The 233,525-nt window shown below is 49.6% G+C and overlaps 1 protein-coding gene and 1 pseudogene across 1 annotated transcript; both read left to right on the forward strand.

The window, feature by feature from the left end:
* Positions 1–37,427: 37,427 nt before the first annotated feature.
* Positions 37,428–210,129, forward strand: LOC141155362 (uncharacterized). Its single transcript, XM_073642240.1, has 2 exons — positions 37,428–37,572; positions 207,442–210,129. The coding sequence occupies exon 2, from the start codon at positions 207,988–207,990 to the stop codon at positions 210,127–210,129; it is 2,142 nt and encodes a 713-aa protein (XP_073498341.1). The 5' UTR covers positions 37,428–37,572; positions 207,442–207,987.
* An 11,474-nt stretch (positions 210,130–221,603) lies between these two features.
* LOC141155363 (uncharacterized) lies at positions 221,604–225,668 on the forward strand (annotated as a pseudogene).
* The last annotated feature ends 7,857 nt before the right edge of the window (positions 225,669–233,525 follow it).

A 233,525-nucleotide genomic window follows, 5' to 3' on the forward strand; every position in this document is an offset into this window, starting at 1 on the left:
TTACGGACTCTGTGACGAGCAAGATGGTCACCGGAATGAGTCTTCCATCCACAGAAGCGACTGCCAATGGTTCAGCCAGAGGTTTGGTAGGAATCTGATACTTCTCTACAAGGGACTGGGAAATGAGATTCCCAGCGGCTCCGGAATCCAGATGTGCGGTTTCAAAGAAGCGGTTCTCTCCACAGGAGATAGAGACGGATAAAGTCAAGAAAGGAGAGTATTTACTTTTGCCTAGGACGACCTCTCCGAGCGGTCCCAGACACAGGAGTTTCCCGGCTTCGCCAGGCAGGAACGGATCAGGTGCTCCTTACTACCACAGTAGAAACAGCTCCCCTCGGCTCGGCGTGTTTCTTGGCAAGACTTGACCATCTTGGTCTAGTCGATCTGCATAGGTTCGGGCGAGCATGTCTGGGGAGTTGCTGGTTGGGAAGCAGGTTTCTGAAAAACAGGAGCAAGACGAGGAAATCTTCTCTCCCGGGTAGTCTCCTTAACACGTTCTAGGAAACGGATGTCTATCTGGGTAGCTAGTGACACCAGGTCATCCAGGGTAGTAGGAATGTCCCGGCCGGCTAACTCGTCTTTAATCCAACCGGAAAGACCCTCCCAGAAGGTGGACACCAGGGCCTCTTTTTCCCAGGCAAGCTCAGAAGCGAGGGTACGGAACTGTATGGCATACTGGCCCACGGTGAGACTCCCTTGGCGGAGATGGAGCAATGAGGAGGCAGTAGAAATCCTTCATCCGGGCTCATCTAAGACCCTCCGGAAGGTAGTGTGGAAAGCCGGAAGATCGGACACCAGGGAATATCCTCTCTCCCATAGAGGGTTTAGCCATGCCAATGCTTCCCCGGTGAGGTGAGACATAATGAACGCCACCTTGACCCGGTCGGAGGGAAACTGATGTGCCAGAAGTTCAAAGTGTAGCGTGCACTGGTTCAGAAAACCCCGACATAAGATGGGGTCACCTCCAAAACGAGGAGGCGCAGAAAGCCAGGGTCCTAGGCTGGAAGCCGTGGTAACTGACAGGAGCCTCCAGGTAGGCTGACTGATTGGAATGGTAGGTAACTGGTAGGAGCCTCCAGGTAGGCTGACAGATAGGCACGGCAGGTAACTGGTATGTTCTCCAGGTAAGCAGGCAAGCCAGGCCCATAGACAGACTGGCGGATTTGGATCATAGGCAGACCGTCAGGCTGGAGAGTACACTTGGCTGGTGGAGACAGGTAGTCAGGCTGGCGGACAGGACAGGTAGTCAGGCTGGCGGACAGGACAGGTAGTCAGGCAGGCGGACAGGACTGGTAGTCAGGCAGGCGGACAGGATTGGTAGTCAGGCAGGCGGACTGGACTGGTAGTCAGGCAGGCGGACTGGACTGGTAGTCAGGCAGGCGGACTGGACTGGTAGTCAGGCTGGCAGCGGGACCTGAGGGCTGAAGCAGAGTTTAGGACAGAAAGCTACAACCTTGCACGGGCACCTCCATTTTGGAGGAGGTGCCCTTTATATGAGAGGTCCTCCGATCATTGGCCGGGGACTCCATAGGACGGCGCGCGTGGCCCCTTTAAGAGAGAGGGAGCGCGCGCTCATGCCCTAAGCACACTGCCCGGGAAGCTGTGCGCGTCGGCAGCAGCATCAGGAGAGCTGGAAGACGCCAGGCCGGGAGCGCGGCGGTAAGAGGGACGGCGTCTCTGCCTGTCAGGGGGCAGAGACGCCGATACTCCAGCATGGAGGAGCAAGGGGTGTATTATATTGTGTGGAGAACCATGAGGAGTGCATTATATTGTATGGAGGACCATGGGGGGTGCATTATGTTGTATGGAGGACCATGGTGGTTCATTATATTGTATGGAGGACCATGGGGGTGCATTATATTGTATGGAGGACCATGGGGGAGCATTATATTGTATGGAGGAACATGGAAGGTGCATTATATTGTATGGAGGACCATGGGGGTGCATTATGCTGTATGGAGGACCATTGGAGGTGCATTATATTGTATCGAGGACAATGCGATGTGCATTATATTTTATTGAGGACCATGAGAGGTGCATTATACTGTATGGAGGACCATGGAGGGTGCATTATAATGTATGGAGGACTGTGGGGGGAATGCATTGTACTGTATGGAGGACCATGGGGGGTGCATTATACTGTATGGAGGACCATGGGGGGTGCATTATATTAGATGGAGGACTATGGGGAATGCATTATACTATATGGAGGACTATGAGGAGTGCATTATACTATATGGATGGCTATGTGGGACCATTATAATATGTGGGGGGCCATTCTACTGTATGTAAGCAATTATACAGTGTGAAGGTTAGTGTGAGTCCATCATACTGTGTGGGAGCCATTATACCATCCCAACTTTCATCAATTGTGACATGAATTATGTTATCTACTGTATTAGTTGTTTAGCATGCAAAGATCGCTATATTGGGTGTACAACCAGAAAACTCAAAAGGAGAATTGCTGAACACATATCAAATATTAATGGATTAAATAGCTCATATTCGGGAGCAGCCAAACATTTTGTATGTCTTCACAAAGGTGATCTGAAACACTGCGTTTTTTTGGTGTAGAAAGAGCAGATCGCTCTGTACTTGATGACAAGAGAAGCTTTTTGGATTTTACTTTTGGATACAAAATATCCTGGGGGAATGAATTTCAAGAATGATCTGTTTTATATATATCAATTATGTTTTTTTTCTTTTGAATTTAATGGTGGGGTTAGTACCAAAAAAACCCTTCTCTGTTCTGGTTGGTAAGTATCAAATCTTTTTTATTACAGAGAGTCGTGATATGATAAATTCCACTCTATTCAAAATGAACTTATTATACTCTATGAATTCTCCCTTTTTTCTAACTTGTGGATGTTGGGTGCTTTAGGATATTCAATTATGTGTGATTCTGTGCATACCAACTGCTACGGGGATTTTTGATATTGGGGTTGTCTGGTTTGATTCACACAGGTGCTGATTTAATAATGAAATTTCCCTGTGCTAGGCTGATTGGTTCTTTGTTTCCATTTATACCTGTTCGTTAATCCATGGTTCATATCCTATGACTTAGGCTGTGTGCCCACGATGCGTTTTTTAAGCGTTTCCGCAGCGGCAAAAACACTGCAGAAACACTTAAAAAATGTATGGTAGAAGGCCTGCCATGTTCCCCAATGATAATCTGCATGTGCTGTGCACATGCTGCGGAAATTTCCGCTGCGGCTTATCATTGCGGAAAAAAACGCAGCACTACCAATTTTTTTGCGGAAGTGCTGCGTTTTCGCCGCCATTGACTTGCATTAGACCGCATGGATTACGCATCACTGTATATGTAGATGCGCATTCCATGCGTTCTAATGTGCGGATGGTACCCAGGTCTAGAGAAGAGGAAACTCTCCTCCGGACCTGGGTACCATAGAAAACTGTAAAAAATAGAATAAAATAAAAAATAAATATATACTTACCTTCTGATGGCCCCCGCTCTCCTTCTCTTCACTTGCCGGCAGATCGCGGTGGACTGAAGGACCTGCGCTGACGTCATAGTCATGTGACTGGTCACGCGACGCTGACGTCGGCAGGTCCTTCAGTGTAACGCGATCTGCCGACAGCCGGGACGGTGAAGCAAGACTGCGGGGCCATCGGAAGGTAAGTATAGATTTATTTTTTATTTTTTGACATTCTCTCGGGTCACACTATATAAATCCATGCTGTTTGCATGGATTTATATAGTGTGACCAAGTTGACGAGCACTTTCCAAGTGATGCTAAAATCGCTTGGAAAGCGCTTGTCAACCCGCATGCGGAAATGCAAGTGAAGAACGCTTCACATCCGCATGTCCCTGGCAGAAAAACGCATGTACAATCCGCATGCGTTTTTTTCTGCCAGGGAGATGCAGAAACGCTCAGGAAAAAATCCTGAGCATTTCTGCATCGTGGGCACATAGCCTTAAGGCGCTATCTTTGCGCCAGAAACGCGTCAGGTTTCTTTTAACTGTTTTTATGATGGATTAATAAAGTTTTTTGATTTTACCTGGTCGGTGTGCCAGATACAGATCCTTCTTCTTCTCCTTCCGTGGCTCTGTTCACCAGCAGGATGTCATGTGTCAGGTGTTATAGACAGTCATTCTGGATCTTGCTGTAGAAGGTCTCTGCGCTTGGCATTACAGACACCTTCTTAATCCTTCCTTAGGAACCAGCAGCTAACTCCCTCCTGCTGTTAATTGACACACCCTTGCATGGGAGTTAAAAAGCCTCGGTTTGCTGCAGGAAAGCACTGGTGATTCTTCTATGTACCGTTGTGCATGCTTGGAGCACTAGCAGTTGGCTAGCTTCTTCTGTGGTGCCCTTGGAGGACAATTCGCATTTCTCCTCTGGTGTCTGCTCAAGCTAAGTTCATCCCCTTTGTTTGTCTACCTTGTTGTCTTTAGTTTGTAGTGGGCAATGATGAGGGAAGAGGGAGCGTCAGCAGACGCTTCCACCCCCAGCATTCTTCCTCGGCATCTGATGTGTCAGAGCAGTGGGCGCGATAACTTCATTGCAGGGAGCCCGCTGCTCTGAGATGTCCGGCGCTTCAAACAACACGCTGAGGAGACTGGAGCATTGGTTGGAACCAGGAGAGGTGAGTACTGTATTTATTTTTTTAAATCAGTGACAGGTGGTCATAATACAGTATGGGGGGTGCATTATATTGTGTGTGGGATGATAGGGTGCATTATATTGTGGGGAGGACCATGGGGGGGGGAGTGTATTACACTGTATTGCGGACCATGGGGGGTGCATCATACTGTATGGAGGACCATGGGGGTGTATTATGCTGCATGGAGGACCATGGGGGAGTTCATTATATTGTATGGAGGACCATGGAGGGAGTGCATTATACTTTATGGAAGACCATGGAGAGGTGCATTATACTGTATGGAGGACCATGGGGGAGTGCATTATATTGTATGGAGGACCATGGAGGGAGTGCATTATACTTTATGGAGGTGTGCATTATATTGTATGGATGATCATGCGGGAGATAATTATACTGTATTGAGGACCATGGGGGTGCATTATATTTTATGGAGGACCATGGGGGTGCATTATACTGTATGGAGGACCATGGGGTGCATTATACTGCATTGAGGACCATGTGGGGTGCATTATATTGTATGGAGGACCCTGGGGTGCATTATACTGTAAGGAGGACCATGGGGGTGTATTATGCTGTATGGAGGACCATAGGGGTGCATTATGCTGCATGGAGGACCATGGGAGAGTGCATTATATTGTATGGAGGACCATGGAGGGAGTGCATTATACTTTATGGAGGACCATAGAGAGGTGCATTTTACTACATGGAGGACCATGGAAGTGCATTATACTGTATGGAGGACCAAGCAGGTGCATTATGCTGTATGGAGGACCCTGCAGTGTGCATTACATTCTATGGAGGATCATGCGGGAGTGCATTATACTGTATTGATGACCAAGGGGGGTTTATTATATTTTATGGAGGACCATGGGGGTGCATTATACTGTATGGAGGACCATGGGGGTGCATTATACTGTATGGAGGACCATGGGGGTGCATTATACTGTTTGGAGGACCATGGGTGTGCATTATACTGTATGGAGCACGATGGAGGTGCATTATGCTGTATGGAGAACTATTATATATATATATTATATTGTATGGAGGATCATGCGGGAGAGCATTATACTGTATTGAGGACCATGGGGGTGCATTATATTTTATGGAGGACCATGGGGGTGCATTATACTGCATTGAGGACCATGGGGGGTGCATTATATTTTATGGAGGATCATGCGAGAGTGCATTATACTGTATTGAGGACCAAGGGGGGTTTATTATATTTTATGGAGGACCATGGGGGTGCATTATACTGTATGAAGGACAATGGGTGTGCATTATACTGTATGGAGGACCATGGGGGTGCATTATACTTCATTGAGGACCATGGGGGATGCATTATACACTGCTCAAAGAAATAAAGGAAACACTCAAATAACAAGTCTTAGATCTGAATGAATGAAATATTCTCATTGAATACTTTGTTCTGTACAAAGTTGACTGTGCTGACAACAAAATTACACAAAAATCATCAATGGAAATTAAATTTATTAACCAGTAGAGGCCTGGATTTGGAGTCACCTCCAAAATTAAAGTGGAAAAACACACTACAGGCTGATCCAACTTTGATGTAATGTTCTTAAAACAAGTCAAAATGAGGCTCAGTATTGTGTGTGGCCTCCACGTGCCTGTATGACCTCCCTACAACGCCTGGGCATGCTCCTGATGAGGTTGCGGTTGGTCTCCTGTGGGATCTCCTCCCAGACCTGGACTAAAGCATCCGCCAACTCCTGGACAGTCTGTGGTGTAACGTGTGGATGGAGTGAGACATGATGTCTCAGATGTGCTCAATCGGATTCAGGTCTGGGGAACGGGCGAGCCAGTCTATAGCTTCAATGCCTTCATCTTGCAGGAACTGCTGACACACTCCAGCCACATGAGGTCTGGCATTGTCCTGCATTAGGAGGAACCCAGGGCCAACCACACCAGCATATGGTCTCACAAGGGGTCGGAGGATCTCATCTCGGTACCTAATGGCAGTCAGGCTACCTCTGGCGAGCACATGGAGGGCTGTGTGGCCCTCCAAAGAAATGCCACACCACACCATTACTGACCCACAGCCAAACCTTTCATGCTGAAGGATGTTGCAGGCAGCAGATCGCTCTCCACGGCGTCTCCTGTCTCTGTCACATCTGTCACATGTGCTCAGTGTGAACCTGCTTTTATCTGTGAAGAGCACAGAGCGCCAGTGGCGACTTTGCCAATCCTGGTGTTCCGTGGCAAATGCAAAGTGTCCTGCATGGTGTTGGGCTGTGAGCACATCCCCCATCTGTGGACGTCGGGCCCTCATACCACCCTCATGGAGTCGGTTTCTAACCGTCTGTGCAGACACATGCACATTTGTGGCCTGCTGGAGGTCATTTTGCAGGGCTCTGGCAGTGCTCCTCCTGTTCCTCCTTGCACAAAGGTGGAGGTAACGGTCCTGCTGCTGGGTTGTTGCCCTCCTACGGTCCCCTCCACGTCTCCTGATGTACTGGCCTGTCTCCTAGTAGCGCCTCCAGCCTCTGGACACTACGCTGACAAACACAGCAAACCTTCTTGCCACAGCTCGCATTAATGTGCCATCCTGGATGAGCTGCACTACCTGAGCAACTTCTGTGGGTTGTAGAGTCCGTCTCATGCTACCACGAGTGTGAAAGCGCAACCAACATTCAAAAGTGACCAAAACATCAGCCAGAAAGCATTGGTACTGAGATGTGGTCTGTGGTCCCCACCTGCAGAACCACTCCTTTATTGAGTGTGTCTTGATAATTGCCAATAATTTCCATCTATTGTCTATTCCATTTGCACAACAGCATGTGAAATTGATTGTCAATCAGTGTTGCTTCCTAAGCGGACAGTTTGATTTCACAGAAGTTTGATGCACTTGGAGTTATATTCTGTTGTTTAAGTGTTCCCTTTATTTTTTGGAGCAGTGTATATAAAGAGAAAAATGGAGGCAGCACACCAATTGAAAAGCTGAAAAATTGCTATTTAATAGCCCATAATGACGATGTTTCGGTTTCATGCATCAGGATTAAATAGTCTAAGTTGGTGAAATGAAGTGAAAAAATATAGGCATAAATTAAATTTATGGGATCAAAAAACTAAAAATTGTCATGTGCATATGTGTTCACCCCTTTTGCTATGAAGCCCCTAAACATTTCTGGTGCAAGCAATTACTGTACCTTTATAAGACATATGCTTAGTGAAAGGAAGTCCACCTGTGTGCAATCTAAGTGTCACATGTCTGTCAGTATATACCTATCTTTCCTGAAAGGTGACAGAGGCTGCAACACCATTAAGCAAGAGGCACCACTAACCAAACAACACCATGAAGACCAAAGAGATCTTCAAACATGTCAGGGACAAAGTTGTTGAGAAGTACAAGTCAGGGTTGGGTTATAAAAAATATCCCAATCTCTGATGATCCCCCATAGCACTATCAAATCCATTATCATCAAATGGAAAGAACATGGTACCACAACAAGCCTGCCAAGAGAAGGCCGCCCACCAAAACTCTCCGCCTGGGCATGGAGGGCATTAATCAAAGAGGCAGCACAGACATCAAAGGTAACCCTGAAGGAGCTGCAGAGTTCCCAAGCAGAGACTGGAGTATCTGTCCATAAGACCCCAATAAGACGTACACTCCATAGAGGTGGCATTTATGGAAGAGTGGGCATAAAAAAGCCTTTACTTGCACACAAAAATTGTAAGGTTCATTTTGCGCTTGCCAAAAGACACGTGGGAGACTCCCCAAAGGTATGGAGGAAGTTACTGTGGTCAGATGAGACCAAAAATTAACTTTTTGGCCACCAAAGTAAACTATGTCTGGCGCATCACAAGAGAACACAGCTCATCACCCCAAGAACACCATTCCCACAGTGAAACATGGTGGTGGCAGTATAATGCTGATGGGATGTTTTTCAGCAGCAGGGACTGGGAAAATGGTCCAAGTTGAGGGGAAGACGGTTGGTACAAAATACAGGGATAATAATAGCAAAACCTGTTTCAGTCTGTCAGTGATTTGTGACTGGGATGAAAGCTCACTTTCCAACAAGACAATGACCCAAAGCATACTGCTAAAGCAACCCTTGAATAGTTTAAGGGGAAACGTGTAAATGTTTTGGAGTGACCTAGTCAAAGCCTAGACCTTAATCCAATTGAGAATCTGCGGTCAGACTTGACGATTCCTGTTCACCAGAGGAAACTATCTAACTTGAAGGATCTGGAGCAGTTTTGCCTTGAGGAATGGGCAAAATTCCCAATGGCCAGATGTGAAAAGCTTACAGAGACTTATGCAAAGCAACTTGCAGCTGTAATTGCAGCACAAGGAGGCTCTACGAAGTACTGACTTTAGGAGGGTGAATAATTCTGCATATTAAGTTTTCAGTTATTGTGTTCTATTTATTGTTTGCTTCGCAATAGAAAAGAAAAGCAAATGTTCACAGTTATAGGCATATTCCTTAGATGAACTGATGCAAAGCCTCTAAAAAAATTTAAAAAAAGCAAAATTCCAGATTGTGAGGTAACAAAACACGAAAAATGCCCAGGGGGTGAATGCTTTCACAAGCCAATGTGTATATGTATGTATATATATATATGTGTATATGTATGTATGTATGTATGTATATATATACTCAAAAGAAAGCCGCACTATACAGAACTGATATTGCAAAAGGGTGCAATCCTCAGGGTACCAACCCATTATCCTCCATATACATACGGCACATCCAAGTGCCCATCATTTGTCACACCAGGGGGATGAGAGACCCATAGATGGGCGTCTGTCGATTTGGTAGACAGTACTAAGTTGTAATATGTATAATGGGTGAGATATACATACAACCATCTGGAGATTAACTGTTCGTCTGTCATGAATGGCACCTTTTTCTTCTTATACCAGAAACATACTGGATTGATTGTCAATGTACTTGCAGATTCCCTCTGCTATGTGGCCATTGACCTTGGTTCACATTGGTCCCTGTTTACACAATGCGGTTCTGGGTATTTTTAGTTCACTTTATGCGCATGTTCTGATACTAGTTTTCATCATGCTTCCTATACCATTATTTATTACTACCATACCACCCTTTTAATATACTAGATCTATCTGCAATTCATATTATTTTGTCTATAGTTTACCATTGAGAAACCAGAGCAATGTGCAAATTCTTTACAAGCGTATACAGCCTGTGCAGAGTGTGGGCATTCCCCACTCCAATATGGCCGTTATATAACTGACAATAGACATGCCCAGATTGTGAGGGCAGCTCCCTGATCCAATATGGTGCCACACAACCTAATGGAGAGAATAGAGCAGGTAAATTAGTCAGTGCAGTGCAGGGGCGGACTCTGACAGCTTGGGGCTCGTGTACTGGAAATGTGTTTGAGCCCCCTCCTTTTATGGCAACCAAGCTACATATATATGTACATAGTCACCTCTCATTATGAATATTACATATCTAGAGAGGATGGTACGTAATGAGGGACGCCCATTCCAGTAATAATGTCCCCCATACTGGGCCCTTTCCTGGGATAATGTCCCCTAACCTTGCCTCCTTCTTGGTATACTGTCCCTTCCTTTGAAAATGTGCCCAATTCTGGTCCATTTCCAGGTATAATAAATAATAATAATAATAATCTTTATTTTTATATAGCACCAACATATTCTGCAGCGCTTTACATACATTATCATCTCTGTCCCCTTTGGAGCTCGCAATCTACATTCCCTATCAGTATGTCTTTCTGGGATACTCGCCTTCCCCCACGCTCCCACGCTGCATGGAGTTCTCTTTTACAGCTGGCGAAGGAACCTTCCGCTGACTTCAGCATCCCCGCTATGGCGCTTGAAATCACTGCCATGAGGTCCCAGTGATGGGCATGCCAATGTCAGCTGCCTTCCGCAGGACGCTGGCGTGTATTGAAGCGCAGGGAGCTGTCATGTCCCCTGTACCGCAATACATTTCAGCTGAATGTGTGTCCGAAGAAACACATTAAGTGGAGACAGTCGCTTGTGTCGTCGGGCCCCCTCCACCTCTGGTCCCCGGTGCAGCTGCACCGGTGATGTGTCCGCCCCTGGTGCAGTGAGTAGCTGGGATCCCTGACATCACAGCTGAGCCTGGAGCACATACAAGGCCGTCCCTGGGACGCCATACTACGTATACTAACATCAGCAGCAGGGTGAGCAGTCTGTAATTATAACACAGGCATTATCACATTATTATTATGATGCAATTAAGGTTATTTATTATTATATGCACAATACATGTGAACTGGCACAGAATAAACATGAATTACTGTTATATCATGATGACACATGAGGAGATTGCTATTATTGCACTTAATACATATGCACTATGCTTTCCTGATGTATAATGATTAATCACTAATTATGGTGTGTACCCTATATATAGCTTGTTTAATGCTGTGTTCATGGCTTGAGTAAGGCTCCCAGAGTGAAGAGCCGAAATGTCGCACATACATGGGGGAATAAAGATCATTTTTTTCATTATCTCACGTCTGGAGTGCTGCAATTTTTTTGCCGTATATCACTATAAATAAATATGTATCTATATCAATCTCTATTCATATCTTTACAATTTTTATATGTAAAACAATAACTGCATACATGTCCTCATATATATGAAGTGTATAATATACAGACTCGAGCCAATCCATCAGCAGGATCTATTGTAGCCGAACCACATACTACATACAGGGGACAAATACCGTCACACCATGGCCGGACCACATAGTGACAGAATAATACCACATGCAAAGAACAAATACCGCCACACCATGACCAGACCACATATTACCACCACATAGTGACCGAATAATACCAAATACAAGGAACAAATACCACAACACCATGACTAGACCACATATTAACACCACATAGCGGCCAAATAATACCACTAACAAGGGACAAATACCATCACACCATGACCAAACCACATATTACCACCACATAATGACCAAATACTGATTATTAATAAAAAAAACAATACTAATATTACCATAAGTGCCATTATACACAGGAGCATATTACCATAAGTGCCATTATACACAGGAGCTCTGTACATAGTATATAGTGTATATTGTAAGTGTACAGGTAATACAGTGACTCAACAGGGAGCTCTGTATATAGTATACAGGTACTACAGGGATCACCTGTGACATACACAGGAGCTCTATATATAGTGTCGGTTTATAGTGTCAGTGTACTGGTAACACACTGACTCACCAGTAACATCTCTAGTTGAAGGTAATCATCTTCGCTCTTCTTCTTCATCCAGTGCAGACTTCCATCATTTCTTCCAAGCCAGGACTCGTCTCTGCAGAAAATAACACACATCTATCTAGAGCACATTCCCCAATTTTTCCCCAACTTTTCACACTGTGCCAGATGAAGAAAAAAAGTGACATAGTCTCGCCCTGCACAGTAACAAGACCCCCCCCCCCACACTGAAAACAGTATCCTCAAAAATAAAATACAACAAAACAGTAGTAATATCTCTTAATTAGCCCCTACAGTAATAATGTCCCACATCCTGGACCCTTCCTGTAATAACATCCCCCATCCTGGCCCCAGGTGTCTCCATCCCGTCCCAGGTGTTTTCATCCTGCACCATATGATCTCCCATCCTGCCTCCATCTTGCCCCCATATGTCCTCCCATCCTGGTCCCATGTGTCTCCATCCTGGCCCCAGGTGTCCATATTCTGCTCCCAGGTGTCCCTATTCGGCCCCAGGTGTTCTTATCCTGTGTTATGCTGGCGTGTCCTTTAATAAAATAAAATAAAACTTAAAGGACACGTTGGGGTCCACCGGACTGCAGAGGAGCTGCAGCAGCTGAGTCCCAGAGGAATGTTCAGCTAAGCACAGAGAAAGAAAGTGTGTTAAGTGCACACACTAGTAGTAACTAAACAAGGTACAATGCTGGGAGTTAACAACACTTCAGAAACTAAACTAATAAACTTCTGCACTGCATGACACCGCTGTGTAGAGCAGGAAGGATTTGGCAGCATGAAACGCCTGAGCACTAGATGGCGGCGTATAGAGCTGCAGATAACTGCAGACCAGAAAAGGCCTGGAACCTAAGTTCCTAAAGAGGAGGAGGATCTCTGCAGCACCCAACACAAGGGTGTAAAAGCGGCAGTGTGACCACACATACAATGGCGGACCCTGGAATATTGGATCGGTAGCAAGAACGCCTCCGTGGCGTGGACACCAACCGGTGAACCGACACGGTAGAGCATGTGTGGCAACCCAGGGGTCTGGTTGCCACAGTGGTAGAAATACCATGTCTGAGAGCGAGCATGGGTTTTCCTGGTCAGGAGCATTATTGCATGCCACACCTCCTGCCCCAGTCCAGGGAGGGGAGGAACCTGCCCTTTATAAACTGGATCTGGGGCGGGGTTAGAGAAGTCTAGGTCCAGGGAAAGGGACAGAGCAGCAGTAAGGAGCTCTGTAGAAACCAGGAGCTGAAGACCAGGGACTGGAGCAGAGCTCGTCCTGGCAGAAGACGCAGAGAACCGGAGTCCGTGGCTGTGGGGATATCTACATCCAGCAGCAGAAACCACCTGGCAGGGGATTTCAGGTCCTCTGGCCATAGAAAGCCCGGAGGCTCAGTCACACGCAAGGGACCAGCACCGCCATCGAGGAGCGGAAGGCACCAAAGGCCCCAAGTCACCAGCCATACGGGTGAGCACCACACGGTACACTCAGGGACGTGGGCTACTACACGACTACAGCAGGGTAGCCAGGAAGAGTGCAGTCAGACGGGAAGGCCTATACCTCCACCTGGCCAGGGGGACTCTTGTTCGCTCACAGACTGACCAGGCCTCTAATGTTAGCCAGTACTCCCGGCAGGGCCTTCTTCATTACCAACAGTAAAGACCCTGAACTGCACTACACGGACTCTGAGTCATTTCTGCTGCGCCCACGCACCACAACCCTCTCCATCTACCGACGCTGCCCTGAGGCTATACTTCTCCCGTGGAGAGTTATACTACCCTCTGCTGCGCACACAATATCAGCCTCAGCGGTCTGCCCCGCAGCGGCGGTTCTCAGTGACCGCAATCCACGGGTGGGGTAATCGGACATTTAAATATTACAAAACCAAAGAAACAGATCCGCCACTGGTTTGACCACCCTGAGCCACGGGACCGGGTCGCCGCCACGGAGACTACAACCCCCAGTATTATACAGAGACCCGGCTCCGGGTATTCTCCTACACACACGGCCCAGGGGGCGCGTCAACTTTGGCGTAGTCGGCAGGATTTCTTGCCCGCATCCACCGGGTACTGCGTGCCCGAAAAAAAGACTGTGATATTTACCGTGGTGAAGTTTCCCGCCATCCGCAGCTGTTTTCCCACCATCCGCCGCCATTTTCCCACCATTGGCCACCATTTCTGGGACGCCGTGTGGGAAGAAAAGGGGCGTGGACGCCAAAAAGCGCGCGAGAGCTGAAGCCCCGCCTTACGCACTGACGCTGCGCAAGGTCCTGGAAGGAGCCGAGCGGACGCCGACGTCACCAGCGCGCGACGCAAGGTCCTCGACTCCGACGATCGCCTGCGGAGCCGCGGCCTACGGAGAAGAAGCAACGGAAGGTAGGCCACGGTTAACTAGGGGGAGGAAGACACCAGGAATGGAGGGAGCTCCCACCGCCAGCGCGGCTGCTGCCGCAGTAATGCCGTTCACGATGCCATATATCCCCGGAGCGGCATGGTTACCCCAGTATTCAGGGGAGTCGCATAGCCTGAGCGACTTTAAAGAAAGACTGTATAGCCTATTCAAAGTATACCCCTTGTCCAAGGAGCAAAAAGTGAGCATCCTGATAGTTAATCGGAGCAGCCCAAAGAGAAGTGAAGTCCTGGTCAGCCAGGGAAAAGGGGACTGTAAAGGAAATACTGGCCCGTCTAAAGGACACTTTTGATACCCGCACCTCAGCAGAGATTAACCCCTTTGCAACCTATGACGTCTTAGTACGTCATAGGACTCCTCCCCCGGTTCAGAGAGGGCTCCGGCGGTGAGCCCGCACTGATACGAGCACATGTCAGCTGATTCTTACAGCTGACATGTGCCCCCAACAGCCGCGGGTGGAATCGCGATCCACCCGCGGCTGTTAACATGTTAAATGCCACTGTCAATCTCCGACAGCGGCATGCAACGCGCGCTTCCGGGAAGCGAGTCCTAAGCCCCGCCCACCGGCGACCCTATCACGTGATCGCGGGTCACCGATGGGTGGGCATGACAACCCAGGGTCTGCAGCAGACGCCTGTGGTTGTCATGATCTGGTCGCTATGAGCGCCACCTAGTGGTCGGTGCTCATAGCACAGGACCAATTCTGCTATATGCAGGGGATCTGCTGATCCCCTGTATGTAGCAGAGGCGATCGGATAGTTGCTGCTTCTAGTCTCCTATGGAGACTATAGAAGCATGCAACAAGTGAACAAAAAAAGTTTTTAAAAATATAAAAAAAATTAAAAAAATATAAAAGTTTAAATCACCCCCCTTTCGCCCCATTCAAAATAAAATATTAAAAAAAAAACCTACATAGACATATTTGGTATCGCCGCGTTCATAATCGCCCAATCTATCAATATAAAAAAAGAATTAATCCGAACGGTAAACGGCGTAACGAGAAAAAAATTCTAAACGCCAGAATTATGTTTTTTGGTCGCCGCAAAATTGCAATAAAATGCAATAACTGGCGATCAAAACATTGGATCTACCCCAAAATGTTATCAATAAAAACGTCAGCCCGGCACGCAAAAAATAAGCCCTCACCCAGCCCCAGACCCTGAAAAATGGAGACGCTACAGGTCTTAGAAAATGGCTTTATTTTTATTTTAGTTTTTTTACCAAATTTTGGAATTTTTTTTCACCACTTAAATATAAAAGAACCTGTACATGTTTGGTGTCTACAAACTCGTAATGGCCTGGAGAATAAGAATGGCAGGTCAGTTTTAGCATTCAGTGAACGTGGTAAAAAAAATAAATAAAAAACAACTGTGGTATTGCACTTTTTTTGCAATTTCACCGCACTTGGAATTTTTTTCCCGTTTTCCCGTACACGATATGGTAAAACTAGTAATGGCATTGAAAAGTACAACTCGTCCCGCAAAAAATAAACCCTCACATGGCCGTATTGACCAAAAAATAAAAACGCTATGGCTCTGGGAGCAAGGGGAGCAAAAAACGAAAATGCAAAAACGACAAAACCCAAGGTTGCGAAAGGGTTTTAAGCTAAAATTTTATGGGTGCAAACAGCGGGCACAAGACAGTATACAGGACTATGCTTTGAATTTGCAGGAGGCCCTGAGAGCCATTAAGCAGGCAGACCCTGACAGCGTGCGGAATGAGGATAAGCTGTTGACTGAACAGTTCATTGAGGGTCTACAGTCCAGTGCCCACCGAACCCAGTTGCGTGTAATGGCCTTGCAGAACTCTGATTTGGACTTTGCGCAGTTTAAAGACAGGGCCATCGGGTGCTCCGAGAACCAGCACCAGGTGGCGCTGTAACCCACAGGCGCCCTGCTATCACCTATCACCAGGAGGTGACGCCCTTGTCTGCAGAGCCTGTGGGAGCTGATGCACAGGCTTTGGACAAAGCCCCGGCTGCAGACCTGCACCATCAGGTCCAAGAACTGACCAAAAGCGTTGCCGCGCTAACCAGAACTGTGTAGTCTTTACAGGTGTCTTCCCCAGGAAAGATCCCGCTGGCTTCCAGTCCAGAGGACGTCCCTTGGAGTCGACAGAGGAGGATCCCATCGTCCAGAGGAAGGCCCAGCGACCGCTACAACCAGGACGGACAACCCATCTGCCGCCGCTGCAATCAACCAGGACATATGGCAAGGTACTGTCATTTAAACGGGCCCAACCTGGGGCAGAGGGCCAACTCCCCGGGCATAAGACCATCAGGCCCATCGAGCTGGCGTGATAAGTACGTAGGGGGATGACCGGTCTTGCCTGTGGTCCTGGATGGCATTCCTATGAGTGCACTACTGGACACCGGGTCACAGGTAACCACCATCCCTTATGTGCTCTTTAAGCGGTACTGGAATGACTCAGATATTACCCAGATGACGATCTGAGCATCATCGCCAGCAATGGTCAGCCCGTACCACAGGTGGGATTCAAGGAGGTGACCATCAAAATTGGTAAAGTTGAACTGCCAGTGACGCGCCCCCTGGGACTGTGTTGTGCAGGGAATACCTGGAGCCGGATCGCTGGGGGTTGTAGTCCTCGTGGCGATGACCCGGTCCGTGCCCAGGGTGGTCAATTCAGTGGCAGTTTTAGTATTGTGATAATTGTCCGACTACGCCACCCGTGGATTGCGGTCAGTGGGGACCTCCGCTGCAGGGCAGACCGCTGAGGCTGGTATTATGTGTGCAGCTTAGAATGGGATGACTCCCCACGGGAGGAGTATAGCCTCAGGGCGGTTAGTGTGGATGATGGGAGTGATGGTGCACGAGCGCAGCAGTAATAACTCAGAGTCCGTGCGGTGCAGTTCAGGGTCTTTACTGGTGCTATAAGGCAGACCCTCCCGGGAGTACTGGTTAGCAGTAGGGGCCTGGTCAGTCTGTGAGCAAGTAGGATCTCCCCTGGCCAGGTGGAGTTGTAGGCCTCCCCGTCTATCTGCACTCTTTCCTGGCACAGGAATTTCGAGACGGTCTTGCTATACCTGGACGATATCATCGTGTATTCTAAAACATATGAGGACCATCTGAAACACCTGGCAGAGGTGTTTGACGCCCTGGCAGGCTACGGCCTAAAAGTGAAACCCTCCAAGTGTCATCTACTGAAACCAAAGGTACAGTACCTGGGACACGTGGTGAGTGCTGACAGAGTAGCTCCAGATAAGATCACAGTGATTAAGGACTGGCCAAGACCCTCCAGCATAAAGGAAGTGCGGCAGTTCCTCGGGTTGGTAGGCTACTACCAAAGATTCATCCCCAGTTTCACCAAAATGGCAGCTCCTATGCAGGACCTCCTGATAGGCCAGTCCAGGAAGGCCAAAAACCAGAAGCCGCCCTTCAAATGGGACAAGCTGGAGGATGAGTCCTTCCGCCAGCTGAAGATGGCCCTCACGGGGGATGAAATCCTGGCGTACCCTGATTACGGCCAGCCTTTTATTCTCCACACAGACGCGAGCAACATCGGGCTAGGGGCGGTGATGTCCCAGATCCAACAGGGCAGAGAATGGGTAATCGCTTATGCCAGCAGGAAGCTCCAGCCCACAGAACGGAATCCTGAAAATTACAGCTCCCTCAAGCTAGAGATCCTCGCGGTGGTATGGGCAGTGACCGAGCGCTTTAAACATTACCTTGCCTCTTCCAAGTTCACCATGTACACGGACAACAACCCGTTGACACACCTGGACACAGCAAAACTTGGTGCCCTGGAGCAGAGATGGATGGCCCGCCTATCCAACTATGAGTTCACCATCAAATACCGGGCGGGACGCACAAATGCCAATGCAGACGCCCTGTCCAGGATGCCGAACTTGCCGGACGGAGGGGAAGATCCAGAAGAACTGGAAGAGATTGAACTCCCTTCGTTCCACCGTCGTGGGATTACCCAGTGTTCCCACCGAGTAAGGGACAGGCACTCTGCCACGTTCAAACCCTTACCCCACTACAGCTGGGCGGAGACCCAAGACAGTGACCCAGCCGTCCACCTGGTGAAAGAGATGCCGATGACTCGCCCCCTGGGCCTAGTGTGGACGTGTGTGGGATACCCGGAGCCGGGTCTCTGGGGGTTGTAGAATCTGTGGCGGTGACCCGGTCGCGTGGCTCAGGGTGGTCAGGCCGATGGCGGTATTTTGTGGGGGTTTTAGGTTAATTGTCCGACTATGCCACCCGTGGATTGCGGTCAGCGTGGACTGCCGCTGCAAGGCAGACCGCTGGGGCTGATGGTGTGTGCAGCTGAGGTAGTGTGACTCCCCACGGGAAGAGTGGAGCCCCAGGGCAGTGTAGTTGATGGTGAGGGTGATAGTGCACATGAGTCCCAGCACTAGTAGTGCTGGTGCGGCGATGAAGCAGGAACGACTCAGAGTCTTTGCAGTGCAGTTCAGGGTCTTTACTGGTGATATTAAGGCAGACCCTCCCGGGAGTACTGGCTAGCATAAGGGGCCTGGTCAGTCTGCGAGCAAACAGGAGTTCCCCTGGCCAGGTGGAGTTGTAGGCCTCCCCGTCTATCTGCACTCTTTCTGGCTACCTTGCTGTAAGCGGGTAGAAGTAGCCCACGTCCCTGAGTATACCGTGTGGTGCTCACCCGTATGGCTGGTGACTTGGGGCCTTCTGTTAGCCTCCGCTCCTGGATGGCGGTGCTGGTCCCTTCCTTGTGACTGAGCCTCCGGGCTTCTATGGCCAGAGGACCTGGAATCCCCTGCCGGCTGGTTTCTGCTGCTGGGTGAATATCAGTCCCCACAGCCTCGGACTCCGGTGTCCGGTACTTGGTTTCTTCTGCCAGGGCGAGCTCTGCTCAGCTCCAGCCCCTGGTCTTCAGCTACTGCTCCTACAAAGCTCATGCTGTAACTCTCCCTGTGTCTGGAACTGTCTCCAGGCTCTGACTGAACTCACTAATCCCGCCCCAGACCCAGTTTATAAGGACAGATTCCTCCCCTCCCAGGTCTGGGCAGGAAGTGTTGCATGCTTAGGGCTCCTGACCAGAGAAACCTCCCACTTGCTCTCAGACGTAATATTTCTATTACTGTGGCAACCAGACCCCTGGGGTGCCACACTGACGCAGGCTGATGCCCGCCTTGACCCAGACGCTCCGGAAGAAACTAAACAGCTGTGGAAGGAGAAGAGTAAACTGTTTCTCTACAAGGGGAAGCTGTGCCGGAGAATTGTCAACTCCCGGACGCATGAGCTGACCTGGCAGGTAGTGGTCCCGAGACGAGATGCGGCTATGGTCCTGGAGGCATACCACGACGGAGCAGGGCACTTTGGATGGAAGAAGTTGGAGTTGCTGTTGCGTGAACGGTTCTTCTGGGTAGGCATGAGAGGGGCCATTGAGAGATGGTGCAGAGACTGCGGCCCGTGCAACCTGAGAAGAAAGGACCGTGCCAGCCAGAAGACTCCCCTGCAGTCCATCATCACCAAGCAGCCACTAGAACTGGTAGCCCTGGACCATGTGAAGTTGGCTCCAAGTAGGTCCGGGTACGTCTACGCCCTCACCATCGTAGACCACTACTCCCGGTTCCTGGTGGTGGTCCCTGTCAAGGACTTAACAGCTCAGACAGCAGCTAGAGCCTTCCAGCAGCACTTCTGCGGTCCACACGGGTATCCGGAGCAAGTGTTGACTGACCAAGGTCCAGCCTTCGAAGCGGAGGTCTTCCAGGAGTTCTGCAACCTGTATGGCTGCAAGAAGATAAGGACAACGCCCTATCACCCCCAAACCAACGGATTATGCGAGAAGATGAACCAGGTGGTGATAGATTTGCTAAAAATGTTGCCCCTGGAAGAATGCAGTCTGTGGCCTGAAAAACTGCCTGATTTGGTGGACTTGTATAACCACATCCCAGTAAATTCCACCAACTGCACCCCGGCTTACCTAATGAGAGCAAGACCTGGTAAGCTGCCTATTGACCTGGATATGGGAGTCCTGACACCCGAGGACACCTCGCCAGAGGCAGACTGGGATACAGAACGGCAGCAGCAGTACCGGAAAGTGCAGGAGAGTGTTGAGAAAAGTCTGTCTCAAGCAAGAGAAAGGCAAGAGAGGATTTACAACCAGCATGCTCCCGCTGTTCCCCTGGCACCTGGAGAGCAGGTCTTGAAGAGGAAGAGGCGGCTCCATAAGTTGGATGACCACTGGGATAAAGAACCGTACACAGTACTGCCCTCAAGCCATGAAAATCCAAAAGTATGTATTATCAGTAAGGATGGAGGAGAGACCACAGCCACTGTCTCCAGAGACCACCTGAAGAAGTGTCCCGAGCAGCTGCAAAGCACTGATGAAGACCAAGATAGCCCTCAACCCGCAGAGGAAAGGGAAGAAATGGTCAGTACAGTACTCGAAGAATTTCCCCGGTCCTGGACATAAATTAACAACACTATTGTGGTACCCGTCCTTACCTTTCTCCAGCCAGCCCCTCAAGGGCCTACAGAAGAGCAAGTAGAGTTGGGAGAGCAACCGGCCCCGGAGGCAGAAGATTCCATACCAGCAGCCCAGGAGAATCAACCCTCTGCTAGTAGTGAGCCTGCCGTGCCGAAAGCTGCCCAGCCTACCCAAAACATCTCCAAATACCTGTAGTGCAGACACTAGTGAGCCCACTACACAAGGGGTAGAAATAAGGGACCCAGAAAGGACACCACCAGATAGCGTGTTACGTAGGTCCAACAGGAGCACTAGGGGTCAAATGCCCGCTAGCTGGAGAATTTAAAATGTTATATAAATGCCTGTATATTGAAAATGTTAAAATGGTTGTTGCCTGCATACTAATTATGTTTTTCTAGTTACCCGACAGGGTTCATGGACTAACAGGTTATGGAAAATGAATAACCGGAACTGTACCTTGCATATAGTTGCACATGTAAAGTGCCCCTTTTTGTCCCAGACCACAGAACAAAAACCCGTGGAGGTGGCTGAAGACGTCGTCCAACGCCGGATCATCGATGCCCTGTAGCCACCCCAGGGCCTACGTGGAGGGATTGGGACGGGTCCCTCAAAAGTGCATATTGGGTGACATGGACACCTGGTTACGGAAGTGCCGTGACCTATAAAGACTAAACTGCTTGTAAATATGTTACTGTATTGTTATTACCTGTTGTGTTTTTGCAAAATGTGTTTAGTCCCGGAGTACTAAAATTTACTAGGGGGGAATGTGGCACCCCAGGGGTCTGGTTGCCACAGTGGTAGAAATACCATGTCTGAGAGCGAGCATAGGTTTTCCTGGTCAGGAGCATTACTGCATGCCACACCTCCTGCCCCAGTCCAGGGAGGGGAGGAACCTGCCCTTTATAAACTGGATCTGGGGTGGGGTTAGAGAAGTCTAGTTCCAGGGAAAGGGACAGAGCAGCGGCAAGGAGCTCTGTAGGAGCCAGGAGCTGAAGACCAGGGACTGGAGCACAGCTCGTCCTGGCAGAAGACGCAGAGAACCGGACACCGGAGTCCGTGGCTGTGGGGATATCTACATCCAGCAGCAGAAACCACCTGGCAGGGGATTTCAGGTCCTCTGGCCATAGAAAGCCCGGAGGCTCAGTCACACGCAAGGGACCGGCACCGCCATCGAGGAGCGGAAGGCACCAAAGGCCCCAAGTCACCAGCCATACGGGTGAGCACCACACGGTACACTCAGGGACGTGGGCTACTACACGACTACAGCAGGGTAGCCAGGAAGAGTGCAGTCAGACGGGAAGGCCTATACCTCCACCTGGCCAGGGGGACTCTTGTTCGCTCACAGACTGACCAGGCCTCTAATGTTAGCCAGTACTCCCGGCAGGGCCTTCTTCATTACCAACAGTAAAGACCCTGAACTGCACTACACGGACTCTGAGTCATTTCTGCTGCGCCCACGCACCACAACCCTCTCCATCTACCGACCCTGCCCTGAGGCTATATGTGGCGCCCCTGAGGGTTCGGTCGCCACAAGGGGGGATACTGCAGCCTGTCAGCAGGTGTAGTGTCTCCTCACCCAGGTAAGGAAGGTGCACTGATCAGGGCCCTAATCTACATTCAACACTACACACTCCTGACCTATGGGAGGCAAGTATGCACCATAGTGCTGCCTCAGCAGGATCACAAGTGGGGGGAACCAAAAGTTAGGGGAACCATGTAGTGGGTGAAGGGTAGAACACAGTTTTAGTTTACACACATAATTTGATATATATTAGCCAGCCATCTTGAGCACAAGGTTCTTGATTCTTAGTTCCTATTCATGGAGTGTGATCTTCACAGCTGGCAGCGGCCATGTGTTGGAGCCTGCAGCATGTTGTAGATGCACGGTCCTCGTGCTCTGACCTTGACACGAGGAGCGGGTATGAGTTAACAGTGTCTCTACCCCGGTCAAGTTCCCCTGCTCAAGAAGGTCGGGAGCTATAGTGAAACGGCTCCACAAGCAAAAGGATCCCAGGGAGTACGGACGGAGCGGCGTACGCCACCTGTACTCTCCATTCTGGCCCAGCCAGTGGAATTCCTGCTGCAAGAGGGGTACTGGCCCCCGACATGTGACTTTGCCACTTCACGTCTCTGTCAGAGAAGCCCGGAAGGCTACAGTGGATCCCGTCGCCGGACGGATGGAACAGCAATTGCCGCCGTGCCTCAAATCTGTGCATAGTCCAGAGGGAGACCCAGCCTTTGCACGCACGCGGACAGGAGAGGTCGAAGGGGATAGTTTAGGAACACTCAGAGGGTCCTGATCGAAGTGCCTAAATATCCTGGGTGCGCTGAGCCCTCGTCTCTGGTGACCGCAGTAATCCGTGAGGAGCAGGGAGAAGCCTTGCTGCTGCTTACAATAACGTGAGTAAAAGACCTGGAAGACTACCCCTAAGGCCTCCGGACTCTTTATTTTGCACTGCACCGCACCACACGGCACCAGAGTATTCCTATAACTACTCCTTCCATCCTCCAGCTCCCCTGCCCTGAGGCCCTGCTCCGCCTGTGGGGAGTCATAACATCTCAAGCTGCCATAACATCCAGCCTCAGAGGACTGCTAGCAGCGCTGGTGGCACATCACCAGACACCGCAGATGGCGTAGTCTCAATTCCACCACTCGTCCTCACCAACACCGATAGCCCATTATTTTTAATGTGACGGCCCTGGGCACGGAACGGGTCCAGGCCACGGCTACATCCCCTCGACATCTGACCCGGCTCCGAGTACACCCATCTTCCCAGGGCAGGGCTGCGAGCGTCACACTATACTTCTCCCGTGGGGAGTTATACTACCCTCTGCTGCGCACACAATATCAGCCTCAGCGGTCTGCCCCGCAGTGGCGGTTCTCAGTGACTGCAATCCACAGGTGGCGTAGTCGGACATTTAAATATTACAAAACCAAAGAAACAGATCCGCCACTGGTTTGACCACCCTGAGCCACGGGACCAGGTCGCCGCCACGGAGACTACAACCCCCAGTATTACACACAGACCCGGCTCCCGGTATTCCCCTACACACACGGCCCAGGGGGCGCGTCACATGCTGCTCACAGCATTCCACTAGCCCTAATTGATGGCTAGGATGACTAGGGAGCGCACAGCAGGAACCCTTGACAACGACTCTCACACACTGCATTTACTGCCAGAGACCTCACCCCAGGTTAGAAAGAGATAGACTAGGCACCGGGGCGGAGTCCACGGAGCCCTTAAATACACTAGAGACAGCCCCAGCCCCCCAGGACAACCAACCACGCTGTACCAGACAGAAGGAGGCGTGGCTTAGTGGCAGATGACCGCAAGGGGGCGTGGCTAAGCGGCACATGAGCAGAAACGCAGAAACCACACTTACAGTAGAATCCCTAGAACGGAACCTAAATGCTGACAATTTCTGACCAGCAGGAAAGGGCCTGGCCGGACACCGCGAGAAAGCCCTTCTCCTGCGTACCGGCCTAACATCCTGCCTCAAGTGTCTCAATCCTGCTCCATGTGTCTCCATCCTGCCCCCATATGTTCTCCCATCCTGCCCCATGTGTCTCCATCCTGCCCCCATATGTTCCCCCATCCTGCCCCCCATATGTTCTCCCATCCTGCCCCTGTGTGTCTCCATCCTGTCCCCATATTACGGCTTTCAGTACAAAAATAAAAAAAAGTTTCTCCTTACCTGGCCGCAGTCCAGAGGCATTCTCTTCCTCATCAATTTGAGGCTCATGGCAGTGACGTCATACGGCAGTGATGTTATATGCCAGTGACGTGTGCGCCAACATCAGCTGCCGGCCTCTGATTGGCTGGCATCTGTCAACTGTTGCTGTGCAGTAAAGTGGCTTCCTGCATAGCAATAAATTTGAACTGAATGTGCGTCCAAGGAAGCTGGTGCTCACCGGGCCCCATACAACAGTAAGGGCAGTAATGCCCTGATGGTAGCCCTGTAGATACATCATGGGCTGAGAGGGGGCTAAAACAACATTTTTGTGGGAAAAATATTTTTTTTCATTTTCACAGATCAACCTTGTAAAATTCTGTGAAGCACCTGTGGTATCAAGGTGCTCACCACACATCTAGATAAATTACCTTGGTCTAGTTTCCAAAATGGGGTCACTTGTGGGGGTTTTCCACTGTTTTGCACATTAGAGGCTCTCCAAATGCGACATGACACCTGCTGACCATTCCATCAAAGTTTGCGTTCCAAACCGCCACTCCTTTTTTTAACTTTTAAATGCACCCACACAGTAGTTTACCCCAACATATGGAGTATTTGTGTACTCAGGAGAAATTGCACAACAAAGTTTGGGTTCCATTTTCTCCTGTTATCCTTGTGAAAATAAACTATTTTTTGCTAAAAGGACATTTTTGTGGGAAAACTGTAATTTTTTAATTTTCACACCTCTATGTTATAAACGTCTGTGAAGCACCTGGGGGTTCAAAGTGCTCACCACATATCTAGATAAGTAACCAGAGGGGTCTAGTTTCCAAAATGGTGTCACTTGTGGGGGGTGGGGTTTCCACTGTTTAGGCACATCAGGGGCTCTCCAAACGCAACATAGTGTCCGCTAATTATTTCAACAAATTTTGCATTCAAAAAGTCAAATGGTGCTCCTTCCCTTCTAAGCCCTGCTGTGCGCCCAAACAATAGTTTTCCTCCACATATTGTGTATCAGTGTACTCAGGAGAAATTCCACAACAAATTGCAAGGTGCAATTTCTCCTGTTACCCTTATGAAATGCAAAATTTGAGGCTAAAAACATTTTTGTGGAAATATGTGAAATTTTTATTTTCACGGCTCTATGTCATAAACTTCTGTGAAGCATCCGGGGGTTCAAGGTGCTCACCACACATCTAGATAAGTTCCCTGAGGGGTTCAGTTTCCAAAATGGTGGCACTTGTGGGATTTTTCACTGTTTAGGCACATCAAGGGCCCTCCAAATGCTACATGGTATCTGCTAATTATTCCAGCAAATTTGAAATAAACAAAAACAAAAGGCACTCCATCCCTTCTGAGCTCTGTTGTGCGCAAAAACAGTGGTTTTCCCCCACAGATAGGGTATTGGCGTGCTCAGGAGAAATTGCACAACACATTTTGGGGTCCATGTTCACCTGATACCTTTGCGAAAATAAAAAAAAATTGCGTCTAAATTAAATTTTTTTGTGAAAAAAAGTTATATGTTTATTTTTTTCTTTCACATTCCAAAATTCCTGTGAAGCACCTGAAGGGTTAATAAAGTTCTTGAATGAATGTGGTTTTGAGCACCTTGAGGGGTGCAGTTTTTAGAATGGTGTCACTTATGGTTTTTTTCTGTCATAAAGGCCCCTCAAAGTCCCTTCAAATGTGATGTGGTCCCTAAAAAATTGGTTTTGTAAATTTTGTTGGAAAAATGAGAAATCGCTGGTCAACTTTTAACCCTTATAACTTCCTAACAAAAAAAAATTGTTTAAAAAATTGTGCTGATGTAAAGTAGACATGTGGGAAATGTTATTTATTAACTATTTTGTGAGACGTATCTCTCTGATTTAAAGGCATAAAAATTTAAAAGTTGTAAAATTGAAAAATTTTCAAGATTTTCGTCAAATTTCCATTTTTTTCACAAATACACGCGTCATATCGAAGAAATTTTACCACTATCATGAAGTACAATATGTCACGAAAAAGCAATCTCAGAGTCAGTGGGATCCGTTCAAGCGTTCCAGAGTTATCTATAATATAACGGGGGATGTGTCCCTCTGTCTGAAGCCTTTATAGACTGCGCATGCATGACGCGCAGTCTGGCTCCAGACAGAAGAACGCATGGAGCCGTTACAGGTAAGAGGAGTGTATGGCGCCGGAGATCGCGGTATGCGTAGACACTGAATGCATACCGCGATCTCCGGTGCCATACTTACCTGACCGGGAGGAGCGTTGCCGCGGCGCCTCTCTTCGCCGGAGACCGGGGCAGGAGAGAGGCATCGGATCGGCGCATGACCATAGCACTATCCGACGCCATTTTACTGAAGACACATTTGCAGTGTCTTCAGCAAAATGGCACCGGACAGCGCGGTGCTCTGGCGCAGCGCTCCTCCCCGCCCTCCGGCAGAACAGGACGCAGCAGCGCTGGAGCACAGAGAAGAAAGGTGAGTATAAGTGTTTGTTTTTTTTGGATGTGTGTACAGCGTGAAAGGGATGCGGGGGCTACACATACCAGGATTGGGGTGAGGGGTACCACACATACCAGGATTGGGGGGATGAGGGGTGCCACGCATACAACGATTGGGAGGATCAGGGGTGCCACGCATACCGGGATTGGGGGGATGAGGGGTGCCACGCATACCGGGATTGGGGGGATGAGGGGTGCCACGCATACCGGGATTAGGGGGATGAGGGGTGCCACACATACCAGGATTGGGAGGATCAGGGGTGCCACGCATACCGGGATTGGGGGGATGAGGGGTGCCACGCATACCGGGATTGGGGGGATGAGGGGTGCCACGCATACCAGGATTGGGGGGATGAGGGGTGCCACGCATACCGGGATTGGGGGGGGTGAAGGGTGCCACGCATACTGGGATTCGGATGAGGGGGGCCATGCACACCGGGATTCAGATGAGGGGGGCCATGCATACCAGGATGAGCAATACCATACATACCAGGATAGGGATGGGGTACCATGCATACCAGGATAGGGATGAGATATGGTGTACCACGCATACCAGGATTGGGGTGAGGGGTACCACGCATTCCAGGATTGGGGTGAGGGGTACCACACATACCAGGATTGGGGTGAGGGGTACCACGCATACCAGGATTGGGGTGAGGGGTACCACGCATACCAGGATGGGGGTGAGGGGTACCACGCATACCAGGATGGGGGTGAGGGGTACCACGTATACCAGGATTGGGGTGAGGGGTACCACGCATACCAAGATTGGGGTTGAGGGGCGCCACGCATACCATGATTGGGGTTGAGGGGCGCCACGCATACCATGATTGGGGGGGTGAGGGGTGCCATGCATACCAGGATTGGGGGTGAGGGGTGCCATGCATACCAGGATTGGGGGTGAGGGGTGCCATGCATACCAGGATTGGGGGTGAGGGGTGCCATTCCTCCCAGGAATGGGGGTGAGGGATGCCATGCATACCGGGATTGGGGGTGAGGGATGCCATGCATACCAGGATTGGGGGTGAGGGGTGCCATGCATACCAGGATAGGGATGAGGGAGCCATGCATACCAGGATAGGGATGAGGGGTGCCACGCATACCAGGATTGGGGGTGAGGGGTGCCACGCATACCAGGATTGGGGGATGAGGGGTGCCACACATACCAGAATTGGGGGTGAGGGGTGCCACGCATACCAGTATTGGGGGGATGAGGGGTGCCACGCATACCAGAATTGGGGGTGAGGGGTGCCACACATACCAGGATTGGGGGTGAAGGGTGCCATGCATACCAGGATGAGGATGAGGGGTGCCATGCATACCAGGATTGGGGGTGAGGGGTGCCATGCATACCAGGATGAGGATGAGGGGTGCCATGCATACCAGTATAGGATGGTGGGGACAGGATGGGGGCAGCACAAATACCAGGAGGGGGGCAGCACATACCAGCATGGGAGACCATATACCAATAAAAATGCTCGTCACCCGGGCGTAGAACGGGTTCAATAGCTAGTTACTTTATAACATGACTGTGGTCATAATTGTAAAAATTGGACTGGTTATAAAGGTGCAAATAGCCTTGGGTTAAAGAAACAGTTATTAACCTCATATATTCTGCTTCAATATTGTAAACACATCACATCTTTCTTCTTGAGGATGCACGGAGTCAAACCAGTGAGATCGCAAAAACTATTTGGACTGTTCGCCAGTGTGTCAGAAACTCAACTGTTGAGAGAGCTGAGAATTGCTTTTACTAAGCTGGTTTCTCATTAGCTATTAATACAACCAATGCAGTATGTTGGGGATCTAGTCCAGTACTACAAGAAATCAGCTCAGTGTCTAGAACAATGGTCAAGCATCCTGCTAGTGACCTACCTCTCACCGGTTCATCTCCTGGCATTTATCAGCAAAAACATGTTAAAAGCTTACAATAATTGAGAAGAACCAATAGGGTTAATTGCTGGTAAAATCTACTGGATTTTTTTTTCTTGATTTTCACCAATTTTAGTGAGTTTTAATGATTTTTACCTGATTCAAATGATTCATGATAAAAGGGGAGATTTGCATGAATATTCGTATATCCCGGGCATATTAATACTTGATGAGAATGGGAACTGTAACGATAAGTAAAAGAAATTCTAAGTTTTCAAAGCAGCTGAGTATCTGGCACAATGGTTAGGAGACCTGCTAGTGACTCAGATCTCACCGGTTCAACTCCCTGCAGTCTCAAGAATAAAGACATTGAATACTTACAATATTAAAGCAGAATATGTAAGATTAATTTAAGTTTTTAAAAAGTACTGGGAGATTTATTTCAAATATACCATTCTCGATTTTCACCAATTGTGCATTTTAATAATTTTTACCTGATTCAGGTCATAATTTATTTTAAAAAAAAATGCAGGGTGATCACTGTGATTTTAATGATATTAGTGATTCCTGGTGATTTGCACAGATTTTCACTGAATTCATCAGATTCCAATCAACGTGACTGAATTTGGCTGATTTTATTGATTTCATAGGAAAATAGGCAAGATGGAATACTTGGGAACAACAATAGTGCAAATTAGTGCAAATCACCAGGACTCACTAATATTAGTGCAAACCCCTCCCCTTTTTTAAATTAATTCTTATTTGAATCAGGTGAAGATCATTAAAATGCACTAAATTTGGTGAAAATCAGCAAAAAAACTTATTTGAAATAGATTTTCCAGGTGACTTTTAAAGCAATCGCTATGAACTTCATGTTTTCTGCTTTATTGTTTTAAACACACCTCATCTTTTTTCTTGAGGATGTAAGGTATCAAACCAGGGAGATCTGGGCTACTATGTGAACTCTTAACCATTGTGCCAGAAACTCAGCTGTTAAGAGAGCTGAGAATTGCTTTTACTCAGTTGGTTTCTCATTAGCAATTAGTACAAAGAATGTAATAAGACAGGCAACTAATCCATTACTGGAAGAAACCAGCTCAGTGTTTAGGACAATGGTTAAGTGTCCTGCTGGTGACCTACTGTTCACAGGTTTGACTCCTGGTGTTCATCAGCATAAACATGCTAGAAACCTTCAATAAAGGAGCATAAAATATAGACTAACTTACTGATTGCTATTAAAATATACTAGATAATTTTTTTCCTGATCTATACCAATTTTAGTGAATTTTAATGATTTTCATCCGATTCAAATGATTCATTAAAAAGGGGGGATTTGCACTAATATTCATTTATCCTGGTGTTTTGCACTAATTTGCACTATTTGCACTATTATTGTTCACAAGTAATCCCATCTTGTCTATTTTTCTATGAAATCAGCAAATTCAGCCAAATTCAGTCACGTTGATTTGAATCAGACTAATTCAGTGAAAATCACCAGGAAGCACTAATATCAGTGAAAATCACAGTGAGCGCCCTTTTTTTTCTTTTTGAATAAATCATGACATTGAATCAGGTGAAAAAACTTTAAAATGCACTAACACGGGTGAAAATCAAGAAAAATGTATTTAAAATAAAGCAACAACATTAACCCTATATGTTCTGCTTCAATAGTGCGAATATTTGGGACCTTTACACTTGAGGCTGCAGGGAGTTGAACCAGTGAGATCGGGGTCACTGGCAGGACTCTTACCCATTGAGCCAGTTCCTGCATGGCTCCCTCTCATACTGCGCTGGGCATATTAATAGCTGCTGAGAATGGGAACTGTAAAACGAAAAGAAATTCTGAGTTTTCACTATTAGTGCATCCTGGTGATTTGTACTTATTTGCACTATAGTTGTTCACAAGTAAGCCCATCCTGCCTATTTTCCTATGATATCAACAAAGTCAGCCAAATTTGAGTGCTCTGAGCCCTTCCATTCCACCTTCCCCTCTCTATCCTTCCTCCCCTCTGTTCTCTTCCAGACTCAACCTGCTTTGCCCATCTTCCCCTTCAAACTTCCTTGACATCAGTCATCAATTTTCGGTAGAAATCATATACTCGAGGCTAAAAGTTTTGAGATTGACACAAATTTTAGTTTTCACTGTTTGCTGTTTCAGTGTTTTTAGATTTAGTTGGATGTTTCGACAGTTACTGCAGTGCAATTATCAGCATTTCATAAGCTTTTACACTTTTATTGACAAATCCATCAAGTTTATGGAAAGACTCAATATTTACAGTGTTGACCCTTATTTTTTAAGACTTCTACCCCTCGGCCTGGCAGATGAATATGAGCTTCTGGGCCAAATTCTGACTGATGACCGCCTATTCTTGTCTAATCAGTGCTTGGAGTTTATGAAAATTTATGTATATTTGTTTGTCCACCCACCGCATGAGGATTAACCTCAGGTTCGCAATGGGATTGAGATCTGGGAAGTTTCCTGCCATGATCCCAAAACTTCAATGTTTTCTTCACTGAGACACTTAGTTATCACTTTTTCCTTTTGACATGGTCTAAATCAGGGGTCTCAAACACGCGGCCCGCGGGCCCCATGCGGCCCCTTCGGCTGCTTTTTTCGGCTCGCAGGCACATGTGACGCTCGCAGCCCTGCCCTGGGAAGATGGGGGGATACTCGGAGCCGGGTCAGATGTTGAGGGGGATGCAGCCGTGGCCTGGACCCGTTCCGTGTCCTGGGCCGTCACATTAAAAAGGATGTAAGGGCTTTCAGGGTTGAGTGGTATTTGTCGACTACGCCACCTGTGGTGTCTGGTGATGAGCCACCAGCGCCGCTAGCAGTCCGCTGAGGCCCAGTGTCATGGCGGCTAAAGTTCTCACTGCTCCCCACAGGCGGAGCGTGGCCTCAGGGCAGGCAAGGCAGGAGGAAGGGGGGTAGTAGTATTAGCGTGGGGAGTACGGGCACCGCGTCGCGTGGTATGGCGCGTAATGAACAGTCCGGAGGCCATAGGGGTGAACTTCCAAGGCTTTACTCACTCAGATGTATTAGCGGGAAGGCGACTCAGTGCTCCTCACGGAGTCCTGCGGCCACCAGGGACGGGGGTCTGACTACCTCCGAGGAAGTCCAGTGTTCGGTAGCGACCTTTCACCGAGTGTTCCTGCGCTACAGACTTCACCCTTTCCCCTCTGTGCGTGTGTAGATAGCCCGGGTCTCCCTCTGAGCTCCTCTCAGGCGTAGGGCTCGGGTGGCAATTCCTCTCCATCCGAAACCCGGCAGGATCCTCAGGGCCTAACCGGGCTTTACCGTCCTGGACGTAGAGTACGAGGTCGGGTGTCGGGGGCCGGTACCCCTTTTGCAGCCGGAATCCCTCTGAATAGATCAGGTAGGCGAGGACAGGTGGCGTGCTCCGCTCCGTCTGCATCCTCCCCGGGACCCATTTGCTAGGGAGCCACACTCTAAAGCTCCCGGGCTTTCTTGATCCTGGTCCTCGGCCGGGTTGAGACATTCCTTGTCTGCAACCTACCTCTCGTCCCAAGATCAGGGTACGAGGGCTGTGTCCCATGCCGGTGCAGGCCCACACAGGATCTGCGCTCCCGGAGGGAAGTCACATTACACACAGTATTTTGAGAGCACAGTGACAGCCGACAGACTAGCAAAGGCTAGACCAAAAAGAACCAGCAGAAAGACCGGACAGACCAAAAGACCAAGATCAAAGATGGCATTCTATTAAATATGAAATTAGAAGTGTAACTGACTAACTGTTCCTCCACCCACACCCACTAACTGGTTCCTACCACTTTGTGTTCCCCAGTCTCCCTGTAACCAGGGGAGCAGCACATAGTGCAAACTAGCTCCCTCTGGTGGAAATGTGGTGTTGGATGCAAAAGGCTAGGTCACTACCATCACACTGGCCTGACCTCAGAGGAGGAACACCACACTCCATTGCAGAAGTGCAGCATTCCTGTGGCGGTCGAACCCTCAGGGGCGCCACACACATAGACCCCATAACAATCGCGGCTCTCTCCAGCAGCCGCCGACATCAGCGCTGTAGTGCAGAGTATTGTCACGCAGAGACCGGCTCTCTGCACAGCAATACCAGTGTCAGCCGCCGGTTTATCAGACCCCAGCAGCTGACATCTGCGTCCCAGCACAGCGGCGTATGACGTCACTGCCATGCGCAGATGTCAGCTGCTGGCCTCTGATAAGCCGGCGACTGACACTGGTATTGCTGTGCAGAGAGCCAGTCTCTGCGCGGCAATATACCGCACTATAGCGCTGATGTTGGCGGCTGCTGGAGAGAGCCGCGATCGTTACGGGGTCTGCGCATGCGGGTCACAGGTGCAGAAAGGACGCCGAGTGAACGGAGGACAGGTGAGAATCTTTTTTTTTTTTCTGTCATGTGAAATACAGCGCTCGGTATGGAGGGGGGCACTGTGTGCAGTATGGGGGGATGGGGACCCCGAGAGCAGTATGGGGGGACGGGGACACTGAGCGCAGTATGGGCAGACGGGGACCCTGAGCGCAGTGGGGGGATGGGGACCCTGAGAGCAGTATGGGGGGAACGGGGACCCTGTGCGCAGTATGGGGTGACGGGGACCCTGTGCGCAGTATGGGGGACAGGGACCCTGTGCGCAGTATGGGGGGACGGGGACCCTGTGCGCAGTATGGGGAGACGGGGATCCTGAGCGCATTATGGGGGGACTTGGACCCTGTGCTCAGTATGGGGGGACGGGGACCCTGTGCGCAGTATGGGGGGACGGGGACCCTGTGCGCAGTATGGGGGGGACCCTGTGTGCAGTATGGGGGGGACCCTGTGTGCAGTATGGGGGAGCCCTGTGAGCAGTATGGGGGGGATAATGTCTGCAATATGGGGACGATGTCTGCAATATGGGTGACCTTGATGGGGGACCATGTCTGCAATATGGGGGACCTGGATGGGGGACCATGTCTGCAATATGGGGGACCTGGATGGGAGACCATGTCTGCAATATGGGGACCATGTCTGCAATATGGGGGACCTGGATGGGAGACCATGTCTGCAATATGGGGACCATGTCTGCAATATGGGGGACCATGTCTGCAATATGGGGGACCTGGATGGGAGACCATGTCTGCAATATGGGGGACCTGGATGGGGGACCATGTCTGCAATATGGGGGACCTGGATGGGGGACCATGTCTGCAATATGGGGGACCTGGAGGGAGACCATGTCTGCAATATGGGGGACCTGGATGCGAGACCATGCAATATGGGGGACCTGGATGGGAGACCCTGTCTGCAATATGGGGGACCTGGATGGGAGACCATGTCTGCAATAGGAGGGACCTGGATGGGAGACCATGTCTGCAATATGGGGGACCTGGATGGGAGACCATGTCTGCAATATGGGGGACCTGGATGGGGGACAATGTCTGCAATATGAAGAACCTGGATGGGAGACCATGTCTGCAATATGGGGACCTGGATGGGGGACCATGTCTGCAATATGAAGGACCTGGATGGGAGACCATGTCCGCAATATGGCGAATCTGGATGGGAGACCATGTCTGCAAGATGAGGACCAGTTCAAAAGGTGTATAGAAAATAAAATGGTATCACTAAAAATGTCACTTTGTCATGCAAATAATGCGGCCCCCCAAATTAAATGTTTTTCCGTGTATGCCCAGCTGAGTTTGAGACCCCTGGTCTAAATCATACTGGAACAAGCATTGTTCGTCCCAAATTTCTCCTGGATCGTTGAACGTTGTTCTTGGAGGATGTTGAGATTCCATTCTTTATTCATGGCCATGTTCTTATGAGTGAACTCATTCAATGTATAATAATAATTTTTATTTCTATAGCACCAACATATTCCACAACACTTTACATTTCAAAGGGGACTTGTACAGACAATAAAGATATTACAGAGTAACACATAATTCAACAGATACCAAGAGGAGTGAGGTTCCTGCTCGGAAGCCACAATCTATGAGGAAATGGTGGAGACACTACAGGTGAATAGTAAGAAGTGCTTGTATTGTACGGTACGGTCATCAATATAATAAGTAGGGTATTCCATAGCTCCCAATCATCCCAGTTTCTGCGGGACTGTCCCTCTTCAAAGGCTCAGTCCCGCGTCCCGCCATAGCTTAGCTGTTCTCCCGGCTTTGGAGGGTGGTTGCGGTGGTGGAGCAGCAGGCAGTGGCCGGCAACTGCAGCTACCACGTGTGCCCACTGCTAAAGAAAATGAATATTCACTCTTCTCCATTCCAATGGTAGTGGAGAAGACTGAATATTCATTCTCCTTAACTGCGCACACTGTCAATCGCATCCTCTGTGTCCACTATTAGAGAGTATGAATATTTACTCCTCCACACTCCCATGGAGAAGAGTGAATATTTATTCTCTTTAGTATCGGGCACACAGGATCGCAGAGCTGCAGCAGGAGCACGGCCCCTGCTGTGTGCTATTAAAGAGAATGACTATTCACTCCTCTTCACGTCCATAGTCCCGGCTTGGAGAGGAGTGAATATCCCTGCAGCTCACCTTGGCGTCTGAGGGCACATGGCAGTGAAGTCATGCGCTGCTCAGATGCTGACATGAGCTGCTGGCAGACAAGACGCAGTGATGGAGCAGAGCAGAGGGGAGGAAGGAAGCTGAGTATAATTGTTTATTTTTTTTCATGTGTGCAGTGATGGGGGGCCATGCATATCAGGATTGGGGATGAGGAGTGCCATGCATACCAGGATTTGGGATGAGGGGGCCATGCATACCAGGATTGGGGATGAGCGGGCCATGCATACCAGGATTGGGGATGAGGGGGCCATGCATACTAGAATTCGGGATGAGGGGGCTATGCATACCAGGACTGTCTGCTGAATGCCCCTCATTACCAGCGTCCCTCTGACAACTCCTCCTGCCAAAATAGAAAGAAATGGTAAATGGGCATGGATTGGAGTGTGGCCACGCCCGTGGCCAAAATTTGCCACGTGCATTATCTGTCCCTCTTTCTCTTCTTCAAAAGTTGGGAGGTATGGTATTAATGAACCGGTCACCAGCCAGTATGTGTACAAGTACAAATCCAAAGTGCTATTAAGTGCATGGGGGGTGGGTAACACAGATGCTACGAGGGACCAAATTCTAAGGAAAATTTTGGAAGGGCAAGACGGGAATAGTTAGATAAGTGAGGTGAGGCGATAGGCCAGTTTAAAGAAATGCGTTTTTAGGCCACACATAAGACTGGGTATTGAGAATTAATCGAATTGTCCGGAGTAGTGCATTCCAGAGAATTGGTGCAGCTCTCAAGAATTCTTGGAGATGGCAGTGAGAGGTTCGGATTATTAAATTAGTCCTAGGTAGTGTTGAGCGAGCATGCTCGACACTGCTCGTTACTCGCTCGAGCATCACGCTACTCGGGATGTTCGGCGAGCACCGAGCATTTCTGGGTTACTCGGGCGGGAGCTCGGGTCTCCGCCCTGCACGTTTGGCGCTCTTTACAGAGCCAATCAACATGCAGGGATTGCCAGCTAGTCACTGTAATGCCGCAGCCATGTTATTTGTGGGCATTACAGTGATTGGCTGGCCGCACAGCGTCACCTTGAGTATTTAAAACCGGGCGCCGCCATCTTGGACACAGTCGCTCCGGATCAGCCAGTGTAGGGTCAGTGCTGCTGAGCTAGGGAGAGATATATAGTGCGAAATAGGTAGTGTAGGGTCTCTAAAGCCTGCAAAATCAAGCAAACAGTCCTTCTCAGGACTAATATTCATCCCAGATATCAGGCAGGCAGGCAGGCTGTATAGGAGACGCAGTGGTTATACCAGCAAACGCTGCATTACAGTCCTGTGTGCTCCTGTTGGTCAAATTGCTAGACTTATCACCCCGGTCTCAGGGGCCAGGAAAATTTTTTTTTTTTCATCTAAACCCTGTATGTTTTTTTTTTCCTCAGTCAGCCTGTCCAAATACGCATCTTATTAACCTTTTGGTATCCCCCCCAAAAAAAAAATTTGAGTGCGTCTGTGACTGTTCAGACACCAATATATCTGTTTAAAAGAGTCTGGTGTAGGCTAGAAAAGTAGAACTGTGGTTTTGCAGTTCCACGGGTCAAATCTCTGTATTATCCTGTTTTTGGCATTTTTTGCCATAAAAAAAAACTGTAATAGTGTCTCCCTGACTGGTCAGACACCAATATATCTGTTTAAAAGATTCTGGTGTACGCCACATAACCATAACTGTGGTTTTGCAGTTCCACGGGTCAAATCTCTCTATTATCCTGCTTTTGGCATTTTTTGCCATAAAAAAATACTGTAATAGTTTCTCCCTGACTGGTCAGACACCAATATATCTGTTTAAAAGAGTCTGGTGTAGGCCAGAAAAATAGAACTGTGGTTTTGCAGTTCCACGGGTCAAATCTCTGTATTATCCTGTTTTTGGCATTTTTTGCGTAAAATAAAACTGTAATAGTGTCTCCCTGACTGGTCAGACACCAATATATCTGTTTAAAAGAGTCTGGTGTACGCCACATAACTATAACAGTGGTTTTGCAGTTCCACGGGTCAAATCTCTGTATTATCCAGCTTTTGGCCTGTTTTACGTAAAAAAAACAGTAATAGTGTCTCCCTGTCTGTTCAGTCACAAATATATATGTTTAAAAGATTCTGGTGTAGGCCAGACAAATAGGAAGTCTTGTGACTGGGGAGTTAGAGACAGGAAGTGAGTTGGGGAGGTCTTTAGTTTTAGTTTCGGTTTCTAGTCTGCTGAGAAACATGTTATGCAGTGTGCTGGAGGAAGAAGGAGAAGAATAAAATACAGATAAAATCTACTCTCCTGAATTCCTTGTACCTGTGGACACTACAACACGAGGATGGGATTGAATCACCTGCTGCTGTGAGTACTGACCCCTACTTTACCGCTTCACATGTCTGCGTCACTGAGAGACTCCATCATGGCTGACTACTTGCACACCTTCCCACAGTTTGATATGACTGATGTCATTAATCTCTCTCATAACTGGAGAAAACGGCTAAACCGGTTTGAGAACTTTCTGGAAGCTATGGACATAAAAGAGGAGAAAAGAAAGAGAGCCGTGCTCCTGCATTGCGAGGGCACAGGAGTCTATGACATATACAGCACGTTACCTGCAGCAGATACAGACACGTACAGCAACTGCGCCAAAGCTCTCACTGACTACTTCAACCCCAAACAAAACATCAGATATGAAAGTGACGCGCCCCTGGGCCTGTGTCGCGCTGCGTTGCGCACGCGGGAGCTTACCCGGAGCCGGATCTGTTGAGGGTTGTAGTCTCGTGGCAGTGACCCGGTCCGTGCCCAGGGAGTCAAACTGAGCGGCGATGTATCAGCGGTAGATGTTGGACGACTACGCCACCCGTTGAGTACAGCTAAGGAGCTGCTGCTGCAGGGCAGACCGCTGAGGCCGGTGGTAGGATTGTGCAGCGTCATAGTATAACCCCCAACGGGAGGGGTATGGCCTCAGGGCAGCCGACGTGGATGATGGGGGTAGCAGGAACCACTCGGAGACGGTACGGTGTAGTTCAGGGTCTTTACTGGTGACAAAGATAGACCCTCCCGGAGAACTGGCTAGCGATTGGGGCCTGGTCAGTCCTTGAGCAGATGGGATCTCCCCTGGCCAGGCGGAGTTGTAGGCCTCCCAAACTAACTGTACTCTTCTGGCTACCTTGCTAGAGGCGGGTATAAGTAGCCCACGTCCCTGAGTGTACCGTGTGGTGCTCACCCGTATGGCCGGTGACTCGGGTTTCTTGGCCAGAGGACCTGGAATCCCCTGCCTGACGGATTCTGCTGCTGGGTAGGAGTTAGTCCCCACAGCCTCGGACTCCGGGTCCGGTAAGAAATCTTCTCAGTCAGGGCGAGCTCTGCAGCTGCCAGCCCCTGACTCCTTGTAACACTGCTCCCACAGAGCTCCTGATGTTCTGTTCCTATATTTGCTTCTTTTCTCTGTCTCTACTTCTTCTCTACTCACTAACCCTGCCTCAGCCCTAGGTTTATATAGGGGAAGTTCTTCCCCTCCCAGGACTGGGCAGGAGGTGTGGCATGCATAGGATCCCTGACCAAGAGACCTCCCACCTGCTCTCAGACGTAATATCTCTATCACTGTGGCAACCAGACCCCTGGGGTGTCACATTCCCCCCTAGTGAAATTTAGTACTCCGGGACTAAACATATTTTTAGAAAAACATAACAAGGTATAAACAATAATAATACAATAAGAAAAACACATAAAGATGGTTACGGCGTGTCCGCAACCGGGTGCAGTTTTGAAGAAAAGCAAGGTGTCCATTTCACCAAAACAGGGAGACGTAACCAGGTAGGGGTCTGTCCTGCCCCGAGTCCTTAACAGTCTTTTAGTCCGTCCTGCGTTACGCTCCCACTATGTACACAGGATTCCCGGTAAATCCACCAAAGACTCCTATAAACAACTAGAAACACATAATTATACACAAGCAACAAGAAAAACAGGTAACCACAAATAAAACAATTTATACACTTCAAATCCTCCAACGTGCGGGTAACTGGCCTCTAGTGGCCCTAGTGGACCTACGGAGCTGACTGTCTGGCCCTGAACTACAGGGTGTAGGAGCTGTCAAGGGTAAATTGGGCAGCTGTCTACGGGCCCTTTGGCTCACTAGGGATATGGCAGGCTCACTGCAAGCAGAGGGTTGATCCTCCTGATCTGCTGGTGTGGGATCTTCTGCCTCCTGGACCTGCTGTTCTTCCAGCTCTACCTGTTGCTCCGTAGGTGCTTGGGATGCTGGTTGGAGGAAGGTGAGTACGGGTACCACAACTGCACCATTGACTTGAGTCCAAGACCGAGGGAAGTCTCCGAGCACAGTACTAACCATATCTTCCCTTTCCTCTACGGGTCGATGGTCTTCTTGTTCCTCTTCAGGGTTCCGTAGCTGTTCAGGACACTTCTTCAGGTGATCCCGGGATACAATGGCTGTGGTTTCCCCTCCGTCTTTACTGATGGTACAGACCTTCGGGTTCTCGTGGCTTGAGGGCAGTACGGTGTACGGGTCCTTCTCCCACTGGTCGTCCAACTTGTGGAGCCGTCTTTTCCTCTTCAAGACCTGCTCTCCGGGCACCAGGGGAACAGCAGGAGCATACTGGTTGTAAGTTTTCTCTTGTCTCTCCCTAGCCTGACAGAGACTTCGCTCCACGCTCTCCTGTACTTTCCGGTACTGCTGCTGCCTCTCTGTGTCCCAGTCTGCTTCTGGTGAAGTGTCCTCGGGTGTCAGGACTCCCATTTCCAGGTCAACAGGTAACTTACCAGGTCTCGCCCTCATTAGGTAAGCCGGGGTACAGTTGGTGGAACCTACCGGGATGTGGTTGTATAGGTCCACCAGATCGGGCAGCTTCTCAGGCCACAGACTGCGTTCTTCCAGGGGCAACATTTTCAGAAGATCCATTGCCACCTGGTTCATTTTCTCACAAAGTCCATTAGTTTGCGGATGATAGGGTGTCGTCCTTATCTTCCGGCAGCCATACAGATTGCAGAATTCGTGGAAGACCTCCGCTTCAAAGGCAGGTCCCTGGTCCGTCAGCACTTGGTCCGGGTACCCGTGTGGACGGCAGAAGTGCTGCTGGAAGGCTCTAGCTGCTGTTTGAGCCGTTAAGTCCTTGACGGGGACGACAACCAAGAACCGGGAGTAATGATCCACGATGGTTAACACGTAGACGTAGCCACTTCTGCTTGGGGTCAGTTTTACATGATCCAAGGCTACCAGTTCCAACGGCTGCCGGGTGACGATGGACTGCAGGGGAGTCTTCTGGCTGGCACGGTCCTTCCTCCTCAGGTTGCACGGGCCACAGTCTCTGCACCACCTCTCGATGGTTCCCCTCATGCCTACCCAATGGAACCGCCCGCGCAGCAGGAACTCCAGCTTCTTCCATCCGAAATGCCCAGCTCCATCGTGGTATGCCTCCATCACCATGGCTGCGTCTCGTCGTGGCACCACTACTTGCCAGATTAGTTCATGCGTCCGGGAGTTAACCATCCTGCGGCACAACTTCCCCTTGTAAAGGAACAGTCTACTCTTTTCTGCCCACAGTTGCTTGCCTTCCACCGGAGCGTCTGGGTCAAGGCGAGCCTCTGGCCGAGTCAGCATCTCCTTCACCAGCCGGACGGCAGGGTCACTGTCTTGCGTTTCCGCCCAGTTGTAGTGAGGTAAGGGGTTAAGCGTAGCGCCTTGCTTACTCCCTACCCGATGGGAATACTGGATAGTCCCATGACGGTGAAACGCGGGGAGTTCGACTTCTTCCAGTCCCTCTGGATCTTCTCCTACGTCCGGTAGGTTTGGCATCCTGGACAGGGCGTCCGCGTTGCTATTGGAGCGTCCTGCCCGGTATTTGATGGTGAACTCGTAGTTGGACTGGCGGGCCATCCATCTCTGCTCTAGGGCACCGAGTCTTGCCGTGTCCAGGTGTGTCAACAGGTTGTTATCCGTGTACACGACGAACCGGGAAGAAGCGAGGTAGTGCTTAAAGCGTTCGGTACTGCCCACACCACTGCCAGGAACTCTAGCTTAAATGAGCTGTAATTCTCAGGGTTTCTTTCGGTGGGTCGCAGTTTTCGGCTGGCGTAAGCGATAACTCGCTCTTTCCCCTGCTGGATCTGGGACAGCACGGCTCCTAGCCCGATGTTACTTGCGTCGGTGTAGAGGATAAAGGGCTGGCTGTAATCCGGGTACGCCAGGATTTCATCCCCCGTGAGGGCCATCTTCAGCTGGCGGAAGGACTCTTCTTCCAACTTCTCCCATCTGAAGGGCGGCTTCTGGTTCTTGGCCTTCCGGGACTGGCCTATCAGGAGGTCCTGCATAGGAGCTGCCTTTTTGGTGAAACCGGGGATGAACCTGCGGTAGTAGCCTACCAACCCGAGGAACTGCCGCACTTCCTTTACACTGGAGGGACTTGGCCATTCCTTAATTGCGGTGATCTTATCAGGGTCGGGAGCCACTCCGTCAGCGCTCACCACGTGTCCCAGGTACTGCACCTTTGGTTTCAGGAGGTGACACTTGGAGGGTTTCACCTTTAGGCCGTAGCTTGCCAGAGCTTCGAACACTTCCGCCAGGTGTTTCAGGTGGTCCTCATAAGTCTTAGAATATACGATGACATCGTCCAGGTACAACAGGACCGTCTCGAAGTTTCTGTGGCCCAGACAGCACTCCATTAATCGTTGGAAGGTTCCTGGTGCGTTGCAGAGTCCGAACGGCATGCAGGTAAACTCGCTAAGTCCCATCGGGGTGGTGAATGCGGTCTTCTCCCGGTCCGCCTCTGCTACAGGAACCTGTCAGTACCCACTAGTGAGATCCAAGGTAGAGAAGAAGTTAGCAGATCTTAAAGCAGCCAAAGACTCCTCTATCCTTGGTAAGGGGTACGCATCCTTGTGTGTGATACGGTTGATTTTCCGGTAATCTACACACATCCTCATGGTGTTGTCTTTCTTTTTGACTAAGACTAGTGGAGCTGCCCAGGGGCTACAGCTATCCCTGATCACCCCAGCCTCCTTCATGTCTCTAAGCATCCCCTTGGCGTGTTGGTAGTGTGCAGGGGGTACGGGTCGATACCTCTCTTTTATGGGAGGATGGTCTCCCGTGGGGATGTGGTGTTCTACCCCCTTGACTCGCCCGAAGTCTAACGGGTGTTTACTAAACACTCTCTCGTACTCTTGAACCACCCGATAGACTCCCTGTTTCTGGTGTGAGGGAGTGGAGTCAGTACCCAAATGTAGTTGCTGACACCAGTCCTCCATTGTTTTCTTAGAGCCATTACCTTCCTCCGGGTGAGATGGAGGCAAGGGTTCCACAGATTGTATAGCATTTTGGTTAATGGTATATAATTTGGCTCTTTTTGGAGCACTCGCTGCTCGCCGGAGCTGGCGTTCTTGGCAACCTGCTGTAAAAGGAAAATCACCTCTGCAAGACAATTTTCAATTACATTAGTTCCTAGAGTTATCTTTGGGTGACTCTCGTGTTTGTCAACATCTACAATGATCAGTCCCTGTGCTGCCAGTTCAACTCTACCAATTTTAATGGTCACCTCTTTAAATCCGATCTGTGGCACGGGCTGACCATTGCTGGCGATGATACTCAAGTCGTCGTCAGGGTAGCGGGTAATATCCGAGTCATTCCAGTACTGCTTGAAGAGCACGTACGGGATGGTGGTGACCTGTGACCCGGTGTCCAGTAGGGCACTCATAGGAATGCCATCCAGTACCACAGGCAAGACTGGACGTCCTCCCACATATTTGTCGCGCCAGTTCGATGGGCCTGATGATATTTTTCCTAGGGGTTGGCCCTCTACCCTAGGTTGTGCCAGTTTAAAGGACAGTACCTTGCCATATGTCCGGGTTGATTACAGCGGCGGCAGATGGGTCGTCCGTCCTCGTTGTATCGGTCGCTGGGTCTTCCTCTGGCCGGTGGGGTCCTCCTTGGTCGACGCCACGGGATGTCCTCCGGTCCGGATGCCAGCTGGATCTTCCCTGGAGTAGAAACCTGTAAAGACTGCACAGTTCGGGTTAGCGCAGCAACGCTTTTAGCTAGCTCTTGGACCTGATGGTGCAGGTCTGGAGCCGGGTCATTGTTCAAAGCCTGCGCATCAGCTCCCACAGGCCCTGCCGACAAGGGCGCCGCCTCCTGGTGGTAAGTGGTAGTGGGGCGTCTGGGGGTCACAACGCCACTTGGTGCCGGTTCTCGAAGCACCCGGATGGCTCTGTTCTTGAACTGTGCAAATCCCAGATGAGGGTCCTGTAAGGCCATTGCCCGCAACTGGGTTCGGTGGGCATTGCAATATAAACCCTCTATAAATTGTTCAGTCAACAGCCTGTCCTCGTCTCCCACGCCGTCAGGGTCGGTCTGCTTAATGGCTCTCAGGGCCTCTTGTAGGTTCAGGGCATAGTCCCTTATACTCTCATGTGCCCGCTGTTTGCACCCGTAGAATCTAAGCTTGATCTCGGCTGAGGTACGGGTATCAAAGGTGTCCCTCAGCCGGGTTAGTATCCCTGCAACAGTCCTCCCCCCAGGTGGCCAGGACTTTACCTCCCTTCGGGCTGCCCCAGTTAATTGGGCCACCAGGATGCTCACTTTTTGCTCTTCTGTGAGGGGGTACACCTGGAAGAGGCTATCCAGCTTTTCTCTAAAGTCATGCAGGGTATGTGACTCCCCTGAGTACTGGGGTAGCCAGGCCGCTCCCGGGATATAGGGCATGGTGAAAGGCATGACTGCAGCAGCGGTGGCGCTGGCGGGGGTTGAGGCAGTGAAGCTCTCCTCCATATCCGACATCCTCCTCCCCCCTAGTGGACCGTGGGCTACCTTGCGATGATCCTCTTCCGTAGGCCGCGGCTCCGCAGTAGATCGTCAGGGTTGAGGACCTTCCGTCGCGCTCCTGTGACGTCGGCGTCTGCTGGGCTCCTTCCAGGACCTTACGCGACGTCCAGACGTGAGGCGGGGCTTCAGTTCTCGCGCGCTTTCGGAGTCCACGCCCCTCTTCTTCCCGCGCGACGTCTTCAAGATGGCGTCCAACGGCGGGAAAACTCCACGGAAGGCGGGAAGAAGGCTGGAAATGGCGCCGGATGGCGGGAATCTTCACCGATGGCGGGAAGAAGGCTGAAGATGGCGCCGGATGGCGGGAATCTTCACCACAGGTAAGTTTGAACAGTCTTTTTCAGGCACGCAGTACCCGGTGGTTGCGGGCACGAAATCCTGCCGACTACGCCAAAAGTTGACGCGCCCCTGGGCCTGTGTCGCGCTGCGTTGCGCACGCGGGAGCTTACCCGGAGCCGGATCTGTTGAGGGTTGTAGTCTCGTGGCGGTGACCCGGTTCGTGCCCAGGGAGTCAAACTGAGCGGCGATGTATCAGCGGTAGATGTTGGACGACTACGCCACCCGTTGAGTACAGCTAAGGAGCTGCTGCTGCAGGACAGACCGCTGAGGCCGGTGGTAGGATTGTGCAGCGTGATAGTATAACCCCCAACGGGAGGGGTATGGCCTCAGGGCAGCCGACGTGGATGATGGGGGTAGCAGGAACCACTCGGAGACGGTACGGTGTAGTTCAGGGTCTTTACTGGTGACAAAGATAGACCCTCCCGGAGTACTGGCTAGCGATTGGGGCCTGGTCAGTCCTTGAGCAGATGGGATCTCCCCTGGCCAGGCGGAGTTGTAGGCCTCCCAAACTAACTGTACTCTTCTGGCTACCTTGCTAGAGGCGGGTATAAGTAGCCCACGTCCCTGAGTGTACCGTGTGGTGCTCACCCGTATGGCCGGTGACTCGGGTTTCTTGGCCAGAGGACCTGGAATCCCCTGCCTGACGGATTCTGCTGCTGGGTAGGAGTTAGTCCCCACAGCCTCGGACTCCGGGTCCGGTAAGAAATCTTCTCAGTCAGGGCGAGCTCTGCAGCTGCCAGCCCCTGACTCCTTGTAACACTGCTCCCACTGGGCTCCTGATGTTCTGTTCCTATATTTGCTTCTTTTCTCTGTCTCTACTTCTTCTCTACTCACTAACCCTGCCTCAGTCCTAGGTTTATATAGGGGAAGTTCTTCCCCTCCCAGGACTGGGCAGGAGGTGTGGCATGCATAGGATCCCTGACCAAGAGACCTCCCACCTGCTCTCAGACGTAATATCTCTATCACTGTGGCAACCAGACCCCTGGGGTGTCACAAAAGATACAAGTTCAGGATTGCTAAGCAGCTTCCAGAAGAATCCATAGACACCTATGTCACACGGCTAAAAGAGCTAGCACATGGATGTGCATTTACGGACGTAGATGATGAAATTCTAACTCAAGTAATTGTCACCTGCTGGTCTAGCAATATAAGACGTAAAGCTTTGCAGCAGGATCTCTCTGCATGATTTGCTCAAGATGGCTGTGCTATAGAGATAGCAGATCATCAGGCCACTGCCATGGAGAATGGGGATAATTTACATGTGCATAATCTCAAACATAAAAGTGCACAAGACAAGCAAACCCCGAAACAGAAGAAGTGCTATAGATGTGGACAAGATTTCCCTCACCCCCTGAACAGATGTCCAGCTATGGGACAAATATGCAGTAAATGCGGAAAAGGGAACCATTTTGCAGCTGTCTGCAAGTCAGCGCACAACAAGTCTCCTCTACCTATGACAAAGCCCGCAAATGTAAAGATGGTGAATCAGGATGTAGAAGAAATGTCTGTGGCTGAGAATTATGTGTTCACTACCTCTGTCACTGGCTCAGTACAGTCTCCCTGTATCACGCTCACCCTCTGCAACACTGATATCACTTTTACAATAGATACGGGAGCTTCAGTGGATATCATAGACAGCAATGCATATGAACAATTGAAAACAAAGCCAGTCCTACAGCAAGTGCATACTAAGATCTTTCCATACGGATCTAAAACACCTCTAGTTACAATGGGACAATTTGACGCTGAACTTAGCCATACAGAAAACAGGCAGACAACCACTTTTCATACATTGCACGGATCAGGAGGCTGTCTTCTCAGTTATCACACTGCCTTGAAACTAGGACTCATCCAGATTATTCATACCATAACTGATACTGCGGATCTGGATGTACAAGCCATGGTGAACAGCTTTCCCTCCCTATTTAGTGGATTGGGAAAACTAAAGGACTCTCAAGTGCATCTTCATGTGGATGACAGTGTTCATCCAGTAGCACAGGCTCACAGGCGTATTCCATTTCACCTGAGAAAGAAGGTAGAAAGGGAACTCCAATTGCTCATGGATGAGGACGTTATTGAAACTGTTACTGGTTCCCCTCCGTGGGTCTCTCCACTTGTGGTAGTTCCAAAACCAAAGACTCCAGAGCAGGTGAGACTGTGTGTTGATATGTGCCTGCCCAACACCACTATTCAGAGAGAAAGACATATCTCACCCACAATTGATAACATCATCCACTTATTAAATGGAGCAACAGTCTTTTCAAAGCTCGACCTCAATAAGGGCTATCATCAATTGGAACTGAGTCCAGAATCCAGATACTTGACAACATTTTCCACCCATGTGGGTCTCCGAAGATACAAGAGATTGACCTTTGGGGTCTGCTCAGCAGCGGAAATTTTTCAAGATACGATAAGAAGCGTCATCCAACACATTCCAAATGCCTTTAATTACAGTGATGATTTATTAGTTTTTGGGAAAACTCAAGCTCAACACAACCGTGCTCTATATGCATTTTCGAATGCCTGCTCTCTGCTGGACTCACTTTAAACAAAGAGAAATGTGAATTTGATAAAAGTTCATTGGAGTTCTATGGTCACATTTTCTCGGCGGAAGGAGTACAACCTGATCCCAAGAAAGTGGAATCTATTAGAGCAGCCGCAATTCCACAGAATGCCAGCGAGGTGCGCTCTTTTCTTGGAATGGCAAGCTACTGTGCTAGATACATTTCAAATTTTTCAACAATCAGCACTCCATTAAGGGAACTTACAAAACAAAGCTGTGTTTTTCAATGGTCCCAAGACTGTCAGGCATCTTTTGACACAATTAAGAACGAACTCTGCTCAACAACAACCATGGCCTATTTTAATCCAGCTCTTTGAACCGAACTGATTGTGGACGCCAGTCCCTTGGGACTGGGTGCCATTTTAGCGCAATACAAGGATGACAATCAAAATCCCCACATCATTTCTTATGCAAGTAAAAGCTTAATAAACACTGAAAGAAAATATTCACAACCTGATAAAGAAAGCTTAGCAGTTGTCTGGGGATGTGAACACTTTCACTTATTTCTCTATGGAGCTCCCTTCACCATTGTCACAGATCATCAAGCCCTCCTCACAATTTTTGGAAATCCCAGAGGTAAAATGCCTGCACGGATCGAACGATGCGGTCTACGTCTACAGGACTACAATTATAAAATTGTTCACAAACCTGGAAAATACAGTAATCCGGCTGATTATCTCTCAAGACATCCTACGAATGATGATCTTCCTGTACAGTCCTCCATTGAAGAATACATTTATTTTTTTGCAGCTCACGCAGTGCCAAAAGCACTTTCTATTGATCAGTTTGTGAATACAACAACAAGTGACAAGACACTCTGTGCCTTAATACAAATCATTCAAAATCGAAGGTGGCATGAAATTCAAAAGGCAAAATTTCCCAGTTCTGGGATTGATCTGAAAGAATTAAAATTATTCTCAAATGTACGTGAGGAATTGTCAGTCACTGAAGAACACCTCATCCTTCGAGGTACCAAACTGGTTGTACCTAAGGCCTTGCGCAACTTAGTCATACAAATAGCACACGAAGGTCATCCAGGAATTGTTGGCACAAAAGAGTTACTCAGAGAAAATGTGTGGTTCCCAAATATGGATAAATTGGTGGAAGAGAAGAGTACACACTGCTCCACTTGTCAGCTAATTACTGCATCATCAAACTTAGAACCATTACAAATGTCTCCGTTACCCACCGCTGTCTGGGAGGAAGTGGCAGTCGACATACAGTACAGACCAAAAGTTTGGACACACCTTCTCATTTAAAGATTTTTCTGCATTTTCATGATTATAAAAATTGTACATTCACACTGAAGGCATCAAAACTATGAATTAACACATGTGGAATTATATGCTTAACAAAAAAGTGTGAAACAACTGAAAATATGTCTTATATTCTAGGTTCTTCAAAGTAGCCACCTTTTGCTTTGATGACTGCTTTGCACACTCTTGGCATTCTCTTGATGAGCTTCAAGAGGTAGTCACCGGAAATGGTTTTCACTTCACAGGTGTGCCCTGTCAGGTTTAATAAGTAGGATTTCTTGCCTTATAAATGGGGTTGGGACCATCAGTTGTGTTGTGCAGAAGTCTGCTGGATACACAGCTGATAGAATTTGTATTACGGCAAGAAAAAAGCAGCTAAGTAAAGAAAAAGGAGTGGCCATCATTACTTTAAGAAATGAAGGTCAGTCAGTCTGAAAAATTGGGCAAACTTTGAAAGTGTCCCCAAGTGCAGTTGCAAAAACCATCAAGCGCTACAAAGAAACTGGCTCACATGAGGACCGCCCTAGGAAAGGAAGACCAAGAGTCACCTCTGCTTCTGAGGATAAGTTTATCCGAGTCACCAGCCTCAGAAATCGCAGGTTAACAGCAGCTCAGATTAGAGACCAGGTCAATGCCACACAGAGTTCTAGCAGCAGACACATCTCTACAACAACTGTTAAGAGGAGACTTTGTGCAGCAGGCCTTCATGGTAAAATAGCTGCTAGGAAACCACTGCTAAGGACAGGCAACAAGCAGAAGAGACTTGTTTGGGCTAAAGAACACAAGGAATGGACATTAGACCAGTGGAAATCTGTGCTTTGGTCTGATGAGTCCAAATTTGAGATCTTTGGTTCCAACCACCGTGTCTTTGTGTGACGCAGAAAAGGTGAACGGATGGACTCTACATGCCTGGTTCCCACCGTGAAGCATGGAGGAGGAGGTGTGATGGTGTGGGGGTGCTTTGCTGGTGACACTGTTGGGGATTTATTCAAAATTGAAGGCATACTGAGCCAGCATGGCTACCACAGCATCTTTCAGCGGCATGTTATTCCATCCGGTTTGCGTTTAGTTGGACCATCATTTATTTTTCAACAGGACAATGACCCCAAACACACCTCCAGGCTGTGTAAGGGCTATTTGACCAAGAAGGAGAGTGATGGGGTGTTACGCCAGATGACCTGGCCTCCACAGTCACCAGACCTGAACCCAATCAAGATGGTTTGGGGTGAGCTGGACCGCAGAGTCAAGGCAAAAGGGCCAACAAGTGCTAAGCATCTCTGGGAACTCCTTCAAGATTGTTGGAAGACCATTTCCGGTGACTACCTCTTGAAGCTCAACAAGAGAATGCCAAGAGTGTGCAAAGCAGTTATCAAAGCAAAAGGTGGCTACTTTGAAGAACCTAGAATATAAGACATATTTTCAGTTGTTTCACACTTTTTTGTTAAGTATATAATTCCACATGTGTTAATTCATAGTTTTGATGCCTTCAGTGTGAATGTACAATTTTCATAGTCATGAAAACACAGAAAAATCTTTAAGTGAGAAGGTGTGTCCAAACTTTTGGTCTGTACTGTAGTATGATAGACCAGATGGTTCATCATTGTATGTAGTATCATAGACCAGATGGTCTATCATTGTATGTAGTATGATAGACCAGATGGTTTATCATTGTATGTAGTATGATAGACCAGATGGTTTATCATTGCATGTAGTATGATAGACCAGATGGTCTATCATTGTGTGTAGTATGATAGACCAGATGGTTTATCATTGTATGTAGTATGATAGACCAGATAGTTTAACATTGTATGTAGTATGATAGACCAGATGGTTTATCATTGTATGTAGTACGATAGACCAGATGGTTTATCATTGTATGTAGTATGATAGACCAGGTGGTCTATCATTGCATGTAGTACGATAGACCAGATGGTTTATCATTGTATGTAGTATGATAGACCAGATGGTTTATCATTGTATGTAGTACGATAGACCAGATGGTTTATCATTGTATGTAGCATGATAGACCAGATGGTCTATCATTGTATGTAGCATGATAGACCAGATGGTTTATCATTGTATGTAGTATGATAGACCAGATGGTCTATCATTGTATGTAGTATGATAGACCAGATGGTTTATCATTGTATGTAGTATGATAGACCAGATGGTTTATCATTGTATGTAGTACGATAGACCAGATGGTTTATCATTGTATGTAGTATGATAGACCAGATGGTCTATCATTGTATGTAGTATGATAGACCAGATGGTTTATCATTGTATGTAGTATGATAGACCAGATGGTCTATCATTGTATGTAGTATGATAGACCAGATGGTTTGTCATTGTATGTAGTATGATAGACCAGATGGTTTATCATTGTATGTAGTACTATAGAACAGATGGTCTATCATTGTATGTAGTATGATAGACCAGATGGTTTATCATTGTATGTAGTATGATAGACCAGATGGTTTATCATTGTATGTAGTATGATAGACCAGATGGTTTATCATTGTATGTAGTATGATAGACCAGATGGTTTATCATTGTATGTAGTATGATAGACCAGATGGTTTATCATTGTATGCAGTATCATTGTCGGCAGGATTTCGTGCCCGCAACCACCGGGTACTGCGTGCCTGAAAAAGACTGTTCAAACTTACCTGTGGTGAAGATTCCCGCCATCCGGCGCCATCTTCAGCCTTCTTCCCGCCATCGGTGAAGATTCCCGCCATCCGGCGCCATTTCCAGCCTTCTTCCCGCCTTCCGTGGAGTTTTCCCGCCGTTGGACGCCATCTTGAAGACGTCGCGCGGGAAGAAGAGGGGCGTGGACTCCGAAAGCGCGCGAGAACTGAAGCCCCGCCTCACGTCCGGACGTCGCGTAAGGTCCTGGAAGGAGCCCAGCAGTCGCCGACGTCACAGGAGCGCGACGGAAGGTCCTCAACCCTGACGATCTACTGCGGAGCCGCGGCCTACGGAAGAGGATCATCGCAAGGTAGGCCACGGTCCACTAGGGGGGAGGAGGATGTCGGATATGGAGGAGAGCTTCACTGCCTCAACCCCCGCCAGCGCCACCGCTGCTGCAGTCATGCCTTTCACCATGCCCTATATCCCGGGAGCGGCCTGGCTACCCCAGTACTCAGGGGAGTCACATACCCTGCATGACTTTAGAGAAAAGCTGGATAGCCTCTTCCAGGTGTACCCCCTCACAGAAGAGCAAAAAGTGAGCATCCTGGTGGCCCAATTAACTGGGGCAGCCCGAAGGGAGGTAAAGTCCTGGCCACCTGGGGGGAGGACTGTCGCAGGGATACTAACCCGGCTGAGGGACACCTTTGATACCCGTACCTCAGCCGAGATCAAGCTTAGATTCTACGGGTGCAAACAGCGGGCACATGAGAGTATAAGGGACTATGCCCTGAACCTACAAGAGGCCCTGAGAGCCATTAAGCAGACCGACCCTGGCGGCGTGGGAGACGAGGACAGGCTGTTGACTGAACAATTTATAGAGGGTTTATATTGCAATGCCCACCGAACCCAGTTGCGGGCAATGGCCTTACAGGACCCTCATCTGGGATTTGCACAGTTCAAGAACAGAGCCATCCGGGTGCTTCGAGAACCGGCAACAAGTGGCGTTGTGACCCCCAGACGCCCCACTACCACTTACCACCAGGAGGCGGCGCCCTTGTCGGCAGGGCCTGTGGGAGCTGATGCGCAGGCTTTGAACAATGACCCGGCTCCAGACCTGCACCATCAGGTCCAAGAGCTAGCTAAAAGCGTTGCTGCGCTAACCCGAACTGTGCAGTCTTTACAGGTTTCTACTCCAGGGAAGATCCAGCTGGCATCCGGACCGGAGGACATCCCGTGGCGTCGACCAAGGAGGACCCCACCGGCCAGAGGAAGACCCAGCGACCGATACAACGAGGACGGACGACCCATCTGCCGCCGCTGTAATCAACCCGGACATATGGCAAGGTACTGTCCTTTAAACTGGCACAACCTAGGGTAGAGGGCCAACCCCTAGGAAAAAGATCATCAGGCCCATCGAACTGGCGCGACAAATATGTGGGAGGACGTCCAGTCTTGCCTGTGGTACTGGATGGCATTCCTATGAGTGCCCTACTGGACACCGGGTCACAGGTCACCACCATCCCGTACGTGCTCTTCAAGCAGTACTGGAATGACTCGGATATTACCCGCTACCCTGACGACGACTTGAGTATCATCGCCAGCAATGGTCAGCCCGTGCCACAGATCGGATTTAAAGAGGTGACCATTAAAATTGGTAGAGTTGAACTGGCAGCACAGGGACTGATCATTGTAGATGTTGACAAACACGAGAGTCACCCAAAGATAACTCTAGGAACTAATGTAATTGAAAATTGTCTTGCAGAGGTGATTTTCCTTTTACAGCAGGTTGCCAAGAACGCCAGCTCCGGCGAGCAGCGAGTGCTCCAAAAAGAGATCCGGGCACTGATGCGACGGCAACAGGTGGAACTCTCCGGCGGTGAGATTGGTAGCGTGAGAATGTGTGACCCTTTTCCTATTGCCATGCCCCCAAAAAGTGAAATGATGATTTGGTGCCGGGCAGCTATTGGTCTGAGGGGTAGAGATTACCAGGCAATGGTAGAACCAGTTTAGTCAGACAGTAGGCCCACCATCTTGACAGCACGGGGGGTGGTTAATGTACGCCATGGGAGGGTGCCCGTTCGCATAATCAATATCGGGAAGAGGGAAGTGTACCTGCCCCGGTATGCCATGCTAGCCAAATTATATACCATTAACCAAAATGCTATACAATCTGTGGAACCCTTGCCTCCATCTCACCCGGAGGAAGGTAACGGCTCTAAGAAAACAATGGAGGACTGGTGTCAGCAACTACATTTGGGTACTGACTCCACTCCCTCACACCAGAAACAGGGAGTCTATCGGGTGGTTCAAGAGTACGAGAGAGTGTTTAGTAAACACCCGTTAGACTTCGGGCGAGTCAAGGGGGTAGAACACCACATCCCCACGGGAGACCATCCTCCCATAAAAGAGAGGTATCGACCCGTACCCCCTGCACACTACCAACACGCCAAGGGGATGCTTAGAGACATGAAGGAGGCTGGGGTGATCAGGGATAGCTGTAGCCCCTGGGCAGCTCCACTAGTCTTAGTCAAAAAGAAAGACAACACCATGAGGATGTGTGTAGATTACCGGAAAATCAACCGTATCACACACAAGGATGCGTACCCCTTACCAAGGATAGAGGAGTCTTTGGCTGCTTTAAGATCTGCTAACTTCTTCTCTACCTTGGATCTCACTAGTGGGTACTGGCAGGTTCCTGTAGCAGAGGCGGACCGGGAGAAGACCGCATTCACCACCCCGATGGGACTTAGCGAGTTTACCTGTATGCCGTTCGGACTCTGCAACGCACCAGGAACCTTCCAACGATTAATGGAGTGCTGTCTGGGCCACAGAAACTTCGAGATGGTCCTGTTGTACCTGGACGATGTCATCGTATATTCTAAGACTTATGAGGACCACCTGAAACACCTGGCGGAAGTGTTCGAAGCTCTGGCAAGCTACGGCCTAAAGGTGAAACCCTCCAAGTGTCACCTCCTGAAACCAAAGGTGCAGTACCTGGGACACGTGGTGAGCGCTGACGGAGTGGCTCCCGACCCTGATAAGATCACCGCAATTAAGGAATGGCCAAGTCCCTCCAGTGTAAAGGAAGTGCGGCAGTTCCTCGGGTTGGTAGGCTACTACCGCAGGTTCATCCCCGGTTTCACCAAAAAGGCAGCTCCTATGCAGGACCTCCTGATAGGCCAGTCCCGGAAGGCCAAGAACCAGAAGCCGCCCTTCAGATGGGAGAAGTTGGAAGAAGAGTCCTTCCGCCAGCTGAAGATGGCCCTCACGGGGGATGAAATCCTGGCGTACCCGGATTACAGCCAGCCCTTTATCCTCTACACCGACGCAAGTAACATCGGGCTAGGAGCCGTGCTGTCCCAGATCCAGCAGGGGAAAGAGCGAGTAATCGCTTACGCCAGCCGAAAACTGCGACCCACCGAAAGAAACCCTGAGAATTACAGCTCATTTAAGCTAGAGTTCCTGGCAGTGGTGTGGGCAGTCACCGAACGCTTTAAGCACTACCTCGCTTCTTCCCGGTTCGTCGTGTACACGGATAACAACCCGTTGACACACCTGGACACGGCAAGACTCGGTGCCCTAGAGCAGAGATGGATGGCCCGCCTGTCCAACTACGAGTTCACCATCAAATACCGGGCAGGATGCTCCAATACCAACGCGGACGCCCTGTCCAGGATGCCAAACCTACCGGACGTAGGAGAAGATCCAGAGGGACTGGAAGAAGTCGAACTCCCCGCGTTTCACCGTCATGGGACTATCCAGTATTCCCATCGGGTAGGGAGTAAGCAAGGTGCTACGCTTAACCCCTTACCTCACTACAACTGGGCGGAAACGCAAGACAGTGACCCTGCTGTCCGGCTGGTGAAGGAGATGCTGACTCGGCCAGAGGCTCGCCTTGACCCAGACGCTCCGGAGGAAGCCAAGCAACTGTGGGCAGAAAAGAGTAGACTGTTCCTTTACAAGGGGAAGTTGTGCCGCAGGATGGTTAACTCCCGGACGCATGAACTAATCTGGCAAGTAGTGGTGCCACGACGAGACGCAGCCATGGTGATGGAGGCATACCACGATGGAGCTGGGCATTTCGGATGGAAGAAGCTGGAGTTCCTGCTGCGCAGGCGGTTCCATTGGGTAGGCATGAGGGGAACCATCGAGAGGTGGTGCAGAGACTGTGGCCCGTGCAACCTGAGGAGGAAGGACCGTGCCAGCCAGAAGACTCCCCTGCAGTCCATCGTCACCCGGCAGCCGTTGGAACTGGTAGCCTTGGATCATGTAAAACTGACCCCAAGCAGAAGTGGCTACGTCTACGCGTTAACCATCGTGGATCATTACTCCCGGTTCTTGGTTGTCGTCCCCGTCAAGGACTTAACGGCTCAAACAGCAGCTAGAGCCTTCCAGCAGCACTTCTGCCGTCCACACGGGTACCCGGACCAAGTGCTGACGGACCAGGGACCTGCCTTTGAAGCAGAGGTCTTCCAGGAATTCTGCAATCTGTATGGCTGCCGGAAGATAAGGACGACACCCTATCATCCGCAAACTAATGGACTTTGTGAGAAAATGAACCAGGTGGTAATGGATCTTCTGAAAACGTTGCCCCTGGATGAACGCAGTCTGTGGCCTGAGAAGCTGCCCGATCTGGTGGACCTATACAACCACATCCCGGTAGGTTCCACCAACTGTACCCCGGCTTACCTAATGAGGGCGAGACCTGGTAAGTTACCTGTTGACCTGGAAATGGGAGTCCTGACACCCGAGGACACTTCACCAGAAGCAGACTGGGACACAGAGAGGCAGCAGCAGTACCGGAAAGTACAGGAGAGCGTGGAGCGAAGTCTCTGTCAGGCTAGGGAGAGACAAGAGAAAACTTACAACCAGTATGCTCCCGCTGTTCCCCTGGTGCCCGGAGAGCAGGTCTTGAAGAGGAAAAGACGGCTCCACAAGTTGGACGACCAGTGGGAGAAGGACCCGTACACCGTACTGCCCTCAAGCCACGAGAACCCGAAGGTCTGTACCATCAGTAAAGACGGAGGGGAGACCACAGCCATTGTATCCCGGGATCACCTGAAGAAGTGTCCTGAACAGCTACGGAACCCTGAAGAGGAACAAGAAGACCATCGACCCGTAGAGGAAAGGGAAGATATGGTTAGTACTGTGCTCGGAGACTTCCCTCGGTCTTGGACTCAAGTCAATGGTGCAGCATATCCCTAGTGAGCCAAAGGGCCCGTAGACAGCTGCCCAATTTACCCTTGACAGCTCCTACACCCTGTAGTTCAGGGCCAGACAGTCAGCTCCGTAGGTCCACTAGGGCCACTAGAGGCCAGTTACCCGCACGTTGGAGGATTTGAAGTGTATAAATTGTTTTATTTGTGGTTACCTGTTTTTCTTGTTGCTTGTGTATAATTATGTGTTTCTAGTTGTTTATAGGAGTCTTTGGTGGATTTACCGGGAATCCTGTGTACATAGTGGGAGCGTAACCCAGGACGGACTAAAAGACTGTTAAGGACTCGGGGCAGGACAGACCCCTACCTGGTTACGTCTCCCTGTTTTGGTGAAATGGACACCTTGCTTTTCTTCAAAACTGCACCCGGTTGCGGACACGCCGTAACCATCTTTATGTGTTTTTCTTATTGTATTATTATTGTTTATACCTTGTTATGTTTTTCTAAAAATATGTTTAGTCCCGGAGTACTAAATTTCACTAGGGGGGAATGTGACACCCCAGGGGTCTGGTTGCCACAGTGATAGAGATATTACGTCTGAGAGCAGGTGGGAGGTCTCTTGGTCAGGGATCCTATGCATGCCACACCTCCTGCCCAGTCCTGGGAGGGGAAGAACTTCCCCTATATAAACCTAGGGCTGAGGCAGGGTTAGTGAGTAGAGAAGAAGTAGAGACAGAGAAAAGAAGCAAATATAGGAACAGAACATCAGGAGCTCTGTGGGAGCAGTGTTACAAGGAGTCAGGGGCTGGCAGCTGCAGAGCTCGCCCTGACTGAGAAGATTTCTTACCGGACCCGGAGTCCGAGGCTGTGGGGACTAACTCCTACCCAGCAGCAGAATCCGTCAGGCAGGGGATTCCAGGTCCTCTGGCCAAGAAACCCGAGTCACCGGCCATACGGGTGAGCACCACACGGTACACTCAGGGACGTGGGCTACTTATACCCGCCTCTAGCAAGGTAGCCAGAAGAGTACAGTTAGTTTGGGAGGCCTACAACTCCGCCTGGCCAGGGGAGATCCCATCTGCTCAAGGACTGACCAGGCCCCAATCGCTAGCCAGTACTCCGGGAGGGTCTATCTTTGTCACCAGTAAAGACCCTGAACTACACCGTACCGTCTCCGAGTGGTTCCTGCTACCCCCATCATCCACGTCGGCTGCCCTGAGGCCATACCCCTCCCGTTGGGGGTTATACTATCACGCTGCACAATCCTACCACCGGCCTCAGCGGTCTGCCCTGCAGCAGCAGCTCCTTAGCTGTACTCAACGGGTGGCGTAGTCATCCAACATCTACCGCTGATACATCGCCGCTCAGTTTGACTCCCTGGGCACGGACCGGGTCACCACCACGAGACTACAACCCTCAACAGATCCGGCTCCGGGTAAGCTCCCGCGTGCGCAACGCAGCGCGACACAGGCCCAGGGGCGCGTCACTTTCATATCTGATGTTTTGTTTGGGGTTGAAGTAGTCAGTGAGAGCTTTGGCGCAGTTGCTGTACGTGTCTGTATCTGCTGCAGGTAACGTGCTGTATATGTCATAGACTCCTGTGCCCTCGCAATGCAGGAGCACGGCTCTCTTTCTTTTCTCCTCTTTTATGTCCATAGCTTCCAGAAAGTTCTCAAACCGGTTTAGCCGTTTTCTCCAGTTATGAGAGAGATTAATGACATCAGTCATATCAAACTGTGGGAAGGTGTGCAAGTAGTCAACCATGATGGAGTCTCTCAGTGACGCAGACGTGTGAAGCGGTAAAGTAGGGGTCAGTACTCACAGCAGCAGGTGATTCAATCCCATCCTCGTGTTGTAGTGTCCACAGGTACAAGGAATTCAGCAGAGTAGATTTTATCTGTATTTTATTCTTCTCCTTCTTCCTCCAGCACACTGCATAACATGTTTCTCAGTAGACTAGAAACCGAAACTAAAACTAAAGACCTCCCCAACTCACTTCCTGTCTCTAACTCCCCAGTCACAAGACTTCCTATTTGTCTGGCCTACACCAGAATCTTTTAAACATATATATTTGTGACTGAACAGACAGGGAGACACTATTACTGTTTTTTTTACGTAAAACAGGCCAAAAGCTGGATAATACAGAGATTTGACCCGTGGAACTGCAAAACCACAGTTATAGTTATGTGGCGTACACCAGACTCTTTTAAACAGATATATTGGTGTCTGACCAGTCAGGGAGACACTATTACAGTTTTATTTTACGCAAAAAATGCCAAAAACAGGATAATACAGAGATTTGACCCGTGGAACTGCAAAACCACAGTTCTATTTTTCTGGCCTACACCAGACTCTTTTAAACAGATATATTGGTGTCTGACCAGTCAGGGAGAAACTATTACAGTATTTTTTTATGGCAAAAAATGCCAAAAGCAGGATAATAGAGAGATTTGACCCGTGGAACTGCAAAACCACAGTTATGGTTATGTGGCGTACACCAGAATCTTTTAAACAGATATATTGGTGTCTGACCAGTCAGGGAGACACTATTACAGTTTTTTTTTATGGCAAAAAATGCCAAAAACAGGATAATACAGAGATTTGACCCGTGGAACTGCAAAACCACAGTTCTACTTTTCTAGCCTACACCAGACTCTTTTAAACAGATATATTGGTGTCTGAACAGTCACAGACGCACTCAAATTTTTTTTTTTTTGGGGGGGGGGGATACCAAAAGGTTAATAAGACGCGTATTTGGACAGACTGGCTGAGGAAAAAAAAAACATACAGGGTTTAGATGAAAAAAAAAAAATTTTCCTGGCCCCTGAGACCGGGGTGATAAGTCTAGCAATTTGACCAACAGGAGCACACAGGACTGTAATGCAGCGTTTGCTGGTATAACCACTGCGTCTCCTATACAGCCTGCCTGCCTGCCTGATATCTGGGATGAATATTAGTCCTGAGAAGGACTGTTTGCTTGATTTTGCAGGCTTTAGAGACCCTACACTACCTATTTCGCACTATATATCTCTCCCTAGCTCAGCAGCACTGACCCTACACTGGCTGATCCGGAGCGACTGTGTCCAAGATGGCGGCGCCCGGTTTTAAATACTCAAGGTGACGCTGTGCGGCCAGCCAATCACTGTAATGCCCACAAACAACATGGCTGCGGCATTACAGTGACTAGCTGGCAATCCCTGCATGTTCATTGGCTCTGTAAAGAGCGCCAAACGTGCAGGGAGGAGACCCGAGCTCCCGCCCGAGTAACCCAGAAATGCTCGGTGCTCGCCGAACATCCAGAGTAGCGTGATGCTCGAGCGAGTAACGAGCAGTGTCGAGCATGCTCGCTCAACACTACCTAGGACTAATTTAATAATCCGAACCTCTCACTGCCATCTCCAAGAATTCTTGAGAGCTGCACCAATTCTCTGGAATGCACTACCCCGGACAATTCGATTAATTCTCAATACCCAGTCTTATGTGTGGCCTAAAAACGCATTTCTTTAAACTGGCCTATCGCCTCACCTCACTTATCTAACTATTCCCGTCTTGCCCTTCCAAAATTTTCCTCAGAATTTGGTCCCTCGTAGCATCTGTGTTACCCACCCCCCATGCACTTAATAGCACTTTGGATTTGTACTTGTACACATACTGGCTGGTGACCGGTTCATTAATACCATACCTCCCAACTTTTGAAGAAGAGAAAGAGGGACAGATAATGCACGTGGCAAATTTTGGCCACGCCCGTGGCCACACTCCAATCCATGCCCATTTACCATTTCTTTCTATTTTGGCAGGAGGAGTTGTCAGAGGGACGCTGGTAATGAGGGGCATTAAGCAGACAGTCCTGGTATGCATAGCCCCCTCATCCCGAATTCTAGTATGCATGGCACCCCTTATCCCCAATCCTGGTATGCATGGCCCCCTCATCCCCAATCCTGGTATGCATGGCCCCCTCATCCCCAATCCTGGTATGCATGGCCCGCTCATCCCCAATCCTGGTATGCATGGCCCCCTCATCCCAAATCCTGGTATGCATGGCACTCCTCATCCCCAATCCTGATATGCATGGCCCCCCATCACTGCACACATGAAAAAAAATAAACAATTATACTCAGCTTCCTTCCTCCCCTCTGCTCTGCTCCATCACTGCGTCTTGTCTGCCAGCAGCTCATGTCAGCATCTGAGCAGCGCATGACTTCACTGCCATGTGCCCTCAGACGCCAAGGTGAGCTGCAGGGATATTCACTCCTCTCCAAGCCGGGACTATTTACGTGAAGAGGAGTGAATAGTCATTCTCTTTAATAGCACACAGCAGGGGCCGTGCTCCTGCTGCAGCTCTGCGATCCTGTGTGCCCGATACTAAAGAGAATAAATATTCACTCTTCTCCATGGGAGTGTGGAGGAGTAAATATTCATACTCTCTAATAGTGGACACAGAGGATGCGATTGACAGTGTGCGCAGTTAAGGAGAATGAATATTCAGTCTTCTCCACTACCATTGGAATGGAGAAGAGTGAATATTCATTTTCTTTAGCAGTGGGCACACGTGGTAGCTGCAGTTGCCGGCCACTGCCTGCTGCTCCACCACCGCAACCACCCTCCAAAGCCGGGAGAACAGCTAAGCCATGGCGGGACGCGGGACTGAGCCTTTGAAGAGGGACAGTCCCGCAGAAACTGGGATGATTGGGAGCTATGGAATACCCTACTTATTATATTGATGACCGGACCGTACAATACAAGCACTTCTTACTATTCACCTGTAGTGTCTCCACCATTTCCTCATAGATTGTGGCTTCCGAGCAGGAACCTCACTCCTCTTGGTATCTGTTGAATTATGTGTTACTCTGTAATATCTTTATTGTCTGTACAAGTCCCCTTTGAAATGTAAAGTGTTGTGGAATATGTTGGTGCTATAGAAATAAAAATTATTATTATACATTGAATGGGTTCACTCATAAGAACATGGCCATGAATAAAGAATGGAATCTCAACATCCTCCAAGAACAACATTCAACGATCCAGGAGAAATTTGGGACGAACAATGCTTGTTCCAGTATGATTTAGACCAGGGGTCTCAAACTCAGCTGGGCATACACGGAAAAACATTTAATTTGGGGGGCCGCATTATTTGCATGACAAAGTGACATTTTTAGTGATACCATTTTATTTTCTATACACCTTTTGAACTGGTCCTCATCTTGCAGACATGGTCTCCCATCCAGATTCGCCATATTGCGGACATGGTCTCCCATCCAGGTCCTTCATATTGCAGACATGGTCCCCCATCCAGGTCCCCATATTGCAGACATGGTCTCCCATCCAGGTTCTTCATATTGCAGACATTGTCCCCCATCCAGTTCCCCCATATTGCAGACATGGTCTCCCATCCAGGTCCCCCATATTGCAGACATGGTCTCCCATCCAGGTCCCTCCTATTGCAGACATGGTCTCCCATCCAGGTCCCCCATATTGCAGACAGGGTCTCCCATCCAGGTCCCCCATATTGCATGGTCTCGCATCCAGGTCCCCCATATTGCAGACATGGTCTCCCTCCAGGTCCCCCATATTGCAGACATGGTCCCCCATCCAGGTCCCCCATATTGCAGACATGGTCCCCCATCCAGGTCCCCCATATTGCAGACATGGTCTCCCATCCAGGTCCCCCATATTGCAGACATGGTCCCCATATTGCAGACATGGTCTCCCATCCAGGTCCCCCATATTGCAGACATGGTCCCCATATTGCAGACATGGTCTCCCATCCAGGTCCCCCATATTGCAGACATGGTCCCCCATCCAGGTCCCCCATATTGCAGACATGGTCCCCCATCAAGGTCACCCATATTGCAGACATCGTCCCCATATTGCAGACATTATCCCCCCCATACTGCTCACAGGGCTCCCCCATACTGCACACAGGGTCCCCCCCATACTGCACACAGGGTCCCCCCCATACTGCGCACAGGGTCCCCGTCCCCCCATACTGCGCACAGGGTCCCCGTCCCCCCATACTGAGCACAGGGTCCAAGTCCCCCCATAATGCGCTCAGGATCCCCGTCCCCCCATACTGCGCACAGGGTCCCCGTCCCCCCATACTGCGCACAGGGTCCCTGTCCCCCATACTGCGCACAGGGTCCCCGTCACCCCATACTGCGCACAGGGTCCCCGTTCCCCCCATACTGCGCTCAGGGTCCCCACCCCCCCACTGCGCTCAGGGTCCCCGTCTGCCCATACTGCGCTCAGTGTCCCCGTCCCCCCATACTGCTCTCGGGGTCCCCATCCCCCCATACTGCACACAGTGCCCCCCTCCATACCGAGCGCTGTATTTCACATGACAGAAAAAAAAAAAGATTCTCACCTGTCCTCCGTTCACTCGGCGTCCTTTCTGCACCTGTGACCCGCATGCGCAGACCCCGTAACGATCGCGGCTCTCTCCAGCAGCCGCCAACATCAGCGCTATAGTGCGGTATATTGCCGCGCAGAGGCTGGCTTTCTGCACAGCAATACCAGTGTCAGTCGCCGGCTTATCAGAGGCCAGCAGCTGACATCTGCGCATGGCAGTGACGTCATACGCCGCTGTGCTGGGACGCAGATGTCAGCTGCTGGGGTCTGATAAGCCGGCGGCTGACACTGGTATTGCTGTGCAGAGAGCCGGTCTCTGCGTGGCAATACTCTGCACTACAGCGCTGATGTCGGCGGCTGCTGGAGAGAGCCGCGATTGTTATGGGGTCTATGTGTGTGGAGCCCCTGAGGGTTCGACCGCCACAGGAATGCTGCACTTCTGCAATGGAGTGTGGTGTTCCTCCTCTGAGGTCAGGCCAGTGTGATGGTAGTGACCTAGCCTTTTGCATCCAACACCACATTTCCACCAGAGGGAGCTAGTTTGCACTATGTGCTGCTCCCCTGGTTACAGGGAGACTGGGGAACACAAAGTGGTAGGAACCAGTTAGTGGGTGTGGGTGGAGGAACAGTTAGTCAGTTACACTTCTAATTTCATATTTAATAGAATGCCATCTTTGATCTTGGTCTTTTGGTCTGTCCGGTCTTTCTGCTGGTTCTTTTTGGTCTAGCCTTTGCTAGTCTGTCGGCTGTCACTGTGCTCTCAAAATACTGTGTGTAATGTGACTTCCCTCCGGGAGCGCAGATCCTGTGTGGGCCTGCACCGGCATGGGACACAGCCCTCGTACCCTGATCTTGGGACGAGAGGTAGGTTGCAGACAAGGAATGTCTCAACCCGGCCGAGGACCAGGATCAAGAAAGCCCGGGAGCTTTAGAGTGTGGCTCCCTAGCAAATGGGTCCCGGGGAGGATGCAGACGGAGCGGAGCACGCCACCTGTCCTCGCCTACCTGATCTATTCAGAGGGATTCCGGCTGCAAAAGGGGTACCGGCCCCCGACACCCGACCTCGTACTCTACGTCCAGGACGGGAAAGCCCGGTTAGGCCCTGAGGATCCTGCCGGGTTTCGGATGGAGAGGAATTGCCACCCGAGCCCTACGCCTGAGAGGAGCTCAGAGGGAGACCCGGCCTATCTACACACGCACAGAGGGGAAAGGGTGAAGTCTGTAGCGCAGGAACACTCTGGTATAGGGTCGCTACCGAACACTGGACTTCCTCGGAGGTAGTCAGAACCCCGTCCCTGGTGGCCGCAGGACTCCGTGAGGAGCACTGAGTCGCCTTCCCGCTAATACATCTGAGTGAGTAAAGCCTTGGAAGTTCACCCCTATGGCCTCCGGACTGTTCATTACGCGCCATACCACGCGACGCGGTGCCCGTACTCCCCACGCTAATACTACTACCCCCCTTCCTCCTGCCTTGCCTGCCCTGAGGCCACGCTCCGCCTGTGGGGAGCAGTGAGAACTTTAGCCGCCATGACACTGGGCCTCAGCGGACTGCTAGCGGCGCTGGTGGCTCATCACCAGACACCACAGGTGGCGTAGTCGACAAATACCACTCAACCCTGAAAGCCCTTACATCCTTTTTAATGTGACGGCCCAGGACACGGAACGGGTCCAGGCCACGGCTGCATCCCCCTCAACATCTGACCCGGCTCCGAGTATCCCCCCATCTTCCCAGGGCAGGGCTGCGAGCGTCACATGTGCCTGCGAGCCGAAAAAAGCAGCCGAAGGGGCCGCATGGGGCCCGCGGGCCGCGTGTTTGAGACCCCTGATTTAGACCATGTCAAAAGGAAAAAGTGATAACTAAGTGTCTCAGTGAAGAAAACATTGAAGTTTTGGGATCATGGCAGGAAACTTCCCAGATCTCAATCCCATTGCGAACCTGAGGTTAATCCTCATGCGGTGGGTGGACAAACAAATATACATAAATTTTCATAAACTCCAAGCACTGATTAGACAAGAATAGGCGGTCATCAGTCAGAATTTGGCCCAGAAGCTCATATTCATCTGCCAGGCCGAGGGGTAGAAGTCTTAAAAAATAAGGGTCAACACTGTAAATATTGAGTCTTTCCATAAACTTGATGGATTTGTCAATAAAAGTGTAAAAGCTTATGAAATGCTGATAATTGCACTGCAGTAACTGTCGAAACATCCAACTAAATCTAAAAACACTGAAACAGCAAACAGTGAAAACTAAAATTTGTGTCAATCTCAAAACTTTTAGCCTCGAGTATATGATTTCTACCGAAAATTGATGACTGATGTCAAGGAAGTTTGAAGGGGAAGATGGGCAAAGCAGGTTGAGTCTGGAAGAGAACAGAGGGGAGGAAGGATAGAGAGGGGAAGGTGGAATGGAAGGGCTCAGAGCACTCAAATTTGGCTGACTTTGTTGATATCATAGGAAAATAGGCAGGATGGGCTTACTTGTGAACAACTATAGTGCAAATAAGTACAAATCACCAGGATGCACTAATAGTGAAAACTCAGAATTTCTTTTCGTTTTACAGTTCCCATTCTCAGCAGCTATTAATATGCCCAGCGCAGTATGAGAGGGAGCCATGCAGGAACTGGCTCAATGGGTAAGAGTCCCGCCAGTGACCCCGATCTCACTGGTTCAACTCCCTGCAGCCTCAAGTGTAAAGGTCCCAAATATTCGCACTATTGAAGCAGAACATATAGGGTTAATGTTGTTGCTTTATTTTAAATACATTTTTCTTGATTTTCACCCGTGTTAGTGCATTGTAAAGTTTTTTCACCTGATTCAATGTCATGATTTATTCAAAAAGAAAAAAAAGGGCGCTCACTGTGATTTTCACTGAATTAGTCTGATTCAAATCAACGTGACTGAATTTGGCTGAATTTGCTGATTTCATAGAAAAATAGACAAGATGGGATTACTTGTGAACAATAATAGTGCAAATAGTGCAAATTAGTGCAAAACACCAGGATAAATGAATATTAGTGCAAATCCCCCCTTTTTAATGAATCATTTGAATCGGATGAAAATCATTAAAATTCACTAAAATTGGTATAGATCAGGAAAAAAATTATCTAGTATATTTTAATAGCAATCCGTAAGTTAGTCTATATTTTATGCTCCTTTATTGAAGGTTTCTAGCATGTTTATGCTGATGAACACCAGGAGTCAAACCTGTGAACAGTAGGTCACCAGCAGGACACTTAACCATTGTCCTAAACACTGAGCTGGTTTCTTCCAGTAATGGATTAGTTGCCTGTCTTATTACATTCTTTGTACTAATTGCTAATGAGAAACCAACTGAGTAAAAGCAATTCTCAGCTCTCTTAACAGCTGAGTTTCTGGCACAATGGTTAAGAGTTCACATAGTAGCCCAGATCTCCCTGGTTTGATACCTTACATCCTCAAGAAAAAAGATGAGGTGTGTTTAAAATAATAAAGCAGAAAACATGAAGTTCATAGCGATTGCTTTAAAAGTCACCTGGAAAATCTATTTCAAATAAGTTTTTTTGCTGATTTTCACCAAATTTAGTGCATTTTAATGATCTTCACCTGATTCAAATAAAAATTAATTTAAAAAAGGGGAGGGGTTTGCACTAATATTAGTGAGTCCTGGTGATTTGCACTAATTTGCACTATTGTTGTTCCCAAGTATTCCATCTTGCCTATTTTCCTATGAAATCAATAAAATCAGCCAAATTCAGTCACGTTGATTGGAATCTGATGAATTCAGTGAAAATCTGTGCAAATCACCAGGAATCACTAATATCATTAAAATCACAGTGATCACCCTGCATTTTTTTTTTAAATAAATTATGACCTGAATCAGGTAAAAATTATTAAAATGCACAACAATTGGTGAAAATCGAGAATGGTATATTTGAAATAAATCTCCCAGTACTTTTTAAAAACTTAAATTAATCTTACATATTCTGCTTTAATATTGTAAGTATTCAATGTCTTTATTCTTGAGACTGCAGGGAGTTGAACCGGTGAGATCTGAGTCACTAGCAGGTCTCCTAACCATTGTGCCAGATACTCAGCTGCTTTGGAAGCTTAGAATTTCTTTTACTTATCGTTACAGTTCCCATTCTCATCAAGTATTAATATGCCCGGGATATACGAATATTCATGCAAATCTCCCCTTTTATCATGAATCATTTGAATCAGGTAAAAATCATTAAAACTCACTAAAATTGGTGAAAATCAAGAAAAAAAAATCCAGTAGATTTTACCAGCAATTAACCCTATTGGTTCTTCTCAATTATTGTAAGCTTTTAACATGTTTTTGCTGATAAATGCCAGGAGATGAACTGGTGAGAGGTAGGTCACTAGCAGGATGCTTGACCATTGTTCTAGACACTGAGCTGATTTCTTGTAGTACTGGACTAGATCCCCGACATACTGCATTGGTCGTATTAATAGCTAATGAGAAACCAGCTTAGTAAAAGCAATTCTCAGCTCTCTCAACAGTTGAGTTTCTGACACACTGGCGAACAGTCCAAATAGTTTTTGCGATCTCACTGGTTTGACTCCGTGCATCCTCAAGAAGAAAGATGTGATGTGTTTACAATATTGAAGCAGAATATATGAGGTTAATAACTGTTTCTTTAACCCAAGGCTATTTGCACCTTTATAACCAGTCCAATTTTTACAATTATGACCACAGTCATGTTATAAAGTAACTAGCTATTGAACCCGTTCTACGCCCGGGTGACGAGCATTTTTATTGGTATATGGTCTCCCATGCTGGTATGTGCTGCCCCCCTCCTGGTATTTGTGCTGCCCCCATCCTGTCCCCACCATCCTATACTGGTATGCATGGCACCCCTCATCCTCATCCTGGTATGCATGGCACCCCTCATCCTCATCCTGGTATGCATGGCACCCTTCACCCCCAATCCTGGTATGTGTGGCACCCCTCACCCCCAATTCTGGTATGCGTGGCACCCCTCATCCCCCCAATACTGGTATGCGTGGCACCCCTCACCCCCAATTCTGGTATGTGTGGCACCCCTCATCCCCCAATCCTGGTATGCGTGGCACCCCTCACCCCCAATCCTGGTATGCGTGGCACCCCTCATCCCTATCCTGGTATGCATGGCTCCCTCATCCCTATCCTGGTATGCATGGCACCCCTCACCCCCAATCCTGGTATGCATGGCATCCCTCACCCCCAATCCCGGTATGCATGGCATCCCTCACCCCCATTCCTGGGAGGAATGGCACCCCTCACCCCCAATCCTGGTATGCATGGCACCCCTCACCCCCAATCCTGGTATGCATGGCACCCCTCACCCCCAATCCTGGTATGCATGGCACCCCTCAATCCTGGTATGCATGGCACCCCTCACCCCCCCAATCATGGTATGCGTGGCGCCCCTCAACCCCAATCTTGGTATGCGTGGTACCCCTCACCCCAATCCTGGTATACGTGGTACCCCTCACCCCCATCCTGGTATGCGTGGTACCCCTCACCCCCATCCTGGTATGCGTGGTACCCCTCACCCCAATCCTGTTATGCGTGGTACCCCTCACCCCAATCCTGGTATGTGTGGTACCCCTCACCCCAATCCTGGTATGCGTGGTACCCCTCACCCCAATCCTGGTATGCGTGGTACACCATATCTCATCCCTATCCTGGTATGCATGGTACCCCATCCCTATCCTGGTATGTATGGTATTGCTCATCCTGGTATGCATGGCCCCCCTCATCTGAATCCCGGTGTGCATGGCCCCCCTCATCCGAATCCCGGTATGCGTGGCACCCTTCACACCCCCCAATCCCGGTATGCGTGGCACCCCTCATCCCCCCAATCCTGGTATGCGTGGCACCCCTCATCCCCCCAATCCCGGTATGCGTGGCACCCCTCATCCCCCCAATCCCGGTATGCGTGGCACCCCTGATCCTCCCAATCCTGGTATGTGTGGCACCCCTCATCCCCCCAATCCCGGTATGCGTGGCACCCCTCATCCCCCCAATCCCGGTATGCGTGGCACCCCTCATCCCCCCAATCCCGGTATGCGTGGCACCCCTGATCCTCCCAATCCTTGTATGCGTGGCACCCCTCATCCCCCCAATCCTGGTATGTGTGGTACCCCTCACCCCAATCCTGGTATGTGTAGCCCCCGCATCCCTTTCACGCTGTACACACATCCAAAAAAAACAAACACTTATACTCACCTTTCTTCTCTGTGCTCCAGCGCTGCTGCGTCCTGTTCTGCCGGAGGGCGGGGAGGAGCGCTGCGCCAGAGCACCGCGCTGTCCGGTGCCATTTTGCTGAAGACACTGCAAATGTGTCTTCAGTAAAATGGCATCGGATAGTGCTATGGTCATGCGCCGATCTGATGCCTCTCTCCTGCCCCGGTCTCCGGCGAAGAGAGGCGCCGCGGCAACGCTCCTCCCGGTCAGGTAAGTATGGCACCGGAGATCGCGGTATGCATTCAGTGTCTACGCATACCGCGATCTCCGGCGCCATACACTCCTCTTACCTGTAACGGCTCCATGCGTTCTTCTGTCTGGAGCCAGACTGCGCGTCATGCATGCGCAGTCTATAAAGGCTTCAGACAGAGGGACACATCCCCCGTTATATTATAGATAACTCTGGAACGCTTGAACGGATCCCACTGACTCTGAGATTGCTTTTTCGTGACATATTGTACTTCATGATAGTGGTAAAATTTCTTCGATATGACGCGTGTATTTGTGAAAAAAATGGAAATTTGACGAAAATCTTGAAAATTTTTCAATTTTACAACTTTTAAATTTTTATGCCTTTAAATCAGAGAGATACGTCTCACAAAATAGTTAATAAATAACATTTCCCACATGTCTACTTTACATCAGCACAATTTTTTAAACAATTTTTTTTTGTTAGGAAGTTATAAGGGTTAAAAGTTGACCAGCGATTTCTCATTTTTCCAACAAAATTTACAAAAACAATTTTTTAGGGACCACATCACATTTGAAGGGACTTTGAGGGGCCTTTATGACAGAAAAAAAACATAAGTGACACCATTCTAAAAACTGCACCCCTCAAGGTGCTCAAAACCACATTCATTCAAGAACTTTATTAACCCTTCAGGTGCTTCACAGGAATTTTGGAATGTGAAAGAAAAAAATAAACATATAACTTTTTTTCACAAAAAATTTAATTTAGACGCAATTTTTTTTTATTTTTGCAAAGGTATCAGGTGAACATGGACCCCAAAATGTGTTGTGCAATTTCTCCTGAGCACGCCAATACCCTATCTGTGGGGGAAAACCACTGTTTTTGCGCACAACAGAGCTCAGAAGGGATGGAGTGCCTTTTGTTTTTGTTTATGTAAAATTTGCTGGAATAATTAGCAGATACCATGTAGCATTTGGAGGGCCCTTGATGTGCCTAAACAGTGAAAAATCCCACAAGTGCCACCATTTTGGAAACTGAACCCCTCAGGGAACTTATCTAGATGTGTGGTGAGCACCTTGAACCCCCGGATGCTTCACAGAAGTTTATGACATAGAGCCGTGAAAATAAAAATTTCACATATTTCCACAAAAATGTTTTTAGCCTCAAATTTTGCATTTCATAAGGGTAACAGGAGAAATTGCACCTTGCAATTTGTTGTGGAATTTCTCCTGAGTACACTGATACACAATATGTGGAGGAAAACTATTGTTTGGGCGCACAGCAGGGCTTAGAAGGGAAGGAGCACCATTTGACTTTTTGAATGCAAAATTTGTTGGAATAATTAGCGGACACTATGTTGCGTTTGGAGAGCCCCTGATGTGCCTAAACAGTGGAAACCCCACCCCCCACAAGTGACACCATTTTGGAAACTAGACCCCTCTGGTTACTTATCTAGATATGTGGTGAGCACTTTGAACCCCCAGGTGCTTCACAGACGTTTATAACATAGAGGTGTGAAAATTAAAAAATTACAGTTTTCCCACAAAAATGTCCTTTTAGCAAAAAATAGTTTATTTTCACAAGGATAACAGGAGAAAATGGAACCCAAACTTTGTTGTGCAATTTCTCCTGAGTACACAAATACTCCATATGTTGGGGTAAACTACTGTGTGGGTGCATTTAAAAGTTAAAAAAAGGAGTGGCGGTTTGGAACGCAAACTTTGATGGAATGGTCAGCAGGTGTCATGTCGCATTTGGAGAGCCTCTAATGTGCAAAACAGTGGAAAACCCCCACAAGTGACCCCATTTTGGAAACTAGACCAAGGTAATTTATCTAGATGTGTGGTGAGCACCTTGATACCACAGGTGCTTCACAGAATTTTACAAGGTTGATCTGTGAAAATGAAAAAAAATATTTTTCCCACAAAAATGTTGTTTTAGCCCCCTCTCAGCCCATGATGTATCTACAGGGCTACCATCAGGGCATTACTGCCCTTACTGTTGTATGGGGCCCGGTGAGCACCAGCTTCCTCGGACGCACATTCAGTTCAAATTTATTGCTATCCAGGAAGCCACTTTACTGCACAGCAACAGTTGACAGATGCCAGCCAATCAGAGGCCGGCAGCTGATGTTGGTGCACACGTCACTGGCATATAACATCACTGCCGTATGACGTCACTGCCATGAGCCTCAAATTGATGAGGAAGAGAATGCCTCTGGACTGCGGCCAGGTAAGGAGAAACTTTTTGTACTGAAAGCCGTAATATGGGGACAGGATGGAGACACACAGGGGCAGGATGGGAGAACATATGGGGGGCAGGATGGGGGAACATATGGGGGCAGGATGGAGACACATGGGGCAGGATGGGAGAACATATGGGGGCAGGATGGAGACACATGGAGCAGGATTGAGACACTTGAGGCAGGATGTTAGGCCGGTACGCAGGAGAAGGGCTTTCTCGCGGTGTCCGGCCAGGCCCTTTCCTGCTGGTCAGAAATTGTCAGTATTTAGGTTCCGTTCTAGGGATTCTACTGTAAGTGTGGTTTCTGCGTTTCTGCTCATGTGCCGCTTAGCCACGCCCCCTTGCGGTCATCTGCTACTAAGCCACGCCTCCTTCTGTCTGGTACAGCGTGGTTGGTTGTCCTGGGGGGCTGGGGCTGTCTCTAGTGTATTTAAGGGCTCCGTGGACTCCGCCCCGGTGCCTAGTCTATCTCTTTCTAACCTGGGGTGAGGTCTCTGGCAGTAAATGCAGTGTGTGAGAGTCGTTGTCAAGGGTTCCTGCTGTGCGCTCCCTAGTCATCCTAGCCATCAATTAGGGCTAGTGGAATGCTGTGAGCAGCATGTGACACGCCCCCTGGGCCGTGTGTGTAGGGGAATACCGGGAGCCGGGTCTCTGTGTAATACTGGGGGTTGTAGTCTCCGTGGCGGCGACCTGGTCCCGTGGCTCAGGGTAGTCAAACCAGTGGCGGATCTGTTTCTTTGGTTTTGTAATATTTAAATGTCCGACTACGCCACCTGTGGATTGCAGTCACTGAGAACCGCCACTGCGGGGCAGACCGCTGAGGCTGATATTGTGTGCGCAGCAGAGGGTAGTATAACTCCCCACGGGAGAAGTATAGTGTGACGCTCGCAGCCCTGCCCTGGGAAGATGGGTGTACTCGGAGCCGGGTCAGATGTCGAGGGGATGTAGCCGTGGCCTGGACCCGTTCCGTGCCCAGGGCCGTCACATTAAAAATAATGGGCTATCGGTGTTGGTGAGGACGAGTGGTGGAATTGAGACTACGCCATCTGCGGTGTCTGGTGATGCGCCACCAGCGCTGCTAGCAGTCCTCTGAGGCTGGATGTTATGGCAGCTTGAGATGTTATGACTCCCCACAGGCGGAGCAGGGCCTCAGGGCAGGGGAGCTGGAGGATGGAAGGAGTAGTTATAGGAATACTCTGGTGCCGTGTGGTGCGGTGCAGTGCAAAATAAAGAGTCCGGAGGCCTTAGGGGTAGTCTTCCAGGTCTTTTACTCACGTTATTGTAAGCAGCAGCAAGGCTTCTCCCTGCTCCTCACGGATTACTGCGGTCACCAGAGACGAGGGCTCAGCGCACCCAGGATATTCAGGCACTTCGATCAGGACCCTCTGAGTGTTCCTAAACTGTCCCCTTCGACCTCTCCTGTCCGCGTGCGTGCAAAGGCTGGGTCTCCCTCTGGACTATGCACAGATTTGGGGCACGGCGGCAATTGCTGTTCCATCCGTCCGGCGACGGGATCCACTGTAGCCTTCCGGGCTTCTCTGACAGAGACGTGAAGTGGCAAAGTCAGATGTCGGGGGCCAGTACCCCTCTTGCAGCAGGAATTCCACTGGCTGGGCCAGAATGGAGAGTACAGGTGGCGTACGCCGCTCCGTCCGTACTCCCTGGGATCCTTTTGCTTGTGGAGCCGTTTCACTATAGCTCCCAACCTTCTTGAGCAGGGGAACTTGACCGGGGTAGAGACACTGTTAACTCATACCCGCTCCTCGTGTCAAGGTCAGAGCACGAGGACCGTGCATCTACAACATGCTGCAGGCTCCAACACATGGCCGCTGCCAGCTGTGAAGATCACACTCCATGAATAGGAACTAAGAATCAAGAACCTTGTGCTCAAGATGGCTGGCTAATATATATCAAATTATGTGTGTAAACTAAAACTGTGTTCTACCCTTCACCCACTACATGGTTCCCCTAACTTTTGGTTCCCCCCACTTGTGATCCTGCTGAGGCAGCACTATGGTGCATACTTGCCTCCCATAGGTCAGGAGTGTGTAGTGTTGAATGTAGATTAGGGCCCTGACCAGTGCACCTTCCTTACCTGGGTGAGGAGACACTACACCTGCTGACAGGCTGCAGTATCCCCCCTTGTGGCGACCGAACCCTCAGGGGCGCCACATATAGCCTCAGGGCAGGGTCAGTAGATGGAGAGGGTTGTGGTGCGTGGGCGCAGCAGAAATGACTCAGAGTCCGTGTAGTGCAGTTCAGGGTCTTTACTGTTGGTAATAAAGAAGGCCCTGCCGGGAGTACTGGCTAACATTAGAGGCCTGGTCAGTCTGTGAGCGAACAAGAGTCCCCCTGGCCAGGTGGAGGTATAGGCCTTCCCGTCTGACTGCACTCTTCCTGGCTACCCTGCTGTAGTCGTGTAGTAGCCCACGTCCCTGAGTGTACCGTGTGGTGCTCACCCGTATGGCTGGTGACTTGGGGCCTTTGGTGCCTTCCGCTCCTCGATGGCGGTGCCGGTCCCTTGCGTGTGACTGAGCCTCAGGGCTTTCTATGGCCAGAGGACCTGAAATCCCCTGCCAGGTGGTTTCTGCTGCTGGATGTAGATATCCCCACAGCCACGGACTCCGGTGTCCGGTTCTCTGCGTCTTCTGCCAGGACGAGCTCTGCTCCAGTCCCTGGTCTTCAGCTCCTGGCTCCTACAGAGCTCCTTGCCGCTGCTCTGTCCCTTTCCCTGGAACTAGACTTCTCTAACCCCGCCCCAGATCCAGTTTATAAAGGGCAGGTTCCTCCCCTCCCTGGACTGGGGCAGGAGGTGTGGCATGCAGTAATGCTCCTGACCAGGAAAACCTATGCTCGCTCTCAGACATGGTATTTCTACCACTGTGGCAACCAGACCCCTGGGGTGCCACATTCCCCCCTAGTAAATTTTAGTACTCCGGGACTAAACACATTTTGCAAAAACACAACAGGAAATAACAATACAGTAACATATTTACAAGCAGTTTAGTCTTTATAGGTCACGGCGCTTCCGTAACCAGGTGTCCATGTCACCCAATATGCACTTTTGAGGGACCCGTCCCAATCCCTCCACGTAGGCCCTGGGGTGGCTACAGGGCATCGATGATCCGGCGTTGGACGACGTCTTCAGCCACCTCCACGGGTTTTTGTTCTGTGGTCTGGGACAAAAAGGGGCACTTTACATGTGCAACTATATACAAGGTACAGTTCCGGTTATTCATTTTCCATAACCTGTTAGTCCATGAACCCTGTCGGGTAACTAGAAAAACATAATTAGTATGCAGGCAACAACCATTTTAACATTTTCAATATACAGGCATTTATATAACATTTTATATTCTCCAGCTAGCGGGCATTTGACCCCTAGTGCTCCTGTTGGACCTACGTAACACGCTATCTGGTGGTGTCCTTTCTGGGTCCCTTATTTCTACCCCTTGTGTAGTGGGCTCACTAGTGTCTGCACTACAGGTATTTGGAGATGTTTTGGGTAGGCTGGGCAGCTTTCGGCGTACTCTTTTGCTCACTACGGGCACGGCAGGCTCACTACTAGCAGAGGGTTGATTCTCCTGGGCTGCTGGTATGGAATCTTCTGCCTCCGGGGCCGGTTGCTCTCCCAACTCTACTTGCTCTTCTGTAGGCCCTTGAGGGGCTGGCTGGAGAAAGGTAAGGACGGGTACCACAATAGTGTTGTTAATTTATGTCCAGGACCGGGGAAATTCTTCGAGTACTGTACTGACCATTTCTTCCCTTTCCTCTGCGGGTTGAGGGCTATCTTGGTCTTCATCAGTGTTTTGCAGCTGCTCGGGACACTTCTTCAGGTGGTCTCTGGAGACAGTGGCTGTGGTCTCTCCTCCATCCTTACTGATAATACATACTTTTGGATTTTCATGGCTTGAGGGCAGTACTGTGTACGGTTCTTTATCCCAGTGGTCATCCAACTTATGGAGCCGCCTCTTCCTCTTCAAGACCTGCTCTCCAGGTGCCAGGGGAACAGCGGGAGCATGCTGGTTGTAAATCCTCTCTTGCCTTTCTCTTGCTTGAGACAGACTTTTCTCAATACTCTCCTGCACTTTCCGGTACTGCTGCTGCCGTTCTGTATCCCAGTCTGCCTCTGGCGAGGTGTCCTCGGGTGTCAGGACTCCCATATCCAGGTCAATAGGCAGCTTACCAGGTCTTGATCTCATTAGGTAAGCCGGGGTGCAGTTGGTGGAATTTACTGGGATGTGGTTATACAAGTCCACCAAATCAGGCAGTTTTTCAGGCCACAGACTGCATTCTTCCAGGGGCAACATTTTTAGCAAGTCTATCACCACCTGGTTCATCTTCTCGCATAATCCATTGGTTTGGGGGTGATAGGGCGTTGTCCTTATCTTCTTGCAGCCATACAGGTTGCAGAACTCCTGGAAGACCTCCGCTTCGAAGGCTGGACCTTGGTCAGTCAACACTTGCTCCGGATACCCGTGTGGACCGCAGAAGTGCTGCTGGAAGGCTCTAGCTGCTGTCTGAGCTGTTAAGTCCTTGACAGGGACCACCACCAGGAACCGGGAGTAGTGGTCTACGATGGTGAGGGCGTAGACGTACCCGGACCTACTTGGAGCCAACTTCACATGGTCCAGGGCTACCAGTTCTAGTAGCTGCTTGGTGATGATGGACTGCAGGGGAGTCTTCTGGCTGGCACGGTCCTTTCTTCTCAGGTTGCACGGGCCGCAGTCTCTGCACCATCTCTCAATGGCCCCTCTCATGCCTACCCAGAAGAACCGTTCACGCAACAGCAACTCCAACTTCTTCCATCCAAAGTGCCCTGCTCCGTCGTGGTATGCCTCCAGGACCATAGCCGCATCTCGTCTCGGGACCACTACCTGCCAGGTCAGCTCATGTGTGGCACCCCAGGGGTCTGGTTTCCACAGTAACAGCTATGTTATGTCTGAGAGCAGGTGGGAGGTCTCTTGGTCAGGGATCCTATGCATGCCACACCTCCTGCCCAGTCCTGGGAGGGGAAGGACTTCCCCTATATAAACCTAGGGCTGAGGCAGGGTTAGTGAGTAGAGAAGAAGTAGAGACAGAGAAGAGCAGCAGATATAGGAGAAGAACATCAGGAGCTCTGTGGGAGCAGTGCTATAAGGAGTCAGGGGCTGGCAGCTGCAGAGCTCGCCCTGACTGAGAAGCTATCACCGGACCCGGAGTCCGAGGCTGTGGGGACTAATCTTTACCCAGCAGCAGAAACCGCCCGGCAGGGGATTTCAGGTCCTCTGGCCAAGAAACCCGAAGGCACGGTCACACGCGTGGGACCAGCACCGCCGTCGTGGAGCGGACGCCACTAGAAGGCCCCGAGTCACCGGCCATACGGGTGAGCACCACACGGTACACTCAGGGACGTGGGCTACTTATACCCGCCTCTAGCAAGGTAGCCAGAAGAGTACAGTCAGTTTGGGAGGCCTACAACTCCGCCTGGCCAGGGTAGATCCCATCTGCTCAAGGACTGACCAGGCCCCGATCGCTAGCCAGTACTCCGGGAGGGTCTATCTTTATCACCAGTAAAGACCCTGAACTACACCGCATCGTCTCTGAGTGATTCCTGCTACCCCCATCATCCACGTCGGCTGCCCTGAGGCCATACCCCTCCCGTTGGGGGTGATACTACCACGCTGCACAATCCTACCACCGGCCTCAGCGGTCTGCCCTGCAGCGGCAGCTCCTTCGCTGCATTCAACGGGTGGCGTAGTCGTCCAACATCTACCGCTAATACAACGCCACTTAGTCTGACTCCCTGGGCACGGACCGGGTCACCGCCACGAGACTACAACCCTCAACAGATCCGGCTCCGGGTAAGCTCCTGCATGCGCACCGCTGTGCGACACAGGCCCAGGGGTGCGTCAACTTTTGGCGTAGTCGGCAGGATTTCGTGCCCGCAACCACCGGGTACTGCGTGCCTGAAAAGACTGTTCAAACTTACCAGTGGTGAAGATTCCCGCCATCCGTGGAGGTTTCCCGCCATCCGGCGCCATCTTCTACCTTCTTCCCGCCATCCGCGAAGTTTTCCCGCCATCCGGCGCCATCTTCTGCCTTCTTCCCGCCATCCGTGGAGTTTTCCCGCCGTTGGACGCCATCTTGAAGACGCCGCGCGGGAAGAAGAGGGGCGTGGACTCCAAAAGCACGCGAGAACTGAAGCCCCGCCTCACGTCCGGACGTTGCGTAAGGTCCTGGAAGGAGCCCAGCAGACGCCGACGTCACAGGAGCGCGACGGAAGGTCCTCAACCCTGACGATCCACTGCGGAGCCGCGGCCTACGGAAGAGGATCATCGCAAGGTAGGCCACGGTCCACTAGGGGGGAGGAAGATGTCGGATACGGAGGAGAGCTTCACTGCCTCAACCCCCGCCAGCGCCACCGCTGCTGCAGTCATGCCTTTCACCATGCCCTATATCCCGGGAGCGGCCTGGCTACCCCAGTACTCAGGGGAGTCACATACCCTGCATGACTTTAGAGAAAAGCTGGATAGCCTCTTCCAGGTGTATCCCCTCTCAGAAGAACAAAAAGTGAGCATCCTGGTGGCCCAATTAACCGGGGCAGCCCAAAGGGAGGTAAAGTCCTGGCCACCTTTGATACCCGCACCTCAGCCGAGATCAAGCTTAGATTCTACAGGTGCAAGCAGCGAGCACACGAGAGTATAAGGGACTATGCCCTGAACCTACAAGAGGCCCTGAGAGCCATTAAGCAGACCGACCCTGACGGCGTGGGAGACGAGGACAGGCTGTTGACTGAACAATTTATAGAGGGTTTATATTGCAATGCCCACCGAACCCAGTTGCGGGCAATGGCCTTACAGGACCCTCATCTGGGATTTGCACAGTTCAAGGACAGAGCCATCCGGGTGCTCCGAGAACCGGCACCAGGTGGCGTTGTGACCCACAGACGCCCCACTACCACTTACCACCAGGAGGCGGCGCCCTTGTCGGCAGGGCCTGTGGGAGCTGATGCGCAGGCTTTGAACAATGACCCGGCTCCAGACCTGCACCATCAAGTCCAAGAGCTAGCTAAAAGCGTTGCCGCGCTAACCCGAACTGTGCAGTCTTTACAGGTTTCCACTCCAGGGAAGATCCAGCTGGCATCCGGACCGGAGGACATCCCGTGGCGTCGACCAAGGAGGACCCCGCCGGCCAGAGGAAGACCCAGCGACCGATACAACGAGGACGGACAACCCATCTGCCGCCGCTGCAATCAACCCGGACATATGGCAAGGTACTGTCCTTTAAACTGGCACAACCTGGGGTAGAGGGCCAAACCCCAGGAAAAAGATCATCAGGCCCATCGAACTGGCGCGACAAATATGTGGGAGGACGTCCAGTCTTGCCTGTGGTACTGGATGGCATCCCTATGAGTGCCCTACTGGACACCGGGTCACAGGTTACCACTATCCCGTACGTGCTCTTCAAGCAGTACTGGAATGACTCGGATATCACCCGTTACCCTGACGACGATTTGAGTATCATCACCAGCAATGGTCAGCCCGTGCCACAGATTGGATTTAAAGAGGTGACCATTAAAATCGGTAGAGTTGAACTGGCGGCACAGGGACTGATCATTGTAGACATTGACAAGCACGAGAGTCACCCAAAGATAACTCTAGGAACTAATGTAATTGAAAATTGTCTTGCAGAGGTGATTTTCCTTTTACAGCAGGTTGCCAAGAACGCCAGCTCCGGCCAGCAGCGAGTGCTCCAGAAAGAGATCCGGGCACTGATGCGACGGCAACAGATAGAACTCTCCGGTGGTGAGATTGGTAGCGTAAGAATGTGTGACCCTTTTCCTATTGCCATGCCCCCAAAAAGTGAAATGATGATTTGGTGCCGGGCAGCTATTGGTCTGAGAGGTAGAGATTACCAGGCAATGGTAGAACCAGTTTACTCAGACAGTAGGCCCACCATTTTGACAGCACGGGGGGTGGTCAATGTACGCCATGGGAGGGTGCCCGTTCGCATAATAAATATCGGGAAGAGGGAAGTGTACCTGCCCCGGTATGCCACGCTAGCCAAATTGTATACCATCAATCAAAATTCCATACAGTCCGTAGAACCCTTGCCTCCATCTTCCCCGGAGGAAAGTAACGGCTCTAAGGAAACAATGGAGGACTGGTGTCAGCAACTACATTTGGGTACTGACTCCACTCCCTCACACCAGAGACAGGGAGTCTATCGGGTGGTTCAAGAGTACGAGAGAGTGTTTAGTAAACACCCGTTAGACTTCGGGCGAGTCAAGGGGATAGAACACCACATCCCCACGGGAGACCATCTTCCCATAAAAGAGAGGTATCGACCCGTACCCCCTGCACACTACCAACACGCCAAGGGGATGCTTAGGGACATGAAGGAGGCTGGGGTGATCAGGGATAGCTGTAGCCCCTGGGCAGCTCCACTAGTCTTAGTCAAAAAGAAAGACAACACCATGAGGATGTGTGTAGATTACCGGAAAATCAACCGTATCACACACAAGGATGCGTACCCCTTACCAAGGATAGAGGAGTCTTTGGCTGCTTTAAGATCTGCTAACTTCTTCTCTACCTTGGATCTCACTAGCGGGTACTGGCAGGTTCCTGTAGCAGAGGCGGACCGGGAGAAGACCGCATTCACCACCCCGATGGGACTTAGCGAGTTTACCTGCATGCCGTTCGGACTCTGTAACGCACCAGGAACCTTTCAACGATTAATGGAGTGCTGTCTGGGCCACAGAAACTTCGAGACGGTCCTGTTGTACCTGGACGATGTCATCGTATATTCCAAGACTTATGAGGACCACCTGAAACACCTGGCGGAAGTGTTCGAAGCTCTGGCAAACTACGGCCTAAAGGTAAAACCCTCCAAGTGTCACCTCCTAAAACCAAAGGTGCAGTACCTGGGACACGTGGTGAGCGCTGACGGAGTGGCTCCCGACCCTGATAAGATCACCGCAATTAAGGAATGGCCAAGTCCCTCCAGTGTAAAGGAAGTGCGGCAGTTCCTCGGGTTGGTAGGCTATTACCGCAGATTCATCCCCGGTTTCACCAAAAAGGCAGCTCCTATGCAGGACCTCCTGATAGGCCAGTCCCGGAAGGCCAAGAACCAGAAGCCGCCCTTCAAATGGGAGAAGTTAGAAGAAGAGTCCTTCCGCCAGCTGAAGATGGCCCTCACGGGGGATGAAATCCTGGCGTACCCTGATTACAGCCAGCCCTTTATCCTCTACACCGACGCAAGTAACATCGGGCTAGGAGCCGTACTGTCCCAGATCCAGCAGGGGAAAGAACGAGTAATCGCTTACGCCAGTCGAAAACTGCGACCCACCGAAAGAAACCCTGAGAATTACAGCTCATTTAAGCTAGAGTTCCTGGCAGTGGTGTGGGCAGTCACTGAACGCTTTAAGCACTACCTCGCTTCTTCCCGGTTCACCGTGTACACGGATAACAACCCGTTGACACACCTGGACACGGCAAGACTCGGTGCCCTAGAGCAGAGATGGATGGCCCGTCTGTCCAACTACGAGTTCACAATCAAATACCGGGCAGGACGCTCCAATACCAACGCGGACGCCCTGTCCAGGATGCCAAACCTACCGGACGTAGGAGAAGATCCAGAGGGACTGGAAGAAGTCGAACTCCCCGCGTTCCACCGTCATGGGACTATCCAGTATTCCCATCGGGTAAGGAGTAAGCAAGCCGCTACGTTTAACCCCTTGCCTCACTACAACTGGGAGGAAACGCAAGACAGTGACCCTGCCGTCCGACTGGTGAAGGAGATGCTGACTCGGCCAGAGGCTCGCCTTGACCCAGACGCTCCGGAGGAAGCCAAACAACTGTGGGCTGAGAAGAGTCGACTGTTCCTTTACAAGGGGAAGTTGTGCCGCCGAATGGTTAACTCCCGGACGCATGAACTAATCTGGCAAGTAGTGGTGCCACGAAGAGACGCAGCCATGGTGATGGAGGCATACCACGACGGGGCTGGACACTTCGGATGGAAGAAGCTGGAGTTCCTGCTGCGCGGGCGGTTCCACTGGGTAGGCATGAGGGGAACCATCGAGAGGTGGTGCAGAGACTGTGGCCCGTGCAACCTAAGAAGGAAGGACCGTGCCAGCCAGAAGACCCCCCTTCAGTCCATCGTCACCAAGCAGCCGTTGGAACTGGTAGCCTTGGATCATGTAAAACTGACCCCAAGCAGAAGTGGCTACGTCTACGCGTTAACCATTGTGGATCATTACTCCCGGTTCTTGGTTGTCGTCCCCGTTAAGGACTTAACAGCTCAAACAGCAGCTAGAGCCTTCCAGCAGCACTTCTGCCGTCCACACGGGTACCCGGACCAAGTGCTGACGGACCAGGGACCTGCCTTTGAAGCGGAGGTCTTCCAGGAATTCTGCAATCTGTATGGCTGCCGGAAGATAAGGACGACACCCTATCATCCGCAAACTAATGGACTTTGTGAGAAAATGAACCAGGTGGTAATGGATCTTCTGAAAACGTTGCCCCTGGAAGAACGCAGTCTGTGGCCTGAGAAGCTGCCCGACCTGGTGGACCTATACAACTACATCCCTGTAGGTTCCACCAACTGTACCCCGGCTTACCTAATGAGGGCAAGGCCTGGTAAGCTACCTGTTGACCTGGAGATGGGAGTCCTGACACCCGAGGACACTTCACCGGAAGCAGACTGGGACACAGAGAGGCAGCAGCAGTACCGGAAAGTACAGGAGAGCGTGGAGCGAAGTCTCTGTCTCGCTAGGGAAAGACAAGAGAAAACTTACAACCAGTATGCTCCCGCTGTTCCCCTGGTACCCGGAGAGCAGGTCTTGAAGAGGAAGAGACGGCTCCACAAGTTGGACGACCAGTGGGAGAAGGACCCGTACACCGTACTGCCCTCAAGCCACGACAACCCGAAAGTTTGTACCATCAGTAAAGACGGAGGGGAAACCACAGCCATTGTATCTCGGGATCACCTGAAGAAGTGTCCCGAACAGCTACGGAACCCTGAAGAGGAACAAGAAGACCCTCGACCCGTAGAGGAAAGGGAAGATATGGTTCGTACTGTGCTCGGAGACTTCCCTCGGTCCTGGACTCAAGTCAATGGTGCAGTTGTGGTACCCGTCCTCACGTTCCTCCAACCAGCATCCCAAGTGCCTACGGAGCAACAGGTAGAGCTGGAAGAGCAGCCGGTCCCGGAGGCAGCAGACTCCACACAAGCAGAACAGGAGGATCAACCCTCTGCTTATAGTGAGCCTGCCGTACCCCTAGTGAGCCAAAGAGCCTGTAGACAGCTGCCCAGTTTACCCTTGACAGCTCCTACACCCTGTAGTTCAGGGCCAGACAGTCAGCTCCGTAGGTCCACTAGGGCCACTAGAGGCCAGTTACCCGCACGTTGGAGGATTTGAAGTGTTTAAATTGTTTTATTTGTGGTCACCTGTCTGTTACTTGTAAATAATTATGTGTTTCTAGTTATTTTTAGGAGTCCTTGGTGGATTTACCAGGAATCCTTGTACAATTAGTTGGAGCGTAACCCAGGATGGACTAAAAGACTGTTAAGGACTCGGGGCAGGACAGACCCCTACCTGGTTACGTCTCCCTGTTTTGGTGAAATGGACACCTTTGTTTTCTTCAAAAACTGCACCCGGTTGCGGACATGCCGTGACCATCCTAATGTCTTTCTTTATTGTACTGTTTTTGTTTATACCTTGTTATGTTTTTCTAAAAATATGTTTAGTCCCGGAGTACTAAATTTCACTAGGGGGGAATGTGGCACCCCAGGGGTCTGGTTTCCACAGTAACAGCTATGTTATGTCTGAGAGCAGGTGGGAGGTCTCTTGGTCAGGGATCCTATGCATGCCACACCTCCTGCCCAGTCCTGGGAGGGGAAGGACTTCCCCTATATAAACCTAGGGCTGAGGCAGGGTTAGTGAGTAGAGAAGAAGTAGAGACAGAGAAGAGCAGCAGATATAGGAGAAGAACATCAGGAGCTCTGTGGGAGCAGTGCTATAAGGAGTCAGGGGCTGGCAGCTGCAGAGCTCGCCCTGACTGAGAAGCTATCACCGGACCCGGAGTCCGAGGCTGTGGGGACTAATCTTTACCCAGCAGCAAAAACCGCCCGGCAGGGGATTTCAGGTCCTCTGGCCAAGAAACCCGAAGGCACGGTCACACGCGTGGGACCAGCACCGCCGTCGTGGAGTGGACGCCACTAGAAGGCCCCGAGTCACCGGCCATACGGGTGAGCACCACACGGTACACTCAGGGACGTGGGCTACTTATACCCGCCTCTAGCAAGGTAGCCAGAAGAGTACAGTCAGTTTGGGAGGCCTACAACTCCGCCTGGCCAGGGGAGATCCCATCTGCTCAAGGACTGACCAGGCCCCGATCGCTAGCCAGTACTCCGGGAGGGTCTATCTTTATCACCAGTAAAGACCCTGAACTACACCGCATCGTCTCTGAGTGATTCCTGCTACCCCCATCATCCACGTCGGCTGCCCTGAGGCCATACCCCTCCCGTTGGGGGTGATACTACCACGCTGCACAATCCTACCACCGGCCTCAGCGGTCTGCCCTGCAGCGGCAGCTCCTTCGCTGCATTCAACGGGTGGCGTAGTCGTCCAACATCTACCGCTAATACAACGCCACTTAGTCTGACTCCCTGGGCACGGACTGGGTCACCGCCACGAGACTACAACCCTCAACAGATCCGGCTCCGGGTAAGCTCCTGCATGCGCAACGCTGTGCGACACAGGCCCAGGGGTGCGTCACATGCGTCCGGGAGTTGACAATTCTCCGGCACAGCTTCCCCTTGTAGAGAAACAGTTTACTCTTCTCCTTCCACAGCTGTTTAGTTTCTTCCGGAGCGTCTGGGTCAAGGCGGGCATCAGCCTGCGTCAGTGTGGCACCCCAGGGGTCTGGTTGCCACAGTAATAGAAATATTACGTCTGAGAGCAAGTGGGAGGTTTCTCTGGTCAGGAGCCCTAAGCATGCAACACTTCCTGCCCAGACCTGGGAGGGGAGGAATCTGTCCTTATAAACTGGGTCTGGGGCGGGATTAGTGAGTTCAGTCAGAGCCTGGAGACAGTTCCAGACACAGGGAGAGTTACAGCAGGAGCTCTGTAGGAGCAGTAGCTGAAGACCAGGGGCTGGAGCTGAGCAGAGCTCGCCCTGGCAGAAGAAACCAAGTACCGGACACCGGAGTCCGAGGCTGTGGGGACTGATATTCACCCAGCAGCAGAAACCAGCCGGCAGGGGATTCCAGGTCCTCTGGCCATAGAAGCCCGGAGGCTCAGTCACAAGGAAGGGACCAGCACCGCCATCCAGGAGCGGAGGCTAACAGAAGGCCCCAAGTCACCAGCCATACGGGTGAGCACCACACGGTATACTCAGGGACGTGGGCTACTTCTACCCGCTTACAGCACGGTAGCCAGAAAGAGTGCAGATAGACGGGGAGGCCTACAACTCCACCTGGCCAGGGGAACTCCTGTTTGCTCGCAGACTGACCAGGCCCCTTATGCTAGCCAGTACTCCCGGGAGGGTCTGCCTTAATATCACCAGGAAAGACCCTGAACTGCACTGCAAAGACTCTGAGTCGTTCCTGCTTCATCGCCGCACCAGCACTACTAGTGCTGGGACTCCCGTGCACTATCACCCTCACCATCAACTACACTGCCCTGGGGCTCCACTCTTCCCGTGGGGAGTCACACTACCTCAGCTGCACACACCATCAGCCCCAGCGGTCTGCCTTGCAGCGGCGGTCCGCGCTGACCGCAATCCACGGGTGGCATAGTCGGACAATTAACCTAAAACCCCCACAAAATACCGCCATCAGCCTGACCACCCTGAGTCACGCGACCGGGTCACCGCCACAGATTCTACAACCCCCAGAGACCCGGCTCCGGGTATCCCACACACGTCCACACTAGGCCCAGGGGGCAAGTCATCGGCATCTCTTTCACCAGGTGGACGGCTGGGTCACTGTCTTGGGTCTCCGCCCAGCTGTAGTGGGGTAAGGGTTTGAACGTGGCAGAGTGCCTGTCCCTTACTCGGTGGGAACACTGGGTAATCCCACGACGGTGGAACGAAGGGAGTTCAATCTCTTCCAGTTCTTCTGGATCTTCCCCTCCGTCCGGCAAGTTCGGCATCCTGGACAGGGCGTCTGCGTTGGCATTTGTGCGTCCCGCCCGGTATTTGATGGTGAACTCATAGTTGGATAGGCGGGCCATCCATCTCTGCTCCAGGGCACCAAGTTTTGCTGTGTCCAGGTGTGTCAACGGGTTGTTGTCCGTGTACATGGTGAACTTGGAAGAGGCAATGTAATGTTTAAAGCGCTCGGTCACTGCCCATACCACCGCGAGGATCTCTAGCTTGAGGGAGCTGTAATTTTCAGGATTCCGTTCTGTGGGCTGGAGCTTCCTGCTGGCATAAGCGATTACCCATTCTCTGCCCTGTTGGATCTGGGACAGCACCGCCCCTAGCCCGATGTTGCTCGCGTCTGTGTGGAGAATAAAAGGCTGGCCGTAATCAGGGTACGCCAGGATTTCATCCCCCGTGAGGGCCATCTTCAGCTGGCGGAAGGACTCATCCTCCAGCTTGTCCCATTTGAAGGGCGGCTTCTGTTTTTTGGCCTTCCTGGACTGGCCTATCAGGAGGTCCTGCATAGGAGCTGCCATTTTGGTGAAACTGGGGATGAATCTTTGGTAGTAGCCTACCAACCCGAGGAACTGCCGCACTTCCTTTATGCTGGAGGGTCTTGGCCAGTCCTTAATCACTGTGATCTTATCAGGGTCTGGAGCTACTCTGTCAGCACTCACCACGTGTCCCAGGTACTGTACCTTTGGTTTCAGTAGATGACGTAGCCTGCCAGGGCGTCAAACACCTCTGCCAGGTGTTTCAGATGGTCCTCATATGTTTTGGAATACACGATGATATCGTCCAGGTATAGCAAGACCGTCTCGAAATTCCTGTGCCAGGAAAGAGTGCAGATAGACGGGGAGGCCTACAACTCCACCTGGCCAGGGGAGATCCTACTTGCTCACAGACTGACCAGGCCCCTACTGCTAACCAGTACTCCCGGGAGGGTCTGCCTTATAGCACCAGTAAAGACCCTGAACTGCACCTCACGGACTCTGAGTTATTACTGCTGCGCTCGTGCACCATCACTCCCATCATCCACACTAACTGCCCTGAGGCTATACTCCTCCCGTGGGGAGTCATCCCATTCTAAGCTGCACACATAATACCAGCCTCAGCGGTCTGCCCTGCAGCGGAGGTCCCCACTGACCGCAATCCACGGGTGGCGTAGTCGGACAATTATCACAATACTAAAACTGCCACTGAATTGACCACCCTGGGCACGGACCGGGTCATCGCCACGAGGACTACAACCCCCAGCGATCCGGCTCCAGGTATTCCCTGCAAAACACAGTCCCAGGGGGCGCGTCACTGGCAGTTCAACTTTACCAATTTTGATGGTCACCTCTTTGAATCCCACCTGCGGTACGGGCTGACCATTGCTGGCGATGATGCTCAGATCATCATCTGGGTAATATCTGAGTCATTCCAGTACCGCTTAAAGAGCACATAAGGGATGGTGGTTACCTGTGACCCGGTGTCCAGTAGTGCACTCATAGGAATGCCATCCAGGACCACAGGCAAGACCGGTCATCCCCCTACGTACTTATCACGCCAGCTCGATGGGCCTGATGGTCTTATGCCCGGGGAGTCGGCCCTCTGCCCCAGGTTGGGCCCGTTTAAATGACAGTACCTTTGTGTCACCCTACCTGGATGCCACAAGTGTAATTAAAGCTGTGTCTGAGAGCAAGGGGGAGGTTCTCTGGCCAGGGGAACATTAGCATGCAATGCCTCCTGTCTCAGGCCAGTAGGGGGAGCAGGCTGCCCCTATAAAAGCTGGTACTGGGGACAGGGTTAGAGAGAACTGGACGACCTATCTGAGGATTCAGGTCCCAGAGCAGAGAGGGACAGTTGTGTTGCACCTAAGAGGAAGTGTGGCAGTAGGAGAGAGCCACAAGCCAGAGACAAGAGGCGAAGAGAGCCCGTCTTGGCAGAGAAAAGACTTAATTTTACCAGACTTTGGTGTCTGAGGCTGGAAGGATTCCACATCCCCCAGCAGAGAACCAGTCCGCAAGGGACTATACATTCCTTGGCCTAAGAAGTCTGGAGGCCCTGCCACAACCGAAGGGACCAGTGAAGCCGTACAAGGCTGGGAGCAGAAAGGAACCCACGTCGCAGGCCATACAGGCGAGAAAGCACGGAAAGCTCGGAAACGTGGGCTGTTACCCTATCAGGAGGAGATAGCCAGAAGGAGCGCAGAAAGCACGGTAGGCCTACACCCTCACCCTGACCAGGGCCAATTTCCCCGTTGCTCTCAGACATCCAGGTCCCCTCCTAGCTGGGACTGTTTGTGGGTCAGTTTACCTGTTCTAGTAAAGACCCTGGACTGCAACCTGTTGTCTGTGTGCTCCTTGCTCCTCCAGCAATATCATCACTGGGACTCTCACTACCATCACTCCCACCATCCACTATACTGCCCTGGGGCCGCACTCTTCCCGTGGGGAGTCACACTACCATAGCTGCACACCCCATCAGCCCCAGCGGTCTGCATGCAGCGGCGGTTCCTAATAACCGCAAATCCACGGGTGGCGTAGTCGGACATAATCATTAACACATAACGGACTACCACTGGCCTGACCACCCTGAGCCATGGAACCGGGTTGCCACTACTACTCCCAACGTTTCCCCCTATTGCCCGGATCCGAGTGCCCCACGGCCCAGGGGGCGAGTCAGCTCTGGCGTAGTCGGCAGGATTTCGTGCCCGCAACCACCGGGTACTGCGTGCCTGAAAAAGACTTTTGTAACTTACCTGTGGAGTCGTTTCCCGCCATCCGGAGCCGATTCCCGCCATCAGACGCCATCTTGGACCGTTTCCCGCCGTCTTCTGCCGTCTTCCCGCCATCCGCAGCTGTTTCCCGCCATCGGACGCCATCTTCAGGACGCCGCGCGGGAAGAAGAGGGGCGTGGACGTCAAAACCGCGCGAGATCCGAAGCTCCGTCCCACGCACCGATGCTGCGCAAGGTCCTGGAAGGGAGAGAGAGCGACGCTGACGTCATCGGAGTGCGACGCCAGGTCCTCGTCCAGAGCAGCAGCGGAGCCGCGGCCTACAGAAGAGGATCGTCGGAAGGTAGGCCACACTTCACTAGGGGGGAGGAAGATGTCGGACACAGAGGCGCCCACTACCACCAACGCAGCTGCAGCAGCGGTTATGCCCTTTTCCTTACCCTATATCCCGGGAGCGGCCTGGCTGCCCAAGTACTCAGGGGAGCCCCATGCCCTAACTGACTTCAAGGAAAGACTGTATAGTTTGTTCCAAGTTTACCCCCTGACAGAGGAACAGAAGGTCAGCATATTGACAGGGCAGTTAACAGGCGCAGCCCAAAGGGAGGTAAAATCATGGCCCATTGAGGAGAAAGGGACTGTGAAGGGTATTCTGGCCCAGCTGCGGGGTACCTTTGATACACGTACCTCCGCTGAGATTAAAATGAGGTTCTATGGATGTAAGCAGCGGGCACAGGACAGCATCAAAGACTATGCCTTAAATTTACAGGAAGCCTTGAGGGCTATTCAACAAACTGACCCTGGCAGTGTGCAGGAAACCGATAAGCTGCTAACAGAACAATTCATAGAGGGTCTGCTGACCAGCGCCCACAGGGCCCAGCTGCGCCTCATGTTCTTCCAGAACCCCGACCTGACCTTTGCCCAATTTAAGGACAGGGCCATAAGGGTGCTCCGTGAATCTGCAACCAGTGGCGCTATAAACCCCCGGCGCCCTGCTCTCACCCACCACCAGGAGGCGGCGCCCTCCTCTATGGACTCCGTGGAGGCTGATGCACAGGCCCTGAACCAAGCCCCGTCGAAAGGCCTGCACCACCAAGTCCAGGAGCTGACCAGGAGCGTTGCGGCGTTGACCAAGACCGTCCAGGCGTTGCAAGTGGACCCGTCAAGACCCATCAAGCTGGCTTCAAGTCCGGAGGATGTCCCGTGGCGTCGACAGAGGAGGATCCCGTCGTTCCGAGGGAGGCCCACAGACCGCTACGCAGAGGATGGACAGCCCATTTGCCGTCGATGCAACCAGCCCGGACACATTTCCAGGTACTGTAATTTAAACGGGTCCAACCTGGGGCAGAGGGCCGACCCCCAGGCATAAGATCACCAGGCCCTTATAATTGGCGTGATAAGTACGTTGGGGGGCGCCCGGTTTTACCCGTGGTGCTGGACGGTATCCCCATGAGCGCCTTGCTGGATACTGGGTCGCAAGTAACCACAATCCCTTATGTACTTTTTAAGCAGTATTGGACTGATGCTGATATCACACGGTATCCAGACAGTAACTTGAGCATCATCGCCAGTAATGGCTTACCCGTGCCGCAGATGGGGTTCAAGGAGATGACCATTAAAATTGGTAAAGTTGAACTGCCGGCACAGGGAGTGATTATTGTGGACATTGACCGTCATGAAAGTCACCCTAAAATAACTGTGGGTACTAACATCATTGAAAATTGTCTTTCAGAAGTAATTGTAATTCTACAACAGGTGGCGGTGAATGCTAGTTCCAGCCAAAAGAGAGTCCTCAACAAGGAGATAAAAGCCCTGATGAGACGGCAGCAGGTAGAACTGTCTGGTGGTGAGATCGGTAGCGTAAGACTCAGTGATCCATTCCCCATTTCCATGCCTCCCAAAAGTGAAATGATGATCTGGTGTCGGACTGCAATCGGGTTGAGAGGTAGAGACTACCAAGCCATGGTAGAACCCGTGTACTCAGACAGCAGGCCCACCATTTTGACAGCCCGGGGGGTGGTTGATGTCCGACATGGGAGGGTGCCCGTCCGCATCCTCAACATTGGGGAGAGGGAAGTACACTTACCCAGGTACGCTACACTCGCCAAACTGTTTGTTGTCGAACACCAAGCTATCAGGGCCGTGGAACCCTTGCCTCCATCTCCACAGGCGGAGGGTAATGGCTCCCAGAAACAAAAGGAGGACTGGTGCCAGAAACTCCACGTGGGTGCTGACTCCACTCCCCTGCACCAAAAACAAGGAGTCTACTGGGTGGTACAGGAGTACGAGAGAGTCTTTAGTAAGCACCCGCTAGACTTCGGCAGAGTAAGGGGGATAGAACACCACATCCCCACCGGGAGCCACCCACCAATAAAAGAGAGGCACAGACCTGTACCCCCTGCACATTATCAGAACGCAAAGGGCATGCTAAGAGAGATGAAAGAAGCTGGGGTTATTAGAGACAGCTGTAGCCCCTGGGCAGCTCCTTTGGTTCTGGTCAAAAAGAAAGACGGCACCATGAGAATGTGCGTGGACTATAGACAAATCAACCGTATCACTCACAAAGACGCATATCCGCTGCCTAGAATAGAAGAGTCTTTAGCCGCACTAAAATCAGCTAACTTCTTTTCTACTTTGGACCTTACTAGCGGGTACTGGCAGGTTCCTGTGGCAGAGGCTGACAAGGAGAAGACCGCCTTCACCACCCCGATGGGACTGAGCGAATTCAACTGTATGCCTTTCGGGCTCTGCAACGCACCAGGGACCTTCCAGCGGCTGATGGAATGCTGTCTAGGGCACCGAAACTTCGAGACGGTCCTTCTTTACCTGGACGACGTGATCGTCTATTCGAAGACCTACGAGGACCATCTCAAGCACCTGGCTGAGGTGTTCGAAGCCCTGGCAGGCTATGGCCTGAAGGTGAAACCATCGAAGTGCCACCTGCTGAAACCAAAGGTCCAGTACCTAGGGCACGTGGTAAACGCGGAAGGAGTGGCCCCCGACCCTGACAAGGTCACGGCAATCAAGAGCTGGCCAAGCCCCTCGAACATCAAAGAGGTGAGACAGTTTCTCGGGTTGGTAGGCTACTACCGAAGGTTCATCCCCGGGTTCACTAAGATGGCAGCTCCTATGCAGGACCTCCTGATCGGACAGTCCAAGTCCAGAAGTCAAAAGCTACCCTTCAAGTGGGATAAACCGGAAGAGGAGTCCTTCCGCCAGCTAAAGTTGGCCCTCACTGGGGATGAGATCCTGGCCTACCCTGATTATGGCCAGCCTTTCATTCTCCACACAGATGCCAGTAATGTGGGACTGGGAGCCGTACTGTCCCAAAACCAACAGGGCAGAGAACGGGTGATCGCATACGCCAGCCGGAAGCTGAGGCCCACCGAAAGGAACCCGGAGAATTACAGCTCCTTCAAGCTAGAATTCTTGGCGGTGGTGTGGGCCATGACGGAACGCTTCAAGCATTACCTGGCCTCCGCAAAGTTCACCGTGTACACGGACAACAACCCGTTGACACACCTGGACAATGCAAGACTGGGTGCCCTGGAACAGCGGTGGATGGCCCGTCTCTCCAACTATGACTTCGTGATCAAGTACCGGGCAGGCAAAACCAACGCCAACGCGGACGCCCTATCAAGAATGCCTCACTTACCTGAAGGTGACGAAGACCCAGAAGAGCTGGAAGAGGTAGAACTCCCCGCGTTTCACCGGTATGGAGCCGCTCAACACTCTCACCACGTGAAGGAGGAGGATCTAACAACTGTGATGATGAATCCCCTACCTCACCACAGCTGGGCCGAAACCCAAGATAGTGACCCTGCTGTCCGCCTGGTGAAAGATCTGCTGACCCGGGAAGACGCCCGCCTAGATCCAGATGCCCCAGAGGAAGCCAAACAGCTATGGAAGGAGAAGAGCAAGCTGTTCCTCTACGAAGGCAAGTTGTGCAGAAGGATTGTTAACCACCGGACGCACGAGCTGACCTGGCAAGTCGTGGTCCCAAGGCGGGATGCAGCTATGGTCCTGTGGGCTTACCATGACAGAGCGGGACACTTTGGTTGGAAGAAACTGGAGTTCCTGCTAAGAGGAAGATTCTTTTGGGTCGGCATGAGAGGAGCTGTAGAAAAATGGTGCAGAGACTGTGGCCCTTGTCACCTGAGGAGGAAGGACCGCACCAGCCAGAAGACACCCTTGAGGCCCATCGTCACCACGCAGCCTCTTGAGCTGGTAGCTCTGGACCACGTCAAATTGGCTCCAAGCCAGAGCCTGTGGCCATAAAAATTGCCGGACCTGGTAGACATGTACAACAACATCCCGTTGAATGCTACAAACTGCACCCCGGCTTACCTGATGCGAGCTAGACCAGGTAAGCTGCCCGTAGACCTGGAGATGGGAGTCCTAATACCTGAGGACACCTCCCCGGATGCGGATTGGGATACGGAAAGGCAACTGCAGTACAAGAAGGTACAGGAGAGTGTGGAGAAGAGCCTGGCCCAGGTGAGAGAGAAGCAAGAAAGACTCTTCAATCAACACGCCCCTGCTAGTCCCCTAGAACCTGGTGAGCAAGTCCTGAAGCGAAAAAGAAGGCTACATAAGTTGGATGACCAGTGGGAAAGGGAACCCTACACCGTACTGCAGTCTGACCACGACAACCCAAAGGTGTGCGTAATCACCAAGGACGGAGGAGAAACCACTAGTGTCGTCTCCAGAGACCACCTCAAAAGGTGCCCCGAGCAACTCCGTAGTGCAGAAGAGGATCAGAGTGACCTTGAACCCGCAGAGGACAAGGAAGAAATGATCAGCACCGTTCTCGGAGAGTTCCCTCAGTCCTGGACTCGCATAAATGATGCCATAGTGGTACCTGTCCTGCATTTCCTGCAACCGGCCCAGCAACAACCAACACCAGAGCCGGAAGGTGAAGTGGAGCAAGCGGTTCCAGAGGCAGAAGAGCCTGTACCAGCAGCCAGGAGAGTCAACCCTCTGCTGACAGTGAGCCTGCCATGCCTGCGGTAAGCCAAAGAACCCGCAGACAGCTGCCTGCCCTACCTGTACACCCAGCTGGTAGCTGTACCCCTAACGCTAGTGGGGAAAGCCAGGTTGGTCCACCACCAGACAGTGGGCTACGTAGGTCAACCAGGAGCACAAAGGGACAGATACCCGCTCGCTGGAGAATATAGAGTGTACTAAAAGTGTAAATAACCCTGTTGCCAAATGTTAAAATGTTTGCCAAAGTTACCTGCATGTTTATTGATAGTGTGTTTCAGTTTCTTGCAGTTACCGTAAGGATTCACAGGTTATGGACTTTTTATAACCGGGACCTTGTATGGACTGCGTTCGAAGCCTAACCCAGGAATGAACTAAGACTGTAAAGGACTTGGGGTAGGACAGACCCCCACCTGGTTAAGGCTCCCCGTTGTTTTGGTGATATGGACACCCGGTCACAGACCACACTGTGACCTAAAGAACTCAATTTGTGCGTCGTCTGTCTATTAATGTTTTATTGTTATGCATATTGTCTTTGTTTATTGTTTAGTCCGGGAGTACTAAATTTCACTAGGGGGGAATGTGTCACCCTACCTGGATGCCACAAGTGTAATTAAAGCTGTGTCTGAGAGCAAGGGGGAGGTTCTCTGGCCAGGGGAACATTAGCATGCAATGCCTCCTGTCTCAGGCCAGTAGGGGGAGCAGGCTGCCCCTATAAAAGCTGGTACTGGGGACAGGGTTAGAGAGAACTGGACGACCTATCTGAGGATTCAGGTCCCAGAGCAGAGAGGGACAGTTGTGTTGCACCTAAGAGGAAGTGTGGCAGTAGGAGAGAGCCACAAGCCAGAGACAAGAGGCGAAGAGAGCCCGTCTTGGCAGAGAAAAGACTTAATTTTACCAGACTTTGGTGTCTGAGGCTGGAAGGATTCCACATCCCCCAGCAGAGAACCAGTCCGCAAGGGACTATACATTCCTTGGCCTAAGAAGTCTGGAGGCCCTGCCACAACCGAAGGGACCAGTGAAGCCGTACAAGGCTGGGAGCAGAAAGGAACCCACGTCGCAGGCCATACAGGCGAGAAAGTGTAGAACGAGCTAAAAAGCTTGTAACAGAACTTCAACATGACGTTTCAAGGATGGAGCGAGACTGCCATCTACTGGCCAGAGACAGTCAAGCGGAACCAAAATACACAAAGGAAGTTGCAGGCAGGGGAGATTCAGAGGCTGGACCCGATCAGGTGACTTCCAGGAAGGAGTTCAGAGAGATAAGAGGCCAGCGCGCCAAACCTGAGGGGTCTTTGGCGCCAAGCAGCAGAGAGGAGCAGACGTGCTCCCTGCGTCCTGAGAAACCCCGTGTGACAGGCCAAATCCAGAGGCCTGAGAGGTGCTCCAGCCGGGCACCGGTAAAAGAGCTCCGGATCCCTCACAGTTGTGACTCGAGTGCTGTGCCTGCTGAGGATACTAGGAACCTGATCGCTGTGCTGAGTGAGTTCGCGGAACCCGACGTCGGCCGCCGACAGACGAGGCCTGGACCCCCCTATCCAAGGCTCGAGAGACTGCCCCCAACAGCCAAGCAGAGAGGAGCTGCATACGTGAGCAGGGCCGTCACTTCCACTGCTCACCCACGGTACCGGGGACAATTGGGTTTAAGTACTCAGGTTGGGAGGGTGACGGTTGGGGCTAAAGTAGCACAACGTGATTTAATTGAATTCATCCGGAAAGAGACTCACGGCCTAGCGGGAATAACCGGTGACCCCCGCTAGGGCCAAATTCACGGTTAAAGAACTTGCGTGGTGCTTCTCATGCTTGAGGGCATCACCTTACTTTAAGAGACTGCGCCTTATTTTAAGAGACTGCGCCTTACTTTAAGAGACTGCGCCTTACTTTAAGAGACTGCGCCTTATTTTGAGAAATTTCGTATTTTTCTGATATTTCAAACCACTGTTCATTACCCTTGTTGCTAATCCCTTGTTTCAGTATACCTGTTGTATAAAACTGTTTACAAACATTTCTGACTGTTCTCGCCTTGTGTCTCTGTGCGTTGCATTCCGGCACCTGCATTACATTTGGCGTAGTCGGCAGGATGCAACATTCAGATGCAGAGATGGCGGATCAGTCTATGGCTGGGTCTGGCCGGAGCCATATACCCCTGGGGGCTATGCTCAGCCATCTTCCCAAGTTTACAGGGGATGGCATGTCACTTTGGGACTGGGCAGAAAGACTGAGAAGTATGCTACGTATGTATCCCCTTGACCCTCTAGCCCAGGCGGAGTTGGCCCTCCTAACCCTTGATGGAGAGGCCCGACAGACTGTGATGTACCGCCCACCTGGGGACCGTGACACCGTGGATAAAGTGATAAAAATTCTAGAGGACATGCACGGTGACACTACAGATTTGGGACACTTGCGCTTACGGTTGTTTCAGCGGGTCCAAGGGGAAAATGAGACAGTAAATCAGTATGTTAATGCATTACAGGAAGTGACGGCCCATATCACTAAGAAAACTCGAGATGGGAACCGAGGACTGGGACCATTGGATGAGGTGTTGCGTGACCAACTGATTGCTGGCTTGAAAGACCCTTCCCTGAGGCAGATCCTGAAGGAGCGGCTGCGACTGAGCCCTGATATGGGCTTCCTGGAGGTAGGGGCTGAAGCTAGAGTCCTGGAGAGAGAAGTTCCTGTTCTCAAAGCCACAGTTAGAAGTCATGAGGCAATTGCTACTGGATTCACCAACCAAGAGCCTGATTGGGTACGGGAAATACGTCAGGAAATTCGAGACATTCGGGGTGAGCTGAATTCTATTAGGAAGACTCCTACTGCCCCCTTGCCGACGGACCGTACTGCTCAACGCGGACGGAGACCAGAACGAGAAAGACGTTCCTATCCGGCCCCAGCACGACATGTACCCGACCTATCGGCAGAACGAGGACCGGAGTGCTGGACCTGCGGAGGTAGGGGACATATCTCCAAAGACTGTCCCAACCGAGAAAGGAGGAGGAGGGGACAGCCGTTAAACTAAAATGCCCCACGGTTGTGGAGCATACCGTGGGGTCTCGAGCTTCAGAGAGTAGAAGAGGGAGCTCTGAAGACATTGTCTCCGAGAGGCCCATTATCTAGCCTGAATTCAATGGGCAGCGGATCCGTTGTTTGATGGACACCGGGTCTCAAGTGACCACTATGCCTGAGACGTACTTCCAAAGTCACTTTCCTGAAGTCGCTCGTTCCTGCCGGGAACCCACTGTCAAACTGGTGGCGGCTAATCAACTACCTATCCCAGTAGCGGGAGTAGTATGGATGTCTGTGCGGGCATGTGGAAAGGACCTCGGTCGAAAAGGGATTGTACTGACCACCGGGCCCGGAGGCGATGGGCCCATTGTAACCCTGGGCATGAATGTGCTGAAAGAAGTCGGACAGTTCCTGGCTGAGGGCTGTAGCAAAAACAACTGGACCCGCGCCACTCGAGACCCAGCTAACAAGAGAGTGTTCCAGCACCTCGTGCGGGTCAGTCAGATTCAAAAGTTGCCCACTACCTCCCAGTACCTTGGTAAGGTATCGATACCGCCCGAAGCCACAATAACACTGCCGGTGGGACAGACTGTACTCACTTTGCCGGTGCTGGCACATGTGTCCTTAGAGGGCGTGGACATTCAAGTTGAACCAATGGAGGGAGAAGAAGCGCCCTCTGGACTCCTGATTGCTCGAACTCTGGCCACCGTGCGGCACGGTCGAGTACCCGTGCGCTGCATCAATTTAAGTGGCACCAGTTTACAGTTGTTGCCCCAACAAGAGGTGGTGCGAGTGTGCGTAATGCCGGAGGCCCTTACTAGAGCTGACGCTATAGGGCTGGCACCTGTGGAAGGAAAACCATGGACCCTAGAGGTGTCCCTCAATAGCCAGGAACATGGAAGAGAACCGTTGGCTGGACGCCACCTCCTGGAAGAAATGGAAGCTAACCTGACTGAGTTTTCTGCTGGACAAGTGAGGCAGATCGAACAACTTCTACAGCGATATCAGGGAGTGTTTGCACAGCATGAAGATGATTTCGGGTGCACTCGGGACATTCAGCACGAAATACCCACCGGAAATACTGCTCCCATCCGAGAGAGATATCGGCAGATCCCGCCTCAAATGTACCAGGAGGTGAAAGAGCTATTGGCCCACATGTTGCGGAATGGTGTGATCTGTGAAAGCCAGAGCCCCTGGGTGGCTCCGATCGTGCTGGTCCGAAAGAAGGACGGTACCCTGAGATTCTGCGTAGACTATCGGAAGCTGAATGCCTGTACAGTACGGGACTCCTATCCACTCCCCCGAATCGAAGAGTCTCTATCTGCACTAGGGAGCGCCAAATTCTTCTCCTCCCTCGACCTGGCCAGTGGCTATTGGCAGGTCCCAGTAGCTGAGAAGGATCGTCCGAAGACAGCTTTTGTTCTCCCTATGGGCCTGTTTGAGTTCAATCGAATGCCGTTCGGACTAACAAATGCGCCAGGAACCTTCCAACGGCTGATGGAGAGATGCTTGGGGGACCTCAACTTTGAAGCCACTTTAATATATCTGGACGATATAATTATCTATTCCGCAACGTTTGAGGATCATCTCCGCCGATTGGAACAAGTGTTAGAACGGCTACAAAGGCACGGCCTGAAAATTAAGCCTCGTAAGTGTCGTCTCTTCAAACGAGAAATTGAATATCTGGGGCACACTGTGTCCAGTGCAGGGGTGCACCCCACTGCGGAGAAAGTAGCTGCCGTGCAGAAGTGGCCCACGCCCGCCAATCTAAGGGAACTAAGGGCATTCCTGGGGCTCGCTGGATACTACCGCAGATTCATTAAAGACTTCGCTAAGATTGCGAACCCGCTCAATGAATTGCTGAGAGGAACAGCCGGGGGAGCCAAGCGGCAGCCCATTCAGTGGGGCCCACGACAAGAAGAGGCATTCCGAGCATTGAAAATGGCGCTAACAGATGCCCCGATTCTGGCCTACGCTGACTTTTCGCAGCCGTTCATGTTGTACACTGATGGAAGCTTGCATGGGCTGGGAGCAGTGCTGGCTCAAGTACAAGGAGGGAAAGAGCGAGTGATCGCGTATGCCAGCAGGTCACTCCGAGATACGGAGAAGAATCCGGACAACTACAGTTCGTTTAAGCTGGAGCTACTAGCACTGGTGTGGGCCATGACCGAGAAGTTTGCTGAGTACCTGTCAGGGTCAGAAGTGCAAGTGCGGACAGATAACAACCCTTTGGCCCACTTGGAGAACGCCAAACTGGGCGCGTTAGAACAGCGGTGGGTCGCAAGGATGTCCAAATTCCAGTATAAAATCGCCTATCGGTCCAAGGCCCTGAACACACATGCAGATGCCCTGTCCCGGGTCACTCAGGCGGGGCCGAAGAAGGACAGAGATGAGGAGCTCGAAGGCGACGAGATCCCGGATTTCAGCCAGTTCGCCGCTGCTGTGGTCGACGCCCAAGAGACCAGAGGGGAGCCGAGGCCCACTCAGATTCTGAGACGTTCAAGAGACGAATGGATACATCTGCAGCAATCCGACCCGGAGCTAGCAAAGTTGAGAGAATGGGTCGCCCTTAATCAGAGACCCGACCAGGAAACCAGAGCCGCTTCACTTCCAACTACCCTACAAATCCTAGGCCAGTGGGAGAGGCTCCTCCTGAAGGATGGCTTGCTATGCCGAAGAATCCAGCTGCCTCGAGAGTTTGATGTTACCTGGCAAGTGGTAGTTCCAGGAGCACTAGTAACACAGCTAGCCCAAGAAGCTCATAGAAGAGGTGCTCACTTCGGAGTAGAAAAAACCTTCCGGTGGTTGCAACGGCTGGTGTATTGGCCTCAACTGCGACAAGAAGTCGAGGGGGTCTGCCGAACATGTCGCCAGTGTGAGTTGAACAAGCCCCCGGAGCAAAGAGCTCCCATTCAGACCATCCGAACTTCTGCCCCCTTGGAAGTCTTGATGATTGACTACTTGATGGTAGGAACTTCATACAATGGTTATGGACACTGTTTAGTCATGACTGATCACTTCACCAAGTTTGCAGTAGTGACGCCCACTAAAGATCAGACGGCAGAAGCCGCAGCCAAGGCCATCTGTCAAGATTTCATCCGGATTTATGGGTGCCCGAAGCGAATACATTCTGACCAGGGGGCCTGCTTCCAAGGACGAGTGATGGATGAGCTATACCGCATCTATGAGATCGACCGTTCCCGGACAACGCCCTACCACCCGCAAGGGAACAGGGGGTGGGAGCGCTTTAACCGAACCCTGTTGCAAATGTTGCGAACACTGGAAGCGGACAAAAAGATGAAGTGGCCCGAATTCGTGTCCGAGCTGGTGTGGGTGTATAATAATCGAGTTCATGCAACCACCGGCTACACCCCCTACATGTTGCTGTTTGGAAGAAGTGGCCGAGAAATCACCGAACTGGAGCTAGACTCAGAAGACCCCGGTCCGGGCAGTAGCCCAAGTACCTGGATTCGAGAACACCAGCGTCGACTCCATACCGTGAGAAGACTGGTTGCTCAGAAGTTTCAGGAAGTAGAGCATGCAGTTCGGCCCCCGACCACAGGTGGATCGCTTCAGCCAGGAGACCGAGTGCTGGTGAGGGCTAAACGATTTGGGAGTAAGCTGGACCATCGTTGGGAGGCAATACCATATCGGGTGGTGAAGAAGGTTCACCCAGACAACCCCGTCTACGAGGTTAGGCCCGAAGGGGATGACACCGCGACATCCAGGGTGTTGCACCGTAACATGTTGCGACCTTGCTCCTCTGAAGCAGAAGTCTGTAACAGGGCTGGGCCCTCAGACGTGTTGGCTGAAGTGCCACATACAGGAACCTTGGGGGATGAAGAAGGGTGGGCCACAATGCAGTTGGGCCCGTCAGAACCGTTGGTGCCACTCCCGAGTGGAAGTCAGAATGAGTCAGGAAATGATTTGCAATCCCCAGTAGTTGATTCCTCGGATCTCCCGGAGTCTCCTCCGCAAGAAGAGCCCCGCAGAACTGAGCGGGCTAATGCCGGAATTCCTCCTAACCGGTATGCTCAGGAAGAGTTTATCTGGTCTCGAATCCAACAGAAAACGCAGGAGTGTGCCCAACTCCTGTCTGAGCTTGCACTGCCTGGAAGGAGACATCAATTCTGCGAGGAGTCCACTCGCCCGAGGACTGGCGAGCAAAAAGGAGGGAGGAATGTAGAACGAGCTAAAAAGCTTGTAACAGAACTTCAACATGACGTTTCAAGGATGGAGCGAGACTGCCATCTACTGGCCAGAGACAGTCAAGCGGAACCAAAATACACAAAGGAAGTTGCAGGCAGGGGAGATTCAGAGGCTGGACCCGATCAGGTGACTTCCAGGAAGGAGTTCAGAGAGATAAGAGGCCAGCGTGCCAAACCTGAGGGGTCTTTGGCGCCAAGCAGCAGAGAGGAGCAGACGTGCTCCCTGCGTCCTGAGAAACCCCGTGTGACAGGCCAAATCCAGAGGCCTGAGAGGTGCTCCAGCCGGGCACCGGTAAAAGAGCTCCGGATCCCTCACAGTTGTGACTCGAGTGCTGTGCCTGCTGAGGATACTAGGAACCTGATCGCTGTGCTGAGTGAGTTCGCGGAACCCGACGTCGGCCGCCGACAGACGAGGCCTGGACCCCCCTATCCAAGGCTCGAGAGACTGCCCCCAACAGCCAAGCAGAGAGGAGCTGCATACGTGAGCAGGGCCGTCACTTCCACTGCTCACCCACGGTACCGGGGACAATTGGGTTTAAGTACTCAGGTTGGGAGGGGGACGGTTGGGGCTAAAGTAGCACAACGTGATTTAATTGAATTCATCCGGAAAGAGACTCACGGCCTAGCGGGAATAACCGGTGACCCCCGCTAGGGCCAAATTCACGGTTAAAGAACTTGTGTGGTGCTTCTCATGCTTGAGGGCATCACCTTACTTTAAGAGACTGCGCCTTATTTTAAGAGACTGCGCCTTACTTTAAGAGACTGCGCCTTACTTTAAGAGACTGCGCCTTATTTTAAGAGACTGCGCCTTATTTTGAGAAATTTCGTATTTTTCTGATATTTCAAACCACTGTTCATTACCCTTGTTGCTAATCCCTTGTTTCAGTATACCTGTTGTATAAAACTGTTTACAAACATTTCTGACTGTTCTCGCCTTGTGTCTCTGTGCGTTGCATTCCGGCACCTGCATTACAAAAGCACGGAAAGCTCGGAAACGTGGGCTGTTACCCTATCAGGAGGAGATAGCCAGAAGGAGCGCAGAAAGCACGGTAGGCCTACACCCTCACCCTGACCAGGGCCAATTTCCCCGTTGCTCTCAGACATCCAGGTCCCCTCCTAGCTGGGACTGTTTGTGGGTCAGTTTACCTGTTCTAGTAAAGACCCTGGACTGCAACCTGTTGTCTGTGTGCTCCTTGCTCCTCCAGCAATATCATCACTGGGACTCTCACTACCATCACTCCCACCATCCACTATACTGCCCTGGGGCCGCACTCTTCCCGTGGGGAGTCACACTACCATAGCTGCACACCCCATCAGCCCCAGCGGTCTGCATGTGTAGCACCCTGAGGACTCGGCTGCTACAGGGGTATTGCACCTCAAACCAGAGGTGTGGTATTCCACTCCCGGGTAAGGATGGAGTGTGGGACTGAGCTCAGCTAGCTGCATGCACTACACTCACCCCATTTCCGGGGGACAGAACAACGGTACTCCCACCAAATAGATGTGCAGGTACGATAGCGTCTGTCCCTGGCTGGAGTGGGGGGGGGGAGGAACATCCCAGTAGTGTAGGGGCAGATAGGGGAGGGACTCTGGGCATAGAAGTAGGAGCCCATTGGGTGCTAGTCACCTGGGCTCACACATAGAGGGAGTATATAAGGTGGGCACCATCTTAGGACAGGGTTCAGTCCAGGTCTGTTCAGAGAGGAGCTCAGCCAGAGAGGGCTGACAGGGAGCTGTGGCTCCGGCTGGACCCAGCTCCAGGGCCAGGCCTGTAGTGGAGAGGAGGAGGAAGAAAGGCCCAGAGACGCAGGACAAGAGGGAACCCTGAGATCCCACAAGTTGAAGGGTGAAGGGTTGGCAGAAAAGGGTACCGGATCCCAAACTGGCAGAGGCAAGATATCCTTAACCAGGAACCGGAGGTCGTGGTCAAGCTTTGCACGACCCTCACCACACCCACCAGGAAGGCATACCACGAATAGGGTCAGGAAAGCCAGAGAAGGTTTTACCACCAAGAGGCCCGAGGGAGCCGGACAAAGTTGGGTCCCTGGTGGGAACGGCCAGTAGGAAGGAAGAGAGGGGAGCTCAGGACCACGCTCTGGAACTGCCTGGGAGTTGGCCGAGTCCCACACCTGGTGGACGCAGCACGACTCGGGTGGTCACTCAAGGCCGGAGTGACCGGGGCAACACCTGTGAGTAAAAACCCTGAAACTGCATCACATGTCTCTGAGCTTCCTTGCTGCACCATCGCAACCACCATCTTCTACACTTGCTGCCCTGAGGCCGTACCCCTCCCGTTGGGGGTTATACCATCTACGCTGCACAACCATATCACCGGCCTCGGCGGACTGTCCTGCAGCAGCAGCCCTAAAGCTGCATTCAACGGGTGGCGTAGTCGTACAACACCCTACTATTCAAGACACTGCCGCTCAGGTTGACTCCCTGGGCACGGACCGGGTCACCGCCACGAGACTACTACCCCCATCTGATCCGGATCCGGGTAAGCTCCCCCGTGCGCGCGATGCCGCGCGACGCAGCAGGCCCAGGGGCGCGTCAACTTTGGCGTAGTCGGCAGGATAACGTGCCCGCAACCACCGGGTACTGCGTGCCTGAAGAAAAGTTCACATTTACCGTAAAAAGGAGTCTCCCGCCAATTCCAGAGGGTCCCCGCCATCGGACGCCATCTCGGATCGTTTCCCGCCGTTTACCCGCCATCTGCAGCCTTTTCCCGCCATCCACGGAGTTTCCCGCCATAAGGAGACGATTCCCGCCATCTGAGACGATTTCCCGCCCTGGCAGAGCGGACGCCATTGTGGGCGTGCCAGAGGGTGGCAAGAGACCACCTCCCATCGTGGGCCAGGTCCAGGAATGGCGCCAAAAGCGGAAACCGCCCCCACCAGCAGAGACTGCAATGGTAGAAATGTCCATCAGCGTGAGGGGGCTGCCCCTGAAACTGACGATCACCAAGTTGCCCCGAGACCACCCTCAGTATGGGCGGATCAAGAACAAAAGAGAGAGGATGGGTGCAGCCTGGAGGAGTCTGGAGAGATCGCACCCGGAGATGGAGGGAGAGTCAGGCAGCACCGACCCTCTGGTCAGGAGCCTGTTGCAGGCCGCCACCCCAGAAGGCCTGGTGGAGATCCTGGCACAGCTCCCCAAAGATCGGGAGCATGCACAGACCGCGCTGGAGGGCTTGGCTCGGAAGATGGCCCGAGTGCAGCAAGAAGTGCTGGCCGAGTGGAGCAGAGAAATGGCCCTGCAGGCTGGAACCCGCCAGCAAAGGACGCCACCCGGGACGAGGAGTCTGTCTGCCTCTGAGGATGGTGCAGGAGGGACGAAGGCCGGAGACGACGCCGTGGAAGGAGCTGAAGAGATGGAAGCAGGTAAAGGGGACGTCACCACCCCAGGCCTAGTAGCCGTGAGCCTGCCCCAGCTCCCCGTCGCAGAGCCCAAAATCCCCCTTACCGTGCCCGATGCTGCACCGCCACCGCTCCAAACTAGGCCTCAAGCGGCAGGAGCCGCGGCCACGCCCCCTGTGACGTCACGCGCCTCAACCCTGAGCGCGGCCAAGCAGGAAAGGCCACCGGCCTGGTCGCAAGGCCGAGTACCCCCGGGCGCCGCCGTTTCCACAGCGCCCTTCACCTTCAGAGCGCCACCGGCCTGGTCGCAAGGCCTGGTGAATCCGGGCGCCGCTACCACCACCGCGCCCTCAACCTCCACAGTGCTACTCTTGGGTGAAGACCTGTTCGCACAACATACTTGCCCGGATGGGCAGCCCTTTGAGTGGCCACCGGAATACATCAATCCCCGATTCCGGAAGGAATGGCCCCTGTGTGAGCCCCTGATTCCGGCTCCGGCGCCCGCCAAGATCACCCCACTCCCGTTGGAGGAGACTCAGTTCGCATGGGACCCCACCGGTGAAAACCTCATGGGGTTCACCCAAGAGACCCGGGCGGCCGCAGCCCAGCGTGCGGAGTGCTGCCGACAACAACTAGAGGTCTTCAACAAAGAACGGCGAGAGAGGCGGATCCGCGAGGAGCGGCTGCAGGTCCAGAGCGCGGAGCAGAAAAGCCGGACCCGACGGAACCCCCGCGCGGCCCACGGTCCCCGCGCCACCGGGACCGTAATAAAGTTTCAACTGGAACATGGTTGGGGCTTTATCAGGGATCACAAAACCCCCGGCGACGTCTTTGTTACCCGCAGGGATGTCGAGAGCCATCTGCCGGAGGGACACCGTGGACGTGACCTTTACCTGGGTGATGAGGTCACCTTCACCCGGCATCAGTGTGCCAAAGGACCGTACGCCCTTCACGTGCACCGATTGACGGAAGAAGAGCTGCGGTATGAGGGAGATCAAGAGGACCCGGACGGGTTTGAGGATTACCTTCAGGAAGGAGCAGGAGGGCATCGTTATCACTGAACGGTAAAGAGAACTGTATAAAGTTACCCGTCGGGGTACAAGAACTGTTGCCAATTTAAGAGTGGTCCCCGTTGGGACTAGTGTGAACTGTTTCCCATGTGCCCTATCCCTAACCAGGCTGAGGACTGTGAACAGCCATTCCCTTACCCCCACTGGCCGAGGACTGAGAGCGGCCATATCCTGTAAATAGTTGCGCTTCCTAAAGCGCCCCCTACCGGTTTTATAGGAGAACTGTTTTTTTTTTTCTAACAGTGACTGTGGCACTTTACCTGGTCACAAGTTGCACCGTGGCCAGAAGATTAAGAACGTTTTATATGGAAAAGTTTTATATCAAAAGTTTATGCTGCTAGAATAATATATAAGAAGTTATCTGTCATGTTATATTTTCTGATAATGTTTTATAATGTTTAATATGTTAGTGTATGTTTTAAAAAAAAAAAAGTTTGTATGTTTTGGTATGTTTTATTCTTTTACAGCCCGAGGACGTGCTGTGATTTACCAGGGGGGAATGTAGCACCCTGAAGACTCGGCTGCTACAGGGGTATTGCACCTCAAACCAGAGGTGTGGTATTCCACTCCCGGGTAAGGATGGAGTGTGGGACTGAGCTCAGCTAGCTGCATGCACTACACTCACCCCATTTCCGGGGGACAGAACAACGGTACTCCCACCAAATAGATGTGCAGGTACGATAACGTCTGTCCCTGGCTGGAGTGGGGGGGGGGGAACATCCCAGTAGTGTAGGGGCAGATAGGGGAGGGACTCTGGGCATAGAAGTAGGAGCCCATTGGGTGCTAGTCACCTGGGCTCACACATAGAGGGAGTATATAAGGTGGGCACCATCTTAGGACAGGGTTCAGTCCAGGTCTGTTCAGAGAGGAGCTCAGCCAGAGAGGGCTGACAGGGAGCTGTGGCTCCGGCTGGGCCCAGCTCCAGGGCCAGGCCTGTAGTGGAGAGGAGGAGGAAGAAAGGCCCAGAGACGCAGGACAAGAGGGAACCCTGAGATCCCACAAGTTGAAGGGTGAAGGGTTGGCAGAAAAGGGTACCGGATCCCAAACTGGCAGAGGCAAGATATCCTTAACCAGGAACCGGAGGTCGTGGTCAAGCTTTGGCACGACCCTCACCACACCCACCAGGAAGGCATACCACGAATAGGGTCAGGAAAGCCAGAGAAGGTTTTACCACCAAGAGGCCCGAGGGAGCCGGACAAAGGTGGGTCCCTGGTGGGAACGGCCAGTAGGAAGGAAGAGAGGGGAGCTCAGGACCACGCTCTGGAACTGCCTGGGAGTTGGCCGAGTCCCACACCTGGTGGACGCAGCACGACTCGGGTGGTCACTCAAGGCCGGAGTGACCGGGGCAACACCTGTGAGTAAAAACCCTGAAACTGCATCACATGTCTCTGAGCTTCCTTGCTGCACCATCGCAACCACCATCTTCTACACTTGCTGCCCTGAGGCCGTACCCCTCCCGTTGGGGGTTATACCATCTACGCTGCACAACCATATCACCGGCCTCGGCGGACTGTCCTGCAGCAGCAGCCCTAAAGCTGCATTCAACGGGTGGCATAGTCGTACAACACCCTACTATTCAAGACACTGCCGCTCAGCTTGACTCCCTGGGCACGGACCGGGTCACCGCCACGAGACTACTACCCCCATCTGATCCGGATCCGGGTAAGCTCCCCCGTGCGCGCGATGCCGCGCGACGCAGCAGGCCCAGGGGCGCGTCACATGCAGCGGCGGTTCCTAATAACCGTAAATCCATGGGTGGCGTAGTCGGACATAATCATTAACACATAACGGACTACCACTGGCCTGACCACCCTGAGCCACGGAACCGGGTTGCCACTACTACTCCCATCGTTTCCCCCTATTGCCCGGATCCGAGTGCCCCACGGCCCAGGGGGCGAGTCACCTTGCCATATGTCCTGGTTGATTGCAGATGGGTTGTCCGTCCTGGTTGTAGCGGTCGCTGGGCCTTCCTCTGGACGATGGGATCCTCCTCTGTCGACTCCAAGGGACGTCGTCTGGACTGGAAGCCAGCGGGATCTTTCCTGGGGAAGACACCTGTAAAGACTACACAGTTCTGGTTAGCGCGGCAACGCTTTTGGTCAGTTCTTGGACCTGATGGTGCAGGTCTGCAGCCGGGGCTTTGTCCAAAGCCTGTGCATCAGCTCCCACAGGCTCTGCAGACAAGGGCGCCACCTCCTGGTGATAGGTGATAGCAGGGCGCCCGTGGGTTACAGCGCCACCTGGTGCTGGTTCTCGGAGCACCCGATGGCCCTGTCTTTAAACTGCGCAAAGTCCAAATCAGAGTTCTGCAAGGCCATTACACGCAACTGGGTTCGGTGGGCACTGGACTGTAGACCCTCAATGAACTGTTCAGTCAACAGCTTATCCTCATTCCGCACGCTGTCAGGGTCTGCCTGCTTAATGGCTCTCAGGGCCTCCTGCAAATTCAAAGCATAGTCCTGTATACTGTCTTGTGCCCGCTGTTTGCACCCATAAAATTTTAGCTTAAAACCCTTTCGCAACCTTGGGTTTTGTCGTTTTTGCATTTTCGTTTTTTGCTCCCCTTGTTCCCAGAGCCATAGCGTTTTTATTTTTTGGTCAATACGGCCATGTGAGGGTTTATTTTTTGCGGGACGAGTTGTACTTTTCAATGCCATTACTAGTTTTACCATATCGTGTACGGGAAAACGGGAAAAAAATTCCAAGTGCGGTGAAATTGCAAAAAAAGTGCAATACCACAGTTGTTTTTTATTTATTTTTTTTACCACGTTCACTGAATGCTAAAACTGACCTGCCATTCTTATTCTCCAGGCCATTACGAGTTCGTAGACACCAAACATGTACAGGTTCTTTTATATTTAAGTGGTGAAAAAAAATTCCAAAATTTGGTAAAAAAACTAAAATAAAAATAAAGCCATTTTCTAAGACCTGTAGCGTCTCCATTTTTCGGGGTCTGGGGCTGGGTGAGGGCTTATTTTTTGCGTGCCGGGCTGACATTTTTATTGATAACATTTTGGGGTAGATCCGATGTTTTGATCGCCAGTTATTGCATTTTATTGCAATTTTGCGGCGACCAAAAAACATAATTCTGGCGTTTAGAATTTTTTTCTCGTTACGCCGTTTACCGTTCGGATTAATTCTTTTTTTATATTGATAGCTTGGGCGATTATGAACGCGGCGATACCAAATATGTCTATGTAGGTTTTTTTTTTAATATTTTATTTTGAATGGGGCGAAAGGGGGGTGATTTAAACTTTTATATTTTTTTAATTTTTTTTATATTTTTAAAAACTTTTTTTGTTCACTTGTTGCATGCTTCTATAGTCTCCATAGGAGACTAGAAGCAGCAACTATCCGATCGCCTCTGCTACATACAGGGGATCAGCAGATCCCCTGCATATAGCAGAATTGGTCCTGTGCTATGAGCGCCGACCACTAGGTGGCGCTCATAGCGACCAGATCATGACAACCACAGGCGTCTGCTGCAGACCCTGGGTTGTCATGCCCACCCATCGGTGACCCGCGATCACGTGACAGGGTCGCCGGTGGGTGGGGCTTAGGACTCGCTTCCCGGAAGCGTGCGTTACATGCCGCTGTCGGAGATTGACAGCGGCATTTAACATGTTAACAGCCGCGGGTGGATCGCGATTCCACCCGCGGCTGTTGCGGGCACATGTCAGCTGTAAGAATCAGCTGACATGTGCTCGGTTCAGTGCGGGCTCACCGCCGGAGCCCTCGCTGAACCGGGGGAGGAGTCCTATGACGTACTAAGACGTCATAGGTTGCAAAGGGGTTAATCTCTGCTGAGGTGCGGGTATCAAAAGTGTCCTTTAGACGGGCCAGTATTTCCTTTACAGTCCCCTTTTCCCTGGCTGTCCAGGACTTCACTTCTCTTTGGGCTGCTCCGATTAACTATCAGGATGCTCACTTTTTGCTCCTTGGACAGGGGGTATACTTTGAATAGGCTATACAGTCTTTCTTTAAAGTCGCTCAGGCTATGCGACTCCCCTGAATACTGGGGTAACCATGCCGCTCCGGGGATATACGGCATCGTGAACGGCATCACTGCGGCCGGCAGCAGCCGCGCTGGCGGTGGGAGCTCCCTCCATTCCTGGTGTCTTCCTCCCCCTAGTTAACCGTGGCCTACCTTCCGTTGCTTCTTCTCCGTAGGCCGCGGCTCCGCAGGCGACCGTCGGGGTCGAGGACCTTGCGTCGCGCGCTGGTGACGTCGGCGTCCGCTCGGCTCCTTCCAGGACCTTGCGCAGCGTCAGTGCGTAAGGCGGGGCTTCAGCTCTCGCGCGCTTTTTGGCGTCCACGCCCCTTTTCTTCCCACACGGCGTCCCAGAAATGGCGGCCAATGGTGGGAAAATGGCGGCGGATGGTGGGAAAACAGCTGCGGATGGCGGGAAACTTCACCACGGTAAATATCACAGTCTTTTTTTCGGGCACGCAGTACCCGGTGGATGCGGGCAAGAAATCCTGCCGACTACGCCAAAGTTGACGCGCCCCCTGGGCCGTGTGTGTAGGGGAATACCCGGAGCCGGGTCTCTGTGTAATACTGGGGGTTGTAGTCTCCGTGGCGGCGACCCGGTCCCGTGGCTCAGGGTGGTCAAACCAGTGGCGGATCTGTTTCTTTGGTTTTGTAATATTTAAATGTCCGATTACCCCACCCGTGGATTGCGGTCACTGAGAACCGCCGCTGCGGGGCAGACTGCTGAGGCTGATATTGTGTGCGCAGCAGAGGGTAGTATAACTCTCCACGGGAGAAGTATAGCCTCAGGGCAGCGTCGGTAGATGGAGAGGGTTGTGGTGCGTGGGCGCAGCAGAAATGACTCAGAGTCCGTGTAGTGCAGTTCAGGGTCTTTACTGTTGGTAATGAAGAAGGCTCTGCCGGGAGTACTGGCTAACATTAGAGGCCTGGTCAGTCTGTGAGCGAACAAGAGTCCCCCTGGCCAGGTGGAGGTATAGGCCTTCCCATCTGACTGCACTCTTCCTCGCTACCCTGCTGTAGTCGTGTAGTAGCCCACGTCCCTGAGTGTACCGTGTGGTGCTCACCCGTATGGCTGGTGACTTGGGGCCTTTGGTGCCTTCCGCTCCTCGATGGCGGTGCCGGTCCCTTGCGTGTGACTGAGCCTCCGGGCTTTCTATGGCCAGAGGACCTGAAATCCCCTGCCAGGTGGTTTCTGCTGCTGGATGTAGATATCCCCACAGCCACGGACTCCGGTTCTCTGCGTCTTCTGCCAGGACGAGCTCTGCTCCAGTCCCTGGTCTTCAGCTCCTGGTTCCTACAGAGCTCCTTACTGCTGCTCTGTCCCTTTCCCTGGACCAAGACTTCTCTAACCCCGCCCCAGATCCAGTTTATAAAGGGCAGGTTCCTCCCCTCCCTGGACTGGGGCAGGAGGTGTGGCATGCAATAATGCTCCTGACCAGGAAAACCCATGCTCGCTCTCAGACATGGTATTTCTACCACTGTGGCAACCAGACCCCTGGGGTGCCACACATGCTCTACCGTGTCGGTTCACCGGTTGGTGTCCACGCCACGGAGGCGTTCTTGCTACCGATCCAATATTCCAGGGTCCGCCATTGTATGTGTGGTCACACTGCCGCTTTTACACCCTTGTGTTGGGTGCTGCAGAGATCCTCCTCCTCTTTAGGAACTTAGGTTCCAGGCCTTTTCTGGTCTGCAGTTATCTGCAGCTCTATACGCCGCCATCTAGTGCTCAGGCGTTTCATGCTGCCAAATACTTCCTGCTCTGCACAGCGGTGTCATGCAGTGCAGAAGTTTATTAGTTTAGTTTCTGAAGTGTTGTTAACTCCCAGCATTGTACCTTGTTTAGTTACTACTAGTGTGTGCACTTAACACACTTTCTTTCTCTGTGCTTAGCTGAACATTCCTCTGGGACTCAGCTGCTGCAGCTCCTCTGCAGTCCGGTGGACCCCAACGTGTCCTTTAAGTTTTATTTTATTAAAGGACACGCCAGCATAACACAGGATAAGAACACCTGGGGCCGAATAGGGACACCTGGGAGCAGAATATGGACACCTGGGGCCAGGATGGAGACACATGGGACCAGGATGGGAGGACATATGGGGGCAAGATGGAGGCAGGATGGGAGATCATATGGTGCAGGATGAAAACACCTGGGACGGGATGGAGACACCTGGGGCCAGGATGGGGGATGTTATTACAGGAAGTGTCCAGGATGTGGGACATTATTACTGTAGGGGCTAATTAAGAGATATTACTACTGTTTTGTTGTATTTTATTTTTGAGGATACTGTTTTCAGTGGGGGGAGGGTCTTGTTACTGTGCAGGGCGAGACTATGTCACTTTTTTTCTTCATCTGGCACAGTGTGAAAAGTTGGGGAAAAATTGGGGAATGTGCTCTAGATAGATGTGTGTTATTTTATGCAGAGACGAGTCCTGGCTTGGAAGAAATGATGGAAGTCTGCACTGGATGAAGAAGAAGAGCGAAGATGATTACCTTCAACTAGAGATGTTACTGGTGAGTCAGTGTGTTACCAGTACACTGACACTATAAACCGACACTATATATAGAGCTCCTGTGTATGTCACAGGTGATCCCTGTAGTACCTGTATACTATATACAGAGCTCCCTGGTGAGTCACTGTATTACCTGTACACTTACAATATACACTATATACTATGTACAGAGCTCCTGTGTATAATGGCACTTATGGTAATATGCTCCTGTGTATAATGGCACTTATGGTAATATTAGTATTGTTTTTTTTTTAATAATCAGTATTTGGTCACTATGTGGTGGTAATATGTGGTTTGGTCATGGTGTGATGGTATTTGTCCCTTGTATGTGGTATTATTTGGCCGCTATGTGGTGTTAATATGTGGTCTAGTCATGGTGTTGTGGTATTTGTTCCTTGTATTTGGTATTATTCGGTCACTATGTGGTGGTAATATGTGGTCTGGTCATGGTGTGGCGGTATTTGTTCTTTGCATGTGGTATTATTCTGTCACTATGTGGTCCGGCCATGGTGTGACGGTATTTGTCCCCTGTATGTAGTATGTGGTTCGGCTACAATAGATCCTGCTGATGGATTGGCTCGAGTCTGTATATTATACACTTCATATATATGAGGACATGTATGCAGTTATTGTTTTACATATAAAAATTGTAAAGATATGAATAGAGATTGATATAGATACATATTTATTTATAGTGATATACGGCAAAAAAATTGCAGCACTCCAGACGTGAGATAATGAAAAAAATGATCTTTATTCCCCCATGTATGTGCGACATTTCGGCTCTTCACTCTGGGAGCCTTACTCAAGCCATGAACACAGCATTAAACAAGCTATATATAGGGTACACACCATAATTAGTGATTAATCATTATACATCAGGAAAGCATAGTGCATATGTATTAAGTGCAATAATAGCAATCTCTTCATGTGTCATCAAGATATAACAGTAATTCATGTTTATTCTGTGCCAGTTCACATGTATTGTGCATATAATAATAAATAACCTTAATTGCATCATAATAATAATGTGATAATGCCTGTGTTATAATTACAGACTGCTCACCCTGCTGCTGATGTTAGTATACGTAGTATGGCGTCCCAGGGACGGCCTTGTATGTGCTCCAGGCTCAGCTGTGATGTCAGGGATCCCAGCTACTCACTGCACCAGGGGCGGACACATCACCGGTGCAGCTGCACCGGGGACCAGAGGTGGAGGGGGCCCGACGACACAAGCGACTGTCTCCACTTAATGTGTTTCTTCGGACACACATTCAGCTGAAATGTATTGCGGTACAGGGGACATGACAGCTCCCTGCGCTTCAATACACGCCAGCGTCCTGCGGAAGGCAGCTGACATTGGCATCCCCATCACTGGGACCTCATGGCAGTGATTTCAAGCGCCATAGCGGGGATGCTGAAGTCAGCGGAAGGGTCCTTCGCCAGCTGTAAAAGAGAACTCCATGCAGCGTGGGAGCGTGGGGGAAGGCGAGTATCCCAGAAAGACATACTGATAGGGAATGTAGATTGCGAGCTCCAAAGGGGACAGAGATGATAATGTATGTAAAGCGCTGCAGAATATGTTGGTGATATATAAAAATAAAGATTATTATTATTATTATTTATTATACCTGGAAATGGACCAGAATTGGGCACATTTTCAAAGGAAGGGACATTATACCAAGAAGGAGGCAAGGTTAGGGGACATTATCCCAGGAAAGGGCCCAGTATGGGGGACATTATTACTGGAATGGGCGTCCCTCATTACGTACCATCCTCTCTAGATATGTAATATTCATAATGAGAGGTGACTATGTACATATATATGTAGCTTGGTTGCCATAAAAGGAGGGGGCTCAAACACATTTCCAGTACACGAGCCCCAAGCTGTCAGAGTCCGCCCCTGCACTGCACTGACTAATTTACCTGCTCTCTTCTCTCCATTAGGTTGTGTGGCACCATATTGGATCAGGGAGCTGCCCTCACAATCTGGGCATGTCTATTGTCAGTTATATAACGGCCATATTGGAGTGGGGAATGCCCACACTCTGCACAGGCTGTATATGCTTGTAAAGAAGTTGCACATTGCTCTGGTTTCTCAATGGTAAACTATAGACAAAATAATATGAATTGCAGATAGATCTAGTATATTAAAAGGGTGGTATGGTAGTAATAAATAATGGTATAGGAAGCATGATGAAAACTAGTATCAGAACATGCGCATAAAGTGAACTAAAAATACCCAGAACCGCATTGTGTAAACAGGGACCAATGTGAACCAAGGTCAATGGCCACATAGCAGAGGGAATCTGCAAGTACATTGACAATCAATCCAGTATGTTTCTGGTATAAGAAGAAAAAGGTGCCATTCATGACAGACGAACAGTTAATCTCCAGATGGTTGTATGTATATCTCACCCATTATACATATTACAACTGAGTACTGTCTACCAAATCGACAGACGCCCATCTATGGGTCTCTCATCCCCCTGGTGTGACAAATGATGGGCACTTGGATGTGCCGTATGTATATGGAGGATAATGGGTTGGTACCCTGAGGATTGCACCCTTTTGCAATATCAGTTCTGTATAGTGCGGCTTTCTTTTGAGTATATATATACATACATACATACATACATATACACATATATATATATATACATACATATACACATTGGCTTGTGAAAGCATTCACCCCCTGGGCATTTTTCGTGTTTTGTTACCTCACAATCTGGAATTTTGCTTTTTTTTAATTTTTTTAGAGGCTTTGCATCAGTTCATCTAAGGAATATGCCTATAACTGTGAACATTTGCTTTTCTTTTCTATTGCGAAGCAAACAATAAATAGAACACAATAACTGAAAACTTAATATGCAGAATTATTCACCCTCCTAAAGTCAGTACTTCGTAGAGCCTCCTTGTGCTGCAATTACAGCTGCAAGTTGCTTTGCATAAGTCTCTGTAAGCTTTTCACATCTGGCCATTGGGAATTTTGCCCATTCCTCAAGGCAAAACTGCTCCAGATCCTTCAAGTTAGATAGTTTCCTCTGGTGAACAGGAATCGTCAAGTCTGACCGCAGATTCTCAATTGGATTAAGGTCTAGGCTTTGACTAGGTCACTCCAAAACATTTACACGTTTCCCCTTAAACTATTCAAGGGTTGCTTTAGCAGTATGCTTTGGGTCATTGTCTTGTTGGAAAGTGAGCTTTCATCCCAGTCACAAATCACTGACAGACTGAAACAGGTTTTGCTCAAGAATATCCCTGTATTTTGTACCAACCGTCTTCCCCTCAACTTGGACCATTTTCCCAGTCCCTGCTGCTGAAAAACATCCCATCAGCATTATACTGCCACCACCATGTTTCACTGTGGGAATGGTGTTCTTGGGGTGATGAGCTGTGTTCTCTTGTGATGCGCCAGACATAGTTTACTTTGGTGGCCAAAAAGTTAATTTTTGGTCTCATCTGACCACAGTAACTTCCTCCATACCTTTGGGGAGTCTCCCACGTGTCTTTTGGCAAGCGCAAAATGAACCTTACAATTTTTGTGTGCAAGTAAAGGCTTTTTTATGCCCACTCTTCCATAAATGCCACCTCTATGGAGTGTACGTCTTATTGGGGTCTTATGGACAGATACTCCAGTCTCTGCTTGGGAACTCTGCAGCTCCTTCAGGGTTACCTTTGATGTCTGTGCTGCCTCTTTGATTAATGCCCTCCATGCCCAGGCGGAGAGTTTTGGTGGGCGGCCTTCTCTTGGCAGGCTTGTTGTGGTACCATGTTCTTTCCATTTGATGATAATGGATTTGATAGTGCTATGGGGGATCATCAGAGATTGGGATATTTTTTATAACCCAACCCTGACTTGTACTTCTCAACAACTTTGTCCCTGACATGTTTGAAGATCTCTTTGGTCTTCATGGTGATGTTTGGTTAGTGGTGCCTCTTGCTTAATGGTGTTGCAGCCTCTGTCACCTTTCAGGAAAGATAGGTATATACTGACAGACATGTGACACTTAGATTGCACACAGGTGGACTTCCTTTCACTAAGCATATGACTTATAAAGGTACAGTAATTGCTTGCACCAGAAATGTTTAGGGGCTTCATAGCAAAAGGGGTGAATACATATGCACATGACAATTTTTAGTTTTTTGATCCCATAAATTTAATTTATGCCTATATTTTTTCACTTCATTTCACCAACTTAGACTATTTAGTCCTGATGCATGGAACTGAAACATCGTCATTATGGGCTATTAAATAGCAATTTTTCAGCTTTTCAATTGGTGTGCTGCCTCCATTTTTCTCTTTATATACACTGCTCCAAAAAATAAAGGGAACACTTAAACAACAGAATATAACTCCAAGTACATCAAACTTCTGTGAAATCAAACTGTCCGCTTAGGAAGCAACACTGATTGACAATCAATTTCACATGCTGTTGTGCAAATGGAATAGACAATAGATGGAAATTATTGGCAATTATCAAGACACACTCAATAAAGGAGTGGTTCTGCAGGTGGGGACCACAGACCACATCTCAGTACCAATGCTTTCTGGCTGATGTTTTGGTCACTTTTGAATGTTGGTTGCGCTTTCACACTCGTGGTAGCATGAGACGGACTCTACAACCCACAGAAGTTGCTCAGGTAGTGCAGCTCATCCAGGATGGCACATCAATGCGAGCTGTGGCAAGAAGGTTTGCTGTGTTTGTCAGCGTAGTGTCCAGAGGCTGGAGGCGCTACTAGGAGACAGGCCAGTACATCAGGCGACGTGGAGGGGACCGTAGGAGGGCAACAACCCAGCAGCAGGACCGTTACCTCCACCTTTGTGCAAGGAGGAACAGGAGGAGCACTGCCCGAGCCCTGCAAAATGACCTCCAGCAGACCACAAATGTGCATGTGTCTGCACAGACGGTTAGAAACCGACTCCATGAGGGTGGTATGAGGGCCCGACGTCCACAGATGGGGGATGTGCTCACAGCCCAACACCATGCAGGACACTTTGCATTTGCCACGGAACACCAGGATTGGCAAAGTCGCCACTGGCGCTCTGTGCTCTTCACAGATAAAAGCAGGTTCACACTGAGCACATGTGACAGATGTGACAGAGACAGGAGACGCCGTGGAGAGCGATCTGCTGCCTGCAACATCCTTCAGCATGAAAGGTTTGGCTGTGGGTCAGTAATGGTGTGGGGTGGCATTTCTTTGGAGGGCCACACAGCCCTCCATGTGCTCGCCAGAGGTAGCCTGACTGCCATTAGGTACCGAGATGAGATCCTCCGACCCCTTGTGAGACCATATGCTGGTGTGGTTGGCCCTGGGTTCCTCCTAATGCAGGACAATGCCAGACCTCATGTGGCTGGAGTGTGTCAGCAGTTCCTGCAAGATGAAGGCATTGAAGCTATAGACTGGCCCGCCCGTTCCCCAGACCTGAATCCGATTGAGCACATCTGAGACATCATGTCTCACTCCATCCACACGTTACACCACAGACTGTCCAGGAGTTGGCGGATGCTTTAGTCCAGGTCTGGGAGGAGATCCCACAGGAGACCAACCGCAACCTCATCAGGAGCATGCCCAGGCGTTGTAGGGAGGTCATACAGGCACGTGGAGGCCACACACAATACTGAGCCTCATTTTGACTTGTTTTAAGGACATTACATCAAAGTTGGATCAGCCTGTAGTGTGTTTTTCCACTTTAATTTTGGAGGTGACTCCAAATCCAGGCCTCCACTGGTTAATAAATTTAATTTCCATTGATGATTTTTGTGTAATTTTGTTGTCAGCACAGTCAACTTTGTACAGAACAAAGTATTCAATGAGAATATTTCATTCATTCAGATCTAAGACTTGTTATTTGAGTGTTTCCTTTATTTCTTTGAGCAGTGTATAATGCATCCCCCATGGTCCTCAATGAAGTATAATGCACCCCCATGGTCCTCCATACAGTATAATGCACACCCATTGTCCTTCATACAGTATAATGCACCCCCATGGTCCTCCATAAAATATAATAAACCCCCCTTGGTCCTCAATACAGTATAATGCACTCTCGCATGATCCTCCATACAATGTAATGCACCCCATGGTCCTCCATAAAATATAATGCACCCCCCATGGTCCTCAATGCAGTATAATGCACCCCCATGGTCCTCCATAAAATATAATGCACCCCCATGGTCCTCAATACAGTATAATGCTCTCCCGCATGATCCTCCATACAATATAATATATATATATAATAGTTCTCCATACAGCATAATGCACCTCCATCGTGCTCCATACAGTATAATGCACACCCATGGTCCTCCAAACAGTATAATGCACCCCCATGGTCCTCCATACAGTATAATGCACCCCCATGGTCCTCCATAAAATATAATAAACCCCCCTTGGTCATCAATACAGTATAATGCACTCCCGCATGATCCTCCATACAATGTAATGCACACTGCAGGGTCCTCCATACAGCATAATGCACCTGCTTGGTCCTCCATACAGTATAATGCACTTCCATGGTCCTCCATGTAGTAAAATGCACCTCTCTATGGTCCTCCATAAAGTATAATGCACTCCCTCCATGGTCCTCCATACAATATAATGCACTCTCCCATGGTCCTTCATGCAGCATAATGCACCCCTATGGTCCTCCATACAGCATAATACACCCCCCATGGTCCTCCTTACAGTATAATGCACCCCAGGGTCCTCCATACAATATAATGCACCCCACATGGTCCTCAATGCAGTATAATGCACCCCATGGTCCTCCATACAGTATAATGCACCCCCATGGTCCTCCATAAAATATAATGCACCCCCATGGTCCTCAATACAGTATAATTATCTCCCGCATGATCATCCATACAATATAATGCACACCTCCATAAAGTATAATGCACTCCCTCCATGGTCCTCCATACAATATAATGCACTCCCCCATGGTCCTCCATACAGCATAATGCACCCCATGGTCCTCCATACAGTATAATGCACCTCTCCATGGTCTTCCATAAAGTATAATGCACTCCCTCCATGATTTGCTCAAGATGGCTGTGCTATAGAGATAGCAGATCATCAGGCCACTGCCATGGAGAATGGGGATAATTTACATGTGCATAATCTCAAACATAAAAGTGCACAAGACAAGCAAACCCCGAAACAGAAGAAGTGCTATAGATGTGGACAAGATTTCCCTCACCCCCTGAACAGATGTCCAGCTATGGGACAAATATGCAGTAAATGCGGAAAAGGGAACCATTTTGCAGCTGTCTGCAAGTCAGCGCACAACAAGTCTCCTCTACCTATGACAAAGCCTGCAAATGTAAAGATGGTGAATCAGGATGTAGAAGAAATGTCTGTGGCTGAGAATTATGTGTTCACTACCTCTGTCACTGGCTCAGTACAGTCTCCCTGTATCACGCTCACCCTCTGCAACACTGATATCACTTTTACAATAGATACGGGAGCTTCAGTGGATATCATAGACAGCAATGCATATGAACAATTGAAAACAAAGCCAGTCCTACAGCAAGTGCATACTAAGATCTTTCCATACGGATCTAAAACACCTCTAGTTACAATGGGACAATTTGACGCTGAACTTAGCCATACAGAAAACAGGCAGACAACCACTTTTCATACATTGCACGGATCAGGAGGCTGTCTTCTCAGTTATCACACTGCCTTGAAACTAGGACTCATCCAGATTATTCATACCATAACTGATACTGCGGATCTGGATGTACAAGCCATGGTGAACAGCTTTCCCTCCCTATTTAGTGGATTGGGAAAACTAAAGGACTCTCAAGTGCATCTTCATGTGGATGACAGTGTTCATCCAGTAGCACAGGCTCACAGGCGTATTCCATTTCACCTGAGAAAGAAGGTAGAAAGGGAACTCCAATTGCTCATGGATGAGGGTGTTATTGAAACTGTTACTGGTTCCCCTCCGTGGGTCTCTCCACTTGTGGTAGTTCCAAAACCAAAGACTCCAGAGCAGGTGAGACTGTGTGTTGATATGTGCCTGCCCAACACCACTATTCAGAGAGAAAGACATATCTCACCCACAATTGATGACATCATCCACTTATTAAATGGAGCAACAGTCTTTTCAAAGCTCGACCTCAATAAGGGCTATCATCAATTGGAACTGAGTCCAGAATCCAGATACTTGACAACATTTTCCACCCATGTGGGTCTCCGAAGATGCAAGAGATTGACCTTTGGGGTCTGCTCAGCAGCGGAAATTTTTCAAGATACGATAAGAAGCGTCATCCAACACATTCCAAATGCCTTTAATTACAGTGATGATTTATTAGTTTTTGGGAAAACTCAAGCTCAACACAATCGTGCTCTATATGCATTTTCGAATGCCTGCTCTCTGCTGGACTCACTTTAAACAAAGAGAAATGCGAATTTGATAAAAGTTCATTGGAGTTCTATGGTCACATTTTCTCGGCGGAAGGAGTACAACCTGATCCCAAGAAAGTGGAATCTATTAGAGCAGCCGCAATTCCACAGAATGCCAGCGAGGTGCGCTCTTTTCTTGGAATGGCAAGCTACTGTGCTAGATACATTTCAAATTTTTCAACAATCAGCACTCCATTAAGGGAACTTACAAAACAAAGCTGTGTTTTTCAATGGTCCCAAGACTGTCAGGCATCTTTTGACACAATTAAGAACGAACTCTGCTCAACAACAACCATGGCCTATTTTAATCCAGCTCTTTGAACCGAACTGATTGTGGACGCCAGTCCCTTGGGACTGGGTGCCATTTTAGCGCAATACAAGGATGACAATCAAAATCCCCACATCATTTCTTATGCAAGTAAAAGCTTAATAAACACTGAAAGAAAATATTCACAACCTGATAAAGAAAGCTTAGCAGTTGTCTGGGGATGTGAACACTTTCACTTATTTCTCTATGGAGCTCCCTTCACCATTGTCACAGATCATCAAGCCCTCCTCACAATTTTTGGAAATCCCAGAGGTAAAATGCCTGCACGGATCGAACGATGCGGTCTACGTCTACAGGACTACAATTATAAAATTGTTCACAAACCTGGAAAATACAGTAATCCGGCTGATTATCTCTCAAGACATCCTACGAATGATGATCTTCCTGTACAGTCCTCCATTGAAGAATACATTTATTTTTTTGCAGCTCACGCAGTGCCAAAAGCACTTTCTATTGATCAGTTTGTGAATACAACAACAAGTGACAAGACACTCTGTGCCTTAATACAAATCATTCAAAATTGAAGGTGGAATGAAATTCAAAAGGCAAAATTTCCCAGTTCTAGGATTGATCTGAAAGAATTAAAATTATTCTCAAATGTACGTGAGGAATTGTCAGTCACTGAAGAACACCTCATCCTTCGAGGTACCAAACTGGTTGTACCTAAGGCCTTGCGCAACTTAGTCATACAAATAGCACACGAAGGTCATCCAGGAATTGTTGGCACAAAAGAGTTACTCAGAGAAAATGTGTGGTTCCCAAATATGGATAAATTGGTGGAAGAGAAGAGTACACACTGCTCCACTTGTCAGCTAATTACTGCATCATCAAACTTAGAACCATTACAAATGTCTCCGTTACCCACCGCTGTCTGGGAGGAAGTGGCAGTCGACATACAGTACAGACCAAAAGTTTGGACACACCTTCTCATTTAAAGATTTTTCTGTATTTTCATGATTATAAAAATTGTACATTCACACTGAAGGCATCAAAACTATGAATTAACACATGTGGAATTATATGCTTAACAAAAAAGTGTGAAACAACTGAAAATATGTCTTATATTCTAGGTTCTTCAAAGTAGCCACCTTTTGCTTTGATGACTGCTTTGCACACTCTTGGCATTCTCTTGATGAGCTTCAAGAGGTAGTCACCGGAAATGGTTTTCACTTCACAGGTGTGCCCTGTCAGGTTTAATAAGTAGGATTTCTTGCCTTATAAATGGGGTTGGGACCATCAGTTATGTTGTGCAGAAGTCTGCTGGATACACAGCTGATAGAATTTGTATTACGGCAAGAAAAAAGCAGCTAAGTAAAGAAAAAGGAGTGGCCATCATTACTTTAAGAAATGAAGGTCAGTCAGTCTGAAAAATTGGGCAAACTTTGAAAGTGTCCCCAAGTGCAGTTGCAAAAACCATCAAGCGCTACAAAGAAACTGGCTCACATGAGGACCGCCCTAGGAAAGGAAGACCAAGAGTCACCTCTGCTTCTGAGGATAAGTTTATCCGAGTCACCAGCCTCAGAAATCGCAGGTTAACAGCAGCTTAGATTAGAGACCAGGTCAATGCCACACAGAGTTCTAGCAGCAGACACATCTCTACAACAACTGTTAAGAGGAGACTTTGTGCAGCAGGCCTTCATGGTAAAATAGCTGCTAGGAAACCACTGCTAAGGACAGGCAACAAGCAGAAGAGACTTGTTTGGGCTAAAGAACACAAGGAATGGACATTAGACCAGTGGAAATCTGTGCTTTGGTCTGATGAGTCCAAATTTGAGATCTTTGGTTCCAACCACCGTGTCTTTGTGTGACGCAGAAAAGGTGAACGGATGGACTCTACATGCCTGGTTCCCACCGTGAAGCATGGAGGAGGAGGTGTGATGGTGTGGGGGTGCTTTGCTGGTGACACTGTTGGGGATTTATTCAAAATTGAAGGCATACTAAGCCAGCATGGCTACCACAGCATCTTTCAGCGGCATGTTATTCCATCCGGTTTGCGTTTAGTTGGACCATCATTTATTTTTCAACAGGACAATGACCCCAAACACACCTCCAGGCTGTGTAAGGGCTATTTGACCAAGAAGGAGAGTGATGGGGTGTTACGCCAGATGACCTGGCCTCCACAGTCACCAGACCTGAACCCAATCAAGATGGTTTGGGGTGAGCTGGACCGCAGAGTCAAGGCAAAAGGGCCAACAAGTGCTAAGCATCTCTGGGAACTCCTTCAAGATTGTTGGAAGACCATTTCCGGTGACTACCTCTTGAAGCTCAACAAGAGAATGCCAAGAGTGTGCAAAGCAGTTATCAAAGCAAAAGGTGGCTACTTTGAAGAACCTAGAATATAAGACATATTTTCAGTTGTTTCACACTTTTTTGTTAAGTATATAATTCCACATGTGTTAATTCATAGTTTTGATGCCTTCAGTGTGAATGTACAATTTTCATAGTCATGAAAACACAGAAAAATCTTTAAGTGAGAAGGTGTGTCCAAACTTTTGGTCTGTACTGTAGTATGATAGACCAGATGGTTCATCATTGTATGTAGTATCATAGACCAGATGGTCTATCATTGTATGTAGTATGATAGACCAGATGGTTTATCATTGTATGTAGTATGATAGACCAGATGGTTTATCATTGCATGTAGTATGATAGACCAGATGGTCTATCATTGTATGTAGTATGATAGACCAGATGGTTTATCATTGTATGTAGTATGATAGACCAGATAGTTTAACATTGTATGTAGTATGATAGACCAGATGGTTTATCATTGTATGTAGTACGATAGACCAGATGTTTTATCATTGTATGTAGTATGATAGACCAGGTGGTCTATCATTGCATGTAGTACGATAGACCAGATGGTTTATCATTGTATGTAGTATGATAGACCAGATGGTTTATCATTGTATGTAGTACGATAGACCAGATGGTTTATCATTGTATGTAGCATGATAGACCAGATGGTTTATCATTGTATGTAGTATGATAGACCAGATGGTCTATCATTGTATGTAGTATGATAGACCAGATGGTTTATCATTGTATGTAGTATGATAGACCAGATGGTTTATCATTGTATGTAGTACGATAGACCAGATGGTTTATCATTGTATGTAGTATGATAGACCAGATGGTTTATCATTGTATGTAGTATGATAGACCAGATGGTTTATCATTGTATGTAGTATGATAGACCAGATGGTCTATCATTGTATGTAGTATGATAGACCAGATGGTTTATCATTGTATGTAGTATGATAGACCAGATGGTCTATCATTGTATGTAGTATGATAGACCAGATGGTTTGTCATTGTATGTAGTATGATAGACCAGATGGTTTATCATTGTATGTACTATGATAGACCAGATGGTTTATCATTGTATGTAGTATGATAGACCAGATGGTTTATCATTGTATGAAGTATGATAGACCAGATGGTTTATCATTGTATGCAGTATGATAGACCAGATGGTTTATCATTGTATGTAGTATGATAGACCAGATGGTTTATCATTGTATGTAGTACTATAGAACAGATGGTCTATCATTGTATGTAGTATGATAGACCAGATGGTTTATCATTGTATGTAGTATGATAGACCAGATGGTTTATCATTGTATGTAGTATGATAGACCAGATGGTTTATCATTGTATGTAGTATGATAGACCAGATGGTTTATCATTGTATGCAGTATCATTGTCGGCAGGATTTCGTGCCCGCAACCACCGGGTACTGCGTACCTGAAAAAGACTGTTCAAACTTACCTGTGGTGAAGATTCCCGCCATCCGGCGCCATCTTCAGCCTTCTTCCTGCCATCGGTGAAGATTCCCGCCATCCGGCGCCATTTCCAGCCTTCTTCCCGCCTTCCGTGGAGTTTTCCCGCCGTTGGACGCCATCTTGAAGACGTCGCGCGGGAAGAAGAGGGGCGTGGACTCCGAAAGCGCGCGAGAACTGAAGCCCCGCCTCACGTCCGGACGTCGCGTAAGGTCCTGGAAGGAGCCCAGCAGTCGCCGACGTCACAGGAGCGCGACGGAAGGTCCTCAACCCTGACGATCTACTGCGGAGCCGCGGCCTACGGAAGAGGATCATCGCAAGGTAGGCCACGGTCCACTAGGGGGGAGGAGGATGTCGGATATGAAGGAGAGCTTCACTGCCTCAACCCCCGCCAGCGCCACCGCTGCTGCAGTCATGCCTTTCACCATGCCCTATATCCCGGGAGCGGCCTGGCTACCCCAGTACTCAGGGGAGTCACATACCCTGCATGACTTTAGAGAAAAGCTGGATAGCCTCTTCCAGGTGTACCCCCTCACAGAAGAGCAAAAAGTGAGCATCCTGGTGGCCCAATTAACTGGGGCAGCCCGAAGGGAGGTAAAGTCCTGGCCACCTGGGGGGAGGACTGTCGCAGGGATACTAACCCGGCTGAGGGACACCTTTGATACCCGTACCTCAGCCGAGATCAAGCTTAGATTCTACGGGTGCAAACAGCGGGCACATGAGAGTATAAGGGACTATGCCCTGAACCTACAAGAGGCCCTGAGAGCCATTAAGCAGACCGACCCTGACGGCGTGGGAGACGAGGACAGGCTGTTGACTGAACAATTTATAGAGGGTTTATATTGCAATGCCCACCGAACCCAGTTGCGGGCAATGGCCTTACAGGACCCTCATCTGGGATTTGCACAGTTCAAGGACAGAGCCATCCGGGTGCTTCGAGAACCGGCACCAAGTGGCGTTGTGACCCCCAGACGCCCCACTACCACTTACCACCAGGAGGCGGCGCCCTTGTCGGCAGGGCCTGTGGGAGCTGATGCGCAGGCTTTGAACAATGACCCGGCTCCAGACCTGCACCATCAGGTCCAAGAGCTAGCTAAAAGCGTTGCTGCGCTAACCCGAACTGTGCAGTCTTTACAGGTTTCTACTCCAGGGAAGATCCAGCTGGCATCCGGACCGGAGGACATCCCGTGGCGTCGACCAAGGAGGACCCCACCGGCCAGAGGAAGACCCAGCGACCGATACAACGAGGACGGACGACCCATCTGCCGCCGCTGTAATCAACCCGGACATATGGCAAGGTACTGTCCTTTAAACTGGCACAACCTGGGGTAGAGGGCCAACCCCTAGGAAAAAGATCATCAGGCCCATCGAACTGGCGCGACAAATATGTGGGAGGACGTCCAGTCTTGCCTGTGGTACTGGATGGCATTCCTATGAGTGCCCTACTGGACACCGGGTCACAGGTCACCACCATCCCGTACGTGCTCTTCAAGCAGTACTGGAATGACTCGGATATTACCCGCTACCCTGACGACGACTTGAGTATCATCGCCAGCAATGGTCAGCCCGTGCCACAGATCGGATTTAAAGAGGTGACCATTAAAATTGGTAGAGTTGAACTGGCAGCACAGGGACTGATCATTGTAGATGTTGACAAACACGAGAGTCACCCAAAGATAACTCTAGGAACTAATGTAATTGAAAATTGTCTTGCAGAGGTGATTTTCCTTTTACAGCAGGTTGCCAAGAACGCCAGCTCCGGCGAGCAGCGAGTGCTCCAAAAAGAGATCCGGGCACTGATGCGACGGCAACAGGTGGAACTCTCCGGCGGTGAGATTGGTAGCGTGAGAATGTGTGACCCTTTTCCTATTGCCATGCCCCCAAAAAGTGAAATGATGATTTGGTGCCGGGCAGCTATTGGTCTGAGGGGTAGAGATTACCAGGCAATGGTAGAACCAGTTTACTCAGACAGTAGGCCCACCATCTTGACAGCACGGGGGGTGGTTAATGTACGCCATGGGAGGGTGCCCGTTCGCATAATCAATATCGGGAAGAGGGAAGTGTACCTGCCCCGGTATGCCACGCTAGCCAAATTATATACCATTAACCAAAATGCTATACAATCTGTGGAACCCTTGCCTCCATCTCACCCGGAGGAAGGTAACGGCTCTAAGAAAACAATGGAGGACTGGTGTCAGCAACTACATTTGGGTACTGACTCCACTCCCTCACACCAGAAACAGGGAGTCTATCGGGTGGTTCAAGAGTACGAGAGAGTGTTTAGTAAACACCCGTTAGACTTCGGGCGAGTCAAGGGGGTAGAACACCACATCCCCACGGGAGACCATCCTCCCATAAAAGAGAGGTATCGACCCGTACCCCCTGCACACTACCAACACGCCAAGGGGATGCTTAGAGACATGAAGGAGGCTGGGGTGATCAGGGATAGCTGTAGCCCCTGGGCAGCTCCACTAGTCTTAGTCAAAAAGAAAGACAACACCATGAGGATGTGTGTAGATTACCGGAAAATCAACCGTATCACACACAAGGATGCGTACCCCTTACCAAGGATAGAGGAGTCTTTGGCTGCTTTAAGATCTGCTAACTTCTTCTCTACCTTGGATCTCACTAGTGGGTACTGGCAGGTTCCTGTAGCAGAGGCGGACCGGGAGAAGACCGCATTCACCACCCCGATGGGACTTAGCGAGTTTACCTGTATGCCGTTCGGACTCTGCAACGCACCAGGAACCTTCCAACGATTAATGGAGTGCTGTCTGGGCCACAGAAACTTCGAGACGGTCCTGTTGTACCTGGACGATGTCATCATATATTCTAAGACTTATGAGGACCACCTGAAACACCTGGCGGAAGTGTTCGAAGCTCTGGCAAGCTACGGCCTAAAGGTGAAACCCTCCAAGTGTCACCTCCTGAAACCAAAGGTGCAGTACCTGGGACACGTGGTGAGCGCTGACGGAGTGGCTCCCGACCCTGATAAGATCACCGCAATTAAGGAATGGCCAAGTCCCTCCAGTGTAAAGGAAGTGCGGCAGTTCCTCGGGTTGGTAGGCTACTACCGCAGGTTCATCCCCGGTTTCACCAAAAAGGCAGTTCCTATGCAGGACCTCCTGATAGGCCAGTCCCGGAAGGCCAAGAACCAGAAGCCGCCCTTCAGATGGGAGAAGTTGGAAGAAGAGTCCTTCCGCCAGCTGAAGATGGCCCTCACGGGGGATGAAATTGTTATGTTCTGCTACCAAAGCTAAGGAAAGAGAGGAGATCTGTCCCTACTATAAGACTCAGCTGAATCCCTACGATGTAACAGGGAACCTGATCCTGCGATCAGACCTGCTAAAGTCCTAATCTAGTCTGTACGGAGACCTATAGATTTGGGGAGGGAATCCCTACAAGTACTAAGGACTGGGAGGAATATGGGACACCTCCTAACAGAAATAGCAGCAGACAGACGAACAAACAAAATAGATAGAACCTAGAGGTCCGTAGACCAAGCAAACTAACAGAGTTAGATACAGAGCACAGGCTAGCTAGAAAGTAGATATACAATGAAGTCCAGCAAAGCCAGAAGGGCGGAGCAGGATTAAATAGGCCAACAAGGTCATGTGACCAGCAAAGGAAAAAAAACCTAACAGCAAGGTTCTAACAGTACCCCCCCTTCTAAGAGGATCCTCCGGATCCCCTAGGACCAGGCTTATCAGGAAATCTCCTGTGAAACGCTCTGATAAGTCTGGACGCGGAAACATCATCTGACCTCACCCAAGAGTTATCCTCGGGTCCGAGACCTTTCCAGGCCACAAGATACTGCAAACTACCTCTATACCGTCTAGAGTCAAGGATGCGAGAAATTTCATATTCCCCGTCCTCCACCACCGGAGGAACAGAGGCAGAGGCGTCACCATCCGACACAACAGCTTTTTTTAACAGAGAGACATGAAAGACCGGATTAATTCTCCAGGAGGTAGGAACCTCCAACCTAACAGCAGATTGGTTGACAACCTGAAGCACCTTAAAGGGCCCTACAAACTTGGGACCCAATTTCTTAGAAGGAATCCTCAACCGCAGATTCCTAGAGGACAACCAAACCATGTCACCAACAGCGAACAAAACCTCCTGTCGTTTCCTATCAAAGTAGTCTTTAGATTTTCTGTTGGCCTCCTGAAGATTACCACGCACATCCGTCCAAACTCTTTCCAAATCACCGGAAAAATTCTCCTCCTCAGGCACTGCAGATCCCAACTTGGAGAACGACCCAAACGACGGATGTCTCCCAGAACAACAAAAAAAAGGCGAACAACCAGCAGAAGAAGATGTATGATTGTTCAGAGCAAATTCGGCAAGTGGCAGAAACTCAGACCACCCCTCTTGATTGTCTGCCACAAAACAACGCAAGAACTGCTCAACATCCTGGTTTTTCCTTTCTGTCTGGCCATTAGATTCAGGATGATATCCGGACGAAAACGACAAATGAATTCCCAACCTGTCACAAAAGGCACGCCAAAAACGAGCCACGAACTGAGGACCCCTATCAGAAACAATGTCAGTAGGAACGCCATGAAGTCTGACAATTTCCTTGACAAAGGCCTTAGCGAGAGTTTTAGCGCAGGGCAGTTTGACGAAGGGAACCAAGTGACACATCTTGCTAAAACGGTCCACGACCACCCAGATGACAGTAAAACCCTCAGAGGGGGGAAGGTCAGTTATAAAGTCCATAGCCAAATGTGTCCAAGGAGCACTGGGGACCTCCAAAGGACAAAGCAACCCCGCAGCAGGAGTATGTGAGGACTTAGATCTAGCACATATAGTACATTGGCGCACCCACTTAATGACTTCCTTCTGCCATCCAGGCCACCAAAAACTGCGACCCACCAGTCTCTTGGTCTCAGAGATTCCGGGATGACCTGCCAACCGAGATTCGTGACACTCAACAAACAAATCTCTCCTAAAGGTCCCAGGCACAAACAACCTCCCATGAGGAGTGTTAGATGGGGCATTCTCCTGAGCTTTAAGAATCTCATCTTCCAAAACGGAGTCTAAAGCAGCTATCACAACACCTTCTTGTAAAATGTTTTCCTCTTTCTCAGCACCGACTATGGGAGAAAAACTGCGAGACAAGGCATCCGCCTTAACATTCTTAGTACCAGGGATGTAAGTAACGGAGAAATTAAACCGCGAGAAAAACAGTGCCCACCTAGCCTGACGGGCATTCAGGCGCTTGGCAGCGTCAAGATATATCAGATTTTTATGATCCGTAAGAACCTGAACGGGAAATTCCGCACCTTCCAAGAAGTGGCGCCAGTGTTCAAATGCGAGTTTAATAGCCAATAATTCCCGATTACCAATATCGTAATTCAATTCAGTCTCCGAAAATTTTTTTGAAAAAAATGCACAGGGATGTAATCCATCCCCGTTATCCTGAGACAATACTGCGCCAACCCCCACAGAGGAAGCATCAACCTCAACCAAAAACGGCCTAGTCACATCAGGCTGCATAAGGATGGGAGCAGAGGTGAACCTCTCCTTGAGATACACAAAAGCTTCAATGGCCTCAGAAGACCACTGAACCGCATCAGCACCTTTCCTGGTGAGATCAGTCAGAGGTTTGACAATACTAGAAAAATTTTTTATGAATTTTCTATAGTAATTGGCGAAACCCAAAAACCTCTGTATTGATTTCAAACCAATAGGCCTAGGCCATTCCTGCACAGCCTGAACCTTAACCGGATCCATCTCAAAACCTTTGCTGGAGATAATGTAGCCCAAAAAACTAATTCTCTGTACAGCGAACTCACATTTCTCCAGCTTAGCAAAAAGCGAATTGTCCATTAATAACTGTAATACCTCACGCACGCTCCGCCAATGAGACTCCAGATCCGGCGAATAAATCAAAATGTCATCCAAATACACAACCACATTTTTACCGATCAAAGGTCTAAGGATGTCATTAATCAGATTCTGAAAAAATGCAGGAGCATTAGTAAGACCAAAAGGCATAACCAGATTCTCAAAATGACCCACAGGAGTGTTAAAAGCAGTCTTCCATTCATCACCCTCCTTCATGCGCAACAGATTGTATGCCCCCTTAAGGTCAATTTTAGAGAACCACTTGGCCCCCAATAACTGGTTAAACAGATCAGGAATCAATGGCAGTGGGTAAAGATTGCGTACCGTAATTTTGTTAATCTCACGAAAATCCAGACAAGGACGTAAACCGCCGTCCTTTTTTTTTACAAAAAAAAATCCAACCGCCACAGGAGACTTAGAGGGCCTAATGTGACCGGCGGCCAAACTTGTCTGTATGTATTCCTCCAAAGCCTTCCTCTCAGGAATAGTAAGGTTAAATAAACGACTTTTAGGAAGAGTCGCTCCAGGAACAAATTCAATAGAACAATCATAGTCTCTATGGGGAGGCAAAACCTGCGATTCTTTCTCAGAAAAAACTCTCCAAAAATCCTGAATAGGAACAGGCAATTCTCCCCTATCCAAAGCTGCAATACGCCCGTTACAACACTTGTCATAACATTTATGGCTCCAGGATTTAATTTCACTGGTAGACCAATCCAGTACAGGATTGTGAAATTTTAACCAGGGCAAACCCAATATTACTGGAGAAGGCAAGTTATTCAACACTACCAAATCCAATTTCTCATGGTGAACACCATTAATAGTGAGAGGAAATTCACTGACCTTGAGAGTAATATTCTTCAAAGGGGAGCCATCCACAGAAACCACAGCAATGGGGGATGATAAAGGTTCAGGTTTTAAATTGAGTTTTTCCACGAATCCCCCATCAATAACATTCAGTGTAGACCCGCAATCAACAAACACCCGAAATTCCATTAATTTTTCCTGAGCAATCGTGGAAGCAGCTAAAAATATACCCTTGGAATTTAAACAGGCAATACGGGCGTGACTGACCATTTTTTTTTCTTTCTTCATACGAAGCTCACAGCCTTTAATCAAATGACCAGATTTTCCACAATAGAAACACAAGCCTTCTGAAAAACGACGGTGTTTTTCTTGAGAGCGAGGTGCCACCGATCCAATCTCCATCGGTTCACCACTGTTAGTACACACATTATCATAACCAGAAACTGACATAGCAGAGGATTTGCTCTCATTAACCCTAGCACGCAGTCTTCTGTCCACCCGTATAGCTAATTGCATAGCCTGTTGCAAATCCTCAGGTGTAGGATAAGCAATTAGCAGGTCTTTAACCTTTTCACTGAGCCCAGCAAGAAATAGACTTTTCAGAGCAGAATCGTTCCACCCTGTTTGAGTGGACCAACGACGAAAATGTGTACAATATTTTTCCATATTACCTGATCCTTGTTTTAAACGTCTCAACTCAGTCTCAGCTGATGCCACACGGTCAGGATCATCATATAATAGTCCTAAAGCAGAAAAAAAAACTATCCACTGATCTGAAGCATGTATCACTAGGTTGCAAAGAAAAGGCCCACTCCTGAGGCTCTTTGCGCAAAAGTGACATTATGAACCCTACGCGCTGGGATTCATCCCCAGAGGACTTGGGTCTCAAACGAAAATACAATAAGCAAGCATTTTTAAATGAAAAAAATTCTCGATGTTCACCAAAAAATAAATCCGGCAAACATACCTTAGGCTCCAAGAAATATGCTCCAGGACAGTTACTCATGTGCTGACGGAGCTCGGCCACTTCCAGAGAGAGTCCCTGCAGGTGTTTAGCCAAATCCTGAACCGACACCATGATGGAACAAAAAAAAATCTTTCCTTAGAGAATTTACAGGCTGGACTTACTGTTATGTTCTGCTACCAAAGCTAAGGAAAGAGAGGAGATCTGTCCCTACTATAAGACTCAGCTGAATCCCTACGATGTAACAGGGAACCTGATCCTGCGATCAGACCTGCTAAAGTCCTAATCTAGTCTGTACGGAGACCTATAGATTTGGGGAGGGAATCCCTACAAGTACTAAGGACTGGGAGGAATATGGGACACCTCCTAACAGAAATAGCAGCAGACAGACGAACAAACAAAATAGATAGAACCTAGAGGTCCGTAGACCAAGCAAACTAACAGAGTTAGATACAGAGCACAGGCTAGCTAGAAAGTAGATATACAATGAAGTCCAGCAAAGCCAGAAGGGCGGAGCAGGATTAAATAGGCCAACAAGGTCATGTGACCAGCAAAGGAAAAAAAACCTAACAGCAAGGTTCTAACAGAAATCCTGGCGTACCCGGATTACAGCCAGCCCTTTATCCTCTACACCGACGCAAGTAACATCGGGCTAGGAGCCGTGATGTCCCAGATCCAGCAGGGGAAAGAGCGACCCACCGAAAGAAACCCTGAGAATTACAGCTCATTTAAGCTAGAGTTCCTGGCAGTGGTGTGGGCAGTCACCGAACGCTTTAAGCACTACCTCGCTTCTTCCCGGTTCGTCGTGTACACGGATAACAACCCGTTGACACACCTGGACACGGCAAGACTCGGTGCCCTAGAGCAGAAATGGATGGCCCGCCTGTCCAACTACGAGTTCACCATCAAATACCGGGCAGGACGCTCCAATACCAACGCGGACGCCCTGTCCAGGATGCCAAACCTACCGGACGTAGGAGAAGATCCAGAGGGACTGGAAGAAGTCGAACTCCCCGCGTTTCACCGTCATGGGACTATCCAGTATTCCCATCGGGTAGGGAGTAAGCAAGGTGCTACGCTTAACCCCTTACCTCACTACAACTGGGCGGAAACGCAAGACAGTGACCCTGCCGTCCGGCTGGTGAAGGAGATGCTGACTCGGCCAGAGGCTCGCCTTGACCCAGACGCTCCGGAGGAAGCCAAGCAACTGTGGGCAGAAAAGAGTAGACTGTTCCTTTACAAGGGGAAGTTGTGCCGCAGGATGGTTAACTCCCGGACGCATGAACTAATCTGGCAAGTAGTGGTGCCACGACGAGACGCAGCCATGGTGATGGAGGCATACCACGATGGAGCTGGGCATTTCGGATGGAAGAAGCTGGAGTTCCTGCTGCGCGGGCGGTTCCATTGGGTAGGCATGAAGGGAACCATCGAGAGGTGGTGCAGAGACTGTGGCCCGTGCAACCTGAGGAGGAAGGACCGTGCCAGCCAGAAGACTCCCCTGCAGTCCATCGTCACCCGGCAGCCGTTGGAACTGGTAGCCTTGGATCATGTAAAACTGACCCCAAGCAGAAGTGGCTACGTCTACGCGTTAACCATCGTGGATCATTACTCCCGGTTCTTGGTTGTCGTCCCCGTCAAGGACTTAACGGCTCAAACAGCAGCTAGAGCCTTCCAGCAGCACTTCTGCCGTCCACACGGGTACCTGGACCAAGTGCTGACGGACCAGGGACCTGCCTTTGAAGCGGAGGTCTTCCAGGAATTCTGCAATCTGTATGGCTGCCGGAAGATAAGGACGACACCCTATCATCCGCAAACTAATGGACTTTGTGAGAAAATGAACCAGGTGGTAATGGATCTTCTGAAAACGTTGCCCCTGGAAGAACGCAGTCTGTGGCCTGAGAAGCTGCCCGATCTGGTGGACCTATACAACCACATCCCGGTAGGTTCCACCAACTGTACCCCGGCTTACCTAATGAGGGCGAGACCTGGTAAGTTACCTGTTGACCTGGAAATGGGAGTCCTGACACCCGAGGACACTTCACCAGAAGCAGACTGGGACACAGAGAGGCAGCAGCAGTACCGGAAAGTACAGGAGAGCGTGGAGCGAAGTCTCTGTCAGGCTAGGGAGAGACAAGAGAAAACTTACAACCAGTATGCTCCCGCTGTTCCCCTGGTGCCCGGAGAGCAGGTCTTGAAGAGGAAAAGACGGCTCCACAAGTTGGACGACCAGTGGGAGAAGGACCCGTACACCGTACTGCCCTCAAGCCACGAGAACCCGAAGGTCTGTACCATCAGTAAAGACGGAGGGGAGACCACAGCCATTGTATCCCGGGATCACCTGAAGAAGTGTCCTGAACAGCTACGGAACCCTGAAGAGGAACAAGAAGACCATCGACCCGTAGAGGAAAGGGAAGATATGGTTAGTACTGTGCTCGGAGACTTCCCTCGGTCTTGGACTCAAGTCAATGGTGCAGCATATCCCTAGTGAGCCAAAGGGCCCGTAGACAGCTGCCCAATTTACCCTTGACAGCTCCTACACCCTGTAGTTCAGGGCCAGACAGTCAGCTCCGTAGGTCCACTAGGGCCACTAGAGGCCAGTTACCCGCACGTTGGAGGATTTGAAGTGTATAAATTGTTTTATTTGTGGTTACCTGTTTTTCTTGTTGCTTGTGTATAATTATGTGTTTCTAGTTGTTTATAGGAGTCTTTGGTGGATTTACCGGGAATCCTGTGTACATAGTGGGAGCGTAACCCAGGACGGACTAAAAGACTGTTAAGGACTCGGGGCAGGACAGACCCCTACCTGGTTACGTCTCCCTGTTTTGGTGAAATGGACACCTTGCTTTTCTTCAAAACTGCACCCGGTTGCGGACACGCCGTAACCATCTTTATGTGTTTTTCTTATTGTATTATTATTGTTTATACCTTGTTATGTTTTTCTAAAAATATGTTTAGTCCCGGAGTACTAAATTTCACTAGGGGGGAATGTGACACCCCAGGGGTCTGGTTGCCACAGTGATAGAGATATTACATCTGAGAGCAGGTGGGAGGTCTCTTGGTCAGGGATCCTATGCATGCCACACCTCCTGCCCAGTCCTGGGAGGGGAAGAACTTCCCCTATATAAACCTAGGGCTGAGGCAGGGTTAGTGAGTAGAGAAGAAGTAGAGACAGAGAAAAGAAGCAAATATAGGAACAGAACATCAGGAGCTCTGTGGGAGCAGTGTTACAAGGAGTCAGGGGCTGGCAGCTGCAGAGCTCGCCCTGACTGAGAAGATTTCTTACCGGACCCGGAGTCCGAGGCTGTGGGGACTAACTCCTACCCAGCAGCAGAATCCGTCAGGCAGGGGATTCCAGGTCCTCTGGCCAAGAAACCCGAGTCACCGGCCATACGGGTGAGCACCACACGGTACACTCAGGGACGTGGGCTACTTATACCCGCCTCTAGCAAGGTAGCCAGCAGAGTACAGTTAGTTTGGGAGGCCTACAACTCCGCCTGGCCAGGGGAGATCCCATCTGCTCAAGGACTGACCAGGCCCCAATCGCTAGCCAGTACTCCGGGAGGGTCTATCTTTGTCACCAGTAAAGACCCTGAACTACACCGTACCGTCTCCGAGTGGTTCCTGCTACCCCCATCATCCACGTCGGCTGCCCTGAGGCCATACCCCTCCCGTTGGGGGTTATACTATCACGCTGCACAATCCTACCACTGGCCTCAGCGGTCTGCCCTGCAGCAGCAGCTCCTTAGCTGTACTCAACGGGTGGCGTAGTCGTCCAACATCTACCGCTGATACATCGCCGCTTAGTTTGACTCCCTGGGCACGGACCGGGTCACCACCACGAGACTACAACCCTCAACAGATCCGGCTCCGGGTAAGCTCCCGCGTGCGCAACGCAGCGCGACACAGGCCCAGGGGCGCGTCACTTTCATATCTGATGTTTTGTTTGGGGTTGAAGTAGTCAGTGAGAGCTTTGGCGCAGTTGCTGTACGTGTCTGTATCTGCTGCAGGTAACGTGCTGTATATGTCATAGACTCCTGTGCCCTCGCAATGCAGGAGCACGGCTCTCTTTCTTTTCTCCTCTTTTATGTCCATAGCTTCCAGAAAGTTCTCAAACCGGTTTAGCCGTTTTCTCCAGTTATGAGAGAGATTAATGACATCAGTCATATCAAACTGTGGGAAGGTGTGCAAGTAGTCAGCCATGATGGAGTCTCTCAGTGACGCAGACGTGTGAAGCGGTAAAGTAGGGGTCAGTACTCTCAGCAGCAGGTGATTCAATCCCATCCTCGTGTTGTAGTGTCCACAGGTACAAGGAATTCAGCAGAGTAGATTTTATCTGTATTTTATTCTTCTCCTTCTTCCTCCAGCACACTGCATAACATGTTTCTCAGCAGACTAGAAACCGAAACTAAAACTAAAGACCTCCCCAACTCACTTCCTGTCTCTAACTCCCCAGTCACAAGACTTCCTATTTGTCTGGCCTACACCAGAATCTTTTAAACATATATATTTGTGACTGAACAGACAGGGAGACACTATTACTGTTTTTTTTACGTAAAACAGGCCAAAAGCTGGATAATACAGAGATTTGACCCGTGGAACTGCAAAACCACAGTTATAGTTATGTGGCGTACACCAGACTCTTTTAAACAGATATATTGGTGTCTGACCAGTCAGGGAGACACTATTACAGTTTTATTTTACGCAAAAAATGCCAAAAACAGGATAATACAGAGATTTGACCCGTGGAACTGCAAAACCACAGTTCTATTTTTCTGGCCTACACCAGACTCTTTTAAACAGATATATTGGTGTCTGACCAGTCAGGGAGAAACTATTACAGTATTTTTTTATGGCAAAAAATGCCAAAAGCAGGATAATAGAGAGATTTGACCCGTGGAACTGCAAAACCACAGTTATGGTTATGTGGCGTACACCAGAATCTTTTAAACAGATATATTGGTGTCTGACCAGTCAGGGAGACACTATTACAGTTTTTTTTTATGGCAAAAAATGCCAAAAACAGGATAATACAGAGATTTGACCCGTGGAACTGCAAAACCACAGTTCTACTTTTCTAGCCTACACCAGACTCTTTTAAACAGATATATTGGTGTCTGAACAGTCACAGACGCACTCAAATTTTTTTTTTTTTGGGGGGGGGGTGGGATACCAAAAGGTTAATAAGACGCGTATTTGGACAGACTGACTGAGGAAAAAAAAAACATACAGGGTTTAGATGAAAAAAAAAAAATTTTCCTGGCCCCTGAGACCGGGGTGATAAGTCTAGCAATTTGACCAACAGGAGCACACAGGACTGTAATGCAGCGTTTGCTGGTATAACCACTGCGTCTCCTATACAGCCTGCCTGCCTGCCTGATATCTGGGATGAATATTAGTCCTGAGAAGGACTGTTTGCTTGATTTTGCAGGCTTTAGAGACCCTACACTACCTATTTCGCACTATATATCTCTCCCTAGCTCAGCAGCACTGACCCTACACTGGCTGATCCGGAGCGACTGTGTCCAAGATGGCGGCGCCCGGTTTTAAATACTCAAGGTGACGCTGTGCGGCCAGCCAATCACTGTAATGCCCACAAACAACATGGCTGCGGCATTACAGTGACTAGCTGGCAATCCCTGCATGTTCATTGGCTCTGTAAAGAGCGCCAAACGTGCAGGGCGGAGACCCGAGCTCCCGCCCGAGTAACCCAGAAATGCTCGGTGCTCGCCGAACATCCCGAGTAGCGTGATGCTCTAGCGAGTAACGAGCAGTGTCGAGCATGCTCGCTCAACACTACCTAGGACTAATTTAATAATCCGAACCTCTCACTGCCATCTCCAAGAATTCTTGAGAGCTGCACCAATTCTCTGGAATGCACTACCCCGGACAATTCGATTAATTCTCAATACCCAGTCTTATGTGTGGCCTAAAAACGCATTTCTTTAAACTGGCCTATCGCCTCACCTCACTTATCTAACTATTCCCGTCTTGCCCTTCCAAAATTTTCCTCAGAATTTGGTCCCTCGTAGCATCTGTGTTACCCACCCCCCATGCACTTAATAGCACTTTGGATTTGTACTTGTACACATACTGGCTGGTGACCGGTTCATTAATACCATACCTCCCAACTTTTGAAGAAGAGAAAGAGGGACAGATAATGCACGTGGCAAACTTTGGCCACGCCCGTGGCCACACTCCAATCCATGCCCATTTACCATTTCTTTCTATTTTGGCAGGAGGAGTTGTCAGAGGGACGCTGGTAATGAGGGGCATTCAGCAGACAGTCCTGGTATGCATAGCCCCCTCATCCCGAATTCTAGTATGCATGGCACCCCTTATCCTCAATCCTGGTATGCATGGCCCCCTCATCCCCAATCCTGGTATGCATGGCCCCCTCATCCCCAATCCTGGTATGCATGGCCCGCTCATCCCCAATCCTGGTATGCATGGCCCCCTCATCCCAAATCCTGGTATGCATGGCACTCCTCATCCCCAATCCTGATATGCATGGCCCCCCATCACTGCACACATGAAAAAAAATAAACAATTATACTCAGCTTCCTTCCTCCCCTCTGCTCTGCTCCATCACTGCGTCTTGTCTGCCAGCAGCTCATGTCAGCATCTGAGCAGCGCATGACTTCACTGCCATGTGCCCTCAGACGCCAAGGTGAGCTGCAGGGATATTCACTCCTCTCCAAGCCGGGACTATGGACGTGAAGAGGAGTGAATAGTCATTCTCTTTAATAGCACACAGCAGGGGCCGTGCTTCTGCTGCAGCTCTGCGATCCTGTGTGCCCGATACTAAAGAGAATAAATATTCACTCTTCTCCATGGGAGTGTGGAGGAGTAAATATTCATACTCTCTAATAGTGGACACAGAGGATGCGATTGACAGTGTGCGCAGTTAAGGAGAATGAATATTCAGTCTTCTCCACTACCTTGGAATGGAGAAGAGTGAATATTCATTTTCTTTAGCAGTGGGCACACGTGGTAGCTGCAGTTGCCGGCCACTGCCTGCTGCTCCACCACCGCAACCACCCTCCAAAGCCGGGAGAACAGCTAAGCCATGGCGGGACGCGGGACTGAGCCTTTGAAGAGGGACAGTCCCGCAGAAACTGGGATGATTGGGAGCTATGGAATACCCTACTTATTATATTGATGACCGGACCGTACAATACAAGCACTTCTTACTATTCACCTGTAGTGTCTCCACCATTTCCTCATAGATTGTGGCTTCCGAGCAGGAACCTCACTCCTCTTGGTATCTGTTGAATTATGTGTTACTCTGTAATATCTTTATTGTCTGTACAAGTCCCCTTTGAAATGTAAAGTGTTGTGGAATATGTTGGTGCTATAGAAATAAAAATTATTATTATACATTGAATGGGTTCACTCATAAGAACATGGCCATGAATAAAGAATGGAATCTCAACATCCTCCAAGAACAACATTCAACGATCCAGGAGAAATTTGGGACGAACAATGCTTGTTCCAGTATGATTTAGACCAGGGGTCTCAAACTCAGCTGGGCATACACGGAAAAACATTTAATTTGGGGGGCCGCATTATTTGCATGACAAAGTGATATTTTTAGTGATACCATTTTATTTTCTATACACCTTTTGAACTGGTCCTCATCTTGCAGACATGGTCTCCCATCCAGATTCGCCATATTGCGGACATGGTCTCCCATCCAGGTCCTTCATATTGCAGACATGGTCCCCCATCCAGTTCCCCATATTGCAGACATGGTCTCCCATCCAGGTTCTTCATATTGCAGACATGGTCTCCCATCCAGGTCCCTCCTATTGCAGACATGGTCTCCCATCCAGGTCCCCCATATTGCAGACAGGGTCTCCCATCCAGGTCCCCCATATTGCATGGTCTCGCATCCAGGTCCCCCATATTGCAGACATGGTCTCCCTCCAGGTCCCCCATATTGCAGACATGGTCCCCCATCCAGGTCCCCCATATTGCAGACATGGTCCCCCATCCAGGTCCCCCATATTGCAGACATGGTCTCCCATCCAGGTCCCCCATATTGCAGACATGGTCCCCCATATTGCAGACATGGTCCCCATATTGCAGACATGGTCTCCCATCCAGGTCCCCCATATTGCAGACATGGTCCCCATATTGCAGACATGGTCTCCCATCCAGGTCCCCCATATTGCAGACATGGTCCCCCATCCAGGTCCCCCATATTGCAGACATGGTCCCCCATCAAGGTCACCCATATTGCAGACATCGTCCCCATATTGCAGACATTATCCCCCCCATACTGCTCACAGGGCTCCCCCATACTGCACACAGGGTCCCCCCCATACTGCACACAGGGTCCCCCCCATACTGCGCACAGGGTCCCCGTCCCCCCATACTGCGCACAGGGTCCCCGTCCCCCCATACTGAGCACAGGGTCCAAGTCCCCCCATAATGCGCTCAGGATCCCCGTCCCCCCATACTGCGCACAGGGTCCCCGTCCCCCCATACTGCGCACAGGGTCCCTGTCCCCCATACTGCGCACAGGGTCCCCGTCACCCCATACTGCGCACAGGGTCCCCGTTCCCCCCATACTGCGCTCAGGGTCCCCATCCCCCCACTGCGCTCAGGGTCCCCGTCTGCCCATACTGCACTCAGTGTCCCCGTCCCCCCATACTGCTCTCGGGGTCCCCATCCCCCCATACTGCACACAGTGCCCCCCTCCATACCGAGCGCTGTATTTCACATGACAGAAAAAAAAAAAGATTCTCACCTGTCCTCCGTTCACTCGGCGTCCTTTCTGCACCTGTGACCCGCATGCGCAGACCCCGTAACGATCGCGGCTCTCTCCAGCAGCCGCCAACATCAGCGCTATAGTGCGGTATATTGCCGCGCAGAGACTGGCTCTCTGCACAGCAATACCAGTGTCAGTCGCCGGCTTATCAGAGGCCAGCAGCTGACATCTGCGCATGGCAGTGACGTCATACGCCGCTGTGCTGGGACGCAGATGTCAGCTGCTGGGGTCTGATAAGCCGGCGGCTGACACTGGTATTGCTGTGCAGAGAGCCGGTCTCTGCGTGGCAATACTCTGCACTACAGCGCTGATGTCGGCGGCTGCTGGAGAGAGCCGCGATTGTTATGGGGTCTATGTGTGTGGCGCCACTGAGGGTTCGACCGCCACAGGAATGCTGCACTTCTGCAATGGAGTGTGGTGTTCCTCCTCTGAGGTCAGGCCAGTGTGATGGTAGTGACCTAGCCTTTTGCATCCAACACCACATTTCCACCAGAGGGAGCTAGTTTGCACTATGTGCTGCTCCCCTGGTTACAGGGAGACTGGGGAACACAAAGTGGTAGGAACCAGTTAGTGGGTGTGGGTGGAGGAACAGTTAGTCAGTTACACTTCTAATTTCATATTTAATAGAATGCCATCTTTGATCTTGGTCTTTTGGTCTGTCCGGTCTTTCTGCTGGTTCTTTTTGGTCTAGCCTTTGCTAGTCTGTCGGCTGTCACTGTGCTCTCAAAATACTGTGTGTAATGTGACTTCCCTCCGGGAGCGCAGATCCTGTGTGGGCCTGCACCGGCATGGGACACAGCCCTCGTACCCTGATCTTGGGACGAGAGGTAGGTTGCAGACAAGGAATGTCTCAACCCGGCCGAGGACCAGGATCAAGAAAGCCCGGGAGCTTTAGAGTGTGGCTCCCTAGCAAATGGGTCCCGGGGAGGATGCAGACGGAGCGGAGCACGCCACCTGTCCTCACCTACCTGATCTATTCAGAGGGATTCCGGCTGCAAAAGGGGTACCGGCCCCCGACACCCGACCTCGTACTCTACGTCCAGGACGGGAAAGCCCGCCTTGCCTGCCCTGAGGCCACGCTCCGCCTGTGGGGAGCAGTGAGAACTTTAGCCGCCATGACACTGGGCCTCAGCGGACTGCTAGCGGCGCTGGTGGCTCATCACCAGACACCACAGGTGGCGTAGTCGACAAATACCACTCAACCCTGAAAGCCCTTACATCCTTTTTAATGTGACGGCCCAGGACACGGAACGGGTCCAGGCCACGGCTGCATCCCCCTCAACATCTGACCCGGCTCCGAGTATCCCCCCATCTTCCCAGGGCAGGGCTGCGAGCGTCACATGTGCCTGCGAGCCGAAAAAAGCAGCCGAAGGGGCCGCATGGGGCCCGCGGGCCGCGTGTTTGAGACCCCTGATTTAGACCATGTCAAAAGGAAAAAGTGATAACTAAGTGTCTCAGTGAAGAAAACATTGAAGTTTTGGGATCATGGCAGGAAACTTCCCAGATCTCAATCCCATTGCGAACCTGAGGTTAATCCTCATGCGGTGGGTGGACAAACAAATATACATAAATTTTCATAAACTCCAAGCACTGATTAGACAAGAATAGGCGGTCATCAGTCAGAATTTGGCCCAGAAGCTCATATTCATCTGCCAGGCCGAGGGGTAGAAGTCTTAAAAAATAAGGGTCAACACTGTAAATATTGAGTCTTTCCATAAACTTGATGGATTTGTCAATAAAAGTGTAAAAGCTTATGAAATGCTGATAATTGCACTGCAGTAACTGTCGAAACATCCAACTAAATCTAAAAACACTGAAACAGCAAACAGTGAAAACTAAAATTTGTGTCAATCTCAAAACTTTTAGCCTCGAGTATATGATTTCTACCGAAAATTGATGACTGATGTCAAGGAAGTTTGAAGGGGAAGATGGGCAAAGCAGGTTGAGTCTGGAAGAGAACAGAGGGGACGAAGGATAGAGAGGGGAAGGTGGAATGGAAGGGCTCAGAGCACTCAAATTTGGCTGACTTTGTTGATATCATAGGAAAATAGGCAGGATGGGCTTACTTGTGAACAACTATAGTGCAAATAAGTACAAATCACCAGGATGCACTAATAGTGAAAACTCAGAATTTCTTTTTGTTTTACAGTTCCCATTCTCAGCAGCTATTAATATGCCCAGCGCAGTATGAGAGGGAGCCATGCAGGAACTGGCTCAATGGGTAAGAGTCCCGCCAGTGACCCTGATCTTACTGGTTCAACTCCCTGCAGCCTCAAGTGTAAAGGTCCCAAATATTCGCACTATTGAAGCAGAACATATAGGGTTAATGTTGTTGCTTTATTTTAAATACATTTTTCTTGATTTTCACCCGTGTTAGTGCATTTTAAAGTTTTTTCACCTGATTCAATGTCATGATTTATTCAAAAAGAAAAAAAAGGGCGCTCACTGTGATTTTCACTGATATTAGTTCGTCCTGGTGATTTTCACTGAATTAGTCTGATTCAAATCAACGTGACTGAATTTGGCTGAATTTGCTGATTTCATAGAAAAATAGACAAGATGGGATTACTTGTGAACAATAATAGTGCAAATAGTGCAAATTAGTGTAAAACACCAGGATAAATGAATATTAGTGCAAATCCCCCCTTTTTAATGAATCATTTGAATCGGATGAAAATCATTAAAATTCACTAAAATTGGTATAGATCAGGAAAAAAATTATCTAGTATATTTTAATAGCAATCAGTAAGTTAGTCTATATTTTATGCTCCTTTATTGAAGGTTTCTAGCATGTTTATGCTGATGAACACCAGGAGTCAAACCTGTGAACAGTAGGTCACCAGCAGGACACTTAACCATTGTCCTAAACACTGAGCTGGTTTCTTACAGTAATGGATTAGTTGCCTGTCTTATTACATTCTTTGTACTAATTGCTAATGAGAAACCAACTGAGTAAAAGCAATTCTCAGCTCTCTTAACAGCTGAGTTTCTGGCACAATGGTTAAGAGTTCACATAGTAGCCCAGATCTCCCTGGTTTGATACCTTACATCCTCAAGAAAAAAGATGAGGTGTGTTTAAAATAATAAAGCAGAAAACATGAAGTTCATAGCGATTGCTTTAAAAGTCACCTGGAAAATCTATTTCAAATAAGTTTTTTTGCTGATTTTCACCAAATTTAGTGCATTTTAATGATCTTCACCTGATTCAAATAAGAATTAATTTAAAAAAGGGGAGGGGTTTGCACTAATATTAGTGAGTCCTGGTGATTTGCACTAATTTGCACTATTGTTGTTCCCAAGTATTCCATCTTGCCTATTTTCCTATGAAATCAATAAAATCAGCCAAATTCAGTCACGTTGATTGGAATCTGATGAATTCAGTGAAAATCTGTGCAAATCACCAGGAATCACTAATATCATTAAAATCACAGTGATCAACCTGCATTTTTTTTTTAAATAAATTATGACCTGAATCAGGTAAAAATTATTAAAATGCACAATTGGTGAAAATCGAGAATGGTATATTTGAAATAAATCTCCCAGTACTTTTTAAAAACTTAAATTAATCTTACATATTCTGCTTTAATATTGTAAGTATTCAATGTCTTTATTCTTGAGACTGCAGGGAGTTGAACCGGTGAGATCTGAGTCACTAGCAGGTCTCCTAACCATTGTGCCAGATACTCAGCTGCTTTGGAAGCTTAGAATTTCTTTTACTTATCGTTACAGTTCCCATTCTCATCAAGTATTAATATGCCCGGGATATACGAATATTCATGCAAATCTCCCCTTTTATCATGAATCATTTGAATCAGGTAAAAATCATTAAAACTCACTAAAATTGGTGAAAATCAAGAAAAAAAAAATCCAGTAGATTTTACCAGCAATTAACCCTATTGGTTCTTCTCAATTATTGTAAGCTTTTAACATGTTTTTGCTGATAAATGCCAGGAGATGAACCGGTGAGAGGTAGGTCACTAGCAGGATGCTTGACCATTGTTCTAGACACTGAGCTGATTTCTTGTAGTACTGGACTAGATCCCCGACATACTGCATTGGTCGTATTAATAGCTAATGAGAAACCAGCTTAGTAAAAGCAATTCTCAGCTCTCTCAACAGTTGAGTTTCTGACACACTGGCGAACAGTCCAAATAGTTTTTGCGATCTCACTGGTTTGACTCCGTGCATCCTCAAGAAGAAAGATGTGATGTGTTTACAATATTGAAGCAGAATATATGAGGTTAATAACTGTTTCTTTAACCCAAGGCTATTTGCACCTTTATAACCAGTCCAATTTTTACAATTATGACCACAGTCATGTTATAAAGTAACTAGCTATTGAACCCGTTCTACGCCCGGGTGACGAGCATTTTTATTGGTATATGGTCTCCCATGCTGGTATGTGCTGCCCCCCTCCTGGTATTTGTGCTGCCCCCATCCTGTCCCCACCATCCTATACTGGTATGCATGGCACCCCTCATCCTCATCCTGGTATGCATGGCACCCCTCACCCCCAATCCTGGTATGCATGGCACCCCTCATCCTCATCCTGGTATGCATGGCACCCTTCACCCCCAATCCTGGTATGTGTGGCACCCCTCACCCCCAATTCTGGTATGCGTGGCACCCCTCATCCCCCCAATACTGGTATGCGTGGCACCCCTCACCCCCAATTCTGGTATGTGTGGCACCCCTCATCCCCCAATCCTGGTATGCGTGGCACCCCTCACCCCCAATCCTGGTATGCGTGGCACCCCTCATCCCTATCCTGGTATGCATGGCTCCCTCATCCCTATCCTGGTATGCATGGCACCCCTCACCCCCAATCCTGGTATGCATGGCATCCCTCACCCCCAATCCCGGTATGCATAGCATCCCTCACCCCCATTCCTGGGAGGAATGGCACCCCTCACCCCCAATCCTGGTATGCATGGCACCCCTCACCCCCAATCCTGGTATGCATGGCATCCCTCACCCCCAATCCTGGTATGCATGGCACCCCTCAATCCTGGTATGCATGGCACCCCTCACCCCCCCAATCATGGTATGCGTGGCGCCCCTCAACCCCAATCTTGGTATGCGTGGTACCCCTCACCCCAATCCTGGTATACGTGGTACCCCTCACCCCCATCCTGGTATGCGTGGTACCCCTCACCCCCATCCTGGTATGCGTGGTACCCCTCACCCCAATCCTGTTATGCGTGGTACCCCTCACCCCAATCCTGGTATGTGTGGTACCCCTCACCCCAATCCTGGTATGCGTGGTACACCATATCTCATCCCTATCCTGGTATGCATGGTACCCCATCCCTATCCTGGTATGTATGGTATTGCTCATCCTGGTATGCATGGCCCCCCTCATCTGAATCCCGGTGTGCATGGCCCCCCTCATCCGAATCCCGGTATGCGTGGCACCCTTCACCCCCCCCAATCCCGGTATGCGTGGCACCCCTCATCCCCCCAATCCTGGTATGCGTGGCACCCCTCATCCCCCCAATCCCGGTATGCGTGGCACCCCTCATCCCCCCAATCCCGGTATGCGTGGCACCCCTGATCCTCCCAATCCTGGTATGTGTGGCACCCCTCATCCCCCCAATCCCGGTATGCGTGGCACCCCTCATCCCCCCAATCCCGGTATGCGTGGCACCCCTGATCCTCCCAATCCTTGTATGCGTGGCACCCCTCATCCCCCCAATCCTGGTATGTGTGGTACCCCTCACCCCAATCCTGGTATGTGTAGCCCCCGCATCCCTTTCACGCTGTACACACATCCAAAAAAAACAAACACTTATACTCACCTTTCTTCTCTGTGCTCCAGCGCTGCTGCGTCCTGTTCTGCCGGAGGGCGGGGAGGAGCGCTGCGCCAGAGCACCGCGCTGTCCGGTGCCATTTTGCTGAAGACACTGCAAATGTGTCTTCAGTAAAATGGCATCGGATAGTGCTATGGTCATGCGCCGATCTGATGCCTCTCTCCTGCCCCGGTCTCCGGCGAAGAGAGGCGCCGCGGCAACGCTCCTCCCGGTCAGGTAAGTATGGCACCGGAGATCGCGGTATGCATTCAGTGTCTACGCATACCGCGATCTCCGGCACCATACACTCCTCTTACCTGTAACGGCTCCATGCGTTCTTCTGTCTGGAGCCAGACTGCGTGTCATGCATGCGCAGTCTATAAAGGCTTCAGACAGAGGGACACATCCCCCGTTATATTATAGATAACTCTGGAACGCTTGAACGGATCCCACTGACTCTGAGATTGCTTTTTCGTGACATATTGTACTTCATGATAGTGGTAAAATTTCTTCGATATGACGCGTGTATTTGTGAAAAAAATGGAAATTTGACGAAAATCTTGAAAATTTTTCAATTTTACAACTTTTAAATTTTTATGCCTTTAAATCAGAGAGATACGTCTCACAAAATAGTTAATAAATAACATTTCCCACATGTCTACTTTACATCAGCACAATTTTTTAAACTATTTTTTCTTGTTAGGAAGTTATAAGGGTTAAAAGTTGACCAGCGATTTCTCATTTTTCCAACAAAATTTACAAAACCAATTTTTTAGGGACCACATCACATTTGAAGGGACTTTGAGGGGCCTTTATGACAGAAAAAAAACATAAGTGACACCATTCTAAAAACTGCACCCCTCAAGGTGCTCAAAACCACATTCATTCAAGAACTTTATTAACCCTTCAGGTGCTTCACAGGAATTTTGGAATGTGAAAGAAAAAAATAAACATATAACTTTTTTCACAAAAAATTTAATTTAGACGCAATTTTTTTTTATTTTTGCAAAGGTATCAGGTGAACATGGACCCCAAAATGTGTTGTGCAATTTCTCCTGAGCACGCCAATACCCTATCTGTGGGGGAAAACCACTGTTTTTGCGCACAACAGAGCTCAGAAGGGATGGAGTGCCTTTTGTTTTTGTTTATGTAAAATTTGCTGGAATAATTAGCAGATACCATGTAGCATTTGGAGGGCCCTTGATGTGCCTAAACAGTGAAAAATCCCACAAGTGCCACCATTTTGGAAACTGAACCCCTCAGGGAACTTATCTAGATGTGTGGTGAGCACCTTGAACCCCCGGATGCTTCACAGAAGTTTATGACATAGAGCCGTGAAAATAAAAATTTCACATATTTCCACAAAAATGTTTTTAGCCTCAAATTTTGCATTTCATAAGGGTAACAGGAGAAATTGCACCTTGCAATTTGTTGTGGAATTTCTCCTGAGTACACTGATACACAATATGTGGAGGAAAACTATTGTTTGGGCGCACAGCAGGGCTTAGAAGGGAAGGAGCACCATTTGACTTTTTGAATGCAAAATTTGTTGGAATAATTAGCGGACACTATGTTGCGTTTGGAGAGCCCCTGATGTGCCTAAACAGTGGAAACCCCACCCCCCACAAGTGACACCATTTTGGAAACTAGACCCCTCTGGTTACTTATCTAGATATGTGGTGAGCACTTTGAACCCCCAGGTGCTTCACAGACGTTTATAACATAGAGGTGTGAAAATTAAAAAATTACAGTTTTCCCACAAAAATGTCCTTTTAGCAAAAAATAGTTTATTTTCACAAGGATAACAGGAGAAAATGGAACCCAAACTTTGTTGTGCAATTTCTCCTGAGTACACAAATACTCCATATGTTGGGGTAAACTACTGTGTGGGTGCATTTAAAAGTTAAAAAAGGAGTGGCGGTTTGGAACGCAAACTTTGATGGAATGGTCAGCAGGTGTCATGTCGCATTTGGAGAGCCTCTAATGTGCAAAACAGTGGAAAACCCCCACAAGTGACCCCATTTTGGAAACTAGACCAAGGTAATTTATCTAGATGTGTGGTGAGCACCTTGATACCACAGGTGCTTCACAGAATTTTACAAGGTTGATCTGTGAAAATGAAAAAAAATATTTTTCCCACAAAAATGTTGTTTTAGCCCCCTCTCAGCCCATGATGTATCTACAGGGCTACCATCAGGGCATTACTGCCCTTACTGTTGTATGGGGCCCGGTGAGCACCAGCTTCCTCGGACGCACATTCAGTTCAAATTTATTGCTATCCAGGAAGCCACTTTACTGCACAGCAACAGTTGACAGATGCCAGCCAATCAGAGGCCGGCAGCTGATGTTGGCGCACACGTCACTGGCATATAACATCACTGCCGTATGACGTCACTGCCATGAGCCTCAAATTGATGAGGAAGAGAATGCCTCTGGACTGCGGCCAGGTAAGGAGAAACTTTTTGTACTGAAAGCCGTAATATGGGGACAGGATGGAGACACACAGGGGCAGGATGGGAGAACATATGGGGGGCAGGATGGGGGAACATATGGGGGCAGGATGGAGACACATGGGGCAGGATGGGAGAACATATGGGGGCAGGATGGAGACACATGGAGCAGGATTGAGACACTTGAGGCAGGATGTTAGGCCGGTACGCAGGAGAAGGGCTTTCTCGCGGTGTCCGGCCAGGCCCTTTCCTGCTGGTCAGAAATTGTCAGTATTTAGGTTCCGTTCTAGGGATTCTACTGTAAGTGTGGTTTCTGCGTTTCTGCTCATGTGCCGCTTAGCCACGCCCCCTTGCGGTCATCTGCCACTAAGCCACGCCTCCTTCTGTCTGGTACAGCGTGGTTGGTTGTCCTGGGGGGCTGGGGCTGTCTCTAGTGTATTTAAGGGCTCCGTGGACTCCGCCCCGGTGCCTAGTCTATCTCTTTCTAACCTGGGGTGAGGTCTCTGGCAGTAAATGCAGTGTGTGAGAGTCGTTGTCAAGGGTTCCTGCTGTGCGCTCCCTAGTCATCCTAGCCATCAATTAGGGCTAGTGGAATGCTGTGAGCAGCATGTGACACGCCCCCTGGGCCGTGTGTGTAGGGGAATACCGGGAGCCGGGTCTCTGTGTAATACTGGGGGTTGTAGTCTCCGTGGCGGCGACCTGGTCCCGTGGCTCAGGGTGGTCAAACCAGTGGCGGATCTGTTTCTTTGGTTTTGTAATATTTAAATGTCCGACTACGCCACCTGTGGATTGCAGTCACTGAGAACCGCCACTGCGGGGCAGACCGCTGAGGCTGATATTGTGTGCGCAGCAGAGGGTAGTATAACTCCCCACGGGAGAAGTATAGTGTGACGCTCGCAGCCCTGCCCTGGGAAGATGGGTGTACTCGGAGCCGGGTCAGATGTCGAGGGGATGTAGCCGTGGCCTGGACCCGTTCCGTGCCCAGGGCCGTCACATTAAAAATAATGGGCTATCGGTGTTGGTGAGGACGAGTGGTGGAATTGAGACTACGCCATCTGCGGTGTCTGGTGATGCGCCACCAGCGCTGCTAGCAGTCCTCTGAGGCTGGATGTTATGGCAGCTTGAGATGTTATGACTCCCCACAGGCGGAGCAGGGCCTCAGGGCAGGGGAGCTGGAGGATGGAAGGAGTAGTTATAGGAATACTCTGGTGCCGTGTGGTGCGGTGCAGTGCAAAATAAAGAGTCCGGAGGCCTTAGGGGTAGTCTTCCAGGTCTTTTACTCACGTTATTGTAAGCAGCAGCAAGGCTTCTCCCTGCTCCTCACGGATTACTGCGGTCACCAGAGACGAGGGCTCAGCGCACCCAGGATATTCAGGCACTTCGATCAGGACCCTCTGAGTGTTCCTAAACTGTCCCCTTCGACCTCTCCTGTCCGCGTGCGTGCAAAGGCTGGGTCTCCCTCTGGACTATGCACAGATTTGGGGCACGGCGGCAATTGCTGTTCCATCCGTCCGGCGACGGGATCCACTGTAGCCTTCCGGGCTTCTCTGACAGAGACGTGAAGTGGCAAAGTCAGATGTCGGGGGCCAGTACCCCTCTTGCAGCAGGAATTCCACTGGCTGGGCCAGAATGGAGAGTACAGGTGGCGTACGCCGCTCCGTCCGTACTCCCTGGGATCCTTTTGCTTGTGGAGCCGTTTCACTATAGCTCCCAACCTTCTTGAGCAGGGGAACTTGACCGGGGTAGAGACACTGTTAACTCATACCCGCTCCTCGTGTCAAGGTCAGAGCACGAGGACCGTGCATCTACAACATGCTGCAGGCTCCAACACATGGCCGCTGCCAGCTGTGAAGATCACACTCCATGAATAGGAACTAAGAATCAAGAACCTTGTGCTCAAGATGGCTGGCTAATATATATCAAATTATGTGTGTAAACTAAAACTGTGTTCTACCCTTCACCCACTACATGGTTCCCCTAACTTTTGGTTCCCCCCACTTGTGATCCTGCTGAGGCAGCACTATGGTGCATACTTGCCTCCCATAGGTCAGGAGTGTGTAGTGTTGAATGTAGATTAGGGCCCTGACCAGTGCACCTTCCTTACCTGGGTGAGGAGACACTACACCTGCTGACAGGCTGCAGTATCCCCCCTTGTGGCGACCGAACCCTCAGGGGCGCCACATATAGCCTCAGGGCAGGGTCGGTAGATGGAGAGGGTTGTGGTGCGTGGGCGCAGCAGAAATGACTCAGAGTCCGTGTAGTGCAGTTCAGGGTCTTTACTGTTGGTAATGAAGAAGGCCCTGCCGGGAGTACTGGCTAACATTAGAGGCCTGGTCAGTCTGTGAGCGAACAAGAGTCCCCCTGGCCAGGTGGAGGTATAGGCCTTCCCGTCTGACTGCACTCTTCCTGGCTACCCTGCTGTAGTCGTGTAGTAGCCCACGTCCCTGAGTGTACCGTGTGGTGCTCACCCGTATGGCTGGTGACTTGGGGCCTTTGGTGCCTTCCGCTCCTCGATGGCGGTGCCGGTCCCTTGCGTGTGACTGAGCCTCAGGGCTTTCTATGGCCAGAGGACCTGAAATCCCCTGCCAGGTGGTTTCCGCTGCTGGATGTAGATATCCCCACAGCCACGGACTCCGGTGTCCGGTTCTCTGCGTCTTCTGCCAGGACGAGCTCTGCTCCAGTCCCTGGTCTTCAGCTCCTGGCTCCTACAGAGCTCCTTGCCGCTGCTCTGTCCCTTTCCCTGGAACTAGACTTCTCTAACCCCGCCCCAGATCCAGTTTATAAAGGGCAGGTTCCTCCCCTCCCTGGACTGGAGCAGGAGGTGTGGCATGCAGTAATGCTCCTGACCAGGAAAACCTATGCTCGCTCTCAGACATGGTATTTCTACCACTGTGGCAACCAGACCCCTGGGGTGCCACATTCCCCCCTAGTAAATTTTAGTACTCCGGGACTAAACACATTTTGCAAAAACACAACAGGTAATAACAATACAGTAACATATTTACAAGCAGTTTAGTCTGTATAGGTCACGGCGCTTCCGTAACCAGGTGTCCATGTCACCCAATATGCACTTTTGAGGGACCCGTCCCAATCCCTCCACGTAGGCCCTGGGGTGGCTACAGGGCATCGATGATCCGGCGTTGGACGACGTCTTCAGCCACCTCCACGGGTTTTTGTTCTGTGGTCTGGGACAAAAAGGGGCACTTTACATGTGCAACTATATGCAAGGTACAGTTCCGGTTATTCATTTTCCATAACCTGTTAGTCCATGAACCCTGTCGGGTAACTAGAAAAACATAATTAGTATGCAGGCAACAACCATTTTAACATTTTCAATATACAGGCATTTATATAACATTTTAAATTCTCCAGCTAGCGGGCATTTGACCCCTAGTGCTCCTGTTGGACCTACGTAACACGCTATCTGGTGGTGTCCTTTCTGGGTCCCTTATTTCTACCCCTTGTGTAGTGGGCTCACTAGTGTCTGCACTACAGGTATTTGGAGATGTTTTGGGTAGGCTGGGCAGCTTTCGGCGTACTCTTTTGCTCACTACGGGCACGGCAGGCTCACTACTAGCAGAGGGTTGATTCTCCTGGGCTGCTGGTATGGAATCTTCTGCCTCCGGGGCCGGTTGCTCTCCCAACTCTACTTGCTCTTCTGTAGGCCCTTGAGGGGCTGGCTGGAGAAAGGTAAGGACGGGTACCACAATAGTGTTGTTAATTTATGTCCAGGACCGGGGAAATTCTTCGAGTACTGTATTGACCATTTCTTCCCTTTCCTCTGCGGCCTCTGCGGGTTGAGGGCTATCTTGGTCTTCATCAGTGTTTTGCAGCTGCTCGGGACACTTCTTCAGGTGGTCTCTGGAGACAGTGGCTGTGGTCTCTCCTCCATCCTTACTGATAATACATACTTTTGGATTTTCATGGCTTGAGGGCAGTACTGTGTACGGTTCTTTATCCCAGTGGTCATCCAACTTATGGAGCCGCCTCTTCCTCTTCAAGACCTGCTCTCCAGGTGCCAGGGGAACAGCGGGAGCATGCTGGTTGTAAATCCTCTCTTGCCTTTCTCTTGCTTGAGACAGACTTTTCTCAACACTCTCCTGCACTTTCCGGTACTGCTGCTGCCGTTCTGTATCCCAGTCTGCCTCTGGCGAGGTGTCCTCGGGTGTCAGGACTCCCATATCCAGGTCAATAGGCAGCTTACCAGGTCTTGATCTCATTAGGTAAGCCGGGGTGCAGTTGGTGGAATTTACTGGGATGTGGTAATACAAGTCCACCAAATCAGGCAGTTTTTCAGGCCACAGACTGCATTCTTCCAGGGGCAACATTTTTAGCAAGTCTATCACCACCTGGTTCATCTTCTCGCATAATCCGTTGGTTTGGGGGTGATAGGGCGTTGTGCTTATCTTCTTGCAGCCATACAGGTTGCAGAACTCCTGGAAGACCTCCGCTTCGAAGGCTGGACCTTGGTCAGTCAACACTTGCTCCGGATACCCGTGTGGACCGCAGAAGTGCTGCTGGAAGGCTCTAGCTGCTGTCTGAGCTGTTAAGTCCTTGACAGGGACCACCACCAGGAACCGGGAGTAGTGGTCTACGATGGTGAGGGCGTAGACGTACCCGGACCTACTTGGAGCCAACTTCACATGGTCCAGGGCTACCAGTTCTAGTGGCTGCTTGGTGATGATGGACTGCAGGGGAGTCTTCTGGCTGGCACGGTCCTTTCTTCTCAGGTTGCACGGGCCGCAGTCTCTGCACCATCTCTCAATGGCCCCTCTCATGCCTACCCAGAAGAACCGTTCACGCAACAGCAACTCCAACTTCTTCCATCCAAAGTGCCCTGCTCCGTCGTGGTATGCCTCCAGGACCATAGCCGCATCTCGTCTCGGGACCACTACCTGCCAGGTCAGCTCATGTGTGGCACCCCAGGGGTCTGGTTTCCACAGTAACAGCTATGTTATGTCTGAGAGCAGGTGGGAGGTCTCTTGGTCAGGGATCCTATGCATGCCACACCTCCTGCCCAGTCCTGGGAGGGGAAGGACTTCCCCTATATAAACCTAGGGCTGAGGCAGGGTTAGTGAGTAGAGAAGAAGTAGAGACAGAGAAGAGCAGCAGATATAGGAGAAGAACATCAGGAGCTCTGTGGGAGCAGTGCTATAAGGAGTCAGGGGCTGGCAGCTGCAGAGCTCGCCCTGACTGAGAAGCTATCACCGGACCCGGAGTCCGAGGCTGTGGGGACTAATCTTTACCCAGCAGCAGAAACCGCCCGGCAGGGGATTTCAGGTCCTCTGGCCAAGAAACCCGAAGGCACGGTCACACGCGTGGGACCAGCACCGCCGTCGTGGAGCGGACGCCACTAGAAGGCCCCGAGTCACCGGCCATACGGGTGAGTACACTCAGGGACGTGGGCTACTTATACCCGCCTCTAGCAAGGTAGCCAGAAGAGTACAGTCAGTTTGGGAGGCCTACAACTCCGCCTGGCCAGGGGAGATCCCATCTGCTCAAGGACTGACCAGGCCCCGATCGCTAGCCAGTACTCCGGGAGGGTCTATCTTTATCACCAGTAAAGACCCTGAACTACACCGCATCGTCTCTGAGTGATTCCTGCTACCCCCATCATCCACGTCGGCTGCCCTGAGGCCATACCCCTCCCGTTGGGGGTGATACTACCACGCTGCACAATCCTACCACCGGCCTCAGCGGTCTGCCCTGCAGCGGCAGCTCCTTCGCTGCATTCAACGGGTGGCGTAGTCGTCCAACATCTACCGCTAATACAACGCCACTTAGTCTGACTCCCTGGGCACGGACCGGGTCACCGCCACGAGACTACAACCCTCAACAGATCCGGCTCCGGGTAAGCTCCTGCATGCGCAACGCTGTGCGACACAGGCCCAGGGGTGCGTCAACTTTTGGCGTAGTCGGCAGGATTTCGTGCCCGCAACCACCGGGTACTGCGTGCCTGAAAAAGACTGTTCAAACTTACCAGTGGTGAAGATTCCCGCCATCCGTGGAGGTTTCCCGCCATCCGGCGCCATCTTCTACCTTCTTCCCGCCATCCGCGAAGTTTTCCCGCCATCCGGCGCCATCTTCTGCCTTCTTCCCGCCATCCGTGGAGTTTTCCCGCCGTTGGACGCCATCTTGAAGACGCCGCGCGGGAAGAAGAGGGGCGTGGACTCCAAAAGCACGCGAGAACTGAAGCCCCGCCTCACGTCCGGACGTTGCGTAAGGTCCTGGAAGGAGCCCAGCAGACGCCGACGTCACAGGAGCGCGACGGAAGGTCCTCAACCCTGACGATCCACTGCGGAGCCGCGGCCTACGGAAGAGGATCATCGCAAGGTAGGCCACGGTCCACTAGGGGGGAGGAAGATGTTGGATACGGAGGAGAGCTTCACTGCCTCAACCCCCGCCAGCGCCACCGCTGCTGCAGTCATGCCTTTCACCATGCCCTATATCCCGGGAGCGGCCTGGCTACCCCAGTACTCAGGGGAGTCACATACCCTGCATGACTTTAGAGAAAAGCTGGATAGCCTCTTCCAGGTGTATCCCCTCACAGAAGAGCAAAAAGTGAGCATCCTGGTGGCCCAATTAACCGGGGCAGCCCAAAGGGAGGTAAAGTCCTGGCCACCTTTGATACCCGCACCTCAGCCGAGATCAAGCTTAGATTCTACAGGTGCAAGCAGCGAGCACACGAGAGTATAAGGGACTATGCCCTGAACCTACAAGAGGCCCTGAGAGCCATTAAGCAGACCGACCCTGACGGCGTGGGAGACGAGGACAGGCTGTTGACTGAACAATTTATAGAGGGTTTATATTGCAATGCCCACCGAACCCAGTTGCGGGCAATGGCCTTACAGGACCCTCATCTGGGATTTGCACAGTTCAAGGACAGAGCCATCCGGGTGCTCCGAGAACCGGCACCAGGTGGCGTTGTGACCCACAGACGCCCCACTACCACTTACCACCAGGAGGCGGCGCCCTTGTCGGCAGGGCCTGTGGGAGCTGATGCGCAGGCTTTGAACAATGACCCAGCTCCAGACCTGCACCATCAGGTCCAAGAGCTAGCTAAAAGCGTTGCCGCGCTAACCTGAACTGTGCAGTCTTTACAGGTTTCCACTCCAGGGAAGATCCAGCTGGCATCCGGACCGGAGGACATCCCGTGGCGTCGACCAAGGAGGACCCCGCCGGCCAGAGGAAGACCCAGCGACCGATACAACGAGGACGGACAACCCATCTGCCGCCGCTGCAATCAACCCGGACATATGGCAAGGTACTGTCCTTTAAACTGGCACAACCTGGGGTAGAGGGCCAAACCCCAGGAAAAAGATCATCAGGCCCATCGAACTGGCGCGACAAATATGTGGGAGGACGTCCAGTCTTGCCTGTGGTACTGGATGGCATCCCTATGAGTGCCCTACTGGACACCGGGTCACAGGTTACCACTATCCCGTACGTGCTCTTCAAGCAGTACTGGAATGACTCGGATATCACCCGTTACCCTGACGACGATTTGAGTATCATCGCCAGCAATGGTCAGCCCGTGCCACAGATTGGATTTAAAGAGGTGACCATTAAAATCGGTAGAGTTGAACTGGCGGCACAGGGACTGATCATTGTAGACATTGACAAGCACGAGAGTCACCCAAAGATAACTCTAGGAACTAATGTAATTGAAAATTGTCTTGCAGAGGTGATTTTCCTTTTACAGCAGGTTGCCAAGAACGCCAGCTCCGGCCAGCAGCGAGTGCTCCAGAAAGAGATCCGGGCACTGATGCGACGGCAACAGATAGAACTCTCCGGTGGTGAGATTGGTAGCGTAAGAATGTGTGACCCTTTTCCTATTGCCATGCCCCCAAAAAGCGAAATGATGATTTGGTGCCGGGCAGCTATTGGTCTGAGAGGTAGAGATTACCAGGCAATGGTAGAACCAGTTTACTCAGACAGTAGGCCCACCATTTTGACAGCACGGGGGGTGGTCAATGTACGCCATGGGAGGGTGCCCGTTCGCATAATAAATATCGGGAAGAGGGAAGTGTACCTGCCCCGGTATGCCACGCTAGCCAAATTGTATACCATCAATCAAAATTCCATACAGTCCGTAGAACCCTTGCCTCCATCTTCCCCGGAGGAAAGTAACGGCTCTAAGGAAACAAAGGAGGACTGGTGTCAGCAACTACATTTGGATACTGACTCCACTCCCTCACACCAGAAACAGGGAGTCTATCGGGTGGTTCAAGAGTACGAGAGAGTGTTTAGTAAACACCCGTTAGACTTCGGGCGAGTCAAGGGGATAGAACACCACATCCCCACGGGAGACCATCTTCCCATAAAAGAGAGGTATCGACCCGTACCCCCTGCACACTACCAACATGCCAAGGGGATGCTTAGGGACATGAAGGAGGCTGGGGTGATCAGGGATAGCTGTAGCCCCTGGGCAGCTCCACTAGTCTTAGTCAAAAAGAAAGACAACACCATGAGGATGTGTGTAGATTACCGGAAAATCAACCGTATCACACACAAGGATGCGTACCCCTTACCAAGGATAGAGGAGTCTTTGGCTGCTTTAAGATCTGCTAACTTCTTCTCTACCTTGGATCTCACTAGCGGGTACTGGCAGGTTCCTGTAGCAGAGGCGGACCGGGAGAAGACCGCATTCACCACCCCGATGGGACTTAGCGAGTTTACCTGCATGCCGTTCGGACTCTGTAACGCACCAGGAACCTTTCAACGATTAATGGAGTGCTGTCTGGGCCACAGAAACTTCGAGACGGTCCTGTTGTACCTGGACGATGTCATCGTATATTCCAAGACTTATGAGGACCACCTGAAACACCTGGCGGAAGTGTTCGAAGCTCTGGCAAACTACGGCCTAAAGGTAAAACCCTCCAAGTGTCACCTCCTAAAACCAAAGGTGCAGTACCTGGGACACGTGGTGAGCGCTGACGGAGTGGCTCCCGACCCTGATAAGATCACCGCAATTAAGGAATGGCCAAGTCCCTCCAGTGTAAAGGAAGTGCGGCAGTTCCTCGGGTTGGTAGGCTATTACCGCAGATTCATCCCCGGTTTCACCAAAAAGGCAGCTCCTATGCAGGACCTCCTGATAGGCCAGTCCCGGAAGGCCAAGAACCAGAAGCAGCCCTTCAAATGGGAGAAGTTAGAAGAAGAGTCCTTCCGCCAGCTGAAGATGGCCCTCACGGGGGATGAAATCCTGGCGTACCCTGATTACAGCCAGCCCTTTATCCTCTACACCGACACAAGTAACATCGGGCTAGGAGCCGTACTGTCCCAGATCCAGCAGGGGAAAGAACGAGTAATCGCTTACGCCAGTCGAAAACTGCGACCCACCGAAAGAAACCCTGAGAATTACAGCTCATTTAAGCTAGAGTTCCTGGCAGTGGTGTGGGCAGTCACTGAACGCTTTAAGCACTACCTCGCTTCTTCCCGGTTCACCGTGTACACGGATAACAACCCGTTGACACACCTGGACACGGCAAGACTCGGTGCCCTAGAGCAGAGATGGATGGCCCGTCTGTCCAACTACGAGTTCACAATCAAATACCGGGCAGGACGCTCCAATACCAACGCGGACGCCCTGTCCAGGATGCCAAACCTACCGGACGTAGGAGAAGATCCAGAGGGACTGGAAGAAGTCGAACTCCCCGAGTTCCACCGTCATGGGACTATCCAGTATTCCCATCGGGTAAGGAGTAAGCAAGCCGCTACGTTTAACCCCTTGCCTCACTACAACTGGGAGGAAACGCAAGACAGTGACCCTGCCGTCCGACTGGTGAAGGAGATGCTGACTCGGCCAGAGGCTCGCCTTGACCCAGACGCTCCGGAGGAAGCCAAACAACTGTGGGCTGAGAAGAGTCGACTGTTCCTTTACAAGGGGAAGTTGTGCCGCCGAATGGTTAACTCCCGGACGCATGAACTAATCTGGCAAGTAGTGGTGCCACGAAGAGACGCAGCCATGGTGATGGAGGCATACCACGACGGGGCTGGACACTTCGGATGGAAGAAGCTGGAGTTCCTGCTGCGCGGGCGGTTCCACTGGGTAGGCATGAGGGGAACCATCGAGAGGTGGTGCAGAGACTGTGGCCCGTGCAACCTAAGAAGGAAGGACCGTGCCAGCCAGAAGACCCCCCTTCAGTCCATCGTCACCAAGCAGCCGTTGGAACTGGTAGCCTTGGATCATGTAAAACTGACCCCAAGCAGAAGTGGCTACGTCTACGCGTTAACCATTGTGGATCATTACTCCCGGTTCTTGGTTGTCGTCCCCGTTAAGGACTTAACAGCTCAAACAGCAGCTAGAGCCTTCCAGCAGCACTTCTGCCATCCACACGGGTACCCGGACCAAGTGCTGACGGACCAGGGACCTGCCTTTGAAGCGGAGGTCTTCCAGGAATTCTGCAATCTGTATGGCTGCCGGAAGATAAGGACGACACCCTATCATCCGCAAACTAATGGACTTTGTGAGAAAATGAACCAGGTGGTAATGGATCTTCTGAAAACGTTGCCCCTGGAAGAACGCAGTCTGTGGCCTGAGAAGCTGCCCGACCTGGTGGACCTATACAACTACATGCCTGTAGGTTCCACCAACTGTACCCCGGCTTACCTAATGAGGGCAAGGCCTGGTAAGCTACCTGTTGACCTGGAGATGGGAGTCCTGACACCCGAGGACACTTCACCGGAAGCAGACTGGGACACAGAGAGGCAGCAGCAGTACCGGAAAGTACAGGAGAGCGTGGAGCGAAGTCTCTGTCTCGCTAGGGAAAGACAAGAGAAAACTTACAACCAGTATGCTCCCGCTGTTCCCCTGGTACCCGGAGAGCAGGTCTTGAAGAGGAAGAGACGGCTCCACAAGTTGGACGACCAGTGGGAGAAGGACCCGTACACCGTACTGCCCTCAAGCCACGACAACCCGAAGGTTTGTACCATCAGTAAAGACGGAGGGGAAACCACAGCCATTGTATCTCGGGATCACCTGAAGAAGTGTCCCGAACAGCTACGGAACCCTGAAGAGGAACAAGAAGACCCTCGACCCGTAGAGGAAAGGGAAAATATGGTTCGTACTGTGCTCGGAGACTTCCCTCGGTCCTGGACTCAAGTCAATGGTGCAGTTGTGGTACCCGTCCTCACATTCCTCCAACCAGCATCCCAAGTGCCTACGGAGCAACAGGTAGAGCTGGAAGAGCAGCCGGTCCCGGAGGCAGCAGACTCCACACAAGCAGAACAGGAGGATCAACCCTCTGCTTATAGTGAGCCTGCCGTACCCCTAGTGAGCCAAAGAGCCTGTAGACAGCTGCCCAGTTTACCCTTGACAGCTCCTACACCCTGTAGTTCAGGGCCAGACAGTCAGCTCCGTAGGTCCACTAGGGCCACTAGAGGCCAGTTACCCGCACGTTGGAGGATTTGAAGTGTTTAAATTGTTTTATTTGTGGTCACCTGTCTGTTACTTGTAAATAATTATGTGTTTCTAGTTATTTTTAGGAGTCCTTGGTGGATTTACCGGGAATCCTTGTACAATTAGTTGGAGCGTAACCCAGGATGGACTAAAAGACTGTTAAGGACTCGGGGCAGGACAGACCCCTACCTGGTTACGTCTCCCTGTTTTGGTGAAATGGACACCTTTGTTTTCTTCAAAAACTGCACCCGGTTGCGGACATGCCGTGACCATCCTAATGTCTTTCTTTATTGTACTGTTTTTGTTTATACCTTGTTATGTTTTTCTAAAAATATGTTTAGTCCCGGAGTACTAAATTTCACTAGGGGGGAATGTGGCACCCCAGGGGTCTGGTTTCCACAGTAACAGCTATGTTATGTCTGAGAGCAGGTGGGAGGTCTCTTGGTCAGGGATCCTATGCATGCCACACCTCCTGCCCAGTCCTGGGAGGGGAAGGACTTCCCCTATATAAACCTAGGGCTGAGGCAGGGTTAGTGAGTAGAGAAGAAGTAGAGACAGAGAAGAGCAGCAGATATAGGAGAAGAACATCAGGAGCTCTGTGGGAGCAGTGCTATAAGGAGTCAGGGGCTGGCAGCTGCAGAGCTCGCCCTGACTGAGAAGCTATCACCGGACCCGGAGTCCGAGGCTGTGGGGACTAATCTTTACCCAGCAGCAGAAACCGCCCGGCAGGGGATTTCAGGTCCTCTGGCCAAGAAACCCGAAGGCACGGTCACACGCGTGGGACCAGCACTGCCGTCGTGGAGCGGACGCCACTAGAAGGCCCCGAGTCACCGGCCATACGGGTGAGCACCACACGGTACACTCAGGGACGTGGGCTACTTATACCCGCCTCTAGCAAGGTAGCCAGAAGAGTACAGTCAGTTTGGGAGGCCTACAACTCCGCCTGGCCAGGGGAGATCCCATCTGCTCAAGGACTGACCAGGCCCCGATCGCTAGCCAGTACTCCGGGAGGGTCTATCTTTATCACCAGTAAAGACCCTGAACTACACCGCATCGTCTCTGAGTGATTCCTGCTACCCCCATCATCCACGTCGGCTGCCCTGAGGCCATACCCCTCCCATTGGGGGTGATACTACCACGCTGCACAATCCTACCACCGGCCTCAGCGGTCTGCCCTGCAGCGGCAGCTCCTTCGCTGCATTCAACGGGTGGCGTAGTCGTCCAACATCTACCGCTAATACAACGCCACTTAGTCTGACTCCCTGGGCACGGACCGGGTCACCGCCACGAGACTACAACCCTCAACAGATCCGGCTCCGGGTAAGCTCCTGCATGCGCAACGCTGTGCGACACAGGCCCAGGGGTGCGTCATATGCGTCCGGGAGTTGACAATTCTCCGGCACAGCTTCCCCTTGTAGAGAAACAGTTTACTCTTCTCCTTCCACAGCTGTTTAGTTTCTTCCGGAGCGTCTGGGTCAAGGCGGGCATCAGCCTGCGTCAGTGTGGCACCCCAGGGGTCTGGTTGCCACAGTAATAGAAATATTACGTCTGAGAGCAAGTGGGAGGTTTCTCTGGTCAGGAGCCCTAAGCATGCAACACTTCCTGCCCAGACCTGGGAGGGGAGGAATCTGTCCTTATAAACTGGGTCTGGGGCGGGATTAGTGAGTTCAGTCAGAGCCTGGAGACAGTTCCAGACACAGGGAGAGTTACAGCAGGAGCTCTGTAGGAGCAGTAGCTGAAGACCAGGGGCTGGAGCTGAGCAGAGCTCGCCCTGGCAGAAGAAACCAAGTACCGGACACCGGAGTCCGAGGCTGTGGGGACTGATATTCACCCAGCAGCAGAAACCAGCCGGCAGGGGATTCCAGGTCCTCTGGCCATAGAAGCCCGGAGGCTCAGTCACAAGGAAGGGACCAGCACCGCCATCCAGGAGCGGAGGCTAACAGAAGGCCCCAAGTCACCAGCCATACGGGTGAGCACCACACGGTATACTCAGGGACTTGGGCTACTTCTACCCGCTTACAGCAAGGTAGCCAGAAAGAGTGCAGATAGACGGGGAGGCCTACAACTCCACCTGGCCAGGGGAACTCCTGTTTGCTCGCAGACTGACCAGGCCCCTTATGCTAGCCAGTACTCCCGGGAGGGTCTGCCTTAATATCACCAGTAAAGACCCTGAACTGCACTGCAAAGACTCTGAGTCGTTCCTGCTTCATCGCCGCACCAGCACTACTAGTGCTGGGACTCCCGTGCACTATCACCCTCACCATCAACTACACTGCCCTGGGGCTCCACTCTTCCCGTGGGGAGTCACACTACCTCAGCTGCACACACCATCAGCCCCAGCGGTCTGCCTTGCAGCGGCGGTCCGCGCTGACCGCAATCCACGGGTGGCATAGTCGGACAATTAACCTAAAACCCCCACAAAATACCGCCATCGGCCTGACCACCCTGAGCCACGCGACCGGGTCACCGCCACGGATTCTACAACCCCCAGAGACCCGGCTCCGGGTATCCCACACACGTCCACACTAGGCCCAGGGGGCGAGTCATCGGCATCTCTTTCACCAGGTGGACGGCTGGGTCACTGTCTTGGGTCTCCGCCCAGCTGTAGTGGGGTAAGGGTTTGAACGTGGCAGAGTGCCTGTCCCTTACTCGGTGGGAACACTGGGTAATCCCACGACGGTGGAACGAAGGGAGTTCAATCTCTTCCAGTTCTTCTGGATCTTCCCCTCCGTCCGGCAAGTTCGGCATCCTGGACAGGGCGTCTGTGTTGGCATTTGTGCGTCCCGCCCGGTATTTGATGGTGAACTCATAGTTGGATAGGCGGGCCATCCATCTCTGCTCCAGGGCACCAAGTTTTGCTGTGTCCAGGTGTGTCAACGGGTTGTTGTCCGTGTACATGGTGAACTTGGAAGAGGCAATGTAATGTTTAAAGCGCTCGGTCACTGCCCATACCACCGCGAGGATCTCTAGCTTGAGGGAGCTGTAATTTTCAGGATTCCGTTCTGTGGGCTGGAGCTTCCTGCTGGCATAAGCGATTACCCATTCTCTGCCCTGTTGGATCTGGGACAGCACCGCCCCTAGCCCGATGTTGCTCGCGTCTGTGTGGAGAATAAAAGGCTGGCCGTAATCAGGGTACGCCAGGATTTCATCCCCCGTGAGGGCCATCTTCAGCTGGCGGAAGGACTCATCCTCCAGCTTGTCCCATTTGAAGGGCGGCTTCTGTTTTTTGGCCTTCCTGGACTGGCCTATCAGGAGGTCCTGCATAGGAGCTGCCATTTTGGTGAAACTGGGGATGAATCTTTGGTAGTAGCCTACCAACCCGAGGAACTGCCGCACTTCCTTTATGCTGGAGGGTCTTGGCCAGTCCTTAATCACTGTGATCTTATCAGGGTCTGGAGCTACTCTGTCAGCACTCACCACGTGTCCCAGGTACTGTACCTTTGGTTTCAGTAGATGACGTAGCCTGCCAGGGCGTCAAACACCTCTGCCAGGTGTTTCAGATGGTCCTCATATGTTTTGGAATACACGATGATATCGTCCAGGTATAGCAAGACCGTCTCGAAATTCCTGTGCCAGGAAAGAGTGCAGATAGACGGGGAGGCCTACAACTCCACCTGGCCAGGGGATATCCTACTTGCTCACAGACTGACCAGGCCCCTACTGCTAACCAGTACTCCCGGGAGGGTCTGCCTTATAGCACCAGTAAAGACCCTGAACTGCACCGCACGGACTCTGAGTTATTACTGCTGCGCTCGTGCACCATCACTCCCATCATCCACACTAACTGCCCTGAGGCTATACTCCTCCCCGGAGTCATCCCATTCTAAGCTGCACACATAATACCAGCCTCAGCGGTCTGCCCTGCAGCGGAGGTCCCCACTGACCGCAATCCACGGGTGGCGTAGTCGGACAATTATCACAATACTAAAACTGCCACTGAATTGACCACCCTGGGCACGGACCGGGTCATCGCCACGAGGACTACAACCCCCAGCGATCCGGCTCCAGGTATTCCCTGCACAACACAGTCCCAGGGGGCGCGTCACTGGCAGTTCAACTTTACCAATTTTGATGGTCACCTCTTTGAATCCCACCTGCGGTACGGGCTGACCATTGCTGGCGATGATGCTCAGATCGTCATCTGGGTAACATCTGAGTCATTCCAGTACCGCTTAAAGAGCACATAAGGGATGGTGGTTACCTGTGACCCGGTGTCCAGTAGTGCACTCATAGGAATGCCATCCAGGACCACAGGCAAGACCGGTCATCCCCCTACGTACTTATCACGCCAGCTCGATGGGCCTGATGGTCTTATGCCCGGGGAGTCGGCCCTCTGCCCCAGGTTGGGCCCGTTTAAATGACAGTACCTTTGTGTCACCCTACCTGGAAGCCACAAGTGTAATTAAAGCTGTGTCTGAGAGCAAGGGGGAGGTTCTCTGGCCAGGGGAACATTAGCATGCAATGCCTCCTGTCTCAGGCCAGTAGGGGGAGCAGGCTGCCCCTATAAAAGCTGGTACTGGGGACAGGGTTAGAGAGAACTGGACGACCTATCTGAGGATTCAGGTCCCAGAGCAGAGAGGGACAGTTGTGTTGCACCTAAGAGGAAGTGTGGCAGTAGGAGAGAGCCACAAGCCAGAGACAAGAGGCGAAGAGAGCCCGTCTTGGCAGAGAAAAGACTTAATTTTACCAGACTTTGGTGTCTGAGGCTGGAAGGATTCCACATCCCCCAGCAGAGAACCAGTCCGCAAGGGACTATACATTCCTTGGCCTAAGAAGTCTGGAGGCCCTGCCACAACCGAAGGGACCAGTGAAGCCGTACAAGGCTGGGAGCAGAAAGGAACTCACGTCGCAGGCCATACAGGCGAGAAAGCACGGAAAGCTCGGAAACGTGGGCTGTTACCCTATCAGGAGGAGATAGCCAGAAGGAGCGCAGAAAGCACGGTAGGCCTACACCCTCACCCTGACCAGGGCCAATTTCCCCGTTGCTCTCAGACATCCAGGTCCCCTCCTAGCTGGGACTGTTTGTGGGTCAGTTTACCTGTTCTAGTAAAGACCCTGGACTGCAACCTGTTGTCTGTGTGCTCCTTGCTCCTCCAGCAATATCATCACTGGGACTCTCACTACCATCACTCCCACCATCCACTATACTGCCCTGGGGCCGCACTCTTCCCGTGGGGAGTCACACTACCATAGCTGCACACCCCATCAGCCCCAGCGGTCTGCATGCAGCGGCGGTTCCTAATAACCGCAAATCCACGGGTGGCGTAGTCGGACATAATCATTAACACATAACGGACTACCACTGGCCTGACCACCCTGAGCCACGGAACCGGGTTGCCACTACTACTCCCAACGTTTCCCCCTATTGCCCGGATCCGAGTGCCCCACGGCCCAGGGGGCGAGTCAGCTCTGGCGTAGTCGGCAGGATTTCGTGCCCGCAACCACCGGGTACTGCGTGCCTGAAAAAGACTTTTGTAACTTACCTGTGGAGTCGTTTCCCGCCATCCGGAGCCGATTCCCGCCATCAGACGCCATCTTGGACCGTTTCCCGCCGTCTTCTGCCGTCTTCCCGCCATCCGCAGCTGTTTCCCGCCATCGGACGCCATCTTCAGGACGCCGCGCGGGAAGAAGAGGGGCGTGGACGTCAAAACCGCGCGAGATCCGAAGCTCCGTCCCACGCACCGACGCTGCGCAAGGTCCTGGAAGGGAGAGAGAGCGACGCTGACGTCATCGGAGTGCGACGCCAGGTCCTCGTCCAGAGCAGCAGCGGAGCCGCGGCCTACAGAAGAGGATCGTCGGAAGGTAGGCCACACTTCACTAGGGGGGAGGAAGATGTCGGACACAGAGGCGCCCACTACCACCAACGCAGCTGCAGCAGCGGTTATGCCCTTTTCCTTACCCTATATCCCGGGAGCGGCCTGGCTGCCCAAGTACTCAGGGGAGCCCCATGCCCTAACTGACTTCAAGGAAAGACTGTATAGTTTGTTCCAAGTTTACCCCCTGACAGAGGAACAGAAGGTCAGCATATTGACAGGGCAGTTAACAGGCGCAGCCCAAAGGGAGGTAAAATCATGGCCCATTGAGGAGAAAGGGACTGTGAAGGGTATTCTGGCCCGGCTGCGGGGTACCTTTGATACACGTACCTCCGCTGAGATTAAAATGAGGTTCTATGGATGTAAGCAGCGGGCACAGGACAGCATCAAAGACTATGCCTTAAATTTACAGGAAGCCTTGAGGGCTATTCAACAAACTGACCCTGGCAGTGTGCAGGAAACCGATAAGCTGCTAACAGAACAATTCATAGAGGGTCTGCTGACCAGCGCCCACAGGGCCCAGCTGCGCCTCATGTTCTTCCAGAACCCCGACCTGACCTTTGCCCAATTTAAGGACAGGGCCATAAGGGTGCTCCGTGAATCTGCAACCAGTGGCGCTATAAACCCCCGGCGCCCTGCTCTCACCCACCACCAGGAGGCGGCGCCCTCCTCTATGGACTCCGTGGAGGCTGATGCACAGGCCCTGAACCAAGCCCCGTCGAAAGGCCTGCACCACCAAGTCCAGGAGCTGACCAGGAGCGTCGCGGCGTTGACCAGGACCGTCCAGGCGTTGCAAGTGGACCCGTCAAGACCCATCAAGCTGGCTTCAAGTCCGGAGGATGTCCCGTGGCGTCGACAGAGGAGGATCCCATCGTTCCGAGGGAGGCCCACAGACCGCTACGCAGAGGATGGACAGCCCATTTGCCGTCGATGCAACCAGCCCGGACACATTTCCAGGTACTGTAATTTAAACGGGTCCAACCTGGGGCAGAGGGCCGACCCCCAGGCATAAGATCACCAGGCCCTTATAATTGGCGTGATAAGTACGTTGGGGGGCGCCCGGTTTTACCCGTGGTGCTGGACGGTATCCCCATGAGCGCCTTGCTGGATACTGGGTCGCAAGTAACCACAATCCCTTATGTACTTTTTAAGCAGTATTGGACTGATGCTGATATCACACGGTATCCAGACAGTAACTTGAGCATCATCGCCAGTAATGGCTTACCCGTGCCGCAGATGGGGTTCAAGGAGATGACCATTAAAATTGGTAAAGTTGAACTGCCGGCACAGGGAGTGATTATTGTGGACATTGACCGTCATGAAAGTCACCCTAAAATAACTGTGGGTACTAACATCATTGAAAATTGTCTTTCAGAAGTAATTGTAATTCTACAACAGGTGGCGGTGAATGCTAGTTCCAGCCAAAAGAGAGTCCTCAACAAGGAGATAAAAGCCCTGATGAGACGGCAGCAGGTAGAACTGTCTGGTGGTGAGATCGGTAGCGTAAGACTCAGTGATCCATTCCCCATTTCCATGCCTCCCAAAAGTGAAATGATGATCTGGTGTCGGACTGCAATCGGGTTGAGAGGTAGAGACTACCAAGCCATGGTAGAACCCGTGTACTCAGACAGCAGGCCCACCATTCTGACAGCCCGGGGGGTGGTTGATGTCCGACATGGGAGGGTGCCCGTCCACATCCTCAACATTGGGGAGAGGGAAGTACACTTACCCAGGTACGCTACACTCGCCAAACTGTTTGTTGTCGAACACCAAGCTATCAGGGCCGTGGAACCCTTGCCTCCATCTCCACAGGCGGAGGGTAATGGCTCCCAGAAACAAAAGGAGGACTGGTGCCAGAAACTCCACGTGGGTGCTGACTCCACTCCCCTGCACCAAAAACAAGGAGTCTACCGGGTGGTACAGGAGTACGAGAGAGTCTTTAGTAAGCACCCGCTAGTCTTCGGCAGAGTAAGGGGGATAGAACACCACATCCCCACCGGGAGCCACCCACCAATAAAAGAGAGGCACAGACCTGTACCCCCTGCACATTATCAGAACGCAAAGGGCATGCTAAGAGAGATGAAAGAAGCTGGGGTTATTAGAGACAGCTGTAGCCCCTGGGCAGCCCCTTTGGTTCTGGTCAAAAAGAAAGACGGCACCATGAGAATGTGCGTGGACTATAGACAAATCAACCGTATCACTCACAAAGACGCATATCCGCTGCCTAGAATAGAAGAGTCTTTAGCCGCACTAAAATCAGCTAACTTCTTTTCTACTTTGGACCTTACTAGCGGGTACTGGCAGGTTCCTGTGGCAGAGGCTGACAAGGAGAAGACCGCCTTCACCACCCCGATGGGACTGAGCGAATTCAACTGTATGCCTTTCGGGCTCTGCAACGCACCAGGGACCTTCCAGCGGCTGATGGAATGCTGTCTAGGGCACCGAAACTTTGAGACGGTCCTTCTTTACCTGGACGACGTGATCGTCTATTCGAAGACCTACGAGGACCATCTCAAGCACCTGGCTGAGGTGTTCGAAGCCCTGGCAGGCTATGGCCTGAAGGTGAAACCATCGAAGTGCCACCTGCTGAAACCAAAGGTCCAGTACCTAGGGCACGTGGTAAACGCGGAAGGAGTGGCCCCCGACCCTGACAAGGTCACGGCAATCAAGAGCTGGCCAAGCCCCTCGAACATCAAAGAGGTGAGACAGTTTCTCGGGTTGGTAGGCTACTACCGAAGGTTCATCCCTGGGTTCACTAAGATGGCAGCTCCTATGCAGGACCTCCTGATCGGACAGTCCAAGTCCAGAAGTCAAAAGCTACCCTTCAAGTGGGATAAACCGGAAGAGGAGTCCTTCCGCCAGCTAAAGTTGGCCCTCACTGGGGATGAGATCCTGGCCTACCCTGATTATGGCCAGCCTTTCATTCTCCACACAGATGCCAGTAAAGTGGGACTGGGAGCCGTACTGTCCCAAAACCAACAGGGCAGAGAACGGGTGATCGCATACGCCAGCCGGAAGCTGAGGCCCACCGAAAGGAACCCGGAGAATTACAGCTCCTTCAAGCTAGAATTCTTGGCGGTGGTGTGGGCCATGACGGAACGCTTCAAGCATTACCTGGCCTCCGCAAAGTTCACCGTGTACACGGACAACAACCCGTTGACACACCTGGACAATGCAAGACTGGGTGCCCTGGAACAGCGGTGGATGGCCCGTCTCTCCAACTATGACTTCGTGATCAAGTACCGGGCAGGCAAAACCAACGCCAACGCGGACGCCCTATCAAGAATGCCTCACTTACCTGAAGGTGACGAAGACCCAGAAGAGCTGGAAGAGGTAGAACTCCCCGCGTTTCACCGGTATGGAGCCGCTCAACACTCTCACCACGTGAAGGAGGAGGATCTAACAACTGTGATGATGAATCCCCTACCTCACCACAGCTGGGCCGAAACCCAAGATAGTGACCCTGCTGTCCGCCTGGTGAAAGATCTGCTGACCCGGGAAGACGCCCGCCTAGATCCAGATGCCCCAGAGGAAGCCAAACAGCTATGGAAGGAGAAGAGCAAGCTGTTCCTCTACGAAGGCAAGTTGTGCAGAAGGATTGTTAACCACCGGACGCACGAGCTGACCTGGCAAGTCGTGGTCCCAAGGCGGGATGCAGCTATGGTCCTGTGGGCTTACCATGACAGAGCGGGACACTTTGGTTGGAAGAAACTGGAGTTCCTGCTAAGAGGAAGATTCTTTTGGGTCGGCATGAGAGGAGCTGTAGAAAAATGGTGCAGAGACTGTGGCCCTTGTCACCTGAGGAGGAAGGACCGCACCAGCCAGAAGACACCCTTGAGGCCCATCGTCACCACGCAGCCTCTTGAGCTGGTAGCTCTGGACCACGTCAAATTGGCTCCAAGCCAGAGCCTGTGGCCATAAAAATTGCCGGACCTGGTAGACATGTACAACAACATCCCGTTGAATGCTACAAACTGCACCCCGGCTTACCTGATGCGAGCTAGACCAGGTAAGCTGCCCGTAGACCTGGAGATGGGAGTCCTAATACCTGAGGACACCTCCCCGGATGCGGATTGGGATACGGAAAGGCAACTGCAGTACAAGAAGGTACAGGAGAGTGTGGAGAAGAGCCTGGCCCAGGTGAGAGAGAAGCAAGAAAGACTCTTCAATCAACACGCCCCTGCTAGTCCCCTAGAACCTGGTGAGCAAGTCCTGAAGCGAAAAAGAAGGCTACATAAGTTGGATGACCAGTGGGAAAGGGAACCCTACACCGTACTGCAGTCTGACCACGACAACCCAAAGGTGTGCGTAATCACCAAGGACGGAGGAGAAACCACTAGTGTCGTCTCCAGAGACCACCTCAAAAGGTGCCCCGAGCAACTCCGTAGTGCAGAAGAGGATCAGAGTGACTTTGATCCCGCAGAGGACAAGGAAGAAATGATAAGCACCGTTCTCGGAGAGTTCCCTCAGTCCTGGACTCGCATAAATGATGCCATAGTGGTACCTGTCCTGCATTTCCTGCAACCGGCCCAGCAACAACCAACACCAGAGCCGGAAGGTGAAGTGGAGCAAGCGGTTCCAGAGGCAGAAGAGCCTGTACCAGCAGCCAGGAGAGTCAACCCTCTGCTGACAGTGAGCCTGCCATGCCTGCGGTAAGCCAAAGAACCCGCAGACAGCTGCCTGCCCTACCTGTACACCCAGCTGGTAGCTGTACCCCTAACGCTAGTGGGGAAAGCCAGGTTGGTCCACCACCAGACAGTGGGCTACGTAGGTCAACCAGGAGCACAAAGGGACAGATACCCGCTCGCTGGAGAATATAGAGTGTACTAAAAGTGTAAATAACCCTGTTGCCAAATGTTAAAATGTTTGCCAAAGTTACCTGCATGTTTATTGATAGTGTGTTTCAGTTTCTTGCAGTTACCGTAAGGATTCACAGGTTATGGACTTTTTATAACCGGGACCTTGTATGGACTGCGTTCGGAGCCTAACCCAGGAATGAACTAAGACTGTAAAGGACTTGGGGTAGGACAGACCCCCACCTGGTTAAGGCTCCCCGTTGTTTTGGTGATATGGACACCCGGTCACAGACCACACTGTGACCTAAAGAACTCAATTTGTGCGTCGTCTGTCTATTAATGTTTTATTGTTATGCATATTGTCTTTGTTTATTGTTTAGTCCGGGAGTACTAAATTTCACTAGGGGGAATGTGTCACCCTACCTGGATGCCACAAGTGTAATTAAAGCTGTGTCTGAGAGCAAGGGGGAGGTTCTCTGGCCAGGGGAACATTAGCATGCAATGCCTCCTGTCTCAGGCCAGTAGGGGGAGCAGGCTGCCCCTATAAAAGCTGGTACTGGGGACAGGGTTAGAGAGAACTGGACGACCTATCTGAGGATTCAGGTCCCAGAGCAGAGAGGGACAGTTGTGTTGCACCTAAGAGGAAGTGTGGCAGTAGGAGAGAGCCACAAGCCAGAGACAAGAGGCGAAGAGAGCCCGTCTTGGCAGAGAAAAGACTTAATTTTACCAGACTTTGGTGTCTGAGGCTGGAAGGATTCCACATCCCCCAGCAGAGAACCAGTCCGCAAGGGACTATACATTCCTTGGCCTAAGAAGTCTGGAGGCCCTGCCACAACCGAAGGGACCAGTGAAGCCGTACAAGGCTGGGAGCAGAAAGGAACCCACGTCGCAGGCCATACAGGCGAGAAAGTGTAGAACGAGCTAAAAAGCTTGTAACAGAACTTCAACATGACGTTTCAAGGATGGAGCGAGACTGCCATCTACTGGCCAGAGACAGTCAAGCGGAACCAAAATACACAAAGGAAGTTGCAGGCAGGGGAGATTCAGAGGCTGGACCCGATCAGGTGACTTCCAGGAAGGAGTTCAGAGAGATAAGAGGCCAGCGCGCCAAACCTGAGGGGTCTTTGGCGCCAAGCAGCAGAGAGGAGCAGACGTGCTCCCTGCGTCCTGAGAAACCCCGTGTGACAGGCCAAATCCAGAGGCCTGAGAGGTGCTCCAGCCGGGCACCGGTAAAAGAGCTCCGGATCCCTCACAGTTGTGACTCGAGTGCTGTGCCTGCTGAGGATACTAGGAACCTGATCGCTGTGCTGAGTGAGTTCGCGGAACCCGACGTCGGCCGCCAACAGACGAGGCCTGGACCCCCCTATCCAAGGCTCGAGAGACTGCCCCCAACAGCCAAGCAGAGAGGAGCTGCATACGTGAGCAGGGCCGTCACTTCCACTGCTCACCCACGGTACCGGGGACAATTGGGTTTAAGTACTCAGGTTGGGAGGGGGACGGTTGGGGCTAAAGTAGCACAACGTGATTTAATTGAATTCATCCGGAAAGAGACTCACGGCCTAGCGGGAATAACCGGTGACCCCCGCTAGGGCCAAATTCACGGTTAAAGAACTTGTGTGGTGCTTCTCATGCTTGAGGGCATCACCTTACTTTAAGAGACTGCGCCTTATTTTAAGAGACTGCGCCTTACTTTAAGAGACTGCGCCTTACTTTAAGAGACTGCGCCTTATTTTGAGAAATTTCGTATTTTTCTGATATTTCAAACCACTGTTCATTACCCTTGTTGCTAATCCCTTGTTTCAGTATACCTGTTGTATAAAACTGTTTACAAACATTTCTGACTGTTCTCGCCTTGTGTCTCTGTGCGTTGCATTCCGGCACCTGCATTACATTTGGCGTAGTCGGCAGGATGCAACATTCAGACGCAGAGATGGCGGATCAGTCTATGGCTGGGTCTGGCCGGAGCCATATACCCCTGGGGGCTATGCTCAGCCATCTTCCCAAGTTTACAGGGGATGGCATGTCACTTTGGGACTGGGCAGAAAGACTGAGAAGTATGCTACGTATGTATCCCCTTGACCCTCTAGCCCAGGCGGAGTTGGCCCTCCTAACCCTTGATGGAGAGGCCCGACAGACTGTGATGTACCGCCCACCTGGGGACCGTGACACCGTGGATAAAGTGATAAAAATTCTAGAGGACATGCACGGTGACACTACAGATTTGGGACACTTGCGCTTACGGTTGTTTCAGCGGGTCCAAGGGGAAAATGAGACAGTAAATCAGTATGTTAATGCATTACAGGAAGTGACGGCCCATATCACTAAGAAAACTCGAGATGGGAACCGAGGACTGGGACCATTGGATGAGGTGTTGCGTGACCAACTGATTGCTGGCTTGAAAGACCCTTCCCTGAGGCAGATCCTGAAGGAGCGGCTGCGACTGAGCCCTGATATGGGCTTCCTGGAGGTAGGGGCTGAAGCTAGAGTCCTGGAGAGAGAAGTTCCTGTTCTCAAAGCCACAGTTAGAAGTCATGAGGCAATTGCTCCTGGATTCACCAACCAAGAGCCTGATTGGGTACGGGAAATACGTCAGGAAATTCGAGACATTCGGGGTGAGCTGAATTCTATTAGGAAGACTCCTACTGCCCCCTTGCCGACGGACCGTACTGCTCAACGCGGACGGAGACCAGAACGAGAAAGACGTTCCTATCCGGCCCCAGCACGACATGTACCCGACCTATCGGCAGAACGAGGACCGGAGTGCTGGACCTGCGGAGGTAGGGGACATATCTCCAAAGACTGTCCCAACCGAGAAAGGAGGAGGAGGGGACAGCCGTTAAACTAAAATGCCCCACGGTTGTGGAGCATACCGTGGGGTCTCGAGCTTCAGAGAGTAGAAGAGGGAGCTCTGAAGACATTGTCTCCGAGAGGCCCATTATCTGGGCTGAATTCAATGGGCAGCGGATCCGTTGTTTGATGGACACCGGGTCTCAAGTGACCACTATGCCTGAGACGTACTTCCAAAGTCACTTTCCTGAAGTCGCTCGTTCCTGCCGGGAACCCACTGTCAAACTGGTGGCGGCTAATCAACTACCTATCCCAGTAGCGGGAGTAGTATGGATGTCTGTGCGGGCATGTGGAAAGGACCTCAGTCGAAAAGGGATTGTACTGACCACCGGGCCCGGAGGCGATGGGCCCATTGTAACCCTGGGCATGAATGTGCTGAAAGAAGTCGGACAGTTCCTGGCTGAGGGCTGTAGCAAAAACAACTGGACCCGCGCCACTCGAGACCCAGCTAACAAGAGAGTGTTCCAGCACCTCGTGCGGGTCAGTCAGATTCAAAAGTTGCCCACTACCTCCCAGTACCTTGGTAAGGTATCGATACCGCCCGAAGCCATAATAACACTGCCGGTGGGACAGACTGTACTCACTTTGCCGGTGCTGGCACATGTGTCCTTAGAGGGCGTGGACATTCAAGTTGAACCAATGGAGGGAGAAGAAGCGCCCTCTGGACTCCTGATTGCTCGAACTCTGGCCACCGTGCGGCACGGTCGAGTACCCGTGCGCTGCATCAATTTAAGTGGCACCAGTTTACAGTTGTTGCCCCGACAAGAGGTGGCGCGAGTGTGCGTAATGCCGGAGGCCCTTACTAGAGCTGACGCTATAGGGCTGGCACCTGTGGAAGGAAAACCATGGACCCTAGAGGTGTCCCTCAATAGCCAGGAACATGGAAGAGAACCGTTGGCTGGACGCCACCTCCTGGAAGAAATGGAAGCTAACCTGACTGAGTTTTCTGCTGGACAAGTGAGGCAGATCGAACAACTTCTACAGCGATATCAGGGAGTGTTTGCACAGCATGAAGATGATTTCGGGTGCACTCGGGACATTCAGCACGAAATACCCACCGGAAATACTGATCCCATCCGAGAGAGATATCGGCAGATCCCGCCTCAAATGTACCAGGAGGTGAAAGAGCTATTGGCCCACATGTTGCGGAATGGTGTGATCCGTGAAAGCCAGAGCCCCTGGGTGGCTCCGATCGTGCTGGTCCGAAAGAAGGACGGTACCCTGAGATTCTGCGTAGACTATCGGAAGCTGAATGCCTGTACAGTACGGGACTCCTATCCACTCCCCCGAATCGAAGAGTCTCTATCTGCACTAGGGAGCGCCAAATTCTTCTCCTCCCTCGACCTGGCCAGTGGCTATTGGCAGGTCCCAGTAGCTGAGAAGGATCGTCCGAAGACAGCTTTTGTTCTCCCTATGGGCCTGTTTGAGTTCAATCGAATGCCGTTCGGACTAACAAATGCGCCAGGAACCTTCCAACGGCTGATGGAGAGATGCTTGGGGGACCTCAACTTTGAAGCCACTTTAATATATCTGGACGATATAATTATCTATTCCGCAACGTTTGAGGATCATCTCCGCCGATTGGAACAAGTGTTAGAACGGCTACAAAGGCACGGCCTGAAAATTAAGCCTCGTAAGTGTCGTCTCTTCAAACGAGAAATTGAATATCTGGGGCACACTGTGTCCAGTGCAGGGGTGCACCCCACTGCGGAGAAAGTAGCTGCCGTGCAGAAGTGGCCCACGCCCGCCAATCTAAGGGAACTAAGGGCATTCCTGGGGCTCGCTGGATACTACCGCAGATTCATTAAAGACTTCGCTAAGATTGCGAACCCGCTCAATGAATTGCTGAGAGGAACAGCCGGGGGAGCCAAGCGGCAGCCCATTCAGTGGGGCCCACGACAAGAAGAGGCATTCCGAGCATTGAAAATGGCGCTAACAGATGCCCCGATTCTGGCCTACGCTGACTTTTCGCAGCCGTTCATGTTGTACACTGATGGAAGCTTGCATGGGCTGGGAGCAGTGCTGGCTCAAGTACAAGGAGGGAAAGAGCGAGTGATCGCGTATGCCAGCAGGTCACTCCGAGATACGGAGAAGAATCCGGACAACTACAGTTCGTTTAAGCTGGAGCTACTAGCACTGGTGTGGGCCATGACCGAGAAGTTTGCTGAGTACCTGTCAGGGTCAGAAGTGCAAGTGCGGACAGATAACAACCCTTTGGCCCACTTGGAGAACGCCAAACTGGGCGCGTTAGAACAGCGGTGGGTCGCAAGGATGTCCAAATTCCAGTATAAAATCGCCTATCGGTCCAAGGCCCTGAACACACATGCAGATGCCCTGTCCCGGGTCACTCAGGCGGGGCCGAAGAAGGACAGAGATGAGGAGCTCGAAGGCGACGAGATCCCGGATTTCAGCCAGTTCGCCGCTGCTGTGGTCGACGCCCAAGAGACCAGAGGGGAGCCGAGGCCCACTCAGATTCTGGGACGTTCAAGAGACGAATGGATACATCTGCAGCAATCCGACCCGGAGCTAGCAAAGTTGAGAGAATGGGTCGCCCTTAATCAGAGACCCGACCAGGAAACCAGAGCCGCTTCACTTCCAACTACCCTACAAATCCTAGGCCAGTGGGAGAGGCTCCTCCTGAAGGATGGCTTGCTATGCCGAAGAATCCAGCTGCCTCGAGAGTTTGATGTTACCTGGCAAGTGCTAGTTCCAGGAGCACTAGTAACACAGCTAGCCCAAGAAGCTCATAGAAGAGGTGCTCACTTCGGAGTAGAAAAAACCTTCCGGTGGTTGCAACGGCTGGTGTATTGGCCTCAACTGCGACAAGAAGTCGAGGGGGTCTGCCGAACATGTCGCCAGTGTGAGTTGAACAAGCCCCCGGAGCAAAGAGCTCCCATTCAGACCATCCGAACTTCTGCCCCCTTGGAAGTCTTGATGATTGACTACTTGATGGTAGGAACTTCATACAATGGTTATGGACACTGTTTAGTCATGACTGATCACTTCACCAAGTTTGCAGTAGTGACGCCCACTAAAGATCAGACGGCAGAAGCCGCAGCCAAGGCCATCTGTCAAGATTTCATCCGGATTTATGGGTGCCCGAAGCGAATACATTCTGACCAGGGGGCCTGCTTCCAAGGACGAGTGATGGATGAGCTATACCGCATCTATGGGATCGACTGTTCCCGGACAACGCCCTACCACCCGCAAGGGAACGGGGCTTGCGAGCGCTTTAACCGAACCCTGTTGCAAATGTTGCGAACACTGGAAGCGGACAAAAAGATGAAGTGGCCCGAATTCGTGTCCGAGCTGGTGTGGGTGTATAATAATCGAGTTCATGCAACCACCGGCTACACCCCCTACATGTTGCTGTTTGGAAGAAGTGGCCGAGAAATCACCGAACTGGAGCTAGACTCAGAAGACCCCGGTCCGGGCAGTAGCCCAAGTACCTGGATTCGAGAACACCAGCGTCGACTCCATACCGTGAGAAGACTGGTTGCTCAGAAGTTTCAGGAAGTAGAGCATGCAGTTCGGCCCCCGACCACAGGTGGATCGCTTCAGCCAGGAGACCGAGTGCTGGTGAGGGCTAAACGATTTGGGAGTAAGCTGGACCATCGTTGGGAGGCAATACCATATCGGGTGGTGAAGAAGGTTCACCCAGACAACCCCGTCTACGAGGTTAGGCCCGAAGGGGATGACACCGCGACATCCAGGGTGTTGCACCGTAATATGTTGCGACCTTGCTCCTTTGAAGCAGAAGTCTGTAACAGGGCTGGGCCCTCAGACGTGTTGGCTGAAGTGCCACATACAGGAACCTTGGGGGATGAAGAAGGGTGGGCCACAATGCAGTTGGGCCCGTCAGAACCGTTGGTGCCACTCCCGAGTGGAAGTCAGAATGAGTCAGGAAATGATTTGCAATCCCCAGTAGTTGATTCCTCGGATCTCCCGGAGTCTCCTCCGCAAGAAGAGCCCCGCAGAACTGAGCGGGCTAATGCCGGAATTCCTCCTAACCGGTATGCTCAGGAAGAGTTTATCTGGTCTCGAATCCAACAGAAAACGCAGGAGTGTGCCCAACTCCTGTCTGAGCTTGCACTGCCTGGAAGGAGACATCAATTCTGCGAGGAGTCCACTCGCCCGAGGACTGGCGAGCAAAAAGGAGGGAGGAATGTAGAACGAGCTAAAAAGCTTGTAACAGAACTTCAACATGACGTTTCAAGGATGGAGCGAGACTGCCATCTACTGGCCAGAGACAGTCAAGCGGAACCAAAATACACAAAGGAAGTTGCAGGCAGGGGAGATTCAGAGGCTGGACCCGATCAGGTGACTTCCAGGAAGGAGTTCAGAGAGATAAGAGGCCAGCGTGCCAAACCTGAGGGGTCTTTGGCGCCAAGCAGCAGAGAGGAGCAGACGTGCTCCCTGCGTCCTGAGAAACCCCGTGTGACAGGCCAAATCCAGAGGCCTGAGAGGTGCTCCAGCCGGGCACCGGTAAAAGAGCTCCGGATCCCTCACAGTTGTGACTCGAGTGCTGTGCCTGCTGAGGATACTAGGAACCTGATCGCTGTGCTGAGTGAGTTCGCGGAACCCGACGTCGGCCGCCGACAGACGAGGCCTGGACCCCCCTATCCAAGGCTCGAGAGACTGCCCCCAACAGCCAAGCAGAGAGGAGCTGCATACGTGAGCAGGGCCATCACTTCCACTGCTCACCCACGGTACCGGGGACAATTGGGTTTAAGTACTCAGGTTGGGAGGGGGACGGTTGGGGCTAAAGTAGCACAACGTGATTTAATTGAATTCATCCGGAAAGAGACTCACGGCCTAGCGGGAATAACCGGTGACCCCCGCTAGGGCCAAATTCACGGTTAAAGAACTTGTGTGGTGCTTCTCATGCTTGAGGGCATCACCTTACTTTAAGAGACTGCGCCTTATTTTAAGAGACTGCGCCTTACTTTAAGAGACTGCGCCTTACTTTAAGAGACTGCGCCTTATTTTAAGAGACTGCGCCTTATTTTGAGAAATTTCGTATTTTTCTGATATTTCAAACCACTGTTCATTACCCTTGTTGCTAATCCCTTGTTTCAGTATACCTGTTGTATAAAACTGTTTACAAACATTTCTGACTGTTCTCGCCTTGTGTCTCTGTGCGTTGCATTCCGGCACCTGCATTACAAAAGCACGGAAAGCTCGGAAACGTGGGCTGTTACCCTATCAGGAGGAGATAGCCAGAAGGAGCGCAGAAAGCACGGTAGGCCTACACCCTCACCCTGACCAGGGCCAATTTCCCCGTTGCTCTCAGACATCCAGGTCCCCTCCTAGCTGGGACTGTTTGTGGGTCAGTTTACCTGTTCTAGTAAAGACCCTGGACTGCAACCTGTTGTCTGTGTGCTCCTTGCTCCTCCAGCAATATCATCACTGGGACTCTCACTACCATCACTCCCACCATCCACTATACTGCCCTGGGGCCGCACTCTTCCCGTGGGGAGTCACACTACCATAGCTGCACACCCCATCAGCCCCAGCGGTCTGCATGTGTAGCACCCTGAGGACTCGGCTGCTACAGGGGTATTGCACCTCAAACCAGAGGTGTGGTATTCCACTCCCGGGTAAGGATGGAGTGTGGGACTGAGCTCAGCTAGCTGCATGCACTACACTCACCCCATTTCCAGGGGACAGAACAACGGTACTCCCACCAAATAGATGTGCAGGTACGATAGCGTCTGTCCCTGGCTGGAGTGGGGGGGGGGGGGGGACATCCCAGTAGTGTAGGGGCAGATAGGGGAGGGACTCTGGGCATAGAAGTAGGAGCCCATTGGGTGCTAGTCACCTGGGCTCACACATAGAGGGAGTATATAAGGTGGGCACCATCTTAGGACAGGGTTCAGTCCAGGTCTGTTCAGAGAGGAGCTCAGCCAGAGAGGGCTGACAGGGAGCTGTGGCTCCGGCTGGGCCCAGCTCCAGGGCCAGGCCTGTAGTGGAGAGGAGGAGGAAGAAAGGCCCAGAGACGCAGGACAAGAGGGAACCCTGAGATCCCACAAGTTGAAGGGTGAAGGGTTGGCAGAAAAGGGTACCGGATCCCAAACTGGCAGAGGCAAGATATCCTTAACCAGGAACCGGAGGTCGTGGTCAAGCTTTGCACGACCCTCACCACACCCACCAGGAAGACATACCACGAATAGGGTCAGGAAAGCCAGAGAAGGTTTTACCACCAAGAGGCCCGAGGGAGCCGGACAAAGGTGGGTCCCTGGTGGGAACGGCCAGTAGGAAGGAAGAGAGGGGAGCTCAGGACCACGCTCTGGAACTGCCTGGGAGTTGGCCGAGTCCCACACCTGGTGGACGCAGCACGACTCGGGTGGTCACTCAAGGCCGGAGTGACCGGGGCAACACCTGTGAGTAAAAACCCTGAAACTGCATCACATGTCTCTGAGCTTCCTTGCTGCACCATCGCAACCACCATCTTCTACACTTGCTGCCCTGAGGCCGTACCCCTCCCGTTGGGGGTTATACCATCTACGCTGCACAACCATATCACCGGCCTCGGCGGACTGTCCTGCAGCAGCAGCCCTAAAGCTGCATTCAACGGGTGGCGTAGTCGTACAACACCCTACTATTCAAGACACTGCCGCTCAGCTTGACTCCCTGGGCACGGACCGGGTCACCGCCACGAGACTACTACCCCCATCTGATCCGGATCCGGGTAAGCTCCCCCGTGCGCGCGATGCCGCGCGACGCAGCAGGCCCAGGGGCGCGTCAACTTTGGCGTAGTCGGCAGGATAACGTGCCCGCAACCACCGGGTACTGCGTGCCTGAAGAAAAGTTCACATTTACCGTAAAAAGGAGTCTCCCGCCAATTCCAGAGGGTCCCCGCCATCGGACGCCATCTCGGATCGTTTCCCGCCGTTTACCCGCCATCTGCAGCCTTTTCCCGCCATCCACGGAGTTTCCCGCCATAAGGAGACGATTCCCGCCATCTGAGACGATTTCCCGCCCTGGCAGAGCGGACGCCATTGTGGGCGTGCCAGAGGGTGGCAAGAGACCACCTCCCATCGTGGGCCAGGTCCAGGAATGGCGCCAAAAGCGGAAACCGCCCCCACCAGCAGAGACTGCAATGGTAGAAATGTCCATCAGCGTGAGGGGGCTGCCCCTGAAACTGACGATCACCAAGTTGCCCCGAGACCACCCTCAGTATGGGCGGATCAAGAACAAAAGAGAGAGGATGGGTGCAGCCTGGAGGAGTCTGGAGAGATCGCACCCGGAGATGGAGGGAGAGTCAGGCAGCACCGACCCTCTGGTCAGGAGCCTGTTGCAGGCCGCCACCCCAGAAGGCCTGGTGGAGATCCTGGCACAGCTCCCCAAAGATCGGGAGCATGCACAGACCGCGCTGGAGGGCTTGGCTCGGAAGATGGCCCGAGTGCAGCAAGAAGTGCTGGCCGAGTGGAACAGAGAAATGGCCCTGCAGGCTGGAACCCGCCAGCAAAGGACGCCACCCGGGACGAGGAGTCTGTCTGCCTCTGAGGATGGTGCAGGAGGGACGAAGGCCGGAGACGACGCCGTGGAAGGAGCTGAAGAGATGGAAGCAGGTAAAGGGGACGTCACCACCCCAGGCCTAGTAGCCGTGAGCCTGCCCCAGCTCCCCGTCGCAGAGCCCAAAATCCCCCTTACCGTGCCCGATGCTGCACCGCCACCGCTCCAAACTAGGCCTCAAGCGGCAGGAGCCGCGGCCACGCCCCCTGTGACGTCACGCGCCTCAACCCTGAGCGCGGCCAAGCAGGAAAGGCCACCGGCCTGGTCGCAAGGCCGAGTACCCCCAGGCGCCGCCGTTTCCACAGCGCCCTTCACCTTCAGAGCGCCACCGGCCTGGTCGCAAGGCCTGGTGAATCCGGGCGCCGCTACCACCACCGCGCCCTCAACCTCCACAGTGCTACTCTTGGGTGAAGACCTGTTCGCACAACATACTTGCCCGGATGGGCAGCCCTTTGAGTGGCCACCGGAATACATCAATCCCCGATTCCGGAAGGAATGGCCCCTGTGTGAGCCCCTGATTCCGGCTCCGGCGCCCGCCAAGATCACCCCACTCCCGTTGGAGGAGACTCAGTTCGCATGGGACCCCACCGGTGAAAACCTCATGGGGTTCACCCAAGAGACCCGGGCGGCCGCAGCCCAGCGTGCGGAGTGCTGCCGACAACAACTAGAGGTCTTCAACAAAGAACGGCGAGAGAGGCGGATCCGCGAGGAGCGGCTGCAGGTCCAGAGCGCGGAGCAGAAAAGCCGGACCCGACGGAACCCCCGCGCGGCCCACGGTCCCTGCGCCACCGGGACCGTAATAAAGTTTCAACTGGAACATGGTTGGGGCTTTATCAGGGATCACAAAACCCCCGGCGACGTCTTTGTTACCCGCAGGGATGTCGAGAGCCATCTGCCGGAGGGACACCGTGGACGTGACCTTTACCTGGGTGATGAGGTCACCTTCACCCGGCATCAGTGTGCCAAAGGACCGTACGCCCTTCACGTGCACCGATTGACGGAAGAAGAGCTGCGGTATGAGGGAGATCAAAAGGACCCGGACGGGTTTGAGGATTACCTTCAGGAAGGAGCAGGAGGGCATCGTTATCACTGAAAGGTAAAGAGAACTGTATAAAGTTACCCGTCGGGGTACAAGAACTGTTGCCAATTTAAGAGTGGTCCCCGTTGGGACTAGTGTGAACTGTTTCCCATGTGCCCTATCCCTAACCAGGCTGAGGACTGTGAACAGCCATTCCCTTATCCCCACTGGCCGAGGACTGAGAGCGGCCATATCCTGTAAATAGTTGCGCTTCCTAAAGCGCCCCCTACCGGTTTTATAGGAGAACTGTTTTTTTTTTTCTAACAGTGACTGTGGCACTTTACCTGGTCACAAGTTGCACCGTGGCCAGAAGATTAAGAACGTTTTATATGGAAAAGTTTTATATCAAAAGTTTATGCTGCTAGAATAATATATAAGAAGTTACCTGTCATGTTATATTTTCTGATAATGTTTTATAATGTTTAATATGTTAGTGTATGTTTTAAAAAAAAAAAAAAAGTTTGTATGTTTTGGTATGTTTTATTCTTTTACAGCCCGAGGACGTGCTGTGATTTACCAGGGCGGAATGTAGCACCCTGAAGACTCGGCTGCTACAGGGGTATTGCACCTCAAACCAGAGGTGTGGTATTCCACTCCCGGGTAAGGATGGAGTGTGGGACTGAGCTCAGCTAGCTGCATGCACTACACTCACCCCATTTCCGGGGGACAGAACAACGGTACTCCCACCAAATAGATGTGCAGGTACGATAACGTCTGTCCCTGGCTGGAGTGGGGGGGGGAGGAACATCCCAGTAGTGTAGGGGCAGATAGGGGAGGGACTCTGGGCATAGAAGTAGGAGCCCATTGGGTGCTAGTCACCTGGGCTCACACATAGAGGGAGTATATAAGGTGGGCACCATCTTAGGACAGGGTTCAGTCCAGGTCTGTTCAGAGAGGAGCTCAGCCAGAGAGGGCTGACAGGGAGCTGTGGCTCCGGCTGGGCCCAGCTCCAGGGCCAGGCCTGTAGTGGAGAGGAGGAGGAAGAAAGGCCCAGAGACGCAGGACAAGAGGGAACCCTGAGATCCCACAAGTTGAAGGGTGAAGGGTTGGCAGAAAAGGGTACCAGATCCCAAACTGGCAGAGGCAAGATATCCTTAACCAGGAACCGGAGGTCGTGGTCAAGCTTTGCACGACCCTCACCACACCCACCAGGAAGGCATACCACGAATAGGGTCAGGAAAGCCAGAGAAGGTTTTACCACCAAGAGGCCCGAGGGAGCCGGACAAAGGTGGGTCCCTGGTGGGAACGGCCAGTAGGAAGGAAGAGAGGGGAGCTCAGGACCACGCTCTGGAACTGCCTGGGAGTTGGCCGAGTCCCACACCTGGTGGACGCAGCACGACTCGGGTGGTCACTCAAGGCCGGAGTGACCGGGGCAACACCTGTGAGTAAAAACCCTGAAACTGCATCACATGTCTCTGAGCTTCCTTGCTGCACCATCGCAACCACCATCTTCTACACTTGCTGCCCTGAGGCCGTACCCCTCCCGTTGGGGGTTATACCATCTACGCTGCACAACCATATCACCGGCCTCGGCGGACTGTCCTGCAGCAGCAGCCCTAAAGCTGCATTCAACGGGTGGCGTAGTCGTACAACACCCTACTATTCAAGACACTGCCGCTCAGCTTGACTCCCTGGGCACGGACCGGGTCACCGCCACGAGACTACTACCCCCATCTGATCCGGATCCGGGTAAGCTCCCCCGTGCGCGCGATGCCGCGCGACGCAGCAGGCCCAGGGGCGCGTCACATGCAGCGGCGGTTCCTAATAACCGTAAATCCACGGGTGGCGTAGTCGGACATAATCATTAACACATAACGGACTACCACTGGCCTGACCACCCTGAGCCACGGAACCGGGTTGCCACTACTACTCCCATCGTTTCCCCCTATTGCCCGGATCCGAGTGCCCCACGGCCCAGGGGGCGAGTCACCTTGCCATATGTCCTGGTTGATTGCAGCGGCGGCAGATGGGTTGTCCGTCCTGGTTGTAGCGGTCGCTGGGCCTTCCTCTGGACGATGGGATCCTCCTCTGTCGACTCCAAGGGACGTCCTCTGGACTGGAAGCCAGCGGGATCTTTCCTGGGGAAGACACCTGTAAAGACTACACAGTTCTGGTTAGCGCGGCAACGCTTTTGGTCAGTTCTTGGACCTGATGGTGCAGGTCTGCAGCCGGGGCTTTGTCCAAAGCCTGTGCATCAGCTCCCACAGGCTCTGCAGACAAGGGCGCCACCTCCTGGTGATAGGTGATAGCAGGGCGCCTGTGGGTTACAGCGCCACCTGGTGCTGGTTCTCGGAGCACCCGATGGCCCTGTCTTTAAACTGCGCAAAGTCCAAATCAGAGTTCTGCAAGGCCATTACACGCAACTGGGTTCGGTGGGCACTGGACTGTAGACCCTCAATGAACTGTTCAGTCAACAGCTTATCCTCATTCCGCACGCTGTCAGGGTCTGCCTGCTTAATGGCTCTCAGGGCCTCCTGCAAATTCAAAGCATAGTCCTGTATACTGTCTTGTGCCCGCTGTTTGCACCCATAAAATTTTAGCTTAAAACCCTTTCGCAACCTTGGGTTTTGTCGTTTTTGCATTTTCGTTTTTTGCTCCCCTTGTTCCCAGAGCCATAGCGTTTTTATTTTTTGGTCAATACGGCCATGTGAGGGTTTATTTTTTGCGGGACGAGTTGTACTTTTCAATGCCATTACTAGTTTTACCATATCGTGTACGGGAAAACGGGAAAAAAATTCCAAGTGCGGTGAAATTGCAAAAAAAGTGCAATACCACAGTTGTTTTTTATTTATTTTTTTTACCACGTTCACTGAATGCTAAAACTGACCTGCCATTCTTATTCTCCAGGCCATTACGAGTTCGTAGACACCAAACATGTACAGGTTCTTTTATATTTAAGTGGTGAAAAAAAATTCCAAAATTTGGTAAAAAAACTAAAATAAAAATAAAGCCATTTTCTAAGACCTGTAGCGTCTCCATTTTTCGGGGTCTGGGGCTGGGTGAGGGCTTATTTTTTGCGTGCCGGGCTGACATTTTTATTGATAACATTTTGGGGTAGATCCGATGTTTTGATCGCCAGTTATTGCATTTTATTGCAATTTTGCGGCGACCAAAAAACATAATTCTGGCGTTTAGAATTTTTTTCTCGTTACGCCGTTTACCGTTCGGATTAATTCTTTTTTTATATTGATAGCTTGGGCGATTATGAACGCGGCGATACCAAATATGTCTATGTAGGTTTTTTTTTTAATATTTTATTTTGAATGGGGCGAAAGGGGGGTGATTTAAACTTTTATATTTTTTTAATTTTTTTTATATTTTTAAAAACTTTTTTTGTTCACTTGTTGCATGCTTCTATAGTCTCCATAGGAGACTAGAAGCAGCAACTATCCGATCGCCTCTGCTACATACAGGGGATCAGCAGATCCCCTGCATATAGCAGAATTGGTCCTGTGCTATGAGCGCCGACCACTAGGTGGCGCTCATAGCGACCAGATCATGACAACCACAGGCGTCTGCTGCAGACCCTGGGTTGTCATGCCCACCCATCGGTGACCCGCGATCACGTGACAGGGTCGCCGGTGGGTGGGGCTTAGGACTCGCTTCCCGGAAGCGCGCGTTACATGCCGCTGTCGGAGATTGACAGCGGCATTTAACATGTTAACAGCCGCGGGTGGATCGCGATTCCACCCGCGGCTGTTGCGGGCACATGTCAGCTGTAAGAATCAGCTGACATGTGCTCGGTTCAGTGCGGGCTCACCGCCGGAGCCCTCGCTGAACCGGGGGAGGAGTCCTATGACGTACTAAGACGTCATAGGTTGCAAAGGGGTTAATCTCTGCTGAGGTGCGGGTATCAAAAGTGTCCTTTAGACGGGCCAGTATTTCCTTTACAGTCCCCTTTTCCCTGGCTGACCAGGACTTCACTTCTCTTTGGGCTGCTCCGATTAACTATCAGGATGCTCACTTTTTGCTCCTTGGACAGGGGGTATACTTTGAATAGGCTATACAGTCTTTCTTTAAAGTCGCTCAGGCTATGCGACTCCCCTGAATACTGGGGTAACCATGCCGCTCCGGGGATATACGGCATCGTGAACGGCATCACTGCGGCCGGCAGAAGCCGCGCTGGCGGTGGGAGCTCCCTCCATTCCTGGTGTCTTCCTCCCCCTAGTTAACCGTGGCCTACCTTCCGTTGCTTCTTCTCCGTAGGCCGCGGCTCCGCAGGCGACCGTCGGGGTCGAGGACCTTGCGTCGCGCGCTGGTGACGTCGGCGTCCGCTCGGCTCCTTCCAGGACCTTGCGCAGCATCAGTGCGTAAGGCGGGGCTTCAGCTCTCGCGCGCTTTTTGGCGTCCACGCCCCTTTTCTTCCCACACGGCGTCCCAGAAATGGCGGCCAATGGTGGGAAAATGGCGGCGGATGGTGGGAAAACAGCTGCGGATGGCGGGAAACTTCACCACGGTAAATATCACAGTCTTTTTTTCGGGCACGCAGTACCCGGTGGATGCGGGCAAGAAATCCTGCCGACTACGCCAAAGTTGACGCGCCCCCTGGGCCGTGTGTGTAGGGGAATACCCGGAGCCGGGTCTCTGTGTAATACTGGGGGTTGTAGTCTCCGTGGCGGCGACCCGGTCCCATGGCTCAGGGTGGTCAAACCAGTGGCGGATCTGTTTCTTTGGTTTTGTAATATTTAAATGTCCGATTACCCCACCCGTGGATTGCGGTCACTGAGAACCGCCGCTGCGGGGCAGACCGCTGAGGCTGATATTGTGTGCGCAGCAGAGGGTAGTATAACTCTCCACGGGAGAAGTATAGCCTCAGGGCAGCGTCGGTAGATGGAGAGGGTTGTGGTGCGTGGGCGCAGCAGAAATGACTCAGAGTCCGTGTAGTGCAGTTCAGGGTCTTTACTGTTGGTAATGAAGAAGGCCCTGCCGGGAGTACTGGCTAACATTAGAGGCCTGGTCAGTCTGTGAGCGAACAAGAGTCCCCCTGGCCAGGTGGAGGTATAGGCCTTCCCATCTGACTGCACTCTTCCTCGCTACCCTGCTGTAGTCGTGTAGTAGCCCACGTCCCTGAGTGTACCGTGTGGTGCTCACCCGTATGGCTGGTGACTTGGGGCCTTTGGTGCCTTCCGCTCCTCGATGGCGGTGCCGGTCCCTTGCGTGTGACTGAGCCTCCGGGCTTTCTATGGCCAGAGGACCTGAAATCCCCTGCCAGGTGGTTTCTGCTGCTGGATGTAGATATCCCCACAGCCACGGACTCCGGTTCTCTGCGTCTTCTGCCAGGACGAGCTCTGCTCCAGTCCCTGGTCTTCAGCTCCTGGTTCCTACAGAGCTCCTTACTGCTGCTCTGTCCCTTTCCCTGGACCAAGACTTCTCTAACCCCGCCCCAGATCCAGTTTATAAAGGGCAGGTTCCTCCCCTCCCTGGACTGGGGCAGGAGGTGTGGCATGCAATAATGCTCCTGACCAGGAAAACCCATGCTCGCTCTCAGACATGGTATTTCTACCACTGTGGCAACCAGACCCCTGGGGTGCCACACATGCTCTACCGTGTCGGTTCACCGGTTGGTGTCCACGCCACGGAGGCGTTCTTGCTACCGATCCAATATTCCAGGGTCCGCCATTGTATGTGTGGTCACACTGCCGCTTTTACACCCTTGTGTTGGGTGCTGCAGAGATCCTCCTCCTCTTTAGGAACTTAGGTTCCAGGCCTTTTCTGGTCTGCAGTTATCTGCAGCTCTATACGCCGCCATCTAGTGCTCAGGCGTTTCATGCTGCCAAATACTTCCTGCTCTGCACAGCGGTGTCATGCAGTGCAGAAGTTTATTAGTTTAGTTTCTGAAGTGTTGTTAACTCCCAGCATTGTACCTTGTTTAGTTACTACTAGTGTGTGCACTTAACACACTTTCTTTCTCTGTGCTTAGCTGAACATTCCTCTGGGACTCAGCTGCTGCAGCTCCTCTGCAGTCCGGTGGACCCCAACGTGTCCTTTAAGTTTTATTTTATTAAAGGACACGCCAGCATAACACAGGATAAGAACACCTGGGGCCGAATAGGGACACCTGGGAGCAGAATATGGACACCTGGGGCCAGGATGGAGACACATGGGACCAGGATGGGAGGACATATGGGAGCAAGATGGAGGCAGGATGGGAGATCATATGGTGCAGGATGAAAACACCTGGGACGGGATGGAGACACCTGGGGCCAGGATGGGGGATGTTATTACAGGAAGTGTCCAGGATGTGGGACATTATTACTGTAGGGGCTAATTAAGAGATATTACTACTGTTTTGTTGTATTTTATTTTTGAGGATACTGTTTTCAGTGGGGGGAGGGTCTTGTTACTGTGCAGGGCGAGACTATGTCACTTTTTTTCTTCATCTGGCACAGTGTGAAAAGTTGGGGAAAAATTGGGGAATGTGCTCTAGATAGATGTGTGTTATTTTATGCAGAGACGAGTCCTGGCTTGGAAGAAATGATGGAAGTCTGCACTGGATGAAGAAGAAGAGCGAAGATGATTACCTTCAACTAGAGATGTTACTGGTGAGTCAGTGTGTTACCAGTACACTGACACTATAAACCGACACTATATATAGAGCTCCTGTGTATGTCACAGGTGATCCCTGTAGTACCTGTATACTATATACAGAGCTCCCTGGTGAGTCACTGTATTACCTGTACACTTACAATATACACTATATACTATGTACAGAGCTCCTGTGTATAATGGCACTTATGGTAATATGCTCCTGTGTATAATGGCACTTATGGTAATATTAGTATTGTTTTTTTTATTAATAATCAGTATTTGGTCACTATGTGGTGGTAATATGTGGTTTGGTCATGGTGTGATGGTATTTGTCCCTTGTATGTGGTATTATTTGGCCGCTATGTGGTGTTAATATGTGGTCTAGTCATGGTGTTGTGGTATTTGTTCCTTGTATTTGGTATTATTCGGTCACTATGTGGTGGTAATATGTGGTCTGGTCATGGTGTGGCGGTATTTGTTCTTTGCATGTGGTATTATTCTGTCACTATGTGGTCCGGCCATGGTGTGACGGTATTTGTCCCCTGTATGTAGTATGTGGTTCGGCTACAATAGATCCTGCTGATGGATTGGCTCGAGTCTGTATATTATACACTTCATATATATGAGGACATGTATGCAGTTATTGTTTTACATATAAAAATTGTAAAGATATGAATAGAGATTGATATAGATACATATTTATTTATAGTGATATACGGCAAAAAAATTGCAGCACTCCAGACGTGAGATAATGAAAAAAATGATCTTTATTTCCCCATGTATGTGCGACATTTCGGCTCTTCACTCTGGGAGCCTTACTCAAGCCATGAACACAGCATTAAACAAGCTATATATAGGGTACACACCATAATTAGTGATTAATCATTATACATCAGGAAAGCATAGTGCATATGTATTAAGTGCAATAATAGCAATCTCCTCATGTGTCATCATGATATAACAGTAATTCATGTTTATTCTGTGCCAGTTCACATGTATTGTGCATATAATAATAAATAACCTTAATTGCATCATAATAATAATGTGATAATGCCTGTGTTATAATTACAGACTGCTCACCCTGCTGCTGATGTTAGTATACGTAGTATGGCGTCCCAGGGACGGCCTTGTATGTGCTCCAGGCTCAGCTGTGATGTCAGGGATCCCAGCTACTCACTGCACCAGGGGCGGACACATCACCGGTGCAGCTGCACCGGGGACCAGAGGTGGAGGGGGCCCGACGACACAAGCGACTGTCTCCACTTAATGTGTTTCTTCGGACACACATTCAGCTGAAATGTATTGCGGTACAGGGGACATGACAGCTCCCTGCGCTTCAATACACGCCAGCGTCCTGCGGAAGGCAGCTGACATTGGCATCCCCATCACTGGGACCTCATGGCAGTGATTTCAAGCGCCATAGCGGGGATGCTGAAGTCAGCGGAAGGTTCCTTCGCCAGCTGTAAAAGAGAACTCCATGCAGCGTGGGAGCGTGGGGGAAGGCGAGTATCCCAGAAAGACATACTGATAGGGAATGTAGATTGCGAGCTCCAAAGGGGACAGAGATGATAATGTATGTAAAGCGCTGCAGAATATGTTGGTGATATATAAAAATAAAGATTATTATTATTATTATTTATTATACCTGGAAATGGACCAGAATTGGGCACATTTTCAAAGGAAGGGACATTATACCAAGAAGGAGGCAAGGTTAGGGGACATTATCCCAGGAAAGGGCCCAGTATGGGGGACATTATTACTGGAATGGGCGTCCCTCATTACGTACCATCCTCTCTAGATATGTAATATTCATAATGAGAGGTGACTATGTACATATATATGTAGCTTGGTTGCCATAAAAGGAGGGGGCTCAAACACATTTCCAGTACACGAGCCCCAAGCTGTCAGAGTCCGCCCCTGCACTGCACTGACTAATTTACCTGCTCTCTTCTCTCCATTAGGTTGTGTGGCACCATATTGGATCAGGGAGCTGCCCTCACAATCTGGGCATGTCTATTGTCAGTTATATAACGGCCATATTGGAGTGGGGAATGCCCACACTCTGCACAGGCTGTATACGCTTGTAAAGAATTTGCACATTGCTCTGGTTTCTCAATGGTAAACTATAGACAAAATAATATGAATTGCAGATAGATCTAGTATATTAAAAGGGTGGTATGGTAGTAATAAATAATGGTATAGGAAGCATGATGAAAACTAGTATCAGAACATGCGCATAAAGTGAACTAAAAATACCCAGAACCGCATTGTGTAAACAGGGACCAATGTGAACCAAGGTCAATGGCCACATAGCAGAGGGAATCTGCAAGTACATTGACAATCAATCCAGTATGTTTCTGGTATAAGAAGAAAAAGGTGCCATTCATGACAGACGAACAGTTAATCTCCAGATGGTTGTATGTATATCTCACCCATTATACATATTACAACTGAGTACTGTCTACCAAATCGACAGACGCCCATCTATGGGTCTCTCATCCCCCTGGTGTGACAAATGATGGGCACTTGGATGTGCCGTATGTATATGGAGGATAATGGGTTGGTACCCTGAGGATTGCACCCTTTTGCAATATCAGTTCTGTATAGTGCGGCTTTCTTTTGAGTATATATATATACATACATACATACATACATATACACATATATATATATACATACATATACACATTGGCTTGTGAAAGCATTCACCCCCTGGGCATTTTTCGTGTTTTGTTACCTCACAATCTGGAATTTTGCTTTTTTTAAATTTTTTTAGAGGCTTTGCATCAGTTCATCTAAGGAATATGCCTATAACTGTGAACATTTGCTTTTCTTTTCTATTGCGAAGCAAACAATAAATAGAACACAATAACTGAAAACTTAATATGCAGAATTATTCACCCTCCTAAAGTCAGTACTTCGTAGAGCCTCCTTGTGCTGCAATTACAGCTGCAAGTTGCTTTGCATAAGTCTCTGTAAGCTTTTCACATCTGGCCATTGGGATTTTTGCCCATTCCTCAAGGCAAAACTGCTCCAGATCCTTCAAGTTAGATAGTTTCCTCTGGTGAACAGGAATCGTCAAGTCTGACCGCAGATTCTCAATTGGATTAAGGTCTAGGCTTTGACTAGGTCACTCCAAAACATTTACACGTTTCCCCTTAAACTATTCAAGGGTTGCTTTAGCAGTATGCTTTGGGTCATTGTCTTGTTGGAAAGTGAGCTTTCTTCCCAGTCACAAATCACTGACAGACTGAAACAGGTTTTGCTCAAGAATATCCCTGTATTTTGTACCAACCGTCTTCCCCTCAACTTGGACCATTTTCCCAGTCCCTGCTGCTGAAAAACATCCCATCAGCATTATACTGCCACCACCATGTTTCACTGTGGGAATGGTGTTCTTGGGGTGATGAGCTGTGTTCTCTTGTGATGCGCCAGACATAGTTTACTTTGGTGGCCAAAAAGTTAATTTTTGGTCTCATCTGACCACAGTAACTTCCTCCATACCTTTGGGGAGTCTCCCACGTGTCTTTTGGCAAGCGCAAAATGAACCTTACAATTTTTGTGTGCAAGTAAAGGCTTTTTTATGCCCACTCTTCCATAAATGCCACCTCTATGGAGTGTACGTCTTATTGGGGTCTTATGGACAGATACTCCAGTCTCTGCTTGGGAACTCTGCAGCTCCTTCAGGGTTACCTTTGATGTCTGTGCTGCCTCTTTGATTAATGCCCTCCATGCCCAGGCGGAGAGTTTTGGTGGGCGGCCTTCTCTTGGCAGGCTTGTTGTGGTACCATGTTCTTTCCATTTGATGATAATGGATTTGATAGTGCTATGGGGGATCATCAGAGATTGGGATATTTTTTATAACCCAACCCTGACTTGTACTTCTCAACAACTTTGTCCCTGACATGTTTGAAGATCTCTTTGGTCTTCATGGTGATGTTTGGTTAGTGGTGCCTCTTGCTTAATGGTGTTGCAGCCTCTGTCACCTTTCAGGAAAGATAGGTATATACTGACAGACATGTGACACTTAGATTGCACACAGGTGGACTTCCTTTCACTAAGCATATGACTTATAAAGGTACAGTAATTGCTTGCACCAGAAATGTTTAGGGGCTTCATAGCAAAAGGGGTGAATACATATGCACATGACAATTTTTAGTTTTTTGATCCCATAAATTTAATTTATGCCTATATTTTTTCACTTCATTTCACCAACTTAGACTATTTAGTCCTGATGCATGGAACCGAAACATCGTCATTATGGGCTATTAAATAGCAATTTTTCAGCTTTTCAATTGGTGTGCTGCCTCCATTTTTCTCTTTATATACACTGCTCCAAAAAATAAAGGGAACACTTAAACAACAGAATATAACTCCAAGTACATCAAACTTCTGTGAAATCAAACTGTCCGCTTAGGAAGCAACACTGATTGACAATCAATTTCACATGCTGTTGTGCAAATGGAATAGACAATAGATGGAAATTATTGGCAATTATCAAGACACACTCAATAAAGGAGTGGTTCTGCAGGTGGGGACCACAGACCACATCTCAGTACCAATGCTTTCTGGCTGATGTTTTGGTCACTTTTGAATGTTGGTTGCGCTTTCACACTCGTGGTAGCATGAGACGGACTCTACAACCCACAGAAGTTGCTCAGGTAGTGCAGCTCATCCAGGATGGCACATCAATGCGAGCTGTGGCAAGAAGGTTTGCTGTGTTTGTCAGCGTAGTGTCCAGAGGCTGGAGGCGCTACTAGGAGACAGGCCAGTACATCAGGCGACGTGGAGGGGACCGTAGGAGGGCAACAACCCAGCAGCAGGACCGTTACCTCCACCTTTGTGCAAGGAGGAACAGGAGGAGCACTGCCCGAGCCCTGCAAAATGACCTCCAGCAGACCACAAATGTGCATGTGTCTGCACAGACGGTTAGAAACCGACTCCATGAGGGTGGTATGAGGGCCCGACGTCCACAGATGGGGGATGTGCTCACAGCCCAACACCATGCAGGACACTTTGCATTTGCCACGGAACACCAGGATTGGCAAAGTCGCCACTGGCGCTCTGTGCTCTTCACAGATAAAAGCAGGTTCACACTGAGCACATGTGACAGATGTGACAGAGACAGGAGACGCCGTGGAGAGCGATCTGCTGCCTGCAACATCCTTCAGCATGAAAGGTTTGGCTGTGGGTCAGTAATGGTGTGGGGTGGCATTTCTTTGGAGGGCCACACAGCCCTCCATGTGCTCGCCAGAGGTAGCCTGACTGCCATTAGGTACCGAGATGAGATCCTCCGACCCCTTGTGAGACCATATGCTGGTGTGGTTGGCCCTGGGTTCCTCCTAATGCAGGACAATGCCAGACCTCATGTGGCTGGAGTGTGTCAGCAGTTCCTGCAAGATGAAGGCATTGAAGCTATAGACTGGCCCGCCCGTTCCCCAGACCTGAATCCGATTGAGCACATCTGAGACATCATGTCTCACTCCATCCACACGTTACACCACAGACTGTCCAGGAGTTGGCGGATGCTTTAGTCCAGGTCTGGGAGGAGATCCCACAGGAGACCAACCGCAACCTCATCAGGAGCATGCCCAGGCGTTGTAGGGAGGTCATACAGGCACGTGGAGGCCACACACAATACTGAGCCTCATTTTGACTTGTTTTAAGGACATTACATCAAAGTTGGATCAGCCTGTAGTGTGTTTTTCCACTTTAATTTTGGAGGTGACTCCAAATCCAGGCCTCCACTGGTTAATAAATTTAATTTCCATTGATGATTTTTGTGTAATTTTGTTGTCAGCACAGTCAACTTTGTACAGAACAAAGTATTCAATGAGAATATTTCATTCATTCAGATCTAAGACTTGTTATTTGAGTGTTTCCTTTATTTCTTTGAGCAGTGTATAATGCATCCCCCATGGTCCTCAATGAAGTATAATGCACCCCCATGGTCCTCCATACAGTATAATGCACACCCATTGTCCTTCATACAGTATAATGCACCCCCATGGTCCTCCATAAAATATAATAAACCCCCCTTGGTCCTCAATACAGTATAATGCACTCTCGCATGATCCTCCATACAATGTAATGCACCCCATGGTCCTCCATAAAATATAATGCACCCCCCATGGTCCTCAATGCAGTATAATGCACCCCCATGGTCCTCCATAAAATATAATGCACCCCCATGGTCCTCAATACAGTATAATGCTCTCCCGCATGATCCTCCATACAATATAATATATATATATAATAGTTCTCCATACAGCATAATGCACCTCCATCGTGCTCCATACAGTATAATGCACACCCATGGTCCTCCAAACAGTATAATGCACCCCCATGGTCCTCCATACAGTATAATGCACCCCCATGGTCCTCCATAAAATATAATAAACCCCCCTTGGTCATCAATACAGTATAATGCACTCCCGCATGATCCTCCATACAATGTAATGCACACTGCAGGGTCCTCCATACAGCATAATGCACCTGCTTGGTCCTCCATACAGTATAATGCACTTCCATGGTCCTCCATGTAGTAAAATGCACCTCTCTATGGTCCTCCATAAAGTATAATGCACTCCCTCCATGGTCCTCCATGCAGCATAATGCACCCCTATGGTCCTCCATACAGCATAATACACCCCCCATGGTCCTCCTTACAGTATAATGCACCCCAGGGTCCTCCATACAATATAATGCACCCCACATGGTCCTCAATGCAGTATAATGCACCCCATGGTCCTCCATACAGTATAATGCACCCCCATGGTCCTCCATAAAATATAATGCACCCCCATGGTCCTCAATACAGTATAATTATCTCCCGCATGATCATCCATACAATATAATGCACACCTCCATAAAGTATAATGCACTCCCTCCATGGTCCTCCATACAATATAATGCACTCCCCCATGGTCCTCCATACAGCATAATGCACCCCATGGTCCTCCATACAGTATAATGCACCTCTCCATGGTCTTCCATAAAGTATAATGCACTCCCTCCATGATTTGCTCAAGATGGCTGTGCTATAGAGATAGCAGATCATCAGGCCACTGCCATGGAGAATGGGGATAATTTACATGTGCATAATCTCAAACATAAAAGTGCACAAGACAAGCAAACCCTGAAACAGAAGAAGTGCTATAGATGTGGACAAGATTTCCCTCACCCCCTGAACAGATGTCCAGCTATGGGACAAATATGCAGTAAATGCGGAAAAGGGAACCATTTTGCAGCTGTCTGCAAGTCAGCGCACAACAAGTCTCCTCTATCTATGACAAAGCCCGCAAATGTAAAGATGGTGAATCAGGATGTAGAAGAAATGTCTGTGGCTGAGAATTATGTGTTCACTACCTCTGTCACTGGCTCAGTACAGTCTCCCTGTATCACGCTCACCCTCTGCAACACTGATATCACTTTTACAATAGATACGGGGGCTTCAGTGGATATCATAGACAGCAATGCATATGAACAATTGAAAACAAAGCCAGTCCTACAGCAAGTGCATACTAAGATCTTTCCATACGGATCTAAAACACCTCTAGTTACAATGGGACAATTTGACGCTGAACTTAGCCATACAGAAAACAGGCAGACAACCACTTTTCATACATTGCACGGATCAGGAGGCTGTCTTCTCAGTTATCACACTGCCTTGAAACTAGGACTCATCCAGATTATTCATACCATAACTGATACTGCGGATCTGGATGTACAAGCCATGGTGAACAGCTTTCCCTCCCTATTTAGTGGATTGGGAAAACTAAAGGACTCTCAAGTGCATCTTCATGTGGATGACAGTGTTCATCCAGTAGCACAGGCTCACAGGCGTATTCCATTTCACCTGAGAAAGAAGGTAGAAAGGGAACTCCAACTGCTCATGGATGAGGACGTTATTGAAACTGTTACTGGTTCCCCTCCGTGGGTCTCTCCACTTGTGGTAGTTCCAAAACCAAAGACTCCAGAGCAGGTGAGACTGTGTGTTGATATGTGCCTGCCCAACACCACTATTCAGAGAGAAAGACATATCTCACCCACAATTGATGACATCATCCACTTATTAAATGGAGCAACAGTCTTTTCAAAGCTCGACCTCAATAAGGGCTATCATCAATTGGAACTGAGTCCAGAATCCAGATACTTGACAACATTTTCCACCCATGTGGGTCTCCGAAGATACAAGAGATTGACCTTTGGGGTCTGCTCAGCAGCGGAAATTTTTCAAGATACGATAAGAAGCGTCATCCAACACATTCCAAATGCCTTTAATTACAGTGATGATTTATTAGTTTTTGGGAAAACTCAAGCTCAACACAACCGTGCTCTATATGCATTTTCGAATGCCTGCTCTCTGCTGGACTCACTTTAAACAAAGAGAAATGCGAATTTGATAAAAGTTCATTGGAGTTCTATGGTCACATTTTCTCGGCGGAAGGAGTACAACCTGATCCCAAGAAAGTGGAATCTATTAGAGCAGCCGCAATTCCACAGAATGCCAGCGAGGTGCGCTCTTTTCTTGGAATGGCAAGCTACTGTGCTAGATACATTTCAAATTTTTCAACAATCAGCACTCCATTAAGGGAACTTACAAAACAAAGCTGTGTTTTTCAATGGTCCCAAGACTGTCAGGCATCTTTTGACACAATTAAGAACGAACTCTGCTCAACAACAACCATGGCCTATTTTAATCCAGCTCTTTGAACCGAACTGATTGTGGACGCCAGTCCCTTGGGACTGGGTGCCATTTTAGCGCAATACAAGGATGACAATCAAAATCCCCACATCATTTCTTATGCAAGTAAAAGCTTAATAAACACTGAAAGAAAATATTCACAACCTGATAAAGAAAGCTTAGCAGTTGTCTGGGGATGTGAACACTTTCACTTATTTCTCTATGGAGCTCCCTTCACCATTGTCACAGATCATCAAGCCCTCCTCACAATTTTTGGAAATCCCAGAGGTAAAATGCCTGCACGGATCGAACGATGCGGTCTACGTCTACAGGACTACAATTATAAAATTGTTCACAAACCTGGAAAATACAGTAATCCGGCTGATTATCTCTCAAGACATCCTACGAATGATGATCTTCCTGTACAGTCCTCCATTGAAGAATACATTTATTTTTTTGCAGCTCACGCAGTGCCAAAAGCACTTTCTATTGATCAGTTTGTGAATACAACAACAAGTGACAAGACACTCTGTGCCTTAATACAAATCATTCAAAATCGAAGGTGGCATGAAATTCAAAAGGCAAAATTTCCCAGTTCTAGGATTGATCTGAAAGAATTAAAATTATTCTCAAATGTACGTGAGGAATTGTCAGTCACTGAAGAACACCTCATCCTTCGAGGTACCAAACTGGTTGTACCTAAGGCCTTGCGCAACTTAGTCATACAAATAGCACACGAAGGTCATCCAGGAATTGTTGGCACAAAAGAGTTACTCAGAGAAAATGTGTGGTTCCCAAATATGGATAAATTGGTGGAAGAGAAGAGTACACACTGCTCCACTTGTCAGCTAATTACTGCATCATCAAACTTAGAACCATTACAAATGTCTCCGTTACCCACCGCTGTCTGGGAGGAAGTGGCAGTCGACATACAGTACAGACCAAAAGTTTGGACACACCTTCTCATTTAAAGATTTTTCTGTATTTTCACGACTATGAAAATTGTACATTCACACTGAAGGCATCAAAACTATGAATTAACACATGTGGAATTATATGCTTAACAAAAAAGTGTGAAACAACTGAAAATATGTCTTATATTCTAGGTTCTTCAAAGTAGCCACCTTTTGCTTTGATGACTGCTTTGCACACTCTTGGCATTCTCTTGATGAGCTTCAAGAGGTAGTCACCGGAAATGGTTTTCACTTCACAGGTGTGCCCTGTCAGGTTTAATAAGTAGGATTTCTTGCCTTATAAATGGGGTTGGGACCATCAGTTGTGTTGTGCAGAAGTCTGCTGGATACACAGCTGATAGAATTTGTATTACGGCAAGAAAAAAGCAGCTAAGTAAAGAAAAAGGAGTGGCCATAATTACTTTAAGAAATGAAGGTCAGTCAGTCTGAAAAATTGGGTAAACTTTTAAAGTGTCCCCAAGTGCAGTTGCAAAAACCATCAAGCGCTACAAAGAAACTGTCTCACAAGAGGACCGCCCCAGGAAAGGAAGACCAAGAGTCACCTCTGCTTCTGAGGATAAGTTTATCCGAGTCACCAGCCTCAGAAATCGCAGGTTAACAGCAGCTCAGATTAGAGACCAGGTCAATGCCACACAGAGTTCTAGCAGCAGACACATCTCTTCAACAACTGTTAAGAGGAGACTTTGTGCAGCAGGCCTTCATGGTAAAATAGCTGCTAGGAAACCACTGCTAAGGACAGGCAACAAGCAGAAGAGACTTGTTTGGGCTAAAGAACACAAGGAATGGACTTTAGACCAGTGGAAATCTGTGCTTTGTTCTGATGAGTCCAAATGTGAGATCTTAGGTTCCAACCACGGTGTCTTTGTGCGACGCAGAAAAGGTGAACGGATGGACTCTACATGTCTGGTTCCCACCGTGAAGCATGGAGGAGGAGGTGTGATGGTGTAGCGGTGCTTTGCTGGTGACACTGTTGGGGATTTATTCAAAATTGAAGGCATACTGAACCAGCATGGCTACCACAGCATCTTGCAGCGGCATGCTATTCCATCCGGTTTGCGTTTAGTTGGACCATCATTTATTTTTCAACAGGACAATGACCCCAAACACACCTCCAGGCTGTGTAAGGGCTATTTGACCAAGAAGGAGAGTGACGGGGTGCTACGCCAGATGACCTGGCCTCCACAGTCACCAGACCTGAACCTAATCAAGATGGTTTGGGGTGAGCTGGACCGCAGAGTGAAGGCAAAAGGGCCAACAAGTGCTAAGCATCTCTGGGAACTCCTTCAAGATTGTTGGAAGACCATTTCCGGTGACTACCTCTTGAAGCTCATCAAGAGAATGCCAAGAGTGTGCAAAGCAGTCATCAAAGCAAAAGGTGGCTATCATACTACATATGTTAAATAATACTTCTTTCTGTATTATTTTTCTCTACTGAGGACTTCGCAAAGTATCAATATCAAGATTTCCTTATAAAAAAATGTATCTATTTATTCTTGGATTGTCCATTAAAAAATAATTGAAACATAATATAAAATAGATGAAGTAATTACAAAGAGATTCAATCATGAGTGTCCATCTTTCCTTGGATCCTGGCTGGTAAATTATGTCTTTGTCCAACACGTGTCCAGGCCTACATGTCAGCTGCTTCTCAGCATGAAGATCCTTCTTCTATGTCTTGTGGGGTGGGAAGAGCAAGAGAGCCCCCCCCTTTCTGTACCATGGGCTTTTATAGCCAGTCGTATGGCACACCTGTTCTACATATGGTAGTGAACTAAAAATACACACACAAATAGCGCATGTCAACTAGACACCATGGCTGATGCATAGAACTCAGATTTAAGAATAAAATGAATATCCATAATTAACTATTTAACAAAGCACTATCTTCACTTTTACTATTTGATCTTGTATTTACAGAAACCTTTTTTATGTCTTGGTGTAATTTGGACAATAACTCTGTCCTGGTATCAATTTGATCCTCCAATTGTTCAACATGTTCTGCCAAAATCAAACAATTTGGACAATCAAAATAATCCCCATCAGTGTCCTGTGTGTCAGAATGACTGATTTCTTGTGTGTCTACCTGTTTGTCAGAATGACTGATGTCTTGTGTGATAATGCATGCTTTGTGTGCTTGTGTGTCAGTTTTTTCAAAAACCAAATTATTGTACACACGGACCATATGCATCACATTTTGAAGCTTTCTCTGTAACTTTTTTACAGTAAAAAACCTTTTATCAATGTTAAGATTCTCTGCTTCACATTGACTATACGAACTAGACCATAATTGTGCGTCTGTATGGCTATGAACAAACTTAAACTGTTTGTTACTTTACTTAGAATATTCATGAATAAAATCCATTTCTCACCTATGGAATGGCTTTTCCTCTCCTGGATTGATCCAACCGTCAATGAATGGTGACTTTTCTGTGCTCCGCTGACCCCCACGTGGTATGCTTTGGAGACAAACTTCACTCCTCACTGTCCAGTAGATTCCGTCCGATCGTTGTGAATGTGGAATTCCTGAGACTTGTACAAGTATATTTTTAGCTCTGTCCTCCCCCCTTTGTACTAGAGGAAGGATTCCACACAAAATAGCACAAAAAAATATCAGAACTGGCTGTGGCTCGCCATTAATGTTAGAAAAATTAACACTTCCTTATCTTAGATAAGGGCACAGTGAAGATAAAAGGAAAATCAGTCTTTGAATTGTGTGGATAAAACAAAAGCTTATTTAATGTTCATTCAAAAAGGTGATTACAGGAAATGGAAAGAAAATAGTTCATAGCACACAACAAAAGAAGTATCAGGTTAAAAGAAAATAGGAACAATTATAAGTTCTTATGTATCCAGTCTTGGCAGTATGTGATGGTCCGTGGTGGAGACCTCAAGGTATGAGAATCTACCCACCATACTGATGCCTCTCCTTATATACCATCTTGCCTCATAGATATACATTGGAGACTATTTTTTACAGTTACATAACCCAATATGGCGTTTTGCTGATATGGCAGTAACCTATAATAGAGTATGTATTTTCGACTGTGTACAATTACTTCATGTTGGCATATTGTATTTTCGACTGTGTACAATTACTTCATGTTGGCATATTTCAAACATATGGCTAAGGACTTTTCATCATTAGTTATCTCTAAATAACCCATGTTGACAACGAGTCCTATAGATTTGATGTACAGAACAGGTGTGTCTGCCAAGGTTCTCAGAATAACCTCTGTCATTCTCTGAAACTACTAAGCATGAGACTAAGCTTCTGAGAGCTTATATGTAATATTTTATATCATAAGAGATTAATATTTTACATGCCTCCACATCATTTATACCAGACACACAAGATTTCGAAATTTCAGGGGAAGATTTACAGGGAGTTGAACTACAAAAGAAAAAATTACATGACAGAGCAGCACGAATCAATCTTAAAATACACGATCAATTGATAAAAATTGTAAAAGACATCCCAAAGTACAATGAGAAGGTGGATGCTTTTGATAATGCAGACATTTTTGAATCTAATACAGATAAGTTCAATCTTAATGATGAACAAAAAAACAAGGCATTCAGAGTCTGGTTGCCTTCACGTATGGCCAAACGATTACAGGTCATGCCCAAACTAAATGATGGCAATGAATTAACACATAGTACAAAAGAAGACAGACTTAGACAATTGCTGATATTTACCACAGGAGACACGCCCTCAGTTGACATTTTGAATCAATTGAGTGCGAGTATCCATGATGACCCATTTGCTTTTTTGGTCAAATTTGAACAGGCCTATAGAATGGTGATGCCTGTTGGGTCTAATGAGGAATCGGCATCCATGATCAAATTATATGTATCAAAATTCAAGTACCTAAATCCTGTATCAGTGCAATTGGCTAGTGTTCTGGCATCATTGCAGGAGGCAACGACTTTTATTGACAAAATTAGGAGATCCATGAAGCGGAATCAGGTCAAGGCAAACATAGCTGTAGGTCATGAGGAAAAAGATAGACAACTGACATCAGATAAAACTCAACCAAGACTTAAATCCACTTTAACATCCAGGAATAGAGATTACACTGAGCGTAGAGGTAAAAATATCACACAAAGGAACAATGTCCATTGTTAATTTTGTGGTATACCTGGACACTTAAAGTGGCAGTGCAGAAAATTCTTGAGAGCAGAATCAGAGGCAGGTACAGTACAGACCAAAAGTTTGGACACACCTTCTCATTTAAAGATTTTTCTGTATTTTCATGACTTTAAAAATTGTATATTCACACTGAAGGCATCAAAACTATGAATTAACACATGTGGAATTATATACTTAACAAAAAAGAGTGAAACAACTGAAAATATGTCTTATATTCTAGGTTCTTCAAAGTAGCCACCTTTTACTTTGATGACTGCTTTGCACACTCTTGGCATTCTCTTGATGAGCTTCAAGAGGTAGTCACCGGAAATGGAATTCACTTCACAGGTGTGCCCTGTCAGGTTTAATAAGTGGGATTTCTTGCCTTATAAATGGGGTTGGGACCATCAGTTGTGTTGTGCAGAAGTCTGTTGTATACACAGCTGATAGTCCTACTGAATAGACTGTTAGCTGCTTTTTTCTTGCCATAATACAAATTCTAAGTAAAGAAAAACGAGTGGCCATCATTACTTTAGGAAATGAAGGTCAGTCAGTCCGAAAAATTGGGCAAACTTTGAAAGTGTCCCCAAATGCAGTTGCAAAAACCATCAAGCACTTCAAAGAAACTGGCTCACATGAGGACCGACCCAGGAAAGGAAGACCAAGAGTCACCTCTGCTTCTGAGGATAAGTTTATCCGAGTCACCAGCCTCCAAAATCGCAGGTTAACAGCAGCTCAGATTATAGACCAGGTCAATGCCACACAGAGTTCTAGCAGCAGACATATCTCTACAAGAACTGTTAAGAGGAGACTTTGTGCAGCGGGCCTTCATGGTAAAATAGCTGCTAGGAAACCACTGCTAAGGACAGGCAACAAGCAGAAGAGACTTGTTTGGGCTAAAGAACAGAAGGAATGGACATTAGACCAGTGGAAATCTGAGCTTTGGTCTGATGAGTCCAAATCTGAGATCTTTGGTTCCAACCACCGTGTCTTTGTGCGATGCAGAAAAGGTGAACGGATGGACTCTACATGCCTGGTTCCCACCGTGAAGCGTGGAGGAGGTGTGATGGTGTGGGGGTGCTTTGCTGGTGACACTGTTGGGGATTTATTCAAAATCGAAGGCATCTTGCAGCGGCATGCTATTCCATCCGGTTTGCGTTTAGTTGGACCATCATTTATTTTTCAACAGGACAATGACCCCAAACACACCTCCAGGCTGTGTAAGGGCTATTTGACCAAGAAGTAGAGTGATGGGGTGCTACGCCAGATGACCTGGCCTCCACAGTCACCAGACCTGAACCCAATCGAGATGGTTTGGGGTGAGCTGGACCGCAGAATGAAGGCAAAAGGTCAAACAAGTGGTAAACATCTCTGGGAACTCCTTCAAGATTGTTGGAAGACCATTTTCGGTGACTACCTCTTGAAGCTCATCAACAGAATGCCAAGAGTGTGCAAAGCAGTCATCAAAGCAAAAGGTGACTACTTTGAAGAACCTAGAATATAAGACAAATTTTCAGTTGTTTCACACTTTTTTGTTAAGTATATAATTCCACATGTGTTAATTCATAGTTTTGATGCCTTCAGTGTGAATCTACAATTTTCATTGTCATGAAAATACAGAAAAATCTTTAAATGAGAAGGTGTGTCCAAACTTTTGGTCTGTACTGTACATCGGGAACAGGTAAGCTTGGAAGAGAAAACGGACTTATTCCAAAATCTTCCAACAGACCTTCTGCCCCTCCATTCAGTTCTCTCACATCTCCTCACACTGACACCACACAGACACAGTCACCATATGCTCCATTAATCAGACAGATCAGAGAGATGACAGTGAAGGAGTTAAATTGCAGGGACACTGGTCTGCTCCCATCTCCATCTCTCTGACTAGCAAAGAATGCTCCCACACCCCATCCATTGGAATTTGTAACAAGAGTAACCTTAGATGATTGTGGGAGACCGTTTGTCAAGGTGATTCTGGCAGAACAGAGTGCTGTGTTTCTGATTGATACCGGGGCACAATTAAGTGTTACCAACCTTAATTTGATAGTAAACGCAGAATCTCCAAGTTGCAATATCATAGGATTCAGCGGAAAAGGAAAAACAAAAGCAAAGCTTGTTTCTAATGTTATGTTGGAAATACCAGGTTCTTTCAAAACAGGAATTGACATTTGGCATTGTCGTGATTCTGAGAATATACTTGGCACAGATTTTATGCAGAGATTCGGATGGGTAATTGATCTAGGGAGTCAAGTGATCTGGAAAGATTCTAATGGACGCAAACCTGTAGTCATTGACCCTAGTGAATATAGCCATGTTGGAAGTATTAGCTTGAATGATGTTGTGTCATCAGATCATTTGTGGCCTGAAACTGGTGGTGATGAGATACTGACCGAAATTGTACAATGCTTTCCTTCTCTTTGGGCTCAGTTCAGAAATGAAGTGGGTACAATGAAGGATGTAATTGTGAATGTAGACGGACGAGACCCTCCTCCGCAGCGTCAGTATAAATTGCCTCCAGATTCAATTGGTTCTATGTCTAAGATCATACAGGAATTGCTAGCTCAAGGTGTCATCGTAAGGCTAACTCTGTAAGTAACAATCCTTTATGGTGTGTATTGAAATCTGATGGTACATATCGAATGATATTGGATTTGCGGATGTTTAATAAACATACTCCTAACGTAGCTCCCATTGTTGCTGATACTCATGATATGATGGCAAGGCTAAATGCAAAGGCAAAATATTTCTCTGTGCTAGATATTAGTAACGTTTTTTTCAGTATACCTCTTGAAAAGAGTTGTCAGTACAAGTTTGCATTTACTTTCTTGGATGAGCAATATTTGTTTTGCAGGTTACCGCAAGGAGCACATTTGTCACCTAGTGTTTTTCATCAGGCGTTGGCAAAGGTATTATCCAGATTTTCTAGGCCTGATTGCATACTGCAATATGTGGATGATATTCTGTTGTCTACTGAGGATAAGGAGTCACATGTTTCTCTTTTGGCAGAATTATTTGAACTGTTGTATGATGCAGGGTTGAAATTGAACACTAAAAAGGTCAAATTGATGAAGACCGAGGTGAGATTTTTGGGAGTTTTGCTGAGTCCAGGAAAAAGACAGCCGTTGCAGGAAAGAATAGAGGCAGTCGCGTCACTTCCAATCCCAAATACACACAAGGCTTTGCGACATTTTTTAGGTCTTGTAAACTATTCTAGGGATTTCATTGAGAATTTTGCTGAAAAGGCAAGGCCTTTGTACGATCTTTTGAAAGGTGAAAATACTGATTATTTTGGTCCCTGGGGTGATGAACAACAAACCTCATTTGAACAAATGAAAATGAATTTACAGAATGCACCTGCTTTGTCCACAGTAGATCCTTCAGCTCCATTTGCTCTACAAGTTCACACATCAGAGACAGCGGTGTCGGCTGTTCTGTTACAATTGCAGGCAGAAGAGTGGAGAATTTTGGGCTATTTTTCTAAGCTTCTCTCACCTGTTGAAAGAGGTTTTGAAATTTGTGCGAGACATTTGGTAGACGTCTACTTTGCAGTCAAAGCAACTGAACACATTGTTGGTTTCAACAAAATCATTCTGCAAACTCCTCATTCTACACTAAAACTTCTCTTTGAGAAAAATATCCCAGGTGTGCCACATCAGAGATTTACCCATTGGTTACTGTCATTGTCTCCCAATCAAATTGAAGTAGATTATAAGGCCAAATATGTTCTTCCTCAGTTGATGCAATATGAAGGGCAAACTCATGATTGTCTCCAGTCTTTTCAGGATCCAAGTCCATCACTTTTCAGACGGAAGGCAGAGGTAACAGATGAAGCAGTTTTTGTAGATGGTTCCCGATTCTATTCAGATGGGCACTATTATACAGGATATGCCATTTTTTATCCCATAAGAGGACAGGTGGTAAAGCACAAGTTACCGAGTCATTTTTCAGCTCAGAGGGCAGAGCTAGAAGCAGTAAAAATGGTGCTACAGCTGAATGAGGCTGACGATCAGTGTCCCATTGTAATCTACAGTGATAGCTCCTATGTTGTGAGATCACTGACAGATTATCTGCCAGTTTGGGAAAAAAGAGGCTATGTAGATTCTTCTAACAAGACTCTTGTACATAGTGACACACTGAAAACAATTTTTGAAATAGCTTCAAAAACCCCTAATGGTTTTGCTAATGTCAAAGTTCCTGCCCATAAAAAGTCTGATGATGAATTATCTGTCGGAAATGCAACCGCAGATATGTTAGCCGAAGAGGCAGCCCAGACAGGAGAAGAAGTGTTTGAACCTGAACCTCTCGAGGTTTCAGCAGTTCAAAGAACAGACACGCATATCCCTTCTTTTGCGGAAGAACAAGAAAAAGATACAACTCTTGTTGCTTCCCGGGTTGATCCAAAACCTCCCTTTGTTTGTGAAAACGGGGTTTTGTGTCATGACTTAAACGGGGACTTGCGTCCTGTTGTACCAAAACATCTACAGGATGAGTTTACAAGATACAATCATGAAAGCTTGGGTCATTTGGGCCAACAGAAATTGTTAGGCATTCTCAGAGAGAAATTTTACTGGGAAAATATGGAAGAGAATGTACAAAGTATTGTTCAATCATGTCTCATTTGTGCCCAAATTAATCCAAGACCAAAAGGACAGAAACCGCCACTACTGCGAACCACACCTGCAGATGGTCCATGATCTACATTACAAATTGACTACATTGGTCCATTACCATCAGGTAAAAATGGTCTCAGGTATGCATTGGTTGTAGTAGATGTTTTTTCTAAATGGGTTGAAATTTTACCTGTCAGGAAAGATGATGCTTTGTCTACAGCTAGAGCATTAGTTAATCATGTCTTTTGTACTTGGGGGATCCCAAGAATGATCACCTCTGATCGAGGAAGTCACTTCACAGGAAAGATCATGCGAGCAGTTTGTGCTATTCTAGGGGTAAAACAACAGTTTCATGTCCCCTATCATCCACAGTCTGCTGGTATTATGGAAAGGATGAATAGAACAATAAAATCCAGAATTGCAAAAATGTTATTGGACAAAGGTAATACTTGGGTTGATGCAGTACCTTTTGTACTGTTGAGTGTTAGAGAAACAACTTCCTCCACAACTCAGTTTACTCCTTTTGAACTAATGACAGGAAGGAAAATGCCATTGATTTTCCCACATGAACCATTTTTGTCCACACCTCAAAAAGATGCTGTTGCAAGGTCCAAATGGTTGCAATTGTTGCAGGAAAACTTGAAAACCATTCTTCCACATGCTGCATCAAGAATGCAGAGGATGGAGCCACCATATGAATCTAAATTCAAAAAAGGGGCTCTGGTCATGATAAAAACTTTCAGGAAGAGTGAACCTTGGGAAAGTAACTGGGAAGGTCCCTTTGAAATAATCGATACCATGGGACGAGTTATGATCCTAGTGCAACCAGCATCTAACATGGTTAAAAATACCCGCAGACAACAAAAATTGTGGGTACACGTTGATCAATGCAAATTGTACATTGCAAAATAATGATACTGCATTTCTTTTAGGAAGAAATGGATTCCAATAAGAGCTGGAATACGGAATACCATGTCCTTGATGGAAAGAATTCAATGCCAATCCTTCAAGAAAAGAAAAAGTTTCCCAGGAAAAGCTACTACCTGATGGGAACCACATTTCTGCTACTTTGTACTATTTCAATTGTGATCTACGCAGAAGACATTTTTTATCATGGAACGAATACTAGTGAAGTGAATGGACATATCAAAGGAACTTTACATTCACGAAAACCAAGAGGATCAAGTATACAAAATCTAATAGATGAAGACATACCGGACGATTCAGTAGATATTACTGGAAACATTTGCATGGGTTATGGTGTAGAATGCTGTATTGAACTGCACTTCATACACGACACTAACATAATATGACATGCTGCCACAGGACCGAAGTCTAAATTTACACAGTTACAAGGAGATTATATACATAATAATAAGACAGGCACATGGGAATGCAATCCTACAGATGTGTTATACTGGAATATAGAGATAAGAGGTGAAGAGAAAGCTGTATGGTCGGGTGATATTACTAATGATATGCTCGTAAAAGGGACAGTTAGAACATCCGAAACAGAGATTGTGTTAAAATCACAACTTTTTGGGAAAATTTTGGATCATTCATTACTTTCTATTACAGAAGGAGATGAGGATTGGGTAGAAACATGGAATTTCCAGATAACCAGAGAGCCAGTACGAGTACAAGTATCTGTAGTTTTTACAGTAACAAATACTATCACTCCAGAAGTAAGGGTTGCACCACAAGCAGTACATAGTCAAGAAAGTATGTCTCCTCTTTTATTAAAATGCAACACAAGGTTAGAGTTACCTCCCGAGTCTTTGTTAACATGGACCAGAAACAAATTATTTTTGGGAAGTTTTTCAAATGGTCCAACAAGTGTTATACATAGAAGTCAATACAGGAATGTGAGATGGTTGGATAAGAATTTTGTTTTTTCTCTAGAGAATCCATCTCCTAAGCATTCTGGACTTTACCAGTGTTGCGTTTTAACTCAAAATAATTACAAACAGTGCAAAGATGTAAATGCAAATGTTTGGTCAGCAGTAGATAATGTATGTACGCAGACAAGGTTTCAACCATCTACCCCTTTCCAAATCAATCAATTTCAATCTAAACCTCTATTAAGAGATGGAGTATTTATGACCATGATATGGACTTTCAATATGACTAATTGGAAAATCTCTTCCAAATATCCCCAGTGTAAATCACATCTCGTTAACATGGAGATGGGAATAGAACAATGGTTTGGGAAAAGAGCTTCAACACAGGTTAGAAGTAAGAGGGGGATATTAGAAGGTATTTGGGGGGGATTAGGAACAGTGGGAAGTTTAATTAATACTATGGACATTCATACACTTAAATCAGATTTGGAAAATATTGGGTATGTTGGAGGTAAAGGAGTAAAAATTCAGAAAAGTTTGAATCAACTCCTTGAAAAGATGGTTTTGAACACGGCTGCTGTGCTGGGATCTCCAGTGTCACATCTACAAGATGCTACTTTAGCTCTAGTAAAAAGTGAACAGGAATCCCAAGTGGCCAGAGCATGTCTAGAAATTCAGATTGAATATTCCACCAATCTGAAAATGATTGCACAAGCATTGCAAAGTGGAATTACACCTTTAGGAATAATGAGAAATTTGCCTACAGAATATAATTTTGCATTAAATCATACAGATTTGTGGGTAAATAAGTGGTTAGGATGTGAACAGAACATTTGTATAGGAACATCACTAATCCCAATATCGGGAAGAGAAGAAACCATGGTTCCTATTACTGTTCTGGGCATTCCTGTTAGTAATACACAATTACTATATTATCAATTACAGTACACAGATTTTGCATTTGATGGTACAAACACTGAACAATTAGACATTTCTTCATGCTTACATTTTGTTTCTAAGGTAATGTGTCTAGCTGGACAGGATAAAGTCATTTTCCATTCATGTTTTCACAATCATACCTCATGTCACGCTAGGGTTGAGAATGTGCGGACATTACATGATTTGGTGACTCCAATAAGCTCGAACAAAATTTGTTTCCAAGTTAAGTCCGAAAAAGAAGTTGTTTCTGCATTCTTCTCCTCTTGTGTCCATGCTGAAAATCTGACAATAGGCTTATATTGTATGGAAGGAGATGTAAAAACTATCTCCAAGAAGGAAGGAAGTATTAACATTACGTTAATAGGGACAAGAAATCTGAAAATCCTTCCGATACAGTTCAATTTGTCTCAAATAAATAATTTCCCATGGGATATGTGGACAAATGAAATAAAGAAAGACAAAGGTTTGTTAAATTTATTAACAAAACAACTAAAAGAAGCTGAAATTGTATTCAGACATGAACAAGGTCGTTTAAATGATATTGAACATGAATGGACAAGTGTGTCAGGCTCATCTTGGTGGAAAAATTTAGGAAAATCAGTTACTAGTTGGTCACAGTCTTCAGCGAAAATGGCAGCAGGAAATGTATTAACAAATCCAATCGTAATCATATTTATTTTGATTATTTTGTGCATATTTTATCAGATTTTAATAACCTATAAAATTAAGAAGATATATAAAAAGATAAAGACAGAAATGAAAAAGGAGGATGATATTTTAAGAGAAATGCTAAAAAGAAATAATTATAATAATAATAATAATAATAGTTTATTTTTATAGCGCCAACATATTCCGCAGCACTTTACAAATTTTAGGGGGGACTTATACAGACAATACAGAATAAGCATATCTCATATCGAACGGAGTGAGGGCCCTGCTCGCGAGCTTACAGTCTATGAGGAAGTGGGGGAGACACAAAAGGTAAAAAGTACATATATTGTATAATGCAGCCTTGATATACTGAATAGGATAAATAATAATACATGGACTGGTCGCCAGCCAGTATGTGTGCAGTCCTGACAGAGGCTTTTATGTGCATGGTTGGTTTGAACCCGAAGTTGAAGAAGATTTTAATATGGGGGAAAGCTGGGATGGACAGAGTGTGTTTAGGTGATACGCCAGTCTAAAGAAATGTGTTTTTAGGGTTCGCTTGAAACTGTGGGTATTGGGAATTAATCGAACTGTCCTGGGTAGTGCATTCCAGAGAATTGGCGCAGCACGCGAGAAATCTTGGAGACGGGAGTGGGAAGTTCGGATTATGGAGGATTTTAGTTTCAAGTCATTTGCAGAACGGAGGGCACGTGTAGGGTGGTAGACTGAGACAAGGGAGGAGATGTAGGGGGGTACTGAAGCATGGAGCGCTTTGTGGGTAAGCGTGATAAGTTTAAAACGAACTCTATATTGGATGGGCAACCAATGCAATGACTGGCACAGGGAAGAGGCATCTGAGTAGCGGTTGGCGAGGAATATGATCCTGGCTGCTGCGTTCAGGACGGATTGGAGAGGGGAGAGTTTAGTAAGAGGGAGACCGATTAGTAGAGCGTTGCAATAGTCAAGACGAGAATGAATAAGAGCGACAGTAAGAGTTTTTGCCGAGTCAAAGGTGAGAAAAGTCCTGATTCTTGAGATGTTTTTGAGGTGTAGATAACATGAACGAGCGAGTGATTTGATGTGAGGAGTGAAAGAAAGATCTGAATCAAAAATGACCCCAAGACAGCGGGCTTGTAGCTGGGGAGTAATGGTTGAGCCACAAACGGAGATGGCAATATCGGGCACAGGTAGATTAATGGAGGGAGGAAAGACGAGTAGTTCAGTTTTTGACAGATTCAGTTTTAGGTAGAGGGAGGACATAATATTAGACACAGCAGAAAGACAATCACTGGTCTTTTGTAGTAATGCAGGGGTGATGTCCGGAGCAGAGGTGTATAATTGGGTGTCATCAGCATAGAGATGGTACTGAAAACCGAATCTACTGATTGTTTGTCCAATAGGAGCGGTGTATAAGGAGAAAAGAAGGGGGCCTAGGACTGATCCTTGAGGAACCCCGACAGTAAGAGGAAGTAGGGAGGAGGAGGAGCCGGCAAAAGACACAGAGAAGGAGCGGTCAGAGAGATAAGAGGAGAACCAGGAGAGAACCGTGTCCTTGAGGCCAATAGTGCGGAGCATAGTGAGGAGGAGCTGATGATCCACAGTGTCAAATGCTGCAGAGAGATCCAGGAGAATCAGCAGGGAGTAGTGACCATTAGATTTAACTGTTAGTAGATCATTAGAGACTTTAGTGAGGGCAGTTTCAGTAGAATGTAAAAAGCGGAAACCAGATTGTAAAGGGTCAAGAAGAGAGTTGTCTGAGAGATAGCGGATTAGACGGGAGTGGACCAGGCGTTCCAGGAGTTTAGAGATAAAGGGAAGATTGGAAACAGGTCTGTAGTTGGCCGTGCAGTTCTGGTCGAGGGATGGTTTTTTAAGTAATGGTTGTATGCTGGCGTGTTTAAAAGAAGAGGGAAAGATACCAGATGAGAGGGAAAGGTTGAAAATTTTAGTTAGGTGAGAGGTGACAGCTGGAGCAAGGGACTGAAGGAGATGTGAGGGAATAGGGTCGCTGGTGCAGGTGGTAGGGCGAGAAGATGCAAGGAGCCTGATCACTTCATCTTCCGTGACTGGTTCGAAGTCAGAAAATGAGCAAGATACAATGTGGTGGGGGGGAGCATGCATAACATTTGGGGATTGGGAGAAAATTTCCTGTCGGATATGGTCAATTTTTTCTTTGAAATAGTTAGCCAGATCGTCAGCGCTGAGGTCGGTGGTCGGGGCCTGTGCTGTTTGATTGAGGAGAGAATGAAACGTGTCAAAGAGTCGTTTAGGATTATTGGAAAGTGAGATGATGAGGTTGTTAAAGTAGGTTTGTTTGGAGAGGTGAAGGGCAGAGTTATATGTTTTCAGCATAAATTTATAGTGGAGGAAATCTTCGGGCAGATTTGATTTTCTCCACAGCCGTTCAGCGCACCTGGAGTACCTCTGGAGAAGACGTGTTTGAGGCGTGTGCCAGGGTTGTCGCCGTCTATGCCGAATTGTTCTTTGTGTAGGAGGTGCGGCTTCATCCAGGGCGCATAGCATTATTTTGTTATAATGCTTCAATGCAGATTCGGGACATGAGAGGGAGGAGATTGGGGCCAATGATGATTGCAACCTTTTTATAAATTTCTGGGTGTTAATGGCGCGTAAATTTCTATAAGTGTGGACGGTGGGAGTGTCTTGAGTAGAGTCACAGTTCTTGACAGAGAATGAAAGAAGATTATGGTCAGAGAGTGGAAGGGGAGAGTTAGTAAAGTCATGTACTGAGCAAAGCCGGGAGAAGATCAGGTCCAATGTGTTCCCGTCCTCATGTGTAGGAGAATTAGCAAGCTGTGAAAGGCCGAAGGAGGAGGTTAATGATAAAAGATGCGTGGCAGATGGGGAAAGAGGATCGCCAATTGGGATGTTAAAGTCTCCCATGATTATCGTGGGGATGTCGCAGGATAGAAAATTTGTAAGCCAGGCAGCAAAGTGATCCAGGAATTGACGGGGGGGACCTGGGGGGCGATAGACAACCGCCACTCGCAGGGAGAAGGGCCGGTAGAGTCTGACTGTGTGGGCCTCAAAGGACGGGAAGATAAGGGAGGGTACAGGGGGGATAACCTGAAAAGTACATTTTGTTGAAAGAAGCAGACCAACACCTCCACCTGATCTGTTGTCAGGTCGCGGGGTATGAGAGAAATGTAGGCCACCATAGGAGAGAGCTGCAGCGGCGGTGGTGTCCGACTGCTGGATCCAGGTTTCAGTGAGAGCCAGAAGGTTGAGGGAATTAGAGAGGAAAAAGTCATGGATGTAAGAGAGTTTATTACAAGCTGAGCGTGCATTCCAAAGGGCACAGTTGAATGAGACAGAAGATATGCAGGGAATATTAATGAGATTAGCAGGGTTTCTGAATGTAACAGGGAAAGAGTTAGTGTTATTATTACTGGAGGGTCCTGGGTTGGGAGAAATATCACCTGCGACTAATAGAAGGAAGATACAGAGAGTGAGCAGATGATTGAGTGATTTGTGAGAGCGTTTCCTGCGTTGTATGGTGGGAATGAATGGATCTGCGTGGTATAACATTGTGAAGAGAGCATGACAACTGTACATAGGAGAAGAGAGGAGTGAGGGATTAATATGGATGAAGTGTGCCGCATTTGTGGGAGAACGGTGAATGTGGATGATTGTAGCAACCAGAGTATAAATGGCACAGATACAAATGGTGAATACTGTTTGCCAAAAAGATGACCTGGAAGCAAGTTTGTTTAATTGTCTTGCATGTCTTACCTGTCTCCTGCCCTGTCCAACTGCCATTTTCTAACTGCCAGGGCACTTTGCTAAATTATGGCACTTCGATAAAGTATGCATAAATGCTATATGCATAAATGCATACTTTTTGAGTGAATTTTTATTTTTTAATTTAGAAGTTTTTGGGAACTCAGATGATATTCAATACAGGTGTCAATACAAGGTGTTCAGAATAAAGAATGAATGTGATACGAATGGTGAGAAAATGAGTTTAGGATTGATTATATTTCTTAAATCATAATCAGGGGGGACTGTAAAATATTAATCTCTTATGATATAAAATATTACATATAAGCTCTCAGAAGCTTAGTCTCATGCTTAGTAGTTTCAGAGAATGACAGAGGTTATTCTGAGAACCTTGGCAGACACACCTGTTCTGTACATCAAATCTATAGGACTCATTGTCAACATGGGTTATTTAGAGATAACTAATGATGAAAAGTCCTTAGCCATATGTTTGAAATATGCCAACATGAAGTAATTGTACACAGTCGAAAATACAATATGCCAACATGAAGTAATTGTACACAGTCGAAAATACATACTCTATTATAGGTTACTGCCATATCAGCAAAACGCCATATTGGGTTATGTAACTGTAAAAAATAGTCTCCAATGTATATCTATGAGGCAAGATGGTATATAAGGAGAGGCATCAGTATGGTGGGTAGATTCTCATACCTTGAGGTCTCCACCACGGACCATCACATACTGCCAAGACTGGATACGTAAGAACTTATAATTGTTCCTATTTTCTTTTAACCTGATACTTCTTTTGTTGTGTGCTATGAACTATTTTCTTTCCATTTTCTGTAATCACCTTTTTGAATGAACATTAAATAAGCTTTTGTTTTATCCACACAATTCAAAGACTGATTTTCCTTTTATCTTCACTGTGCCCTTATCTAAGATAAGGAAGTGTTAATTTTTCTAACAACATACAATGATAAACCATCTGGTCTATCATACTACATACAATGATAAACCTTCTGGTCTATCACACTACATACAATGATAGACCATTTAGTCTATCGTACTACATACAATGATAGACCATCTGGTCTATCACACTACATACAATGATAGACCATCTGGTCTATCACACTGCATACAATGATAGACCATCTGATCTATCACTCTACATACAATGATAAACCATCTGGTCTATCATGCTACATACAATGATAGACCATCTGGTCTATCATACTACATACAATGATAAACCATCTGGTCTATCATACTACATACAATGATAGACCATCTGGTCTATCAATGAGCCTCCTCCATCGACATCATGTGCTTCTTCAGTGCTGACTGCAGGAAACGTTGATTTGGCCCCAGAGGATGATTTTATCGCTTGTTGCCTGGACTGTGTCTCAATGATGCTATCAACCTTCTCTTCTGATGACTTCAAATCCTTATCACTCCTTTCTGGCTCCCAAGTTTTGTCCAACACAGAATCGTCATCATCCATGATTCGCTGACCGTTGCCTCTGCGGGTGAAATGGCCAGATCTGCTTGTGCCCCTGCCTGATTCCCACCCTGAGGTTTACCCTGGCTCAGAGTGCTACTACCACACACAAGATTCCCTACAACCTCAGCCTCAACACAGATCGGCATTGGAATCGTGTCCTCCATCACCTCCAGCACCATGTCTTCCGAGAACAAAGGCTGGCTTTTCATGTCTTCTAAAATATCAACTCGAAGAAATATTTCTGGTGTAATATGTTCCTTAGCCAAGGGGTTTTAGTGGGTTAGGATAGATTGGGGCGTTATAGAAACAGGTGTCATTGATGGATTGGAAATTTTTTGCTCTGCGTAACATTAACCCTTATTCACGCAGAGGAAGTGGACTGAGCAGAATACTGACTACAGCTGATGGTTTCGCTGTCAAAGTCTACATCATCCTGCTGTGATTGAGATGAGCGATGGGACATATACTCCATTAGGCCCTGGCTTCCTTCTCACTAATTCTATTGCCAGAGTTTACAAACAAGACCAAATGTGACTTGCGTTTGGGACTACTATTGCCAGGATGGTTGCTGTTAGTAGAGATGAGCAATGTTCGGGTTCGTCGACTTTAAACGCACATCAAAAAAGACTCATGTTCGGGGCACCTGATGCCAAAACGACCCTGAATGGGGTCCCGAACAACCATAGTTTCCCACGTTGCCATCTGTGTGAAAGTTTGGGAAACAGGGGCTTTGATCGGTGCTAACATTGTTACTGTGGGTCAGAGCATTGCGGGATCACGCTGTCAGATGTCAGCGTGATCCCGCAGCTGTGACAGTGACAAGTGGTAAAAAGCTTACCGCTGGTCACAGGCATCGGCTAATGATAGACTACTACTTGTGTGGCGCCCCTAAGGGTTCAGTTGCCACAGAGGTACTGCACCTCACCCAGAGGTGTGGTGTCTCCCTTCTCTCAGGTAAGGAGGGAGTGCTGCTCGGAACCCCAAACACCTGCATCCAACACTACACTGCTCCAGGCCGGCTGGAAGGGCAAGACACAATGTATGTTTCTGCTGAGCCCTGACCCTGGCTGGAGTGGGGGGAACCCAAAGGTAGGGGGAACAGTAGTGGGTGTGGGTGGAGGAAGCAGTTTAGGTGAGCACTTTGGCAGGAGTATATATAGGGAAGCCATTTTAGGAGGTGAGGAGTGAGTCAGAGTGAAGAGAGGAGAGCAGTTCAGAAGAACAGCTCAGGACAGTTCAGAAGAACAGTCCGGGAGCAGAGTCTCATTAGGAGCTCTGCTCCACAAGTAGGGCCAAGTCTGGAGGCCCAGGAGGGGAGCAGGGAGTAGGCTCCGTTCTAAGAAGGGATCCTAGGGGGTACGGCGAGTGCAGGACGGCACCCGTACGCCCCGAATCTGTCAGAAGACAGAGGGATCGTAAGCCGCATTCTAATCCCCAGGAGGGTCGAGCAGGTCCGGGATCCGACGTACAGGAGCACCCGAGCCAGATTGAGAGTGGGCAGCGCAGGGCAGGAGGGAGAAAGACCCAATGTAAAATCGGTCTAGCTAGGAACACGAGAAAGTGGGGTTCTGTCAGGCATTCCTAAATCCCCTGAGGAAGAGCTGAACCCCTGCCTGGTGAACGCAGCGTGACATGGGAGGCTGTAAGCTGACAGTGCACCCTGTGGAACTAAAGGACTGTGAGTAAAGACACGGATGACTGCACTGCACCGCCTCTGTCCAATTATTCCGTCTGCGCCAACATTCCCTCTCTGCACCACAATGCCCAGAACAACCACCATCTACCTTACACTACACTGGAGCTAAGTTCTACCTGTGGAGAGCCACACCACCCCTGCTGCCGTAACACCAGCTCCAGAGGACTGCTCCGCAGCGGCGGCACCCTTTAGCCGCAATCCACAGGTGGCGTCACGAATAATCCAAAAAACCCCATATAAAAATATCCCCTGTTTGCACTGACCGCCCTGGGTCACGGACCGGGCCAGCCACCGTGATATCCCCCAGCAACCAGAGGGCCGGCTGCCGAGTACCCCACGGCCCTGGGGAAGCGTCACTTGCATCAGCTGGCGCCTGCTGTCACTGAAAACAGAGAGTGCTGGCACCGCTGGATGGGAGCAGTAGTCTCTCATTAGCCAGTGTGTGCTCCAAGTAAAAAAAAAAAAAAAAAGTTAAAAAGAATAAATATATATACAGTACAGACCAAACATTTGGACACACCTTCTCATTTAAAGATTTTTCTGTATTTTCATGACTATGAAAATTGTACATTCACACTGAAGGCATCAAAACTATGAATTAACACATGTGGAATTATATACTTAACAAAAAAGTGTGAAACAACTGAAAATATGTCTTATATTCTAGGTTCTTCAAAGTAGCCACCTTTTGCTTTGATGACTGCTTTGCACACTCTTGGCATTCTCTTGATGAGCTTCAAGAGGTAGTCACCGGAAATTGTCTTCCAACAATCTTGAAGGAGTTCCCAGAGATGCTTAGCACTTGTTGGCCCTTTTGCCTTGACTCTGCGGTCCAGCTCACCCCAAACCATCTCGATTGGGTTCAGGTCTGGTGACTTTGGAGGCCAGGTCATCTGGCATAGCACCTCATCACTCTCCTTCTTGGTCAAATAGCCCTTATACAGCCTGGACGTGTGTTTGGGGTCATTGCCCTGTTGAAAAATAAATGATGGTCCAACTAAACGCAAACCGGATGGAATAGCATGCCGCTGCAAGATGCTGTGGTAGCCATGCTGGTTCAGTATGCCTTCAATTTTCAATAAATCCCCAACAGTGTCACCAGCAAAGCACCCCCACACCTCCTCCTCCATGCTTCACGGTTGGAACCAGGCATGTAGAGTCCATCCGTTCACCTTTTCTGCGTCGCACAAAGACACGGTGGTTGGAACCAAAGATCTCAAATTTGGACTCATCAGACCAAAGCACAGATTTCCACTGGTCTAATGTCCATTCCTTGTGTTCTTTAGCCCAAACAAGTCTCTTCTGCTTGTTGTCTGTCCTTATCAGTGGTTTCCTAGCAGCTATTTTACCATGAAGGCCGGCTGCACAAAGTCTCCTCTTAACAGTTGTTGAAGAGATGTGTCTGCTGCTACAACTCTGTGTGGCATTGACCTGGTCTCTAATCTGAGCTGCTGTTAACCTCCGATTTCTGAGGCTGGTGACTTGGATAAACTTATCCTCAGAAGCAGAGGTGACTCTTGGTCTTCCTTTCCTGGGGCGGTCCTCATGTGAGCCAGTTTCTTTGTAGAGCTTGATGGTTTTTGCAACTGCACTTGGGGACACTTTCAAAGTTTGCCCAATTTTTCGCACTGACTGACCTTCATTTCTTAAAGTAACGATGGCCACTCGTTTTTCTTTACTTAGCTGCTTTTTTCTTGCCATAATACAAATTCTAACAGTCTATTCAGTAGGACTATCAGCTGTGTATCCACCAGACTTCTGCACAACACAACTGATGGTCCTAACCCTATTTATAAGGCAAGAAATCCCACTTATTAAACCTGACAGGGCACACCTGTGAAGTGAAAACCATTTCCGGTGACTACCTCTTGAAGCTCATCAAGAGAATGCCAAGAGTGTGCAAACCAGTCATCAAAGCAAAAGGTGGCTACTTTGAAGAACCTAGAATATAAGACATATTTTCAGTTGTTTCACACTTTTTTTCTAACTATATAATTCCACATGTGTTAATTCATAGTTTTGATGCCTTCAGTGTGAATGTACAATTTTCATAGTCATGAAAATACAGAAAAATATTTAAATGAGAAGGTGTGTCCAAACTTTTGGTCTGTACTGTATATAAAAAAAACAAAAACAAAAAAAAAAAACACATTATACTTACCTACACCTAATCCACAATGCCCTTGTCCCCTGTTAAAAAAAAATAAAAAAAAGCCATGCCCACCTTAATGCCTAATCCACGATACCCATGTCACTTGTATAAAGAAAAAATAATAAACCACCATAATCCTCACCTATCTGCCGTAATCCAGGTAATCCCTAGTGTCCCATGCAGATATCATTAATAGAACAGCCACATCGTGAGATGTGACCGCTCTATTCAGCAGCGGGCGTTACACTGACAGAAGCATAATTGCTCCTGCAGTGTATAGCTCTGAGCTGCTGTAAGTGAGGTCACACGAGTTCCTCAGCTGATGAAGCTCTGGAGCCCTCACGGCATCATCTCTGCATGAGAATATTCTCACGCAGCGGTGGTGCCATGAGGTCACCGGGGCTCATCAGCTGATGAACTCAAGTGACCTCTGCAGCACCGTGCTATACACTGCTGGCAGTGATTATGCTCCTGTCAGTGTATCGCCCGTTGCTGGATAGAGCAGTCACATCTAACGATGTGGCTGTTCCATAAGTGACATTCTAATGATGGATTACGGTGTGGGACAGTATGTCATGTCAGACAGGTGAGTATTATTGTGACAACACAGCTTTTCTTCTTAATTATGCCAGACATACTTTCTGGTAACCAAGAGCTATATTTTTATGAGGACTTTTTTGACCTGTGTTCTTGTTTGATTGATTAACACAGGCTATTGTTTGAATAATCCTGACACTTGAGTTGAGATGTACTGCAACTTATTGTATGCAAATCTTGCAAGCTAGGTTCATGGAGCAATACAGTTTGATACTATGCTAATTGTATATTATACTAAGCTAGCTAGTTTATTTAAAGAGTCCCCCTGCTTTTACCAACTATGTAAATTGATTAAATGCTCAAACAATGAGTCATGAGCTCTTTCCACCTTCATCCCTGACCCTTGACCTGTGAATGATGGCTGCAAGTACAATTGTGATCTATAAAAAGGGGGTCTCTGCCTCTATTCAGGGTCATTTAAAGCATTAGATATTCCAAATTCCAACATTACTATGGCACTTCAAATCCAATAATCAATTACCCTTCCTAAAGACTCTTTAAAGTCTTCAAGAAAAAGAAGTATACCATATAAATTTGTAAAAACAAGAATTTTTATTAATGTTCAATAAAAACAATGTATTCAATTAAAAAAGCAAAGATGCCTCAAGAGGGCACTGTCTTCACATATATCCCCAAAAAACGCAATAGCTTTCTCCAATTACAACCAAAATAATGAGTTAAATCCTTATCATAATATCCAATAGTTGCTTCTCAATGTAATATGCACATAGTTTATGATATTCCCTTATATGCAGCTTCTATCAGGAAGGCTACTAGATGCTAGTAAACTGTTTCTCCCCCGGAAGAAGCGAGGCGAAACAGCATCGGGGTGAGAGGGTCCTGTGGTCAGCGATATTGGTCTCCATTTCCCAAGGTAATTATTGAGTTTGGATGTTGATTCAAGTCTATGCCTTAGGTTTTTGCAGCTTATGGGCACTTTGTGATGCATATTTGTATCAGATCAGACGTATTACGTATATATGATGGTAAATTATATCGGTAAGACGAAAAGGGAGCTTAGAAGGAGAATAGGGGATCACATAGGAGACATAAAGCATGCCAGGGACACGTCAATCTCTTCATGTCATGGAGAAGCATCTGGGTGATTTAAATGTGTTTTCTTTCTTGGTTATTGAGATTGTAACACCTGCAATCAGAAAGGGAAACTGGGATGAAAATATTCCGCAAAAAGAACTGAAATGGATCTACAGGTTCAAGTCTTTTCCACCAAATGGGCTGAACAAACAGATGAATTTTGGTTGTTATATTTGAATGCCGCTATGTGTAAGACATGACTAAAACATGACCGTAAAATCTGCTCCACATCATTGTCCCTAATGGGTGAAGAGAGGTCGTACTCGGCTGCAGGCTTTAGAGGGAGGCAGGCATGACAGGGTTAATGCGGGATACAGGGGGAAGGGCTTGCTTAGGTAGGGGTGACTAGGGCTCGGGTAGGTGCTTATCTTTAATTTGACAGGTGTATATTGTAGGGGAGGGTATTTTTGGGGGTAGGGGCATGTGTGGGGGAGGAGTGGGGTATATAGGGACGGCCATTTTGGATTTGGCAGCCATTTCAGGTTGCCATCATCCCTTAAGCAACATCTTGTTTATTATGGAAGCCATTGAAGGGATACTGCAGCAGCTGCGGGACACTGCCGGCCTGAATGGGGCAGATTGGTTGCAGGCTTCAGTTCAATGCCTGCTTGGGGGTACAGGAGCCGGTACCGCTACACCAGCTCCTGAGCCTTAGCCCTGAAGAAACCCCCAGGGTCCGGCGACGTATCAGGAGCCCCTCTCGGGACCCTCCAGTCGGGAGTAGGGCTCGCACTGCCGCGGCCCGTACTGCCGCGGCCCGTACTTCCCGCTCTGGGAGGAATCCAGCGACACGCCGGGACCTGCGTCAGGAGGAGGAGCCGGCCTCCTCCTCTACAACACGAGGTGGCGAGTCATCAGGACCAGGTACGGCAGGCCACATGCAGCTGCGGGGGCTGCTCGGCGCAGCGCAGCAAGGACGTCGCGAGGACGGGGGCCTAACCCGGGGGCCTCTCAGCGCGAGAGCGGTGATGATCGCTCTGCCCATCTTCCGGCAGGCGAGGACGATTTAACAACAGGTGGTCAGGTTCCGGCCGGCTCCGCCCACATTGCTAGCTCAGCCCACAGTGCGGTCTCAGCGGCCGTCAATCATAACGCTGCAGGCATGCAGCGGGCGGCTGGCTCTGTAGATGCGAGGTCAGGCAACAACAGTCACGCAGAGGTGACTCAAAGATACGGGCAGCACAGTGCTGGCCCAGCCCCCTTATCTGCTATGACAGCTGGTCACGGCTGTAGCCAGGCTGGCTGCAGCCATTGGTCGCCTTATGCAACGACGAATGTTGGGTCAGGATCAGAGTCAGTAGCGGGGCAGCAAGCCGCTGGCCCCTCAAGTCTCCCTCCCACGCCACACCGGGGCCTACAAGGATCGGATGATGGATGTCGACTCCAGGATTCAGGATTAGCGGCTGCTGGGTTCACAGCACCTAGGCAGCCAGGTGAGTCATCGCAAACTTTTCCTTTCAGGCTCCCGTTACCATCTTTAGCATTTAATAGTCAGGACGTCCCTGGGGGGGTTAGCGGGAGCATTAGTATACTTATTCAGGGTTTAAGGGATTTAGCTGTTTTACTGGGGACGGGGACGAATGTGTCACAGGGCATAGTATCACCTACTTCTGCATGGCTGGGTAATTTTCAATCACCTCAGCTGGGACAGAGTGGGTTAGGTAGCTCCAACATGGAGCTTTTGAGGGGCTCCAATACAACGGGCGCAGGGGGAGCTAATTTGTCATCAGGCGAAGCTAACACGGGCATTTCAGGACCTACACAAATTGGGGGAAGTGAGGGTGAAAAAGATAAAGATGATAATGGAAGATTAGATGATATGGCAAAAGGGGAAGTTTATGTTTGCTTCGAGGGGCCTCTGGGGGCTCATTTGAAGCCTGAAGTCAGGGAGAAGATATGGAAAGGGGAATACGTAGACATATTCTCTTTACTTCCATTGGAACGCTTCAATCTAGATAGGGCTAGAAAGGATGATTCTAAGAAAGAGGATAAAGAAAAACGAAAGTACCGCCTGATACCACAAACCTTTACGAACTGGTTGCAGGCGTTTGCGATATTAGCCAATGTGATAGGTGAGAAAGCTCCTGAAAATTGTTCAGGGCTTTTCTGTTACTTAGATGCAATCGGGGAAGCTTATAGGGTGTATGGGGGACAGGGCTGGTTACGCTATGACGAACAATTTCGTCAGAGGAAAGCGGTGCGTCCTAGTATCCGTTGGGACCATAAGGATATTGCCCTATGGCTGAAGGTAACAGCACCGAGCAGGAGTGTTCATACTAATCAGCCCTTTCTCGGGAGCGGCGGCGGTCTCGGACAGTCGGGACACTCGTCAGCTGTTCAAAGAGGATTATGTTTCCTTTTCAATGAATGATCCTGTAAGTTCGGAAATAAGTGTAAATTTAAACACGACTGCTCCTCATGCGGTGGCAGCCATAGCGCATCCAGATGTTTCAGAGGGGGAAAATCAGAAGCAGTGAAGGCAATGAGAAAAGGGGTGACGCCGGTGCGTCTGGCAGAGATGCAGCTATTTCTAAGTAGACAGGGCAGCGGCCTCGCTATTAGAAGAGGGTTTTGATGTTGGTTTTAGGATACCGTTCATTGATAGCAAGAATCAATTTCATGCAAAAAATTGAAAATCCGCGTTACAGTTTCCTGAGGTGGTTGCGGAAAAATTAGGGAAGGAAGTGTCTTTAGGGAGAATGGCTGGGCCTTTTGCCTACAAGCCCTTAAAAAACTTACGTGTGTCTCCATTAGGAATTGTCCCAAAAAAGGAATTGGGTAAATATAGGCTAATTCATCATCTCTCTTTTCCAAAGGGCACGTCGGTGAATGATGGTATTGACCCTTATTTGTGTTCAGTGAGTTATACTTCCTTTGACATGGCAGTTGGTTGGGTTCGGTTTTTTGGAAAGGGGGCATTATTGGCAAAAACTGACATAGAGGCGGCTTTTAGGCTGTTACCAGTACACCCGGAGAGCATGCATTTATTGGGTTGCTATTGGAATGGTAGCTTTTTTGTAGACCGGTGTCTCCAGATGGGTTGCTCGCTGTCCTGTGCATACTTTGAAACATTCAGTACATTCCTTGAATGGGTTGTTAAGGATGTTTCCGGTTTGAATTCCTGCATTCACTATCTGGATTATTTCTTATATGTGGGTCCTGCTAATTCTCCCGATTGTTCGGTGTTGTTGCACACTATGGAGAGTGTGGCTAAGAAGTTTGGAGTGCCGTTGGCTGTCGAGAAGACTGTAGGTCCGGTGACGTCTTTGAGTTTTCTCTGAATTTTAATCGACACAGTTGAAATGGAGTGTAGGCTTCCCGCTGAAAAGGTTGTTGATCTGTTGGAACTGGTATCCAGAGTTAAAAAAGTGCATAAAATTACTTTGCGTGAATTACAGTCACTTCTCAGAAAATTGAATTTTTGCGTGTCGTATTATGCCAATGGGCAGGGCATTCTGTAGGCGTTTATCATTAGCAATGGCTGGAGCTAAATCACCTCATCACTTCATTAGGTTGCGCAAGGAGTTACGGGATGATTTGGGAATTTGGGCCCAATTTTTGGAGTCTTATAACGGCAAGTCGGTCTGGATTGCCCCAGTCGTGAATGCCAGTGAATTGGGATTGTGCATAGATGTGTCAAAGAAACAAGGTTTTGCTATCCTTTTTCGTGGTAGTTGGTTTGAGGAAAAATGGCCAGCGTCATGGCGTGATCGGAATTTGTTGGATAATCATACATTGATCAATCTTTTCCCCATCGTGGTCTCTCTGGCGCTATGGGGTGAGTACTTTCAGAATAAAAAGATTTGCTTTTCTTGCAAGGACCAAGGGGTAGTGTTAGCTATCAATTCTCTGTCGGCTGCATCGCCACTGGTAGTAAAAGTGTTGCAACGGCTGGTGCTGATTAGCTTATCTTTGAACATGTGGATAGTGGTGGAGTTTAGGTTGGATCCTTTAATCTCAACCGTTAATGCTGTTTCTCATTCGCAGTGGGATCAGTTCCAGTTGCCGGCACTTCAGGCATTGTCGACAGGTTTGGTATGCCCTCCAGTACTATGGAATCTTCCCTTCGAGCTGTAAAGAAATTGATCGGTCAATCATTATCTACAAGGACCTGGTCATCATATGAGGTTGCTTGGCAGCAGTGGGAGGAATGGAAAGCTACTATGCGAGATCCTTTGGAGAGTGATAGCCTTTTATTATTATTGGTTGGTCATTGCTGGGAGGAAGATTGGTCGGTGCAAAAATTAATAATTTTATGGCTGGCTTGGCTTTTGGTTTTAAAATAAGGGGTCTTCCGGACGGAACAAAAGCAACTTTGGTCCGCCAGGCATTGAAAGGTTGGCGAAAAGGCTGGAAGGTGAGAGACTGCAGGCGGCCCATATCATATGGATTATTGTTAACATTGGGACAACTGCTTGGGTCGGTTTGTAAGTCTCCATGGGAAGTCAAACTATTTCGGCTAGCTTTTTCTTTGGCCTTTTTTGGGGAGTTACGTTTAGTGGAGTTGGTTAGCCCATCAAGATTTGTCATTGGGGGTCTTTTGAAGGATGACGTGGACTTATATTCAGATAGGGTAGAGGTTTTCATTCGTTTTTCAAAGACCGATCAATTCAGGAAAGGGTGTAAAGTGGTATTGTTCGCAGTCGCTGGGTCTGACATGTGTCCTGTTCGTTGTTTGAGTGAATTTGGGCTAGGTGTAGTGGGGGTTCAATTCACCATTATTGGTTCATGAGGACGGTTCCTTTTTGTCTCGCTTTCAGTTGATAGCCGTGCTGAAGAAGTGTCTGAAAGCTGGTGGCATCTCCCCAAAAGATTTTAGCGGTCACTCTTTCAGGATTGGTGCAGCCACTGAGGCAGCCAGGAGGGGGTTGAGTGACGAGTTGGTTAAGAAAATTGGGCGTTGGGAATCCATACGGTTTAGGTCTTATATACGCCCGGCTTGAGTATAATGAAGAGCATGTTTTCAGTTCTGGTATGATGTTACTGTTTCTCAGAGTCATATTTTGTTTAACTTTACAGATGTGGGTCCCCGACTCGTATGGATAATGGGCCATGCTTTTGTTTTCTGGGCTGCACTGCGGGCAGTGGTGAGGCCGGCCGGCCGTCAGTTGGGATTTTCGGTGGATGAAGCTATTCTTCGGTGGATTGGAAAGCGGGGAATGGTTTGGCGTCAACTCCTGGCGGAATTCCATCACTTTGTAAGGCTTGATTGGGTCCCTGATTTGCTGGTGTTACATTTAGGTGGTAATGACCTGTGTAAGAGGTTGTGTAGAGAACTTATCAAAGATATCAAATTTGATATACTAAGATTGTGGGCAATGTTTCCGAAGGTTTTAGTTATCTGGTCAGACATTGTTCCACGGAAAATCTGGCGAGGGGCCCGATCAAATGATGGAATCAATAGGGCCCGGGTAAAAATAAATAGGGCGGTGATGCGTTTCATGGTGAGAAATGGGGCCTTGGCTGTATGTCATTTGGAATTAGAGTCGGGAGAAGGGGAGTTCTGGAGGAGGGATGGGGTACACTTGAACGCGGTTGGTACGGATATGTGGTGCCTGGCAATTCAAGAAGGCATAGAAAAAGGTTTAAGAGTGTGGAGGGACACAAATATTTGAGGCGTCAGAATATTTGTGCTCATGGCATGGGGGGGATCCTCGAAGTTGGTGTTAATGGTGGATCAGTGGGGGAGGGAACCTCGGGAAGTTCTGGACCCCCCTACATGGTATTCAGTGGTCTCGGGTTGTTGATCCCATGGGGAATGGATCAGAGGACCCGTGGTTTGGGGCATGTTTCATTGGCCAAGCTGTTTGAACTGGTGCCTCTGAGCTGGTGCTTAGCGGCTAGAGGTAATACGCAATCTGGCCTGAGACAAAAGGACACAATTGGTTTCTTGGTTTAAAATAGTTTGGAGCTTCGAGGACCACCCCCTTTAGGATATAGTTTATAATGTTTGTATTTATATGTTAATAAACGGCTGCTGTGGCCAATTTAATCCAACATATAATGTGTGGTGTGTTTATTTGAAAGGGGGGTCAGTTAGCTATGGGTGTTATATTGAACCCCATGACTCGCAGATACCCGCTGTCATGTGCTTCTGATGCCTTAATCATGGGCTGGTTTATCTGTTAATATATGGTAGCACTTTTCAATGCACCATGTGTGATTCTGCATGCTTTGTATAATATATCAAATATGCTTTTATACAGAAAGAAGGCCCCCTTCTATTATTCATAAAAAATTGAGAATTAAATTATTGTGATTATTCTGACATAGATTGCATTTAGACACCAGAGATATAGATATGGCCCGCTCTGATTTCTGAATATACTGGGAAATGCATGGAAGCCTTAGGATACTACAATTCGTGGTGGCATCTGGAATGCATATGGGGGAACGCACATGGTCATGTACTTCCGGCCATCGGACTGATACAGGAAGGGACTATGCCTGGAATGCATATGGTGGAACGCACCTTAGTTCCGGTCATGTGCCTCCAGCAATATGAATGATGTTACTTCCGGTTACTTGTGGAAAGCTGAGCGAATCTATATAAAACGCACGCTGGTGTTAGAGGGGCGCACCTTGGTTCCGGTCTTGTATTTTCGGCTGTGTGAGTAACGCAATTACTGGTGGAACGCACGCCGGTACTAAAAGGGGCTTATAAAAGAAGGGCTGACAGTGAGAAAGGCTCCCATTATCGTAACACAGGGATTGCGGGGGACTCTCCTCGGATTACCCCCTAAATTCCCTATCATGAGACTGGGTCTCTCTGGTTCTGTGTCATAACAAGTAAAGGATCCAGATAAGTAGCTTTTTGATATACGAAATAACTTTGCCTCATTAACTACTCCTGATGAACCTTGTTAAAGGAGAAACGCGTCGAGTTTTATGTGGGTTGGTTAGGCTACGCTTTTGATTGAGTCTATGGGACTGAATATGATATTATGTTTACTACAATCATGACATTTATAATCATGTCGGTATTGTACTGTATATCTAATACTCTATGCTATTGAGTTACCTATAAGACTATCATTGATAATGGACATGAAATGACATGCACTATAAACTAGAATCATGAATTTTACAATCATGTTAGTAGTGTGTATTTTACATTCTATGCTATTGAATTGGACATAAGACCATTGTCAGACCCTAGACATAGATTTTTGTTCTTTTCTCTTTTTTACTGTTGTATCTGCAGCTAAATTTGACTGATTAGAGCTGCAGATATATTTATCTACTATATGGTACTGGTAAATTACGTCTTTACCTCAATTTCTGCACTTTGCACTTTTTTGACCCTAACTTTGGAATTTTTGTCACTTTAGGGTGATATAGGGTGAGGAGGGCGAGTCGTCGGTGAGCGGGGGCGCCATTGCGCAGGATAAAGGGTGCCAACCTCCGCGGCAAGGTAGGGTCAGGCAGTGCCGTAACACGGTAAGGCACATCCCCCTTCGTCCTTGAATTGTGCACTGATAATGTGGTTTATTGTTTTAATAATTAGAGTAATATTTTAAGATACACATTAAAAGTTAAATTTTAGATGGGATTAATAAGGTACAATATCTGTGAGTCTCTGGATTTAATAGTACCAATAGAAGCTTCTTTTTTGCTGTGATTTATAAAACTTTCCATGCCAATGACAACCAAACAACTTGATACTATCCGAGTGCACTGGCAACAATCTAAATACAGATTCAATGTCCATTTTAGCCATTAAAGCCCCCGGCCCACACCTACGACCCATTTTACTGCGTCATCAAATGGCGCGTAAACCACTGAACATAACTCCGGAGCAATCGTTTACTGACTGCCCTTTTGGATAAGACAGATGCTGAATAAGTCTAAACTTATTGTAACATACCTGGCGGCGTCCTTGCATGGTGGTCCATCTCCCACTGTGCAAGAGAGCGCACTTGATCTCCTGTCCAGAATGTCTCTCTGGCTTCCCTCCATGCTGTCTGTTTGTGTCTGTTTCTGCTGCTTAAGGGCGGCGCCCGATCACTTCCTGCCTTTTGTACCTGCTGTGGGTCACACCCCTTGTGCGTCCTCAGCCTATTGCTGTCTGTCACTTGGTATATAGCTCAGCAGCTCCCTTCTATCCCTGCCTGAGCATAGTGTTTCCTTCAGTGTGTGCTTGCACTCTGAAGGTGCCAGGTCCCGTCTCTTGTCTCCTGCTTTTTGTATCAGTTCCCGTGTCTGAACTGAGTCCTGTATGTCTCCTGCTTTGCGGTATCAGCTCCCGTGTCTGAACTGAGTCCTGTATGTCTCCTGCTTTGCGGTATCAGCTCCCGTGTCTGAACTGAGTCCTGTATGTCTCCTGCTTTGCGGTATCAGCTCCCGTGTCTGAACTGAGTCCTGTATGTCTCCTGCTTTTCGGTATTAGTTCCCGTGTCTGAACTGAGTCCTTTCTGTGTTCTCTTGTCTGTCCTGTCTGAACACGCTCCTAGCCTGTTCCTCCCGCCTTCTAGGGGCCGATTACCTAGACCCGCTCCTGTATCTTGTCTGTCCTGTCTGAACACGCTCCTTGCCTGTTCGTCCCGCCTCTCTGGGGGCAGTATTCCCAGACCCGCTCCTGTATCCCGCTGCAGTGTCGGTCTCCTCCGTACACTCAGTTCCAGTCTGAACTCTCTCCTATCCTTTACCTGTTTTGCCTCTATGTCCGTTCCCTTCCTTTTTCTGCAGAGTCTGAACTCGTACCTAACTCCTGCTTGTTGTCTCTGTACTCCCGTTTGTGAGTTTGTGGTCCCCTCGCTACTTCACTGCAAGTACCCTGTGGGTATCTGGCTCTGCCTTTCCCTTCCTGTCTGTTCCGTGTGAACAGAGTCCTGTCCGTTCTGCTCCGGCAGCCTTGCTCCGCTCCTGCCCTGCTTCTGCCCGCTGCTCCGGCAGTCCTGTCCTGCCCTGCTTCTGCCCGCTGCTCCGGCAGTCCTGTCCTGCCCTGCTTCTGCCCGCTGCTCCGGCAGTTCTGTCCTGCCCTGCTTCTGCCCGCTGCTCCGGCAGTCCTGTCCTGCCCTGCCTGTACCCCTCTGCCTGTAATGTTCCTGAGTCCCAGTGTGTACTGGGTCCTATCCCGCCTGTGTTCCTACCTGCTAGTGCCTCCCTGTCTGCACTCTAGCTGTGCTTGCCTGTACCCCCCTGCCTGCTTACCCGCCTGCCTGCATACCAGTCGTGCCTGCCTATACCCACCAGTCTGTGTGCCAGCCTACCAGCCTGTTCCAGTAATCCCTGTGTGGGTCAACCCCCGTGTCCGGAGTTTGACCTGGAGTAGCACCTGGTCCCTCTGCCCGGTTTCTCCCTGGTGCACTGGCGTCGTATGCCGTCGTGCCATCTTGGTCGGATCGGCCAGATACTTAGTTACGCCCCTCCAGGCACTCTCCAGTTCATGGTCCAGTGGAATCACTACCAATCACACGCACACGCCGCTTAGCCCGGGCGTGTGCATAACAGCATGCTCAGGCCATGGTTCCCGTTGAGCCCCACGGCCTTCGCTCTCTGAGAAGTTTTCCAGCGAATATATGCATTAAAATAAATAAATAAATTTTTTTTCTCTTAGCTGAGTTCCAGGCGAAATTACGCACCGTCCAGATGGATCTATCAGCTCTCGTTCCTGCGGATCCGCCACGTTACTATGGGGATCCAAGACAGTGTCGTGCATTTGTGGAGCAATGCATGCTACACTTTAAGGCCTACCCTCTCTATTTTCCTTCCGATTGGGCTAAAGTGGCCTTTATTATGTCTTACCTGGCGGGTGATGCCTTGGAATGGATCAACCCCCTATATGAAACACAGGATCCGATCCTCCGGGACCTAATGGCCTTCCTGGTGGCCTTTCTAATGGTCTTCGATGATCCTAACCCGGAGGCTCCTGCTGAAGCTTCACCTCCCAATATCCCGGAGCAGCCCCGTTGGGTAATGTGTGTGGGTAGCGCAATAGTCCTCCAGCCCAATGAGACTACTGCCCACCCAGAATCCTCACAGGGTGACTACGCTTTCCGGAATACTTCTCTCAACCTCAAGAGGCAGTCCAGACGTGCTAGACTTAGAGGCAAGCCGTCACGCCAGGGTCTGTCCTCCCTGAGACCTCCTGACCCCAACCTTGAAGTCCCTACTGAAGCTTCATCTCCCTGTATCCCGGAGAAACCCCAATGGGTAATGTGCGTGGGTAGTGCACCAGTTCTCCTGCCCGAAGAGACTTCTGCCCATCCAGACTCCACACAGGAGAACTTCCTGCACCCGGCATCAGTTGCTTCTCTCTCTTTAACCGGTGTGCATGTCCAAGGATGCTCCAAAGCTGTGGTTACCTCAGAGTCTGTGCACCTCTACTACCTGGCGGAGGATCCCCTGTTGCCTCCAGAATCCTCCGGGATACCACTCGATGACAAATGGAGAGAGACTTCTCTACACCCGGTACTCAATACTTTGTCCGCTTCGTCCTGTGAGCCTGACAATGGGTACCCCAAAGTGGTAGTTACCCCCGAGTCTCTACACCCCTCCGACCAGGCGGAGGATCTCCAGTTGTCTCCTGAACCCTTCGGGGTGCTACCTGGTAGCGAAAGGACAGAGACTCTCCTATACTCTGTACCTGATACCTCGCTCGCTTCGTCCAGTGAGTCCAACCTAGTGTACTCCGAAGCAGAGGTTACTCCCGAGTCTCTACACCCCTCCGACCAGGCGGAGGACCTCCAGTTGTGTTCAGAACCCTTTGGGGTGCCACCTGGTGGTGAAAGGACAGAGACTCTCCTATACTCTGTACCTGATACCTCGCTCGCTTCGTCCAGTGAGTCCAACCTAGTGTACTCCAAAGCAGAGGTTACTCCCGAGTCTCTACACCCCTCCGACCAGGCGGAGGACCTCCAGTTGTGTTCAGAACCCTTCGGGGTGCCACCTGGTGGTGAATGGACAGAGACTTTCCTATACTCGGTACCCGATACCTCGCCTGCTTCCTCCAGTGAGTCCGACCTAGTGTACTCTGAAGCAGTTGTTTTCTCTGAGCCTCTGCACTCTTCTGACCCGGCGGAGGACCTCCAGTTGTTTCCTGAATCCTCCGGGGTACCACCAGATAACAAAGAGACAGTGACTTTTCCTCATTATGTACCTGATAACCCGTCTATTTTTTCCTGTGAGCTTGACAAGATGTACCTCGAAGCAGAGATTACCCTCAAGTCTCTGTCCCCCTCCAACCCAGTGAACGACTGGTCCTCGAATTCCCTGCGGAAGATTCTGGCAGGCCTGAAGAAGAGGGGGCGTAAGGGGGGAGGTACTGTAACATACCTGGCGGCGTCCTTGCATGGTGGTCCATCTCCCACTGTGCAAGAGAGCGCACTTGATCTCCTGTCCAGAATGTCTCTCTGGCTTCCCTCCATGCTGTCTGTTTGTGTCTGTTTCTGCTGCTTAAGGGCGGCGCCCGATCACTTCCTGCCTTTTGTACCTGCTGTGGGTCACACCCCTTGTGCGTCCTCAGCCTATTGCTGTCTGTCACTTGGTATATAGCTCAGCAGCTCCCTTCTATCCCTGCCTGAGCATAGTGTTTCCTTCAGTGTGTGCTTGCACTCTGAAGGTGCCAGGTCCCGTCTCTTGTCTCCTGCTTTTTGTATCAGTTCCCGTGTCTGAACTGAGTCCTGTATGTCTCCTGCTTTGCGGTATCAGCTCCCGTGTCTGAACTGAGTCCTGTATGTCTCCTGCTTTGCGGTATCAGCTCCCGTGTCTGAACTGAGTCCTGTATGTCTCCTGCTTTGCGGTATCAGCTCCCGTGTCTGAACTGAGTCCTGTATGTCTCCTGCTTTTCGGTATTAGTTCCCGTGTCTGAACTGAGTCCTTTCTGTGTTCTCTTGTCTGTCCTGTCTGAACACGCTCCTAGCCTGTTCCTCCCGCCTTCTAGGGGCCGATTACCTAGACCCGCTCCTGTATCTTGTCTGTCCTGTCTGAACACGCTCCTTGCCTGTTCGTCCCGCCTCTCTGGGGGCAGTATTCCCAGACCCGCTCCTGTATCCCGCTGCAGTGTCGGTCTCCTCCGTACACTCAGTTCCAGTCTGAACTCTCTCCTATCCTTTACCTGTTTTGCCTCTATGTCCGTTCCCTTCCTTTTTCTGCAGAGTCTGAACTCGTACCTAACTCCTGCTTGTTGTCTCTGTACTCCCGTTTGTGAGTTTGTGGTCCCCTCGCTACTTCACTGCAAGTACCCTGTGGGTATCTGGCTCTGCCTTTCCCTTCCTGTCTGTTCCGTGTGAACAGAGTCCTGTCCGTTCTGCTCCGGCAGCCTTGCTCCGCTCCTGCCCTGCTTCTGCCCGCTGCTCCGGCAGTCCTGTCCTGCCCTGCTTCTGCCCGCTGCTCCGGCAGTCCTGTCCTGCCCTGCTTCTGCCCGCTGCTCCGGCAGTCCTGTCCTGCCCTGCCTGTACCCCTCTGCCTGTAATGTTCCTGAGTCCCAGTGTGTACTGGGTCCTATCCCGCCTGTGTTCCTACCTGCTAGTGCCTCCCTGTCTGCACTCTAGCTGTGCTTGCCTGTACCCCCCTGCCTGCTTACCCGCCTGCCTGCATACCAGTCGTGCCTGCCTATACCCACCAGTCTGTGTGCCAGCCTACCAGCCTGTTCCAGTAATCCCTGTGTGAGTCAACCCCCGTGTCCGGAGTTTGACCTGGAGTAGCACCTGGTCCCTCTGCCCGGTTTCTCCCTGGTGCACTGGCGTCGTATGCCGTCGTGCCATCTTGGTCGGATCGGCCAGATACTTAGTTACGCCCCTCCAGGCACTCTCCGGTTCATGGTCCAGTGGAATCACTACCAATCACACGCACACGCC

The sequence above is a fragment of the Phyllobates terribilis genome, unplaced genomic scaffold, assembly GCF_046119375.1.
Source record: "Phyllobates terribilis strain yellow unplaced genomic scaffold, ASM4611937v1 Scaffold_7__3_contigs__length_470593459, whole genome shotgun sequence".
NCBI lineage: Eukaryota > Metazoa > Chordata > Amphibia > Anura > Dendrobatidae > Phyllobates > Phyllobates terribilis.

Bases quoted from the DNA above. Each gene is read 5' to 3' on its own strand.
- LOC141155362 (XM_073642240.1), top strand. From the start codon at position 207,988: ATGCTCGTAAAAGGGACAGTTAGAACATCCGAAACAGAGATTGTGTTA.